At 38.7% G+C, this 288,358-nt stretch overlaps 2 protein-coding genes across 5 annotated transcripts in view; both read right to left on the reverse strand.

The window, feature by feature from the left end:
• Nucleotides 1–46,754: 46,754 nt before the first annotated feature.
• NRK (Nik related kinase) lies at nucleotides 46,755–189,738 on the reverse strand. 4 transcript variants are annotated; one of them, XM_070066760.1, is made up of 29 exons: nucleotides 189,185–189,738; nucleotides 182,082–182,147; nucleotides 123,629–123,685; nucleotides 122,256–122,327; nucleotides 113,803–113,928; nucleotides 110,108–110,218; nucleotides 108,545–108,635; nucleotides 105,625–105,755; nucleotides 103,360–103,414; nucleotides 96,594–96,672; nucleotides 95,395–95,570; nucleotides 93,865–93,928; nucleotides 92,275–93,445; nucleotides 88,586–88,693; nucleotides 85,677–85,744; nucleotides 83,472–83,566; nucleotides 80,934–81,031; nucleotides 79,227–79,591; nucleotides 77,950–78,070; nucleotides 71,128–71,314; nucleotides 69,704–69,859; nucleotides 67,234–67,377; nucleotides 64,248–64,406; nucleotides 60,288–60,392; nucleotides 58,543–58,685; nucleotides 58,097–58,246; nucleotides 55,062–55,221; nucleotides 51,424–51,563; nucleotides 46,755–49,858 (listed from the first exon to the last, which is right to left on the reverse strand). In XM_070066760.1, the coding sequence occupies exons 1-29, from the start codon at nucleotides 189,239–189,241 to the stop codon at nucleotides 49,763–49,765; spliced, it is 4,551 nt and encodes a 1,516-aa protein (XP_069922861.1). In that variant the 5' UTR covers nucleotides 189,242–189,738; the 3' UTR covers nucleotides 46,755–49,762. The 4 variants fall into 4 exon arrangements, with proteins under 4 accessions (XP_069922861.1, XP_069922860.1, XP_008271056.1 ...); XM_070066759.1 differs by lacking the exon at nucleotides 58,543–58,685 and having other exon boundaries at nucleotides 60,292–60,392; nucleotides 79,227–79,465; XM_008272834.4 differs by lacking the exon at nucleotides 58,543–58,685 and having other exon boundaries at nucleotides 55,062–55,197; nucleotides 60,292–60,392.
• Nucleotides 189,739–238,494: 48,756 nt separating this feature from the next.
• Nucleotides 238,495–288,358, reverse strand: part of IL1RAPL2 (interleukin 1 receptor accessory protein like 2) — a 1,316,228-nt gene continuing 1,266,364 nt past the window's right edge. The window contains exons 8-11 of the mRNA XM_008272830.4: nucleotides 270,500–270,645; nucleotides 261,092–261,235; nucleotides 254,957–255,127; nucleotides 238,495–241,249 (exon numbers count right to left, since the gene is read on the reverse strand). Of these exons, the coding sequence (XP_008271052.1) occupies nucleotides 240,552–241,249; nucleotides 254,957–255,127; nucleotides 261,092–261,235; nucleotides 270,500–270,645 (1,159 nt within the window). The 3' untranslated portion in view covers nucleotides 238,495–240,551. The remainder of the gene's footprint in view (nucleotides 241,250–254,956; nucleotides 255,128–261,091; nucleotides 261,236–270,499; nucleotides 270,646–288,358) is intronic.

The raw sequence follows: 288,358 nt of genomic DNA on the forward strand, positions 1-288,358 counted from the left end.
CTCCTGGCTTCAGATCAGCGCAGCGCGCCAGTGGTGGCAGCCATTTGGGGGGTGAACCAATGGAAGGAAGACCTTTCTCTCTGTCTCTGTCTCTGTCTCTCTCTTTCTGTCTCTCACTAACTCTGCCTGTCAAAAAAAAAAAAAAAACAAAGAAAAGAAAATGAATCGTGATGTGAATGGAATGGGAGAGGGAGCGGGAGATGGGATGGTTGCGGGTGGGCGGGAGGTTATGGGGAGGGGGCACTGTAATCCAAAAGCTGTACTCTGGAAATTTATATTTATTAAATAAAAGCTTAAAACAAGAAAAAGAAGAAATTGTAGTATTAAAGAGATACCTGTACCACCATGTTTAATGCAGCATTGGTCACAATAGCCAAGATGTGGAATCAACCAGGGTATCTATCAGCAGATTAATGGATAATGAAAATGTGGTGGATAGATAGATAGATAGAGATACTACTCAGCCATGAAAAAGAATTCCGTCATTTGTAGCAAATGTATGGAATAGAGGACATCATGTTAAGTGAAATAAGCCAGACATAGACAAATACCACATGTTCTCCCTCATATGTGGGGACTAAACAAACACAATCTGAATACATAATGTTGACTACTAGAGGCTGTGAAGGATGGGAGGAATAGAGGGGGTTTGGATAAAATAAATAGGGGAAGCTGGGTGTGGCTCATCAATTGTGACAAATATACTAATATGAGATGTTAACAACAGGGTAAACTGAGTGTGGTTTACAAGTTGTGGCAAATACATCTTGCTAATGTAAAATTTTAACTGTAGGAGAAGCTGAGTGAGTAACATGTGGCGATTCTTTGTACTACTTCCCAATTTCTGTTTTATAAATTTAAAACTATTCATAAATAAAAACTTAAAAAAGAAACCAGTAGATATTGTCTTTGTGGCTCTCAGACATAGTAATCAAAAGACATTGCCTCTAAAATGCCTATTTTCAATATTCTTAAATAGCTAAGAAAACATAAGAAAAGAAATCATGAAAGAAATATGTCATGAATTAATGAATATCAATGGATAGATGGAAATTATAAAAAATAATTACCTCGAAATTCTGTAATTGAAAAACACAGTAACTAAAACGAAAAATTCACTAGAGGAATTCAATTTGAGATTTGATCACACAGGAAAGAAAATTATCAAAGTTTAACATTGGTAAATTGAGAAAAAGAGAAAATATTGAATAATGAAGAAAGCCTAGGAGTCTTATAGTGCATAATTAAGTATACCAACATAGATAGATAGATAGATAGATAGATAAATATAGATAGACATAAATAGATATATTATGTCAATCCATTAGCAATGAACAACCTGAAAGAAAATTAAGAAAACCTTCAATTTATAATAACATCATAAATATTAAAATTCTTAGGAATAAATTTAACCAAGAAAATGCAAGACTTCTACACTAAAAACAAAATATTGGTGGAAGAAATTAAATAAGACCTAAATAAATGGAAATCTATACTGTGTTTTTTTTTTTTAAGATTTACCTATTTATTTGAAATGCAGAGTTACAGAGAGAGAGAGAGAGAGAGAGAGAGATCGTCCATCTGCTGGTTCACTCCCCAGTTGGCTGCAACAGCCAGGTATGGGGCCATGCTGAAGCCAGGAGCCTGAAACACTACCTGGGCCTAACACGTGGAGATGTGGAGGATGAACTTGTAGTTCAACAGCAGCCTGATGCATTTTGGGCTGAATGCAGTAACTGGATAGAAAGAATATTGGACTTATGTTCATTGGAGAGGTAGTGAGTATATTCCAGGTGTGAAGCAATGTGCTCACAGATATTTGAAGGCCAGAACAGCAAACAGAGATAACTAACAGTTCTCCAAAAATTGATACCCTGTCCCCCCTTGGACAAAGTTGTTCTTAATAAACAGTTGTCAATCCAGGGACTATTTTTCCCTGACTGCCTTAGAGCTGGACAGGTATTTGTGACTTGTTCTTATCAATGCAATATGAGTGGAGGTGATCTGCTTTTACCGAGTCAAGGAATTTAAGAGGTAGATATGCCCTTTCTGTCATTTATTTCCTCATTTTTCCCCATCTGGAAGCAGGGTATCACAGAGCCCAAAGGTATAGAAGAGTCATAAGTCATGGAGGAACTTGAACCTCTGAATTACCTTGTAGAAGAACCTACCCACCTATCATAAACAATTGCTTTAATTTCTCAGATATTGGGAAATAAATCTTTAACTTATTAAAGCCAAGAAAACAATGAACTTATTTTATAAAACAGCATGATCCTTATCTGGAAGTGTGCCAATATTGTCCCTCTTGTCCGGTTGAGGATATAGACTCAGGAGATAGAAAAACTCCCAAGGCTATTTAGTGGTGAAATCACAGTTTACACTCAGGATACCTCACTCTGGAAATCTGGCGTAGACAAGGACCTTATCTGTCTCCCAGGAAATGGTAATAACAGAGACAGTGACAGCAGCATTGGCCTTTCTGAAGTTACTTCATGTTGCAATAGAAAGTCACCCCCAAGGCAAATAGAAGGCAATAAACAGAAGCAGTCAGAAAGGAGCCAGCATGATGGAGCAGCAGGTTAAGCCACCTCCTGTGACATCAGCATCCCATATCAGAATGCTGGTTCAAGTCCCAGTTGCTCCACTTGCCTTATTAATGAGCCTGGGAAAGCAACAGAAGATGGCGCAACTACTTGGACCCCTGCACCCACGTGGGACACCCTGATAGGGTTTCCTGGCTTTGGAGTGGCTCTGCCCTGATCTTTAAGGCCATTTGGGGAATGGACCAGTGGCTGGAAGACTTTCTCTCTCTCTCTCTCTCTCTCTCTGTGTGTGTGTGTGTGTGTGTATCTATGTACGTAAGAGACAGACTCTCCCCTTCAAATAAATGAATAAATAAATTTTTTGAAAAACAATCAGAAAACTTCACTAGTTTTTAAGAAGGGGCCCCTAGATTCCAAGAAGCCAGTTGGAACTAAATATGTGAAGGGCACCATCTCCATCAGAAGAGCCACACATTTCAAATCCTCTTGATGCCACGTTCATCACTAATTCATTCAACCAACATCAGTGGAGGGTCTACCATGTGATAGAGTCTGTTCCAACAAAACAAAACAAAAATCCTAATGGAGCTTCCACTCTGTATGTGAGGAGACAGACAGTGAATATAGCATGTGTTATATAATGATAACCACCGCAGAAAACAAAAAAGCAGGCAAGAAAGAAAGTACAAAGAGTTCAAATAGAATGATCACTTTCTGCAGGCTGGAGAAACAAGGGTTACTCTCTGTTTAACATACACACTTCCCAGAACCTGAGATGAAACGCCCCCACAAGGTCTAAGTTGATTTTTGCTACCCCTGTCACTTATTTGTCTTATGTTCCTATAAATTATTAACTTTGCAAGGTGATATTTTGCAAGGGTTTGTTTCGGCCTGCATCCTCCTCTGCTACCCAGTTTTGGCAACTGTCTTATCTGCTTTCCATTTGCTGCTATCTAAATAACCAGCCTGTTCTTTGCTGATTGTGGCCTTGTTACACAAATAACTTCCTCTGATTTTGTTCCATTTATTTATTGCCTCCATCTCAGTCCCATCCTATTTTTTTTCATGGACCCAGATGAACATCACCAAGTGTGTTTTGGAGTTGGAAGTATGGAGTTCAAACCTTGGTCCTACTACTTGCTGGCTATGGGAACTTTGGCAAATTATTTATTGTCCAAGTAGCAGGAAATGGGTACAATGCTAGAGATAGATTATAGTCATTACATTATATTACATTATAGTCATTATATTATAGTTGGCCCCAGAATGTATATCAATGCATCTTTTCTTGGGCAGAACATTCAGGGGCTCAGTCAGTCAAGAACTAAAGTTTGGGTACACCACTGAGCAATAAACTTCAACTCCTGGGGTGCTGGTGAAAAGAAATGAGGATATTAAAGTGGAGAGTGGAGGAAGGAAGTAATAAATACTAACTTAAGGCCAGTTACTGAACTTAGGAAATTGGTCTTTGCAAATATGTCTCTTCTTCAGGATCATGGATGTATACTACATGTTTTAATTACTATATATTCTCTATCTTCCTAATCCATGCATAAACTGTGATCATGGTTGTTAAATTCACTACATAGATTGAAGACTATTAAAACATAATCACAATTGATCTGGAGATTGTTACTGAGGGATTCCAGAACTGAAGCTCAATGAAGTGATTGATAAAATGTTAGGAAGTGAAAGAATTTGTTTTGGGTTGAACATGAAGCAGTTGTATTTATTCAGGCAGGGCTGTTTTGGAAGAAAGTCAATGGGAAGAGGGTGTGTGGTACTGGGCAGTGAAAAGCACAGATTCTAGAAGACATGCATTACTTTTTGGAAGCCTATCATCAACTTTATCCTTCCATACAGTTGTCCAGGTTTTCCTTAAAATAACTACCCTTGCCCTTTATATTGTCTACTTTAATCAATGACACTACTTTTCTTTAAGAAGTAGACACAATCCCAAATTAGGATAGTATAATGCTATGTGGCTAGATTTTAATCTTAATAATAGGGGTAGAAATTGTGAAAGCATCTGAAGTCCAGGCAATTAACATGCCTGGACACTGATTAGTGTCCTAATCAGAGCACTCACTCTATGACACTGCTTTTGTGAATTCCTTCTTAAAAAGCTTTATTAATTTATTTGAAAGTCAGAGTTACAGAGAGAGAGAGAGAGAGAGAGAGAGAGAGAGAGAGAGAGATGGAGCTCCTCCATCTGCTGGTTCACTTCCCAGATGGCCACAAAGGCCAGGACTGGGCCAGACCAAAGCCAGGAGGGAGGGATTTCATCAGGGTCTGCCATGTAGGTAGCAGGGGACCAAGTGCTTGGCCCATCTTCTGTTGCTTTTTCCCAGGCCATTAGCAGGGAGCTGGGTGGGAAATGGAGATGAGACACAAACTGACATCCATATGGGATGCCAGCATTGCAGGTGGCAGCTTTACCCACTACCATACAATGCCACCCTCATGTTTTAACACATTCTTAGCCTAGATTTCCAGACTCTTGTTGGTTTTCTGAACTTTTAATATGATTATAATAACTTCATTCTTGCATACATTTGTCTGAATCGTTTTCTACTTTTCCTAGCTCGTAAATAATATTCAGTAGAAATATGACATAGCAGTGATGTATGTGGGTACTGGCTTCATAACAAATGCATGAATTCTACCTATACCACTTATCCTCACTCTATTCCCAGTTCCCTATTTGGGAAAGGAAGTGATAAAATGACACCTACATCACAGTTACTGTGCGTTAACTGCCAGTAAATGTTGGCTTTTAGTGTTACGTAACAGTGACTGCATGTTTTTAAAGTAAGTATCCCTATCCTTTCCTTCTTCACTACCATGTTGCAAGGAGCAACCTCTGTTGCATGGGGGGCACCCAAACATTGGATTGCATTACACTGATCAGAAGAGTGGCTACAGCAGCACGAGGGCAAGACACTAAACAGATAAGCTCAGCTTACCTAGGAAAGAGCAAGGAGCTACCACTAGGAAAAAGGAGAATACTAAAATTGCTTTTCAATGATTTTTGGCTATTTTGGAGTCTTGGGAAAATGATATTATAGTGTAACTGACTCAACACAACAGACTGTACTTTATATTAATGAGAATATTAGGTATGGGTGTGAGGTGGAGAAAAGCTCTTCCCCTCATCTGGTACTGGGTGCTTCGGCTGAAGCCTTCTCTGTCTTGCCCTCTCTTTGGACAGTTTCTTTTCCAGGTGATGCTGAACAGTACTTCCTCTTCCTGCCCTTACCTATCTATTGTTTTCTGTAATTAAGACTTTATCATCAATACATATGTAGTTATATTTTAAATGTTTTGATCTGAATAATTCCTATGATTTGTAAAATTTTCATTGGCCTGCCTGGGAGATCTAAAGATTTTGTCAGCATCGTTTAGCTAGTGTTTACTTTGTAAACATCAAGGACCTTTAAACTTTCCTCGTCAACTGCTTTCCCTTTTGCATCTAGCAGCTCCAAGTTTTACTCCAAACAAGGTCCAAATGCATCCTTCACTGGTGCTAGAGCAGCACTACCTGAGAAAAATCTTTTTTGTGTGTGCTGTTCTTTTTTTTATTTTTTATTTAGTAAATATAAATTTTCAAAGTACAGTTAATGGATTACAATGGCTCCCCCCCCATAATTTCCCTCCCACTCACACCCCTCCCATCTCCCACTCCCTCTCCCATTCCATTCACATCAAGATTCATTTTCAATTATCTTTATATACAGAAGATCAATTCAGTATATATTAAGTAAAGAGTTCATCAGTTTGCACCCACACAGAAACACAAAGTGTAAAATACTGTTTCAGTACTAGTTATAGCATTACTTCACATTGGACAATACACTAAGGACAGATCACACATGAGAAGTAAGTACACAGTGACTCCTGTTGTTGACTTAATTTGACACTCTTGTTTATGGCGTCAGTAATCTCCCTAGGCTCTAGTCATGAGTTGCCAAGGCTATGGAAGCCATTTGAGTTCGCCGACTTCGATCTTATACTGACAGGGTCATAAAAATTTTATTTATTTATTTGACAGATAGAGTTAGACAGTGAGAGAGAGAGAGAGACAGAGAGAAAGGTCTTCCTTCTGTTGGTTCACCCCCCAAATGGCTGCTATGGCCGGAGCTACACTGATCTGAAGCCAGGAGCCAGGTGCTTCCTTCTGGTCTCCCATGTGGGTACAGGGCCCAAGCACTTGGGCCATCCTCCACTGCTTTCCAGGGCCACAGCAGAGAGCTGGACTGGAAGAGGAGCAACTGGGATAGGGACTTTAGGGGCCAGCCCTAAGGCGCAGTGGGTTAAAGCTCTAGCCTGAAGTGCCGGCATCCCATATGGGCGCTGGTTCTAGTCCCGGCTGCCCCTCTTCCAATCCAGCTCTCTGCTGTGATCTGGGAAAGCAGTAGAAGATGTTCCAGGTCTTTGGGCCCCTGTACTCATGTGGGAGACCTGGAAGAAGCTTCTGGCTCCTGGTTTTGGATAAGCTTAGCTCCGGCCATTGCGGCCATCTGGGGAGTGAACCAGCAGATGGAAGATCTCTCTCTCTCTCTGTCTCTACCTTTCTCTGTAACTGTCTTTCAAATAAATAAAATGAATCTTAAAAAAAAAGAATCAGGACTTTAACTACTAGGGGGATGTCTTTTCCAATTGCTTACTCTAATATATATTCCAAGAATCTGATAAACCTATGGGAGCCTGAATTTATTCAGTCATGCATCTTTTATTCAAAAGTACTGTATTTGCTCAGAGGTTTTAAAATAAACTATGTTTTGAATGTACACACATGCATACAAAACTGTTAACAGTAGTAGGTTCTAGGTGGCAAATGGTAGAGGTGGATGGAGAGGAATGGGTTTTGGGCACAACTTGTATTTAAACTTTAGTCTGTATATTTCATGTTTCTTTAACCAGGAGCATGTGACACTCTCACAATTATACGTTCCAAAAGCTATAGATCCCTCTTTCCAAAGGCATTTTCATTGACTTTTCATTAAAATTGTCTATTTTCTGGGAATTTTTTAGGTCAACTTCCATAGTCAATCATCCAAACCAGTTTCTGCATATTTCCTTGATATTTGTACCCTTCTTTCATTCTGTCAGAGTTAATTGGGGAAGCTATAACCTTGACTAAATCTTTTTTCCATGCCTGTACCTGACAGGTCGATCATGACTGGACAGAAAACAAATCAAAGCCCACACAATTAAATTAGCCTTTAATGCTGCCAGAATACTTTAGTTGCTCCTAACCCAACTACATCTCCCGTTTTACACCATTTTGCTTGTTATCAAACCTCCAATATTGTCTCTACCATCTTCTCTCTCAGATGATACTTTACCTCCAACTTTGCAGAGAAAATGGAAGAGACTAAAGAATTTCCACAGGTTCTTATCACTACTGCTATGCACTTAGCAGTATGTACACACACACACACACACACACACACGTATACTCTAGCTTCTTGCTTGTTTACAAAGATTAACTTTCTGCAGTTTTCTCTAAGACTAACTTCAGGATACAACCACAAGTCCTTCAGCTCACTTTTGCCTGGAACTCCAGCAATTCTTCTTTCACTTGCCTGTGAAATTATTTACCTTTTCACTCTAGTGGATCATACACACACACACACACACACACACACACGTGCAATTTTAAAATCTGCCTTTCAAAAGATTTATTTGAAAGGCGTAGTGACAGAGAGGGAGAGAATGAGAGGAGGGAGAGAGAGAGAGAGCGAGCTCTTCCATCTGCTGGTTCACTCCCCAAATGGCTGCAATGGCCAGGGCTGGGTCAAGCCAAAGCCAAGATCCTGGAACTCCATCTGGGTCTCCCACATGGTTGGACCATCTTCTGTTGCTTTTGCCAGGTGCATTAGCAGGGAGCTGGATGGAAAGTGGAGCAGCTAGACTTTAGCCAGTAATTGATGTGAGACGCTGGTGTCACGAGTGGTGGCTTAATCCATTGTGCCAAAAACCTTTCTTCTATTGTAAAATTAAAAATTCCTTGCTTTTACTTTTTTTTGAACTCACATTAGATCACTTTATTTGCCCAGAAAACTTAAAAATTTACCAACATTTGAATGCATCACTTTCCCTCATTACTTGATTACATACTCTATCCCCCAACACTACCATCTCTCTCCCTCTCCCCTTCTCTTTTTCTCTCTCTCTCTGTTCTTCCTATCAGGTGCACACATGTACATGTTTTATTATAATTTATATAACATGTTATATAATTATATTAAAATTATAAAGTTCAATGAGTTTTTAAAAATGTGGACAGCTTCAAAATCCATCCTCAAATTAAGATAACAAGTATTTGCATGGAGATTCAGGAATCTCACAATTGGGTATTTATCCAAAGAAAATGAAAATAGTATGTGGAAGAGACATCTGCACTCTCATGTTTACTGCAGTACTACTTACAATAGCCAAGAGATGGAATTGATCTAAGTGGATAAATGAACAAAGAAAATGTGGTACATACATGCAATGGGATACTATTAAGCCATAAAAAGGATTAGAATCTGTCATTTGTGGCAACATGAGTTAATCCAGAAGACAAAATATTAAAGAGAAACAGCACATGATTTCACTTATATATGGAAGTTAAAGAGCTGTTCTCATATAACTTATGAAAACAATAGTGGACACTGGAGGTTGGGAAGGCCATGGGGGAAGGGGCTGCGGAGAAGTTGGACAATGAGTACAATATTCTAGTTGTAGAAGAGAAAAAGGTTCCGATTTTCTATTGAACTTGATCCCTATGAAGTCTTTATGTCTTTCTCTATGTCTCCTAATATTTTTGGACTTGAAACTTTTTAAAAAATTAGAAGTTTTGCTGTGCAGGTAAAGGAATGTAATGTGAATTCACAGGAAAGAGAGAGCAAGGAATTTTTAATCTTATGATAGAAGAAAATTTGGGGCTGGCATTGTGAGGCAGTCAGTGAAGCCACCACTTGCAACACCAGCATCTCATAACAGAGTACTGGTTCGAGATGGAGAGATAGATGGAGAGAGATTTTTTTCCATTTGTTGGTTCACTCCCTACATGCTTACAACAGCAAGAGCTCAGACACTCTGAAGCCAGGAGTGCAGAACTCAACCCAGCTCCCCAACATGAGTAGCAGGCATACAAGTATTTGAGCCATCATCTACTGCCTCCCAGGGTGCATATTAGCAGGAAGCTAGATTGGAAGCAGAGTGAGTAGCTGGGAGTCAAATCAGGCACTTTGATATGAGATGAGGATGTCCTACCTGGTAACTGAACTGCGATGCCAGGTGCCCACTCTCTGAAGTCTTTTTCTGTCTGATATTTGTGCAGTTACTCCATCCTTCCTGTAATTATTTGTGTGGCATATCATTCCACATTTCTATATTTTAACATACTTTAAGTACGTTTCTTGAAGACAATGTGTAGTTGTATCTTGTTTTATTATTCACTTTTATAATATTTGCCTTTTATTAGGAGTATTTGCTTCATTAATATTAATGTAATTATCAATGGAGTTCTCTTGGTCTTACCATTTTGTTCATTTTGTTTTGTTTTGTTTTTGTTTTTTTCCCCCATTTTTGTCGCTGTATTTCTTTTCTCCTGCCTTCTTTTGAACTAATTGAGATTTTTCTTGGTGTGTAATTTTATCTTAGCTGGTTTTTAGCATTTTGCCTTGTATCCTTCTACTTACTTGTTTTATTTTTGTAATGGTTGATTGAGTGATTTTGATTTAACATGTTTAGCATTTCATTTAGCATTTCTTTTAATACAAGTCTATAGGTGACATATGAGGAGGTTTCAAATGTTCATGGAAAATATAATTAAAAGATATACTTATTTTGCTACAAAATTTTTGAAATTCCTGCATAGATTTTTATTTTTAAAACTAAATATATTAATTTAGTTGTATGTAAGGCAGACTGACAGTGAGAAATGGAGAGACAAAAGAAAAGAGATCTTCCATCCATTGGTTCACTCCCCAAATGGCCCCAACAGCTGGGTCTAGGCTAGCCAAAGCCAGGAGCCTGAAACTCCATTCAGGTCTCCCACTGAGGCGGCAGGAGCTCAGGCACTTGGGCCAATTTCTGCTGCTTTCCCAGATGCATGAGCAGGAACTAGATCAGAAGTGGAGCAGCTGGGACTGCAGCCAGCATTCAGATATGGGAAGCCAGAATCACAGATGTTGGCTTAACCTGCTGAGCACAACAGTAGTCTCTGCATAGGTTTTTTATAATGTCCATCTTTTAAAAAAAGTATTCATGTATTCTTGTTTGTAATGGAGAGAGATAGAGTGAGAGAGAGGAAGAGATGTCCAATCATCTGCTTTACTCTTCAAATATCTGCAATAGCCAGGGCCAGGGAAGGTCAAAGCCAGGAGCTGGGAACTCAATCTAGATCTCCTAAACAGATGTCAGAGACCCAAGTACTTGAGCTGTAAACTGCTACTTTCATGCTTTGCATTGGCAGGAAGCTGCTACTGGAAGTGGAGCCAAGATTCAAATCTAGGCACTCTGATAATGGCATGTGGGCATCCCAAGCACTGTCTGAACCACTGTGTCAGACAACTGCCACATAATGTGAAATCTTTTGAAGAACTTAGATATGAAGGGACAGAGTAAGCACCAAGATCAAACCAGATATGATACAATTTTTTTGAATTATCAGAGAATTTAACTATGATTAGTATGTTAAGGGCATTAATGGAAATGGGAGATAACACTAAAGTGCAGAAGGATAATATTAAAAAATGGAAAATGTAATGAAGAATCACAAGGGAAGGCAGAAAGAAAAATCCAACAAAGAAATCAACTGAAAGAAAAATCACGAGCATGAAGATAATGTTAATATAAATTTCCCAAATTGAAATATATTCTTTCTCCATGAGAAAGAATGGGGAAAAAAGAACCTACAAGAACTGTGGAATAATTTCGAAAGTGTAATATATGCATAAACATCAAAAGGAGAAAACATAACAAACAGGAGAAATATTTGAACTAATAATGGGGAAGAATTTTCGAAAATTAAGAACAGATACCAAACTATAGATTCAGGAATTTCAGAGAACAACAAGTAAGACAAATAGCATAAATCTACAATTAGCCATATTGTGCTCAAACTGTAGAAAAACAAACAACGGGAAATTCATGAAAGAAGCTAGAGACAAAAAAGGTGTTACGTGTAAGGGATCAAATGAAAGAATTACAGTGGAATTCTCATTAACCAACACTAAAGAGAAGAGAGCTAAATATTTAAAGTGCTGAAAGAAAAAAAAAAACTAAGAAACTCCACCAACTTAAATTCTTTACCCAGTGAAATTACCCATCAGATGTGAAACAGAAATAAAGCTTTGTTCAAACAAAAACTGAGGGAAGTCATTGCTAGCAGATTTACTTTGCCAGTAATGTTAAATATTTTCTTCAGCAAAATGAAATTCTATAGGTCAGAAACTTGAGTCTTTATTTTTAAAATATTAATGATGTTGGTTCCAGTTTCTGTAATGATAAAATAAAATGCTCTCAAGCAGTTTTTGTTTTATTTTTTTGTTTTATTTTTCTTTCTCTTTTTTTCTTCCTCATACAAAGTGTTGAACTCTTTACCTAGAATAGAGTTAATCTTCTGTGTATAAAGTTAAATGAAAATAGATCTTAGTAAAAAAAAAAAACGAGACTGGGAACAGGAGAGCAAAGAAGTAGAGGGATAGGAGTGTGGGTAGGTGGGTGGGTATGGTGGGAAGAATTACTATGTTCCTAAAGTTGTACTTATGAAATGCATGCAAATAAATAAATTAAAAATAAAGTGAAATAGAATCCTCTCTTTTTCTTAATTGATATAAAAAGCAATAGTTAAATCCTTTAAAGTAAGAATATTAAACATATTTTGAGAAACTATACAAACTATAGAATATGGAGACATGAAACGAATGACAGAGATGGCATAGTAGATGAGACTAAAGACTAAGAATGCTCCGTTACAAGATATTAGCACTTGTGCTGCACATTATTTGAAGGCAAATTCAGATTAGTTTAAAAATTCATATTGCAAACATTAGGGCAAATGCTACATAATCTTTTAAATAAGTAAAATTGATAAGCTGCCAGAAGAGACAAAATGGGTACTTACTAGAAATTCAATTAAAACTAGAGAAGGCTGAAAAGTATAGGAAAAGCTAAATAAAGAGCCAAGTACAATGAATAGAAAACAGTAACAGACATGGTAGATATTAATCTACCTGTATCAATAGTCACATCAATAGCCACTGTAATTGTAAATAGTCTAAACACACCAATTAAAATACAGAGATTAAAATAAAACAAAATACATAGATGGTCAGACTGGATTAAAAAAACAGGACCTGACTGCATGTTATGTCTAAGGAAGTCATTTTAATATGAGTATACAGACTCAGCTAGGTTAAAAGTTAAGAGATTAAGAAAGACATAGCATAACAAAAAGAAAATAGACTAGCTATAATTTCAGACAAAGTAGCAGTTCTGGAACAAGGAAATTATTAGGGATAAAGATGGTCACTGCATATGATAAAGGGATCAATTATCCAAGGAGATATAACAATCCATAATGTATATTCAGCTATCAACAAGGCATCAAAAACGTGCTGCTAAACTGATAGAACTAAAAACAGAAATAGATCAACCCACTGTTATATTTGGAAACCTCATAAAACTCTGTCTACAATTTATACATCAAGCATGCAGAAAAACAGTAAGGATACAGTAGATCTGAACAACACAATCAATCACGTTCACTAAAATGACATTAATGGAAAGCATCCAACAGCCTCAAAATACACATTCTTCTCACATTCACATGAGATATTCACCAACATCAATCATGTTCTAGACAAAGAATAGAACTTATACAACGAATATATGCAGAAAACAATGGAATTAAATCAGTAGTCAATAACAGAAAGATAGATGGAGAAATCCCAAATTGCTTTGAGATTAAATAACACACTTCTGAGTAAAAACATGGGTCAAAGAAAGCTCAAGAGAAGTTTAAAAATATTTTGATCTAAATTAAAAGGAAAATATAATATAATCTTCACATTAAATGCAGATATTATTAAAGAATGATCTAATGTCATTAATCTAAGCTTCCAACTTCAAAACCTGAAAAAGAAGAGCAACTTACGCATAAAAGAAGCAGAAGGAAATAAAGTTTTAGAAAAAATAAAAATAGGTTTCTGATGATTCTTTTTATTTCTGTGGTGTCTGTTGTTACATTTCCTTTTTCATTTCTGATTTTATTGATTTGGGTCTTTTCTTTTTTTAGTTAGTTGGGCCAATGGGGTGTCAATTTTGTTTATTTTTTCAAAAAAACAGCTCCTCGTTTGACTGATTTTTTGTGATTTTTTTATTCAATCCTGTTGATTTCGTCTCTGATTTTAATTATTTCTCTTCTCCTACCAGATTTGCGTCTGGTTTGCTGCAGTTTTTCTAGATCCTTGAGATGCATTGAAAGCTCATTTATTTGGTGCCTTTCCAAATTCTTGATGTAGGCACCTATTGCTATAAACTTTCCTCTTAACACTGCTTTTGCTGTATCCCATAAGTTCTGATAGAATAAAAAAGGGAGAGAATGATCCAACATGGGAAGCGGGATACACAGCAAACTCATAGAATGGCAGATGTCCTAAACAGCACTGTGGCCTCAGAATCAGCCCTTAAGGCATTCACATCTGGCTAAAAAGCCCAAGAGAGTATTTCAGGCATGGAAATCCATGACACTCTGGCAAAAAAAAAAAAAAATTACCTAAATGAAAGATCTCTGTGATTGAGATCCCAGCAGAAAGAACGGACCATCAAAGGAGGAGGTACCTCTCTCTGAAGGGAGGAGAGAACTTCCACTTTGACTTTGCCCTTGTCTAAAAGATCAGAGTTGGCGAACTCAAGAGGCTTCCATTGCCTTGGCAACTCATGGCAAGAGCCTCAGGTGATTACTGACGTCATAAATAAGAGTGTCAATTTGTTAAGTCAACAACAGGAGTCACTCCTCATGTAGGATCTCTGTCCTTATGTGTTGTACTATGTGAATTAACGGTATAACTAGTAGTCAAACAGTACTTTATACTTTGTTTTTCTGTGTGGGTGCAAACTGTTGAAATCTTTACTTAGTATATACTAATGTGATCTTCTGTATATAAAGATAATTGAAAATGAATCTTGATGAAGAATGAGATGGGAGAGGGAGTGGGAGATGGGATGGTTGTGGGTGGGAGGGTGGTTATGGGGGGGAGGGGAAGCCACTATAATCCGAAAGTTGTACTTGGGGAATTTATTTAATTTATTTAATAAAATTTATTTAATAAAAGTTAAAAAAAACCTCAGCAAAATAGGAACAGAATATCTTCCTTAAACTTCATATGGAAGATCTACTAAAACTTACAGCTAGCATCATATATTAATGGTAAGAAATTAGACCATTTTCCCCTAATAACAGGAACAATGCAAGTGTGTTTTGTGCCATCACTCCTATATCACACTGCAGCCCTAGTGAGTGATATTAAAGAAAAGAAAGACAGTAGAGATATACAGATTGGGAAGAAGAAAATGAAATATTCCTTGTTCACAAATGTTATTGTTGTTTATCTAGAAAATTCCACAGAATTGACAAAAATTCCTGGAGCAAAAATAAGCTTAGCAAAGTCACAAATTTCAAAGTTAATATATGAATATTACTTTTCTACATATCTGCAATTGCTTTCCTATATACCTCAATCTTTTCACACCTTTCAATGGCCCAAGCCACCATCATCTCTCAACTAGTTCATTGTTATAGCTTTTTTGACTGGGTTAACTCTTCCTCTCCTATAATCTATTCTCAAAAAACCAGAAAACCAGAGTAGCCTTTTAATGGCTACATTATTTTTTTCCAGCATAAGACCCTCTATGATATCCATCTCACTTATATAAAAAACCAAAGTCCTTCAAGTGGTCTACAGAACCTTAGTTGTCAGATTTTTTTCTACCACTCATTGCCTCATTCACTTAAAGCTCCTGTGACCTCCTTGCTCCTTGGATGGACCAGGTGTGTCCCCACATCAGAGCCTTTGTGCTTGCAATTTCTTCTCTATGTGATGCTCTTTGCTCAAATAGACACAGATTTCTTCCTCACACTTTTCAAATCTTTTCTGAAATATCACTTCAGTGATATTTACCATGACCATCCTATTTAAAATTGCAACCATCTATTCCACTCTTCCTCTCCTGTAGCATGCTTAATCTTTTTCTGTAAAACTCCATATTCCAAAATATTTGTAAAGATGTATTTATGTGAAATGCAGTTACAGAGCAAGAGAGAGGGAGAAAGAGATAGACAGAAAGAGATCTTCCATTTCTTGGTTCATTCCCCAAGTGGCTGGGCTAAGCTGAATCCAGGCACTTAGAACTTCATCTGGGCCTCCCACAGTGGGGAGACAAGTGCTTAAGCACTTAAACAATCCTCCCGTGCTTTCCTGGGCTCACTAGCAGGGAGCTGGATTGGAAGGAGGGCAGCCAGGACTCAAGCCTGTGCTCCAATATGGAAAGCTAACTTCATAAGTGGTGTCTTAACCCACTGTGTCACAATGTCAGCCTGAGTGATAATATTCGAAAATGTGACATAACTTATTCATCTTATTAATTCAATGTCTCTCCCTGCTATGAAGTAAGCTCCATGAGGACAAAGGGATTTTCTCTTTTGCTCACTGCTATGTTATCATTGTCTATTGATGAGTCTTCCAAATACACGTATTAGATACTGCAAAACATACCTACATCTGATTCACACCCCACCTGCACTGCATTCAAGGCTGTTCTTACTTAGACATAAGATATCCCCTAAATTCATCCATTTTCATCATCACTGATTCACTGCCACTGCATACTCAGTGATTGTCATTGCCGATTGACACTCCCTACCCACAGACGCTATATAAAGTTGTGACCGTATAGGGAACACTTGTCCCATGCCCACCTTCATGGATCTCCTATCTGCAAATGTCCCCTGGTCACTTAGGGAACCTCCAAATTACAGACCACAACTCATAGTTTTCTTTCACAGTGTGCCTCTGAAAAAGAAATCTCTGCTCCTCTTATGTAACTTTCTTCATTTTAGTCATCTCTTAAGCTCAAACTTCTTGAAACTAGTAGAAAATTCATTTTGTGACATTTGTGCACTGGTTTACAAAGGCCAAGTGTATATATTAGACATTCTTTTGATGTAACACAGAGACCAGTTTTACAGCCATAGTTGTTCTATCTCCTAAAACAGAGAAGTGCTTTGTGGGAGTGGCATCAGGGTGTTTTCGAGCATCTTAGATGGAGTGTGCTTTCATATTTTCAATGTCAAGGGCTTTATCAATACATAGCACTTTCTAATCTTCCTCTGTTGCCTGGTTGTATTAACATTGCTAGATAATATATGCTGCCACGGTTTTGTCACGTCTTCCTCATACAACTTGGCAGATGCACATCTATGCATAGCATGTACATCTTTTGTGTACAGACAGCTTCTTTTCTAACAGATTAATTGCATCTAATAAAGGCCTTCTGTCTATAATAGTCCTGATGAGTTCTATCTAACATAGATTCAGTTTCCTTCACCTGTCTGTCAGATATGTCCAGAGAGATGCTTGTGTGACAAAGCGAAAGCAGATTTTATTTCATAGAGTCAGGATGCTTTTATTTTAGGAAGATTGCATTCTGGCAGCACCAAAGAAAGATGAATCCCTGAGTATCAATTTAGCTATATCTAGGGAGATATTGTTGGGGAAAGGTCACCACAGACTTGTATATTGGGTGACACTGTCTGGGAAAGCAGTGTTCTGGTATAATCAATAGGATCTGAGGCCTAACAGAATTCTTAGACGTTAGTTTTCCATGTGAAAATATTTTGTTCTTTTGATAGTTAGGATTGGGATCTTCTGTGAGTGACTTAAAATTCACAGCTGAATTTGTTAAATAATTTAGAAATGCATTTGCCAATCACGTAAAAATCTGGGGCTTTGCAATTTCAGGATGAAATGGTATCTCTGTTCAATGAAATCTGGTCCTTCTCCACCATGCTAATTAAATATGACCCTCATCCTCAGATCTGAAGCATCAATTGCTCTCCCAGCAGCAGACCAGAGGAAAGAGTGAAGAAAAAAACTCAATGCTAACTCCAACATTTTTTAAGGACTGGTCCTAGAAAGTGTCATATGACCCTTTAGCTTTAAACTCATTGACCAGAACTTGATCATAGACCACAAATAGGGATATTCAAAAATCTATTACATATTCCAGACAGCAATGTTTCTAGCTAAACTACTGTTAGTTGGCTGATAGAGTCTAAGGGCACATGCTATGGCATGAATATCTGTGTCCCCTCCAAAAATTCATTTTGAAATGCACTCCCTAATGCAAAAGTGTTAAGAGGTGATGACTTAGGAGTTAATAAGGCCATAAGGGTTCTGCTCTAATGGCTCGGATTAGTATCTTGTAAAAGTGCTGGAGAGATGGGGCCAGCACCGTGGCTCACTTGGTTAATCCTCCGCCTGCGGCACCAGCATCCCATATGGGCACCAGGTTCTAGTCCCGATTGCTCCTCTTCCAGGCCAGCTCTCTGCTGTGTCCCGGGAGTGCAGTAGAGGATGGCCCAAGTGCTTGGGCCCTGCACCGACATGGAGACCAGGAGGAGGCACCTGACTCCTGGCTTCGCATCAGCGTAGCGCCAGTCATGGTGGCCATTTGGGGGGTGAACCAACGGAAGGAAGACCTTTCTCTCTGTCTCTCTCTCTCTCTCTGTCTATAACTCTGTCAAATAAAAAAAAAGTGCTAGAGAGAATTAGCCAGGCCCTTGTGTCCTTCCATCTCTTCTGCCATGGGAGGATACAGTGTTTGTCCCCTTTGCAGGACACAGCAACAAGGTGCCACCTTGGAAGCAGAGAGCAACACTCACCAGACAATGAATTACTGGTGCCTTGATTTTGGATGTTCCAGCCTCCAGAAGCATGAGAAATAAACTTGTACTATTTATTAATTATCCAGTCTGTATTATTTTGTTATAGCAGCCCAGATTAAGACAGCCATCATCAGACTTAAGAAGAATGGAGCAGTCTCTGTCACAACCCTTCTTATTCAAGCTACTTCCTAGGTTTACACACATGTGTGCATTATATAGCATCTGTTTCTCTCTGTCTCTTTCACACACACAAATACACACACACACACACACAGTGTGTGTGTTCGTAGCATGTATAAAAAAGACAATATAAAAAATTAGTGGTTAAAACAGACTATTCATCTCAATTTAGCTATGAACATAAAACCTTTCTGAAAAACAAGGTTGCCTTTAAAAATAGGAAAAATTGGATTTGAGTCAGCATACCTCAGATTTAAACTCGAAGTCTTCCTGTTACAGCTCTGAGACCTTGAGTAAGTTATCCTAAGTTATTTCATCACACCAAGTTTCAGTTTCCCATCTGTCAAGCAGAAACAGTAACACCAAATAGTTTGGTTACTGTAATTTTATTTTCAGTAACATGTGTAAACTGTTTAAGCACAATATTTGACATACAATAAGTTCAATAAATAGAATAATCTATTATTATTTTATTATTTCAATATATACATGATTATTGACATAAAAACTCACCGATATATCCATATATAAGATGCTTGAAGAGCAGATTCAAAATTCTCACAGCATTGTGTACGATTCTTCCAAGAATTTTTGTAAGGGCCCTAAAGTTTGGACAGCCTAGTTTTAACTCAAGTGGTCCTAAATAATTTATTCATTTTTTTTCTTTTTTCCTTTCTCTTTCTTTTTGTCTTTTCTTTTTCCTTTCTTCTCTCTCTCTCTCTCCCCCTCCCTTTCTCTCACCCCTTCCACTTTTTTATACTTCATCTCTTTATCTTGTGGTATCAAGATTCAAGTATTCCACTCCTAAACATTCCAGGACCCTACCAACTAGATGCCAGTTTTAGAACCACCATAAATCCAGTTGTGATAACAAAAATTGCTTCCAGACATTGCCAAATGAGCCTGGGATAGGGGGATGGGAGCAGAATTGACCACTATTACAATCACTACTATAGGCAATAAGATATTGAAAATTTAAATAGAATTGTCAATTATAAATGTGAACTATTTACCAAAAATGTATTAAGTATGATGTAAACTTCAGCCATTTTTCCTTTTCAGTCCCCCAGTATATAAAATTTTGTAAGTACACAAAATTTACAGAAGCATTAAGGAATAGGAAATGAAATGATGGAAGATGGAATTTTAAACAAAAACACAACATTCCACAGTACTGCAATTTTTGTAAAATTTGTAGTTCTGCAGCTGTTCAATGAAGTGGAATAATGAAACCGTATTTCACCCATATATCCCACTTCTAGATCTTCTAAATAATCGCACTCAGCCCATTGATATCTCAGACTCTGAGTACTCATTTGAATAGAGAATACAATGTTGGGAGTAAAACAAGCCTGCCTCATCGAACTTATTTTCATTAAATAACGGAACTTGTGCTACACATTTCTCATACCTGAACCTATAGCTCCACTTAGTGGCTAATATGGTTCATAGGAAAACCAAGTTTAAGAGCAGTTTTCAGGAATCTGATCAGTCCTAAGCCTGAGAGGAACAAACGTGCTATTTCTGTCTTCCGATTTGGGGACAACATTTACTTAAAATAACTGAATGTGGTAAAATCATAATCCAAACAGTTATGCTTTCATCAAAGCACAGGTGTATTAGTCAACTTTTCATTACTTCAACTAAAACACCTGGGAGCAGCTTCTTGCGAAGGAGAAGGTTTATTCTGACTTACGGTTTGGAGGTTTGCAGTTCAAAATGCGGCAGCTCCACGAATCCGACACTAAAAGGAGACTGGCAATGGCAGAGTGCAGCAGGGAGGGATGGTCACATGGTGAGCCAGGAAGCAGAGGGAGAAGCTAGGGTGAACTCTGCTTAAATAACCAGCCCTCTCATGAGAACTACCTTCCAAGAACAAGCCCCTAATAACCTAAAGACCTCCCACCAGCACCGCCTCCTAGCAGCGGTAATTAGATCAGATCTCCATCAACTGTTAGCACTAATCCGTTAACTGTTAACCTAAGACTTTGAGGTTTTAATGTCTGCATGAGGTTAAGGATCCAAGTCCTGTTCAATTCATAACAGAGAAAAATCATGTTCCCATGCATGGAAGGCCTACATAAGCTCAAATATCGAGGTTAAAGAACTCCTTTTCTCTTTCATCCTGCCCTATTCTACTGCAACAGCAGTAATTATACCAACGTGGAGGAGTCGAAGAAACAGCTGATAATAGGCTAATGAAGCCCGGCTAAGGAGGATGTTGATGACATCCAAACATGCCATGCAGAGTTCACAAAAAATTCTGTTTTAGAAAATACACGTTTATTGGTATTTTATTGTTAAAGTAATATGTGCACATTACAATAATTCAGAAAATTATAAAAAATATTTTCATTGTCCTACCTCTATGTAAATAATTGCTTTAAACATTCTGATATATTTCTTTTTCTATGCAAAAGCTCTATACAGTAAACCATTTTTCTCTCTGAGACCAATGAATAAAATTAGCTAGAAGATTAACGAATGGTATAAAAATCAAAGTACTGATTAACTCCAAGCAGGGGGAGATATTAACTGGGAAGAAGCAAAAGAGAAAATACCAGAAGCTTTGGAAATGTTATATATCTTTATTTTATTTGAAAATTTTTTTATTTTTAAAAATCATTAATATGATTATTATTAATATTATTGTTAATTTTTTTTAATTTTTTGACAGGCAGAGTGGACAGTGAGAGAGAGAGACAGAGAGAAAGGTCTTCCTTTGCCATTGGTTCACCCTCCAATGGCCGCCGCGGCCGGCGTGCTGCGGCCAGCGCACCGCCCTGATCCGATGGCAGGAGCCAGGAGCCAGGTGCTTTTCCTGGTCTCCCATGGGGTGCAGGGCCCAAGCACCTGGGCCATCCTCCACTGCACTCCCTGGCCACAGCAGAGAGCTGGCCTGTAAGAGGGGCAACCGGGACAGAATCCGGTGCCCCAACCGGGACTAGAACCCGGTGTGCAGGCGCCACTAGGCGGAGGATTAGCCTAGTGAGCCGCGGCGCCGGCCTAATATTATTGTTAATTATTAATATGAACTGTACCTATGTGTTTCACAGGTACCGTTCTAAGAAGATAACCATACGTCCTTCCTTCCCTGTCTCCCTTCTTCAACCCTCATCCTTCCTTCCTTTCTTTTTAAAAAATTTTTGCAAAGCCATAATTTTAATCCACTCTACAATCACAGGCTTAATTCACCACTAACCATAATTTTCAACAAGTAAAAAGTAGAAAGACCACAGTTCAATAAGAGTATAAACAAGGGCGAAAAACAGCAATCATATCACAAGATGTCTGTTTCATTCCTATACATTCTTCTGTAGTCTATATTAACTGCCATACATCAGAGAAAACATATGACATTTGTCTTTTGGGGACTGGTTTATTTCAATGAGCATAACAGTTTCCAGTTAATGATTGCAGATATAGATGTATGTGTGTATATATGTATATAACTGATTTTTACACTTTATACTGACAATTTGTGTGTTACATCTCAATAAAAATAAATCTCTGGCCTCAGAATCAGCCCTTAAGGCATGCGGATCCGGCTGAAAAGCCCATGAGACTATTTCAGGCATGGAAAGCCAAGACACTCTGGGGTGGGGGGAAACTAAATGAAAGATCTCCGCGAGTGACATCCCAGTGGAAAGAACGGGTCATCAAAGAAGGAGGTACCTTTCTCTGAAGGGAGGAGAGAACTTCCACTTTGACCATGGCCTTGTCTAAATATGATCAGAGTCGGTGAACTCAAGGGGCTTCCATAGCCTTGGCAGCTCATGACAAGAGCCTAGGGTGATTACTGATGCCATAAACAAGAGTGTCAATTTGTTAAGTCAACAACAGGAGTCACTGTGCACTTAGTCCTCATGTAGGATCTTTGTCCTTAGTGTGCTGTACATTGAGATTTAATGCTATAACTAGTACTCAGACAGTATTTTTCACTTTATGTTTCTGTGTGGGAGCAAACTGTTGAAATCTTTACTTAATGTATGCTAAACTGATCTTCTGTATATAAAGAGAATTGAAAATGAATCTTGATGTGAATGGAAGGGGAGAGGGAGTGGGGAAGGGGAGGGTTGCGGTTGGGAGGGACGTTATGGGGGGGAAGCCATTGTAATCCATAAGCTGTACTTTGGAAATTTATATTCATTAAATAAAAGTTAAAAAATGCAAAAAAAAATAAACCTCAAAAAAATTAAAGATAAATTTCAGTTCCAGATGAGAAACACAGCATCCGTTATTTGTTGGACTTTTTTAATTGAAAAATAATATATGTACATTACCATTCTAAGAGCATGAAGGGATAGAAAATGAAAAATAGACGTTTTACATATTTAGACACCATTTTTCTCTCCTCAGAGGCAATATCCGTTAATGTAAACTTATTATATAATACAGTAGATTATATCATTATAGATACTATAAGTAATATGTAATTTTTGTACCTTGAATTACTCTTTTAATGTATCAGAAGAATTTTTCCATATCAAAACCTATAGATGTGGCCTAATTTGGTTAATGGTATTATATTTTCTATATGAATTTATCATATTTTAAGCCAATTATCTACTACCCAGTTTCACGTTTTTTTTTATAATAAATATCCTTGTGCATATCCTTATCCACATGGACAAGTGTACCAATAGCATACATTTCTTGCAATAAAATTGTTGGATCAAAAAGAGTGTGTGTGCTAGAAGCTGTTATCAAAATACCTTCCAATAAAATTACAATCGCACCTGCCAGTGCATTACAAGTGTTATAGCAAGCTCTTCAACCTTTGCCAATCTGATGTATTTTGATTTGATTTGATATAGTTTGCCAAGAATTATATCATTTTTCTTATTGCTATTTCTTTCATTATGAGAGGACTGAAGATATTTTCTCTCTCTCTAAAAAAAAAAAAAGATTTATTTATTTGAAAGGCAGAGTTACAGAGAGGCAGAGAGAGAGAGAGAGAGAGGTTTTCCATTCACTGGTTCACTCCCCAGATGACTGTAATAGCTGGAGCTGTGCTGATCTGAAGCCAGGAGACAAGAGCTTCTTTGGGGTCTCCCACGTGGATGCAGGGGCCCAAGGACTTGAACCACCTTCTACTGCTTTCCCAGGATATAGCAGAGAGCCAGATTGGAAGTGGAACAGTGGGGACTTGAACCAGTGATAATATGGGATGCCGGTACTGCAGGCAGCGGCTTTACCCCCTATGGCACAGCACCAGCCCTAAGATATTTTCATACATTTGTAAGTTATTTGTTTTTTTTAAAGAGTTTTATTTATTTATTTGACAGGTAGAGTTACAGACAGTGAGAGAGAGAGAGAGAGAGAGAGAGACAGAGAGAAAGGTCTTCCCTTCATTGGTTCACTCCCCAAATGGCCACAATGGCCGGAGCTACGCTGATCCTAAGCCAGGAGCCAGGTGCTTCCTCTTGGTCTCCCATGCGGATGTAGGGGCCCAAGCACTTGGGCCATCCTGCACTGCCATCCCGGGCCACAGCAGAGAGCTGGACTGGAAAAGGAGCAACCAGAACTAGAACCCGGTGCCCATATGGGATGCCGGCGCCGCAGGCAGAGGATTAACCTAGTGAGCCACGATGCCCGCCCCCTGTAGGTTATTTGTATTTATTTTGATGATCAGCTTGTTCAAGTCCTTAGCTCATTTGTTATTTGGTTTGTCTTAGATTGGGTTCTATTGGTTGCAAAGCCAGATACAAGGAAATGGATTCAGATAGTTTATTTGGGAGACAATCTGAGAAAACAAGAGTTGGTGGAGTGAGAGAGAGAGGAAGACAGTGCAATAAAATGATACTTTATATAGGTTACTGCTCCAGGCAATGGGGACTGAATTCTACCAGGACTTTCCAAGAAATGTACATAATGCCTCCAAGCAGTGTGCACTGGAAGTATCCAAGGGTAAAGGCATTTCATTATTAGTTTCTGTTCCCCACTGGTTGAGCATTACAGGGAGTGTTAAGTCCTCCATAAATTCAGGCTGTGCACATACCCTGTGGTTTGGGAAGAGGCCTTGGGGCAGAGGCAGAATGATAAGTGAGTCTGCACTTGTGCTGTCAAATGTGTCTTCCCTGCCAGGTCAGAAACTTCAATCCTGCGTCGGAAGATATCAGGGCAGCCTAGGGAAACCAGCCCGAGGGCCCTACCATCATCATTATCTCAGCCTGGGAAGCCTCCGTCTCCACAGGTCACAGGCACCACACTCTCCTTGCTTTTCCAGACATATGGGGGTGTCTAGGCGGTAGCAGGAAGAAGGGCTCGACCATAACAACCATTCAGCCTGAAAATCTCTGTGCCCCTGTGGTCCTGGGACTCCTCTTCCCCATGCAGAGACACTAGGAGAGGAGGACGCACAACAGGTACCCAGTCTAAGAAGTTGTCTCCATTTTCCACAGTCAGGGAAGAGAATATTGCAACAATCTTCGCACCAGGGAAGCCCCTTATCCTCAAGGCCTAAGCCTGCCCTGCCTCACCCGGAGACACCAGGCCTGCAAATCGTTTTCTGCTCTACCAGCAGGTACAAGTAGGGGCTGCAGCAGATAAATGAAATAGGCCAAAATAGCACCGCAAAGCCTCTGGAAATTAAACTGTCACCGTAATCACAGGACTTGGGTGCTAACCCTAGATGGAGTGACTGCCTGTTCCGACAAACGGTGCAGAAGAGTAGTCTCCTAGCACATACAACAGAATCTCTAGGAAACAACACAAAGTGTGCAGTATGAAAAGCGGCCTAGAATCCCGGCAGCAACACTGAAGAGGGTCAATTCTCAAGGGCTGGACCCAACATGGCTGGATAGAGAAGCCCTACTCTCGTCTCTGCCACAAAGAAGAACCACACCGACTGGGAGGACTGCATTTCCTAAAGACCGACCGAGGGAACACTCAGTCGTCGTAAGGGAAGTCTAAACAGCACAGGGACTCAGAAGGCCATCGCAGGGCGAAGGGCGAGGAATAAACTGCAGCACAGCTCCACAGCTCCTACCCCGGCTCCCCAGCCTGGGGGCACTCTGTCTTACCCAGGAAAGCTGAGCAGAAAGCTCCACGACCTCCACTGTCCCCACAGACCAGCAGCCCTGACACTAAGAGAATTCTACCATCCTCACTGGTTTTAAATCCACACCAGAGAATATGTGCCAAGAATCAGAAATAACGATTAGGATTTCTTTAACTAAATTTTCAGAGACTAGGCTCACAACGAAAATATTTAGGATGAACTTCTTACTAAAATGTGAGTTGTACTTTCCGGTAAATAGTTCATTAGAGAATAGAAGTGGTAGGCGTAGGTAGGAGATGCATTAAGTGAAGGGGTGTCGGGGCTGGTGAATGGGCTCACTTGGTTAATCCTCCGCTTGTGGTGCTGGCATCCCATATGGGCGCCGGTTCTAGTCCCGGTTGGGGTGCCGGTTCTAGTCCTGGTTGCTCCTCTTCCAGTCCAGCTCTCTGCTGTAGCCCGGGAGGGCAGCAGAGGATGGCCCAAGTGCTTGGGCTCCTGCACCCCATGGGAGACCGGGAGGAAGCACCTGGCTCCTGGCTTTGGATAGGCGTAGTGCAGGCCGAAGCAGCCATTTGGGGAGTGAACCAACGGAAGGAAGACCTTTCTCTCTGTCTCTCTCTCTCACTGTCTAACTCTGTCTGTAAAAAAAAATCCACACTAGAAAGTTGACAAGGGTCCAAGCAGCTGCTTTGCTTCAAAAAATGAACTCCGGTTGCCTCCTACCCAAAGTCCCAGATCCTAGCTGTTGCGGTACAGCCACTGATTAGCATCATTATTTGTCAAAGGGCAACGGGCAGCCCCTTTGCCACTGGAAGCCTGCAGAGCCAGAGCCAGGGAGCTTCACAGGGCAGAGAAAAGCGTGCTCTGCATCCTGCAGCTGTGGAATAGCAGGACACAGCCCTTGGCGCCATTCTTGCCCACTCTGAGCAATCTAGTTCCTGTCTGCTTCTTGGGGGTCAATGCCAGCAGCAGCCAACGCACAGTCCAGAAGAACAGCCTTGAGGAAATCCCCATCTGCATCTCTTAGCAAAGAGTGCTAGGTGACTAGGACACAAACCCTAGGGACACTCTTGCATTCCTGTGGGAACTGGGGCATTACCTTCTGCATCCTACAGCTCTGGGAGTGTGGCTGCTGGTGCTATGATTCCTGGAGTAACCCGCACTCGCCGGTGGGTCCTGGAGGACCCTAGCTGTATTCCTGTGCTTCAGGCTGGTGGCTGCTAGTGCAGAATCCCCAGCATAAGCAGCACTCGGCTTGTGAGACCAAGGTTAGAAGTCCACGGGATCCTGCAGCTTTGGGACTGGGACTGTTAGAAAGAGCTATATTCCAGTCACCTGAGTTCACACCAGGGGGCCTGGGTAAGGACCCCACTGCATTCTGTGTCTCTCTATTTTACAAGACCCAGGGACACTTGTGCTCACCCATGAGGCATAAGAAAGTCCTATTTACAACCCACTGATCAAGGTCACACCAGCTAGTATACAGTCCCAAGTATCTCCTGATGTATGAATAGATAGCTATATATGAATAAAGAGCTATTTTTAAAAAAAAAATGGGGTGAACTTGAAAACATAAGTAGAAGTTACACTTCTGAACAATAGTAATAAAATAGATGAGAAAAACAATGAACCAAATCTAATTACCTATGGAAAAGCAACAAAGAGATAACATTTGTGTGATTTCTAGAAAAAGGAGGGGGAGAGGGAGGGGAATTAAAGATGGAATTTAGAGCTAAAAGGAAAATAGAACCTAAAGATTTGGAAATTTCTCAGCCTGGCCATGTAATAAAAAACACGTTTAGGAGAAAAAAACCAAGGGTGTTGATAAGGAGATTGATATGGGTAGAAAGAAACCAACTGCTACTCATCAGTACAGTGGGAGAATGACTACAAAGACATTTCAGAGATGTTAAGCACTGCCATGATCATCAGAGGCCCAGAGCAGCAGGGCTTTGAGAGCCAAACCGTTTCAAGGGAGGAGACTGTAGGACCTCAGAGGTTGCTGCCCAGGGCTGTCTGGAGTCTTCACTCCTCACGTTAGGACACAGCAGAAATCCTGGAAAATTCACAAATATGTGGAAATTAAACAGCATGTGTCTCAACAATCAATGGGCCAAAGAAGAAAACTATAAGGAAATCAAAACCTTAAGTCAAATGAAAATGGAAGCAAAACATACTAAAATATATAGGATTCAGCTAAGGCAGTTCAAAGAAGGAAGTTTATACCAATAAAATCATATATGAAAAAAAGCCTAGCTGCCTGTAGTGCCGGCATCCCATATGGGCACTGATTCGAGTCCTGGCTGTTCCACTTCTGATCCAGTTCTCTGCTATGGCCTGGAAAAGCAGTGGAAGATAGCCCAAGTCCTTGGGCCCCTGCCCTGGCATGGGAGACCTGGAAGAAGCTCCTGGCTTCGGATCAGCACATCTCTTGCCTTGCAGCCATTTGGGGAGTGAACCAGCGGATGGAAGGCCTCTCTCTCTCTCTGCCTCTCTGTAACTCTGCCTTTCAAATAAATAAATAAATCTTTTTTTAAAAAAAGAAAAAAATTAAAATAAACAACCCGTTGCTTCTCAAGGAAATAGGAAAAGAAGAACAAGCTAATCACAAAGTCGGTAGGTGGTAGGAAATAATAAGTGTAATAGAAAAAAATGAAAAAGAGACTAGAAAAACAGTAAAAAATATAAATGAAACTAATGTTTTTTATGAAAATATTTGACAAATCCTTAGCTAGACTAAGATAAAAAAGAGAGAAAAAATAAATAAATTCAATCAGAAATGAAAGAGACATGATAAATGAGACTAAGAAATACAAAAGATCACAAGAGACTACTAGGAACAATTATATGACAACAAGTTGGATAATCAAGAAAAAAAATGGATAAATTTATTTACGCATACAACCTATCAATCATGAAATAAAAATCTGAACTGTCAAATAATGAGTACAAATAATGATAAAAATTCTCAATAGATTAGATATAGAAAGGATGTACATACTTCTGGGTATGTATACAAGTGTTTTAAAGTTAGTATGTCAAGGAGATATTTGCACTCTTATCTTCATTGCAGGATCATTGACAATGCCTAAGTTATGGAATCAACCTAACTGTCCACCAGTGGTTAAAGAAAATGGTGTGTGTGTGTGTGTTATAGAATCCTCTTCGACTTTTAAAGAAAAGAAAATTGTCGCTGGTAACAACATGATTCAATCCGGAAGTCATCATGGTAAGTGAAATAAGCCAGAAATGGAAGCATAGAGCAAGAATTCACTTGTATTTAGAATGTAAAACAATTGAATACATAAAGCAGAAAGTACAATGGTAGTCATCAGAGGCTGAGGGGTGGGAGGAAAGAAGAGATGTTGGTCAAAGGTTCAAAGTAGCAGTTAAGCAGGAGGAATACCACTTTGGAGACCTATTGTACAGTTTGATGGTTCTAATTAATGATAATATATTATGTATTTTAAAGTTGCTAAGAATCTAAATTTATAATGTTCTCACAACAAAAAATAATAGATATTTGAAGTGACTGATATGCTTATTTATTCAAGTTAACAATTCTGCCTTGTATATATAAAATATACTTCATAAACATATATAATTATAATATGCCAATTTACAATACAGTGCAAAAACTTAAAGAAAAAGACTTAATGAATATTTACAACACAGTATGATAAACCAAGAGATAAACCAAGAGACCAATGGCATGGAATTGAGAGTACAGAAAAAAATCCATACATTTATGGTGAATTTGTTTTCAACATGGGTAAAAAGAAAATTTGAGGAAACAGAAAAAAAGAATTTTCAATAAATGTTTCTGGTACAATTTGATATCCATGTTGGAAAAAAATGAAATTTCAGTATTATACCATACACAAAAATTAAAATGGATTAAAGACTGGGACCAGTGCTGTGACGCAGCAGGTTAACCCCCTGACCTGAAGCGCTGGCATCCCATTTGGGTGCCGGTTTGAGACCTAGCTGCTCCGCTTCCTATCCAGCTCTCTGCTATGGCCTGGGAAAGCAGTAGAGGATGGCCCAAGTGCTTGGGCCCCTGCACCCACGTGGGAGACCAAGAAAAAGCTCCTGGTTCCCGGCTTCAGATCGGCCACAGCTCCAGCTTTTTTGGCCAATCAGGGAGTGAACCATCGGATGGAGGCCCTCTCTCTCTCTCTCTGCCTCTCCTCTCTCTGTGTAACTCTCACTTTCAAATAAATAAATAAATCTTTAAAAAAAAATAAGATGGATCAAATACCTAGATATAGAGATAAAACAATAAAATCCTTAGAAAAACATAAGATAAAGTTTTATGACACTGGATTTGGCATTGATTTTTTGGATATGCCAGCAAAAGCACAGCAATTAAAGACAAAATAAAATAGATAATTGGATTTTATCAAAATTAAAACTTTTGTGGTACAAAGAATACTATTAATAAAATGAAAAAATGGCAGAAGATATTTGCAAATCACATAGCTGTTACATGGCTTGGGTTCAAAATATATATAGGGGCGGAGCCAAGATGGCGGAATAGTGAGGGCGCGCACCGATAGTCCGGGAAAATTTAGTTTAATAAAAGGGGAGTTACGGTAGCCGCAGAAAATAGAACCAAACAAAAATTGCAGGGGAAACCCTTCTGAATGGAGCAGGCGTGAATCGGACGACCTACTGGGAGAACAAGGTCGCCCACCACACGGAAGCAAAGTCGCGGGACCCAGCCGCAGAAGCCCCAGGGTCTGCGCGACAGTGCTCCAAGGAGAGTGCACGCCACACAGAAAACAGCGGGGAGACTTGAGACGCTCAGGGCTCCGAGTCCACACATCGGCGCTGGAAGGGGAGGTGAGCTCAATAACCCGAGACATTGGTGGGGAAACGGGGGTCAGAATCTAGAGGGGGGCCGGAAAGTGCAGCAAACTCACTACCAGAAAGAAGGAAAAAAAAAAAGCTTCGGGGTTTCTCTTCCCCCTAACCTTGCAAAGGTTACAAGCCTGCAAGACTTGAAGAATTCCCAAGAGACAAAGAGCAGGCCTCCTCTTTGGATTTACATATCAGTGGGGGAGAGTTAAGGAACTGAGTCACTACAATTCAGTAGCCTAGGCAACCCAGTGGGAGTCCAGAGGAGCCAAAGACTGGAAGCTAAATACCATCAATTCTGCACAGCCCTGCCCTGCAGTGTTACTTACCCCCTGAATAAATAAAATAAATAAATAAATAAAAAGAGAGAGATTTACCACGCATAACCTGAGGGTGTCACCTTTGCACACCCTTAACCTGGAAGAACCAGGCAGAGCTCTCAGGCCCCACCCATCTCAAGCCTCCAAGGCTCCTCCAACAGCAGGCAGTCCACTTAACACGGACACAGTATAAAAAAAAAAAAAAAGAAAGAAAAAAAAAAGCGCACAGTGACGCAAGAAGAATTAACTATGCCGAGTAACAAACACAGAAATAGAGGGAGCAAGATCAACGAGGACACTATGATGCCTCCAAATAAGCAAAACACCCCAAGCCAAGAGTATGAAGATGATGAGATAGAAGAAATGCAAGATACGGATTTCAAAAAATTTATGATAAGAACATTTAGAAGTTTTCAAAAGCAAATCCTTGAACTACAGAAATCCTTAATGGACAAGATTGAAAATCTTTCTCGTGAAAATGAAATTTTAAGGAAGAGTCAAAATGAAACTCAGAAACTAGTAGAACAGGAAAGTGTAATAGTCAAGAGAAATCAAAATGAAATGAAGAGCTCAATAGATCAAATGACAAACACATTAGAAAGCCTTAAAAACAGAATGGGTGAAGCAGAAGAGAGAATATCGGACTTAGAAGATAGAGCACAGGAAAACATACAGTCAAACCAAAGAAAAGAAGAGGAAATTAGAAACCTGAAAAATATTGTTGGGAATCTACAGGATACTATTAAAAAAACCAACATTCGAGTTCTAGGAGTTCCTGAAGGCATGGAGAGAGAGAAAGGATTGGAAGGCCTTTTTAGTGAGATACTAGCAGAGAACTTTCCAGGTTTGGAGAAGGACAGAGATATCCTAGTACAGGAAGCTCATAGAACCCCCAATAAACATGACCAAAAGAGATCCTCACCACGACACGTGGTAATTAAACTCTCCACAGTGAAACATAAAGAAAAGATCCTAAAATGTGCAAGAGAGAAACGTCAGATTACTCTCAGAGGATCTCCAATCAGACTCACAGCTGACTTCTCATCAGAAACCCTACAAGCTAGGAGGGAATGGCGAGACATAGCACAGGTGCTAAGAGAGAAAAATTGCCAGCCCAGAATATTATATCCTGCCAAGCTCTCATTTGTGAATGAAGGTGAAATAAAGACCTTTCATAGCAAACAGAAATTGAAAGACTTTGTGGCCACTCGTCCGGCCCTGCAAAAGATACTTAAAGATGTGCTACACTCAGAAACACAGAAACACGGCCATCAATATGAAAGAAGGGAAAGGAAGAACACCTACCAGTAAAAGAGCATGGGAAGCTCAAAGCATATACTAGAAAATATTTCCGGGAAAATGGCAGGGCAAAGTCACTACGTATCAATTGTCACATTGAACATTAATGGTCTGAATTCTTCAGTTAAAAGACACCGTCTGGCTGACTGGCTCACAGAACACAACCCAACTATTTGTTGCCTACAAGAAACACATCTCTCTAACAAAGAGGCATGCAGACTGAAAGTGAAAGGTTGGAAAAAGATATTCCATGCCAACAGAAACCAAAAAAAAGCAGGTGTAGCCATATTAATATCAGACAAAATAAACTTTAATACAAAAAATGTTAAGAGAGACAAAGAGGGACACTATATAATGATTAAGGGTTCAATTCAACAGGAAGATGTAACTATTATAAATGTATATGCACCTAATTACAGGGCACCAGTCTATTTAAAAGATATGTTAAGGGACTTAAAGGGAGATTTAGATTCCAATACAATAGTACTGGGGGACTTCAATACTCCACTCTCAGAAATAGACAGATCATCCGGACAGAAGATCAACAAGGAAACAGCAGATTTAATTGACACTATTGCCCAAATGGATCTAACAGATATCTACAGAACTTTCAACCCTACATCTACAGACTTCACATTCTTCTCAGCAGCGCATGGAACCTTCTCTAGGATTGATCACATACTAGGACATAAAGCAAATCTCAGCAAATTTAAAAGAATTAGAATCATACCATGCAGCTTCTCAGACCACAGCGGGATGAAGCTGGAAATTAGCAACTCAGGAAACCCCAGAAAGTATGCAAACACATGGAGACTGAACAACATGCTCCTGAATGAACACTGGGTCATTCAAGAAATCAAAAGAGAAATCAAAAACTTTCTGGAAGTAAATGAAGACAACAACACAACATATCAAAACTTATGGGATACAGCAAAAGCAGTATTGAGAGGCAAATTTATAGCAATAGGTGCCTATATCAAGAAATTGGAAAGGTACCAAATAAATGAGCTTTCAGCGCACCTCAAGGACCTAGAAAAACTGCAGCAAACCAAACCCAAATCTAGTAGGAGAAGAGAAATAATTAAAACCAGAGAAGAAATTAACAGGATTGAATCCAAAAAAACATTACAAAAAATCAGCCAAGCGAGAAGCTGGTTTTTTGAAAAAATAAACAAAATTGACACCCCATTGGCCCAACTAACTAAAAAAAGAAGAGAAAAGACCCAAATCAATAAAATCAGAGATGAAAAAGGAAACGTAACAACAGACACCACAGAAATAAAAAGAATCATCAGAAATTACTACAAGGACCTGTATGCCAGCAAACAGGAAAACCTATCAGAAATGGATAGATTCCTGGACACATGCAATCTACCAAAATTGAACCATGAAGACATCGAAAACCTAAATAGACCCATAACTGAAACAGAAATTGAAACAGTAATAAAGGCCCTCCCAACAAAGAAAAGCCCAGGACCAGATGGATTCACTGCTGAATTCTACCAGACATTTAAAGAAGAACTAATCCCATTTCTTCTCAAACTATTCAGAACAATCGAAGAAGAGGGAATCCTCCCAAATTCTTTCTATGAAGCCAGCATCACCTTAATCCCTAAGCCAGAGAAAGATGCAGCACTGAAAGAAAATTACAGACCAATATCCCTGATGAACATAGATGCAAAAATCCTCAATAAAATTCTGGCCAACAGAATACAACAACACATCAGGAAAATCATCCACCCAGACCAAGTGGGATTCATCCCTGGTATGCAGGGATGGTTCAACATTCGCAAATCAATCAATGTGATTCACCACATTAACAGACTGCAGAAGAAAAACCATATGATTATCTCAATTGATGCAGAGAAAGCATTTGATAAAATTCAACACCCTTTCATGATGAAAACTCTAAGCAAATTGGGTATAGAAGGAACATTCCTCAATATAATCAAAGCAATTTATAAAAAACCCACAGCCAGCATCCTATTGAATGGGGAAAAGTTGGAAGCATTTCCACTGAAATCTGGCACCAGGCAGGGATGCCCACTCTCACCACTGCTATTTAACATAGTTCTGGAAGTTTTAGCCAGAGCCATCAGACAAGAAAAAGAAATCAAAGGAATACAAATCAAGAAGGAAGAAGTCAAACTATCCCTCTTTGCAGACGATATGATTCTGTACTTAGAGGATCCAAAGAACTCTACTAAGAGACTATTGGAACTCATAGAGGAGTTTGGCAAAGTGGCAGGATATAAAATCAATGCACAAAAATCAACAGCCTTTGTATACACAAGTAATGCCATGACTGAGAAAGAACTGCTAAGATCAATCCCATTCACAATAGCTACAAAAACAATCAAATACCTTGGAATAAACTTAACCAAGGACGTTAAAGATCTCTACGATGAAAATTACAAAACCTTAAAGAAAGAAATAGAAGAGGATACCAAAAAATGGAAAAATCTTCCATGCTCATGGATTGGAAGAATCAACATCATCAAAATGTCCATTCTCCCAAAAGCAATTTATAGATTCAATGCAATCCCAATCAAGATACCAAAGACATTCTTCGCAGATCTAGAAAAAATGATGCTGAAATTCATATGGAGGCACAAGAGACCTCGAATAGCTAAAGCAATCTTGTACAACAAAAACAAAGCCGGAGGCATCACAATACCAGACTTCAGGACATACTACAGGGCAGTTGTAATCAAAACAGCATGGTACTGGTACAGAAACAGATGGATAGACCAATGGAACAGAATTGAAACACCAGAAATCAACCCAAACATCTACAGCCAACTTATATTTGATCAAGGATCTAAAACTAATTCCTGGAGCAAGGACAGTCTATTCAATAAATGGTGCTGGGAAAACTGGATTTCCACGTGCAGAAGCATGAAGCAAGACCCCTACCTTACACCTTACACAAAAATCCAGTCAACGTGGATTAAAGACCTAAATCTACGTCCTGACACCATTAAGTTATTAGAGAACATTGGAGAAACCCTTCAAGATATTGGCACAGGCAAAGAATTTCTGGAAAAGACCCGGGAGGCACAGACAGTCAAAGCCAAAATCAACTATTGGGATTGCATCAAATTGAGAAGTTTCTGTACTGCAAAAGAAACAGTCAGGAGAGTGAAGAGACAACCGACAGAATGGGAAAAAATATTTGCAAACTATGCAACAGATAAAGGGTTAATAACCAGAATCTACAAAGAGATCAAGAAACTCCACAAAAACAAAACCAACAACCCACTTAAGAGATGGGCCAAGGACTTCAATAGACATTTTTCAAAAGAGGAAATCCAAATGGCCAACAGGCACATGAAAAAATGTTCAAGGTCACTAGCAATCAGGGAAATGCAAATCAAAAGCACAATGAGGTTTCACCTCACCCCGGTTAGAATGGCTCACATACAGAAATCTACCAACAACAGATGCTGGCGAGGATGTGGGGAAAAAGGGACACTAACCCACTGTTGGTGGGAATGCAAACTGGTTAAGCCACTATGGAAATCAGTCTGGAGATTCCTCAGAAACCTGAATATAACCCTACCGTTCGACCCAGCCATCCCACTCCTTGGAATTTACCCAAAGGAGTTTAAATTGATAAAGAAAAAAGCGGTCTGCACCCTAATGTTTATTGCAGCACAATTCACAATAGCCAAGACCTGGAACCAACCTAAATGCCCATCAATGGTAGACTGGATAAAGAAATTATGGGATATGTATTCTTTAGAATACTATACCGCAGTAAGAAACAACGAAATCCAGTCATTTGCAACAAAATGGAGGAATCTGGAACACATCATGCTGAGTGAAGTAAGCCAGTCCCAAAGGGACAAATACCATATGTTCTCCCTGATCGGTGACAACTGACTGAACACCAAAAAGGAAACCTCCTGAAGTGAAATGGACACTATGAGAAATGGTGACTTGATCAGCATAGCCCTGACTGCTAATGGACAACTTAATACATTATCCCTCATAGTATTTTTTTTTTGTCTGTTCTACTTAATATGACTGGTTTAATTCTGTAATTATCACACAGTTATTCTTAAGTGTTGAAAATTAACTGAAATGTGATCCCTGTTAAACATAAAAGTGGGAATAAGAGAGGGAAGAGATGTATAATTTGGGGCATGCTCGGGCTGACTTGCCCCAATTGGTAGAGTTGGAAACATACTAGGGGATTCCAATTCAATCCCATCAAGGTGGCATGTGCCAATGCCATCTCACTATTCCAAGTGATCAATTTCAGTTCACAATTGATCATAATGAAAGGACTAAGAGTCAAAGGGAGCACATAAACAAGTCTAGTATCTGCTAACACTAACCGATAGAATAAATAAAGGGGAGAGTGATCCAACATGGGAAGTGAGATACTCAGCAGACTCATAGAATGGCAGATGTCCTAAATAGCACTCTGGCCTCAGAATCAGCCCTTAAGGCACTCGGATCTGGCTGAAAAGCCCATGAGAGTATTTCAGGCATGGAAAGCCAAGACACTCTGGCAAAAAGATCTCTGTGAGTGAGATCCCAGTGGAAAGAACAGGTCTTCAAAGAGGGAGGTGCCTTTCTCTGAAGGGAGGAGAGAACCTCCACTTTGACTATGACCTTGTCTAAACAAGATAAGAGTCGGAGAACTCAAGGGGCTTCCATAGCCTTTGAAACTCATGACTGGTGCATAGGGAGATTACTGATGCCATAAACAGGAGTGTCAATTTGTAAAGTCAACAACAGGAGTCACTGTGCACTTACTCCTCATGTAGGATCTCTGTCCTTAATGTGCTGTACACTGAGGCTTAATGCTATAACGAGTACTCAAACAGTATATTTCACTTTGTGTTTCTATGGGGGTGCAAACTGTTGAAATCTTTACTTAATGTACACTAAACTGATCTTCTGTTAAAAAAAAAAAAAAAGAAAAGAAACTATCAATTCCCAACTTGACTCTCACTGGGATTAAACATGACAATAGGTCTGATCTGATTTCATCATCATTTAAAAAAAATCATCTATTATTTTTCACTTTATGTTTCTGTGTGGGAACAAACTGTTGAAATCCTTACTTAAGGTATACTAAGCTGATCTTCTGTATACTAAGATAATCGAAAATGAATCTTGATGTGAATGGAAGGGGAGAGGGAGTGGGAAAGGGGAGGGTGGTGAGTGGGAGGGACGGTATGGGGGGGAAAGCCATTGTAACCCATGAGACGTACTTTGGAAATTTATATTCATTAAATAAAAGATAAAAAAAAACAAAAACAAAAACAAAATATATATAAAGACCGGTTACAACTTTATCCACAAGAAATAATAAATAATCCATTTTAAAATGGCAAAGGTTATGAATTTATATGTCCCCCACAAAAAATATATCTATATATGAGATCGTATCTTATATATATAAGCACACACAACTAATCATTAATCATTATGAAAATACAAATCAAAAGTACAATGAGATATTATTTCACATCCACTAGAAAGACATAATGAAAATGGACAATAACAAGAATTTTCTACAATGTGGAGAAATTGAAACTCATACATTATTTGTGGGAATGTCAAACGTTGCAATTGCTTTGGAAAACAATTTGGTAAATGCTAAAATGTTCAGCACATAGTTATAATGCCAGCAATTACATTTCTAGATATATACCCTAAAGCAATTAAAATATATATGAGGGTACCTTAAATAGTTCTTGGGAAAACAAAACTAAAAGATAAGTTAATTTTGGTGCAAACTAACAAAAAAATCCATGCCATGTATAATTTTTTTCATAATTTGTATTTTCCATAGTCTTAAAGACTCCTGTATATATGGATTCCAAATTTTTATTGCATTAATGTAAACTCATCTTTTACTCAATTTCCCAAGAGCTTTTAAAGTGCCCATATATACATACAAAGATCTGTATACAGATGTACATAACAGTACTATTCATAATAGCCAAAAGTAGAAGCCACCCAAATGTTCATTTGTTGTATAAATAGACAAAATGTGAGTCTGGCGTTGTAGTGCAGTGGGTAAAGCAAGCACCTGAAATGCATGGGTGACAGTTCGAGTCCTGGCTCCTCCACTTCTGATGCAGCTCCCTGCTAATGTGCCTGGAAAAGCAGTGGAAGATGGCCTGAATCCTCGGGGCCCCACCACACACATGGGAGACATGAATGAAGCTACTGGATCCTGGCTTTGGCCTGGCTCAGCTCCAGCCATTGCAACCATTTGGGGAGTGAACCTGAAGATGGAAGATTCTCTCTCTCTCTCTCTCTCTCTCTCTCAACGCTGAATTTAAAATGTGATCCATGCACACCATAGAATGTTAATCAGCAATAAAAAAGAAATGGAATACTAATACACAGTACAACATGGATAAACTTCAAAAAAGTAATTAACTAAGTGAAAACAGCCAATAACGAAAGATTATACATTGTGTAACTCCACTTAAATGCACTGTCTAGAATAAGCAAATTTATAGTAACAGATAGCGTAATAGTAGCCTAAGATTCTAGATGGGTGGGAAGATGATGCTGAGTGACCACTAATGAGTACAAGGTTTCTTTGTGGGTGATAAAAAAAAAAGTTTTAAAATTTGTTTATGGTGGGCTGGCACTGTGGTGCAGCGGGTTAAAGCTCTGGCTTGCAGCGGTTTGAGTTGCTGCTGCTCCACTTTTGATCCAGCTCTCTGCTATGGCCTGGGAAAGCAGTAGAAGATGGATCAAGTCCTTGGGCCCCTGCACCCACGTGGGAGACCCAGAAGAGGCCCTTGGCTCCTAGCTTCGGATCAGCTCAGCTCTGGCTGTTGCAGTCATTTGGGGAGTGAACCAGCGGATGGAAGACCTCTCTCTCTCTGACTCTACCTCTCTCTGTAACTCTGTCTTTCCAAGAAATAAAATAAATCTTAAAAAAAATTGTTTATTATGATGATTGCATAATTTGAAGTAGAATAAAAGGCATCAAATTATATATCTTAAAAGGTATGAACTTTATGATATGCACATTATACATTAATAAAACTATTTAAAATATTCTAATATATCTTATGAGCTATAGGCTATATATGCTCAGAAGAGTGGTACAAGCAAGAGACAATTATTTGATTGCTATCCGCATATAAATGGCATTAAAATACATGAAAATAGATGTTATCACCTAAAGGAGAAATTGTAAGTGGAAAAGGGATAAATGATAGTAGAACTGATCCCTGAGGCACACAAAAATTTAGATACCAGAGAGATGAAGGGGAACCAAGAGAGGAGACAGAAAGGAATGAGACTGGCTAGCAGAGCTCTGTATTTTTTCTATAGACACAATCAACTGCAATAGTGGTGCAAGATATAAATCAGGGGAAGCTGGTGCTCCAGGGGCCAAGAGAAGGAATTATTTCACGGTTGGAGCAATCGTTTTTGCCACACTTTGCTGATAAATAAAAGCAGAGTAGGAAGCCGTGGCCTTGTGTTTAACAACATGGAGGTCGCTGATGAAGTTGACAAGAGCTCTTTAGCTTTTTCCATGCAATGGTGCGGATGATAATTTGATTCGAATTAGGAAGTTATTAGGTGAGAAGGAGTATGGGGGGAAGATTCTGGAAGATTAAGGACAGAGGGAACGCTTGGGGACAGTGAGTGAACTAGGGAAATGCTCTGTAAGTTCATGGATGGGCACTGACAGTCCATTTATGGCCGTCAGTCATGAATTTAAAATGAGATCAATTAGCACCACTGTGCTAATTGATATTCTGTATATTCTGTATATTCTGTGTATATTCTGTAACTACACTGGCTGTGTTGGTGTGGGTGTGGAAGAGATGAAGAGTGTGACACAAGGAGATTTGTGGTTTGCCAGGTTAAAGAGAGGCAAGAGAGTGAAGGCCATATGCAAGGAGTTCAATGTGTTGACAGGTGATGTAATCTTACCTGAGTAGGTTGGAGAGAGAAGACTTCTGTAGGCGAAGGGGACGCACAGGGGAAAAGTGTTAGGGCAATACATGATGGATGCATTTGGGGTCAGAATGTTTATTTGTTTTTATTGTTAATTTTTAAAAAAGATGTATTTATCTGAAAGTCAGAGTTACACAGAGAGAGAAGGAGAGGCAGAGAGAGAGAGAGAGAGAGTGAGCGAGCGAGCTAGCGAGCTGGTTCATTCCCCAATTGGGCGCAACAGCCAGAGCTTTGCCGATCCGAAGCCAGGAGCCAGGAGCTTCTTCTGGGTCTTCCACGGGTGCAGGGGCCCAAGGACTTGGACCATCTTCTACTGCTTTCCCAGGCCACAGCAGAGGGCTGGATCAGAAGTGGAGCAGCCAGGACTCGAACTGGTGCCCATATGGTATGCCAGCACTGCAGGCATCGGCTTTTACCCACTATGCCACAGCGCCAGCCCCAATCTGAGTAGATATTAACATTATTAACAATTATATCAGGAATACTGTTGGAGGGAATGGCAGATAGCCAGTGCCAAAATTAAGGAATGCAAAGTTCTGTGTCCCCTCCAAAATCCATGTTGAATATTAATCCTCAATGCAACAATATTAAGAGGTGAGGCCCTTACAAGTTGACTAGGACATGAGGCCTCCACCCTTATGGATGGAATTAGTGCTTAATAAAAGGGCTTGAGGGAGAGAATTCACCACCTCTATCCTTTCTGCCATGTGAGGACACAGCGTTTGTCCCTTCTGGATGACACAGCAACTGGGTGCCATCTTAGAAGCAGAGAGTAGGGGGAGACATGGTACAGCAGGTCAAGCTGCTGCCTGTGACACTGGCATCCCATATCAGAGTGCCAGTTTGAGTCCTGGCTGCCCCGCTTCCAATCCAGCTCCCTGCTAATGTACCTGGGAAAGCCACGTGGGAGACACATATGGGATTCTTGATTCCCAGCTTTGGCCTGGCCTAACACTGGTTGTTGCCGCCACTTGGGGCATGAACCAGTGAATGGAAATCCATCTCTCTCTGTCTCTCCCTCCCTCTCTCTCTAACTCTGCCTTTCAAACAAATAAAAAGAAATCTTAAAAGAAACAGAAGAAGAGAATAGCCCTCATAAGACAATGAATCTGCTGGCACCTGGATTTTGCACTTTCCAGCCTCTAGAAGTGTGAGAAATAAATTTCTGTTTCTTACAAATTATCCAGTCTCGGGTATTTTGTTGTACTAGCACAAGTGGACTAAGACAAGGCAGAATGGTACAGGGATCTATACAGGAATACAACAAGGGGGGGGTAGATAAATAGTCAGATAGCAATAGATTCAAAGATGGGGGCTATTGGGGAGAAAGGGTGGACAATGATCTAGAAGAAACAGTTGTTTAGAAACTGCAATAGGATGCAGAGGAAGGGATAGGAGTACAAGAGAAGAGATTGTAGGGCGGGTGATGAGATGCAATTAGGAGTTTCTGGCCTTGGTTTATAGCAATACTACTTTCCCACGTAAAAGAATTAACTTCTTTCCTTACATGCAGTTGTAATTTTTTTTTCAGACGTAGGTGGTAGGATACTTTTGATCTTAATTTGTTCCCACTGAATTTTTCCTCTCCCAGTTCATGATAGGTTCTCTCTCTCTCTCTCTCTCTCTCTCTCTCTCTCTCTTTTTCTAATGTGAGTCGAGAGGATATACTCATGCAGTCGGACTTAAAGGAAGAATCTCTGAAAACCTTCCTGGGTTTTTTTTCAAAGCCTAAGCTCTTTGTGGCCAGCATTGTGGCACAGCGGGTTTAGCTGCCACCTGCAATGCCAGCATCCCATATGGGCACAGATTCAAGTCCCAGTTGCTCCACTTCCAATTCTGCTCCCTGCTAATGTGCCTAGGAAAGCAGCAGAAGATGGTCCAAGTGTTTGGGCCCCTGCCCCTGCCACTCAAATGGGAGACCCAGGGAGAGACAGATGGATAGAAAGACAGCCCCAGCCACTTCTCAGTTCAATCCTCAGTTGCCTACAGTATTTGAAGCCAGGCTGAGGTCAGAGCCAGGACCTGAGAACTAAATTCTGATCTCCTAGGGGGGTGGCAGGAACCCAACTATTGAATCATCATCACGGTCTTCTACAGTCAACTCCAGGTGGAGTTCCAGGCTCCAAGCTTTGGCACAGTGGAACCTTGGCTGCTGCAGACACTTAGAAAGGCAACCAGCAGATGGAAGATCTATCTGTCTCTGTCTCTCGGTGTCTCTCTCTGTAACTATGATTTTCAAGTAAATAAAGATTGAATCCTTTTTTTTTGACAGGCAGAGTTAGACAGTGAGAGAGAGAGAGACAGAGAGAAAGGTCTTTTCTTCCATTGTTTCACCCCCCAAATGGCTGCTACTGTGCTGATCTGAAGCCAGGAGCCAGGTGCTTCTCCTGGTCTCCCATGAGGGTGCAGGGCCCAAGCACTTGGGCCATCCTCCATTGCCTTCCCGGGCCACAGCAGAGAGCTGGACTGGAAGAGGAGCAACCGGGACAGAATCCAGCAACCCAACCGGGACTAGAACCTGGGGTGCTGGCACAGCAGACGGAGGATTAGCCTATTGAGCCGCGGCGCCTGTCAAAATTGAATCCTTTGACATAATCATATCAGGACACCTCCACAATGGAAGAGGAAACGCCCTTTAATATTGGGTGGGGTGGAGACGGAAGTTCAAAATCTTGGAGTAGAGAGGGAGACCCACCAGGACTGGAAAACTACAGAAGGAAGTATGGTTTATTTTCCTTTTCTTTGTAAAGATTTATTTATTTCAAAAGCAGAGTTACAGAGAGAGAGAGAGAGGGCAAGACAGAGATCTTGCATCTGGTTCACTCCCCAAATGGCTGCAACAGCCATGTTGTGCTGATCCGAAGCCAGGAGCCAGGAGCTTCTTCTGGAGCTCTCAAGTGGGTGCAGGGGCCCAAACACTTGGGGCATCTTCCACTGCTTTCCCAGGCCATAGCAGAGAGCTGGATCTGAAGTGTTGCAGCCGGGACATAAGCCTGTACCCCATGAGATGCCAGCACAACAGGCAGTGGCTTAACCCTCCAAGCCACTGTGGTGCTGGCCTGGAATTATGGCTTTTTTTAAAGATTTATTTATTTGAAAGTCAGGATTACACAGAGAGAGGAGAGGTAGAGAGAGAGGTCGGTCTTCCATCTGATGGTTCACTCCCAATTGGCCGAAATGGCCAGAGCTGTGCCGATCCGAAGCCAGGAGCCAGGAGCTTCTTCCAGGTCTCCCATGTGGGTGCAGGGGCCCAAGGACTGGGCCATCCTCTACTGCTTTCCCTGGCCATAGCAGAGAGCTGGGTGGGAAGTGGAGCAGCCAGGTCTTGAACCGGCGCCCATATGGGATGCTGGCGCTTCAGGCCAGGGCATTAACCCGCTGCACCACAGCACTGGCCCCAATGGAATTATGGTTTCCAAAGCAGCAGGAAACCATGCCCACCTGGTGCTAACAAAGGAAATGAGAACCTGGTGAATATGACATTAGCTCACTGGGCTCCCTGACTTGACAAAGAGTGCCATGGCCACACATGCCCTAGAAGATTTGGAGCCACTACAAGACCTAAGTGAGCAATGTGGATAAGTGAGTAATCTAGACCACTGGGGCATCCCTGAATTTTCTGAGCTGAAAGAGATGCCTGGGATATTCGTAAAACCTTAATGGATGACTGTAGAAAACCCAAGTGATGATTACTATTAAATTTACCCCTTGGACTGGGGAGATGGGAATTGGAGTCCAAATAGCCATTTCTATTTGCATGCACAATCAAGTTTGTAGAGAAAACTCTTAAATACATTTTGAAATGTCAAATGAAGCCTGTATTTTTCCAGCTTATGATATCATTTTTAATATTACTTGTGGAGAGAAGCTTTTCATTTGTGAGTGGTTCATTTTGCTATGAATTTCATTATATTAATTTCTGATTGTCTCAACTTGTAAGACTCAACCTTGGGGTCTTGCATGCATGGTTTTTAGACTTTTGGATAGATGGTCCCATTGACATACAGGTCAGTGGCTACTCCCCTATCTGAAGTCAGAGGGACTGACTCTTTCATATGCTAAAAAATTTCCTTTAGGGAGTGCTGGGGATCAGTTTATAGGAACATAGTTAAAATTTTTGAGGGAAAATTATATTGACAAGCTGAAATCCCTAAACATGCCTCAGGATGCTACAATACAAGGAGTTAGTCTTGTGAAAAAGGATCACATTCAAATCCAATGTTTGTAAAAAGTAACGAGCTGAATGGCTTATTTTTGTGCTGTTTTCATTTTACTAAACACTATTACTATTCACAATCTTTTTCTAATTACTAAATGCTCATAGTGGCTCCTTATGTGTTGATTTTAAAGGTAAATAAAAATTTTAAAGATGTGAGTTTTATATTGATCTATCCTTTGCTTCATTTAAGGTTTGTGAGATAAAACCTTTTGAAATTACACAAAATACATCACTACTCTTTTGTCACCAGAACACAGATGATTTCATGAAACAACAAATGGACTGGTGAATTTTAAGTGGTTAAAAATAAAATAGCAATAAGGGAAATGCAGACCAAAAAATATAGGCCCACTTCTCCCCTTCAGTTTGTTTTTATTGAAGATTTTCCGTATGTTAGGCACAAAATGAGGCACTCTGACATACAGGATGGTGTAAATACAAAAAAGAGACCATCTCAAATCTGATTTTGTATTCATTCACAAAATATTTTGTGGATTAACTTCTGAAAATATAGAATACATTTTACTTCCTCTGGAACTACTAATTTTCAATCAGTTGATATGATTATGAGCATAAAACATGATATGTGGGGCTGTACATTTGGCCTAGTAGTTAGGACACCTGAATCACACATCAGAGAGACTGAATCTGAATCTGCTCAGGCTTGATTTGTTTTCCTCTAGTGTCAGCTGTAGAAGACAGTGGTGATGACTCAATTGTTGGGTTCCTGCCACCCACCTAGGGGACCAGAATTTAGTTCTCAGGTCCTGGCTCTGACCTCAGCCTGGCTCCAAATACTGTAGGCAACTGAGAAGTGAACTGAGAAATGGCTGGGGCTTTATTTTTCTCCATCTCTCTCTCTTTCAAAGAATAAGACACACACACACACACACACATTTTAGAACACCCATGACATGTGATAATGTTTTTGGAAGGATGACTGTAACTCATTAGCTGCCTCCATTCAATGTCTGAAATTAGAGTTCCCACACTCAATGGTTTTATTATCCTTAGGAACCTGATTATCCTTAAATGAGCAGTGGCACTACACATTTTTTAAAATTTATTTGACAGGTAGAGTTTACAGACAGTGAAAGAGAGAGAGAAAGACAGAGAGAAAGGTCTTCCTTCCGTTGGTTTACTCTCCAAATGGCCGCAATGGCCGGAGCTATGCTGATCTAAAGCCAGGAGCGAGGAGTTTCTTCCTGGTCTCCCACATGGGTTCAGGGGCCCAAGGACTTGGGCCAACCTCCACTGCTATCCCAGGTCACAGCAGAGAGCTGGACTGGAAGAGGAGCAACTAGGATTAGAACCTGGTGCTCATATGGGATGCCAGCGCTGCAGGTGAAGGATTAACCTAGTGTGCCACGGCGCTGGCCCTGGCACTACACATTTTTAAAAGGGAGCTACCAGATTAGAAATAAGCATTGGGAAAAATGTTATCAATACATTTGCAGCATTGTAATCTGTAAACGACCTTCTCCCTTTGTCTGTGATAAAGTCAGCAGTAGCTAATGACTAATGACTTTGTGACCTACCCTGTCCCCACATTTTGGTAAAGGGTCCCTTCTTTCTCAGACTTGGGACCTCACCCTGTCCACACTAATTCTGATTTGTGAGCTTCTTTTATTCCTTTGCTCATAATATTATCCTTTAAAGTGATTACATTCAGTGGGCCCTCTAATACAAAGATGAACAAATCAATTTAATTGTAATGAGGTATTTTTAATTGAGCCTCTAAAAGTCTGGCCAAGTTTAATATGTACAGGTAGCTCAGCTCCCAAATGCCTGGTTATGTCTGACAAATTGAAACCACGATCAGCAGGACTTAATGGGAAAGCCTAGTGAATACGGCTCTGGAATGTAGCTAGATGACAAGGGTGTGCATGGGATCGCGATTCTAATGCTTAACTGCCAACATCTGCTGAGGGAAGTGCTGCTCTCCTGATCCAAGAGGACTTAGTTTCCTCAACAGGCGATCACGATTACCCCATCTTCTGTTTAATACCATTACCCTACACCAAATCCTTTCTTGAAGGTTAAGAAGTGTAAGTATTTACTCCTCTCAGCAGATAGCATTCCTCCTCTTTCCTTTTCACTAGGCTTGAAGATACATGGGTGGGATAGAAGGAAAGGCATCATCAAAACTTGTTTGGTTTTACATGTATCAAGTGAGTCTGTACCTTGGTGTAAACTCTCATACATGTAGAGGAAATTTAATCAGTTTCCAATTTCACCATTACCCAGAAAGATCTTTATCAGATGAATATATCCCGCCTTGGCTGGAATTCCTAATTTAACAACAGCAGGAAGAAGTTCTAGCATTTTCTATTCAGTGCATTACTATATAATTTAAAGAAATGAGTACTTGAATGAGTCCTAATTCTAAGACATTAGACAAGTATATTTCAATAATGACATCAACAAACGATTTTAAAAATTTTTATTGTTATAGATTGAATAATTCATTGCAGAGTTTCTGATGAAACAATTAGCAGTCTCAAAGATTGTTTCATTTTTTAAGAGTACAGATTGAATACAAACTGATTTAAACAGGCACATTTCTTGAAACAAATTGAGAAGTACTAAAAAGATCCCATTGAATATCTGTGGCATTATTCCTAGTTTTATGAATACTGTCTTTTCTAAATGAATCTTGGCAGAAAACACTCAGAGATTCATTCATCTAGAAACTTGCAACAGTGAACATATTAAAATGTCTACATTTAAATGTTTGTGCACATGCTTGCATGTATGTGTGTGGGGGGGTGCATGTGTGATTCTCAGTTGTCTGTCTTACCCTCTTAATGGTTTCCCTTTCTTTCTGTTCGCTCTGAGGAGCTTACCTTCTCAACTGACTTGATCACTCAGAAATTTTATCATTAGCTTTTTAATGCATCATTTTATAGTTTTCAAACATATCCAAGAATGCCTATTTTGGACACGGGTTTTGGTGGGGGAAAAAAATACCTGAATTACACTAACATAAAACCCTACTCTAGTCCCAGTACTGCTCACGACCTGCCAGAACTTTTCGTGCTTCAAATCCCAGGGCTCAGAAAACTGGCTTGTCAGGAATCCTCCTCCACACTTCTGAGAAGGGCTAGGGCTTCCAAGCATCCCTGCGACAAGGTGAAGAGTAGATATAATTTCTTCTATTACAAAGCGCACTGCTATGACATTTCATTGTCTCTTTGGTTCCTTGTTTTAGTTGGCAAAGGTTTGAGATGGATTTACATCCAAGTTGGAAATACCCATTTCCTAGGAACCACTTTAAGCAAGTGCAGCCCTTTCTATTTGGCTCCCCAACACTATAATCTTCTGTCCTGACATGTCCTCAGTTTCCTCTCTTCATTTAACATCTCATCCCTTAGAGCTCAGCTGCACATTTCCCATCTCTCTTGTGTGGTTACTTTTGGACATCTCCGTAGACTGAGTTCACTGTTGCCTATGATGGCTGGAATAACTGCCACAGGGCACAATGGGAGTTGATTGCCTAAAATAGTTTGTCTTACTGCCTTAAAAATATGACTTGAAGATAAAACTTATTTTGAAGCTTAACTTTGAGTAAATATTATGAAGAAAAAAATGAATTCTTAAAAGACTTGATTCTACACACTACTTAAAATGAGAAAATGTTCTGAAAGTCAAACATAGCAAGCTCCATTTGCTCAGCGATGGGTTACTTGCACAAAGTTCCCCATGGCCTTTTGGTGTACAAATTTATAATAATGAAGACTACTTCTAAGGAAATAATTGACATAAAGTTTGTTTTCTTTTTAAAACTACTGTATTTAAAAAGTTACTTGAGTTGTAAACACGCAAGGATAAGCCAGTTTTAGGATCACATTATTGTGTCACAGTAACAGAAATGTGAATCACATTTATTTCTTCAATTCATGGATTCAGGTTCTCCTAAATTCTCAATATTGAGCTACTAAACTCTTGATAGAAGTTGTTAGGAAAATCCAAATCTTCATTTCTGGCACTAAGGTGCCAAGAAACAATGTGTGATCAAGAAATCACACACAGTCAGCTGCTTTTGTATTTTGGTTAACCAGGTAGTTTGAAAATTATTATCCCAATAGCACTGTCTTCAGATTTTAGAAGCAGAACTAGAGGAATTGTTAATGAGGTATACTTGGTGGTAGTTCTGTTTGCTTGTCTACTGCCCCAGAACTAACCATGGTATTGAGGATGGATATGCAGAAGTTATGCTTTTTACCAGGTAGCAGTTCTCATAGGTGATCAAATTTCACCTATCTATGGCGTCTTCTTCAAATTTGGGTGACGGACTAGCATGATTGCAACTACTCTAATTGTGCAGACTGAGACACATGATGCGGTTTTTTTCAAAATCTTTATCTATAACATCATGTCTCTACATAGGGACTAATCACTGAAATCGTTTGAAATTCTGATTTACTGAGATAGACATACGAAAACACAAGTATTAGCAATCAGTGTTTTCTTGTTATGTTTCATGGCTTTACTTTCGTTTACTAACTGCAGGGAAGTGTCTATATAGTTTAATTTGTGATTGAGTGAATATTTGATTCTATCTATCTGCTGGTCACACTGTTGATCAGATAATAATTTTTGACAAATCAAGCAATCTTGGGGATAGAATTTGACGCCTATATTTTAAAAATATTAAAAAAAAAACTCATTCTACAGTACATGCATATAGGAGTTCAGTCCTGTATTCAGGCTTGCAAGTGTATTATTTGGTGGTTTGTAAAAACAGCTATTGCACATCTTTGGGGGTTCTGAGGAAAATCAAGCCTCTGAGGCTTCCTTCCTTTCTTCTTCTCAGGAGAAAACCACCTTAACATGGGGTGAAAAGAACACAATTGTGGGCCTCACTGTAAGATAATGGGTAGGCCTTTTCCCCTTTATCCCTGTTGCTTTTTCTGGGAATGCAGGTTGTTTAACCTTAGTCTCAGTTATACCATAGTCCTTATGATTTTACTATTATCATTTAGTCTTTGTTTCTTTATATGATTTTGGAAAAAAAAATCACAAATAATTTGTGCATATAAAATTTTTTTCTGGAAAATATTATCCAGGGCCAATTTTTTGAAAGCTTCTTGTAATCTAATTCATAACAGGTTTCCTTATTCCATGTTGTAAAATCTGCATATGGATACTGTCCAAAGTGTCCTAAAAGTAATGATTGAATTCACAGTAACAAAAGTTACAAAGTTTGTGCAAAAGATATTGTACACCACTGGAGTACATAGAGCTTGCTATAGTTAATTTTATATATAAAGCTGCATTTTTTGTTAAAAACTATTCTGTGCTACATTAAAAGTAAGTTTTTGATTAATTTTTCTCTAACAATAAAACTGAATGCTTATTTAATCTCATAAATCTGAAGATGCAAGTAGCATATATATGCTGTTTGTAAATGGTGTAATAAATCACTGGAACCTTTTAAACATCATAATTGCTTTGAAGTTCTTCAAGTTTTCCAAGGGTCATAAAGTAAACCCGGCTGTGGCGATTCCGCAGGGTAGAGGTAAAGAACAGCTTTAAAAAGAAAGAAAGAAAGAAAGAAATACACCATGAGTAAATTTTCAATATATTCTTACCAGATATTTGCTAACTCAAACTGGAAAGTACTATATATCTAATTTATCTGTATCTGCTAATTAAAATATTAGAGCATTTTTTGGAATAGGTTTTCCTCAAATTAAAGAATAAGATATTAAATCAATTTGGAGTCTAAATTATATCTTTAAAAGTAAGCTTTGCCCATATTCTATATAACTGCAATTTATATGGTTCAAATGAGATTAGCTTTTTTTTCTAGGTGGCTTTCACTGCTAAAGTTCTGGTTAGCAGGATGCCTTCACCATAAAGAAATATTAAATATTTGAAGAGACAAATGTATTAGTCAATAAATATGTACAATTTTTGTATATCTTTTACAATTTTTAAATGAAAATAAAATTTAAAAAACTCTACTTGGGAATCAATCTGAAAAAAAACCTATTTTTACTAAAGCCAGCTTTTCTTTTAATATAAAGAAACAAATTATTTAGATGTTGTTTACCACTGCTGTGGAGGTTTGCACAGACAATGAAATTTTTTACTTGGTGTTTTTTTTCTTTTTCATTGAAGTGGACTGACATCCACAGATTGATATAATGAATTAAAAACAATGACATAGGGGCCGGCACCGTGGCCCACTTGGTTAATCCTCCGCCTGCAGTGCCGGCATCCCATATAGGCACTGGGTTCTAGTCCCAGTTGCTCCTCTTCCAGTCCAGCTCTCTGCTGTGACCTGGGAGGGCAGTGGTGGATGGCCCAAGTGCTTGGAACCCTGCACCCGCATGGGAGACCAGGAGGAAGCATCTGGCTCCTGGCTTCAGATTGGCGCAATGCCAGCCGTAGTGGCCATTTGGGGAGTGAATCAATGGAAGGAAGACCTTTCTCTCTGTCTCTCTCACTGTCTATAATTCTACCTGTCAAATAAATTAAAAAAAAAAAAACAATGACATAGAGAGTGACATTTTGTATACATATGCAATTGCTTTTCTATCTTAATCATTTGAGTTAGTTGACAAAACTGATGAAATTGCCAAACCTCAATTTTAATTTTCTTTCCTGCAAAATGGTCATAATCCCCAATTGTGATGACAAAATATAAAGTACCTAGCATAAGGCCTATTATGTAACAAGGTGCTCAGTAAACATAAATACCCCTTTCTTCTGTTATTGGATTATGCTGAAATCTATAAAAGACAGACTTGCTCAAGCATTTTGTTTCAGGTGATTATTTTCACACGAAAAGGAACATGGATCAAAGATGATGATGATAAAGGATTTTGTATCAAATAAAAAAATCAGCTGAGCACTGCTTAAGACACAACTAGAGTTGTTACTTTATTTTTGAAACTTTTTAAGAAAATCAAATATCCTCAGTTACCAAATCAATGTTTCTACTGCAAAACATAAAATTGGTTTTGTCAAGGTATGCCCATTTGAAAAATACAGTGCGTATATTTATGGCCAGCCAGTAATGTCCTAAACTTCCTTTGTTAATTTTCAATGGTCTATTTTTCGCTCTGACTGGAGGCTATAAGCCATACCTTGTCACCCCGGGTACACAGAAATCTCAGCTTCTTAATCGACCTACGCTTCAGCTCACTTTCCAGAACCTTTGCTTGCAAAGAGCGCGCTTCAATGGCCTTTTGACCCCATCCTGTGGTTCGCTGTGTACACTCGAAAGCTACAACACAAATGAAGAGAGAAACACAAAATCTAGTCAGCAATGATAAAAAATTATAACCACAGCCAAGGTTGATTACTAGGAAGCTCATTAATTACAGTTTGGGTTAACACCCCCCCCCAGCCTTTTATAGTCAGTCATCACTTTTTTTGTTTTTGGCGGTGGGGTGGGGGGTTTTTTGTTACCTAGGATGGATGTTCAAATTAGTTCAAAGGCACCATTGTGACCAACACTAAAAATGCCAAGTGTTAATTATTCCTAGTTGACAGAAATTCTCATCTACCCACAACCATTCTTTACTTTACAGCCTAGGTGAGGCTCAGTGCTCCTAACAAAGGTTCCTTTGAAGGGTGTGCATTTGTGCTCAAGTGACATACATGGAAATCTGACTGTTAAAAATTAAGTGTCAAAAAATGACTTGGTCAAATAATGACTTTAGCAGCTCTAATGCAATTCAATAAATTACCATGTTGTAAGCAGAGCTAAAGCTAATTTGATACTATTAAGAGTTTGCCCTACTCAGGAAAATTTCATTAACATTTTAACTTTTTTTGAACCTGTTTTATAACACTCTGTGACAATATAGATTATAGCAAAAATTGCCTTAAAGCAGAAAACCTAATTATGTAAATAGCCATATAGTCAACTTGTGCTGTAAGGTATTTTCTGGCACATGGAGCAAAATTATCATTAAACGTTTAATTTACAAGTTGCTATTTTTTATTTATTTTCTGGGGAAGAAAATGTCCATCAACAAATAAAGTCATGACATTTAAAATAATATCAAAATTTTGACTCATGCTAAAATAATTTAGAAGACGGTTCAATAAGGAACCTTAACTCCAATATTTATATGATTAAAATCAGAAATCATTGGCTAATTTGACTCCTCATTTTCTTCTATTAGACAGGGAATAGACTCTGCATTGATATAATTACAATGGAAAATCTTAAAAGATTTCTTTATCTTTCTCAAAAGTTCTAAGATGCCTGCGTTTAAACCAAAATTCACCTGACCTCTATGCATATACATTAAATATATCTAAAGACAAGGCTGAAATAGTAAACTTCTATAAAAGTAACTTTTCCTAGGCTGAGCGTTAGATATCTTGAATCTCTCAACCAAAACTTACTAGGCATTTTTTATCTCCTGCTTCCTCTTATATTATAATTCAAAATACTACTGTGTATGAAACTTACATCAAAATTGTAATTAAATTACAATCATACTTTGACTCACAAAAAATGGCAGTCCTGGAAAAATGTTGTAAGTCCAATTTCAAACTAGAATTACAATCACCCCAGTTATAGGGGAAATAAACACAATCTGTGGCCTGAGTGATGGGAACAAGTAATAGATTTAGTTCATCTGGATATGAATTTATTTCACTTGTGTGACTATTTTATTAAAAATGGTATTTCTATCACCCACACAGAGCAAAACTTTCTAAACTTAATGCAAAGGATATATGGTGAGTCCAAGTACCCAGTTCATATGACATCATGTAATTTCTTAGTCATAAAATGCATAAATCTGCAATTCATATAGCTATTGAGCTAGCTTGCTGTCTTAAATGGGACTCAATGATTTGGAAGTGGGAACAGTTGGTAATATTTGCTGCAATTATTAAGCCTCTACATATTTGGGAAATGCAGAGCAATGAACTTTTTATTGAAAACATTTCTTATTGCTCAGAGAAATATAAAATTTAGATTATGGATGTCTGGATACGGGTTGGCTTTTAAATAACAGTGTAGTTGGTTTTATTTAAATTTGTTACTTAGAGAAAGAGAGAGAGAGAGCGAGAGAGAGAGCGAGCACTTCCACCTGCTGGTCACATCACAAATGCCTGCAATGGCCAGGGCTGGGATAAACAGAAGCCAGGAGCCAGCAACTCAATCCAGGACTCCCAAGCAGGGACCTAAGTACTTGAACTATCCACCTGATATGCATTAGCAGCAAGCCTGAATCAGGAGTGGATCTGAGACTGTAACTCAGGAAGTCCAACATGGAATGTGAGCATCCTCATGGGTGTTTTAACTAAGTTAAATGCCCATACCAGCAGTTGGTTTTAGATAGAAAAATAGAGTAATTTATTTCCTTGATATCAGTGTTATACTGCATTCTTTAATATATTTTGAAAATATTTTTAATGCATAAGTTAAAATATCATGTTCTTCTAGTGCTATAATTTATTCTACAACAACTTGCAGTAGCTTTTGTTTTAGGTCACGAGTTGTCCTTCCTAAGGATAAGAGTTGTAGCTGGATGACTTTTCAAGATCTCTGACTCTTATAATTGTTTGGTGGCATAAATATAGGGGTTTTATTAGTTTTGCATTTGAACTGATTTTCCTTACATGTATTTCTGATTAACCTATCAATCACAAAAGTACCACTGTAAAGGTTAGGACCTAATGCATTCTTTTTACTTTCTTTTGCCCCAGATATGCCAATGATACTCCTGTCATTTAAAATGGGCTTAAGATTTTCAGAAGCTGTGGAAGAATTTGAAAGGTATTCAGGACAGTTCTTAACACTGACTAGGTACGGAAAAAATGAAAGGGTGCTGCAGATGTAAAATGTCATGGAAAAAAAATGTCCCTTAAAATGCGGTTCTTTCAAACTCATCCTTCAAGCCCCTTGAGAGGTTCTCATTTAGCCATTTTACACAGATTTCAGAGACTTCTGGATTCTCTCATGACAGACTACTCCCCTCCCTCTCTTGCTCACACCCTCACACATACCACTGCCTTTCTCCTTTATTTCTTGCACTCGATTGCTCCTCCTTTCAGGAATAGTCACCCTCTACTTAATTATTCTACTCTTTCTGATAGCTTTAATTTTCATGTTTATGGATTCCTGTCTAGAATCACCCTTGTCACTAAGCCTCAAAACCTACACATGCATCGCAAATTATTCAGTTTTCCCAGCTCAGCAGTCTTGAATTGGTGAGGAAGGAAAAAAAAAAGTCCTGATCTGCTGAAGATGAAAAGGCAGTCAGGCACATCTCTCTTTTTGCCAAATGATGTGGTTCTTCACAAGAGTCTCACTCACTGAGTCCAACACTACTGACTATTCAAAGAAGACACAGTTTACTCGTCTTTGATTTGGCAGTCTCCTAGGATAAAGGTAGACTGTCAAAAGCAATGTCATGGGAAGAAGCACTTTCCATATCTGTGTAAAGTCTACTAGCAAAGGGAGTTAAAACAAAATGACCGGTTATTGTTGCAATGTGCCCCATGTAAACTGTATTATCATTTCAAATGGACAACTCAGATAATCAAAGTCAGTCTTTTGGAGGTAGTCCTGTGATTTTATTAATTATATGGCAAACACTATATCCGCATACTAAGAGAATACATATGCAGGAGCCCAAATTATCCCTATGTGCCTTGAGAAAACGTCATTGATTCCGGAAATCTTTCCTTCAGACACATCTTTTGCCCTTGAAAAGTGCCTGTGGGAATGTGAAAGAGCAAGACTTTTTACACATACCTACAGAGGATGGGATGTCTTTCCACACTTCCAGGATCTTCTTGAAGAGCTGCTCGTTGGCTTCCACGGACAGGGCTTCAGCGTTGAAGGTGAGCATCACGCCAATCCCCAAGCAGTCAGGTAAAATGATGATATTCTGTGGTATAATGATTTCCAGGGGCTGGAATTACGTTTCAGAAAGATTTATAGGTCCAACATTTTATCACTACTATTTTAATAGAAGCAGCCTGGCTCCGCAATAAAGAGCAAAAGAGTTTCAAAGTGCAGGGAAGACAAGAAACCTCTAGTTCCAAATTAAACAGAGTGCTATCCAACACTTGGAAAGAGCTGCTCGCCTTATGCCATAAATTCACTTCTTAATATCCCCCTGTATATTGAGGAGAAAGCCTTGTTTGTGAAAAGTAGACATACATTTCCAAGACAGATAAATCTCTTGGAATTTCTCCTAATATTATGTATAATTATTGAAGAAACATTCCTTGTTACTAAGTTCAGTTTCAGATTCATGTAGGCACATTAGGAAATACTTTAGTATTGAATGTGTGACCAAAGGAGCAAATACACAATCTTTGGTCACTGGCCAATTCCTTCAGATAGAAAATTAATAGAAATCATAGAAATAGAAAATTAATCTAAAAACAAGTTTATCTTAAAATGCTTACAAAAGGCAGCTTTCCAAAATTCTTCACGGACTGAAATATAAGTCATGCGCCTTTTACAAAAAAAATGATTTCTTATTCAATTTTTATAATCTTAAAATACATCTAAACACATATTCAGAGACCTGTTAGTTGACATCACAGGAAATACTAAGAAACACCTAGGCATCTCTGAATTTTGTGGTTCACAAAACAATGTGACCAGATTTTCTCAAACTACAGATATTGTCACATTAACAGTATTTCCTTGTAAAGCAAACAATTGTGTTCTCGTCTAGCATTTTCCCAAATTAACAAGTTACAGGAAAAACAGGTCAGAAACTATACTTGCCGAACCCAGCGCACTCAGGCCAAGTGCTTGAGGCCATGTCTCAGCAACAACAATCCTTAAAACTAAAATGGGGATCCAGAGGCGAAAAGCAATTTTAATGCGTTCCCTGGGCACTTGCATGAGCAGCTGAATCAGAAAGGAGATGAAGGAAGAGAGGAAAAGAACTTGCGAGAAAGAAAGCTGTCTCAATAAAATCTGTTTACAATAAAACTGGACTGCTGGAAATCCAGAGAGCCTCAGAGGTAATTCTCTTTCTTCTCAGGCAATTCCTGAAGTAACTAGATATTCTTTCGCACACATGGCTCCCTTGCATCATGACAGCTTTTGTAATCTAGCACTCTTGGAAAAGGTATTATTTTTAGAACATTCTGTTTCAGAAGACACCCTCAACTCCCCTACATTAGAGTCCTTTTTCTTTTAATGGGTCAAGACACTAGGGCATTTAGCTAAAAATAATTTTGAAGATATGTACAGTATTCTTATTAGGTCAGAAAATGATTTCCCAAATCTCATCCCTGATTCTAGCTTTCACAGTGACTATCAGATTGCTTCAAAAGGAAGAACTTTTTTTGCTTATTAGTCAGGTGAAACACAGGGTTCAAGCTTCTTGAATGGCCTTTCAAACAAGTGTAAACTTGGACCCATGCTGCCATGTTCAACATTGCACTAGGTTCTAAATAAGAGCAGGATATATGAAATAACAAAAGAAAAATAACAAGCAGGAAGCTATGAAAGATACTCTGATTGAGGAGTGCTACAATATTTACATCAAAATTAACCTCATATCCAAGTGGTTTTGGCTGGGATTTAAATATTTTTTACATTATACACAGGGTGGTAAATATGTATATTATACACAGGATGAGATAGACATACACACATATATGTGTATGTATGTATGTGTGTATATATATATATATATTGCCTATATATATGCCTCTATATATAGGCAATATATATATATAGGCAATAACTAGGTGATTGTTAATATGACCAAAATGCTTTGTTAGAGGTATATAAGGTTATTTTTAATGCTACTCAAAATATCACCTGACTATAGTGAATAAAATGCACTTAAGGTTTTCTTCTGGATTTTCTGTATAGTGCTGAATTGCTAAAATTTTAGTCTTCTATACACTATGAATAAACAAATGGATGAAGCAGAGAATTGTGTGGTCAGGTCTTTCAAATTAATTTCCAGTCGGATAGACATCATTGCAACCATCAAATCTGAGACAGAACGTAATTATATTTAGCTGGTGTGTGTGTCTGCATGTTTGTGTGTGTAAGGAGTACTGTCATGTTTGAGCTAATTATATAAGTTATATGTATACTATTTTACAATTATCCATATTTTAAATGTTGTGCCATATTATCCCTATTTACAATAATTTAAGATTAAAAGTTGAGGCACATGTGCTTTCAAAATTCTGAAACCTTTGAGCTGAAATTCCAACTATAATTGATAGGAGAGCATTTATGACCATTTACTTTATAACACAAAGTTATACCACAAAGAAGGGAGGTTATATGTAATATGTATTATGTAGATAATGCTGCAATATTGGCGTATTTTTTTAAAAAATCTGTTAATGTCTTAGAGGTGGAGAAGGTCTAACTAAATTAAGGATTTGCAAACTGAAATGCCTCCTAGGGCCAGTCATTGTAAATACATAAAGATGAATAGAGAATGCAGAACATATATCCCATCTAATAGGGAGCAAGGATGAATCATTTCAGTTGATGATGTCCAGACAATAACGTGTGCTTGATATCACATCTTCTGGTTTATGAATAGAAGTCTAGGTTGTAAATGTAAATGAAAAATAAAAGACATTGGGCCAGGAAAACAAAATCCATCTGCAGGATAGACTCAGCTGTCTGGACCAAGAAACCACTTTCTGGCAGTCTATACTTACCTTTAGGTCTCAGTTCCAGTACAGATATTGTTAATCATATTTCCAAACCCTTCAGGGTTTTGACAGTTGGAAAAACTCAAATAGTGGTATACCATAATTTCAAAGGATCTGAAGATATTATCTTACATTATTTGGCAGGGTCACATCAGACATAACCTCAGATTCTGCATCGATGATGTGATAGCCATTTGCTGAGCTGAAGAAAACCTTTAGTCTTTTTTCAGAGCCAACAGCCAAGTCAACTGTCACTGGCTTGTGACCAAGTGTTGGAAATACCTGCAAATATAAAACCAAATGTGGCCAAAAGGCCAAAAATGACATTCTGACTAAGGCAAAATTTCCCCTACTTTTTTTTGCCAGGTTCGCAGTTTTGTAATACCCAGCTGAATCTTTTAAATGGCAATATTGTATTTAGAGATCTATGTATTACAACTTTTCTTGCATCTGTTACTACAAAAAATACATAACTACATTTATGTTCTAAATATTGAGTGTTCTTTTCAAAGGTTCAGTTCCTAATGATTCTAAGAGCCTTGTCTGGTCCTGCACTCTGTGGTTTTTAAATTTCTTGCCTTGAGCTTCAGCAAATGAAGGAGCTCATCTGGTCTCTTAAACCGGTTCGCTGGATCAGCTGCCTGTATTTTTGCCAGTATTCGTATATAGGCTTCATAGGACATGTAGTCTCCTTCGGAGTCTGCTGATTGATCAATGCATACTTGGTAGGGAATGAAAAAGGCCAGACATGTTAACCTACCATAGACTGGGTATACTCTAGGCTCCTATGGTTTCTAGTCCAAGGAAACAAAGGTCAAACAGGCTTAACTGCCAAGATCAGGTTAGGGTACAGGACTGAGCATCACAGGATTCACAATATTGTAGTCAGGAGGTGGAATTCAAGAAGTAGAGTGAGGACCTAGGCCAGAAACTGTGTGTATCAGGCTAGACAAACTGTTGGTACTTAGCTCTTTGCTTTCCAGCTCCATACCAGGTAGCTCTGACCAATCAGCAGACACCCAAGAACAAACCCATATCCAAATAATGACAGCTGACCCAAGGCCCAGTTTAAGGAGATCAGATCAGGGATGTAATCTGTGACATGTAGACCCATACAGTCTATATATTAGTCTGTGCTATTTATAAAAGAAATTCATTATTTTGCAAATGGATGTTGAGGGATAGTCCCAAGAATTAGCCCTTCTTTATTGTATAAACATGATGTTTTGACCTAAAAAATATACTATGTAAACAAATCCTGACCTAAGACACAAAAGCATTTCATAAACAATATGTAGGATGTGTATCTGTCAGTGCTTTGCAAAAACCTATTCTTGGACCTACTAGTCCAGTATCACCTGGAACATGTGCTAAAAATACAGATTCCCAGGCCCCACTCCAGATCCACTAATTCAACCTGGGGTGAGGTCTGAGATCTAACTTTTAACAAATACTCCAGCTGATCCTGTTATACATCCCAGGTTAGGAGCTATTGAACTCAATAAAATGCTGCCAGTTTATTAATCATCCCTCATTACTATGGAATAAACACAAACCATTCTATTTATGTGTAGTTATGGGGCATTATAAGTTACTCTAGATGCAAAAATTTCCCTATTTATGGGATATGAGTAAAAACAATCAACAATAGCTTAACTGTTTGGGACATTCAATAGTTACCTTCCATGGTTGATCCACAGATGTTCAGTTAAAGCATAATACATGTGGGAAAAGTATGGGAAGCTTAGTCACCATACTTCACAATAATTCGAGGGAAAAACTTGTTTAAAGTCCCAACTTGGAGGGAATGCAGACCCATCCCTTTCCTCCCCACCCCCCCACCAGGTATGGTAGCCATGGCAACTGGGGGTAAAGATTTCCTCTTCCCTCTTTCCTCTTCCAATGAGGTTCACCCTCTATCATTGACATGCCTCTCCTTACATTCCGTTTTATTTCCACCCACCCACTAGGAGAGAACAGGGATGTTCTCAGCTTAAAGTCATTGGGGTGACACCAGAACCTGTATTTGGGGCTCTAGAAGAGAAGATCTTCATGTTGACTACAGGAATTGGGAGTGGGAAGCTGGTGGGAAATTCCTGTAAACAGAGGAAGGAGTCAGGGATTTCCCTGATATTCTCCCTTGCTGTGGTGCCTGCAAATTGTCTAAAAAAGGGTTACATGATAATTATTGACACGGCATATTCAAATTTCATTAACTATCAAAGAATGATATGTAATTCTGCACCTGTGATCCATAATACTGTTACGTTTACAATTTCTTCTCAAAAGAAAAACTGTATGATCCAAAGGGGAAAGTGATCACTCACTTTAATAGCAGTGCTTTCATCAAAGGACTTTGGTGCCCACGCATAAAGGTGAATTGATGATTTCAAAGCAATTGCAATATAGGTTGTTTCTTCATGTTGGACTACAATGATAAAATACAAAGAAGTAACAATGCCACAAACACTCAAGTATTTGTATTTGTCATTGAAAATGCTGTAACCACGATGTAAGAATATAGAACACACATATTTTACTTGGTTACAATTTGATGTCCCAAAAAAGTGATAGAATTACTTTTATGGACTGTATGCATGTGCCTTCAAGAGCCCTTCAAATCATACACTGAAAATTGAAAAAAACTGATTATAGAAATGAGAGAAGACATAAACATTTGGAAAAACGTCCCATGTTCATGGATAGGCAGACAATATTGGTAATAAAGCAATATTATCTAAAGCTATCTCTATAGATTCAATGTAATACCTAATAAAATCTCAAAGGCTTCTTATTGTGGAAATGGACAAGCTAAACCTAAATTTCACATGGAATTGTGAGAAGCTCTAAATAAATGAATCTTTGAAAAGAAAAATCAAAGTTTGAGAATTAATGCTTCCTGATTTCAAATCTGACTATAAGTTATATTAATAAAAACATCATGGTACTTGATATAAGGATAGACATACAGATCAATGGAGCAGAATTGTGAGTCAAGAAATAAATTCACACATCTATGATCTATTGTGCCAAGATCATCCAATAGCGAAAGAACAATGTCTTCAAGAAATGTGTTGGGACAATTGGGTATTCACAGACAACAGTCTAAACTTGGACTCCTACCTCACAGCACATTATGAAAACTAATTCAAAATGGATTTAAAAATACCTAAATGCAAGATTTAAAACTGTAAAACTCTTAGAAGTAAACATAGGGATAAATCTTTGATGATCTTGAATATGGCAACACATTTCTATATTTGATACCAAAGGTAAAAGGAACAAAAAAATAGATAAATTATACTTCATCAATATTAAACTTTTATATAACAAAGGATACTATCAGGAAAGTGAAAATACAACCTATGCAATGGGAGAAAATATTTGCAAATCATATATTTGATAAAGGTTTAGTATGTAGAATATTTAAACAATGCTTACAACTCAACAACAAAAGGATAGACCAGCCAATTAAAAATAGGCAAAGGTTTTCAAGAGTTATTTCTCTAAGGACAATGTACAAGTGGCCAGTAAACACATAAAAAGGCACTCAACAATATTAATCATAAGGAAAATGCAAATTAAAACTACAATGAGATACCACTTTACATCCACCAGGATGGCTAGAAAGAAAAGACATCTACAAGTGTTCAAAAGATTGTTGAGAAAATGGAACCTTCACACATTACTAATGGCAATGTGAAATGGTACAGCCACTTTGTAAAACAGTCCAGGGGCACCACTAGAGGAAAAACAAATCATATATACACTCACATAGACAGATGTACAAAAATGTCCAGAGCAGAGCCGAAAAGTGGAGAGAGTACAAATGTCCATCAACCAATGTATGAATGGAGGAAAGGTAGTATGGTCAAACAACATGATGATATTCAGTAGAAAAAGGAAGAAAATGATATGAATGATACAACATGGATGAACCCTAAAACATTATGCCAAGTCAAAGAAGTCTGACATAAAAGGCTATGTAACCTAGGTTTTCATGTATATTAACTATTCAGGAAAAGCAATCCTATACAGAAAGAAGTAAATACTTGTAAGAGGAAGCAAACAGGAGAGGAATGGAATGGGGAGTGAGTACTAATGGACATGAGTTCCTTTGGGGGGTCATGATGAAAATTAGGTCATGCTGATGGTGACATAGCTATACAAACTTTCTAAAAAACATGAAATCATGCACTTTAAAAGGGCATATTTTATGATATATAAATTATTTTAATAAGACTGTTTTTAATGATAAAAGAGTACAAAAAGTACATGCTTATTCTTAGCTAGTCTTTCTGGCTCTTAAAGAATATGTTGTTTTTTGGGGCCGGCGCTCTGGCGTAGTGGGGTAAAGCCGCCGCCTCCAGTACTAGCATCCCATATGGGTGCCAGTTTGAGTCCCACCTGCTCCACTTCTGATCTAGCTCTCTGCTATGGCCTGGGAAAGCAGTGGAAGATGGCCCAAGTCCTTGGGCCCCTGCACCTGTGTAGGAGACCCGGAAAAAGCTCCTGGTTCTTGGCTTCAGATCAGTGCAGCTCCAGCCGCTGTGGCCAATTGGGGAGTGAACCAGCAGATGGAAGACCTCTCTCTCTCTCTCTCTCTCTCTGCCTCTCCTTCTCTCTGTGTGTAACTTTGACTCTCAAATAAATAAATAAATCTTAAAAAAGAATACGTTGTTTTATCTGATAAATTATACACTTCACTAAAACAATTCTTTCTAGGGTGGGATACTGCTCTTTTTCCCTTTTTCCTTTCTAGGTGGTGTTAGTCTCTCTCTCTCTTTCTGCCCCTCCCCCTCTACCTCCCCCTTTGTCTCCCTCACATTCCCTTCCTACATCTTGATGTCTCTCAATCGGAGTGTAACTTGCTCTTATTCATTCATTTTCTTTTGTATTGTTCCAAAGTAGGTCAAAGGAGCATGATTAATAAGCTCCAACAAGCAAAGGGATTCTCTTTTAAGCAAATACTTCATATAAATTTAATATAGGGCAGAAATTAGTGCCAATCCATTGTTTTATGGGACTTTGAAGGCTACAAAAATAGCAAGCAAATATGATCCATTGCTATCCTTCTGTGAAGGTAGTGCTGTTTCATCTGTCAATGGGACGAATGCTTTTTGGCTATTCTGAGAGGTAGGGCAGACTGGAATGAAATCAGCCAGGAAAGCCAGACTTAATTAGTCCTTTCCCTCACCAAGAGGACAGATGTGCAAGATGACAACCTTTGTAACTATGTCTTCTTGAATGAAAAATTCCCAAGTTAGTAGGAGGCAGTTCTGCTATATAACTCATAGATTAACATCTAGGGATAGCTTTCATCTGTGAAGCTACCAAATGTACATAATCTGATTGGAAGGAAGTAGCAATATATAAAACTAAAAGAAAGTAGGGCATTTATTTAGTGCTATGTTATCTGAGTATGCTCGTCCTCCTTTCGTGGTGTTTACGTACATATACATACATGTGAAATTCCATCCTGGTCAGTCAGTATAGAAACGTCCTGCTGCACTTAATAGAATGTGATTCCAGTTATCTCCCCTTCCCACTCCATGCCTGTAGTGGCACTTAGTGAAAAGGGAAAGACTATAAGCAGGCCAAGAGCAGAGGCGATTTGCTTTGGAAATCGAACACAATGGGAAGACATCACTACATAGTCATTGAGAGCTGAGAGCAGGACTATGAGATCCTGGAGTAGTGACTTCATTCCACACTAATGGTTGTGAAGAGACAGACAATATGAAAGCACTCTAACCAGACAGAAAGTAGTTAGAAATTATCCTCATGAATACCTATAGTGGGCACCAAAGTTAGAAGATCGTAGAAGAATTTTCTTTTTGGTTCATCATACAGCTTCTTTGTCAGTATTGAGAAGTATTCTATTTTTTTTTTTTTTTTTGCTATACCAAAGAAAGAGAATACCATGTGAGTCTCTGCAGGCTGTTGAAGATATATCAAGAATATTTATATTTGAAGCTATAAAGATGTGGGAAATAAATATTGTTTTTTTTTTGGAATGCTTAGGGTGACTGGGAAGGGAAGAAAGGTGAGGAATTACTCAAACTTAACTTCATTAGCTTTATCAGCCAGTCAATATTTTCTCAGGAACTGTCAAGAGTGTAGCATGGAAGACCTGGAAGATGTCTCAATGAAATTCTTTGATTTCTGTATTTGAAGTTGCAAATCCTTTCCTCTCTCCATTTTGTCTTTCGCAATCATGTACTTCACCAAATGACAGGAAGCAAAACGTATATAACTATGGTAAACACGAAATGGGACTTACGGACACTGAAGTGTTCACAGCCTGTCAACTTATCAATGGCTTTGCAGGCTTCCTCCGTCTTCAGCATTTCCTCCTGTCTTCTTTTACTTTCTGGATCATTATTCAAAATCTTGTTTCTCAACCAGGTCAAATGATACACTCGAAGTCTGTTCTTACGACCTGATAAACAGATACAATATTTCAATTCAATATTTTTTTTTCATTTCTTAGAAGAACAAAAAGGTAAAGTGAGGAGCTGGCATTGTGGCATAGTGGGTGAAGTCATCACTTGTGATGTTACCATATCAGAGTGCAGGTTTGTGGCCCAGGTGCTCTGTTTCTGATCCCCCTTACTGCTAATATGCATGGAAAGGCAGTAGGGATGATCAAAGTGGTTGGGCCCCTGCCACCCACGTGGGAGATCCAGGCTTTGGCCTGGACCAGACCTGGCTACCACAGCCATTTGGGGAATGAACCAGAGAATGGAAGATGTGTCATTCTCTTTCTCATTCTCTCTTCTCTCTCTCTTCCCCTGTGTCTCCCTCTCTAGTGCTGTGCCTTTCAAATAAATAAATAATTTTTTGCAAAATAAAGGTATTTTGTCTTTTTAAGGAAATGTTTTCATTAAACCAAAAACGATTTTTAAAAAATTATATCACATCAAATTCTCCTCTTCAGAGTTTGGAAAAGTGATAGACAATTCTTTCTTTTTTTAAAGATTTATTTATTTATTTGAAAGACAGGATTAAAGAGACAGGTAGAAACAGAGAGAGAGAGAGGTCTTCTATCTGCTGGTTCACTCCCGAAATGGCTGCAATGGCTGGAGCTGTGCCGATCCAAAGCCAGGAGCCAGGAGCTTCCTCCAGATCTCCCATGTGGGTGCAGGGGCCCAAGGACTTGGGCCATCTTCTACTGCTTTCCCAGGCCATAGCAGAGAGCTGAATTGGAAGTGGAGCAACCGGGACTAGAACCTGCACCCACATGGGATGCTGGCACTTCAGGCCAGGGCTTTAACCCGCTGCGCCACAGCACTGGCCCCAGACAATTCTTTCTTAGGATCTCACTTCAAAGACATAGTTAAGGTTGTCTACCAGCTCCCTGTGTGCCTATCTGAAATGTATCTAAGACACTTCTTTGGAACAGGTTGAGAATGCACAGGAATCGGAAATATCATCTATTCATTTGTCCCTTGGCTTTTTCCTAAGTCCTAAGCCCTCTGGGGATCACAGCTGTAGAAGCTGTCGCTGGTAATACGTCTGAGCATTCACTGTTTGGGTATTTAGGGCCACTGGGATAGGTCTCTTTGTATTCTGTCATTCCAGCAAGCCTACAAAATGACTAAATAGTTTCATTATATTTCCTCGGTCTAATTTATCTTTAATGCTAATTTTCTAATTGTAAATCCTAGCAAAACCTTACAATTCATTCGGAAAACAACGGCCATTAAAATCACAAATTTATCTTCCTACATTAGCCATTCCCTGTTAGCCATTTATAGAATTTATTATTATAAGATTTCTAAGCCCAATAATAGTGTTTTTCTTTATTTATGTAAATAATCTTTAATGTAGTTTTACATAATATTTTTAAAGCAATATTAGGCTTCATGTGACTATGTTTACATCCTTTTTATTCCTAAGTGGTAAAACAAATTTTCACTTTAAACTATTGAGTATTTTACTGTGCTGCTGTCCTTAAAACTATTTGGTGCAAATATTATCCACTTTTTTCAAAGCAAGATTTTTTTATCTATTTGAAAGGCATAGTTACAGAGACAGGAGAGAAGCAGAGACACTCAGGCCTGGGCCAGGCCGAAGACAGGAGCCCGGAACTTCATCTGGGTCTCCCACGTGGATGGCAGGTGCTCAAGCACATATGCCATGTTTCACTGCTTTCCCAGGTGCATTAGCAAGGAGCTAGACCGGAAGTGAAGCAGCCAGGACTCGAACCACTGCTCATATGGGATGCCAGCATCGCAAGGACCACTAGGCCACAGCACTGGCCCCCATTTATTCACATCTGAGAGAAGTTCAAGTATTGAAGAAGGGCACGCTTGGGTTAGAGAAAGCTGCATAAAAGGAAATGTGTTACCCTGATGTGTAGGCTGTAACCCACACAGATGTTTTCACAAACTAAATATTGCTCCTGTGTACCTCAAACAACTATAAATGAATCACCATGAAACACTATTTTTAAAAAAGTAAGTCTGAGCATACCTATGTAGGGTTTTCCCCTCTAACCAAAATTTACAGTACAGTAAGTCATATTTAGGCATATATATAATCATTAATATACAACATGGCAATTTGCACAGCACACTGATTATGCTATCATATATAAACATATAACTTGATGTAAATTACTGTGATTCACATCATTGTATTCCATTTTTACTTTCTCCCTCCCTTTTTTGCATATTGTCAGTTTAAAGCTAGTGCCTTCCAGAGAGCAAATCCTGCTGAACAATCACAATCATTGTTTACAGCCATTTATGTGCTCTCTCCTATTCAGTGATTCTGGCTCCGGATAAGCAAAACTAAGGATTCCAGCTTCCTATGGGGAAAGTGCAGCGCTCTTTAGTGCATCCATTCCTGTGACTAAACCTATGTGTATGCTCTTAGGATAATTCTGTGCCAGGGTCAAGTCTCTTCTTAGTCTTGCTCCTAACACATCACAAGAAAAGTTTATGTTGGATATTGGTGTGGTTGTGTGTGTGCACAGGAGGAGAATCAGCGCTGTAAGTGGTAGGACGCTACTCAGAAGAGAACCAACGAATATGCAAACAGTGTGCTTCGTCTTACCGCTAATCTAGATCAAGAGCACCACAGAAAAAGGAAGTTAGCTTACATAGTAAAAGAAAATCAGAGTAGGAATATCTGTTGTCCCAATTAAGTGCTAAATTTAAAGTGTTCTCTTATGAACACTTTCACCTGAGAAAGTCTTTAACCCAGTTTGCAGCCTAATTAATCTGCATAATTACTCAGCTAATTTTAGTTCTTAAACAAACCAGAGATGGTAATCAGCAAATTGAGTGGCTCCACGACTTGAATCTGGCGGAAAGGTCTTCGCTTTATAAGTTTTGTAATGTCTGCCTTTCCACTTCTGTCCATCAGATACAAATTAGACCTGGTTCCCAGCAGCAAATTGACTCCTGTTCATATATAAAAGAGAAAAATGCGATATTAGCTCAGATTATGTTTGTAATGGCATTTATATTACTACTTTGCTATGCCAGTAAGCTGAGCTATGTAAAGGTGACTTTTATCATTTTAAGCTAATGTTAGCCTCACACTGTGTAACTACATACTGTCTATCAACAGAACAAATTTCATTGAAAAACATGAAAATATAGATGATAACCCACTTTCTGGCAGTATTCCACTGACTGGTGTTTGGTAGACTATATCATAAACAGAATTTTAAATCTATCTTAACACTCATTAGTAGTACCCCAAACTTGATCAAAATCAATCAACCATTTTCTTTAAAAAATTTTTTTAAGGTGAATAAATTTCATGTATTTCATATATTCAGATTTAGAAGCACAGCGATGCTTCCTACCCTACCCTCCCTCTTGCCCACACTCCCACTCTTTCTCCTCCTATCTTACTCTTTTAATTTTTACAATGATCTACTTTCAGTTTAATTTATACTCATAAGGTTAACCTTAATACTAATAATTCAACAAATAGTAAGAAGAAAAAAACACTATTCAAATGACCCTTTTCCAAATTATCATTAAATAGCCTTAGTCTAGTATATAAAAAGGGTCAGTTTCTCATTCCTAACCATAAAGGTTTTCACGCTTTTAAAATAATTAAAAATTGAGGGATTCTATGTTCATACATATATGAAAAATTTACATTGCTACATGCCTCTGAAATTATTTCCTACCTTCACAAATCTAAATTCCTACACTCCTTTTATCTGTGGGTTGGCTCTATTTATTCAAATATAAACACTGTTTAAAGATCCAACAAGAGGATTAAACGCGAAGATAGAACTAAAGTTACAATATACTTCAGATTATTGTGGGAGTTTGTCCCTGTAAATGAGACACAGGCGACAATCAGCCAGATAGGAGAATCTGTGCACTCTGTGGGGATGAGGAGAAGAGATAAATGTGTGTGCCGTCATTTTCCCACTCTGTCCTTTAGCAGTTCTCTAATTTCCAGCCCATGCCGATCTAGAAACTTCACCTTCCTCTCACGGGAGAATCAAGAACAAAGGGGAAATCACAGCCGATTTTTGCTATAATCTTTTGATTTTTAAAATACAACATCGCAAGTTATAAAAGTGCAATAGTAGTTGTTACTGACATTTCTAGGTAGTTGCCAGACAAATGTTAAAGCCATCTTTTGTCTGAGATGTTAAATTAGCACAACTTTTAAAGATGGTACTCTTTCCCTAAGTTGTTCGATCCATATTACAATTTTTTTTTTTTTTGACAGGCAGAGTGGACAGTGAGAGAGAGAGACAGAGAGAAAGGTCTTCCTTTTGCCATTGGTTCACCCTCCAATGGCCGGCGCGGCTGGTGCGCTGCGGCCGGCACACCACGCTGATCCGAAGCCAGGAGCCAGGTACTTCTCCTGGTCTCCCATGGGGTGCAGGGCCCAAAGACTTGGGCCATCCTCCACTGCATTCCCTGGCCACAGCAGAGAGCTGGCCTGGAAGAGGGGCAACCGGGACAGAATCCGGCGCCCCGACCGGGATTAGAACTTGGTGTGCAGGCGCCGCTAGGTGGAGGATTAGCCTGTTGAGCCGCAGCGCCGGCCCAATCCATATTACAATAATGTTTGCTAGCCTGTTCTATTTCCAATTTAAAACTCTCTCTCCTATTCATTCATACATGAAGCAAAATCTATGGAAGTGCAAAAGTTGGAGGTTGGCATTTACTTTGGATTTCTCCCCTTCTTATATTCATTTATTCTATTGCATTTATGATTCAGACTGGCTTGAGGTGAAATATTGTCTCAGCACTACCGACGTGGTTATACTTCTTCTGTAACAAAGGATTGAGAGAGTCTATTAATGTTGAGACATTATAGAAAGAACTTTTTCTACAAATCCTTGACACTATTTAAAAATCAAGGTCTTGCAGAAATCTTTCTTTTAATACCTTATCAGGTATCATATATTGAACTCAACCCAAAAAAGAAATAACAAGTTCAAATTTTCAAATAATTACAACCTAGTCCAATTTTATATTTGAGTCAAATTAATTCATGTTAAAGCAAAAGAATAGAATAAAAAAAATGGGACCCAACAATTCAAACTTGAAGCTGCACAGAGTGAAAAAGTTAGCAAAACCAATTCTAAGCAAATTAACCACTATAAATACATTTTTTATTTGATTGCTAATGGTTTGGTAATAGCAAACACATTTTTATGTCTATGATGTGTCCCATGTTTGGTACTTAGGTTAAAATACATTCTTGGAAAAAAAAAAAACCTCAGTTTTAAGACACCAAACTTACCCCACAAAGAACCACAGCAGATCTCAGAAGTGAATTCCTTTTCATACACGTGGATTAGTGGTTTTTTACTTGCAGACGAGACATAGAGTGGGTTAACATTGACATCAGAGGGTCGCTTAGGTAATTCTTCAGGTACTTCCACAAAACCAGCATATACTGTGAAGAAGTGAGAGGGAGATATTGAGAGAAATGACTAAATACTATATAGGCGCTTTACTGCTTCTAAACATGAAAAACAGCCTAGAAGAGCTCCCTTTCCTTTGTTGTGTTCTATGCTTCACTAGAGGTATCGTTCCAGTAATTTAAGCCATCAGATAATACAAAGCATATAGTCAACACGACACATTTAACACAAATGCATAAAATACATTTGGGGCAGCATCCCATATCAGAATGCCTACATTTGAGACCTGGCTCTGCTCCTGATTCCAACCTCTATTAATGTGCACCCTGAGAGGCAGCAGATGATGGCTCAAGTATTTGGGTCCCTGCCACACATATGGAGGAACTGGAATGAATTCCAGGCTCCTGGCTTCACTTCAGCCTGGCTCATACCTGAGTGTTGCAAACATTTGGATATTCAAGCAGCAGATGGCTCTGGCTCACTCGCTCTCTCTCTCTCTCCCCGCCTCTGTGTGTGTGTGTGTGTGTGTGTGTGCGTGCTTCAGTCTCTCTTAAATTAACGACAAACCAAATAAATATTGTTTATTCCCTTGCCTATTTCCTGCTGAATATATTCTTTTCACTTTTGATTTGTTGAAGTTTTTATTTAGTAAGCATTAAGCCTTTGACTATAATGTAAATTAAAAGGTTATCTCAAAAATTAAAAAAAAAGAAAAAATACATTGCCAAATGAGAACATTTTTTGATACTATGATTAGAGTTGAAAAAAAAAAACGGTGAGGAATTCAATTTTTCACATGTAGCTTCAATTTAGGTACAACAAAAGTTCAGTGGGACAAACATTTTTTAAAAATTACTATTTTATTTATTTGAGAGAGAGAAGGAGAGAAAGAGAGAAACTATCAGAGATATCAGAGAATATCCACTGGCTCACTCCCCAAATGCAAACAGCCAGAGCTGAGAGCCAGAAACTCAATCTAGGTCTCCCATGTGGGTGAAATGGACACAACTACTTGAGTCACCATCTGGTGCCTCCCAGGCTGCGCGTTAACAGAAAGCTAGAATCAGGAACAGAGCTGGGACTCGAACTCAGGCACTCCAATATGTGATGCAAGTGTCCCAGTGACTTAATCATTAGGCTAAACATCCACTCCAGAAGGAGATTTTTCAAAAGCATATATCAAGCTGAATTTATGTGAACTGAATACGAGAATGAATTTATTCCTTCTACAGCATGAACCAGTGGCTAATTAGTATTTATATGTCGACAGATAGCATTTAGCAAATATTAACACACTTACAAATGGCACTGGCAAAGTCAGTATCAACAGAGCCCTCAGAACCTCTGGAAGCAGATGAGTGGCTGGCAGAAAATCCCGATAGTGTTGATGATTCTGATATGTCTTTATTGTCATCTCCATCATCAAGCTCTGAGGGTGCAGCACCTGAGGCCATGGCATAGGAGGCCTCATCTCCAGCACCTAATTCCTAAAAGGAAATCCCAAACCGATTTTATTAGGAGGCTAACAGAGGATAAATAACCACAGGATTTGAAAAGAGAACACATTATTGTAACGTTCCTATTCTTATAAAGTTGGTGTTTACTAAAAACAAAACAAAAAACCAACTATGTTATCAGAGGAGAAAAGAACTAACCTACTACTAAGCCAACTGATGTTAGGAAAAATGCAAAGAGCTTTAATTCCTCAAGTGTACAATTTGGGACCTAACATTTGTGACATATTTACCATGTACCAGATACCATACTAGGTATCTTGTTTACACATCTTCCTGAATCCTTGCCACAACCGAAAAAGTAAGTATAATTATCTCCAATTTCCTTATATGAAACCAAAGTATAGAGCAGTTAACTAATATATTCAAGGTCACGGAGCTAGTAGGTAAGAGAACTACAGTTTGGATGCAAAATTTATTTCTGAAGCATATATGCAGCTGCACTATGCCAAATGGCCACATGGAAAAGTAAAAAGCCCAGTGTGAGAGGATCCGTCCCACTGCTTCAAGGTACATTTATGGAACTGGGAGCATAAAAAACCTGCAGGGATCATTTTCAAATAACAAAGCCTATGATGGCAAATCAACCAACACAAATTCAACACTCTGAACAGGCTTCACTAAGAATCTAGCCTGCTTCCATTAACTTATACAGAAGATGCTGAAGGATAAAAAAACAATGAAATCCGGTCATTTGCAACAAGATGAAGAATCTGGAAAACATCCTGCTGAGTGAAATAAGCCAGTCCCAAAGGGACAAATATCATAAGTTCTCCCTGACCAATGACAAATAACTGAGCACCAAAAAGGAAACCTGTTGAAGTGAAATGGACACTATGAGAAACAGTGATTGATCAGCCCTTGTCCTGACAGTCGAGGAACAACTTAATACTTTATCCCTTTTAGTATTTTTTTTTTGTTCTACTTAATACTATTGGTTGAACTCTTTAATTAACACACAATTATTCTTAGGTATTTAAATTTAACTGAAAAGTGATCCCTGTTAAATATAAGAGTGGGAATAAGAGACGGAGGAGATGTACAATTTGGGACATGCTCAATCGGACTTGCCCCACGCAATAGAGTTAGAAACATGCCAGGGGATTACAATTCAATCCCATCAAGGTGGCATGTACCATTGCCATCTCACTAGTCAAAGTGATCAGTTTCAGTTCACAATTGATCATAATGATAGGATTAAGAGTCAAAGGGATCACATAAACAAGACTAGTGTCTGCTAATAATAACTGATAGAATTAAAAAGGAGAGAACAATCCAACATGGAAAGCGGGATACACAGCAGACTCATAGAATGGCAGATGTCCTAAACAGTACTTTGGCCTCAGAATCGGCCCTTCAGGCATTCACATCTGGCTAAAAAGTCCATGAGAGTATTTTAGTCATGGAAAGCCAAGACACTGTGGCAAAACAAACAAACACCTAAATGAAAGATCTCTGTGAGTGAGATCCCAGTGGAAAGAACAGGCCATCAAAGAAGGAGGTACCTTTCTCTGAAGGGAGGAGAGAACTTCCACTTTGATTATGACCTTGTCTAAATAAGTTCGGAGTTGGCGAACTCAAAAGGCTTCCATAGCCTTGGCAACTAATGACAAGAGCCTCGGGTGATTACTGACACCATAAACAAGAGTGTCAATTGTTAAGTCAACAACAGGAGTCACTGTACACTTACACCCCATGTAGGATCTCTGTCCTTCATGTGTTGTACAATGTGAATTAATGCTATAACTAGTACTCAAACAGTACTTTACGCTTTGTGCTTCTGTGTGGGTGCAAACGGTTGAAATCTTTACTTAGTATATACTAAATTGATCTTCTGTATATAAAGATGATCAAAAATGAATCTTGATGAAGAATGGGATGGGAGAGGGAGTGGGAGATGGGATGGTTGCGGGTGGGAGGGAGCTTATGGGGGGAAAAAGCCACTATAATCCAAAAACTGTACTTTGGAAATTTATATTTATTAAATAAAAGTTTAAAAAAAAAGATGCTGAAGGATAAAGCCACAACGTGTGACCATATATTTGGCATGCCATATCATGTGAGAAAATATACCAGTGGTTTTTGGTAAATCTACCTATTGATGGGATCATCTGTGTATTGAAACAGCAATTTTTAGCACTGAAAGAATTGTGCCACCCTCTCAGATACTGTTTTGTGTGACTTTTCCAACCACAAAAGCATGGTATGGCATCATGTTCTCTTGAAATTCAAATAAAAGGAAAATCCATTCACTCTGCAAATTTTCTAAACTTTCGTTAATATAACTTGAGATATCTAGGGGTTCTATGAAACCTATTCTGGTACATTCTACTGCAATTCTATTGTTCCTTTGTGGGGAGCAATCCGGACTAGACTGAGTTACTGGAATTAAGACTTATTCTATGCATCTGCTCTCCCACAATATGGCGCTGGGAGAGAAGTAAACAGCTTCCGCACAGCTGCCTCCAGTTCAACCAATAAACTGTAGGACTTGCTACTGATTGGAGGAGAGCAGCGTATTCGGCGTGTGGGCAGCCGAGTTGGGATTGGCGGAGGAGGACTATAAAGGAGGAGAGAGACGGCATGCACGAGGAACATCTATGGGGAACATCTAAGGGAACCCGTGCAGCCCCCGAGAGAGCCGGCCGGCGGTGTGCCGCTCCCCTGCGGAAGTGGGGAATGCGGCCAGGGGGAACTGCCCTTCCACGGAGGTGGAAGGGATAGTAGCCAACCCGGGGGGAACCAGCAGCAAACCCGGGAAGGGCCGAGCAGACTGAAAGAACAGCGCAGGGTCCTGTGTTGCTCCTCCACGAAGAGGGGGAGCGACATTCCTTTAATTAAGATAGATACATAGATGACAGATATATATGAGGTGTCTTCAAAAATCTCATGGTAAATACATTTTATGAAAAACTTACACATGGATTTCAGCATTTTTGTGTGAAAATAACTTTGATTTCATGAACTTAATTTTTTCCCATGAACTATTTTAATTACCCTTATAGATAGATAGATAGATGAATAGATACAGGAACAGAAAGATAGATGCTCCCCCATTGATGCTTCTTTCCCACTGGAAACCATTTAAGAGTGTTTATTCTCATTTGAAAAATTTTATTTCTTTACTTTTCTTCATAATGAATGTGTGTCTATCAGTGGTCAGTCCCTAGGCTGGATTCTGACTTTGGGTAAGCTGTTAGAAAAATAATCACACTTGGTAGAAAAATAATCAAAGTATAATAATAATCTTTTAGACATAGTTTTTCCTCTTAAAGTGTTCAAAATCAAGAATAACAGAAAAGCAAGTAAACAAATAACTAAATTACAATGTCATAAGTACTAAAATGGGAACTGTGGGCAAAATGCTTACAAGCACAGACAAAATGGTATAATATTATGCCTTGGGAAGCCAATGATGATATTTGAGTTGCATCATATTTGAGTTGATCATATTGAGTTGGATCACCAAGCAGAGAAGAGGTGAGGAGGTTCCCTTCCAGACAGAGGGAACAGCTTGCACAAGGAACATTACCTCATGAGGGACCATAGAACTATCAAAGCCAGTTTGTGTGACAGGACAGTAGACTGAGACTATATTGGCATGATCTTTCTTCTCTCTCAAACCCCACCTGTATTTTCAGCTATTCAGCTACTTCCCATTTGTCAAGAATTAGTTCAAATATCTTCTGGTTTATGCTCCAGCAAATATTCTCTGTGGCACTTCCTACTGAAGCATCTCTGGAGCTACTCGAATATTTTAAACCTATTTATAAAGGCAGTTAACATTTTGTGAATGAAAACATCTTCGTCTAACACAGCATATTACTTCAATTAAAACCATCTGTGTTAATAATTCCTCAGAAAGTTAAACACAGACGTACTGTATGATACAGCAATTCCCCTCCTGGGGATGATATATCCAAAAGGACTGAAAAGAAGGGGCTCAACTGGATACTTGTACATCAATGCTCACAGCAGCAATATGTACACTAGACAAAAGTGGAAACCACCCAAATGTTCATTGAAAAATGAGTGGATAAACAAAATATGGTATAAGAATTCAATGAAATACTGTTCAGCATTAAAAAGGAATGAAATTCTGATACAAACTACCACAATGATGAACCTTGAAAATATGATGCTAACTGAAATTAGCTTGACACAGAAGAACAAAAATTGCATGATTCCACCTCCTTAATGTAAGAGATCCCCTAGGTTATCACAACCAAAATGTAGAATTTTATGAAAAACTTATGTATGGATTTCAAAATATTTTGCACAAAAATAAATTTATTTTTGTTTTTTCAAGATATATTTATTTATTTGAAAGGCAGAGTTACAGAGAGAGAGAGAGAGAGAGAGAGAGAGAGATTGTCCAACTGCTGATTCACTCCTCAAATAGCCCCCAAAAGCAAGGCTGGGCCAGGCCAAAGCCAGGAACTTGGACCATCCAGGTCTCTCATGTGGGTCCAAAATAATTGGACCACCTTCCACTACTTTCCTAGGTGCTTTGGCATGGAGCTGGACTGGAAGTGGATCAGCTAGGACTTGAACAGGCACTCATAAGGGATGTGGTATCGCAATTGGCAGCTTAAGCCACTGTGCAACAATGCCAGTTCTCAAATCAATTGATTTTATTCGTATTTTCCGTGAACTACTCTAAGTGTCCTTACAGATAGATAGGTTATACACACATACACACACACAGAAAATGAGAGATGGAGAGACAGAAAGATACAGATATATAGATACTTTCCCACTGATGTTGCTTTGCCACTAGAAAGCATTTAAACGAGTTCCTTCTCCTCCTTTGTTAGCTAGAGATATAGAGAAGAGGTAACCAAGAGCTGGAAAAACTCGAACTTAACTGTTCATTTATTTAACTGTTAGGGATGACACAAGTTCTGGAAATCGATAGCAGTGATGGTTGTACAACTGTGACTGAACTAAAATGCTACTGATTAGTACACTTAAAAATGACAGATTAGGCCGGCGCCGCGGCTCACTAGGCTAATCCTCCGCCTAGCGGCGCCGGCACACCGGGTTCTAGTCCCGGTCGGGGCGCCGGATTCTGTCCCGGTTGCCCCTCTTCCAGGCCAGCCCTCTGCTGTGGCCAGGGAGTGCAGTGGAGGATGGCCCAGGTGCTTGGGCCCTGCACCCCATGGGAGACCAGGAAAAGCACCTGGCTCCTGGCTCCTGCCATCGGATCGGTGCGGTGCGCGCCGGCCGCGGCGGCCATTGGAGGGTGAACCAACGGCAAAGGAAGACCTTTCTCTCTGTCTCTCTCTCTCACTGTCCACTCTGCCTGTCAAAAAAAAAAAAAAAAAAAAAAAAATGACAGATTATCTCACCTGAATTAAAATGGCTATAATCAAAAAGACAAAAAATAATAAATGCTGGCAAGGATGAGAAAGGGAAACTCTTATACACTGCTGGTTAGAATGTAAATTAGCACAGCCACTATGGAAAGCTACATGGAGTTTCAAAACCAAATTAATAAATAAAACTAAGTCTAGCATGGGATCTAACAATCCCTGTGCCAGGTATATATCCAAAGTAAATGAAATCAGGATATCAAAGAGAAGCCTGAACTCTAATGTTTATTGCAGCACTAGTAACAACAGTCAAGGTATGGAATCAAAGGAGGTGTCCATCAATGGAACAATGGGAAAAGCAAACGTGGTATCAACAACACTGGAATACTAGTGAGCCATAGAAAAGAATGAAGTCCTGTCATTTGCAACCGGGATGAGCCTTGAAGACATTACTGTAAGTGAGATAAACAAAGCAGAGAGAGAGCAATACCACGTTTTCACCATGTGGAAGCTAAAAAAGCTAATTTCCTAGAATAAAGAGTAGAATAGTGGTCACTAGAGGCTATGAAGGAGGAGGAGAAACAGAAGGAGGTTAGGGAGACAATGGGTAGAACAGAGTTAGACAGGAATAAGAAGCTCTAGTGATCAAAAACACAATAAGATGACTATAGTTTGCAACTACTTATCATATAATTTATAAATTATCAGAAGAGAATTTTTAGGGCCCCAATACAAAGACATTATAAGCTTTTAAACAGATAGAAATACTGATTACCCTGATTTGATTTTACACATTGTATAGATGTACTGAATTATTATATTTTACCACAAAAATATGCACAATTTTCATATACTAATTAATTTAAAAAACTGGTTATATTCTGAGACATTACCCCGTCATAAGATTTAAGTGACAAAGGCAAACAAATAAGAAGATTTTGTTCATCGAAGTCAAGAGGAACCATCCAAATAAGAACTATTACAAATCTACCCATACATCTATAGTTAAAAATGTTTAAGGGTTGGGCATAGGATATTAAAATCCATTTGGAATATCTGGAAATCCTATGCATCCCATGGAAAAACACATCCACAATGAAAGGACTTCTCTTTTTCAAATGATGCATAATCTCTTGATGATGTTCAGATTCCTGGAATGCGAATCTCATCAGTCTTAGATCATAATGTCTCTGAGCAATTTTGTTCTCCACTGAGTTCAAGGGCTCCACTCTTCATTAATTCAACTGCCTCCCTTCCCTCCAGTCCTTTCTGGTCTCCAATGCCTGCACTGACCTCACAGAATGCGCTTGCTCCATGTCTTCTACTGGATCTATAGATTCCACGGCCACTGCCAGCACCTTCTTTTCCATCATAACCATCTTGCTCGCTGCTTCCATTTCTGCCATAGCTTGCCCTGATAATAAGCTCCGATTAATTAAAGAAAGCCACCCAATAAAATGCATATGAAAGTTAACAAATGAAACAATTAGTATGTATCTTACACATGTCTACCATGCCCAGTTTGGTTTTACTCTACAGGAACACTATTGGTACAATATAGACAAGAAAAATGGCCCAATGTCCTGTCAGTGTTAAATGTGAAATTACCAATATTGTCACCATCAATTTCCTGACTGCATTGGGATGGCACAGGGAAGAAATACTGGATTCTTTGGGAGGTAAATGCGTTAGATTAGTACTGAGAACATGCATTTTCTCTTAAACAACAGACTCTTAGTGCATTAGCAACTTCACAGCCACATGAATGATCAATCCCATATTTTTGGCTCAAGCACAACATTTAAATTATTCTTCTTGCAATATATATATATAGTTTATGTTAATTTTAACATCTGCTGAAGTTTTCTAACATGTGTATCAAATGCTTTGCTACAGATCCCACTGGTCTACTACTCCTACTAGGAAGTTCAGTAATAAAGACTTCATATATTATAGAGCTAAATAGTCATTTCATTATTTGCTAAAAACACCAAGCTTAATGAAATGTCTCAATTATCTATTTGCATAAGAGAAACACTAGACAACCATATCTGTGGTGATTCTAAAAGCAAATTTCTTTGACAATGGACTTCTTTGTCGAGTTTTTTTTAGTTAGAAAAAAATCAAAATAGCTCTTGGAAATTTCTCCATAAATCAACCAGATAAAATTCATTTTATATATGTTACTTATATTGATAACTGTTTGAGAAATGCTTCCTCTGCTCACATATAGCAGGACTTTACCTTAAGATTATTAAGTAGTACACTTTGTCACGTTATTTCTCACTCTAGTTGTGAATTTGCAGTTTAATGATTCAGTGGCATTCAATTAAATGCTGAGACAATTACAGTTATAATGAAACTGTTAAATACTAATAAAATAGCACACAAACTGAAAATGTAAGTGTTCTGCATTAGAAAAATTTAAAATTATTGAAAATCGAATAATGTACACATAAACAAGTATAATTCATTCACTTTCTTCATAATAAATTTTAAAAATGAGTTAAATATTCAAATAATTCTGAAGTAATAAAACATAGATTCTAACTAAAAACAGAAAAACCAACCTTGGCCAAATAGGAGCATCATTGCGATTATTCGCTACATCACCAAACTCATCAGTGTTGTCCTGACCACCATGGCCCTTGCAGACAAAATTAGCCTGATCAAACTGGTTATCCAATCCATCACGGCCATTGGCATGGTCATAAGTATCTTCATAAGCATCATTAGAGTCACCATCATCACCTTCTGTACCAGCACCAGCATCATAGAGTTCAACATAATCACCATCCTCTTCAGGTGGCTGAACGACAGGTGCAGGAATTAACCAATCATTCCGGAAGATTTCAGAGAGTGCATTATAGCCCACCCATTCATTTGTCAAGTATACGGGGGGTGATATTTTTCCTACTTTAAATCCATCTGGAACCTGTGTGCACAAGAAACATTAATGTAACCTCTAGTAAGCCTTTCGTTTTTCTTCTACATTGGAAAGATCCCAAGCTCACAACACTTTAAAATATATTTTCAATAGAAAAAAAAAAGGTTCACTCACTAGATAGAGTCAATATTTTAGTGATGATGAGTGCCAAAACCCAAACATCATACTGTGATTGTTAGTGGCTTTTCTAGATCACACAGGGAAAAATTTACTCACTTTATTTCTTTATAACCATACTTGTAGTAGGAGGAGTAAACACTTGCTTTTGATGCTAGAGAATAGAACAGGTGATTTGATGCTCTATGGATATAGTCACTTTTGCTTTTGTATTATCCCTTACATTTGGGATCGACACATTATTCTTGAAATTGATATGTTAATTTCTCAGCTCTGGTTTTACATGTCATAGATTGTCTTAAAGTACCTTAAAACACTTTTAAACAACAAATTAATATAAACCTACTTTTTAAGTGCGGTATGTGTGATATAGCAAGTTTTGGGCAACCTGGAATATATGTATGCAGGGTAGGATAGGGAAAATTACAAAAATAAAATTGGAATGGTCAGACACTGACAAAAAAGTTGGAAGACACTTTAAGGTTATACAATCTGAGGACATTTTAGTTTTCAGTAATGTTTTATTTTTATGTATTGCCTTTTCACCTAAGAAATGCTATTAAACAAAAGTATCTAAATGCTACTGTTCTCTTAAGATTACCTTCAACAAATAGCTCTTTAGCATTTCTCTCTCAAGCATGTTTTTTTTTTTATTTGACGGGTAAAGACAGTGAGAGAGAGAGAGAGAGAAAGAGAGAGAGAGAGAGAGAGAGAGTCTTCCTTCCGTTGGTTCACTCCCCAAATGGCCACCACGGCCGGTGCTACGCCAATCCGAAGCCAGGAGCCAGGTGCTTTCTCCTGGTCTCCCATGCGGGTGCAGGGGCCGAGCACTTGGGCCATCCTCCACTGCACTCCCGTGCCACAGCAGAGAGCTGGCCTGGAAGAAGAGCAACCAGGACTAGAATTGGCACCCATATGGGATGCTGGCGCTGCAGGCGGAGGATTGACCAAGTGAGCCACGGTGCCGGCCCCTCTCAAGTATGTTCTAACTAGCACAGAATGGTGGAAAATAAAATTATCAATTAAGGGCTTTCTTATTTCAAATTTAATTTCTAGACTTCATATACTGCAAGCTAGCACAACAATGGGAATCTACAAGAGACTAACAAAAGAGAAAGTGAATCTCTTTAACCTTTCCTCACTCAACTGAACATGTATAAATGAAAACAAATTGAAAATTAAAAAAAAAAAAGATGTTAAGACGCAAACCTACATGGACATCAATCAGCAACTTTTGATCAATAGTAGAATAAGGCGGCGAGGACTGGGATCTCCTCCCAGTCACAGGACTCTCTTCCTCAGAAGAAGATTCTGTGGAATATCAGAAACACATTCATAACAGCAGCGATTGCAGACATTGCCTTTACTTCTTTAGTAGGTACAACAGTTTAATTCATTGTTTTCCTTGCAGTCTCTGTAATTTCCTTTAGGAAGTATCACCTGGTAAATTTCCATGGAGCCAGGATTCCAATTTCTGTTTTGTTCCCTCTGGAGACAAAGATAGCTTTTCTGCTTGCACAATTAAGTGTACACTTGCTAAATACTTCTATTTGTGCAAGAAGATAAACATTATGCTGGCTGCCAGGTAGATCCATTTTTAAAAAAAACGAATGTACAAAGGATAGGACTATCTGGGAGTATCACTGGCTTCACGTACTAATTAGAAGAGAAAGCCCAATAGACGATATTAGAAGATGATAGGTTAACAAAACTCTTAACAGGGGAGTTGACTCTGCAATCCGCACCACCAATTTCTGCCCAATGATATATCCTCAAGTAATTTCAACACAGTTGAACAGTGAATTACTAAAAATAGACAAAACATAATTGCCCTTTTTTATTAAAATAAAGCTGGGGATCTTTCTATACCACTGTTATACAATAGAATTTTCCGCAGTGATGAACACATTCTATATCTGCACTGTCCCTACAGTCGTCACTAATCACTCATGACTATTAAACATTTGGAATATAGTCAATGTGCCTGAGAAATTGATTTTTAACTGCATTTTATTTTCTTCCCTTGTTCTCATTTTAATAGCCACACGTTGCTACTGGTGATCATACTGGACAGCTCAGCTCCACAGTCCAGGTACTTTCATTTCCAATGCACATTCATCTGATCTGCAATTCTAGCTTTTGATACTGAGTTGTGGTATGGTAAATTGCAACTGTGGTGAGAATACAGCAAGAATATTTAACAGATTCAAAAATCAGTAGGTCTAGATTAGTGTGCTTGGAAAAAGCTATTGAAGGAACACTGAGTTCCCTTTTGATTGTTTCTATGTGCTTGGACTGTAATGATAAATACTACTACTCCTCATTTATTTTCAGCCTTGGTTTATATAACCAGAGAGCAGACACAACAACTCCAAAAATGAGGTATTTGTAAAACATTGCTGTCATCTGAGAGCATTACACTGAACATATCTTACACTTTGAGTCCCAATCTCCTGGTGCTGTTATACTTTTGTCACTTATTATTTTTCTGCAGAAAACCATTTACTTTCAAGGCTTTTGGTGTGCTAGCATATCAAATAAGAAGTCTGGGTTAGTACTCTGAGATTTTGAGGCAAATCTGTAGCAAGGTGCTCTGATTTGCTCCATAATGAAGCATGTAATGTCATGAGAACCTCAAATGGTCTACATAGCACCCATAATCAAATCATTGACTTTTAGAGCTGAAAAGTTCACTATTTTCTGCACAGATATTATTCCCTTCTCCCTCTAGTTAACATCCATGACTGCCTTGGGACCTTATATGAAATTTCCTTCAAGTTCTAGTAAGTTATCCCACTGTTAGAAAAATTAGCCTTCACTGAACTAGAAAGATAAGTTTCTGGAAAAACAAACATTCTTCAGGTTATTCTTCACTCACTCTTATTTGTCACAATATAGTATTTCTGCTCAGGAGTCACTTTACTACTACTACTACTACTACTACTACTACTACTGCTACTTAGGAAGAATAAGACTTTTAAGATCTTTCAATATTCAATTTTTTGAAAAGTTCATATGTATTCTTTTTATATAACTGGCATCGTAGTAAAATCTGTATTCTACATTATTATAGATGGCTCAGGAACTCAATCAGGCATTATTCCTTTACATAACTCACCAAATTTGTTTAAAACAGCTTAATTCCAGGTTTTGTGATCTAAGGCACAGTTTTGGTTTTGTTTATTCTAATGTTTTACAAATCTGTAACTCATTTAAATCTCTCAAATACACATTTAAAAAAAATAGTTGTTTGCAATTCGTATCACAATTTGTAAAGTTAGTCTATGTGATTTGATTGATTTGTTTTTTTATGTGTTCTGAGTGAAGTCATCAGTTTGTAACTACTGGATATATCATATTTTGAGATCACGAAATAATATATAAAACACAATTACTCCATCCAATATTCTAAAGGTTGCTTATAAATGTGACTATTGGAGAGGCCTTGTTCAAGCTGTTTTCCCATTTTTTTCTCACCTAGTTCAGAAATCAAATAAAGTTGACTGCCTTGCCTCTCTAGACACATTCCTAACTACCACCCAAAGAAAAGCAGAATCCAGAAAAATCGTTTTCCATTTGTCAAAGGTCAACCCCAAGCACATAACTGCCAAATCCAGGGACCTTCTGCTTCTAATCCTGTGTGGCTTCCCTAACACTGCTGATTTTTTTCCTTCTTTCTTGACTTCTGAAATACAAGCTGATAAACATTAGCTTTGTATTTTGACTGTGGAAACTTTATGCTCTGAATCACCTGATGCTGCTGGGCAATTTTCAGGATTTTGTGAACTTCTTTCTCTGTTCTCAATGGGCTTCTCAGCTTCTTCCAGAAGAGACAGCTGAAGAACACTAATGAAAAGACAGAAAAGCATGTGCGATGCCCTCACATTCACAAGGGGAGTGTACAACGCAACATAAAGACCAACAAACAGTTTTGCTTAAAATATAGCTAGATATCAATCTGAAAGGAAGTTAAGCTTAAATGATATTTTCCAATTTCCATTTTCCCCAACTTACTATTTTATCTAGAACATAGAAACAACAGCCAATATATAGGAATAAGAAACCTGTTTCCATGTAATATATGTTTTCTTCACATACTGTATTTCTAAAAAAATCCTATAAAATTTCTCTAAGCTAATATTCAGATAATATTATTACCTGTATAGTACAGCAATAACCAGAATATTACAGTGCATGCGAGTATTTTAACATGATCAAATGTGCCATTGTTAAGCCACATTCTACTATGATTAACCTGATTTTAGATGCATGGGGTTAATATTTTATGTCCTCTTCCAGAGGTACATAGATAGATGAATGGACATGAAGGGTACAATAGTTTTACTATTCAAATTTAAAGACTATCTAGAAAATTGATCTGGATCATGCTACTACATTTTATAGTTGCTGTGGAATTTTTATATGGGAAGGAATTTGGCTATTGACTTAGACCTGGAGCAGACAAAAGTATTTTCTATGGCCCAACATTTCAGGAAAGACTCGAGCTTCATTTAAATTAATTTTTTAAAGTTTATTCATATTTAAAACCAACCTATTTGCTATTCGTGAACTCTGAATCCCTTCTATAAAGTAATTAATCATTCCTAGTTTAACACTAGGATTAATTTTTATATAGTAGATTTTATTAAAGTTATCTTCCAAGATATCAAAGACAACTACTTAAAACTATTTTCTTCCCTTTGAGGTCAGAAGGACCATGACAACTCATTCATTGAGTGCTGAGAAAAAGAAAGTTCACAGTCTTCTTCTCCACTTTTTTCAAGGCTTCTGTAAACCAGTAAAATCTGAAGACATAAATATATGGAGCTGTAAAAAATTACTGAGGTAGGAATATACATACTGCATAATATCAACTGGATGCCACTGGACCACATGGTCTAATATCTTGAACATAGTGAGTACTCAAAAATATTTATTGATGGCTGGCTGAATGGATTAATCTGAGTCCTCTATACTGTGAGCTGGAGTTGGAGAGGAGATGATTTTTGAAGGATATCTATTTTAAAAGTTGGACTCCAGAAAACACGTTGCACACTTCATCTAAAATATGGAATATGAATTTTGAAGATAACTGAAGATGATCAATACAGTAATGATCAAAAACTCTAGTGTTGGTATTGATATTACATGTTATATTTTATTGCTATAATATTGAGCCTGAAAGTTGATTTTGACCATAGGTAATTTTTAGGCTTGCTCATCTGCTACATTAACTTCTGAGTTCAGGGATAATATGTATTTGTGCTTTATTATGCAGCACATACAGGAAAAGCCACTTGAAAGTGCATGTCTTTTTATCTACTATAATTAATGATGTAACTCTGTCAAAGAAGTCATTGTCATTATTTCTCTTAAAAAGACAGACTTATTTGCTTCTTTTAAAAAGGCAGATTTATTTATTTACTGGATAGGCAGAACACAGAGATTTTCCATCTGCTGGTTCATTCCCCAAATGGCCACAATGGCCAGTCCCAAGCCAGGTGCCTGTAACTCCATCTGGGTCTCCCATGTGGGTGCAGGGGCCCAAGCACTTGAGCCATCATCCACTGCCTTCCCAGGTGCATTAGCAGGGAGCTGGCTTGGAAGCAGAGCAGCCAGGACTTGAGCTCGTGCTCATATGGGATGCCGGTGTTCCAGGCAGTGGCTTAACTTGCTGCACTACAATGCTGGCCCTCATTTCTTTCTTTTCTTATTTTAATTGTGACTCTCACCAGCTAATTCTCAAACTACATGACATAGTGAGTGGATTATGTCCAAATGTGAAACATTTGGTTAATGGATCTTTGCAGTTAAGGTTTTAAATGTGGGTCAATGATGCAAATGCTGATATTCTAGTTCTGACATTATAGAGAACTAATATCAAGGAAACAAAGTTGAGTTTTCCATGTGATAATTAATCATGAGTAATTTGAATATAGAAATCAGAGATACACACCTTGAAGAGAACTTGACACGGTGTGCACGATCCTGGTTGCAAGGCACAGACACAGAAGCCTCTTGGACCTTAAAGACACAATGCAATATTTTAGTGGAATTTGCAATCATGAATACTTCTGAGTTATTAACTTATGGGAAAATACTTTTCTTCATATATATTTTCCTAATAAGCCAATTTATAAAATATGACTTTCATAAATATGTGTGTACCTCAAAAATTCCTGGAAATGTGATAAGCTTATTCTAGTGCAAAAGGTTTTTTAAATCCATGCAGTTTTTTCATAATACACACTTTCTGTGAACTTTTTCAAAGACTCACTCTACATCCTATGTTCATAATTATTTTCTGTATAATGCTAGATCTGCCTATCCATAATTTCTGATATATTTTTTAAATTTTTGTATAGGAGTGGATTCTGGAGAGAATATAGTCAAAGCTACTCATTTTATTGTTGAAGAATCTGTCACCTAGAGTGGGACAATGACTTTTCTAAGAATTTTATACCAAGTCCAAGGAGCATTTAAAATCAGAATGCAGGTCTTGAAACTCCTAATTTAGTGTTCTCTCTATGTTATGACATCGCTTTTTATATCAAGTCCTAATGTCTCACTTGCAATTTAAAAATTTAAGTTCGAAGTTCTCCCTATTTTAAACTAACCCTAGATTTTCCATATTATAGATATCATTGAATCTCTCAGGAGTCAAAGCTGTCCATCTTTAAGTATGTTTTTTTTCATGTTACAGTTCATCTATACTGTCTTAATCAATATTCTAAATGACTCCACGTAAATTAATTTGGATGTTACTATTATACACTCATATAATACACCAAAACTCTCAAGAAAAAGGAACTATAATGAACCAGCTTCCATCATGGGGCAAAGTTACTTTCTGCCAACACTGGTAGACAGAGCCATGAAGTATTGTCTTGCCAAACTGATATCACAAAGTTTGTACTTATAACTGACTTTAGCTGCTTAAAAAAAGAATCATTCTGACATGCAAGAAAGCAGTCACATTAGATTCTTTAAGAGGGAAATTTCAATGTGTTACACTCTTAAAAAATATCTGTATTTTCATGCTGATAAGATCACTTTGAAGTTTCTAAAAAACTACCTAGCCTCGGCACACTATTTTTTTTTTCAATGAGATAACTGATCCAGACTGTCTTTACGTCCTATCAGATAGGTAGGTGAGAAATTTAAAATGTTAGTATTTTATATTTTACAAATGAGTGTTTCCAAACATAACCAGGTGTTTGCCAGTATTCAGGATAAGCATCTATATGACTTTTTCTGCTTTTAGTTCAGATAACTGACCTCATACTGACCCAATCTAGGTCTCTTGGTTTATGAAGCTGATCTCAGGAAAGTTTCTGATACTAGTAAACCATTCCCTGCTTATGGTAATAATTATTACCTGAGAGAATTAGCAAAGTCAATTACTAAGGCAGAGAGAAAGACATAATTCTTCTTCTCATTAAATAATATAACCCACCTTATGTCCCTTCTGCTAATGGTCACTATGGATAAAGCAATACACTTTATTATGCCCTTTGGAGGACTGTTAGCATCCAGGGGACTACATTTTAAAGGGAGAATTGTCTATAAAAGTCTTAATAGTAGGCCCCTGTGAAGCATCCAGTGTTGAGCAAGTGATTCTTGACCCACCATCAATAAGGCAGGAATTTGACTTCTTCACATACTTATCTAATCTCCCTTGGCGACCAAGAGAATTTTTAGCCAGTTGACTATTAGAAATGTGACCGTTTGTTGCTACCTTGTCTGCACAAAAACTTAACCTATCTTTCTGACCTCACCAATGTATGTGATAAGTAAGTCAACTTGGACACTACAACTGACTTAACTATTCCTGTAAATAAGAAAATCAACTACAGATGAAATGACCCACACCTATATCACAAACTGAATCCCAGAACAGAGACATACAAGGAAAAAAGACACGTGAAATTGTGTCACAAACTAAACTACTTGCATTTCTCCTGGACAGTACTTAAGAAATTATTGACAAACTCTGGTTATTCATACTATGGATGTCTGTTAGACATTTTATTTTTAATGAGTAAAGTAAGCCTGTCAACTCAAGGAAAGAAACTGGTGCTATTTGTTAGCAATAATAAAATTAAAGTTTTTTAGATAAAAGTAGAATTTTAAAGTCCCTATCTGCTACCAAGCACTTTACAGCTTATAAACACTGAACATTTCTGAAGAAATTGATGGTGATATTAACAATGCTGTTTTTGATACTGAATAATGAAATGTGTAATCACTTGAGAATACCTATGTGCACAGAGAATCATATTTTCCAGTTTACCAATGCATGAACTTAAAAATCATAGGACATTGTAATGAATTTTAATATTACCAGCATTACCACATTTCATTAATGTGATTTTAGATTCTTTGTCTCCAATTTTATTTATTATCAAAGAATATCCACAATTATCTGAAAAATCTATACAAATTCCCCTTTATTAACACCTATATGTAAGAAACCAGCTTTGACTCATATACCGCCAACAAAATAACATATGACAACAGATCAAATGTAGAAGTAGGACAAGAATCTGGCTGTTTCCATTCAGCAAGATAGATTAAACTGATCTGCAAAAAATCTAAAACACTGTCATTCTAAACTTTTTGGAAAATATAGTTGGTCTTCATTAAAAACATACAATTTTACTACTTTTTAAATTCATCAAAGTTTTAAATTTTTATCTTGATTCTAATAAGCTAAATATTGGATGACACAAGCCATAAAATAAATAAAAGCTTTCTGGAGTCCTCAATGTTGAAGAGTATAAGAAAATCCTGAGACCCAAAAGCTTAAGAAACAGGGTTCTAGATACTTATTAATGTCAAAGAAAGCCATATTGAGAAATTTACCTCATTTCCTTTAGGATCTGCATCATCTGGCTGTAATGGTTCTATTTGAACTTCAGCCTGAATTGAATGAAATACTTCATCATTGTCTGATGATTCATCTTCTTTGTCCTTTGAAACAAACAAAAAAAGAAAATAGACATTTTATTTGCTAAAAATCAAATTATAGGAAGAACTCCAACACCCTAAAATATAACTTAAAAGAATAATTTCCAAATATTAAAAATTGTTTAAACCACTAGTTTCTAATAGTTAGTTCTGGAACACTGTCAGAATCTGAGGAATTCTACAAACTGTTCACTGAAAACTTCATATAGACACACATATTTGTATATCCCTTAAGGGATACAGCTGACATGCCAATGCTCATTTACAGAATCCAAATTAAGAATCTCTGATCTATAGATTGGACACTTGGCCTACTGGTTAAGACACAAATTATGAGGTTGGCACTGTGGCACAGGTTAAGTCACTGTCTATGATGCCAGCATCACATATGGGCACTGTTTCTAGTCCTGGTTGTTCCACTTCCAATCCTGCTCCCAAGGAATGTGCCTGGTAAAGCAGCAGGAGATGCCCCAAGTATCTGAGCCCCTGTCACCCACATGGGAGACCTAGAAGAATTTCCTGGCTCCTGGCTTCAGCCTGGTCCAGTCCTGGCTGTTGTGGCCATTTGGGGAATGAACCAGTGGATGGACGATCTCTCTTTCTCTCTCCCTCTGTAACTCGGCATTTCAAATAAATAAATAAATATTTAATAAAATGACATAGATTATGATGTTCATGTCCCACATCCAAATGCCTGGGTTCAATTTCTGGCTCTGGCTCCTGATTCTAGCTTCCTGCTAACATGCACCCTGGGAAGCAGCAAGCGATTACTCAAGTAATTGAGTTCTTGCTACCCACATGGGAGATCTAGATTGAATTTCCAGCTCTCAACTTCTGCCCAGCCACCTCCTGGCCATTGTGGGGCTCTGGGGAGTAATTCAACAGTTCAACAATTCGTTTGCTCTCTCTCCACTCTTATCTTTTCTGTCTCTCAAATAAATAAAATTAAAAAAAAAAAGAATCTCTAGTCTAAAGCTTGATTAACTCATAAAATAACTCCCACATTTAGTAAGTTATTATATCTCCAAACTTAGGTCCTCTTGAGCAGTGGAAGATCAATAATAGAGTGGTACGATATTTCTTCCTAACTAAGCTTCAGGAGTTCAGGAAACTGTTGCCCCCTTTAAGCCAATCAATATTCTTCAACTCAAAGAGGATAATACAAATGCGTGTATCTTTTTCTGCTGGTGAGTTGAAGCACTCATATATGTCTCTATACTCTAGTAAAATTTCAGATATTTCAAAAGACCTATGACCTTGATTACAGAATCACTAATTTGCTTTCCTTTATGTTTTCTTTAAGGATCACACTTAAAGATCCTAAATACCTATACAAAAGCCTAGGATCATTTGCAATTAGTATTTTTAAATTTATTTTTAATTATATATTTTGTTTATTTGAAAGAAAGAGGGACACACAGAGAGAAACAGAGAGAGTTCCCATCAGCTTGCTCACTCCCCAGTCAGGAGTACACCAGGCTGAAGTGAGGAGTTAGGAACTAAATCTGGGTCTCCCATGTGGGTGGCAGAGACCCAACAACTTGAGCCATCACCTGTTTCTCCCTAGGGTGTACATTATCAGTAAGCTGTGATGCAAAGCAATTGTAGCCAGGATTAGAAATCAGGCACTCTGATACAGGATGTTGCACCAAACACATGTGCTCCATTCACTATTATTTGTTGATATATATTATTTTAGAATGACTACTCACATATATGTTTAAAACAATGAATGGCAATGAGTAAGTTTCATGCTGTTAGCATTATGAGTATTTTGGGAAAAATAAAAGCCTTTTTCACAAACAAAAAACCTATTAGATCTAATTGGTTACCAGGGCTCACTGAGAATAGTTATTAGCATTTTAAATGTCCTAAATTCTGCCAACTATCACCATTCCAAACTTATACTTCCCCTCTCCATATGTTTTCTTTCTCTTTGTATCACCCTCTTTTGGGAGGAAACTAGACATCCATCCCCTTTTGGGCTTTTCTCCCCTTCTCTTTTTACCTCTTCTTATATTAAAACATGTCAGGGAATTAGTATTTGTTCAATTGGCTCACTGTGCACAAAACCAAATAATTCTTTATCTTGATATTCAGACAAGGTTCATTTGCAACTACTTCATCAATAATTGCTAAGTGAATGGACATGAATAAGTGTTTAATTTAGGATCATCCTAAGGATTCTTTTTACATAAATGGATGCTGGACAGCATTAGAAAATAACAGCTCTCCTAATCTTGTCCAACCTTATTAATTTGCTGATCAAACCCACAAACTCTTCATTATCAGATTAGTGTTGCCAGATTAAATTTGACAACTCCAATCAATTATACCCACTAATACGGGAGGATTTTGACAGAGTAAAGTGTTATTGAGTGTTCCTAAATAAGATAGAGGTTAACATATTTTACTTCACCTTTCAAAAGTATGCAGAGACCATATTATACCTAGTTTCATGTTCTGTGCAAGTGTGTCATTGCCTATGTAAAATTAGGTCAATTTGCTAAGACAAGTCCAGAACATGGTAATTATATACAAAAAATTTTGTAAACATTTTTCCTTCTCTTTTTAACCTTGACTTAAATCTGATTTTCAAAAATGAGTTCAATTCACTCAAATAGTATAATTCAGTAGTCTATGAAAAGAAGGAGCAAATAAACTAGTTTAGAGGTTAGAGGAAGTTTTTGTGCTTCTTTTTAATGAGTTTTTGAAAATTTAAATTATAAAAGCAACTTTTAAAGATTCAAAATAATCCCATGTCTGCATGATGTCCTTTTATTAGAAATAATAGGGACCGGCGCTGTGGCACAGCGGGTTAAGGCCCTGGCCTGAGGCGCTGGCATCCCATATGGGTGCTGGTTTGAGACCTGGCTGCTCTGCTCCACTTCTGATCCAGCTCTCTGCTATGACCTGGGAAAAAAGTAGAAGATGGCCCAAGTCCTTGGGCCCCTGCACCCATATGGGAGACCCAGAGAAAGGTACTGGCTCCTGGCTTCGGATCAATGCAGCTCCAGCTGTTGCAGCCATCTGGGGAGTGAACCATCGGACGGAAGACCTCTCTCTCTCTCTCTCTCTGTGCCGCTCCTTCTCTCTCTGTGTAACTCTTTCAAATAAATAAATAAATCTTAAAAAAAGAAATAATAGGTAGAAAAATAATAATAAAGCTACTACACTAACTATAGAGATAATATTGACTACTTGCATCATGTAAAAAAAATTTTTCTTAGTCACAAGTTTCTGGAATTTTTTTTTTTACTAAATCTCTGGCCACAAGAAATATTTCTTTCGTTTGGTTTTTTTTTTCTTTCTTTCTTGTTTTATGTATTTATTTATACAAACAGAACAGATTTCATGTATTTCATATATACAATTCTAAGAACATAAGAATACTTCCCATCCTCCACTAAATAAGGAACTCAACAAGTAGAAAGCAGAAAGACCACTGTTCTGCAGGAGTATGGGCAAGGGCTGTGAACGATAATCACATCTCAAGATGTCAATTTCACTCATACACAGAGGCAACATGGACATGAACTAGCACATTTTCTCTGCAGTTTGGACTCAATATCGATTATTCTTACATTTTCAACTTGTCTCAGTTCTTCCTCATGCTGATTGAAGATCTCTTCCCATCGGCGCTGACGCCTTCGCCTGCGGGTTTCCCCATCTGAGAGTTCCAGCTCCTCAGCTTTCCTTGATGACTTCGCCCTGAACCTCTTTGGTGACAGTCGTTTGGCTAGGGCCTGTCTTAGACTGGAAACTTTAGATTTTTTCTTCCGTGCCTGTTCTGGTTGAGAGTAAAATATGTTTGCCGACAGGTTTTCCATCAGGGTTTGCAGTGGACCAAGTGGCTTGGAGTTGTATGAGTGTGGTGCTCGAAGCAAGTCTCTGGATAACCCCTCTATCAGTGCCTGGATGGAGCCAACTGCCTGCGGGGGCTCTAGTGCCCAGGCCTGTGCCTGAGGTACCCCCTCTGTTTGCTTCTGCACTGGAATGAGCACCTGAGTGTCCAGATGCAGGGGCAGCAGCACATGGTGGTTTTGTGAAAGCAGGGGCAGAAACACCTGGGCATGCACGCGTATTGTCTCAGGTTCCTCTGCGTCAGGCTCTGCCTGTGTGGGCTCCACAGCCTGTTCTTGTACCTCTGCCTCTTCTGGTGCCTCATTCTGCTCCAGCTGCTCTTCAGGTACCTGGTTCTGTATCTGCTGTTGTTCAGGGGCCTGGCCCTGCCGTTGCTGTGGTTCAGGCACCTGTTCTTGCCCCTGAAATTCCTCTGGCACCTGGTCCAGATCTTGTGGCTGTTCTGATATTTGGGCCTGGCCTTGAATCTGCTGCTCTCTTTTGGGTACTCTGGCCTGTATTAATAGAGGCCTGGGTACCTTACCCTGAGCCTGTAGTGGCATGAGCACCCGAGCTGCCCGCCGTAGTCGGGGAGGCGCCCTGATATGCATCTGTAGAGGCCTAGGTGCCTTCACCTTACCCTGAGCCTGTAGTGGCATGAACACCTGAGCTGCCCCTTGTAGTCGTTGAGGTGCCTGCGCTTGCCTCTGTAGAGGCCTAGGTGCGTTCTCCTGAGCCTGTAGTGGCATGTGCATCTTGGCTGCCCCCTGGAGTTGCTGAAGTGCCTGGACCTGTGAGTCTTCTTGATCAGGTAACCATCTCGGCTGAGAGGGTTCTCCATGCAGGACTCTAAGTGGCCTGCATCGGCTGCTGGTTGGCAATCTCAGAAGCTCATGAGTGCAGGAGGGTCCCCTGAAACAAACAAGTGATGATCATACAATTAGAATGTCCAGTGCAATGGAGCCATTCTGGGAAATTCTCTTTTTTTAAATGGATAGTCTCTGTAACAATGATATTTTCAATAATTTTGTATTCATCCCTGTAGTGCTTGAAATATCCCTTTTTATTTTTAATAAAAAACTTTTTATTATTAATGTGTTCTCTTATTAATGGAGTCTGATAATCTACCTGGATCATTCTGTTGCCAGGCATTAAGTAGTAGTAATAAAAATTTGTTCTCAACTTTTCCATTCAATATTTCTTGAAAAAAGATCTGTTATTTGGTATATCCAAAAGTATTAAATATTTCTGAGTCAAAGGCAACAGTATGGAATCAACTGCCCCAAGTGAATTGCTATTATCCAGTTATATACACCATTTATCTAACATACCTGAATCTTTTTATAGTGTAATGTTCCTTAATAGCTTCTTCTCTTTCAAAGATCAGAGGTATCCCTACATATGAAAAAGAAAAAAAAAACACAAAAACTATAGTACACATAAAGTCAGCAGAGATGCATGCAATCAATCTTAGTGACTTTGGCCCTTATTAATGTTCAAGATGTAGATTTAATTCCCTAGGGGGAAAAATACCTCTCCAAACACATAATTGATTATTGCTGTGGACAAAAGTCTAGCTGCTAGGCCCACTTTTGCATTGCCTGCAGATTAAATTTTCTGGGCAAAGAAAGAAACTTTACCAAACTGCTTGTAATTCTAAATTAGAATAGATAATAAGACAAGAGAAACTCTGAACAGCTAATGTGCCTGACTTACAGCTAAGGGATCTAAATATGAGGACTGCATGGCTTGGGACTGATCTTTAGTCTTTTTAATGAGAAGGTAAAAATCTCAGTTCTGGGTTTCACACTTAACACATTTAAAACATCCAGCTTCTTTCCTTTCACCTTTGCCATTATTATTGACATATAAAAGCTTTAAAAACAGAAAGTTTTCTTTCAAATTTCTTATAGTAGAATGTCTAGGGCAACTATATTGACATCGTCAGTGTAAGCGCCATGTAGATGAGAGTTTTCCTGCAGATACCATTCTGGAAAACTCGTGCCTCTGGGAGTTAGCAAATTAGTAGATGTGTGGTTTTCCTTCATCCATTTGAGAACTGGCTGGGTTCTGTGATGTACATCTGGTAACTTCATCCCCAGATGTAATCAAATCATCCTACTATTCCTCACCTCTAAACAGGACACATCCAGTTACCCAGATGGCAGCTGATGGAAGGATGTTTGTGATCTTGTTCAGCTCCCTCTCCTTCACTCCATTTTTACCCTCAACCTTGCTGTGATCCCCCAAACTAAATGTGGAATATGCCACAGAGCCTACATAGTTAACACTTGCCTGGATTTGATGAAAATCCATCCCATTATATTGGATATAAATAGAAACTTGCATTCATTTGTTTATATTAGTCCCTTTAATTAAATCTTATAGTTGAAGTTAGTATAGTACATAAAATGAGCTTTATATCATGCAGAAACATTACTTTAACATTAACAGTCCATAAGTGGTTAATTACAAACCCACTTATCTTAGTGGAGTCAGTTAAAAAATAAGCCGAAAAACAACCATAAAATATAGGGTTTTTTTCCGTTTATTTATATTGTTTAATTAGTAGCTAGCTTAAAATCACCAAATCACAAAATTCTATTTGAGGCTTTCCAGGACTTTGTAGATATAAGCACTTGCCATACAAAACTGGCAACAGTGAATAACCTTGTATCTACACATACTGAGGCAAGAAGGAATTAAATGAGCAAAAACACATGGCATATTATCAGAAAAACTAAATACAGAAGGCCTCAGTATTTTTACCTTCCACATAATTCATAAACAAATACTCTTTTTCTGAATACAGTGAGTAAATCATCTATCATTCTAGTAAAATACGACTTGACAGAGTCTACCTTTTTTCTGTCTTTTTTTGATGATTGCTGTAAGATGCTTCGTCAATGACTCAACAACATGTCGCTCATTTTTGATATTGTGAACAAATGGGTGATGAAGCATGTTTGCAGAAGTAGGACGGAATAGGAAGTTTTTTATCATGCATTTTCCCATGAAATTGTGGAACTTGCGGGACCTAAAAGAAAGGAGTTGAAGGAATGAAGACATTCGCTGGCCTGCAACCTCTTCCCGTCCCCAACCACATGGCACTGTGAAGGTCTTATTTCTGGGGAGAGTTGCCTCTATTTCTAATTGTCATTTCAATGAGCAAATATCCTACGGCTTGACAATACACATTACAGAGCAAAAAGAAACCACAGTCAATATAATTTTCTACCCAAATAATAGTAGAAACTTCAATGAGTTCAGCTGTACAGCTCTATGTACCTGGTAAAAATGCAAGTGATGATATATATGGCAATGAAATGCTTGATGTGAGATATAATACACACACACACATACACACAGCCAATGAGGCAAGATTTGTCAGTCCATAATGCTCATAACTGTCAAGCCTGAATGTTTCCCTTGATTATACACAGTGTTAGCTTCAGACGCCTGGCTGTACCAGGACTAAGTAATCTTTTAAAATCGTCCCACGAATACAGTTGTGAGCAAAAAGGCTGAAATGTGTGCAATGGGTTAAACTGAATCACAAGGGAAAATGTCAGTAATCAAATCATGGTTACCAGTTTAAAGTACTAGATCAGAAATCTTCAGAGAGAAGGATCCCCACATTTACTTGACCCATAGCACCATGGGAAAACAAGTTCTCTGCCCTATCTCTGTGCATGTCTATGTGAATGGACCACCCAACAGAACTATATATTACAACCACTAACTGACTATCGAGGCACAGTAAGACACTGCACAAATGATGGGCAATTCACAATGTTACTGGGGAAAAAACTGAATCTGCCTTTTAGTGGCAGGACAGTAATATTGTCCTAATTGACTATGAATGATCTTACTTACTTGTAGCTAGCTAACTAGTTCTTAATGAAAATTGGTCAGTTAGATTTCCCTGTTAAAATGCTGGATTTTAGGAAACACTGTCCAATAAAGATGGTGAAGCAAAACTGATAAAATGAATTAAAACCTCTTTGCTACACAAAATGTCAAGTCAGTGTATTTAGGAGATCAAGACATTCATCTTTACCATCCACTGGATTTGACTGTAGGTGCAGATTCCCGCAAAATGACAAAAAGAGCTTCCAAGGGCTGAAGGTTACACAGAGCTGTGAAGGGAAATAGAGAATTTTAGAAAGAATGAGAAGGGTATCTGCAGAGCACTCTCCATGATCCAGAGGGGATTCTCAGTGTTCTTTTACATATCCTATTTTACACACATTAGGGGAGGATAGGTACAAAATAATGTACTTAAAGGAAAGGCTCATTTTATACACAAACATTGTCTTATATGATTCTAAAGTTTCATCAACACTGTGTGTAACAAATCAATAATAAATTAGACTACATTGTTTTTGAAATTGTGGTTGATGATTTTATCTGGAAAAGTTAACAAAAACTGGAGACAAACACTGATTGGTGTTTCTGTACAAGTATAGACAAGAATATGTAATTATAGAATTCAGTCAATCAAATTAGTAGCTAAACACAATAATACATAAAGAAGCTTGGTTGAGTAGTCTAGAAAGCTGAGAAGAATATATTTTGGGAGCTGAGAGTCCTAGAAAAAGAGGCAGTTTGAGTATAACAAACTGTGAAGAACATGCCTTCTAGAATAATATCATTTGGATACAAATACTGGCTTTGCCTTTGTGATCTTTAGCAACTTACTTAACCTTTATGTGTCCCAGTTTCTACTTCTGAAAAACAGGAAATACAGCAAGAACACCTTCCAAAACTTGCTGTGAGAATCAGTAAACTACAAGTCAAAGTGTCTGACATGTAGTAGGTGCTTAAAATATTTACTGTTCAAATCTGTGACAAATTACTGGGCATTCACTATGTTTTTCATAAACACAAGCATTCAAAGAAGTTATTCTAATATTGCTATTTGAACTGTCTCACTGGTTTGAGAACTCTAGGTTTTTCTCTAAGTTTTTTTCCTTAATTTTTATAATTAATATAAAAGGAACAAATTTCATATATTTCATATATACAAGTTTTAAGAGCATACTGATACTTCCCATCCTATTTTCCCTCCCTCCCTCACTCTCACCTTCCCTCCAACTCCTTTCTTATTTTTCTTTTAATTGTTACAATGACATACTTTCAATTTACTTTATAATCATAAGCTTAAGCATTCACTAAATAAAGAATTCAACAAGTATTAAGTAGAGAAACCACTATTCCTCAGGAGTATAGACAGGGATATAAACAATGATCAAATCTCAAAATGTCAATTTTGCTCATATGCATTAGTTTTTTTTGTACTCTGCATATTAGTTACTAAAATATGTATCTTAACATCCATACCTATATGTTTAATGCATAAAAGCCAAGGCATGGAATCAATGTAGGTGTCCACTGTGGATGACTTGATAAAGAAAAAGTGCTTTATATATATAGTGAAACAGTATTCACCCATAAAAAAGAATGAGATCCTGAGGCTGGTGCTGTGGCACAGCATGTTATGCCACTACCTGCAATGCCAGCATCCCATATCAGAACATCAGGTTGAGTACTGCCTGCTCTGCTTTCGATGTACTTGGGAAAGCAGTGGAAAATGGTCCTGGGCTAGTAGGTAAAGCCACAGCCTGCAAGCACTGGCATTCCATATGGGTGCCAGTTCAAATCTTGGCTGCTCCAAATCCAATACAGCTCCCTGCAAATGTGCCTGGTAAGCAGAAGATGGCCCAAGTGCTTTGGCCCCTGAACCCATATGGGAGACCCAGAAGAAATCCTGGCTTCTGGCTTTAGCCTGGCGCAAGCCCTGGACATTGTGGCCATTTGGGGAGTGAACTAGCAGATGGAAGACTTCTCTCTCTCTCCCTTTGCCTCTCTCTGTAACTCTGACTTTCAAATAAAGTAAATGAATCTTTACAAAAAAAGAAAGAAAGAAAATGGTCCAAGTACTTGGGCCACTGTACCCATGTGGGAGACCTGGATGGAGTTTCAGGCTCCTGACTTCATAGTGGTACAACCCTGGCCATTGTGACCATTTGGGGGAATGAACTGCATATGGAAGATCACTCTCTCTTCTCTCTATGGTCTCTCCCTTTCTCTGTCATTCAGCCTTTCAAATAGAAAAATCTCAAAAAAGAAGAAGATAGTTACATGCATTGTACTGGAGGGCTACATCACAGAAAGACAAATGCCACATATCTCACTTATTCTAGGGTACATCAATATGTTTGTGGACAAATGGAATTACAAGATAGGTTTATTTTGGTGCAAAACCCTTTGAAACCCAGGAATACATGGGGTCTTCAATAAGTTCATGAAAATGCATATTATGAAAAAATGATGTATACATTTCAAAGATTTTTTGCACCAAAGTAAACTCATTTTTAATTCCATTTTTCCATGAACTTTTGTAATACTCTGGTAAGTATAATCTAAAGTTGATCTTAAAGAAGTAGGGAACAGAACAGTGGTTACCAGAGCCTTGGAAGGGTATGAGGGAGAGAGGGTGGCTAATGGACACAGGAGTGCAGTTGGCTCTTCTATAGCACAGTAGGATAACCATGGTTGAGAGCAATTAATGGAATATTTCAAAAGAACAAGCAAGAATTTGAATGCTCCAAATACAAAGAAATTATACACATCTGAGGTGATAAATAGGCTAGTTACCCTGTTCTGAATGATTATTACATATTGATTACATATATTGAAATGCCATACTGTACCCCACAAACATGTACAATTACTATGTGTCAATAACAGTATATTAAAATAATTAACAATTATGTGCCTCATGTCACTTATTTCCTGTTATGTTTTGATGAAAGAAAATTGGCAGTGCCAAAAATCTCCAATCGAGATCCACAGCATGAACTTTGTTAAACACTACAAGTGTGACTTTTATGGGAACACAGTTTGATATTAATGACTCTTCATAGAGACATCCTTTCCCCACAATACATCATCAGGAGACCTACAATTCCAAACTGCCCTACAAACAAAAAGATAAAAGAATCTCCAGGATGATTTTATTGGGGTGATAAAAAGGCAACTGTTCAAAGGTCAAGCTTTGTTCTCAATTACACACAATATGAATTAATACAAGGTGAGGGCTTATAACTGAGGGCAGAATTAGCTATAAGCTCAAACAATAAGGATCACATTGGATTTTTTTTATTCCTTTACTATGCCTAGTAATTTACCAATTTGTGTCCTTTAAACATATTGTGAGATTGTACAATATGAAACAGTGTATATAAAGAGAATCGAAAATGAATCTTGATGTGAATGGAAGGGGAGAGGGAGTGGGAAAGGGGAGGGTTGTGGGTGGGAGGGACGGTATGGGGGGGAAAGCCATTGTAACCCATGAGTCGTACTTTGGAAATTTATATTCATTAAATAAAAGATAAAATAAAAAAAATAAAAAAAAAACACTTGTCATTCACTTTATTGACAACTTTAGAGGTCAATTAGGTAAGTTTCATTAAGGAATAAGAACATTCCATAAAGGAATGGAACACAGGGTGGATACAAGATCTATGTCAACAGCAGCTGTGGATGGTTTCATAACTAGTCCAATTTTAGGAATGTTGGTAAGTGTCCTCTCCAGCCCATATCTCATAACACTGTCTAAATGTTAACTATTACAGGCCCAATATATCAAAATAGAAAACCTTTAAAATACATATCCCTTAAGAGGCTGGGCACATATTAAGCTAGGCTTAGGCAGAACCTGATGAACTAATGTGGTTTATTCCCAATACATGTTGAGATCTGAAGGAATCTTCTGAATACTGAAGAAATAGGCCTCTTGATGGGACAAAGGTGAATTTGAATCATAAAGCACCAAGATAAAGATTGGCATGGTGTGTGAGAGAGGGATGCTGCAAGGAATGGAAGCGGAACTATTAAGTGAGGATCACTGACAATATTAAAAATAATTTATCCAATATCAGGGAGTATGTCAAAATGGGGAAAGATAGAGTACAGACTAAGTTGGCTTGTGCAGACTGCAAGGAAGGGGAAGTCAGAGAAAATTGTTGACCTTATCCTGCTTCTCTTCCAAGCAAAGTTTCACTTAGGTATTAAGAATAGAGAAGTTAGGGACAGCACTATGGCATAGTAAGCTAAGTCTCTGCCTGTGGTGTCAGAATCCCATACAAGCGCTTGTTCTAATCCTGGCTGCTCCTCTTCCATTCCAGCTCTCTGCTATGGCCTGTGAAAGCAGTAGAAGATGGCCCAAGCACTTGGGCCCCTGTACCCACGTGGGAGACCCGGAAGGAGCTCCTGGCTCCTGGCTTTGGATAAGCTTAGCTCTGGCCATTGTGGCCATTTGGGGAGTGAACCAGCAGATGGAAGACCTTTCTCTGTCTCTCCCTCTCACTGTCTGTAACTCTACCTCTCAAATAAATAAACCTTAAAAAAAAAAAAAAACAGAGATGTTAGGAATCTCATTTATTCAACAGTAACCAGCCTATGAGATTCTGTTGTTTTATTGACTACTAGTATTCTGGTCTTGGTTTAAAGATCTTTTGGTTTGAATTCCACATTGAAATTGTGAAAGAAAGGGGCTGGTGCTGTGGTATAGCAAGCGAAGCCACTGCCTGCAGTGCTGGCATCCCACATGGGCACCCGTTCTAGTCCCGGCTGCTCCACTTTCGATCCAGCTCTCTGCCGTGGCCTGGGAAAGCAGTGGAAGGTGGCCCAAGTCCTTGGGCCCCTGCACCCACATGGGAGACCTGGAAGAAGATCCTGGATCCTGGCTTCAGATCAGTGCAGCTCCAGCCATTGAGGCCATCTGGGGAGTGAAACAGCAAATGGAAGATCTCTCTCTCTGCCTCTGCCTCTCTATAACTCTGCTTTTCAAATAAATAAATAAATCTTAAAAATAAAAAATTCCATGAGAGATTTACCAAAGAAAGATCAAAGGAAGAGAATTTTACTATCTGAATTTCGGAGGTCACTATCGGATAACTGCCACTTTGGGAAACCATCCCCTCTGAGATGAGAATTATCATAACTTGGAGAATTTCTGCAGTTTATTTCATGCCACTCATTTCCATGTAAAGTTCATACTCCAGGAAATAATGGAAGCTGCTGAAAGAGAAATGTTTTAGTAGGGTAGCTATCTACATTTCTCAAGCCCAAACTTGTGCCATTCCAATTAGTTCTCCAGACAGGGGGGCCCTATTTTCTCTCCTTGTGAGTTCAGAAAATCCTGGTGCTCACTTTTCTTTTCCAAGCAGCTTGCTTTTTACAAACCCTGTGCAAGACTCCCCTGCACTACTCTGCGAGTTTGTTCATCATCCTATTTTTTCTTGTAATACACACAGTAAAGCAACAAAAAAAGGTGAACCAAGAAGCACAAACCTAAAAAAGCACAGAAAGGTGATTTTTTTTTGGTGAGGCACACTCAAAAACAATGGGAAAAAAGATAGTACTTGATTCAGTAATGCATCCTAACTAAATTTGTACATCAATACTAATATGAGCTACCATATTGTGAATTCAAGGAGAAAAGGAGTGTGGGAAGAAAGAGAAAGGGGGGGAGAGAGAGAGAAAGAGGAAGAAAGAGTAAAATTCAGAAAGAAGGAAGAGGAGGAGGTGGGGAGAAGCTTCTGCATAGTCTAACATAATTTAAATGTTTCCCAAACACATATAGTCAGGAGACTATATTCTGTATCATTTCCACTTTATATATGTGGCATATGTAAAGCTTTACATTTGAATCTTTTTAATCATTCAATTTATATTCACTCAACTTGGGTACCTGTAGTTTAGGAGCACTAGAAAAGAGCCAGCACCAATCAGATCTCCACAACCACCTTAGCTTTATCAAACTTTGCTTTGATACCCACAGAACATGAGAAATTCTCAACAATTAAGTCACCACTATTTGTACTCCTTAAAATTCCTCCCTTTAGCTTTGAAATCCAGTGCTAAGATAGTTCAAGCTTATAAAGCTTGGTGGGTGAACATTGTGAAGGTGGAGCATACAGGAACAAGGGAACATATGCAATCTGTTTGGGAGGGAACAAAGCAATCTCGCTCCCACCCCCCAAAACACATACTCCAAGTTATTTCTTTCACTTATGCAATACTACTGTGAATGTATTATCATAGATACATTGGATTTAGATGTTGAGGACAATAAATATGCCATGCTGTGGAGTCCGACATTAGGCAGTTATCAGTTATGCCCAAGTTCATATTCCATTCTCACTTCCCTATCAATGTCTTGAGAGAATAGGATGCTGACAGGCCATTTAAATCATAATGAGTGGGAGACACCAGAGGAAATTGTGAAGGGCACTGGGGTGACTGAAAGGAGCAAAGATATCAAAGGGGAACTGGATTGACTCCTGAGGAAACCCAACTTAGCTCCCAACATTGCTGTGTCCGGCTCTACTTCAGTGAACTACTGGAGTATTTTCTCAACGATCACAGCCTGAAGCAGCAGCAATGTGTGACTGTAAATGTTCTGGAACATATATATTCCACTAGTCAATTGAGACTATAATGTCTTTGGACTTCAGTTGCTCAGGACTGTCAGGACCAAACACTACTGAGACTAAATTGAAACAACAGTCAGCCTAAAATAAGAGAGTATAAAAAGAAAAGCATAGGCTGTTTTATATACCCCAATCTGTCCACACTAACAAATTCATTTGGTCATCACTGAAAAGGCCATCACTCATAGCTTGACACATAGTGGGACGCCTGTGTGACCAGAAGAAACTGACTGGTACAAGTAGTGATCTCAAATTCTTCCAGAAAAACATATTTGTATAGCGTACATCCTTAAACTTTAGAAAATATTACGTATTTTTACTCACGAGGAGCCCCTTCAGCCATTTCAATTGCAGTGATTCCCACAGACCACACATCACTCTGCAAAGGAAAGGAGGACAAAAAAAAAAGTCACTCAAAAATTGGAAACCGGTGGTATTTAGAACCTCAAAACAATCTTTGGCTGGGGATGAGGGTGCCAATGTCAGTGGCAATTTTTGGATATTCTTTTTAAAAAGATTTTTTATTTATTTTATTTTGAAAATCAGAGTTGCAGAGTCAGAGTTGCAGTGACAGAGGCAGAGAGAGGGAGAGCGATCTTTCAACCACTGATTCACTCCCCAAATGGCCGCCATGAACCAGGCTGAAGCTAGGAGCCTAGATTCCATCTGAGCCTCCCACATGGTTGCAGGGTGCCAAGCACTGGAGCCATCCTCTGCTGCTTTCCCAGGTACATTAGCAGGGAATTGGATTGGAAATGGAGTGGTTGGGACACGAACCAGCACCCATATGGGATGTGTCACAAACTGCAGACCAACTCACTGCACCACAATACTGGCCCCTTCTGAGTGTCCTATAATGAAGTTATAGGGAGACATCTGAGCTTTTAACCAGCCAATATTTCTTACTCTACAGCAGGTTGAGGTGGAGTCCAGTTTAGACAAAGTTCATCTTGAATACACTGAGAGTGTTGCTTAAGTGAAATGCCAAAATTGCCGTAAGAAAGTCCAACTACATAGACACACAAGCTATGTGATCTCGGGCAAAAGATTTAACTTGGTGTATTTTAATGTCATTCTATAAAATGGTGATAATAATAGTATCCACCTCAATGGACTCCTCTGTGTATATACATGTATATGTGTATCATATATGCACATATTTACATGTAAATACATAACATCAGAGGATAGCGCTGTGATGTAGTGAGTAAAGCTGCCACCTGCAGTGTCAGCATCCCTTAAAGGCGCCGGTTCGAAACCTGGCTCCACTTCCGATCCAGCTCTCTGCTATGGCCTGGGAAAGCAGTGGAAGAAGTCCTTGGGACTCTGGACCTGCATGGGAGACCCAAAGAAGCTCCCAGCTCCTGGCTTCAGAATGGTGCAGTTTCAGCTGTTGTGGCCAATTGGAGAGTGAACCAGCAGATGGAAGACTCCCCCCACCCCGCCTCTCCTTCTCTGTGTAACTCTGACTTTCAAATAAATAAATAAATCTTTAAAAAATACATAACATCAATTAAGTATACTCTGTGGAAGGGGCACAGGACTAGAGACACACTGTATGACTGAATGACTTCTAAACAAATTGATTGCATTTTAGAAAGTAGGGTTATAGTTCTGTTAGCTTCAGTTGTTGTGAAATTTTCTTTCAGCCTCACAGGACAAAAAAATTTAAAAAATGGAATACAAGTGAAAGCCCATGGAAGACTGCTATATGCTTTATATGGTTGTAAAGTATTGTTTTTACAATAAGCCACTTGAAGAACTCACACTTGCATAGTCTCCATAGTTTCTGATATATCTGATATAGCACTGAACATATAACAGGCGCCCAGTGAATGATTATTTTGCAGATCAAGCAGAGGGCATTTAAGGAAGAGATGAGACTTAAATTAATCAACTTCAAGTATTAAGTCTTAAGTTCCACACTGGGAGACCACAATGAATTGTTTGGATGACTTATGATGTGGAGACTGAGTGAGGTTTTTCCAGTCTATAGTAAATGGAGAGTTTTCTTCCCACATCAGCTTTTTGAAATGTGTACATAGATGTATATTGTCCAAATTGCTGTTTCAGTGGAAATTTTAATAAATAGCACGAATTGTTACTTAATTTGTCTATCCCACTGGTTTTCTGTGGTTTGGAGGTGAACCATGCCAAGGATTGTCTACATTTCCCCAAGTAATCAAATTATTATTATTTTTCTCTTTGGAGCTAAGTTACTGCAGGGATTAATAATTGGCTTTACATTTGTTCATTTTTAAATTTACAAAGCCCTCTGACCCTGAAAGCTAAATTTCAATATAAAGCCACGTAACATAATAGTTTAACCATGGAGTTACCAGGAACAAGAACTAGATATTCTACCTCAAATCCCAGTAACTCCCAATGGTCTACTTTGTCTACATTCTTAGAATGTATTATTTTTATGCACACAATCTAACCACATATAAGAATACAGGATAGTATTTCATATTTGAGTTTAATGTGGAAGGTGGATCCATGCATTTTATTATTTTTATTACTCAAAATCAATGATAATCAAAATCCCTTCCAAAATGTTGTCCCCACTCTATGAATTCTCACACTCACTCGGTAATCATAGGAGCGTCTCGGGTCCTCGTCACAGTTAATCACCTCAGGTGCCATCCAGTATGGTGTCCCAATGAAGCTATTTCTCCTTCCATTAGTTCTGCTTACCTGGGCACTCACTCCAAAATCCACTGCAAAATTCAGCATATGTCAAAATAATTCATCAGCAACAGAAAGCTCAATAAGTTATTGCTTTAACTTGGAAAGCCAATACAAAAGCCACAATGGATAACAGATTTTCATTCCAGCCCAGCAAACTTTACACTGAAGTCTACTCCAGGAATACTGGGAAATAAGCTTTTGCTGCTATTTATGTTGGAATGAGACTCTGCAGTGCTATTATAAATCTACAGTAGGTTTGGCTGAATGTTTACCATGAATATTAAAAATAAAGTTCTATTGGTACGCCCTGAACCTCTCAAGCGATAACATATGTAGTGTCTGGGCCTGCCACCAAGCAGGAAGAAGAACAGCATTATAAGCGACATCTAAGAAATCTAAAACCTATCAGCAGTTGATTAGGAAGCTCACTCATGACATAAGAAAGTCCTACTGCATTGACTAAGAAAAATATGTTTCCTGCTAGAATTTAGTTTAACTTCTTGCACAGATCCTCTGAATGAGATGTAAATGTTTACTGCAGAATCTATACCTTAACTTAGACTATAAAAGTTCAGTCTTCATCTGTGGGATACATTATAACAAAATATTTAATATGGTATCCTCAGAAACAGTAGGGAAAAAAGAGGCTAAAGTAGACTAGGATTATTGATTCCAGAAGCATAAGACAAGGATGAAAAATGAAGGAGATTTTCTAATTTAGAATGGTTTCCAGGAATCTAGAGGATGGCAAACCAAATTGACTGAAAAGCAGCTTGAAGAATTTAGGAGAAGAAAAGGAAAAAGAAAAAGTAATAGTTAAAGGCATCTTCAATAAAAGATATAATACAAACAACTGCAAAATTGTCTATAATATTGTAAAGAACACCACAGTGTGTTGCAGGCTCATAATATAGATTTTTTTTATTAGAAATAGTTTACATCAGAGCTCAGCATTCTCACTATCCCTGAGGGCCAAATTTAAGTGCCAAGAAATATCTATAAATGCTCTCATCTGATATATGGCATATATCCAGGGAAGAAAATGAAAGAAAAGAATGGAAGACAGAGTAGCAAATAAACAAAAAGGAAAAAAAAAATTAAGAAAACAGAATGCTCAAAGTGAGATAAAAGATAGAGATGAAGCCTCAAAAGTGGTAGAATTTAACCTTTTCTTTTATTACTTTAGGGACTGGAATATGAAGATAGGTCATCAACTTAAAATGCAATGTAATCATTATCCTGTCTCTTTCCTTTCTGTCACTTTTTTTTTTTTTGGCACTTTGCAGTTTGCCTCTACAGCCGTCTCCTTATAATATGTTGCTTAAGATATGAGGATCTCTCAAAAAGTCTGTGGAAAACTGATTAAAAGATAGGTTTGTTTTGCTGTAAAAACTTGGAAATCCATGCATAGTTTTTTCATAATAACTATTTTCCATGTATTTATGAAGGCCTCTTATATGCACACATTTCATTTTTTGCACCAAAATAAGCTAACCTTTTAATTTTCTTTTCGACTAAATTTTGAAGTACTCTTGTATGCATAAGAAATCTAAAACTAATTTTGTAAGGATTATAGATAAAACTGCTTGATTAAATTTGATTCCAGCACTAAAAGTTCTCTCTTCTAGAGTAAAGTACATTAGTTTTACAACATGGGCTTTGTGTACATTTCTCTTTGGTGTGTTGCAAATGGCCAGGAAGGTCAACTTGACCCAAGTATATGGCAATGTCACTCTGTTAACAGAGTTTAGTCCTATGGAAGATCATCTATCCTGCACATTTAAAATGTGGAATCTACATGTCCCTCGTGTATTTTAATACAGTCTCTTAAAATTGTGCTTCTACCTTTGTATCATTTAGACACTAAAGGGTAATATACTTTCTTGAAACTTTGACTTATTTCCAAAGCAACTATTACCTCATGCCTCTTTTACAAATGTTTCATGAAAAATGTTGTCAACGAATGAACAAAATCTCTATTCTCATTCTATATGCTTAGCTAGAAGATAGGAACTATCTCAGTCAGATTAAAAAGACATGTTAGGAAGAGCTGATATAGTTAAAAATAATATAGATGATTTATGTCCTATATCGATGACGTTATCTGTCATTGCATAGTACTGACATTATTTATATGGCATTATTTAAAAACTAACCATTGATGTGTGTATTTTAATGTTAAATTATGTGATACATTCAACCATGTGTGCCTGTAAAACAATATGCGGCTATTTTGAAATAAGTTAGGCCACTGTGAATACTGGATTAGAAAGCTGGGGACTTTCTGGTCTTTTGGTTTTTAATTCTGAATTTGATTTAGACAATTGAGGCATCATTTCCAATCAACACCATTTGTTCAAATGTTTGATGGAAAATTCCATAGGAATGATTTGTACCTAAGTAATTTAAAAGTTCTTTGAGATTTTGGGGGAAATAAGGCTCTGCAACTTGAAAAAATTTTCTTTGCTCTTTACTCCTGTCCATGACAAAGAAACTTCTGCATGAAAAATACTCAGTTTAATTACTGAGATAAATTTAAGAGCTATCTGTAATAGGGGATAAAACAATGCTCATAAAGTAAACCACCCATTAAAAGTTAAAAGTTATTTTATCTCTACGCTTTCAAAGAATCAATTCAGTGCATTCTCTTTTTTTTGTCCTCCCTCTCCGCCCAAACAACTTTTTAAATTTTGGCTGGTTTTGTAAACCGGGAAGCCCTAGCTCAACTACGTGGAGGATTTTCGCAGGGACGTGATAGCACAATTATCTCATGTAGATGTTTTGTACCTCACCTCAAACATCGTGGGAAAACACTTACCGAGTTTTACTTCAGCTGTATGAGTCAGGAGTACATTCTGACCCTTGATGTCCCGGTGGATTACTCGGTGTGCATGAAGGTGAGCTAGACCCTGTATATACAAAACAAAAAAGCCACATCAGTATAGGTGTTTTTCTTTTTTCTGGTACTCTTCTTAGTATTTTTGGAAAAGCCTTTGGTAAAAGAAATGGTCCAGATTTTCTTTTTCAGACAAAATACTTTCTTTAGGCTGGAATTACTACAACCATTTCCCAGAAATACTACTTTTGGCTATAAGGAAAGGAAAATAAATCAGGACACCCATGAAAGAAAAGGAACACCAAAAAGTAATGTTTGTATACATTGGGCCACTTTACCTTCCTTTCTTGCTTCCATATTTCCAACTAACCATAAGAGTAAAATCCTGGACATCTTAAATATCATAGCTCAGCCACCGTTTTGCTCTATTCCTCATCCAACCATTTGTTTAGTCCAAAATATTTTCTAGTCAGCCTTGTAGGCTGAGAATTTGGAGGAATATGGAAACTCATTTTAAAGCTTTTGCAATTTGTGTTGGCTTCCCTTGCTGGCTTCAGCCTATTCACCACTAAAACTAACCCGTGACCTGGCTACACCATGACATGGTATGCAGTATTAGGCTGCAATGAGATTGCTCCAGACACTAACTGGGGATTAATCATAGAAGTAGCAATTTACAAGGCTAACATTTAGTGAGTTCTTGTTCTTTCCCAGATACTGTGCTATATGGTTTATGTGAAGTAAATTATTAAATCCTCAAAGCAAATCTTTGAGGAAGGTATAAATACCATCCTGTATCAGATGAGGAAAGTGAGACTTGGAGAAATTAAGTAACTGATTCAAAGTTACACTGCTAATAACACAGTGAACCAGAATTTAAATTCAGTCCAAAGCATGGACTCTTAACCAATTGTACCATGACTATAAGTGAATACAACTACATGGGAAGAAGGGCATCTGTCCCAGTACGAGTGCTGCTGCTCAGTTCTTTTAGTATCTTTCTTGCATGATCCTAAGCACTTAAAGCATAAAGAAAATTCTCAGTTTTATAAATCAAGAAGGCAGTCGCTCTCTCCTGATTGGGTGTTAGAAATAAGGAAAAATAGAGCAGTGTTCACAGAACATATTGGTATGCAAGGATACATAAGGTTTGGGCCTTTCTGGGGAATATTTACTTCTCCTGATTCACCTTAAGTCATGATGATAGTACCAAGCTTTTTAAAACAGAACTTTAAATATAATAACATAACCAATAATCCAAGTGGTCATTTCCACGATCCATTTAACACAGTGGTCCAAATCTGACAGTCATTAAAGACCATGATTTGGGGTGACCTGGACACTCATCTTGCCATCTACCTTAAAATTTAAAGACATCCCCTGACCATCTACTTCCTCCAAAGCTTTTTGGCCATTTTAGGTTTCTTCACACAGATAGTACATTTGGAGCTCATGAATCATCAGATATGAGCAGGTCTAAAGTACATTGTATATATTATTTCCTGGCTCTCAAGACCAGGGGAGAATGACTCTATGAAGACTCACCTGAAGGATTTCTCGGCAGATATAAGCAATCCAGTCTTCTTTTAAACTCTGATTTCTGGTCATCCTCACTACGTCAGTGACTGAGCCTGCTGCACATAACTCCATCACCATCTGCAGGGAATTCAACAAAGTATCAAGAGTTAGAGAGTCATTCTCTGAAAATATATGAAGAGTTTTAGTCCAAGTGGCTCATATTTATAAGTATTCTTCGGAGACTAAGGCATTGCAAAGACTGGCTCAGTTGTCTGGTAGAAGACTCCAGAGCCTAGAGGAATTAGAAAAAGTTGGATAAAACTCAAAGATTTGTACAGGAAGGGAAGCTAGCTACCATACCAGGGATATTAAACCAGGAGGTGGGATTTGAGCTAAGCCCTAAGATAGGTAGTATTTGGACATACTTGGAAGGAAGAACATTCGGTTTATGAAAAACCCAGTGAACACATGCCCTTATAAAGAAGTTTGGCCAGGGGACAAAGCTGAACGATGACTGGCATGGAAAGGAAAGGACAGTTGAGGGAGCAGTCTGGAGGTAGAGAAACGGGATACAGAGAGTCTCAGAATCATTTGCATTTCAATCTTAAGACTAAGGGTTGATTTTTGTTGCTCTGTTTCTATTTTCACATCCTAGATTATTTTTCCCAAGATACTGTCAAACAACAATTCCAAGGAGGAATCTGTCAATTGCATTTCTGTAGAATAATTTCTTCCAAATGTGATTACTGCTAAGGAAAGCTTATTTGAAACCCAACATCTTTGACAGCATTTCATTCAGATTTTATTGTATTACAAACATGATTTCTCAGAAAATTTACTTTTTCCACCAATGAATTGAGTGCCAAACTAGTAAATTTCTCTCCAGATAATATTAGCTAACTAGAGGACAGAACAATGTGAAAGAGAATATAACCATTATAATCAACAGAGCAAGCTTTTCTTTAAGTGCAGGTTTATGTATTACTGTCAATGTCAAAACTGCTTTATCAAAAGGGCAAAACATAGCATTATAAAACTGTAGACAAGTTAGTTGTTCCCATGAATCAGTGGAAGCAAAAGGATAAATTCAAAATAATGATATTCAAAAAAGTCTACCTTAATTTCTTTTTAGAATATTAAGTTCTACTTTTCAGAACACTACTCCTCTACTTTACTGTGGTTCACCACTGAGGTCATTACACATCTTACATTCAAGGACATTCTCATGAAAAAGAAGGTATGAGACAGCAAACAAAACCAACAATACAGAAATAAATCACAGCAGTTGGATTTTCCTGTGTAGAACTAAGAGTTTACTACAGTAAATGAGCACAACATGTACACTGTTGTAATGGAAGAAAGGGAGCTCATTTTGAACAATGAAAAATCTTAATTAAAACAACTCAACTTGAATGGACCTTGGAAGATCCTAACAATATTACGAGACTCTAAAGAGCCCACGTATAAAAGGAATGTGAGGCATTCGCAATCATTTTCCTAGTTGTATAAGCACAGGTCCTACAACATACACTTTATAAATAGTAGTTATTGAGCTATTCAGTCACTTCCTATTTGATTCTCTGATTTACATAAGAATGGGAGAGGGAGCGGGAGAGGGGAGGGTTGCGGGTGGGAGGGAAGTTATGGGGGGGGGGAGGGGGAAGCCATTGTAATCCATAAGCTGTACTTTGGAAATTTATATTCATTAAATAAAAGTTAAAAAAAATGAGAAAAAAAAAAGAATCTCTGGATCATCCTGTGGAAAAAAAAAACCACTTATTTCCATAAATGATGTCTGTGCTAAATGCCTCAATGCTTTCAGCTTTTACTTCCTCAAGGAAGAGCTTCTCATTTTCCAACTTAATGTCAGTTCCTTTGTTATTCACCCACGTACAAACATGTTATTTATCTCTGACAAATCACACATTCATTTCTGATTATTTGCTTGATGTTGGTGTTTGCAAATAGACAGTAAACTCCAATGGGCTAAGGGCAGGTCTAGTTAGCTTACCTTTGCAGCCCTAGAATCTATCTAGTAGAGTACCTAGCAAATAGATGGTTTTCCAATGAATATATTTTGAATAACAATGTACTGAATGTTAGTTATATATATCCAATAAGGAGGCTGCAATACTTCTCATAGTTTGTGATATTATCAAGAGGAAAACACTTGTTATGTAAAAATATATGAAAAAAAAGCATTAATGTTATGCAGCAATATTTAATAGAACCTCAACTGGAATTGTCAGAGAATAGAGGATTCATGTTTGCTAGACATTTAAGGGAATATGGGGTTAAGTTGAAGACCTCTAAATTTGGTGACTCTCAATGTGTGGTACTCAGATCAGCAACATCAGTATTATCTGTGAACTTATTAGATAATGGAAATTCTTGGTCGGCGCCGTGGCTCACTAGGCTAATCCTCCGCCTGCGATACTGGCACGCCGGGTTCTAGTCCTGGTTGGGGCGCCGGATTCTGTCCCGGTTGCTCCTATTCCAGTCCAGCTCTCTGCTGTGGCCAGGGAGTGCAGTGGAAGATGGCCCAAGTGCTTGGGCCCTGCACCTGCATGGGAGACCAGGAGGAAGCGCCTGGCTCCTGGAGGCCATTTTGGGGGTGAACCAATGGAAGGAAACCTTTCTCTCTGTCTCTCTCTCTCTCACTGTCTAACTCTGCCTGTCAAAGGAAGGAAGGAAGGAAGGAAGGAAGGAAGGAAGGAAGGAAGGAAGGAAGGAAGGAAGGAAGGAAGAAAAGAAATGGAAATTCTTGGACTCACATGCCAGACCTACTATATCTGAGACTTCTGTGAGTGGTCTCAGCAATGTATGTTTTATCAGGCTCTCCAGATTCTGATGCATGCTGAAGTTTGAGAACCACTGTTTCAATTCACCCTCTTGTTGAATACCTTTCTGCTAAAGTCCATTATATAAAATGTAACAGAACCTTTCAGCAACAATTAAAGATCCTTGAAGTTTTCAGTATTATTTTAAAATACTATCATTGACTTGGATTGGAAATGAAAATATAGAAAGTACAGAGGTTACGCATACACTGACCCAGTATATGTTCAAATAGTCTGTTTTTAATAAAGTTCTTAACCAAAGCTCATTTTCTTGCAATTTAGCTATTTATCTTACAGTTGAGAGAAGCAAAAATTCTGGTAACTCTGGTTTATGTAGCATAGTGTCCAGCTAGCCTCTACAATTTATATTTCACTGATCATAGATTTGTGATCCTCCAGGCATAACAAATCATGACTAAAATGTCAAATACCCATTTAGAAAGCATCTTGTAGGAGTTATGTTTATACTTCAGTACATATACTTTCCAACCACTTAAAATGCATCCATATGCTCATGTCAAGTATGAATAGAACTGATATTTATCCAATTATTATTTGATACTCCATCAGGTAGTCTCCACACCATTGAAGATAGTGATTACACAAACTTAAAAGCAGTAAAGCTGTATTTGAAAAGATTTAGTTACATATAATCAATGTTCATATGAGTCCTCCCTCATACCACCAGGCACGCAAATTACTTTCCATATTTTATCACTCTTATCTCCAGGAATCAGAGTGCACTTTGCCATACTACCTTGGGTGGTTGAATACTTAAGTCTTCCTGTAAGTAAACCAAAGTGACATCTCGACTCACACAAAGGTACATCCTTGGCTAAGACTTACTCTTACGGAATAAGATCAGAGTAATTGAAAACATACCCAAAGTTGGTGTCTCTGGCCAGGGGGACTCAGCTTGAAAAACGCACCATAGAAGGACACAATGTTTTTGTGAAAAGAGTACTTTCTCAGAAGGTTGAGTTCAGTACGAAGATCCTCTTCCTCATCCTAGGAAAGAAGAACAGAGAGCAAAGCTCTTAAGCGATGCAATTTAATGACTATGGATAAACTATAGTATATCAACAAAGGAGAATTCTGTAGCAACCCGTTGTATCGTATAGCAATTCACAGTAAAAAAAAAAATCAACTAGAAGTGTCAATGAATTCAGATCCAAGGTTAACTGGGAATTTGGGAGGGGGAAAAAGGTACACTGAGGATCTTTTAATTCAGTGGTTCTAGAATTGTGGTCCCTTGACCAGCAGCATTGGCCAACATATACACTTTTTACTGAATGAAGTTGTTAAATTTTTGACAGGCAGAGTGGACAGTGAGAGAGAGAGACAGAGAGGAAGGTCTTCCTTTTGCCGTTGGTTCACCCTCCAATGGCCACTGCAGCCGGCGCACCGTGCTGATCTGATGGTAGGAGCCAGGTACTTATCCTGGTCTCCCATGGGGTGCAGGGCCCAAGTACTTGGGCCATCCTCCACTGCACTCCCTGGCCACAGCAGAGAGCTGGCCTGGAAGAGGGGCAACCGGGACAGAATCCGGCGCCCCGACCGGGACTAGAACCCGGTGTGCCGGCGCCGCTAGGTGGAGGATTAGCCTAGTGAGCCACGGCACCGGCTGTGCCATCATTATTGCAATTAATTTTGGACACTGTTATTATTCCAAAATGAAATCCCATACTCATATATACAATTCTATCATAAACACACCCTAGTTCTAGGCAACCACTAATTTATCAACTTATCTATTTTGAATATTTTATATAAATGAAATCACATAGTATATGATTCACCTGCATTCTAACAGGTAGCAGTATTTGGCTATTATGAATAATATTTCTATGAGCATTCATGTCAAGTTTTCCTGTTGACACGTTTTTATTTATCTTGAGGATATAAGCAGGAGTGCAACTGTTAGAATTTGTAACTCCATGTTCAACATTTTGACAAAATGGTAAAATGTTTTCTACAGTGACTACATGATCTTCCATTCCCAGCAGCAATGTATAAGAATTCCAATGTCTCCATTCCCTCAGCAATACTTCTTTTGTGTTTTATTATTTTAACTGTTCTAGTGAGTATTAAGTAGTATATTACTGTGGTTTTGATTAGTGAATCTGTTAACTAATGTTGAACATCTTTTCACGTGTTATTGCTCATTATATGTTCTTTGAAAAATGTATAATAAAAAATCTCTTGTCCCATTTGAAACAGTTGTCTTTTATTATCGAGCTATAATAGTTCTTCATATATTCTAGACAATTTGCAAATATTTTGTCCCAGATTGTGAGTTGTCTTTCACTTTCTTGGTAGCGTCCTTTGAGGCACAAAAATGTTTAATTTTGATGAAATTCAATTTGTAAATTTCTTCTATTTTTTTGCTTATACTTTTGGTTTCATATCTAAGGATTCATTGCCAAATCAAAGATCATGAAGATCTACTCTTATGTCTTTTTAACTAATTGTTTTAATTTGAAAGGCAGAGAGATAGTGTGCCCCCATCTACTCCTTTCCTCCTCAAATGCCTGCTACAGCTAGGCCTGGACCAGGCAAAAGCCAAGAGTGAAGAACTCAATCCAGGTGTCCCCCATGGGTCATAGGCTATCACCTATTGCTTCCCAGGTCCATTAGCAGGGAGCTGGAATTGGAAGCAAATACAGGATTCAAACTTAGGCACTTTGATATGGGACGCAGGCATCTCAAGTGGCATCTTAACTACTGTGCCGAATCTACATCCTGATCCTTATGTTTTTTTCTAAGTTTTCTTTTATCCTTCTTAGCTAGTATATTTAGGACTTTGATTTTTTTGTATTAATTTTTTGTATAAAGAAAGGGTCTAAATTTATTCTTTTGCATGTGGATAACCAGTACCACAAGTCTTGATTAGTTTGTGATTTATTATATTTTAGAGGCATTGGATTGTTCTGCACTGGAATTTTTAAAGACAATGTTTAAGATAATTTATTTCGTATCAGCACAGTGATACATGTGTTTAATGTGTGTGTGTGTTCGGTGAAAAAAATAAATGGTCTAGCCTCACTGAACATTTTCCCCCAACAATGTTAACAGTTTAGTCTACATTTGTCAATGCTAATTCATCAGCTAGAGAAATGACAGAGATAAATGGTTGAAGGTATGATCAACATATATATATGACATTTAATTTTTTAGCAATCTCACATTCTGCTCATCATTTTGCAATTTGCATGATTTAATCAGTATGTAAAATACATATTTCTATATGACTAAATAACTGCATATGTTTTTATGGCTGAATAAGATTTTATAGAACAGAGATATGGGTCTGGCACTCCAAGAACAGGTCAGGCCTAAATGTATTATTTTTGAGAATTATCTATATAGTGATATTGAAGCTATGTGATTGGATGAGGTTACTGAGGTAGAATACATAACTTCAAGAGATAGCTCTAGCAGAAGAGAGTGTGACATTAGTCAGAAAAGAGCCCCTACCCTGGGCATTAGAGAACTTAGATTTTAAGCATTGATAGCTCAGATTAGGAAATTCACTAATTTCCCCAAATTTCAACTCATGTTAAAAAATGATGGAGAAGGATGGCAGCCATTACCTATGTCTATGGAACATTAATGGGACTAAATGGGATAATATAGAGAGAGTGTGTTCTTTGAAATACCTGGAAGAAGAAGGCTACAAACTCAAAGTTTTATGACAGAGTATCTTTATGACTTTACTTCTTGTTCGAGTTAGGGTGCTATCAGAATTAAAAACCTCTCTCTAGTTTTTACTCTAATCTACAAATATCTGCCCCCTTTATCCCCAGTACATTTGTTATAGTGGAATGAAATGAGAGGCAATTATCTCTAGGTTTCAGCTCTATCTGTACCATGACAATAAAATAGTTTTTAAAATAAAAAGTTATTTATTTATTTGAGAGGCAGAAAGAGGCAAACAGAAAGACATCTCCCCTCATCTGGTTCATTCCCCAAATGCCTGTAATGGTCAGGGCTGCACTGGGGCCAAAGCTGAGGAATGAGAATTTAATCCTAGTATCACAAGTGGGTGATGGGAACCCAATTACTTGACCTACCACTGCTGCCTCCTAGGATCTGTTATTGGCAGGAAGCTGGAATTGGGAGCCAGAGCTGGGTACTGAACTCAGATAACTCCAATGTGGAATGCGGGCATCCTAACTACCATCTTAACAATTAGACCAAACACCTGCCCTAACCAAGTGATTTTGATAATCTTTCAGTAACTTATTCCTCAGCCAACTTAAAGAAAAGCTCTTTTCTTCTTAACTATTTGAAAATAATCATTTTTTGATATACAGGTGCAATGAATTTGAGACAATATCATAAAACATAAGCTTACAAAACGGTAACTTAATTTGTTGGAACTTTTCAATGAATGTATCATTGATTAATGCATTTAAGTGTGGCAGTCCTAACTTAAAATAACATACATGGAACACAGAGGGGTTAAGCTAGATGCAACTTGGGACAACTATATCTCATAGTGGAGTGCCAGCTCAAGTCGTAGCTACTTTTTTTTTTTTTTTTGACAGGCAGAGTGGACAGTGAGAGAGAGAGACAGAGAGGAAGGTCTTCCTTTTTGCCGTTGGCACACCCTCCAATGGCTGCCGCGGCCGACGCGCTGCGGCCAGCGCACCGCGCTGATCCAAAGGCAGGAGCCAGGTGCTTCTCCTGGTCTCCCATGGGGTGCAGGGCCCAAGCACTTGGGCCATTCTCCACTGCACTCCCTGGCTACAGCAGAGAGCTGGCCTGGAAGAGGGGCAACTGGGACAGAATCCGGCGCTCTGACCGGGACTAGAACCCGGTGTGCCGGCGCTGCAAGGCGGAGGATTAGCCTAGTGAGCTACGGCGCCGGCCCTAGCTACTCTGTTTCTGATCCAGCTCCCTGCTAAAGTGCCTGGGAAGTAGATGATGACTCAAGTACCTGCATCCTGGCCACCCAAGTCAGAGACCTGGATGGAGTTCCTGGCTCCTGGCTTCAGCCTGGCCCAACCCTGACTATTCTAGCCATATGTGGAGTGAACCAGTGGATTGATGGAAGCTCTCTCTCTCTCTCCCTCTGGCAATGTCACTCTGCTTTTCAAATAAGTAATTAAAAAAAACCTCTCATACAGGAAATAAAATTGACATATATGAATGACATCAGCAATGATGAATATAAGACGGTACCTAATGGAGTCAAAGGTGATGTGAGATGACTCAGGAAGAGATTCTGTGCTCAAAAAATGGATTTACCACTGTGCTTTGAATTACTATTAACTCTAAATTTTATTTGATTGTAAATAAAAAGAAGCTCTCTTATTTCATCTATTAAAGTCCAATTTATATATGCATTTTAGGAATACTTTATTATTCAAAGTGAATATACTTGTAGAATTTGAATTGAAAATACAAACATTCCCTGTTCATAAATCCAGTGAAAAAGGATACCTTTGACAACTTTTGGGCTTTGAATTAGGACAGGGCCGATGCTGTGACATATTGGGTAAAGCCACCACCTGAAGTGCCAGCATCCCATAGGGACTGCTCCACTTCTGATCCAGCTCTCTGCTATGGCCTGGGGAAGCACTGGAAGATGGCCTAAGTCCTTGGGCCCCTGTACCCGCGTGGCAGACCCAGAAGAAGCTCCTGGCTATGCATTGGCGTAGCTCTGGCTGTTCCGGCTATCTAGGGAGTGAACCAGCAGATGGAAGACTTTCTCTCTGTCTCTGTCTTTGTCTCTGTCTGTCTGTCTCTGTGTGTGTGTGTGTGTGTGTGTAACTCTTTCAAATAAATAAATAAATCTTAAAAAAAAAGAAAGAAAAGGGCCCATTCACATGAAAAGCAATTAAGGAGTTAAATCCAATTATTTTCAGTTCTCAGCATTTTTCCTCAATGACCCTGCTTTAATGATCTGAAGAAATAAGTCTCTTTGCTGAAATGAGTATCTACTCAGTTATCGCCTTGCTTCTTAGCTTATTCTCTAAGACTTGGCAGGAAAAATGGGCAATTACTTTTTATGTTTAGCTATTTTGTGGCTGGGCTTTCAAAATACTTATGAAATAAATATAAAGTGATACATGAGGTTCTGTAGTGTCTCCAAGTTGATTTTATTTTTGCTTGTAAATTAACTTTTCTACCCCCCAAATATCCAGATTTATAACATGTATTGTAGAAAAAAAAGTTTGAAAGTTCAGAGTGATGGTTGGCAGCTGGAAAACATTCTTTGGCATTTTCTTAGGATTTTCCAGGGGATTTACCCATAAACAGTCAAGTACTAGAAAGTAAACCTAAATACCTATTTCTTATAGGTTTGGAGCTTGATTTGTCCAGTTGGAAACTTCGATGGCAGTTTCTATTTATTGTTTAATAAAGGCATGAACAAACAAAACAATTAACTTGTAGCATGAGAATCACATGAAAGTTCAGGTTCCAGACTTATCTCAGCTTCCCAAGGAAACTCAGTCAATAAATTCCCTTCAAGTTCCTGTTACCTTTTTCTAGAAAGGTAAAAGTTGATCTTGTGGATTTTAATCATGCCATGGAAGACCCTTCAACTTTCTACTTCCCTTGTGAGGTAGCCTTCCTTTGAAATAACAATATCTGGCACTTTACAGAAATAAACGACAGGGACTAGCTGGATGCTCACAGTTTCTGTTAAGAACCAACGTTCTTCCGAGAGGAATATGAACTCATAAACAGAATCATAACTAGGAATGAGCTGATGGCGTAATATCAAGAATACAAATTACAAGTTAAAGAGAAGAAGGGGCAAAGTTGCATCCTTCAACCTGCTGGGTAGTTTTATTTGAGGAGCTTCCTTTTCTTTCCAGGTTACAAAATCCATGTCTCCAAGAAAGAATAAGAAAATGTCCAGGCTCTAGTTAGCTATGTGCTTGTATTTGTAGTATTACTTTGCCTATGAAGAACCTGATGCCTAGAGAGCTAAGAGGATCACTTTCCCAAGAACGTTTTGGCTATTTAATGGTAGACTTGGGATTTGAACTTATGTTTGTGGACTTCTAAATCATTGCTACTTCTATAAATCCCTGACATTTAAGAGTTGTGCAGCAAGTCATATACTTTTTATACAAAACATTCAAGATGATTTGGAGATGCTAACTAGCTGACTAGCTAGCAGTTATTTTTCTTATTGAAATATATAATCACAGAATTCAAAGTCCCCAGCTATAAAAATCTTCTAGGAGTTGGTTTCCTATATAAATGAAACTCCCCCAAAACAAACAGATAATCAAATACGTATGAAAAGCACAAGTGTGTTTGCCACTCTGAATTAACAGGAAGTTGAGCCTGTGAAAAACACACAAGAACATTATATCCATTAGGCCAAGAGAGTAATTTAAAACTTCTACACGTCTCCCAGTAATATGATGCTATAGCATTTCCTGGCTCAGAGCCAGCTGATCCCAGACTGGACTGAATATTCTGCTTTTTGTCAAGAAGAGGCAGCTCAAGGATGCCAAAACTTCCTTTGTAATTTCACCCAATTCTAGAACCAAAATTCTTTTCACTGTGGAATAGCTCCAAAGAGGGCTTACAGAAAATCTTTCAACGAATTTTATTAACACAAATATTTGGTGAAACCAGAAGTGAACAAGTAATTCTCTTTTTCATACCTTACCTTTTGTGGCTTCTTTAAAAAAAAAACAGATTTAATTGTGTTTGACGAGGGGTGGAGGAGAGAATGAGAGAGAATATGAATCTTCCATCTGCTGGTACATTCCCCAAATGACCACAATGAGTAGAACTGAGCCAAGCCCAAAATGGGAGCCTGGAACTCAATCTAGGTATCCCATTTGGGTAACAGGCACTCTAGTCTAGCACTTGGGTCATGTTCCACGGCCTTCCCAGGCACATTAGCAGGGAGCTGGATTGGAAGCACAGTAGCAGACGTGAACTGATGCTCTGATATGAGATGCCAGCATCAAAAGACAATGGCTTAAGAAGCTGTGCCACAATGCTGGCCCCTTTTGTGTCTTCTTGATCCATCAAAGCATGATGTTGCCTGTTATAGCTGTTTCTTTTGGATATACTTTGTCTCACAAGATACCTTATAAACAAAACAGGAGCCTTGTACTCAATAGATGGATCATGAAGCTCCTGGACAATATTTTTTCTAGAATAACTAAAACTATTTTGAATGTGATTGTGTTAAGGGAAAATTATTCTTAATGAGAGGGAAAAGGGAATCTCATATAGTTGACTGCAGGGGGGGAATGTAGGAAAACATATCAATGAATTATATTGATAAGAGCAGGAATTCTGCTTTTAGGACCACACAATGCTCTAACAGATCACATCACCAACATGTTCTGAGAAGGAGAATAATCTTTACCTGAGCATATCCTAGAGTCAGTAAATAATTGGGATCAGAAAGACTACTTTTACAGGACTCAAAGCACCACAAATAGAAAGCACCTTCATACTTCTTCAGGTGTTCAGGCATAGTTTCCAGGTGTCTGAAGACTTTTAGGCTGAGTAGTTTGTTTTCTGCCTGCTATTGCTCATACAATTTTTAGAAAGGGGCAGTCCTCATTTGGCTTACATACAATGTTTGTTAGAATCATAATGAGTGGGGCCAGTGCTGTGGCGCAGCAGGTTAACGCCCTGGCTTGAAGCACCGGCATCCCATATGGGGTGCCGGTTTGAGACCTGGCTGCTCCACTTCTGATCCAGCTCTCTGCTATGGCCTGGGAAAGCACTGGAAAATGGCCCAAGTTCTTTGGCCCCTGCACCTGTGTGAAACACCCGGAGGAAGCTCCTGGCTCCTGGCTTTGGATCGGTGCAGCTCTGGCCGTTGCAGCCAATTGGGGAGTGAACCATCGGATGGAAGACCTCTCTCTCTCTCTCTCTCTCTCTCTCTGTGTGTGTAACTCTGACTTTCAAATAAATAAAATAAATCTTTAAAAAAAAGAATCATAACGAGCAAAATGTCATTCCATCCAGAACACCATGTATAAAGATGTGAGAAAGAATTCACCAAGGCCAACTTAAGGCAAAATTTGCTCTTGAGCCCTCCCCATCGCTCCTCTTTTGTGCTACCCAGCTACAGCATTCTATGGCCTGGAGACAGACTCAATCTCTGGCCTGCAAGCAGCACCTTCCTGTTTATGGGACCATTTCTTCCGAGTCCCGCTGTGACATGTGCTTATATTCAACTACGGTGTCTGAATCTACGTGAACATGTTATCACTTTCAAGCAAGAACATTTTAGTGGCAGCCTTCTAGAGTCAATGATACCATGCAAATGGAAAAATTGAAAGTTGAAAATTATAGGGAAGATTACGGGAGAGCTAATGAGAACTTTTTGTACTCACGCTGTATCTCCACCCAACAGACTTTTGATATTTATTCACTCTCACTCGTTTTCCTATTTCAGGTAGAGGGGTCTGCAAAACCAAGGAGAAAATGTTATTAGACTCTGAAAATGATTTATGCTTAAGAATTTTGTGCTCCTTTGGCACTAAATGGAAGAGTAAGATAAGGTTATTTGTTCTCTCAATGTTCACTAAAAATTTTAATTGAAAAAAATCAATTTCTTATTATATATGGAAACTTAGCATCAAATCCATGGTAACAGAATTACCTGACATATTAATGGGAAGTTGACAATTTGATGTTAGTAAAGTGCTATTTACCCCTTTCAAAACCAGGTAGTATCACTAGCCATCTATGCATTGAACATGATTTTTAAATATTTCAAAAGTCAGAGTATCTGAAATGTAGATTGCATGTGATTCAAGACCTCTCAAGTTAAAACAAGCAAATAAGTATCTTAGAGGTCTTCACTCAAAAGTACACAGTTCATTATTTGGAAGCCATGGTTTATAAGGCAAAATAAATCCACAAAACCTCAAAATCCTTTGAAACTCACATTAGTTTGCAATATTTGACATTTACTAGGAAAACAAAGGCATACAACTCTTTAAATAGTTTCAGCAATTCATTTCCTGTGGAAAGTGGAAAAGACAGTGTATTGCATTGACAACAGTTCAGTGAATCTGTATAGCAGTTTTTCAAATATAAACTTTCCTTTAGGGTATAATGAAGTGAAAAAACATCGACCTTTGCTATGTTCATGCTAATATTATCTTGAGAAAGTAAGGTATTCATGCTAAAGAAAGAGGACAGAAATCAGTGCTTAGCAAATTCTGTGACAATATGTAATGAATCTTGACACAACTTTATGAATGTTAGCAGGAATAGTGCCAATTAAACTGTCTCTCTTGCACATCTGTCAGAAAATTCATGAAAAGTGTACATCTCTGACAAGTTCTTTTCTTCTACCTGTCATTGAGAATCTAACGGCCTCAATTTTCAGAAGGAATCCTTAGAGAGACGAGTATGAAGAAACACAGCAGGATTAACACAATATTAGAGAAAAATCCCGTCTTTGCTATCCCAAACGACACTTAATCAACTAGAAATAGACAGGAGTACAGATATGTCCCCCATAGTTCTAAAACACTAAAATACGTGGAACTTTTGGTATGAGTGAAGTATTTTATGTGGAAATATAGCAAATCACTAAGTATAATAAACTAATAGACAAATAACAGTCGATGAAAAATGGAAATTTATATAATTATTTAAAATAATGATTTAAGCAACAAATACAATATCTTGAGCTGTTTAAATTCAATAATGCAGTCCATTAAGGGAAAAGAATACAGCCAGGATATAACACTACCTTACGAGCGTTCATCACTTTAACAGCTGTAAACACACCAGTCTTTTCATGAAGTCCCTGAAACACAGGATGGTGATAAACGTCAGACTCGTGCTAGATAATCCCACTAGCGAGAAGCAGGGTAAAAACTATTAAATTACGTCAAACACATAGCATATTAGAAAACACAAATGATACACAGATGAAACAAAAAGGTTTTATATAGAAAGCAGAAATATGAAATTAATATTTTAAAAAAGAAACCTTAACTATTTCACTCAAAAAATCAAGAAAGTTGATGGAGTAATTCTGAATTTTATGTTTGTATGAATTAGTGGACCTAATTGGCCATTTAAAGTTATTGCTTACTTAGTGTTTTTAGGTTTGTATGGCAGCAAAGTACCCAGGCAAACAGTGACATTTTACAAATAAAAATAGCAAAAGTGATGTCCTACTACACATTTTTTTTTCTAAATTTAACATCATGCAGACATATCTTTCCATTAGAGTTTTCTACACAGCAATAAGTTTTGCCATAATGATCACAGGGAAGAGTGAATCATGATCAATTCAACAGCCCCTAAACTGTTTAATACGTCCCTGAATCCTGTGAAACAAAGACTTTATGAAAGGAATACATTCTCAAAGATTCTTTTCCATTGAAAGCATGATGCAAATATAAGTTACATATTTATAATTTTAAAGTATGAACACATAGGTTTGTAATCAGTACTCTTACTTTGTGGCTGTTACCTTTTAAATATATTTCAAGCCATGTTCATAGCAAAAATTCCTTTTGATATTACTTCGAGTAACTAAATTTAAAAATGCCTTATCTCTAGCAGAAGATTTTGATTATAGTACTGTACTGAATTGAACAATGCCTCTACCCAACGCAGATTCAACTGGAACCTCTGAATGTGACCTTATTTGGAAACAGGATTTTTGCAGATATAATCATATTAAGGTAAGGTCATAGCAAGTTAGGGTGGTCCATGACTGGTGTCTTTATAAGAAATGAGGGAGAGGGACTGGACATACACACACAGAGAAGACAGCCATGTAGAAGACAAGAAGAAATTAAGAGTGGTGCAGCTATAAGCCAAGGAATGCCAAGGACTGCTGGCTACACCAGATGCTAGGAAGACACAAGGAAGGATCTCCCCACCCCACCCCCAACTCCTGCCCTGGAACCTTCAAAGGAAAAATGGCCTGGCACACACCTCAATTTTAGAATTCTAGACTCCAAAATTATGAGAAGAAATTTCTTTTTTTTTAAGATTATTTATTTATTTGACAGGTAGAGTTACAGACAATGAGAGACAGAGAGAAAGGTCTTCCTTCCGTTGGTTCATGCCCCAAATGGCTGCAACGGCTGGAGCTATGCTGATCAGAAGCCAGGAGCCAGGTGCTTCCTCCCAGCCTTGCACTTGGGCCATCCTCCACTGCCTTCCCAAGCCACAGCAGAGAGCTGGACTGGAAGAGGAGCAACTGGGACTAGAACCGGCACCTATATGGGATGCTGGCACCGCAGGCAGAGGATTAACCTAGTGAGCCACGGCGCCGGCCCCAGAAACAAATTTCTTTTATGTTAAGCTATCTGGTTTGTAGCACTTTGTCATTGTAGTCCTAAGAAACTAGTACACAAGGATAGCAGACTGGAAACTAAGCAAGGGACTGGGCCTGATTAGAGATAGTGTTCTAAAATTAGTGATCAAGTTGCAATGAGATGTCTAGAATCTGAAGAGCAGTTTAAGGTGGAACATTCCAACTACCAAAGACTAGAATTTTTAAAGGAAAGGAAGAAGTTACAGGTTATTGATTGGAAAAAAAAAATCCACCATCAAGACCTATTTGTTTAACCTAAAATCTTGAGGGGAAATGCCAAAGGCAAATCAGAGTTACAAAAGAGATGGACATGAAGCAGAGTTTGTTATTAATCCACAAAGCAACAGCATCAGGATTCTCTTCTCTTCTCTTCTCTTCTCTTCTCTTCTCTTCTCTTCTCTTCTCTTCTCAAAAACAACCAATTCCTTTTAAGACTTATGTACTTGAAAGGCAGAGCAGCAGAGAGAGAGAGGGAGGGAGGGAGGGAGAAACACAGAGATCGCCCACCCACTGGTCCACTCCCCAAAAATAGTCAGAATTGGCTAGGGTCACAACAGGCTGAAGCTAGAAGCCAGGGGGGCCATCCAGGTCTCCCATATGGGTATAGAGGCCCAAGGACTTGAGCCATCTTCCATTGCTTTCCCAAATGCATTAGCAGGGAGCTGGATTGGAAGCAGAGCAGCTGGAATTTGAACTACCACTGTGGTATGGGATGCTGGTGTCATTGGCTGCTCTACAACAACGTCCCCTCCTTTGCAACATGTTTAGCTTGATTTTTGATCTTAAATTTTTCAAAGGAGCATGAGATTCTGTTATGTTCTGTCACTTGTCTTAATTTGGGCAACCTTTGTTGACAGAGCGAGGTAACATTTTTCTGGAGAGTTAAAAATAGTTTTAAACTGAGTCTATAAAAATGACTCAATATGTTGTAGACCCTCCAAATTTATTTGTCACTCTGTGGGAGATTATATATTCACGTTTTTATTCAATCCTATGTCTTAGAAGGTATTTTCCCAATTACTCATGCAAAAATTTTCTAGTTAAATTTTTTTCCACATCTGTATGCACAAATACAGAATTTTGGAAAATGGGTGTCACATACCACTTAAATAGTTACAATGTTTCCTTCCTTGATTTCAAGAAGTTATTGACAGGACAAATTACTAATCTGTACAATACAAAGTATTTGGTATGTTAGCAAAGATGTCGGCTGTACATTATTTGATTTGATTAAAAATGAAATAAAAAATTTAAACATCTGAAATCTACTTCCATCATACTTACATCACACATTAATGAGATATCTGAATGTCACTAAAAAGTGCCTTCCTTGGCCATAGAACACAAAAAAATCTTAGTTCTACCCTCAATATCTGTGATTGGTTCTCACTTGAAAATTGTACAAATTATTTTGTCAGATAATATATTCTAAGGTGGGGTTTGAAAACATGCTCACTGTGCATACAGGTGGAAAAACCTGGGTCTTGGAACCATGGAGTGATTAATGATTAATATGCCACACCATTATATAAGCTTTCGCAGAAATCTGGTATATAGATGAAAAAAATGGAAAATTTCTACTAAGATACAATGTCAGAGTTCTCTCCCTGCACCTTCACTTTTTTAAACTTTTGTTTTCAAATACTTTTATTCCTAGAAAGCAGTTTCTAAGGCAGTTCAGATAGTTCCTATATGAATATATCTTTTTTAAAACTTTTATTTAATAAATATAAATTTCCAAAGTACAGCTTTTGGATTACAGTGGCTTCCCCCCCATAACTTTACTTAATATATGAATATATCTTTCACGCAGCTCAGCTTCTAATGTTAACACCAAATTAACATGGCTACAGTCCACTGGTCAAAACTGGAAAAAAAAAGTATCAGTATAGTACTCTTAAGTAAATTATATACTTCATTCTGATTTCCCTAGTTTTTTTTCACTCATGTCCACTTTTCTAGAACCCAAACCTAGATTCCATGTTCCACTTAAGCTGTCCTGTCTCCTTAGATTCCTCTAATCTGTGATGGATCATCTCTTATTTTTCATGACTGTGACACTTTCAACAGTACTAGCCAACTTATTTTGTGGAATATCCTTAAATTTGGTTTAGGCTGATATTTTATCATGATCATTCTGAGGTTATGGGATTCAGGACATAATACATCAGAGGTGAAGTGCCCTTTTCATCACACTATATAAAAGGTACATGATATCATCCTGAATGATCAATGATCTTAACCTTGATCAACTGGTTAAAGTGATGTCCGTAAGAAAGTGACTATTTTTCTCTTTCCGAAGCTATTCATTATAGGTGATTGACATAGATTTGGAAGACTGATGACACTATTCTTGAACATCTATCTAGACAATCTAGACATCATCTTGAGGTAAGCTAATTGTTCAGTGGTGCCATCTTGTGGTTAATTGATTATATGGAAATTGTGATTTTAAGATTTATTTATTTGAAAGTCAGAGTTACACAGAGAGAGGAGAGGCAGAGAGAGAGAGAGGTCTTCCATCTGCTGGTTCACTTCCTAATTAGCTGCAATGGCCAGAGCTGCGCCAATCCAAAGCCAGGAGCCAGGAGCTTCCTCCGGGTCTTCCAATGCGAATGCAGGGGCCCAAGGATTTGGGCCATCCTCCACTGCTTTCCTAAGCTATAGCAGAGAGCTGGATCAGAAGTAGAGCAGTCTGGACTTGAACCGCCATCCATATGGGATGCCTGCACTGCAGGTGGCAGCTTTACCCGCTAAGCCACAGTGCCGGCCCCAGAAATTGTAATCTTAGCTGAAAGCCATGTTATCATAAACAGATTGTCTCCCTAAACTGAAATACAGACTTAAAGCCAGTATTTAGGATGTGCCTTTTATAGTGACATTGTGTGTTTTATGACAAATTACATTAAAACACTGGTTGTAACCACACATAGAGAATGCTAAGAAAGTAATACGGTTTTAGATTCTAGATAGCATCAAATAATCTCATTAAAGGATAGAATCAAAAGGGAGAGAATGATCCTGCAGGGGAAGCAGGACACACAGCAGACTCACAGAATGGCAAACGCCCAAAACAACACTCCTGCCTCAGAATCAACCCTTGGGACATTCGGATCTGACTAAAAGGTCCATGAGAGTCTCACAGGCATGGAAAGCTATGACACGGTGCCAAAAAACAATCTAAATGAAAGATCCTGGTGAACAAGACCCCAGCAGAAGGATCAGGCCATCAAGGAGAGAGGTGCCTTTCTCTGAAGGGAGGAAGGAACCTCCACTGTGATATAGCCTTGACTAAACAAATTCAGAGTTGGTGAACTCAAGGGACTTCCACAGCCTAGACAGCTCATAGCAAGAGTCTTGGGTGATTGCTGACGTCATAAATAAGAGTGCCAATTGTTAAATCAACAACGGGAGTCACTGGGTTCATGCTCCCCACGTAGGATCTCTGTCCTTAATGTGTTTAACTATGAAACTCAAAAACAACATTACTAGTCAAACAATACCCTATACCTGGTTCGGTTGTGTGAGTGCAGCCTATTGAAATCCCTGCTTAGTATATACTAAGTTGATCTTCAGTATATGAAGGTAATTGAAAATGAAACGTGATGAAGGGCAGGATGGGAGAGGGAGTGGGAGAGGGGAAAGCCACGGGAGGGAGGGAGGTTGGGGGGGGGAAGCCACAACAATACAAAAGCTGCATTTTATATTCTACTTAAAACTATTGGTTGAACTCTGTAATTAATATACAATTACTCTTAGGTGCTTAATTAATGCTATAACTAGTACTCAAATAGTATTTTACACTTTGTGTTTCTGTGTGGGAGCAAAATGTGGAAATCTTTACTTAATAGATGCTAAATTGATCTTCTGTATATAAAGATAATTGAAAATTAATCTTGATGTGAAGGGAAGGGGAGAGGAAGTGGGAGAGGGGAGCGTTGTGGGTGGGGGGGAAGTTACGGAGGGGAGGAAGCTATTGTAATTCATAAGCTGTACTTTGGAAATTTATGCTCATTAAATAAAAAAAAATCATTAATTGCCATGGTCCTTAGTGAGTATTACACAGGAAAATTACAAGGGACACTTTAAATTATAAATGTGGACCTTTTTCTTTTTTTCCTACTGGCAATATCTATAATATTATACAGCAGCCACTAGATGCACTGATGCAGCAATGCTCCCTTAAATAGACTTTGCAGGGCTGGTGTTATGGCATAGTGGGTTAAGCCACTGCCTGTGATGACAGCAGCCCATATGGGCACAGGTTTGCATCCTAGCTGCTCCACTTCCAATCCAGCTCCCTGCTAATGGCCTGGAAAAGGCAGTGGAAGAGGGCACAAGTGCTTGGGCCCCTGCCATTCACGTGAGAGACCAAGATGGAACTCCAGATGACCTGGCCCAGCTCTGGCATTTGCAGCCATCTGGGAGTGAACCAGATGACAGAAGCTTTCTCTCTCTCTCTCTCTGTAAATCTGTATTTCAAATACAAAAATCTTAAAAAAATGGAGTTTGAATGTTTAGAATGCCTTTTTTTAACTGACAAAATGGTATATATTTATGATGTATAACAAGATGGTTTGATATACATATACACACTCTGCTTCTACGAGTCCATAGTTTTTAGATTCTACACGTAAATGAGATCAAGCAGTATTTGTAGGTCTGTGTATGGTTTATTTCACTTAACCTAATGCCCTCCATGTTCATTCAGATTGTCACAAATGACACAATATCCTTCTTCTAAAATAATTAACAAGCATCACAGAGTAAGGAGAAGAAAATTCTTCTAGTTCTCACTCTTCTTCAGTGGAAAAATAATTGCTGCTTAAATTGCTTGTTTAAGTTTAGGGATTCTCTCATAGTTGAGGAACAGAGCTGTGATATAACAATGCTTTGTAGTCATTTCCAGCTCTTGGATCAAGTTTATTGACATTTGGAATCAAGATTCTACCATATTTATGGGGCTGGTGTTGTGGTACTGTGGGTTAAGTTGCAGCCTATAAAACCTTTTTCCCATATCAGAACACAGTTGGTCTCAGCTGCACCATTTCTGATCCAACTGCCGGCTGAAGCACCTGGCCTGGGAAATTACTGGGAAAGCAGTAGAAGATGGCCCAAGTACTTGGGCTTCTGAATCCAGAAGTGTGAAGTTCCTGGCTCCTGGCTTCAGCCTAGCCCAGTGCTAGATGTTGCAACCATTTGGGGAGTGGACCAACGGATCGAAGATCTCTTTCCCTCTGTCTCTCTCCCTCTCTCTGTCATTCTATCTTTCAAATAAGTAAAATATATCCTTAAGAATAGAAAAAAAAAGAATCTATCATCTTTGGGGCTGGCCTTGTTACACAGCAGGTTAAGCTGCCACCTGTGATGCCAGTAGCTTATACCTAGTGCCAGTTAAAGTCCTGGCTGCTCCACTTCTGATCTAGCTTCCTGCTAATGCACCTGGGAAAGTAGCAGAAGATGGCCTTGAGTACGTGAGCTCGTGCACCCATGTGGATGGAGTTTCTGGCTTTGGCCTGGTCCAGCCTCAGACGTTGTTTGGGGAGTGAACCAGGGAGATGAAAGACCTCTCTCTCTCTTTCTTTCTCTCTCTCCCTCTCTCTCTCTCTCCCCCTCCCTCCCTCCTTCCCTCTTTTTCCACACCCCATCACTCTGCCTTTTAAATACATAAAAATTTTTTTAAAAAGAATCCACCATCTTCACCACAAGCAACATATGCAAGTTTAATTATTAAGAGATGAATTTTATATGTTGTGATTTGAAGACCAGCAGGTCAAGTAATTTTAAAGTTTCTCACATATCTCACAATCCACCACAAGGTATAAAAAATCATTCATTAAGTCAGGTCCTTCATTCTATTAAGGTAATGAAGTTCCTTGATTATTCAAATATTAGTTGAAAGACACATTAATTAGCAGTCATTATTAACGTTTTCACAAGACTTGGATGATCACATGTGGGACTGCAGCAATGGCAGGGAAGGGGAAGCACCTTGAAAGGAGGAGGTGCAATAAGGACAGCGCTGGAATCTGAGGAGTTGCAGGAGAGACTGCTTCTCATCCATAAAGAAGGCAGTAGGGCACTGCAGTGGGGAGGAGGAAACCAGCTAGCAAGCATGGGTCCTCCCACAGTAGCGTTAGAAAGGGAGATGGAGGATGATGGACAGGGGGAAAGAGAAACTATTGCAAGTCACAGTTTTAAGGCTCATCGACGAGTTTTAAGATGTATACACCTGAAACAATCAGAGAATGGAACAAAATGTAGAGAGAAGTTAGGAACATAAATTCTTGAATCCCAAATACCACCTGTTCTGAGGGTTCAAGAAAATGAATATATGTTATCATGTGAAATAATTAAATAAGGTCCTAAGAAACTTCTCTGACAGAAAGAGTGTTCTCACAATTAACTCTAATTTCTAGGGTTGTAGTCCAAAATATAGCAATGAGGATGAATGTGTATTCTTTCCGCAGGACCATTTGACATCACTTAGGCGAGAGCACAAATCGTTCAATGTACTGATTTCAATTTGCAACCATTGTGTTTTTAATTAATTAATTAATTAAGATAATCAAATATGCAGTAATGCAGTATTATTTTGTCTGTTTCCCCTACAAAAAACAGAGTTTATTACTGTGTTGTTCTTCACTGCTGCAAGAATACTCTCATTATGAATGTGTCCTTTGAACAGAAAATTTTGCATGTTCATGAATTGCAATATTGATCACATGTAAAACATTGTTAAAAAGTATCTTTCTGCTTTAAACAAAAAGTAATGCAGAAAAAATTTGATATACATGACAAAAAACTAAAGGACTGTGATTACTGATGCCATAAACAAGAGTGTCAATTGTTAAGTCAACAGCAGGAGTCACTGTGCACTTACTCCCCATGTAGAATCTCTGTCCTTAATGTGTTGTACAATGTGAATTAATGCTATAACTAGTACTCAAACAGTACTTTACACTTTGTGTTTCTGTGTGGGTGCAAACTGTTGAAATCTTTACTTAGTATATACTAAATTGATCTTCTGTATATAAAGATAATTGAAAATGAATCTTGATGTGAATAGAATGGGAGAGGGAATGGGAGATGGGATGGTTGCGGGTGGGAGGGAAGTTATAGGGGGGAAAATGCCACTGTGATTCATAAGCTGTACTTTGGAAATTTGTATTTGTTAAATAAAAGTTAAAAAAAATAAAGGACTGTCATAAAAGAGCTTCTCATTTACAAAAGGACTTGCACTAGTATTCCTTCAACACCAAATTCCCTGAATTTGTTTTTGGAAAGTCACATTTCAGATTACTACCAATCTTAGAAAATACCTCAAAAGTAATAAAGCAAGGTTACCTTTCACACTGGGGAGTGAGAATCAAATATAGATTACCCGATGATTCCAGAGAAACATTATGGATTGTCAGTGCCCTGGCCATCTGAAACCTTAGCCTTGTGACTTCTAATTAACCAGCAGTCCACCACTGTCCAAAGCCCATACTTCCTTCTGGCACACAACACCTCAAGATTTCCCTATTTGTTTTGTATGCCTGCCCTCTGCCTTTAAGCTTTGTTTCAGAGACAAATGTTTCTTTCAGATGGATTCTGTTAGCAAGTTTAGGAGATAGACCTGGATGGGTGAAATGAATGATTTCTCTAGGGAGAAGGATAATGGTAGAGCAAGGAAAAATGATGGCTTTACTCTTCTGAAATCAGAACCACATCTACAATGTTGAACAAGGTACACAGGCAAGTCTATTAAACATAGCAAATGATGATAGCAAAAATGATGATAGCAAAGCCTAGTTATGAAGCATATAACTATACTAACGATTTAGGCTCTCCACCAATAAAATCAGGTGAAATAGAAATGCTCCTGAAACTGAGAATATATTTCTTCCCTCTTGGCATCTCCAGTGCCTAGCATATTAGCTGGTACATAACATGCTTTTAATGGGGGCTGGTGCTATGGTGTACTAGGTTAAACCTCCACCTGCTGCACCAGCATCCCATATGGGTGCGGGTTCATGTCCCAGCTGCTCCACTTCTGATCCAGCTCTCTGCTATGGCCTGGGAAAGCAGTGGAAGATGACCCATGTGTGGAAGACCTGTAAGAAGCTCCTGGCTCCTGGCTTTGGATCAGCCCAGCTCCAGTCGCTGGAGTGAACCAGTGGATGGAATCTATCTCTCTCTTTCTCTCTCTCTCTCTTTCTTTCTCTCTCTCAGTATCTCTCTCCAACTCTGGCTCTCAAATAAATAAATAAATCCCCCCCCTTTTTTTAAAAAAAAAAAAAGATGCTTTCAATGAATACTGGTTGAATGAACGATGAATGAAGTAACTGGAAGGCTTCATGGCAGAGGTAGAATGTCAGCTGGGCCACGAAGATGGCAAAACACTTGAACACATTCAGGACTGAAGAGTGAGTCCCATGGATGGAAAATCATGAACAAAGACTATGAGGTAATTCTGAATAGGAAGGTTTAGCCACTGAAAAAAGAAAAAGCCTGAGGAAATGGGGGAGTGACCATAGAGAGAAGAGAGAAAAAAAGGAGAGGATGCATAGTGCACCTGTTTTGGTCATGCCAGAAATTCCACTTTCATTTTTTTTCAAAATGCAATCTTGTTGAAAAGAAGACAGAAGTCATCATTGAGAAATGAACCATTTGTAGTTCAGTGCTGTATGACTTGCTTTTGTTAGTTAATAGTCTGATGCAAAGCTCAGGGTTGTTAAAGAACTGAAAAACCAGCACTGAATTGCAGTAATGATCAATTTCTTGGGGATTACACATTTTAAACCATAACAAATGATTTAAAATAGCAGTTGTGACAGCTGTGTTGGGAAAATCCATCATTCTGTGGCAGTTAATTACCACATTTTTTCCCGGAAAGAATACAGGACAGTCCTTGATGGCCTTGTAATTTTCATTAGGCTAAATTTTTTTAAACCACGCAGTTGAAGAAATTGTTGTGAAAAGACTGCCGACCCTTCAGCAGTTCCTACATAGTCCTTCCAGTTATTTGCTTTGCCTTCTGTTGGCAAATCTAAACCACATAATCCCCAGGGCATTCTTTCTTTCTTTTCAATTGGTTTTGTGGTGGCGGAAGGCCACGAGGCACTCACTTACACTCATGTTCATTCTGTAACCTTGTTTTTCATTCACACAGTTTTGTCCTTCTAGTCATTTGTTTGGGTGCCAGCTTCTTCCCAGCAAGCAAACCAAGTGATCCTTTAAGGCCACCATGAGAGCAGCCATAAACAGCATCTGGGAGTACTTGGTGCTCAGCTGCAAAAGCATGAGATAACAGGGCTAACAGGATAGTCGTCGTCAGCATTGTGTCTATGCAGAAAACCAAAGCCATGGGTTTTTTCAAAGGTTAGCATGTCCACAGTCTTGCCTCTACACGGGGCCTTTCCAGAACCAATAGTTAACATAGGAAGTAATGGTGACTGAGTTCATATTTGGAAGTCTTTTCTTTTTGCTTCCCTTTCTTAGTCTTCATCACCACTGACAAGTTCAACAAGCTCAAAGGGACATAAGAATTCAGGGGAGTCAGTGCTTGGTGGTTTGGCTGAGATTGGAAAGGATATGGAGCACAGATCTGTAGTAGTGTTTGGGAGACAGAATTGGGGACATCTAAGGCAACATGCTGATTACCCTCCACCTCAAACCAAATCCATCAGGAAGATGTATTTATTCTAATGACTGCCAAAGGAGGCCCTGTAACATGCTTTGAGAGGTCCTCAAATGATCTCACAGGGTTCAACATTAAATTTATTTTAAGATGCTTTAAGGAACTCATAGCTGTACAAATGTCTAAGAGTTATCATCTGGTAACTGGCAAGATTATTAAGATCCACGCCATTTTTAACTTCTAGAAAGCCTAGTATATTGGTAGGTCACAGACTCTTATCACAATATTAGACAGAGGGGGGCAGTCATTTACCTTCCAAAGGACACTAAAGAGTCTCTGATTCAACATTTTCATGAACACCCCCTCATCAAATATGTTTTGGTGCAGTCAGTCAGTATATCAAAGTTGGAATTCTTCTTGAATGTGATTTTTCTCCTTAAGGAGAAAACTCAGAATAGGCAAGATCCCATTTCTGCCTTTATCAGATGGAACCTGGGATTGAATAAATGTTATTTTAACTCTGACAGTTTAAGACTGAAGGCTTCTATAATCAAGCTGCTACAACTTTCAGGGCCAACATTGTCCTAAAGGGTAAGGGGAACAGCAACTCCTCTTCCTTCAGGAATAATAACTAAGAGGTTATCATTAGACTTAAAAATATAACTTATGGCACAGTTGTCACTTGAAAGCCACTATGAAGAAGTATCATGTATTCACAAGTATCATGGGGTGAATTTGCATTTGAGTTGCTTCAGCAACACGAATTAAACATTATTAGTTGATATTTATATTTCTGAGGACTCATAAATTCCCTTTACCTAATTAATTAATTTGATTATCTATCTCCCTTGACAACAGTGGTACTTCTCTAAGGGCTAATTTCTTCTCTGTATATCTGTAGTGCCTAGCGCAGTGCTCTGCACATGACAGGCACACAACAAATTTGTGTGTGTTGAACTGAATAAAGTCAGCTATAAATAGGGGAACAAATGCATGAAGAAGTATGTACATACATGGGAAGGGGGGTGGACTATAAAGACAATTGTTGGGCAAAACAATGTGAGAGAAGAGTTAAAGGCAGCCCCAAGCCCAACGTGACCCACGACACAGTCGAGCTTCCTACAAGTCTGTGAAGTGCTACACTGCCCCAGAGTACCCTGGGACCTCAAAGATCACTATTGGTCCATAAGTGGATTTTGTTTCCTTCACTCTGTAATCATCTTTGCGGTTCCACTGTGAGGCCACTCAAAGTTCTTCACAGCTCTCTTCAGGCAGAGAGCCTCAGGAGAGATGATATAAGCTAGTCAGAGTCAAGGGCAAGAGGCACAAAAGTAATACAAGTGTCATGGTTCTTGCCAAATTGGCACATGTTTTCTTAGTCAGTTGATACTACCAAATTTTCCTACATGCTTCCCCTAACCCATGGCCACTACTCTAACACCTTCTTCATTAAATACCTGCAGGTCAGACCCTTTATGGTTATGAAATACGGGCACCTAAGACAGTAGTGAGGGCTCCACGTTCTGCAGCTCTTTTTCTTTTTCCTTAGCAAACTCGCAGCTACCCAAACCTTGGCTGGGTGTAGTCAAAGTATTCCTACGAAACAAATTTTGTAGCTAAAAAGCTATAGAACCACTGGCAAAATTCAGCAGAATAATGTTTTTCCTCTTCCAGAAATCTGGGACAGTCATGGTCATGCTTATTATAACTGTGAAAGGAGTCGGAAGAGGGCCTTCGCGGTTTCAGTGGCTTTGTAGCTTAGAAACAGCCCTGTAATTTGAAGCAGTTATGTGTGCTTATACAGCAGCTTCAACTGAGTTTTATTACCCTTGTTATTACTCCTGCTAGGAAATGTAGGTCAAAATATGTAGTAACATCATTTGCAAATGGAGCTGCTCTCTATTGCGCTATAGCACTCAAACAGCAAATTGCACAAAATGGACAATAAAGTTCAATGTTCTTGGCTGCAGGATACCTACAACATTTGCTGGAAATAAATGACTACCTACTGGTAGTCAACTAAAGAAATACCTCAATATACTGCTATGTGGCAAGTCAGGTCTACAAGGAACAAAAGCACAAAACCATTGCAAACTGGTAACATCATAAAACCTTCAGTGCTGGTCATTAATTCAAATTTCAACTCACAGGCTGTAACTGCACATGCTGAGGTAACAGTATAGAAACTCCACGAGACGAGGGCCCACAGTCTCTCAAACCCTTTGACAACACTTCTAAGCAGCTGTACTTATCAAAGCACAGTGAAATCATGATGAAATGAGAGATGATTATTTAGTTCTCCATGTTTGAAGCTGCCCTACAATGACATTTTTTTTTGTTTGAAGGACAATACAAAATAACAGGGAATTCGGCTTCCAGAAGCCACTTCTGTACCCAGAATTTTTTTCTCTCTCAGTTCTTATTTTCTCCTGCTGTCACTGATGGCATACTTTTTTTTCTTAAAGATATGCCTGAGCTTAACCATGAGGCAATGGGTGAGGGCATGGGCAAGGGCAAAGAAACAAACCCTTTATAAGCAAACAGGTTTCAGCACACAACAGATAATGCTTCACAGCAATGTCACAATGTTTTAAACACAGATTGCTTTCTTTATGCATTGCATGAATCAGTTAACACTCATGCAAAATGCATTCCATCTGCTCAGACAGATGTAAGCTGCAGTGTTTCCAATTCTATCAAACAGCACAACTAGTTGAAAGAAAGTCACTGAGACAGATGAGTGATGGGTGAAGAGAGCGGTTTAACCAAAACAGTAGGTTTGTCTTAAAATCTATCCAATAAAAATGGGATTCTGAACTCTCCCAGGTCTGTGCACAGAGGTATAAACGGCCCTTAGTAGGAAACTAAGACGGAAAGGATATTGAAAAAAAGTCTTGCTAAAGTGAATTGTCACTAAAACCCACAGCAGTGATTAGTTGTTCTCAAAGGCACTTTAGATGCAACTATTATTGATGGGGACAGGTGCTAAGATTAAAGGAGATATCAAGGAACAGGGAAAATGGAGAAGGAGGGAGTAGCAGGAAAAATGAGGGAAGCAAGAAACAGAAAAAGATTGAGAAAGGAGATGATGAGGAGAAAATGTTGGCTCCCTATTGCAGTTGGGCCAGGAAACACCAACAGTGGCCCTCAGGGTCTACTCAATTCCCTGAAGTGTAGATGTAAAGGAGGTAAAGAATTTTTCTATCAACATCAATATGGCAATTAACCACTAACACTCGGGGCCTGCCAGCCTCAAAAGTTTGAGAGTCCTCATTCTAGCTTCCAAAGCTACTACTCCATATAGCCTTAAATTGACCTTTTATGCTCCAAGCCCCAGATGTTCCCTCTCTTAACACTCCACGTTGCTGCACATCATGCTCTGATTGTTTCAAAGTCAAAGTTCTAGCTGATCTTCTCTTACTGATGGACAGCAAAAGTCTTGTCTAGGGAACTCTCTTCTCACCAAGGTACTATTTGTACATTTTATCTGGCTCTTTCTGTTTTTTTTTTTTTATTTTTTGAATCTTTTTAACTCAGAAAAATTGCCAAGATGGTAAGAATTTCAGCACATTTTGGTTATAATAGTGCTGGATTTGCCTGTGACAAGCTGTTTACCTTCAGCCTACAGGAATGAAATATGAAGAGTGTGAAATCAACTGAAAGGCTCAAAGTTAAACCCCTCAGTATATCCCTCACAGTTGTGTGGCAGATGAGGGTGGGTGAGGGGAAGGAATGACAGAATATAGCCACACAGAGAAAGGCAAACTAAAAACCGCAGTGTGATAAAAGGGGCATGATGTTGGTGCCACAGGAAAACAAAATCCACGTACAGAAAGATCTTAGTTAAGGCTACCCAAGACAGAAGAGTCACTGAAGCAAAAAATGCCAACTATAGCAAGGCAGTATGGAAGACTAAGAATCCTCTGGATAAAAAGTCTGTTTATTTAAAATATCTGTTTCAGTAAAACATGTGTGTGTGTGTGTGTGTGTGTGCTGTATGTGCACATGTGGGACACATGTGCATAGGGTGGGGGGAAGCAGTATGAGTATGCAGCAATGACGATTCCCTGATTTGGAAGAAAAGGGAGGAACGAGGTATAAAGGATCATGGGAGCATGTAAATTCCAGCTTTGCCTTCTTTGCAGTTTTGATTTTTGTCTGTCCTCCTCCAAATAGTTTTGGCATTTTTCTTGGTGTATCCTCCACCACAAATCCCCTAATTTTTGTTGATCCCTGATGCGTAAGGGCATAGAGTTAGTAGCAGAGCCAAGTTTCTCTTCCCATCCTGGTATTCTTTTCACTCTTCACTCTTTCATTCCACCTCCATATTTAATAAGTATTTAGGGGTCTGTGTTGTGGTGCAATGGGTTAAGCCACCACCTGCAATGCTGGCATCCCATATGGGCGACAGTTGGAATCCCAGATGCTTCACTTCCAATCCCACTCCCTGCTAAAGTGCCTGGGAAAGCAGCAGCAGATGGCCCAAGTCCTTGGGCCCCTGCACCCATGCGGGAGACCTGGATGAAGCTCCTGGCTCCTGGCTTCGGCCTGCCCCAGCCCTGCAATTGGAGCCATCTGGGGAGTGAACCAGCAGATGGACAATCTCACTCTCTCTCTCCCTCTCTGTAACTTTGCCTTTTTCTAATAAACAAAATAAACCTTAAAAAAGAAGTATGTATAAAACACCATCTAAGAGAAATATAATTAGTTACAGTTCCTACTTTTAAGAAATTTTAATATGGTAACAGGGAAACGAGCTACTACTATAATGCTTGGCAATGTAAAAATTTCATAATGAGGGTATAAGTAAAAAGTTACAAAATCCTTAAAAGTATGAACATTACATTTAGGATTTTCTTACTGAAAACATGTCACAAATGCATGTTAGTGTTCTCCGAAGTTAGTGAGATTCTATTTTCAAATCCTCAGTGAATATTTTAATTCATATATAACAGCTACATTTTGTTTGATCATAGAGTCTGTATACTTTAACATTGATTCCAAAGCCATGTATTACTGCTATAATCACAAACTTCAGGATGGATCTGTTATTAAATCCTATGGAGAAAGCTTTTTATATTTGGAGGATATATGGAATGCAACTAGTATAACAATCTGATTGAATTTGCAAAGTTTTAATTTTTGGCCAAAATGGAAGAAAGCACTTTGCCTATAAAAAATGTGTATTCAATGCAAGCTCTAATGCATATTACCTTAACCATTTGCACTTTTCTCTAACCAGGCTGGGACTTACTAAACAATCAAAACATGTTTGGTGAGATTTATTTTCAGGTTGGGCTTGCATAAATCAGGGATTAGGGCCTAAATCATACTCTAGAATTAGGCATAAATTGAGGTGATTTAGCTATAACTTTAGCAAGTTGACAGATTCTTTTAAAAACCACATAGTTCCATCTGGCTTAGGGAACAGAGTATGGAGTCCAAAGAAGACACTTTAGCCCATATCTGATTTAGGCAAGAGGCTATCTGTGGAATGTAGTTTTGAGACTTTGTCTTTTTGTTTGTTTTCTTTTCCTTCTCTTTTTTATTTTTTTTAACTTTTATTTAATAAATATAAATTTCCAAGGTACAGCTTTTGGAATACAGTGGCTTTTTTCCCCTTGTAACTTCCCTCCCACCCGCAACCATCCCATCTCCCATTCCCTCTCCCATCCCATCCACATCAAGATTCATTTTCAATTATCTTTATATACAGAAGATCAATTTAGTATATACTAAGTAAAGATTTCAGCAGTTTGCACCCACACAGAAACACAAAGTGTAAAGTACTGTTTGAGTACTAGTTATAGCATTAATTCACGTTGTACAACACATTAAGGACAGAGATCCTACATGGGGAGTAAGTGCACAGTGACTCCTGTTGTTGACTTAACAATTGACACTCTTCTTTATGGCGTCAGTAATCACCCTAGGCTCTTGCCATGAGTTGCCAAGGCTATGGAAGCCTTTTGAGTTCGTCAACTCCAATCTTAGACAAGGTATAAAGTATTAAGTTTTTCATTGACAGGACAAGGGCTGATCAAGTCACTGTTTCTCATAGTGTCCATTTCACTTCAACAGGTTTTCTTTTTGGTGCTCAGTTAGTTGTTACTGATCAAGGAGAACATATGATATTTGTCCCTTTGGAACTGGCTTATTTCACTCAGCATGATGTTTTCCAGATTCCTCCATTTTGTTGCAAATGACTGGATTTCATTGTTTTTTACTGCTGTGTAGTATTCTATAGAGTACATATTAAACAATTATAAACAATTATATTCTGCTTTACCACGGCCATACCACCCTGAATGCACCCAGTCTCATCTGATCTCGGAGACTTTGTCTTTTTGAAAATATTAAACAATTATATTCTGCTTCATCTATTTAGCAGTATTGTCAGGAAAGCTAACTCATTATCTAAATTGGAGTAACCTAAGCATATTGATCCAGGTTGCCATCTATAGAACCTTAGAAAAACTACTTTGATGATTGAATAAGAAAGATTTTCAATTAACTCATTAAGACTCTACCGAATTACAGTTTATTCACTATGATCTACTGGAACCAATCATACAAAAATAATTGAATGCCTGTTTGTAAAGCATTGCACTGCCAAGGACTTGAAAAATTTTATATAAATAAATAATTTACAATTTTTCCTATTACATCAATTTACTTAATACTTGTTTTTCAAAGTTTATGAAACTATTATGTTACAAGTTGATGGTTACTATTTAATATGCATGGGAAGTCTAAAATACTATTTGCTTCTTTAATTGAAAGTATTTTGAGATCATATAAATATCTGAGAGAATATATTTTTAATTTATTTTAAAATACTAATTTGCCTCTAAATTATTGAACTATACATGTGTTTAATTTCCAAACACATAAGGCTTTTTGGATCCATTTTGTTTTTGTTTTCTAACTTGTATTGAATTTTCATCAGAGGATATGTTTGTTAGGACATGGATTCAGTGGTATTTAAGTTTTTCTTTACAGCTAAGCATATAATCAATTTTTCAAAAATAATCCATTATGTGCTTGGAAAGAACGTTTATTCTTGAGCTGGCAAAAAATAGAATTATACATATTTCAAAGAGACTAAGCTTTCTTATTAATTTTTCTTAGTTTTTATTAATTTTTGAAATTTGAATTACAGAATTCTTAGGTGACAAAGCCTTCAACTGTGATTATGGATGTATGAATATCTCCTTGTAAATCTACAAATTTAGTTTCACTTATTTTAGGGTATATTTTAGTTACATATGTATAACACTTCTGATAAATATATATGCATACATATATACATATTGCAAGAGGCTTTCTTTTTTTAAAGAATTATTTATTTGAAAGTCAGAGAGAGAGAGGAAGAGACAAAGTGAAAGATCTTCCATCTGCTGGTTCAATTCCCAGGTGGCTGCAATAGCCGGGCTGGGCCAGGCCAAAACCAGGAGCCAGGAGCTTCTTCTGGGTCTCCCACATGGGTTCAGGGGCCCAAGCACTGGGGCCATCCTATGCTGCTTTTCCCAGGCCATTAGCACAGAGCTGAATCAAAAGTGGAACAGCCAGTACTCAAACCAATGCCCATATTTTAATGTTTTATCAATGGATTTTTAATTTCAACTATGCAATAAATCTTTTATCACTAATAAAGATAAATTCAATTCAAGGAAAAATACTCATTTAAGGCTTCATAACAGAGATTTAAACATACAGTGAAAAAATCTGCTGCCTCTTATTATTTACCTTTTGCATTGTTTTATTTTACGCATCTGACATTTTTTGAGAGCTCTGCCACCTAGAGCACTCCAGAGGCTAAGCAGTGTTCCTTGGGCCAAACTTTGAAAACAAAACAACTGACTGAACTGGTTTCCCTCTGAATTGACTGACAAATGGCTGTGCTGGCAGATCTAAATGAGGAAAAAGATTATCTTGCCATATCAATGCCTACAAGGCTGTAAGACCAATATCTTTTCCTTAAATAAGTCCCTGGCAAATAAAGAACTAGAGCTAGAGGTCTATAAAGAAACGTCAAAGACAGCTGATTTATTTTCTTTCTTACTCTAACTTTATTTATTAATCCACAAAACTCAATTCCTTTCAGGCCCAAATTACAATATTTACATAATTAGCAGCTCGGCAGCCTTCACTACTTGTGTGGGTTAAAATGTTTGTTGTGCCCCTAACAGCTGCTGAAACATATTGCAGGGTTTCCCCTTCAGCAAGACAACTACAAAGAAAGATTCTGCTCTGTCTCTAAGTCCACACCTGGGATTTCCTACAACCAAGGTACTCTGATTCCAGGGTCTTTGCTGGTATTATGTTTTGAGTCACTGTCAGTGTGGTAACTTAAATGTCACTCTTATTTATCATGCACTCTACCTTCATTCCATTGTGAGCTATGAGAAGTCATAAAATGTCCATGCTCTTTGTGGGACAGTACCTGAAAGAGTGTGACCTCAGGGATCTCTTTAAGGAGGATTCTGTCCCTGGCAAAATTAGCCTTTCCTCCGGGGCATTTACTGCTATTCTCCACTAACCTCTTCTCCCACTAGCCCCAATGCCTCCTCCCGCCCCCAGGTGTGGGCTTAGACAGTGAAATTGCTTTAGATTTGTCTTCCTGAAGTGGAGCCCCTGCAATACGCTTCAGCAGCTGGCAAGGAGTGCAACAAGAGTTCAAGTGCACAAGAGACTCACAGTTTAGAATAAACATCAAAGGCAGTCTTGAAGGTGAAAAATATATCCCAAAAGAAGCCTGAAGGGGAAGATAGAGAGCTGTATTGAAGGGCAAAGCAGACCCTTCTGCCTTCTGCCCAAACTGGGGAGGGAGATGCAGGCGTGGGAAGGAAAGGGGAGAATAAAAGAGGAAAGAAGAAAGGAGCAGAGAGAGGAGTCATCCCTTTCGTGTGGTAAAGTAGTGTGGGGATGTGGGCTTAATTAATTTACGACATTTAATTAAAACAGAGTTTTGTTAATATCAGAGGAATGGACAAAGTACAAAACCAGAAAACTCATCTGACAAGTCTTTTATGCCTAAAATTTTTGAAGTTTACCTAGCATCTATCAAAATTCAGACACCCTAAATGACCTAGTTCTATTCTCTCAAATTAACTCTGGCCTGACCAAGTCTTTCATTACAGAAAGTCAAATGGAAACTAGTTTTTCTACTCTGACAAGTTTAACTACTAAATTATGTCAATCAGATTATTTATGTCTTGTAGGTATTGAGAATCATGTGTGTGTGTTTCACTTAATATACACAAGCATATATTCATTTAACTTGGACAGCTTGATTCACCTTTGACACCAGTTAAAACAAATGGCAATTTTCTCTAAAGATCTGATTTCTTCCTCTACCTTGTTGCATTTGATGATTTTAGAGTTTTCCCCCTATTTATTTCTTTTCACTTGAAATGATTGAGCTACTTCCAGCTCAGATAATAGGAGGATACTTTGCTAATGGAGTAAGACAATTCGCAGGATTGGCAAATTATGACTGGGCAGAAGTCTACAGAAGTCTAAAAAAACTCCTGTATGTTTATGAAGTAACTAATTGTGTTATAAAGCATTCTTGGTTAAGTATTTGTTTTGTTGTGTGTCATTTTTTAAATATCAAGCAGCCCTGAGAACTGTGGAATCCTTCCTATACAGATTCATAATTAAATGCCCCTGCCCTTCAGGTGTATAAATTAAGCTTAGCATATCTTTGCAGCAGGAATCCTACATAAAATCATAGCAATAGGAAGAAAAAAACCCTTTAAAACCAATTTTTAAGTCTCCATCTAAATTACAAGCTTATATTGGCATTCATGCCATCATGTGACCTTATATAATGGAAAGCTTGGTAGATTGTCTTCTTGCAAAAAGTAACTCAAATTAGGCACTCTCGTGGGTTAATGATAAAATTAATGTCAACAAAAAAGCTTTTTAAAAAATATTTCCTTATCTATTATTTGAAAGTTGGTGAGAGAGAGAGAGAGAGAGAGAGAAAGAGAATGAACCTTTCATCTGCTAGTTTACTCCCCAAATAGTCACAATGGCCAAGGCCGGGCTAGGTCAAACCAGGAGCCAGAAGATTTATCTGGATCTCTCATGTGGGTGCAGGGGTACAAGCACTTGGACCATCTTCCACTGCTTTCCCCAGGCCATAGCAGGGAGCATGCTGGGCCCATACTGGCATCGCAGGCCATGGCTTTACCCATGCAGCAACAATAGCTCCAGCAAAAGCTTTAAGGAAATGCTTTGGCTTAAGCCTTGCTTATATAGTTTTTATAAATCAGCACATAATGTAGTGAAAAAATGACAGTCTGATAAATGCCAGGGTAAGACATGGAAGTCTCCGAGATAGAAGTACGAGACTGTCAGGCTCTCTCAATCTGAAAAAGTATAAACAGTGCAGCCGCTCCTGAAGGGACTCTACTTAGGCCAATTCAGGCATTATTACTTTTGAAAAAGAAAACTCTCTTACAGAAAATAACAGAAATGATTGAAGTGATAGAAACTGAATCTTGGTAGGAAAGTTTGGTGGCATTAAGGGTTGTTATGCTGAGAGAAGTTCAATGCTATCTTCAAAAGCTGTCTTGGAATATATAGAAGATAATGGTTGATGTTTTGACCACAGGAAACTATTTTTTACAAAGGAAACTGGCTTTAACTAAAGCAGGAAAGATTTAAACTAAACATCAGCAAGAATTTATTGTAAATTAGGATAACACATGGGACTAGGAGACTTCTTTTCAGAGACTAAAATTGTGACGTGTGTGTGTGTGTGTAAGTATTTAACTTAAAATTCTGAAGTTTGGCCAGTCTAAAGAGCAGGTGTTAGAACAAAACTCTATTCCCTGATAGTAACAGCATTCAATAATACCACTGCCGTCTTAACTTTTGCAACTTCAGCATCCTTCAAATCATCCCTAGTGTCTTCATACTGATTTTCTTTCTCAGTTTTCAGGAAATGCAATCAATGTGGTACAAAAGATTGGGCTGAAGTTTCATAAAAATCATATACCATCCTGTCCCACAGCTTAACTATTATTTCTTGTCCACCACTTGTTCAATATTGGTTTTTGTTTTTCCCACTCCTGTCCCAGAGGATAAATGGAATATAACTTCTCTTGCTGCTTTCTAACTTTTTAATGATGAAAAATCTTAATTCTCAAAACAGCCACTCACCATGCAGAAGCTGTAAGGCCACTTACTCAGTCCAGTGCAGGCCCTCTGTGTCGCACATGCATTGCCCAAAGGTAACAAATGGAATCAACTTGCTGAGAAGCATCAAGCGTGCAATAAGCACAAGCCTCTCCACCTCAGTTTGAACATCATAAATGTTGACTTAGGAAAGTTAAAGCCACAAACACGCCTCTCTCAATGCCAATTTATTCTTTGTATTGTTTGTTTGTACATCCAATGACCCATATCCTAATACCAAAATATTCTGTCACCCATTACTATCCTTTGGAACAATATCTGGTTAGTCTCATCCAATAGACAATCATGAGGAAAGTACTTTAGAGAGTTGAAAATGTATTTCTTCTTCACTTTGGAGATGGGTGACAACTTTTCTATTTTTCTTGTTTCTTAAAATGTCTTTTGATTAGGTTTAATTATTGTGGGATAATTACCTGGCTGACTTTTCTTTTCCTGTTTGAAATATTAGTGGCTAACCAGTAAAAAAATTATTCTTGGATTTTATAAAAGGCAGCCAATGATGACATTTATACATTACATTATTCCAAAGAAGTTCTTGAGTGATCCATTTCACAGTTAATGTCAAACTATTCTGGAGAATAATGTTTTATCATAACAAAGACCCAAATGTATTTCTTTTCAATGTTGGAGATCATTCATTCTTGCTTCCTTGATGACAAAATTACTTCAACAACTGTTTTATAGTTTGTAAGCATAACTTATATCTTGTCACTGTCTCGTTTTGTGTGAAGCTCAAATTTTTTTTTTTAAAAACAGTGAAGTGTGGAGGTGGGGAGAGGGAGAGGGAGAGGGAGAGGGAGGGAGGGAGGGAGGGAGGGAGGGAGAATCCTCCATCCGCTGATTCACTCCCCAAATGGCCACAACAGCCAGGGCTGGGTCAGGCTGAAGCCAGGAGCTTCCTCTAGGTCTCCACGTGGCTACAGGGGCCCAAGGTCTTGGGCCATCATCCATGGCTTTCACAGGAACATTAGTAGGGAACTGAATCAGAAGTGGAGCAGCCAGGACTTGAACCTGGTGCCCATATGGGATGCCAGCACTGCAGGCAGAGGCTTAATCCTCTGCACCATAGCACCAACCCCTGAAAATCAAATTTCTAAAGCAAATTCTTGGTAAGCATAATTAGTAATGATAAGTTTTGATAATCAAATAAAAATAAGTTAAATAAACTCTTGCACTTAAAGAAGAAAGCATAGATAAACTGAACTCCAGCAAAATTTAAGTGAAGACAACCCATATAATGGGAGATATTTTTAATTCATATTTCTGATCATGAACTTGTATTGACAATAGATTTCAATGAATATTTATCTAAGGAAAATACACAAATGGTCAATAAGCACATGAGTAAATGCTCAACATCACTAGTTATTAGGGAAGTTTAAATGAAATCGCAATGAGCTAGTACTCCATACCCACTCAGATGACTATAATAACTCTAAAAACTGGAAGAGTGTTAGTGAAGTTGAAGAGAAATTGGAACTTCCATGTACTGTTGCTGAAAATGTAAAATGCTACATTTAGGGTGGAAAACTGACCTGCAGTTCCTCAAAAAGTCACACATAAAGTTACTATATGATCCATCATTCCATTTAGGGGCATGTACCCAATAGAACTAAAACCATATGTTCCTACAAAAACTTAAACATGAATGGTCTTACCAGAATTATTTAAAACAGCCCAAAATGTTGAACAACAAAAGTGTTCATCAAAATTGATGAATGAATAAAACAAATGTGGTATGTTAATAACAGTGGAATATTATTCAGCCATGAAAATGAATAACATCCTGACATAATACTCTAATGTGGATGAACCTTAAAAATCAGTACACTAAGTAGTCATTCACAAAAACTCATATAACTCATATTTTGTATGTTTATATACAATTATGTGAATTGTACGAATATGCAAGTTTATATACTAATAGTATAATAGTCATGCTGGTGTCTGTAAGTGGAAGGCTAGAAAATAACTGCTAGTGGGGACAGGATGTCTTTTGTGGGTAATGAAATGTTCTGAAATCAAAAAGTGGTTATGGTTGCACAGTTTGTGAATGTAATAAAAACTAATGAATTATACATTTTGAAAGTTACTATTACATGAGTTAAATTTCAATGGTTATCTTCTTAGAATTGTACTCATGAAATACATGAAATCTGTTCTCTTTATATTAATAAAAATTTAAAAAAATTCAATGAAAGTGTTCTTTAAAAATGAAAATTAGTTAAATAATAAACATGTAATTAAGTATTATTTCCTCTAGTCTTAACAGAATATTTAGCAAAAGATACATTTTATTAATAATAATAATTAATATATAAAAGGGACACACTATATGGTCAACCTCCTTGGACACTGAAGCAAGCTCTGGTGTGATAACAAAAGCAATTTTGCATGGCCAGCACTGTGCTGCAGTAGGTTAAAGCCCCAGTCTGCAGCGCTGACATCCCATATGGGCGCCAGTTCTAGTCCTGGCTGCTGCCCTGACTGCTGCTCTTCCCATCCAGCTCTCTGCTATGGCCTGGGAAAGCAGTGGAAGATGGCCCAAGTCCTTGGGCACTGTATCTGCATAGGAGACCCAGAGGAAGCTTCTGGCTCCTGACTTCGGATCAGCTCAGCTCTGGCCACTGTGGCCATTTGGGGAGTGAAGCAGCAAATGGAAGACCTCTCTCTGTAATTCTTTCAAATAAATATAAATAAATCTTTAAAAAAGCAATTTGGTGTGAGCATCTCATATTGCAGATATGATGCTGGTTGGAATGTCTACATGTCCCAGCTCCACTTCTGATTTCAGTTTCCTGCTAATGTGCATCCTGGGAGGCAGCAGATGATGGCTACAGTAGTTGGTTCCCTGCCACCAAAGTGGGAGAACCAGATTGAGTTCCTGTCTCCTGGGTTCAGGCTGGTCCAACCTTTCTCTTGCTCTTACTTGCTCTGCCTCTATGTGTGGTGTGGTGGGTTAAGCCACCATTTGCTATGCCAGTACCCCATATCAGAGTGCTGGTCTGCATTCCAGCTGCTCTGCTTCCAATCCAGCTCCATGCTAATGTGCCTGGGAAAGCAATGGATGATGATCCAAGTTCTTTGGTCCCTGACACCCATGTGGGAGACCCAAATGGAGTTCAACGCCTGGCTCAGCCTCAACCATTGTGAGAATGAATCAGAAGATGAAAGATTCATATTTCTCTCTCTCTCTCTCTCTCTCTCTCTCTCTCTCACTCTCTCACTCTCTCTCTCCCCTCCTCCCCCCATCAATCTGCCTTTCAAATAAATAAATCTTTAAAAGCAAATAGAACATTTTTTAAAAAGTAAACATTTTAGTATTTCGATCCCAGCTGTTTACCCTTATTATCCAATTATGCAAACTGTTGGTCAAGATATTTGACCTGGCTAAGTCTCAGTTTCATCATCTGTAAAACGAAATGAAGATATCTTCCTCACAGGACTGTTTTGGAGATTAAGACAAATAATTTCCATGAAGGCAGCAGCATGTGTCTAATACATAGCCAGTCCTAATGACTGCAAGAGCAAACAACTACTTCACTCAGTGCATGGTGCTGAGCATGAGCTTCCAAAACAAATTAAGTCAAGGGCTTCACTATCTCGCAGTTCAGGGTCAATTAGGTTATTACAAAATTAGCATCAATCAGTTTTCTTATTCTTTCAACGTTTTCTAAACGGCAAGGGACACCCATTTATGCATTTTTTACCCTTCAAATGATTTTTGCAATCCTCCCACATCTCATCAGCACACAAATAATTGGGGAAACATCACATAAGGCAGTGCAGAGAGTTCTATTCATGTGTGGCTGTTAAGTGACCACCATAATCAGAGATTAGCTGCGATATATTTTTCAGAAGCATTGTACAATAGAAGCCAGACTTCCATGCAATCTGCTGAGGAACATACTCCAGTGGGTTTCTGAGATACATGCAATTTACCATCTTCTGATGTTCTTTAGGTCCAAGCCTCAGAGTATTTTTACCACACCTGTTCAATCATGAGTCATTGAAACAATGCTGATACTGGTTATACTCAATGACTTGGCAATTCACTGACATAAGAGTGTTCTAATTTATGACTGGAGAACCTTATCTGACAGGTTACACTTATAGGTGTTCTTTGTGGGTCAACCAGAGAACATCGTTTACCTTGGCTCTTATTATTTCTTTTTTTACAAAATCATCATTTTACCAAGTCTACTATTTAATGTAGGCTTGTTTGTGCTGAGAGATGGAAATAAACTCCTCCCAAATCTAATAAGGCTATAGTATATATCACATATCACTCTTTCAAACTCCATATTGATGCAATGAATGATATAGGTTTTTCTCCTTTCTCTAACTAAAAGACATCTATTTGAGCAAGCTAATTACAGGAAAGAAACACAGGAAAATATTCAGAAAATAATCTCTCTCATTTTAGAGGTAATCATTACTTTTTAAGAAGAGTATAATCCTCTTCCTCTTAATTTTCATTAATTCACTTTCCTTTTTCCCCTACTAGCTCCAAAAAAGGCCATTTCCCCAGAAATTAAAAAACATAAAAGAAATCCTTAAAACTGGTAATAGCCTTTTTTTTTTACAGTGGCCAAAATGTCTTGGGTCAACTAGATTCTGATTTTGGCAACCTGATATATCACTGCAACCCAGGTGGCTCCATCTTGACCCAGACACTGCTATAGGCAAACAGATGTTTCTCAAATTTCACATGACATTATCCATTCCACCTGTTTCTGTGACAGATGATTTACTTTCTGACATTTAAACAAATATCACTACCCACCCCTCATGCTCTCCACCCAAAACAGGCCTCCTCAACAGAGAACTGCCTGATCTTAATGAGATTCTAATACAACTGCTTATTTTACAGTGGCAGAAATAAATCCTAGAAACAGGAAATAACCTTACTGGTGTCACTTGAAGGAGGGGGTGTAGCCAGAGGTGGATCTGAGCCTGAAATTATGCCTTTGGGGTCTCAGTCTCAGTGCTTTTCCATAACTGCACATCTTTAAAGATTTATTTATTTATTTTGAAAGTTAGAGTTAGAGAAAGGGAAAGACATAGAGACAGAAGAGAGAGAGAAAAATTTTTCATCCACTGGTTCACTCCCCAAATGGCTGTGATGGCCAGGGCTAAGCCAGGCCAAACCCAAAAGCCTGGAATTCCATCTAGATCTCCCACTTAAGGAGCAGGGGCCCAAGTACTCGGACCATCTTCTGCTGTTTTTCCCAGGCAATTAGCAGGGAGCTGGATAGCAAGTAGAGTAGCTGGGACAGGAATCAGCGCCCATATGGAATGTTGGTATTACTTGCTATGCAACAATGGTGGCCCCTGCACCCGCACACGTTCAACTCTATAGAATTTCAGTTATCTATCCATTCATCCACCTACATGTCTTTGAAGTACCTCCCTTTTTAATGTCAAAAGAAATTTGCAGAGGACATACTCTTTTGGTTGAGATTTTGATATACAGTTCACATCAGTAAAACCCATTTTAGTGTACAATTCTTTGAGTTTTGATAAACACATGAAGTCATATCACCACCATCAAAATGAAGACATAGTCTCATTATCCCAGAAAATCCCTTGAGTGATACATTATTCTTAATATATTGACAGTGTTGGCAATGAGCTTATCAGTTAATGGAAGGAAATTTCTGTTTGATTAATTGTTTAGCTTAACCAGGAGGCAAGCAAAAAACACTTTTTGCCCTACTTTTGCTGAAAAGCTTTCTAAAATGCCAGGTGTTGTTTGCTGCTTCATTTAGTAGAGGAAAAATATTGCCAACTTACTTGGTCAGCTAGGGTTCCTCAGCTCACAGGTCTGGCAAACCAAAGAGGAACAGTAGCAAACAAATAACTACACACAAAGAGAGGTATGGTGGGAGGGAGGTATGAGGTGAAGGGGGAAGAAGGGAGAGAGAGGGAGAAGGAGGGAGAGGGAGGGAGAGAGAGGAAGGGAGGGACAGAACAAACAAAAATCGGAGGGGAGATAGCAAAGGAATTTTTGCTTATTCATACATTTTAGAGTCACTTTTGACTATTGATTATACACACAGAAGATCTGTGAAATCCTTCTGCATGTGTGACCAACTGCCCACAAACATCTGGAAATGTATTTTTATACTTTTTTTCTTTTCCTAGTTGTTTTTTAACTATTTATGTAACAAAATCCCCAGTCAATTAAGAGTTCTTTAGATTGGGTTTAACCAATCAAGATCTGACTACAAAAAGGAAAAAAAAAGACTCTATTTTTCTTCTCAGAATTATAGATTTTCTACATTTGATATAAATGCCATCATAGTTTCTAAATATAATCATGCACTGTATACCAGCTTTTTGGTCAGTGACAAACTGCATAAACAATGGTAGTTCCATAGTATTAAAACAGCCTAGGTATGTAGAAGGCTATATCAACTAGGCTGGTATAAGTACACACTGTGATGTTCACACAAAAACAAATCCTCTTAATGACAAATTTTTCAGAATGTATCCCCTTTGCTAAGTGAGGCAGGACTGTATTTATTTAATCTTGGTCAAATGTTGGGACATTCAGATCTTTTTCTTCAACTAAACTGATTTTATCTTAGATTCTTGGTTTAATTATCTTTATTCTTCTCCTAATTGGTTCCTGATCTCTCACCCTGATCTTAGCAATGCTCATTAACATTATAAATTGTCTCAAATCCTCTGACAAGAGGTGGGATTTAATTAATAAATTATTTACATCTGGTTGCTTAGTAACTGGCTAAAAAGAGTAATATGTAGAATATGGATCCTTACCATCCTTTGGTTTCTTACATCATAGCACATACTTCAAGAGAAATGCCACTCTAATAAAAAAAAAAGTATAAAGAAGTACTATTCTCTTAAAAATAGAATAGAGGAATAAAAATGGTGGCTTAAAAGAATGAAATTAATCAAAATTTACTCAATATGTTGGTTACTATTTCACAATTCCTCCAGGACAAAGAGCCTTTTGGCTTTTGACTCAAACAACTTATAACAATGATAAAAATAAAATTTTCTTATGGCTTATTATGTAACAGGTTCTGTTCTAAACAGTGTTACACATATAAACTCATTTAATCCTCACAACTACCCTATAATGTAGTAGTATTATAACAATCTTAACTGACTCCTAACAATCCCATCAGTGAACAAATCTATTTGATTTAGCATCTACTTTAAACAGCTTTGGAGTAGGTGCTGTGGCTCAGCAGGTTTTCTGTCTCTTAGGACACCCACATCCCTATTCAGAATGCCTGGATTCAAGTCCTGGCCACTCCTGTTTCCAATCCACTCCCAGCTAATGCACCTGGGAAGGCAGCTGATGATGGCTCAGGTACTTGAGTCCCTACCACCCACATGGAGATGGAGTTCCAGGTACCTGGTGAAGGCAGAGATTTAGGGAGTGTGCCAACAGATAAAGATATCTCTCTCACTTGCTCTTTCTTTCTCTCCCCCTCCCTGTTATTCTGCCTTTAAATAAATTAAATAAATATTTTGTCACATTTTAGGTATATAAAGGTACAAATTTCATGGATTTCATATATACAGTTCTTTTAAGATTTATTTTATTACTTTTGTATTGAGAGATCGAGTTAGAGAGAGAGGGAGAGACAGAGAGAAAGGCCTTTCATCCGCTGTTTCACTCCCTAAGTGGCTGAAATGGCCAGAGCTGGGCCAATCCAAAGCCAAGGGCCAGGAGCTTCTTCAGGGTCTCCTACATGGGTGCAGGGGCCCAACCACTTGGGGCATCTTCTACTGCTTTCCCAGGCCATAGCAGTGAACTGGATCAAAAGAGGAGCAGCCAGGACTATAACTGCCACCCATATGGGATGCTGGTGCCATTAGGGGATGGCTTAGCCCATTATGGCACTGTGCCAGTCCCTGTATATATAGTTTTAAGAGCATAATAATACTTCCCACCCTACCATCCCTTCCTCCCTCAATCCCATCATCCTTCACTCCTTCTTATTTTTCTTTCAATTTTTACAATGACACACTTTTAGTTTACTTTATAATAACAGGATATATTTTTACAATAAAAAACTGCCTCATGTATGAGGGTATTTAAAAAGGTTCATGGAAAATGGAATTTAAAAATGCTTGACTTGGTGTTAAAAATTTGAAATCCATGCATAATAGAAGTTCTCAAAATGTGCATGTAAAATGTATTTTATTAAAAAACTATGCATGATTTTCAAAAGTTTTTTTGCACAAAAATAAACTTATCTTTTAATTCCATGTTTCCATGAACTTTGTGAAGCACCCTAATATGGATAATTAAGTTTGGATACTGCTATAATTAAGAAATTCTCTTCATAAATGTTACATAAATGTGGTCCCTAATTCTGTCCCTAAATAGTCAGTTGTCCTGTGGTGATGGTACTTGTACCCTTAAGCTGGTATATTAGGTTCTCTTTTACCAAATTTGGAATGGCCTATACAAATAATAAATATTGACAGTTTTCTGCTGCTGCTTCATTCATGAAGATTCTTAAATAACTAGCATGTACACTGGCAATATCATTGTGAAGCTATACCAAAGACTGTCAAATATCCAGAAGTCTAGTACATGAGCACTAACCTTATGACATAATGAACTAACATGAGATTTTTCCTGGTATTCTAGGAGCACTGTTACTTTATTACTGAATGTTTACACACCATTGAAGATCAAGTGACAAAAGTGAATAAACAAAGATACAGATTTTGGGATTCCTTTAAGGACAAGGATTTTAGTGAGAGTCCTTTGTCATGTACCTAGGTACCTAGTCAGCAAAGCTTTCTCATAAATTCCTAGGCTTTCAAATTTGTTGTAAGCAAATATTGATATATCTTATTAACATATTTATATATACTTGCAAAATGCTCCAGGAGATTTTTTTAAATTTAACTTGTTTAGTTATTTATTTGAAGTTTATTAAAGTACTTGAGATGGGGAGACAGACAGAGACAGATCTCCCATCTGCTGGTTCATCTCACAACTGCCTGAAACAGACAGAGCTGGATTAGCCTGAAGCCAGGAGCCTGGAACTCAATCCAGGTCTGTCACCCTGTGGCAGAAACCCAATTACTTGAGCCATCATTGCTGCCTCCCAGAGTACACATTACCAGGAAGCTGGAATCAGTTAGAGCTGAGTGTCAAACCCAGGAACTTTGATATGGGATGCAAGCATCTTAACCACAAAGCTAAACAGCAGCCCCTTCCCCAAATATTTTTTTTTACAGACAGAGTGGACAGTGAGAGAGAGAGACAGACAGAAAGGTCTTCCTTTTTGCCGTTGGTTCACCCTCCAATGGCCGCTGCGGCCGGTGCGCTGCGGCCGGCGCACCGCTCTGATCCGAAGCCAGGAGACAGGTACTTATCCTGGTCTCCCATGGGGTGCAGGGCCCAAGGACTTGGGCCATCCTCCACTGCACTCCGGGCCACAGCAGAGAGCTGGCCTTAAAGAGGGGCAACCGGGACAGAATCTGGTGCCCCGAATGGGACTAGAACCCGGTGTGCCGGCACTGCTAGGCGGAAGATTAGCCTATTGAGCCACGGCGCTGGCCTCCCCAAATATTTTTTAATCAAAGAAGAAATTATTACAGGAGATAGAGCAGTAAAATCAGTTACAATGTTAGTTCTCCAAATTTTTCCTTTCCACTGTACTTGATAAATATAAACCTTAAAATAAAAGGGGTAGGTAAAAATTATTATTCTTATTTTCCCTGCTTTAACTTTTTATCTTTTCCTTTCTTATTAATTTTAAATTTACTTAAAATTGTGATAGTTCTACAATGAGGTCCCATATACCCCCACCCTATTTCCCCTATTACCATCTAATATTAGTATATTTGTCACGATAAATGAACCACAAACAGCTCCCCCATTGATTGATTCAAACTGCTTATATCCCTCCTTCCCAGCCTCTAGTAATCAACATTTTGTGTTCATATTGAATTTTTATTTTAATTTTAGCTCCCACCTATGAGAGAATATGTGGTGTTTGTCTTTCTGTGTCCAGCTTATTTCATTCAACTTGATATCCTCCAGTTGCATCCATTTCATTGTATATGATAGAATTTCATTGTTTTTATAGCAGAGTAATATTCCATTATACATATGTGTTTGTGTGTATATGTATATGTGTGTATATGTGTATTCTATCATTTAATGTACACACTTTGGTTAATTCCATATTTTGGTTACTGTGGACAGTACTGCTATAAAAATGGTGGAGCAGTTATGTCTTTGATACAATGTGTTCATGTCTTTTGGGTATATACCCAGTAGTGGGATTGCTGGATCAAACACCAGTTCCATGTCTAGTTTTTTAAGAAATATCCATAGTGTCTTCCTCAGCAGCTGCACTAATTTACATTCCCACTAACACTGTATAATAGTTCCCCTTCATGGGGTCAACACTGTGGCATAGTGAATAAAGTCACTGCCTGTGATGCCAGCATCCCATATGGATACTGGTTCATGTCCCAGCTGCTCCACTTACCATCCAGCTCTCTGCTGGTGACCTGGAAAGGGCAGCAGAAGATGGCCCAAGTACCTGGGTCCCTGCTTCCCACTCAGACAGGGGCACTCAGACAGAGCTCCTACTTTCCGCCTGGGCCAGCCCTGGCTGTTGTGACCATCTGGGGTGTGAACCAGTGAATGGAAAATACCCCCCCAACTCTCTCTCTCTGACTCTAACTCTTTCAGAATAAATGGACCTATCTTAAACAAACAAAATAAAAGTTTGCTTTCTCTACATCCTTACCAGCATTTGTTATTCTTTTTTTTATAATAGCCATTCTTGACAGGGGTAAGGTGACCTCTAATTGTGGTTTTGATTTACATTTCCATAAGGGCTAGTGATACTGAGTATTTTTTGCATATAGTTGTTGGTCATCAGTATTTCTTCTTTTGAGAACTGTCTATTCAGGTCTTTTGTCCATTTCTTAACTGGATTGGTTTCAAGTTGCTGGTATATTCTGGATATTAATCCAAAATTATTATTTTTATGGATAAAATGTCTCATAAGAAGACAATAACTATTGTTGATTGTCTAATAATCAATCATAATGTTGAGATTATTAGATTTATTGTTCCCTTAGTGTTAGATATGTTAGAATGCTGTTTAATAGTGAGGAACAAATTGATACCTTAATATTTTATATTCCATAAAGAATATGACATCTACAGTGGTTTAATGGATCTTGTGTTATCTTTCTGGCAGAGTCGGAGCAATATTTACAATTACTATTTTTTCCAAAAACAGCAAAGCACATATATATATATGTATATATATGTGTGTGTGTGTGTTTGTGTGTGTGTGTGTGTATAGTTCTCTACTGCCAATAATTGTCTTTCCTTCTTTTGTTTCATAAGTTAGATCAAGATCACCACCCAGGAGGCAGTCACCTGAGGAGATGATACATTTTGTATGCCACAAATAGACTTGTCTCCCAGTAAGAGGAGGTGAAAGGGCCTGAGGAAAAAGCTTCCAGAAACTCCCTCATGCCTAATCTTCTCAGTCAGAATTCATATGTCTCTCCTTCCGTCATTTGCACAAGTCCCCACTGTCATTTATAGCTCTCTTATAGTACTTAGTACAATATGCATTGTATTGCAATTATTTCTTCATGCTCCCCTACATCAATTATGAATTTTCTCTTCTTCACACTTCTAGTTTTTATTTCTTCCTTCACAATTCTAAATTTCCCTGGTACTATATGGTATTGTTTCCTCCAGTAAATCAAAGTCTCTTTTGGGGCCAATGCTGTGGAGCAGGGAGTTAAAGCTGCAGCCTGCGGCACCAGCATCCCATATGGATACTGGTCTGTGTCTCAATTGCTCTACTTCCTATCCAGCTCCCTGCTAATGTGCCTGGGAAAGCAGCAGTAGGTGTCCCAAGTGCTTGGGTACCTGTGACCACATGGCAGACCCCAAAGAAGCTCCTGGCTCCTAGCTTTGGATCGGCCCATCTCTGGTCTTTGCAGCCATTTGGGAATTAGCCAGCAGATAGAGGACGTCTCTCTCTCTGTCCCCCGCCCTCCCTGTAACTTTGCCTCTCACATTTTTTAAAAATCTTTTTATACTTATTAAATCATCCCTCAGTTTAGTGCCATATTTATTACCCACACTCACAATAGGAAGTCAAACAGGATACTTTCTCCAGGTCACTGTCACAACTCAAGGTTTATGCCTCTTAATTAAGATTAGATTCTGAAATTCAGCTTGGGTTCTTTGTCTTTAAAGATGGTAACTAGCATTTACTAAGCACTTCTTAAGCACAGGCATTGTATCCTAGAGGAAAGTATTAGCATTCTTAATTTTGCAGCTGTAGGCTCACAAAAGTGGAGTAATTTGCATAAGATCACACAGGAAGTAGCAAAGGTTAAAACCCAGGTCTGAGTGACTCCAATACTTTCTATAATATACTGTGCATTCTCTGAAGTAATCCAGGTTTCATTTATTTAAAATAAAAATAAAAAGAGCTAACATAGGGCTGGGTAATGTGGTGCAACAGGTTAAGCCATTCCTTTGGAAGCCTCCATGACATACTCCAGTGCCAGAGGAGAGCCTGCTCCTCCTTTTCTGATCCAGCCCCCTGCTAATGTGCCTCAGAAAGCAGCAGAGGATGGCCCAAGCACTTGGGCCTCTGTCACTCACCTGGGAGACCCAGATGGAGTTCCAGGCTCAGGCTTCAGCCTGCCCAGCTCTGACTGTTGTGGGCATTTGGGGAGTGAACCAGCAGATCTCTCTCTCTCTCTTTCAAATAAATAAATATTTCTTTAGAATAGTATAAATGAGAATTCCTTTTTAAGTGCTGAAACCTAACCTTAGATAGGATAGAGGGACATTTATCACCTGACATGTCAACTCAAAATATTATATACCAGACCATAGTGAACCTAGGTTCAGTGAACCTGGGTGCAGGTTAAAAGAATCACAGGAGACATGCACTAAGACTATATGAGTCTTGGTGCTTTGTGTGACTCAAATGATTATGCTTCATCTGCAGTCCATTAACCAAATGTTAAATTATATACATGTGGCTTGCACATGTTACTATTCCCTCAGTTTCTTACTAGAAATATGTCAACTTTTAGGCTGTGTCTCCAGGCAATGTGTCTCGAATGAAATAACCAGTCAATAATAAGTTAATCAAGAATTTAGACAAACAATTGGTTTGAAAGAGTTTCTCTGTTTATCATTACATTGATTGCCAACTTGGCTGGAATATACCAATCTATTTTGCAGCAAAATAACAAAAGATCTCAAATTATCTGCAAAGGATCTCAACTCAGCCAGTCTACCAGGAGAGATCTTCCTGCTCTCTGCTCTCTACCCCCATTGTCAACTTCTGCCCTGAGAAATCTTTCCCCCATTGGTTTCCAAATCCGAAAGTTCTGTAGAATCATTTAGTGAATTCTAAGCCACCATCATTGAGAAACTTACTGCAGAATACTGTTACAGCTCTCCAAACCACTGCACTAATCAGCCATCACTAACTTTCCAACAAAGACCTTTGTGAAGACAGGCCCCAATGATACTCGATTGTGTGTTAAGATGTAAGGAACAAATTGCTTAAGTCTCAGTTCACTAACAGGATACACATGCAAAACAAGGAAAGGCAACTAATTCTATAATCAAAACCAGGGCTACACATATTTCTAAACTTCTAGGGATTTGTGGTGTGGGAGCAGGGGGGATCAGAATATTTGCTTTTATCAATGCCCAAAGACATACTTTCAGAGTTTTTAGTTTATTTTTATAGGGAAGAGGAGTCTTAAATGTTTCTCAAATCTACGTATTTTAAGAACTTAATCTGGAGGGTAATTTATATAAATTTATACACCTGACATAAATTTTTGCCTACTTCACCCTTTTCCTGAGATGTATCCATTGGGAGAGAGATGTTCCGTTCATTTCCCCTTTCTGAAATATTCAAGAAATGTTTTTTTTTTAATCTCCTAGCCATATATGTTGGGAGATGGCAGCTTGGAGGGTGGGGGTTGGGGTGGAAGGAGAGAAATCATTGTTGCCAACCCATCTTGAAATTCCGATAAAAGTGTGATTTGCTTCTGTTAGTACCTGATGCTTTAATGACAGCAGTATGTGGAATGGAAGGACAAATGAGCACCTTTATGGATAGGATAAAAATGAGGAATGTATGAAAGCAGTAGCTCTCAAAACTTAGTACATTCAGCAGAATTACCCAATCTGTTAAGATGGAGATTGCCTGCTCCCCCACCTGGCTCTCCTACTCCAGAGTCTTAGTTTCTGATTCAGTATTTCTGGGGTAGCCCTTAGGAATTTTCATTTCTAACAAGTTTCTTGCTGATCCTGATGCTGCTGGTCCATGGGCCAAACATTAAGAACCACTTCTACCAAGGGAATTAACTTGTGAAAGTAGAATCTGTGAATCAACCACTCCAAAAGACCATAAAAGAAAGTAAAGAGTCATTCCAAGGGCGACTGGGACATGGCACTGAACTTTACTGGAGGAAACTTGTAAACCAGGGAAGGAAAAAACTAACTACAGTAATTTCATTACTTGGCTGATACATGGGAAGTTCACAAGGGCGTAACAGGGCATGTGAAAATGTTTTAAAAGTCACTGCATCCTTCCACCCTTTGTCACAAGACTGTTAAGATCTTGGGGGTTTGGGGACGTTTAAACAGATTTCCAGCAAATCCATAGTGACTAGACTTTATTGCCACTATGTTATCTGCCAATACTTTAGCCCTGGCTTCTGGGCTTCCTTTAAGAAAGTAGTCCATACTCTTGCCACTTTAACTGGCTTCTTTAATTGAAAGCATTGGTGCTGCTTTAGGGACTAGATGCTAACTTTAGAGGGAGAGAGTAAGAGAGAGAGTTTATGCATTTGGCTTGGTTTAAATCCTTCTGTTTAGATTTGATATGTTCTTTAATCCTTCTTATACATGGCCAAACATAAAAAAATTAAAGTCCAAGGCTCAAGTTATCCAACCAAAGAACAAATGGATGATCCAAGAGCAGATAAATCAAAACCACATTTTTAAGGGAACATAGTTCCTTCTATAAGCGGCTCTGAGGACATTTGGACAGATGTCCTTTATTGGTATCTGGAAAGAGAAATAAAAGGCGTAATTGAATTTGTGGTTACTGATTCTCAAGTCCCAAAACTTTTACAGCCATAAGCAGAATTTCACCATTTCGCTATTTGTCAATTCACTTCAAACGGTCAAGTCTATGTGACCGTTTCCCCATCTCCTCTATCTTGCCTATAGCCTAGGTCCCACTTCAGCATTTTTAGTATATTGAAGGGTTCTTGCAATATCTGACACAAAACTAAGTTCCCCTATCCACAAGGAGGTTTAGAAGGTCCCACAACTCTGGCTGAGGTTTAGGTGACCAAACAGAAAATAGCATTTGCAAGGAGATTGAAAAGTGGTTTCTCTATTGACCTAAAGTGGTTTAACTGTTTGTTTTTTCCTCTGAATTGACAAACTCAAACAGTAGCTTGAAATATACCACACGTGTAGTTTCTCTTTCACCAAATGGGCCAGATCAATCAGCTGTTTAATACTGTATAACCTGACTGATAGAATTAAGTCCCTCCAGCCTTTCTCCTTCTGTTGCTTTGCATTTAAATTAGTCGGGGTCAGTAGAGGGTCATTCTAAACAAGAGAGACTTGAGCCTGTAAGAAAAAGAGAAGCAGGCTCCCTCCATCAAGGGCAACTGGATAACCTCTGGCAAAAGTGTACTTTGCCTTTATTCCTCACCCCTTCCACATTAACGCTTCCCTTAATGCTCTCTCCTCCTAGAGTGGTGTTACATCTGGCTTTGCTTTCCTGGGGAACAACGCCCCTTGTTACAAAACTCTCCCTCTTAACTGTCTCACAGCCTTCAAAAATAATTTATCTGTTTTGTGCCTTATTTCCCTAAGGATTAAGGTGAGAACTAATCTCATCTGTGCTAAGGTGTTAATAAGTGGCCTAATGCCTTACTTAATTTATAATACACATGTGAACAGGTGATTTCTGGTAAGAAGACCAAAAGAATGATTTTATAATTATGGGAATTTTGAAGAATGTGGTAGGCTGCTCTGTGAGAAAAAAAAATATATATGGAGAACAGATTTCATGTAGCTCATAGATACAATTCTTAAGAATATGGTACTTCCTTTCCTCCCTCCATCCTCCTTTCTTTCTTTTTTAAACTTTTGCTATAACATAGTTAATTTACTTTAAAATTGCAGGCTTAATCCTCCACTAAATAAAGAGTGCAGAAAATATTTTTGGTCTGGGATATCCTTCCTGCAAATTACACCATATTGAGACAAATCTTTGCCTTCTCAACACATATGCTTAATTTTTCCAACTTTTGAAAAAAGTAATAAACCTCCCCTGAGACTTCTAGTTTACAACTAGAATCACAAGTTCCAATAAGCAGTTGTTGCCAGTCAGAACATCTTAGAGTAGGTCTTGGGCATCTGCATGTTGAAATGACTCCTCCAGAGGATTTTTTTTTTGATGTGCATCTCTGTTTAAGAACCTCTGAAATACAGAAATAATGGCTTTTGGCTCCATTAGAAGGCAGCATGCCCAGACCTGCTACAGCCTCTACTCAATGTTGCTAAAACAGTTTCTCAATTCATGTCAATAGTGGGTTACCCTGGAAAGAATGCAACATTGAAATCCATAATCTACTATGTATTATTTCATTCATTCTCCCTTCCTCACTGCTTCCTTCTCTCCTGGATATATATTATCAGCAGTCATGTGACCTGCTACAGGGACATATGATATCAATGCAAAAGGACATTTTAAGCCTGCCATGTTCCTCATCATCCAATATGCCTGTGACAAATTACTTAACTTACAGAATAATACAAAGCATATGGTGATGAACACAGAGCAAAGTGTTTCTGGAAAGTCAACTAACAAATTTTTTTAATAAATCTCCAGATTCTGCACTAAAAAATTTGAAGAGAATCACAGCAGGCAAGGTTGTTAACCACATTGAGAACTGTTGCTATCTAAAGAAAAGAATAAGGAAGGGATAGATAAAATAAAAATTTTAAAAAATCAGGGAAAGAAATGTGAGGTGATGCTGGTGTGAGGTGAAGACAGATGATTCATTTTTCAGAAACTGGAGTAACTTCATGCTGATTTATGACATAGTTTTCTCCTTACATTTTGATGAACATCAATAAGCCTCTTTAATGTAAACTGAGAAATATTTTTTACTCACAACTGTCAGTCATAAGATTCTGGAGGCACACTTGAATCATAATCTCTGATTTCAAAAATATTAGCATTTCATTTATAGCTATTACTATCAACTTAGATTATCACCAATTTAATCATTCATATTCTAATATAAGAGGGGAAATGAGATATTTCACGATAAGAAGGTAAATAATGAGATATTTCACTTTTAACTCCCTAACAAGACACAGGATACTTAACGAGTGACTACTTAGAAATTAGAGTATTTGTTAGGGCTGGCATTGTAGTGTAGTGGGTAAAGCCACTACTTGCGATGCTGGCATCCCATATGTGCGCCGATTTGTGTCCCAGCTGCTCCACTTCCAATCCAGCTCCCTGCTAATGGCCTGGGAAAAGCAGCAGCAGAAGGCCCACCCTGTTACCCACGTGGGAGACTTGGATGAAGCTCCTGGCTCCTGGTTTCAACCTGGCCCAGTGCTGGCCATGTGGCCATCTGGGGAATGAACCAGTGGGTGGAAGATTCTTTCTAACACTTTCAAAATAAATAAATTTTTTAAAAATAAATTAGAGCATCTGTTAATATATGGGAAGCCTTGAATTAGTAGGAGTAAATTAGCAAGGGATAAGGATATTGTATTTCTCTAGTAAAGAGAGGCTTTCTATCGTTAGTTATTTGACCTTAACCAAGTCATTTCCCCTCTCAGGGCTAAAGTTTTGCCATCTGTAAATAAAGGATAGACCTAGAATTTCAGGGAATCCTTGCAGTTCTGTCCTGCAGAAGAGTTTGACTTTTCCTCAATGGCCTCAACTTTCTGGGTAGTGAATATTAAAATAAACTTTTCATTAAAGAAAGGCAATCCTCTACCAATTGCCCCACTCTCGTTGGTAGTAACATTTCTATACTGCTTTCTGTACTGATAAAAGGAATTTGCATGTTCTTTCATGTAATAATAACATAATAGATTTTATTGTCTCCATTATGTTTGTGAAATTGAAGCTTAGAGATGTTAAGAAACTGACCCACTGATCATCACTCACTCCACGGAACTGCTAGCTGAATTCAGATCTGTGTGATACCACAGGTCATGCTCTCACTGTGGCATGGCAGGGAACTGGAATGTCTTGATCATGTAAGTATAGACACTGCATACTCCAAGCCTGTGTCAAGATAAGTCCGATAAACTGACTACTTAGAATACATTCCATGTGCCTAAACTGATACCTTACTGGCCAGGGTTCTCATCAAAGGGATTAGCCTTTTGAATAGTATGTGTCTACTGTCTAATTTTTTTGAGATAAGAGCTTCCTCTTTTGAAATTTTATAGCACCGTATCGAAAGCATGTCTAATTTATTTCTGTTCTCGTTGGTTCAAAAACCTATATGGTGCACCAGGCACTTTGCTGAAAGTTTTCACATAAAATTTACTCTCAAAAAGCAGCTCTCAGTGAGAGAATTTAATTGTGTACTTCTTAAATATTTACTCTTCACAATAGACACTTCATAAATGGCAACTTTATCACATAGCTTCTAATGTTCCCCATAAAACATACCATGTAATTTGGCAGTGTCAATTGACTGAAAAGATAATTCTCTGATTCTCCAGTCTTCAACAGAGAGGCTTTTTTAAACTTACCAGAGAAAAGCAATCTTGCTAGTGGAAGTGGAAAAGTTACATACTGAGTCGCATCATAAACACTCATTAAGGGCTTGTTGGAATCACTTTCCAAATCCTCAGACAATATCATATAGAAAGCTGTTCCTTTTTAATTTAACAATTATCCTGTAGTTCTATGTAGCATAGTTAAAATGAAGCCTTGCAGGCCAGAGAGATCTGGTTTCAAACCTGGCTCAGGCACTTTGGGATAGTTATTTAACCCTGCTATCCTCACTTTCTCATACAAAAACCATCTCAAGGGATTGTTATGAGAATAGAATGAGTGAATGCCAATGAAGTATATAGAACAGTGTTTGGTATATGGTTAAGCACTTATTTTAAAGTACCTTTTATGGTTATTGGCTAGAATTCATGACTAATTTATTTTGTGTCCATACATTATAGTGCATAGCCTCCTCACTTTTTAACTAGGAAGTGCTTCTCCTGAAGCACTAAAAAAAAAAAAAAAAAAAGTTGATAATGGTAGAAGATCCAGCAAGATCCCGTGAGAGCACTGGGAGATGTTGACACTGTTTCTGGCTCTATTTCTCTCTCCACTGGGACAGTAACCAAATCCAGAGAAGGCATAAATAGCAATGGCACATCAACTAGAGACCTCAAGTACATTACTGCCCCTTTTGAAACCTTTTTTAGAGTCTACAGAAGCATTACCCCTTCGCAGATCGTCATTCATCCTTGATGGAGCATTATTTACAAAATGGAGAAAGTAGTATATGCTCTGGGCCATGCTGACAGAATTAGGAGCAAGGTGATGTGACAGTTGGATTTAAGTGTTTAAGCTTGGCAATCAGCCTCAGTTCCACACTACACCACTGACCAGCCAGGCCCTACACATCATCCTTCCTTATGGGAAACACCCCAATATCACAGCTGAAATGAGTGATTTAACTCACAGCTCACAGCAATGGACCACACGTGAGGCAGTGATAAATGACAAAATGGGCTTGCTGTGACCAATGTGTAGAATGAAGCCAGTGATAGCCTGGCCTGTCAAACAGCAGAACATAAGGTCTTTCACCAAACACCAGAACCAAGCCCTATCACTGATGGATATGGATTGCAACTACACTAGGTGTTTGGGTCCACAGAAGGTACAATTAAACTGCAGAATCAAGTCATTAGTTCAGAGTCCTTCTGCTTTTGTGGTAAGAAAACAAAACCCCACAGTGACCTGGATTCTCTTCACCAGCCTAGGGGACTGAGCAGGCAAATGCTCCCCTTGGCATGTCAAAGAGAAAATTCTCCTTCTTTCCATGACCCAGGCCCTCGCTGAGGAGAGAATTACTCACCTGGACTCAGCGGCCCCTACAGCTGCCAGCAAAGCAGCTCTGCTATGGAGCTCTGCAAGCAGCACAAAACAACATTTGCCAGAAGAAGCAGGGAGGAGCAACAGCTGTTCCAGGACCAGAAGACCACCCCCACCCCACCCTTTGGCAGCTTCTTAGATAGGCTGGTCTGGCATTCTCTGCCACCAAACAGCAGGTGGGAGAACACAGTCTCTCCCTTATTTCTTAACACAGGGTTAAGGGGGTGGCAAATCTGTGACCTGGGTAAAGTTGCTTCTTCAGACTGTTGGCAGTTCCAGTACAAAACACACCCAGTTAAACTGAATTTCCGGTAAATACATGATTTTTCTTTAAGTGTATACTTCTGTGACATACTTACATAAAAACTTATTCTTTATCAAAATTCAAATTTAACTGGGCATCTTGTATTTTTATTTGCCAAACATGGTAATCCTAGTTCTAATGTTTCTCCTAATGCTCTCCTCTTATTTTTTCATATTGTATTCCGCCCCCCATCTGATCATTGAAGCCTTGGAATAGATCAAATAAAGAAAATGAGAGAATGTAGAATTTATCAACAAAATTCAATTCAATACAATGCTACTATAGGGGATGTTAAAGAAGCAATGGATATTATGTAGTCCCTGCCACCACAGCCTTTTTAGAATGAAGTTTGATTTGAATCAAGTGAGAAGTTAATTGGATGCACATTTCATTCTGCATGTTTTAATGAAACTAGAGGGCAAGTTTGATCGTTAAAAACTCAAGTGGCTTTTGCTTTCATATAAACCTAAAGATACATCCTCAGGCACTAAATATGTTTCTATAATTCATATGAACAGAATAGTAGTTTTTCACCAACTGCATAATGACATATAATGGCAAGATACCTCACACCACCAATAGGACTCAAAATATATGAGCACATACCAAGGATTTAAGAGCAGGTTTCTATATAAACCAGCTGCTGTAGAGAGGCACAGCCTTTGCCTATTTTGAAAAGTACAAATTCTGTTTTGTAGAGAGAAAGGAAAGCTGTACAAATCAGCCTCAGTGGAATCAAGGGAATAGTTACTCTGCTGATTATTTAAACAAATTATCTTGAATAAATTAACCAGCCATATTCTAATGGATTTCTATAAACCCTCTCTCAACCCATCTCACCTATCATTCACACCACTGCCAGATCCAAAATGGCGAAGGAAATGGGGGGCAGGTTTATCTGGAAAGTTCTGGCCTTGTATCACAGCATCCCATTAGAAGGCCTCAGGGAGAGAGGTTGGCATTAAGTTATGCTTCTCTAATGTCCCTCCCTTGAGTCCAGGCATCCAGATCAGCCTGAGAAGTCCCTAAAAGCATTTTGGATGCAATGTAGAACATCCATTTTCCATTTTAGTAAGGCTATGTGTGCCAAATGCCAACAAACATTTTGGTAATTTCCATCAAATCAATTAATTGTGCCTGTATATTTGGGGCTTGGGAGATGAGGGCTGCTGGTGGTAATCAGTCAAACCGATTTTCATATAGCATTGGCTGGGTAAACACAGACTCTGCTCTGTACAAATATCGCTACCATGTTCACATTTCTCTTCAACTATTTTGCACCTTTCTATTCACTTCTGTTACTTCTTCCCAGAGTAGAGCTGAAGGGAGGATACCACCACATTTTATTAAGTCAAATATGTTGTCCAAGTATGAAAGGGCATAAATCAAGCACGTACATATGGTGACCAACTGTCCCAGATGGACGGAAGCTTTCCCAGGACATGGTACTAGGAAAGTACCCTGCAAACCAAGATGAGTTGGTTAATGTGTGTGTGTGTGTGTGTGTATACATATATATGCATATATATATATATAAACACACATACATGCACACACAGAGTGAAGTATTTGAAAAATCCATAGTACTAAAGCTTTTCAAATTTAACTTGTGGGTCATTTAATTTTTTAAAAATTCACTAAAATGTAAGGTAGTTAAAAAACCCATTACAGTGACTGGCAAGCATGGGTAGAAGCCTAAGAGAAGCAAGGACATTTGTAGGTTCTTATTTATATGTGTTTTTCTTTCTAACGGCTGCCAGTCTTCCAAGTCAGGAAATATTTGCACATGTTCTAGACATCTTCCTGAAGGTATGAGGCTCTCCTGAAACCATCCTTATATTTGACCATGCCAACAACACTACAGCAAACTACAGTACCCTGAGAAAAAATATACTCTTTCAAGCTCCCTAAATGACTCATTCAGCAGAAAGTAATAAAAAAGTAAGGCTAATATTTCCATCCTTTGGAAATATTTATCTCTACACAGTGCCACTTCTTTAATAGTCAGAATAGAAAGTTACTTAGGTGGTATAATTTTGAAAGGCCAACCTGTCTCAAGCATTGGATTAACAGGGTGTCATTAGTCAATCCTTTCCATCAAGACACATCTGCAGAGAGCTGCTGCTAAAATATGTCATATGGGAGGGGATCAGTTTTGCACATATCTTTTTTATTTCCACAGGAAACTGTGCCAAGCAGCCAAATGTATAAGGTATTATGCTAGTCCCAAAGAGGTTACAGAGGTGATTACGATGGATTTTTTTTTTCTTTTGGACATCATGAATTTTTCTCACAAAATCAATTTGTAGAATGACGACATTGATAATAAAAGAATATGAGTGTGGGTAACAGAAAACACACTAAAAAGTCTACATGGAAATTTTTGCTTGTCATTTATATCTGATGCCCTTGTGCCTAATACATGTAATGCTCTTGACTAGGTAATACAGTTGAATACAAACCTCCAGGACCCTGCCCCTGAAGGTATGTGTGAACTAATTTGAAAGACAAATGAATTCTTATTCTTGGGCATCTGAGCCAAGACATGTATATGCTTTCCTACTGTCACCTTTCATTTAGTGACAAGGTGGGAGGAACTCAGCTGCCTGCAAATCTCTTGCAGAGGTTAATCATCAGGAAAGCTTCAAGCTGCAACTTCTGTTGAAACCTGCATCACCGTCGGATAGGAACAATACAGGGATAATTTTACTTCAACAGCATACCTAACATTTGTCTCCTCATCTTCTCCATCCGCCTGCTCAACTCTCTCTCTAATCTTCCAAGCTATAGCCACTTAGCCCCTACAAGCAATTTATTCCAGCTCAGACTCTAGGAGTTCTGTTCTTAGGCAGTGAACAAACAGGACCCCCCTTTTTTTTTCTTTTTTAAACAACTTCAGGCACATGTTTTTAAAAGATTTATTTATTTGAAAGTTAGAGTTACACAGAGAGAGAAGGAAAGGCAGAGAGTGTTCTTCCATTCACTGGTTCACTCCCTAGATGGCCATAACGGCCAGAGCTGCGCCTATATGAAGCCAGGAGCCAGGAACTTCCTCTGGGTTTTCCCATGTGGGTGCAGGGGTCCAAGGACTTGGGCCATCTTCTACTGCTTTCCCAGGCCATAACAGAGATCTGGATGGAAAGTGGAGCAGCTGGGACTCGACTTGGCGCTCACAGAGGATGCCAGCACTGCAGGCAGTGGCTTTACCCTCTACGCCACAGTGCTGGCCCCGAGGGCCCTTTAAACTGTGTATCTTTTTAATGTTTGCCCACGTTCCTAGAAATACATTAATTAAAAAATACATGGGGGAGTGGGGAGGTGGCACTATGGCATAGTGGGTAAAGCCGCCACCTTGCAGTGCTGGCATCCCATATGGGCACTGCTTAGAGTCCTGGCTGTTCCACTTCCGATCTAGCTCTCTGTTATGGCCTGGGAAAGCAGTGGAAGATGGCCCAAGTCCTTGGGCCCCTGAACCCGCGTGAGAGACCTGGAAGAAGCTCCTGGCTCTTGACTTCGGATTGGCACAGCTCTGGCCATTGCAGCCATCTGGGGAGTGAACCAGTGGATGGAAGACCTCTTTCTCTCTCTCTCTGCTTCTCTGTAACTCCTTCAAATAAACAAATAAATTTTTAAAAATATGCAGGGGCCAGTGTGGCACAACAGGTTTAACTGCCACACGATGCCAGAACCCCATACAAGAGTGCGGGTTCAAGTTCTGGCTGCCCCACTTCCAATCCAGCTCCCTACTAATGCACCTGGGAAAGCAGTGGAAGATGGCACAAGTGGTCTGTCCCCTGCACCCACATGGGAGGCCTGGAAGTAGTTAATGCCTCCTGACTTCTACCTGGCACAGCCCTGACCATTGCTGCCACTTGGGAAGTAAACCAGCAAGAGATTAAAGAGCTATCTCTATCTCTCTCTGTCTCTCTCCATCTATCTCTTTCTGTCACCCTACCTTTCAAATAAAATAAATATTTTTAAAAATTTTTTGGTTTATTAAATTTTAAATCCCCATCAACCAGAAGCCAATCATCTGTAATGGAGGTAACAACTATCAAAGTTCCTTTAGCATCTTCCTTTCCTCTTGGGACTCCTTGTAGAAGCAGTAACTGAGGGAAAATGCCTCTGATCCTAGATATGGGTCCTGGCCCACTAGAAGAGAGTGATGGAGTGACAGCAAGCACTTCTCCACCATTCCAAGGTTTCCAGAGGGGTGAATCAGAAATTACTCATGAGCTTGAGCTTTTAATATCCTGTAAAGCCTACTTGCTTGTCCCCATCCATTTCTGAAATTCTATTAAGTTCCAGAAAAAGACTAGACTTAGTGTCCATCATGAAGGAAACAAAAGCACTGGAGGCGCATATCATTAATGATCTTCATCACTGATCTCACCTCACCAGTTTCCTGTAAACTTAGGAACTTTGGCACTTGGGCCGATATTTTTTTCAAGTGGCTGATCTACTTGAATGATTTCTAACTCTGTGTTGTACATATTGAACAAAATACAATATAGCAGGGTAAAGAGCACAGACCTCTGGATCAAGTTTTCATTTGCAACTTACTAGTTTTGTGAATTTGTTCAGTAACTCAAGCTCTTGAACCATCACTTTAGTAATTTGTGACCTAGGAGGATTGTGATAGCAAAGGTGCATGTTCATGAGATATAAATGATAAAATTAAAATTAAGCACTAGGCAGAATATAAGCCATCAGTCAATGATACCCATTTTTAGGACACTGAAGTCACTATACCTGAAGTGGCTAATATTTGAATTTCCCTCTTTTCTCACCCAATTTCTGCACCAAATAATTGGATTTCATTTGTTTCTCAGAGTCAACAAACGCTGTCCTTCTCTAAGGACCCTTAGACTTGTCCTTTTTGATCATGGTGCTGTTTTTGTTGTGTTTTGTTTCTTTCTCTTCAGAGTTAATGATTTATACAAAATGTTACTGGCAGTGCTTAGAATATAATCAATCTTCTTTCCCCTCAGGGAACTCTCAACAGTCCAACCTTCTTTTCCTAGTCATAAAGGGACTCTGCCTTAAAAGAACAAACCAAAAAGACGCTTTCTTAATTTTGCAACATGAATTACATGTAAACCATTGCCACAGCACAGCATTATTTCTCCAAGTGAAATGACACACTATTCATTTTTTGTCCCTGCCCCATCTTTCTCCATGCACTAGTAAGGGGAGGGATTTATTATAACCTGAGTATAGCTAAACAGCAAACAATGAGACTACAACATAAGGAACTATTTACATATTTTGATATTCTTTGAGATTTTAATTTGATTTTGTGGACAGGCTTATTTGTAAGAGCCTGCCTTCAGAGTGGCCTCAGCAACATAAAATTCTAAGAGCAACATAAATTTCCTTTGACATCACCAGACAGCTACAGTGGCTATTCATTTCTGAGTGCAGTTGTGGCATTACCCACAAAACTACCTTAAACAAAGATACATAAATATCATATAATGTTGGAAATCCCTAAAACCAAGTTATGACTCATTCTTATTTCAAAAGTAAGTACTGCTTAAATGCCATTTCCCAAAGTGTCTATTTAATGAAAAGTAGTGGGGACCTAGCTAACTAGTTTTTAGTGGTCAACTACTAGAGGATAAAGGAAAGCAGTAATTCTTGATACTTCAACCACTTTCACTGAATTTACTCAGAGAATCTGGCCATAATTACAGCTGAGGACTTCTAAAAGTGTGTGGGAAATGCATTAAAGGATAATGCATATCTTTAAAATTTTTGAAATGCTCGTTCGAGTATGTGTATGTGTACATACATATAGAAGCAAATCAGAACTTACTTTTCAGGAGATTAGACACTGAGTACCGTAATGTTTTTAATGCTGCCTCACCCACCTTCACCACTCTTTTAAAATGATCTATAAAAGGTTGTCCATATAAATTTTCCTAGAACTGATGTATTAGAAAACAGCTTTAAGTACAGAAGCTAAGTATCAATTAGGCAATTCTGTATGTCTATTTTAAGTAACTGTACTGCTCTCTACATAGAGAGATTTACACATACATTTCACTATTTTTATAACTGGGATGCTTTTATCTGATTGACCAAAGCCACCATGCTATGAAGAGTTTATTAGTCTTGGCTTTGGTTTTTGTATTCAAATATTTAAATTTGATTTTTCAGTCCCTGGAACAATTTTATAACAGTCAGCTGGCTTAAGTATCTACACAGAAGGTGAGCATGGTGGCACAGCAGATTAAGCCATGGCTTTGGGAAACCTCTATCCAACACTGGAATGCTAGTTCAGGTCCTGGCTGCAATGGTTCTGATCCAGCTCCCTGCTAATACATCTGGGAAGGCAGTAGATGATGACCCAAGTACTTGAGTCCCTGCAACCCACATTGGGGACCCAGATGGAGCTCTAGGCTTCTGGCTTTTGCCTGGTCCAGCCCTGGCTGCTGCACGCATTTGGGGAGTGAACCAGTAGATGAAAATCTCTTTGTCCTTCTCCCTCTCTCCCCACTCTGCCTTTCATAAATAAGTAAATCTCTTTTTAAAAGTATCTATAGAAATAATAATTTTTGTGTTATCCAAAACCTACCATAGAATTTCAACTGTTTCCCCATATATATCTGTGAATATATTAAGCAGAACATAGTTGTGAAAAAATTAATTATGTCTTTTTGGGAGTAGAAATCCTACATATGACTTTTACCTTCTCCCTTCACTCCTTTCATACTACCAACTGCATCATCCTCCCCCAGGATTTATTGGGAGACAGAAGTAAATTTTGGTATAACACAGAAAGAAAAAGACAAGCTGACAATTCAGACACATGGGTTACATTCCACAGTTGGAGAGATGTCATGGCCAAGATAGAAATATTCCACTTTCTCCAAGGCCTGTAAGCCTCAGCACTTTCCACTAATTTGATCCCCTGAGTCTCAATTTATTTACCCTATGCTGGTTCTTTTCACTCTCATTCCAAATATTCGACCTGTGTTCTCTTACTGAGGAAAACTTGTTCCTGGAGTCTTCCTCATTAGAAGCTTCATTAGACTTTCTACATCCAGGAAAAAAAAACCTACACACCTACACCCACGTTTCCTCCTTTCTTTCACCTAATCTCACTCAGCTATACTGATCCTTCCTTTTATCCTGCACTCCCTCCTTAAATGAAGATGTCACAATCATAGGGGAAAATACCTCCTTCTTTATCTCTATTAAACGCAATCCATAAAAATGACTAACCCCCCCCCCCCAATATTTTCTGATCATTCTAACTACAGCTTAGTACTTAACACAGTGTTTGGGACATAATGCTGCTTGGGACATTAAATAAAGATTTTTTTATACTATTTTACTAGAGGAAACTTTAAACATTCAAAGCAATGTTTTTATTTAATGGATAAATGTAATGTTTCCTAAGACCAATCACTATCACTGAGGCACATGATCACAATGGGGCAGTGTCACAAAAGGAGATGGAACCTAGAGAAGGTTCTGGATCTGTGGTACTGCACAACAAAGGCAGAACACGGCCTAGTACAGTTATCGTCTCAATTCAGCTTCAGCTCCTACTTCAGAGACTTGCAACGTAAAATGAAATACACAGTGTTATGTGCTTTATGGGCACTCAAGCAATATTTGTTGGCTGACTTAATTGAGCTATATTTGCAAAATGGCAAGGATGTGAGGAAACTTTCCTACCTAAAAAGAAAGCATTCACAGTGCTAGACATTTGGTAGGCAAATAAACAGTATAATTTCAGCCTAAAAGGAAAAATACTCAAACCCCCATCCAATAGGACTGGTGACTAGGCAACCCAAATGTCAGCAGCATGTTTCTGAAACTTAATTTCAAATATCATAAATTGTATGTCATCAGCTTTGAGGACAACATTTCTTTCCTTCCTTTCCATTCCCATTCCCAGCCTCAAACTCAAATTCCGAAAATGTAACTAATAAACCTGAATCTCACCTGTCTAGTGAGGTTTGCAAGTAAAATCAATGTGTCAAAAAGTGATTTTTAAAATCAAATTTAAGAGTGATGCATTGAGCAGTGTTTTGAAAAGAAATTTCCATATTAAACGGTGCACTTCAAAAGTGCAAACAATTCAGGAATTTGCTCGTGACTGTAATACCACACCTTCCTATACCTGAATTAATCTGCTGACTACTGAGGAGGCAGATGACTCCTCAAGTCTCTCTCAAGGACACATGTTTACTTACGCCTGAGGTGTGTTTTTAAGCTTCAGAAAATAAGAAATTAGGGGTTGCCCCTGCCTTCCACCAGAATTTAATTGCATTCCAACTAGGTATCAGGCATATGTGGTAATTAGTTTCTAGACCCAACTGTAGAGGTTTACACTATTGCAGGTGATTTGTTCCTTTGTGTGAAATGATTGCCTCGAATAGTTTCCCATTTCTTTCTTCTGTGCTCGTTATCTGCAAGTGGCAATGTGACAGCAGGTGTTAGATGTTATGATCTCCTGAAGGTCAAAGAAAACTTGTTCATTCTGAAAATCCAGTTCTTTATTTAACTCGGTAGTATCATGCTTACTGAAATGGTATTAAATAAAAATAACAAATAATGAAGCATCCACGCCTTCTCAATATGCTTACTACTCAGTTTTACCTTGGCCACTGGGTATCTCAGTAGTTACTGAGCTAGTATCAACTCTTTCTGTCCAACGGTAAAGCGGTGGGAAGAAAACATACTGAAAGTCATTTTATTTGTGAAAACTGGAACTACTCCAACTTATAGCCAATAAGCAAGTGCTACTGTATAAGGTGGTGAAAGGACTCTGGGATTATTATGATGCTGCTGATGACCCTAAGAATGTAAGAGTACGAATAGCTTCCATTTTACTGACATCCAGACACTGTGCTAGGTGCATCACGGCACAGCCAGATGAAACCCTGGGGATTATTTAGTCTAATACATTTATTTTTTATTTGAAGAAATGGGCACAGAAAAATCAGGCAACATGTTTAGTGCCAGTTAATGGGAGAGCTAAGGTACCAATGCCCATGGTGCCATCCTAAAGGGACATGGTCTCTTTCTTAATATTTCATGAAAAAATTGTTGTCTCTTTTTATATATTACTCTTTGGGAAAGTTTTTAATAGTATCATCAAAAACTGAGTTCCAATCTATTTTCTTTTTGCTAAATGGCCTCACATGGCCAAGTACTCAATATTCCTCCAATCCAAATGGTGACCCACAAGCTATGAGACTGGCAACTAAAGGTGAAGAGGAAAAGAGGAAACTATGCTTTTTTAACCCTACTCAGTAAAAAAGTGAAAGAATGGTGTACTTCTTATAAAAGAGAGTGAGAGAAATAAAACCCACAGTTTGAAATCAGGTTTGCACTGGCAGGAGGTGGGAAAGGGTGGAACTATAGGAATCTAATTAGAAGAAAAAGAAGGAAGGGAAAAGGGTTACAATGTGGAGCGTGTGATTCGGCCTTCATCTCAATGTGCACAGACCGCAGTAGACAGTTGGAAACTTGCCAGGGAAAGAGGCCTTGGAAACAAGCTGGAAGACATTGGAGAGACTTTAACCAAAACAAACACCAGCAGGGGATGTGGTTGGCAGCACTGAAAAAGCAAAGGACTCTCTGAGTCACTCTGACATTAAGCTTGAATGGTATCGTGCCTCCATTTTGTTGTATAGGCTACTTAATACAGCATTTTTGTGTGCCCAATATAAAAGCATTATACACACATATATAACATATATATGTAAAATATAACCACATACATATTTTCTTTACTGAAATAATATAACATTATAGGTATTAGAAAATATAGAAGAAAATAGATTAGAAAAAAAAACACTAACATCTCATTATTGTAGCCAAGTAATTATTTTCAAGCTATGTTTTATCATAGTTGTAATCAGGATGCCTGTATGATAAGTGATACTTAACATTTTAGGTAGGCATGGTTCTCTGCTGCTAGATAACTTCATAAGTACTGTTTTACAGAACAATGATATATTGAGTGGGTATAAGGTTAATTTTCATCATACTTTCTTACTATTTATAGTGTGGCTGAGTTTTTATTTTTAAAAATGGCACAATCATAGCAAAAACTGTCTTTTAACAGGTACCTATAATATGCCAAGCATTTTATATATGTATATGTATATGTATATGTATATGTATACATAGTTTCTAAATTTTATTAAATCTCACAAGTGAGGTCTTACTAACTCCATCTTAGAAATAAGAAATTGATACTCAGAGGTTAAGTAAGTTGCTCAAGGTCATAACTAATGGCCAAGTATGCACTGTATCAGGTCTGTCTGATTCAAAGCAGGCCCTCTTTTTACCACAATATAATACTGTTCTCCTGTAATAGATATCTGTATGCTTGTTCAATACCTGGGGCATTTATCTTAGATTTCCAGAAGTGGAATTATTGATATAATGAACATTTGAATAGAATATTTATATATTCCTGATCATTTTCCATGAAGATGGTATCAGTGCACACTATCACCATCCCATACCTTTTTAGAGAAAGAAATAAATTTGATGTAAAAAAAAAGGTCAAGCCAATGAGTAACAGAGGGAAATCTTTGGGGTGTAAAGCATATACCTTCTTTAACACAGATATTTGTACTGTAAAGATCTGATGGTAAAGAGTTTCTCTATCTCTGGATCTGAACAATGCACATAAAATTATTAGGAATTATGAATGCAAATAGGGGACCTGGCATATAGTAGATACTTCATGAAGAATCAGTTCAAAGGAATTGACATGGGCTTCTCACTTCTGATAAAGATATGAAAGCCACTTCCAACCTAACAAGAAGAGAAAGCTGAATAATCTACAAAAATAAAAAAAAAAACTTCTCTCCAGTATACAGATGAAGACCTACTGCAGCTGGAGAAAGGTTAAAATACAGATGGAAAAGAAGTCTTCTACTTCCAGGGGAAGGGCAAGAACTAGCTGTGGGCCTTAAGAAAGTGCCACTCTCATAACCAGGAGACACAGGATGTAAGACAAAGGCTGAATCAGGAAGAGAGAACTCTTCCATGCCCACACAGCAAGCTAATAAGCACTCAGTAGGAAGCAATAGCAGTAAGCCTTCAGGGGAGGACAAAAACATGGAGAGAGAACATCTCGGAGGCAGAGATACATAGGGTTGAAGCTAAGGGTAGAGAGGGAATATGGAGAAAGTAAAACCTCCCGAAAACCAGCCCCATGTAAGCACAGGGTAAGAGAGGAATCTGAAGCTGGCAAGGAACTGAGAATAACCATATCAATAACCTACACATAGCTTGTCTCCTTATTAGACTGACTCAATCTTCCACATTTATAACGTTGCTGATCAAGTGTGCCCATTTCAAGGCATAAATGATTTACTTTACTCTACTGTTCTGTATACACTGGCATTCCAAAAATATTTTGAGACACATTTCAAAAGCAAGAAGGAAAAGCCCACTCTCAAGAGACAAAGCAATCAACATAACTAGCTGTGGAGATGACTTAGATGTTGAGACTATCAGACAATTCAACATAAGTGTGATGAATATGTGAAAGGCTTTAGTGAAAATATGAAAAATATGCATGAACAAATGAGGGATTTCAGCAAAGATATGAACCATAAAAATGTCAAATGGAAATACAAGCAATGAAAAACAGGAACTGAGTTGAAGAATGCCTTTGACAATCTTATCAGTAGACTTGAAACAGCTGAGAAATGAATCATTGAAAGTAAAGATGTGGAAAAAGTTTTCCATACTGAAACACAAAAAGGCGTGTGCACGTGCACACACACACACGGGGTGGGGGGGATGTTGTAGCACAAAAGTAAGTCCCTACTTAGGATGCCAATATCCCATATTGAAATGCCTAGGGTCAAGTCCCACTTCTGCTTCCAATCCAGTTTCCTGCTAATGTACATCTTGGGAGATAGAAGGTGATGGCTCAAGTAATTGAGTCCATGGGGCTGGCGTTGTGGTGCAGGCAGTTAAGCCATTAGTTTGCCAAGTTGACCTGCCATATCAGAGTGCTGGTTTGAGTCCCAGCCACTCAGGTTTCAATCCAGTTCACCACTAATATGCCTGGAAAAACAAGAGAAAATGGCCAAAGTACTTGGGCTCAAATCACTTGGGCTCTACCTACATGTCTGATCCAGGTGGAGTTCCAGGCTTCTGGCTTCGGTGGATCAGCCCCAACCATTGAGGGCATTTGGGGACTGTGAACTAGAGGATGGACGACCTCTCTCTCTCTCCCTCCCTGCCTCTGTGTATGTGTATGTCTCTGTCTTTCAAATAAACTTTAAAATACACAAATACTATACGTTTCATATTTAAACTGTTGAAAATATGCAAAGAGAAAAAAATTAAAGACAATCACAAAGAATGTAAAAAATGCAAAAGCAAGAACTACGGGATACTTTCAGAAACCACGGAAGTCAAAAGACAATAGCAGGACACTTTAAATTGTTGAAAGGAAAAAATAAACTTTCAGCTCAGAATTTTAGACACAGTATACTTACCTTTCAATAATGAAAGAGAAATAAAATTTTTCACACAAAGGCAGAGGCTTCAGAAGCAGAAAGGTTAGAGAAAGTTCTTTAGGTTTAAGTTCATCATACCAGACAGAAACTTGAATCTACACAGAGAAATAGTTTCTGGCAATGGCTAACATGAAAGGTAAATATGAAGGACTTTTTTCTTATTTTTAATTGTTCTAAAATATAACTGACCATGGAAATAAAAAAAAAAAAAACGGTAATAGTAAGTATAGGGGTAACTGAGTAGATTGCATGCATGCAGTGTAGTAGTCTTATATGTTTATATCACATATAAAAGCAATATGTATGACAACCATAACTATAGTACTCCAGCTGGGACACCATACTGTGAAGTGAAAGAATATTCTTTGAAGGTAAATTGTGATTAACTTAAGATGTATTGAGGGGCTGGAGCTGTGGCACAGTGGGTTAAAGCCCTGGCCTGAAGCGCCGGCATCCCATATGGGCACTGGTTCTAATCCCTGCTGTTCCTCTTCCAATCCAGCTCTCTGCTATGGCTCCTGGCTTCGGATCGCCACAGCTCCAGCCGTTGCAGCCAAGTGGGGAGTGAACCATCGGATGGAAGACCTCTCTCTGTCTCTACCTCTCTCTGTAACTCTGTCTTTCAAATAAATAAAATAAATCTTTAAAAAAAAGATGTATTGACTATCTTTATTGTGGTGGTAGTTACATGACTATATGCATTTGTCCAAACTCAGAAAAGTATACATTTAGGACTTAACTTAATTTTACTGAATATAGTATATATAAAATATATATGTGTGTGTGCATATATATATATATATATAAACTCTGAGTTTTAAGAAAAGGAAATCTCATGCACAACTTACCTTTTTCCTATGTAAATTCTTTTTTCTTCTTATGGCATCCCCCTCCCGATGAACAATGGCAAGAAACCTTCTCTCTAATCTTACCTTATGTGACTCTGAGGTTTTTATTTACAACATGTGGTAGAGAAGGCACTATACCTTTGAATCAGAAGAAGTATACAAACACACACACACACACAAACCCCTCAGGAATTCAAATGTGTACAGAGCCATGAAGATTGTAAATGTGCCATAAAGAAGACGAATATCTTCTATGTGTAAGGTATATGTATCTGCATACAACATGGTAAAACTGACCTAGATCGCATAAATGTTAACTAATCATTTGGTACATGATACAATTGAGACAGTACAAACAATATACTTGCTTGTGAATGGTCTATAGCTTACTGATTCTGTTAATAGGTAAGGTCAAAATAGTTTGAGAAAAAAAAATAAACTTTTAGGCCGGCGCCGCGGCTCAATAGGCTAATCCTCCACCTTGCGGCGCCGGCACACCGGGTTCTAGTCCCGGTCGGGGCACCGGATTCTGTCCCGGTTGCCCCTCTTCCAGGCCAGCTCTCTGCTATGGCCAGGGAGTGCAGTGGAGGATGGCCCAGGTGCTTGGGCCCTGCACCCCATGGGAGACCAGGAAAAGCACCTGGATCCTGGCTCCTGCCATCGGATCAGCGCGGTGCGCCCGGCTGCAGCGGCGGCCATTGGAGGGTGAACCAACGGCAAAAGGAAGACCTTTCTCTCTCTGTCTCTCTCTCTCACTGTCCACTCTGCCTGTCAAAAAAAAAAAAAAAAATAAACTTTTGTTGTTGTTCCCTATACTCACATGTTCTCATTGATTTTAGGATATGTTCACGTGGTATTTCTACTACTCAAGTTCTATGCTATAAGATGCTTTTGTATCAAGTTTAAAAAGCATCCCCCACTCCACTTGTGAATTAGAAAAGAAGCCCCTTCCAGGCACCGGTAGCCCCAGAGACAGAAGGCTTAGCAAGCAGATGGAGCCCTTATTTGAATTTAAAAGGAGTCCCTTCCTCAAAGCTTACACCAGGACACTTTTAAAGGACCTATGTGTAGAGGATCTGTGATGAGTCTGCAATAGGGACCAGCCTAAGGAAAGTAACTGGGTTTTTGGGGACAGGCCTGGGAAAGAGGAACGCTGTGTATTTACAGAACCTTATATAGTGTATAAGACTGAATAAAAATGTCAACTCCCTATATTAGAGAGTGCAGAAAGGGTACCTGATCAAGGTGATAGGGCTAATCAAGCACCCCAACTCCAAGCCAGCCCTTCACACTGCCCCTGTTTCTACCTAGAATTCACTAATGTCATTCTCTACACCACAATTTTGCTTAGTTACTGCATATTTAACTTCTTAGTATCAATTCAACTGTCACTTCCCAGGGAGTGGGAGATTCACTCTGATTATTCAATCTAAATTAAGCCTCCAGTTCTATGTTTTGTATCACTTATGTTTTCTTTCAGATTATACATTACAATTGTGACTATAAGTTATTTGTGTGCTTACTTAGGTAATATAGGGGGTTCCCACAGCTCCCCTCCCACAAACACACTTATACATTTCTAGGCCACAAGCCCCAGAAGAGCAAGAACCTGGTCTGTTTTGTTCATCATTTTATTCTCAAAGATCACAGTGTCTAGTACATAAGATACTTGGTGCCTAATAAGTAATCAATCATTCAATAGCTACAGACTTTTCTTGTTGGAGTCATCAGCAAACTTTATCACCTGCTTGTACATACTCATGTACACAGTGTAAGACAGAATGCTATGAAAACTTTCCTTTTTATAGCATTCAGTTTAAAGGTGAATGCAAGTAGTAAGAATGACATGGGTATATAATATAAAACAAGTGATCTTTTTATTTGGCTGTGTCTTTTTTGAATTAATGGCCTTTTCTATTGGCAATTTATTAGTTTTCTGTTAATAATCTTTAGATATGTGTTGATTGGTTCACTATAGATTCATTATTCCATTATTTATGCAATAATAAACAATAATTTTACATGTTGTTTAAATACCTTAATTTGATCACTCTCTCAAAGTGAAACACTGTGCTCTGGCATTATTTTAGCTGCAATGTGAATGTGTGACCTAAAATTATTGTTGTTGTTTTAAAAAATGAGGAATGAATAAATAATATAACTCCACTTACCAAATAGATCCTGCCGTAAGTACCAAGGCCAATGGTTTTATCTAGCGAGAATATTCCAGTTGGATCCTGCAAAAAAGTAGAAAAAGACCGTCCATCTTCCTGGGGAAATTCTAATCTGCCTTGTTGTCTTATAGAGGAAGAACCTAAATGTCATTTACCAAAAGACCTGACATGTCAGGATCTCCCTGGTCTGAGTATAGTCACTTATTAAAAAGAAACAATGGTATGGCCATTAAGCAGTTGTGCAATTAATTACCATAAAACTGTAAAATGCATTCAATGAAGGAAAACAAAGCATGATCAGGATGAAATTAAAAAATAATTAGAATACAGATAACATCATTTATTCATCAAATAAATAATCAAAGTATTCTTTTAATATTCACTTTTTGAATGCTAACCAGAAAGGCAGAAGTTCAACATATAGCAAGGACGACTGAATACAAAGTCTAGATGACTTACTTATATTTACTATAGCAACTCTGAAGAAAAAAACGCCATCTCTAAATATGAATAACAAAGCAAGATCACAGCATCAAAAAAGTTTCATTTTTAAAAAGTTAGTCTTTACATCAAATGAGTACCTTTTCATGGTGCAAACTGATGTGTTCTGTCACGTAAGCCTAAACATGGCATCACAGGAAACAAAATACATGTTTAAAGATAGTCTATCTTCATTCTCAAGCAGCTATCATTCCCTTAAATACGGGTAACCTTTTCTTGTTCACCACAAACATGGTTTCTTGAATTTTATCACTGCTTGAACCTTTAATCTGACAGTATATTTTTCTATTTTAGAAAAGGGAAACTTTTATGAGGTATGAATAGATGCCAATTCATACACAAAATGGTAAAAGCATTGGCAAATTCTTGGAAATTTATATGCCTTAGAGAAAGCACATTTATATACATAAATGTTGTTTAATCCTGTTTGAAAATACTTTTATCATTTTGATAAATGCAAGCTAATCAGAAAATAAAACTATTAAGTGTATGCCACATAGATGAATTAAAGTATAGATTCCTTAAAATCGGTGTGATATTTGTGTAATCCAGCAAAACTATCACAGGAAAAGGACATAGCTCCAGGATTGTGTTGGCCACCAAGTAATCAATTGAACAATAGTAAAACAATTTTAGCTTTAGCCATAACTCTGCCATTAATTAACCATATAACTCTGGGGAAGTTATTTACTCTCTCTGTGATTCAGTTTTCACATATATAAAATGAAGGCGTTGTCTTAGGTGATTTCCCAGCTCTCTAATTCTATAGGAAAATTTTAATTGCATCATTCTGAAACACAGATTTTTTTTCCCTTGGATTAATATAACCTTTGCTAAACAATGCAGCAGCCAAGCAGTCTACTTTTCCAAGTGATCATTCAAGTTAATGTCAAAATAGACCAGATTATCAATAAAAGCAAATAATTTAGAGAATATATCCCCAATGAAAATGTAAAAGCTATTTAAGATAAGTTTTAGGATTTACAAACTAAAACTTGGTTGTAGAAGTACTCTTGATATTAAGCATATCACTTTTGTTATGATTAAAAGATATATGCAGAAAAGTTGGCCCATCAAGGAGTTACTAAGGACCAACTTGACGACTTTATCAGGTTAGCATATTTCTTTGAAGGATATCGCTGAAGGATTTATTTGAGATATTAATTCTGGAGAAACAGGCTCTTGCCATCTATCAAGAAAACCAAACATGTTAGTTAATTTCTAATAGTAAGTTATTTTTTGTTATAGCTAAGGCCTGCATTTTAGCTAAAAAAAACCCATATGATAGAGGATTACTTTATTATATATATGATTTATTTTTAAGCTTTAAGCACAACAGTCATAATATCTTACTCAGATTTGAATTCAAGTATCTAATTAATCAAAAGAGACACAAAGGAAAGGTACTGAGATAATAAAATTACTTCATGGGAGTTAGTAGATTCATGTTGTCAGGGAACTTTTTCCAGTTCATAAATGGATAAACAATCTTAATTATTCTCATGCACACATATAATAAAATATTTTTTAAATTTTCTTTGTTCGAACAGGCAGTTCAACTTGGTATTCATGTATTATAATATTGCATTGATTTCATCAGTTTTATGTAGTATTTTTTGTTTCTCACATCCATGCTGGTATCTCTTAAGACTAAACAGCTGTCAAAGTGGGAAAAAGAGGGAAGTAAAAATACTCATTACCAGGCTAGCCGTACCCAGTTTCTCATATTTTCCACATATAATGACAGCCAGTTTATTGTGTGATCTTAAGGAAGGAAGCATTGAAAAGGAATAACCTCCCTTTGGTTCCTATGAAATGAAAGGTCCACATCACCAAGGTTCCCATAATTACTTGATCCTCTTCTCTGCACTGCCACCATGAGATGCAAAATGCACAAGAGGAAAGACGCCTGTATGCATGACTGCCAGATCAACCTGTAGATTATTTGGGGGTCTTGTATGCTTTGATGTCCCATTTGGATGAATAAAATGGTCACCGAAGGAGAAACTCTCATTGGTAAACATTTTCTCAAAAGAATAAGAATCTAAGTCTTAAAATATTTTTGAGCCATAAACTGTTCAGACACTTTATATTTTTATCCTTCTACATATCTAAATTATCTACTGTAGTGCAAAAGTCTGAAACCCCAACTTTGGAATTGTTTCTATCTTCTGAATTCTAGAAGGTGGGGAAAGAATGAACCCCTTAATGGCTAATTTTAATAAGGGACAGGGTGGAGAGGTAATAGGAAGTAAAAGAACCACTAGAAGGCAGTGTTTACTGGTCAAGGGAGAGACTTTCAAAGCAGAGGCTGATCTGATAGAACCAAATATGGCCGAGATTTAGGAGAAAGATGGTGAAAACGAGTAGCAAGAAATTTTAAATTTAGTACAGTAAAGGAGAAGGAAAGACTGTATTCCAGTAATCAAACAGCAAAAAGAAAAGATTACATAGTACCTAGAACGAAAAAGCAGAGCCTTTTCTTCTTTTATTTTTAATATTACAAACAGTGATATATGAAAAGAGTTTATGGATAATGAACCTGAAAATGGTGGATGTGACAAGGTATGTGCCAGAGTGAATTTCAGAGGTAGTTAGAAAAATGAGTTTCACAATTCAAGTGGAGAGTTTAGAAAAGAAAAATTTCTTCCTTCAGGCCAGTGCTTTTCCAACTGTGGACTGCATAGACTCCTCCCTACATGAGACTCTTTTCTGGGAATTCATGTTAACAATACAGATTCCTTGTGCCTGCTACAGAATTATAAAATCTGAATTTCTTGGGATGGGTCCCAAGATCCCCCAGAGAATTCTTGATTCTTGGGCACTAACATGAAAACCACAGCCCTAGAAATTGGAAAAAATTATTGAGAAAATGGATTGAAGTACAATGTTGTGCTAAGGTGATCCTTTACATGGATATGGATATATCCATATCCAGTGGAGGATATGCTGTGTATTTCAATCCTTGTGGATTGGGAGGTAAAACTGCTTCCAAACAGGGGGCTAAGGTACTTGATCAAGTGGGAAGTTTCTTATGACCAAATGTGGAGAGCAGGCTCCATCTGGGTGGTGGAAGGCTAGGAGAGCTGGCTGTTATATTTAAATATAAACCTAATGTAACTCAAATATAGTTTCTGGATCATGTGCTATTTCAGATCACCTCTGCCACTACTGTCCTCATAGGCTGTCTAATCCTGACCCCAATATAGATTAGGACTACACATGGCAGTGTCAAATACCAAGGCCACAGCCCTTAGGAATGTCATTACCATACTGGGCACAGAGGCAAAGGGGACAATCATAGTGAAAGACATGCCAGATTCAGATATGAAGAAATAGTTTCCATCCCAAGGATTGAGTGACACAGACATACTAGGAAAAAATATAGATACATATGTGTGTGTGTACATATACATATATTCAATAGACATACTCAGAAAATATTTATGCATATACACAATGTATACATAACTATATATAAATATACATACATTTATTAATACTCATTTAGAAAATATACACTCCCAGGTGTTGCTAATGGGCAAATATATATATATAATATAATCATATATTGCAATTTTATTTATGAAGACATACGGCTTTGCAAAAGGATGGACAAACCACAAATCTCTGTGATTTCCCTTTGTTTTATTACTAGCACAAAATATTTATTCAACAAAAAATTGGGAAAAAATACAACAACCCATTAACAAACATAATGGAATTAACCTATTTTTTGCTGGTAGTAATCTTGGCTGTCTTTATTTTATCTCTAACTTAAGTGCATTATGCAGTTGTATAATTCTATAAATGTTAAAAATTTTAACTGTAAAAGTTATATAATTTTCTAATTATTTCTTCTTTCCTAACTCTCACTCCCACTGATTATTTTAGGCTTAAAAATAATATCTATTTAATAACAAAAATATCAAAAACTGTCTGCTCTTTCTTTTAAATTCCAATTTGCACAGCAAGCTTGTCCTCTCTCCAGGATTTTTGTCTTGTGGCCAGCTCTACAAAACACATGATGCATCCATCCTAAACTAGATTCATATTTAATTACTTTTCTATAGTCTGCAAACTTCTTTTTGTTCAATTTGAAACTCCAAAGTTTAATGCCTAACTGTTGCCAAATTGGTTTGCTTGGTGTTGACAGATACCAGTGTACTGACCTTCATGTAAGTCCTATGGAGGATAATTACTGCAAGGAATACCACCACATAAAAGTTTGCTTGCTTTATCACCTCTATTTGCATCAAAATACAAACTTGAGACAGTGGACTCAGATATCACTTCACCTCTCCATTTACTTTTACTTCTTTAAAGACTCAGACAATAAGTCAAATGTAAAGAAATCACCGGTCACTAAAATACATCTCAGAGACCAAAGCCACAATGACTTTCACACCTCTAAAAATTTGATGTAAAGGAAATCCTAAAGAATCCGCAGCTCTTCTGTCAGATCTCTTAGCATTTGGACACCTAGGTGTTCAGAGAGAGGAAAATTATGCAGTATTTGCTCAGATAGCGAACATCTCCACAATGAGGCAAAGTAGCTTCTGTGTAAAAACCTAGAAATTATTAGACGCTGAGAACTTGACAAGACTCTCATGAAATCTGTAAAACAGGGTCAGGCATCCTGATCTTCTGTGTTCTCCCTACATCTCTCACATTCCAAATCAGTATCACTTTTTTCTCCACCTTGACCCACCTTAAGAAAACCATTATTCCACTGAACCGCAATGTGAAGGCTGCAGCCTTTCCGTTGATCTCTTTGGCTCTCACCAAATTCTTATGCCCAGGGGCCATGACCAGGTCAGTTAGTCTGGGCCATTTCCCCCCACTTTTTGTGGCAATAAAAACTTTCCTTCTTTTTCTCCCTGGGTTTGGAATTCCCTGCCCTATCATTTCTATGAGGTCTTTTCCATTTCTCTCTTTAGTCATTTTTAGAAAGGAGTTTATTTCAGCTTGCCCATGTGTGGTTTCACATATCTACCCTAGTTTTTTCCTCTTCCCCCACCATACACAGAGAATGCTGGAAGAGGGTAACAGTTCATCCATTGATTTTACTCTTATATTTGGGAGCAAACCTAGTCTGAATATGAAAGTTCTGTTCAGAAAGGAAACCACCAATTGAGGCCTTGTATTCCAGAAATCTCATGTAGCCACACTGAAAGGAAAGAATTCTGGGTGCATACAGTCCGGAAAAGGAGTTTTTTTTAAATTTCTGTGACTCTATTTTCTAAAGTTGCATCAATAATGGCAATGCTAATATATGTGATGCAACCTGTTTGTATTGAAGTTTGTGCATGCACAAGTGTGTGTGTGTGTGTGTGTGTGTGTGTGTGTTAATGGTCAACAATTATCTGCTAAATGTTACCTATGTGGATCAGCAACTCCTCCCTACACACAATATTCTAGGGGAAATTATATAGGTGAAGTTTTAGGAATGCCCTGGTTTTGAGGGGGACAGGCCTGTGTCACCAGTAAGAACACAATGTTTAAATGCCATGTGTGTGTGTGTGTGTGTGTGTGTGTATGTATATACACATAAAGCTAAGGCAATGCGACTTTAAATAACCTCAAGGTTAATATTTAGCTTTTCCCAAAGTAAGGAGGCCACTGTCCTGAACTATAGTTGCCTGGAGATCATTCCAGCACAGTGCCTGCTTATTTCCCTTTCAGAGAGTCCAGGGGCCCTTTGCATTCAAGAGGGGGTGCGAATGAAATGCCAATCTAAAAAGGGAACTTGAGAAACGGATTTGGGTGGGATCCAGTATCAGCCAGAAACCAGATGCCAATGAAATAAACGGTGCTGCTAAAATAATACATCTACTAATAACGATGGCGATAATAGCTCACCAATCAATTACAATTCTGTAGGAAAGCTGGGCATTCGGGAAAAAGAGAACTCACAAATGAAAATCACAGGGAAAAGTTAATCTGGATAGCTGGGCAGCACATTGCCTTTTTTTTTTTTTTTTAATTGGGGTGTGCAGAATTCACTTCTTTCCCAAGCAGACGTCGAGTTCCTATGCTCCCGCTCCCGCACTCTAAATCAGGAACACTGTTCTGGCGAGAATAAGAAGGTTTTTAGAAAGTGCTTTAGAAAGTGAGAGAAGTGACACTCCAACAAGTTAATTTTCTAGCCTGTCGTCACGTAAAAGTCACCCCGCGAGTAGACACCACCCTGGCAAAGGAAGCAAGCAGTGGGGCAGGGAATCCTGTTCTTGGGAGGCCAAGCGCCTTCGCGCTTTGGGGGCCTTTCCCGGAACCCCGCTGGGACAGGAACCCCGAGCGCCACTAGCCAAAGTGGACCACGTGTAGAAATCGTCCCGCAGCTGAGGAGCCGCAGCTGCCCACTGTCACCTCTTCTCTCCCGACACCACCCTGCGCCCTTGCTTTTCGGTGGAGTTTGGCCCAGCACCCATGGCCAGGGGGCGCCTTTCCAGCATGCCCTCAGCCTAGCTGCGCTCCCGCGCCCAGGGGCCCGTCGAAGTCCTGGTCTACCCTGGCTTGAGCGCGTTTGCTCCCTCCCCCGGGGCTCAGAACCTGCAGAAAAGAGAGCACTTACGGGGTCACGGGTGTTTTCTACTTACCGGCAAGTGGCCCAGATCCGTGACCTCCTTGTCCCTCCAGCCCCCAGGTCCCGCCATGACTTCGAGAGGAACGGGAGCGGGCGACTGAACTGGGCGCGCTCGGGGAGCCTGAGGTGGAGGTGGACGAGGAGTTGTGGAAGGGAAAGGGAAAGGGAGAGGGCGGGCAAAAGGAGTGGGGGAGAGGGGTTTGTGGAGCTGGATCGAGGAGGGGAAAGTGGAGGGAAAGGAGCGAGGGGTTCAGGGAAGCCTGAGTCTGAGAGGCGGGAAAGCAAGTTTGGCTAAGGCGAGAGGAGAGCAGGAGCGTCTGTCCCAGAGACGGAGAAGAAGCCCGAGGGGTGCTCGGCGGCGAGAGCGCAGCGTCTGCCCCGGCAGGGTGCGCCTCTTTCAGGGTGGGGAGGGGGGCGGTGCGAGGCGAGGGGCCGGCGGCCGCTGGAAGGGGATTGGTGCAGCGTCACGTCGCCAGGTGGGCAGCCGCACGCCGAGGACGCAGGCGAGGGGCCCGCGGGCCAAGGAGGTGCTGAAGGACTATAACGGTCTAGGAGCTGCCTCCTCGTGGCCTCCGCCCCCTCCTGGGTCCGCGGCTGCGCCCGCCGCCCCCGCCCCCGCCGGCCAGTGTTCCACAGGAAACTTTTTCCAGGCAGCTGCCAGCCCCGGAAAACCGGTCCCGCTCCGCGCCGCTCCCAGTCTGGGCCCCACAACTTTGCCACAGTCCAAACAGCCCGCTGCCTCGTCTTCCCGAGAAACACTTGAGACTTTTCTACTTGTCTGTTTTCTCTTTGTGCTACCCCTCCCCACACACACACACACACATCCCGATTTTCTTGTTGCATCGATTGTAAAGACGCATCATGTAAAGAGAAACCGAGCCATTTGCCGCCACTTTAGGGATCAGAGTTAGGCGAGTCTCTGTGTAAGGAAAGGAGGGCTCCCAGCGCGTCTCAGGGCCGCCACACAGCTCAGCCTTCGAAGCTACTAGTAGCTGAGGGTAGGGTATAGTGGACAGAGCCGCTGCGAAGTCCCTTCGAGGCGGGCCACATCTCTCTTGACTCAGGGCTAATTGATGCCAGACCCAGCCGCTAACTGGCAGCCGCACCTGTTCACAGGTGCTTAGCGCTGAAAGACACAGAATGTCTGCAGTTTCTGCTGCTCCATCCTAAGTTTACAGACGCCGCATTCGCAAAGCGCAAAGTTTCTTCGTCCGCCCCAGTCTGCAGCGTATCGACTGGCTTTCATTCATTCGCTCATTCAACCCCTCACCCAGAGCACAGGGGTTCCGACGTGCATTTCAAGTGAATCTGAGAAATGCTTAGCCTTGAAAATTAAGGCGCCCCTTGTAGCGTTTATGGGGAAAGAGAGTCGGTGCGTAAAACTTAACCGCACTCTAAGCTCTTGCATTGCAAACAGCACTTCAGAAAATGCCCCAAAGCGGTTCACTTTCCCTGGAGCTCAGCCTGCATTCTGCGCACCGGAACCCCAGGGGGGGGGTCCGAACTCAAAGTGGAAGGTTTGTTTCCTGTTCCTTTCTTTGTTAATTAAGACTTTTATACCTCATCTAGGATTTATCCGAATAATTCTTCCCACTGACCGTGAGCTCACCATTTCTGACCCGCTTTTGAAACTTTTGCAATTACTCTCTTTCGATAGATGGGTTTTGTTTATTTCGTGTCTGTTTCAACATTCGCGTTTGACCTCTTTACATTCCTTAACCTCTGAGGAGACTCCGTGAGCTCTGTAATGGCCACAGCCTGTCTGAGGAGCCGGGTCTCGCTAAACAGAATTCTCTGTTAACGGGTGCGAAGCAAACCAGCTACCATCTCCTCCACGACACAAACCTGGGTGTTCTGCATCGAATTCTCTTGTTGATTCAGATGTGATATACTCCATCACAGAAATTACATTTTCCAAGAATTCAAATCTTGATAATTCCACCACACATAATCTAACCTCTTGAGAAAGAACACAGTTTAAAAATTCCTAGATTATCAGTAAAATTCTTTTGGATCTTCCTAAATTCAGCCTGAAAAACGACATTTCATAACTAGAGAAGGACAGATGACTTAGTTAATTGAAAGTTACACTTTAATGTAGACATCTAGATTTCTGTTTTTAGAAATCAAGTCACAGAGTTAAGAAATAAAGCATATACAGGGGGCTCTGAAGAGAATCTTGACTAATGGGAGTAAGTGTTCATAAGGTAATACTGTTTTTTAATAATGCGGTTTGCAGAATGGAGGATGTGGGGAAGTGTCCCATGGCCCCCTATGGCAGACTGTTTTAGCCTGTCTAAGGGGGCAAGTCCAGACTGGGCAAAAGAATCCAGGCTAGATCATTGGACTCTCTAGTTGCAAGGCTCTGTGGGAGGCTAGCGGCTTCATGACTCCATAGGGATTAGTCACATGCTGGGTGGGAGCCCCTGAAGTGGGGGGAGGGCAAACTAGGTGTTTGACCAGAACTTGACAGAAATTCTATATATTTTTTACAGCTATTATTATTTTCAAGCAAAAAGGAGGCATGGAAGAGCATGGAAACTTTGCCTTGTAAGCTGGCATTATGGGGATTTTTGTGGCTGGCTTGGGGAAGTTCAGGCCGGCTAATCGACCAAAAGGCAAATAGGTGGCCCCCAAGTAGGAGGATCAGCCCCCAGCACAACCTTGAAATAGCGCACATTTTTCCAACTTCAGAACATCTTCTCCTCTTACCCCTCTCTCCATATCAATGAGGTGGGTTTTTTTCCCCCTTCTCTCTTTGTTTCGGGGCCTCAAATTCTGTAAAAATAACCATAGCCCTTGCAGGATCTGGGAACTTGTTAAGCTGTGTTTTACCCAGAAATGGTCTCTCTGCCAACATAACAGGTCCCATATTTATTCCATCACCTTCTCCTTCAATAAACTCTGTTACCTTAAGCCCTTTGTAATTTTTTTTGGCATTTCTTAATAGGTAAATGTTATTGAGTGCTTAGTGTATGTATCTTCTGGACTAAGGGCTTTTCATATATTATCTCATTTAATTTTGTCAAATCGCTTTCCAGGTTTTTAATTATTATCCCCATTGCATTGATAAGGAAGTTGAGGCACAGAGAGATAAAGAAACTTGTCTAAAGCCTCACAGCCAGTAATTGGAGGAGCCTGGCTTCCAACTCAGGCAGTCTGACTCCAGAGCCCACCCGTCAATGACCATTGAAGGGCCGATGAGTATTTTGAGACTGTGTGAAGAGGAGCCAAATTCAAAAAAGCCTCAGGGTAAGAGAGATCAGATGACATTAGCTAGGCCCCAGAGCTATCCAGTTCCCCATTCCCCCTTTCAGCCCTCAAGCCCTCCTAACAGAAATAACGTGGGCTTTATAAAAAGAAGTAGAACCCAGTCATAGCCTTAAAAGTAGCCACTGATCACCAACTGGCTCACCTGATAAGGAAAAATTATGGATGTCAAGCTTAAGAAACTGCCAGAAAAAGAAAAAAAAAAATAACCGTATTCAATGCTTTAGAAGCTAAAATGCACTTTCACTCCTTCCAGAGATTTTTTTTTTGGGGGGGGGAGGAGGGATCTGGGAACAAACCTTATTCATTGAGGACCTGAAGGAGACTGTTTTTTGTGAGCAATCTTGCTTAACAGACCTGAGCTGCTAAATGGCAAGGTTACAGCAACTTAGCTCAGTCTGTAGCAGTACTGAAGACGTGGTGCCAAGGGCATGGGTTTGATTCCCCAGACAGTCAGTGTGTATCTCTCTACTCTGTGGCTCTTTATAGATCCTCCACTATTGCCTGCGCGTGTTAACTGGAAAAACAATTTCAAAGTAAGTACTTCCATCTTTGTATACAAAGAACTACAGATTCATTTTTATGCAAATTACTAATCACCATAACCTGTAGAAATTACACAGCAAGAGTATGTGCGTGTGTGTATTAAAAATATAGATTCAAAGGATTCTTGACTTTTTTTCTTTTTATTCTTCACACATTTAATATTGGCAATATATGACTTAACAGATATTGCTTTAAAAAACTGAACCTCATAAAATGCATTATTAAAATTTTCAAGTGGGGCCAGTGCTGTGGTGTAGCAGGTTAACACCCTGGCTTGCAGTGCTGGCATCCCATATGGGCGCCAGTTCAAGTTCTGGCTGCTCCACTTCCGATCCAGCTCTCTGCTATGGCCTGGGAAAGCAGTAGAAGATGGCCCAAGTCCTTGCGCCCCTGCACCTGCGTGGGAGACCCAGAAGAAGCTCCTGGCTCCTGGCTTTGGATTGGTGTAGCTCCGGCTGTTGTGGCCATTTGGGGAGTGAACCAGCAATAGAAGACCTCTCTCTCTCTGCCTCTCCTTCTCTCTCTGTGTAACTCTGACTTTCAAATAAATAAATAAACCTTTAAAAAAAGAACAAAAAAAATTTCAAGTAAAATAATACCTTCTTATCTGTGGGGGATACATTCCAAGATCCCTACTGGAAGTGGATACCTGATATGTAGTCCTAAACTCTACATATACTCTGCTTTTTCCTATATATACACAACATGATTAAGTTAAACTTACAAATTAGACATAGTAAGAGACTAACAACATAACTAATGAAAATAAACAATTATAATAATATACTACAATGAAAGTTATTTAAAACTTATGAATTGTTTCTGGAATTTTCCATTTAATATTTTCAGACCATAGTTGATCTTGGTAAAGGAAACTACAAAAAGCAGAACAGATAAGGCAGATGGAGCACTATGGTACACCAAAAATGTCCATCACTTTTTCCTCTACTTTGATGCTTCATGTATGAAAATGAGTCAATTTCTTGCAAATTTCTGTTCACACAAGTTTGCTATCTCCACTACTGGGTTCTAGGTAATATTATATAGCAATCTTTTTCAAAGACTCCCATCTCTGTGATTCCAAACACTTCATGTCCAATATCTTCTAATATGCTTGTGAGTGGATGAGGCACCTGTCTGAAAAAAATCTATTTTTTTAAATTTTATTTATTTATTTAAGTGGAGAGTCACAGACAGAGGGAGAGACAGAGAAAAAGGTCCCGCATCTGCTGGTCTACTCCCCAATTGACCACAACGGCCGGAGCTGTGCCGATCTAAGGCCAGGAGCCAGGAGCTTCCTCCAGGTCTCCCACAGCAGTGCAGGAGCCCAAGCACGTGGGCCATCCTCCACTGTCCTTCCAGGGTACCAGCACAGAGCTGGACTGGAAGAGGAGCAGACAGGATGTGAACCAGCAGCCACACAGGATGTAGGCACCGCAGGCAGAGGCTCAGCCCACTACACCACAGTGCCAGCCCCCTGAAAAAACCTTAACACGTCCTATTAGAGGAAAGAATATTCTTTGGGCTAAAGGACCTTCTGGAGTTTTTCTTTCTTGCAACAGTAGTATGGACATGTAGCAAAATTCCCAACACTCTTGCCACCACTCCTTTTGATTTTCCCTATATGCCACTCCTGTGGGGACAAAGCAACAAGCCACTTAATATTTCTCAGGCTAAAGGTCATGAAATGTGCCTTCTAACCATAGTTTGCAAAGCTTCTGTTGCTTGTCATGGAATGCTCTTAAGCTAGGCATGATTTGAGCTATGCTTGTTTCTAAAATGAGGCCCTGGAAACCTGATCCTAGCTGAAGACGGGTCTCATTGCTATTGAAAACTGGAATGCTACTCTGAAAGATAAAGACAATTGTTTTATAAAGAGAAATAAACAAAGAAGTTAAAACTCAAAAGTCAGATACATTTCTGAAGTTGATCATGAAGTCACCTTCTTCCCTCAACTTTTCCCTTTGGTGGCCATACCATCCTTATTCTCAAGTCCCAGGCTAGCGACTTCAGGCTATCTGTCCTCCTTCACCCAGCATAAATGCGCACAGAAACACATTAAATTGTGACAAGGAAGCCTGAGCTCAGAGTCCTCTCACAATTCTAAGGCCCTTGGAGTGGTCCAAATAATTCTGTTGATCATTTAATATTACTTTTTTTTACATGGACACATTAAATTATAAAAGCTTCAGATGCAACGAAACTTAGAGTTTAGTCTCAAACGCACAACACTGAGAGAACACAGTGAACTTGAAATATGAGTGTCTTTGTGTGTGTATAATCTCCAGAATATCACTAAAGCTTGACAAAATAAGAGTTGCAATGAGAAAATCACAACTAGAAGTATGTGTTTTTAAAAAAGAAAAAGACTAGAAAAGGAAAAGGGGAAGAGCACTGAATTTTAAACAATTATCCATCTATAAAGAAAGGACTACATCATATGAACAGGACTGAGGATAAAACAGAGAAGAAACAGGAAGAACATTGTCATGGGTATATGCTACAGAGTGATGACAGGAACTAAGTGGGCAATATTTTGCTAAACCCAGATCATAACACAGTGTGGTAGAAAGTAATAATGATAACATATTTTAATGTTTTATATTATTAGATTAGAAAAATTTATAAAATTAATATGTGACTGGAGTCAGCATTGTGGCTCAACAGGTGAAGTTGTTGCTTGCTATGCTGGTATTCCACATCAGAGTGCCAGTTGCAGTCCCAGCTACTCTCCTTCCAATCCAGCTCCCAGCTAATGCACCTGGGAAGGCAGCAGAAGATGGCCAGGGTGCTTGGGCCCCTCTAACCCACGTGGGAGACCAGGATGTTTTTCGTGGCTCCTGATTTTGGCCTGGCTGAAACTGGACTGTTGTGGCCATTTGAAGAATGAACCAGCAGATGGAGGCTCTCTGTCACTCTACCTTTCAAATAAATTAATAAATAATCTTTTAAAAAATTAATGTATGTCTATTTTAACAAGTCAAAAAAGTCAAAAGTGAATGCAGAAAAAGATAGTAGTTCCTACTGTCTCCATCCAATCATACATAATCAGCACCATTCCCTCCATGTCATGATAATTGGTACTAATAATTTGGTATATACGCTTCTATACCATTCTCCACACTTGCAAGCTTTCTGTAAAAACATGCACTCAGAATTCTTTCTCCTTATTCTTTTGTTCTCTCTACCATACTTACTACCTTGGAACGTAATATGTATCAGTGTTATCTTTCCAGGTGATATATATAGATATAACTCATCCTAACATTATTCGCTTAGATTTTTCTAAAAAAAAATAGAATCTGATAAGTTCTTAAATTTCCATGTTGACAAGTTCATTTATTACAATATAAAGGAAATAGTGATAAAAGCTGCCATTCTGGATTTAATTCTGAGCTAAAAAGGAAAAGTTGGTGATTTGGAATGCACAGGATATGAGTAATAATATTTTAATAAAGAAATAAGTGAATGTTGAGTTTAGTAAATCATACACAATAAACTTCAAGAAATAAGGTGATTTTTTTCAAAAAATTCGGAATATATTTATATATATGCATGTGGCAGTATTCTATCCATCCCATCTTCAATGGCTACCCTTTAAAGATTATGGCCAAGTGGAATGGAAATGCCAATCAATGAAAATCTGAATCTACAATATGTGTGTAGAAATAAACACACATACACATATTTAATGTATAGAAATAGTATTCCGCCGGCGCCGCGGCTCACTAGGCTAATCCTCCGCCTAGCGGCGCCGGCACCCCGGGGTTCTAGTCCCGGTAGGGGCTCCGGATTCTGTCCCGGTTGCCCCTCTTCCAGGCCAGCCCTCTGCTGTGGCCAGGGAGTGCAGTGGAGGATGGCCCAGGTGCTTGGGCCCTGCACCCCATGGGAGACCAGGAAAAGCACCTGGCTCCTGGCTCCTGCCATCGGATCAGCGCGGTGCGCCGGCCGCAGCGCGCCGGCCGCGGCAGCCATTGGAGGGTGAACCAACGGCAAAGGAAGACCTTTCTCTCTGTCTCTCTCTCTCTCACTGTCCACTCTGCCTGTCAAAAAAAAAAAAAAAAAAAAAAAAAAAAAAAAAAAAAAGAAATAGTATTCCTTTGGCTAGTGACACAAAAAATATCAACTTCCCTAAAAATACTAAAATGCTCAAAATTTAACCTGAATTTTTTGATTCTGTGTGTGTGCAATAGTAGCTCTGTACAAAATAGAATTATGAACAAGAGTCACAACTCCTTGAGGTAGACAGTCACACTCCTTGAGGTACATATGGTATAGTGATAATTGATCTCATAAATTAGACAAAGTACCTTTAATCCCTATATAATTTACATCTTGAGAATAATAATCTGAAAGTGTTAATCAAGCATCATGATGAGGACATGAGGCTCAAGATCTGAAAGAATATTCATTCAACAAAAAGTCGTCCTGACACAGTTTATAAAGGAGAAAAAAGTGATATAAAATACCAAGCTGTATTTTTTTTTTTTTTGGACAGGCAGAGTAGACAGTGAGAGAAAGAGACAGAGAGAAAGGTCTTCCTTTGCCATTGGTTCACCCTCCAATGGCCGCCGTGGCCGGCGCACTGCGGCCGGCGCACCACGCTGATCTGAAGCCAGGAGCCAGGTGCTTCTCCTGGTCTCCCATGGGGTGCAGGACCCAAGCACTTGGGCCATCCTCCACTGCACTCCCTGGCCACAGCAGAGAGCTGGCCTGGAAGAGGGGCAACTGGGACAGAATCCGGCGCCCCGACCGGGACTAGAACCTGGTGTGCCGGCGCCGCAAGGTGGAGAATTAGCCTAGTGAGCCGCGGCGCCGGTCCAAGCTGTATGTTTAGGGACAAATCTCTGGACTCATAAAAATGACATTTAAAATTAAAACAACAATAATAAATAAAAACCAAAATATTTGCAGATGTGATTGTGGTGACCTGTGCAACAAAGTGTAAGGGACACACATTCAAATAAAAAGAAAAATTCTGAATTTTCAAACAAACAAAAACATAGATTCCAGAAAGTATAGGATAATAAATTTCATGTTTATTCTATGAGAAATTGTCACAGAATATTATACAGATGGCTCTTAGGAGATACTTTACAAGAGCAAGCACAGGTTCATTAACAATGAGCCATGAAAAATAGCTCGTTTCCTATTTTGAATGAGGTGAAAGCAAACCTTCAGTGAAACCGCCAATGAACCAAGAATCCTGGTATTAACACTGTGTGGTCTTCTCCAACACTGAATCAGTATTCGTCTGGTGTGGCCAGTAGAACATGGCAGAATTGATCATGCTTGATTTATAAAGCTAGGTCATAAAAGGCACTGAAGCTTTCAGCTAGGTCTCTCAGATGGTTGGTGTAGGAGAAGCCATTTTTTCAAGCTTTCAGGACGCTGAAGTAGCCCTATGATCAGGCCTGTATGAAGAAGAAATGTAGCCGATGTCCAAGAGTAAGCAATTTGCCAGATACATGAGTGAGCCACTTGGGATGCAGATTTCCCACTTCCAATGAAGCCTTAAGACGATAGTAGTCCCAGCCAACATCTGATTGTGATTTGACAGATCTTAAGTCAAGCCATCCCAAACTTCTGCCTAACAGAAAACATGAGAGATGAAAAAAAATATTATTATTATTTTTTTCCAGTTTTTTTGCCATCTTTTTTTTTATTTAATGAATATAAATTTCCAAAGTACAGCTTATGGATTACAATGGCTTCCCCCCCATAACGTCCCTCCCACCCGCAACCCTCCCCTCTCCCACTCCCTCTCCCCTTCCATGCACATCAAGATTCATTTTCGATTCTCTTTATCTACAGAAGATCAGTTTAGCATACATTAAGTAAAGATTTCAATAGTTTGCTCCCACACAGAAACATAAAGTGAAAAATAATAGATGATTTTTTAAATGATGATGAAATCAGATCAGACCTATTGTCAATATACATGCCATCTTGATACCAATTCTATCTGTTCTTGTCAATGCTGTTCTTTATTCTATATAATTTATACTTTAGAATATGCAGATATTTCATTAGTTTTTCTTCATTATATTTTTTTAACTTTTATTTATGAATATAAATTTCCAAAGTATGGCTTATGGACTACAATGGCTTCCCCCCCATAACGTCCCTCCCACCCGCAACCCTCCCCTTTCCTACTCCCTCTCCCCTTCCATTCACATGAGGATTCATTTTCGATTCTCTTTATATACAGAAGATCAGTTTAGCATACATTAAGTAAAGATTTCAACAGTTTGCTCCCACACAAACATAAAGTGAAAAATAATAGATGATTTTTAAATGATGATGAAATCAGATCAGACCTATTGTCATGTTTAATCCCAGTGAGAGTCAAGTTGGGAATTGATAATTTCTTCTTTTTTTTTTTTACAGAAGATCAGTTTAGTATACATTAAGTAAAGATTTCAACAGTTTGCACCCCCATAGAAACACAAAGTGAAATATACTGTTTGAGTACTCGTTATAGCATTAAGTCTCAATGTACAGCACATTAAGGACAGAGATCCTACATGAGGAGCGAGTGCACAGTGACTCCTGTTGTTGACTTCACAAATTGACTTGCCCCAAATGGTAGAGTTAGAAACATACCAGGGGACACCAATTTAATCCCATCAAGGTGGCATGTACCAATGCCATCTCACTAGTCCAAGTGATCAATTTCAGTTCACAATTGATCATAATGAAAGGACTAAGAGTCAAAGGAAGCACATAAACAAGTCTAGTACCTGCTAATACTAACCGATAGAATAAATGAAGGGGAGAGTGATCCAACATGGGAAGCGAGATACTCAGCAGACTCATAGAATGGCGGATGCCCTAAACAGCACTCTGGCCTCAGAATCAGCCCTAAAGGCATTCCGATCTGGCTGAAAAGCCCATGAGAGTATTTCAGGCATGGAAAGCCAAGACACTCTGCCAAAAAAGAAAAAAAACCCTAAATGAAAGATCTCTGTGAGTGAGATCCCAGTGGAAAGAACAGGTCTTCAAAGAAGGAGGTACCTTTCTCTGAAGGGAGGAGAGAACCTCCACTTTGACTATGACCTTGTCTAAACAAGATAAGAGTCGGTGAACTCAAAAGGCTTCCATAGCCTTGGAAACTCATGACTGGTGCATAGGGAGATTATTGATGCCATAAACAGGAGTGTCAATTTGTGAAGTCAAAATATTATTATTTTAAACTGCTAAATTTTAAGATGATAGGTTACAAGGCAAAATAAATAGCTAATCAAACCAGTTGCTCTCCATGTAGACCAAGGTACTATTGTAGTCAATGTATTTTTATTTCAGCAAAAGATTGTATGATATCCTTTTAGAAAAGATAGAAAAAATATTGGCTGAATATAACAAAAATAGGCATATTCATGCATGACTTAGTTGAACAAAACAATTGACTAATGAATTGATGGCAAATAAAGAGAACTTGCAATATTGATATAAGAGTATGTGGTGCATAATCGAATGCTCACTGTAGAGTAGTTCTTTCCAAAAGAACTTTCTGTAGTGGTGATAATATCCCATATCTCTATTGTATATCCATGACAGCCCCTACAAAGGTGTGGCTGAGTACTTGAAATGAGACAACTTAGGAGCTGAATTCTTAATTTAAATAAAGGTAAATTTAAATTTATGTCAACACAAATGACTAAAGGCTATTGTATTGGCCAGTGCAGCTGTCTAAAATTTTAAAAATCAAATCTGTTAAATTTTAGAAAAAAAAAATAGAATCTTGGGAACAGACACTCCTAATGGAATATGGTACATATTTTCTGTCCTTGGTCCAGTGTCCAACTTATTTTTTAATGTTTTAGATGAAAACATGAAAGGCATGAATATAATTTTTGTTGATGAACCCAAACTGGGAATAATTATTAATTTATAGGTTGACAGTGTTTTTCCTGGGTTTGATACTCTAAGGTCAGAGCAAGAAGGGAGTAGAGCTAGGGAAGTAATTGGGCTGAGACACAAGGTAATCTTTAGGGTTAGTTCAAAGGAAAGGGTCCCAAGGCCAGAACAGGGTGGAGGAGACAAGCAATAAATTGGGCATAGGTTTGGGAGGCAGTGAAGCAGACAAGCTGAGAAGATAAAACTAGAGATGAGTCTGGAGCTGACAGGAAGCTAGAATGATGAATGAGCAGGGGGTTAGGAAAGGGAGGCAGGGGCAAACTGAAATGGAGCAAGGAATAAGCACAGATGAAGGCCAGTTCATGTTGGCTTTTTGGCTGCCTTGTTCCTCCTCTGGTTTTTGCTTTTTTTTTTTTTTTCATTCCCTCTGGGCATGGGCTGGAGCATTAAAGCAGCAGGTCCATTCTGGTGAGAATCAGACTGTGCAAGATCCTAGAATTATTGACCTAAACCAACCAGAAAGTATTGCACAGAGTTAAATGTGAAACTTGGTAGCTAAGCCTAAAAGCAATCAAATCACCAATTCCTTAAGTATAGGATGTGAGGAACCTAACTTAGAGATAATGTTAATACTCTTGTGCAGTGATAATGGAACAATAAAACAGACCGATCAAGGGCAATTGTCTTAATTGCGCCCTATACAAGGCAAAGATAACTGAGGAGGTGTAACTATTTCAGAGTATTATATTTCAAGCAAATTATTATGCAAACTAGGGAAAGTAGGATGGAGAATACTATAGAAATTCATGACATATTTAGGAAGGTTAAGGGATTGGTGGCATATAGGATTTTGAAGAGAAGGCTTAGGGAGGCTGAGCAGTTGCAGTCAGATATTTTCCATGGGAAGTCATATGGAAGAATGATCAATGGATAGAGGTTACAAAAAGGTGAAATTCAGAGCAATTAAAGGAAGAACATTCTAACAATTGTCACTGTAAAGAATTAGCTGCTTTCTGAAAAAGAGAGTTCTCTCTTACTGGAAATACTGCAAGCAGATGATCATCTGCCCCAGATTTGTATTTTAAAACTCGTGGATTAGAAAATAGACTGAACTAAAACAACTCTAAGTCTTTTCCAATTCTGAGAAACTGTGCATCTACTATTATTTTCCTCTGTGTATTTTGGTCTCTGGCTATTTAACCAAAGACATTGTTATTCTGTTTCTAACATAGGGGCATGTACACTGACCTCAAGTCACACCCATAAAACTACATTTTATATAAGGTCACAGAACAAATGCTACACTTGGTTAGAATGCAAAGGCATAACTAGCTATTTTTATATGTGGAGCCAGTGCCAAGCAATGCAAACATTGCCACCACTCCTTTCCTCACCCCTTAACTCCATCCCACCCTTAGGCATTACCGTGAAAAGTGCACTCTCATCACAGTCTGCAAATAACAACTTCTATCTCCTCTGGTTTTCTTTTTGTAGTGTTGAAACATTAAGGAGGCTCTTCAAGGTCAGATAGTATGTGTGAGGGGAATGTGCCTGAGTAATTGTGCTACTTACTCAACCATAAGTTTTGGGACATACCGAATCAATTATTTCTCTATAGTATTTCCTAAGGAAATCTGTGAGAGAGTGTGGTATTTATACTACATGATGTAATTCTCCTCCAAGAAGGATGCTGAAAGTAGAATGATGTTTTCTTAAGATAGTTTCCCTTACTGGATTTTTAAATTTAAAAAAAAATCACAGTATTTATATGTACACATTTTACTAAGTCAAATAATATAAGGATATATAGAGAAAAAAATTAATCATTTGCCTCTGCCCAATCCAACTTCACTGAGAAAAGCGATGTTAATAATTTGGGTTTTGATCTTCCCATATCTTTATCTTTGTTCATATAAATACATGCAACTATACACAAAAATAATGTATTTTCCTCTTTTTTTAGATTTTATTTTATTTTATTTGAAAGACAGAGTTACACAGAGAGGTAGAGACAGAGAGAGGTCTTCCATCTGCTGGTCCACTCCCCAGATGGCCACAATGGCCAGAGCTGCGCTGATCCAAAGCCAGGAGCCAGGAGCCTCCTCTGGGTCTCCCACACGGGCGCAGGGGCCCGAGGACCAGGGCCATCCTCAACTGCTATCCCAGGCCACAGCAGAGAGCTGGATAGGAAGAGGAGCAGCTGGGACTAGAACTGGCGCCCATATGGGATGCAGGCGCTACAGGCCCCGGGCGTTAACCCGCTGTGCCACAGCGCCAGCCCCCTCTATTTTTCAATATAAGAAGATAGAATCACACTAAACATATTACTCAGGAACTTGCCTTAATTTGCTTAATATGTGATAGACACCAAAGCATATAGATCTACCATATTGTCTATTTTTAAAGATTTTTATTTATTTATTTGAAAGTCAGAGTTACACAGAGAGATGAGAGGCAGAGAGAGAGAGAGAGAGAGAGAGAGAGAGACAGAGAGAGCTTCCATCTGATGATTCACTCCCCAATTGGCCAGAATTGCTGGAGCGGTGCCAATCCGAAGCCAAGAGCCAGAGCCAGAGAGAGAGAGAGAGAGAGAGAGAGAGAGAGCTTTCATCCGATGATTCACTCCCCAATTGGCCAGAAGGCCGGAGCGGCACCGATCCGAAGCCAGGAGCCAGGAGCCAGGAGCTTCTTCCAGGTCTTCCACACGCGTGCAGGGGCCCAAGGACTTGGGCCATCTTCTATTGCTCTCCCAGGCCATAGCAGAAAGCTGGAACGGAAGTGGAGCAGCCGGGTCTCGAACCGGTCCCCATATGGGATGCTGGTTCTTCAAGCCAGGGCGTTAACCCGCTGCACCACAGCGCCGCCCCCCACAATATTGTCTTAAGAGGTGTAATTAAAGGTCAGCAGAACTGATTGCATTAAAAAATCCAATTAACATGAAAAGATTTTTTTGCCACATTTATAAGCAACAGATGGTTAACATCTCTGACAATGGTACCTACAAATTGATAAGAAAAAATAAACTAATAAAAAATGGACAAAAGTTACAAGGGTATTTTGTAAAGTTTGTAGGAATACCGAATTAAATTTTTAAAAATCCATGCATAGGCCGGCGCTGCGGCCCACTAGGCTAAACTTCCGCCTTGCGGCGCCGGCACACTGGGTTCTAGTCCCGGTCAGGGCGCCGGATTCTGTCCCGGTTGCTCCTCTTCCAGTCCAGCTCTCTGTTGTGGCCCGGGAGTGCAGTGGAGGATGGCCCAAGTGCTTGGGCCCTGCACCTGCATGGGAGACCAGGAGAGGCACCTGGCTCCTGGCTTCAGATCAGTGCGGTGCGCCGGCTGCGGGAGCCCTTGGGGGGTGTACCAACTGAAAAAAGGAAGACCTTTCTCTCTGTCTCTCTCACTGTCCAGTCTGCCTGTCAAAAAAAAAAAAAAAATCCATGCATAGTTTTTTCATGATATGCATTTTCTGTGAATTTTTTAAAGTATTTTTATTTGTAAAAACTTGTTCAACTTCACTAGTAGCCAGGAAAATGCAAACAAAAAGTAAAAGCTAATTTCATTACAAATGACAAAAAGAATAAAATATCATTTAAAAAACAGAGAAACAGTCACACTATTAGATGTATATAAAGAAAAACATAACAGTCTTAATTTTGTACTTGCATTCTCGCTATATTTATTGTTTATGTTGAAATTCTCTGGCCAGCGCCGCGGCTCACTAGGCTAACCTCCGCCTTGCGGCGCCGGCACACCGGGTTCTAGTCCCGGTTGGGGCGCCGGATTCTGTCCCGGTTGCCCCTCTTTTCCAGGCCAGCTCTCTGCTGTGGCCAGGGAGTGCAGTGGAGGATGGCCCAAGTGCTTGGGCCCTGCATCCCATGGGAGACCAGGAGAAGCACCTGGCTCCTGGCTTCGGATCAGCGCGGTACGCCGGCCGCAGCGGCCATTGGAGGGTGAACCAACAGCCAAGGAAGACCTTTCTCTCTGTCTCTCTCTCACTGTCCACTCTGCCTGTCAAAAAAAAAAAAAAAAAAAAAAAGAAATTCTCTATACTCGATGAGAAATCTTTAAAAATTTTATGGAAAATGTAATTTATAAAAAAAAACTATGGTTTTCAAAAAATTATTTTGAAAATATATTTATCTTTTAATTCATTTTCCTGTGACCTTTTTAAATTAGCCCCGTGCAGAGATATACAAACTCAAAAAAAGATTTTTTTTTAAATGGAGATCGCCTATGAATATATCACGTAGCACTCTGCTTTGTTTATTTACCAATTTTCATGGAAATGCTTCTTGGCCAATGTGCAAACATCCAGATCATTGTTTAAAATAACTACATAATATTCCACAGTGTGGATCTATCACAAGGTATTTAATCTATTGGTGGGCTTTCAAGTAGCTTTAAAATTTTATTTCTTTATAAACATTTCTTTTGAAATATCCTCATAGTTATATTCCATATCTGGATGCTTTTGTTATCTAGAACAGACTTCTAAAAGTGAAATTTCAGGATCAAAGAACATGTGCATTTCCAAGTTTTTTTTTTTTTTTTTGGACAGGCAGAGTTAGACAGTGAGAGAAAGAGACAGAGAGAAAGGTCTTCCTTCTGTTGGTTCACCCCCCAAATGGCCGCTACAGCCGGTGCACTGCAAAGGAGCCAGGAGCCAGGTGCTTCCTCCTGGTCTCCCATGCGGGTGCAGGGCCCAAGCACTTGGGCCATCCTCCACTGCCTTCCCGGGCCACAGCAGAGAGCTGGACTGGAAGAGGAGCAACCGGGACAGAATCCGGCACCCCAACCGGGACTAGAACCCGGTGTGCCGGCGCCACAGGCGGAGGATTAGCCAAGTGAGCCGTGGCGCCAGCCCCATTCCTAAGTTTTAATAGCATTTGTCAGATTTCTTTTCAAAATGTTTTGTGACAACACATAACGACCAACAGTTTACAAGAATTCTCACTATCTCCACACGTTTGCTCCAATAATTGCTACTGGTCTTCCTTGCAACAATAAGAGGTATGTGCTTAAATCATTTTGCATGATCTTGAATGTTCTGATCTTTTTCTTTCATGTGTATGGGTTTGTGGGGATAGATGATAATGATAGAGAGGAGTATTTAAATATAGCAAAGTACTATTATACCAAGGTCTATATGCATTTCATTTTTTTTCAAACTCTGCAGAATTCTGGGTTTTAGCTTGTTCTTTGATACATTACTTGACTTTAGCCTTCTGGTACACTGATGAGAATATTTTCAATTACCATAGCAAATGTGTCAACTAAAATGAAAGATCACCATTCTTGCACATCACTCAGCCAAACTAGCATGTTAACCATCATTTGGGGATGAATTAAGTTGTCATTATAGTCATACGCTTTCACTGAAATCATTGTGGAGATTTGCAACCTACTATAAAGATGATCCTGATGCTAAATTTGGGCTGAGAGAAAGTATGTCAAAAAATGAATGTTTTTTTTTTCCCAGATTTCAGCCTACAGCCTCTTGGTCAGATATATCTTAGTGAAATCATCAGAATTTTTAGCTGAGACTCTGTCATTGTGCATACAGCCCAGCCCAGCATTATGCCTCAGTCCCAGAGGCGATGATTTGTAATGGCTTTGCTTTATTGCATGTTCATAACATGACAGTCACTGTGCTAATGTTCTACACTCAGTATTTCATATGAATTCTGTGAGGTTACTCATAACATCTCCACTTTTCTCATAAAAAAAAAACTGAGAGGCACAGAGATTAAGAAATTTTTTTCAAGGTAGAGTTAGAACTTGAACCTCATTTTAGGAAATTTGAAGGCTTTCATGATTAATGATAGGGGATCAGCAAAATTGTTTTCTATAAATGATCACATAGTAAATATTTTTGGCATTTTAGGCTATACATTCTCTTTTGCAACTTTTTCACTCTGCCATTGTAGCATAAAGAAAACCAGAGATGGTGTATAAACAACTGAGTATAGATGTGTCCTGTGAAATTTTATTTGCAGACACTGAAACTTGAATGCAACATAATTTTCGCGTGTCATTAAATATTGTTCTTCATTTGATGTTTTTCAATCATTAAAAAATGTAAAAAAAACATTCTTAGCCTGTGGGTAATACAGGTAATGCTTTTGGGCCCATGGTTTGCCAACTCCTAATCTCTAGCATCACAAAGGTCACAGAGCTTATCAATTATATAATTGAAGAACTTCATCAACCACCCTACTTTCCCTTAATAACTCAGTATAGGACAGTCATTCAGGTACACAATTAAGCCTTTTATGGAGCCGTTTGTCTATTCAGTACCATATATGTACTGATTTTATCTGGCACAAAGTAATCCTTTTCTAAGTATCCATTCAGCTACTCTAGCTTTCACAGAACAAGCCTGCATTTACTGGATTCTTTTATTTATTTATTTTTTTAATCTTTTATTTAATGAATATAAATTTCCAAAGTACGACTCATGTGTTACAATGGCTTCCCCCCCATACCGTCCCTCCCACCCACAACCCTCCCCTTTCCCACTCCCTCTCCCCTTCCATTCACATCAAGATTCATTTGTTTTTTTAACCTGGCTCTTCTTTATTGCACATGCCATGCCAAAGATTTGTCCACTTCGCCAACATTTTTTTCTGTAATATATTCATCTTCCAACACCTTAGGGGCATCTTCTGCACAACTGATGACTCACTAAAATAACAAATATGCAACTTTTTAAATATCAGAGTGTTTGAAAGATTATACTGTTGTCAATGATTTCAACAATAGACAGCCTTTTAAGATGCTATTAGACGTTGCTTTATGTTCTAAGAGATATTCTTTTCTTCTCTCTGATCCCTTTAAACAGTATACTTTTATCCTATATTTTTCAATATAGACACAATACAATCCATGACAGCAAAAGTGTTGTTCACCAGTACCTAGCACAGTGTCTCACACATAATAGGGACTAACTTGTTAAAATATTGAATCCAGCCCCCAGGTTAACCAATAAATGCACACAGCCATCAGAAATCATGGGCCCTAGGGCTGTCATGCAGTGGGTTAAGCCACCTGCGACACTGTCATCCCATGTCAAAGCACGTGTTTAAGTCCGACTTCTCTGCTTCCCATCCAGCTCCCTTCTAACGCACATGGGAAGGCAGCAGAAGATGACCAAAATGCTTGGGTTCCTGCCACCCATTTGGGAGATGTGGATGAAGTTCCTGGCTCCTGGTTTCAGCTTGGGCCAGCCCTGGTTGTTTTGATCCTCTGGATCAATATCTCTCTCTTCTCTTTCAAATCATTCATTCAATTAATCAATCGATCTTTGAAAAAAGAAATTGTGGACTCTGATGATTTTGCTGAGTCACAACATGGTCCCTTTGAAAGGATTTACAGATCCCCCAAATGCTATAATATCATTGATTTTCTGAAACTTACAGTGGAACAAAAAAGATGAGTTCGAGGCTTTTCCTTTATTAAAGGAGTCTCTTGTAGGCCAGAAAACTACGGAGAATGACCCTACCTCATCTTCCACCCAATGGCTGATGGGGTGGAGGATCCCTCAGGTAGGTATATACCGTGAGGATTAGGAGTTGAGCCAGAGTTATCCTACATAAGGGAAAGAGCAAAGCTATTTCTCAGAATCTCTGAGCTCAGCTTCATGCTTTGTATGCTCTATTATCTGAATAAATGTGGGAGGAGGGTGATTAATAAAATAAAAAGGATGTAGTTTCCATGTGAGCCTTTTGGTTTTTGGTGTGTTCCAGAACTGTCAACTTTGTACTAACTGTAGCCCACTCTGTGGTGTACATATCCCTTTCAAGATGGACAGAGGTGTGTGTGTGTGAATAGTTCAATATCAACCTCTCACCACTGCCTTACAATGAGTTCAAAGCCTAAGACTTACTAGTAGTAGTGGGTCTGATGTATGCTTTATCTTGGAAAAGACTTCCAAAGGGATATTAAACTAAGTGGGGAGTAAAATAATTTGTCAGTGTGCAAAATAAGCTATCTGCAATATCTCTAGGCATTTATGGACCAAGACAAGTAGGAAAAGGGCATGGGAGATATTCAACTCTCTTGGAAAGAAGTAGAATTCATTAATTTAAGGAGAATTTATGGAGTGACTATTATATGGCAAATAAACAATCATTGTATTTTGACAAATATTAAGAAAATATTAAAAATTAGATGAGAAAGAATATTAATACAGAGACTGCCCTTATATAAGGTTGCCAGATGAAGTCTCAGTGAAAAGGTGACATTCATTTGAGAATTCAACCTGTTAATTATACTTTATGTTTTGGTGCTGATGTTGTAACACAGTGGGTCACTTCCTGGGATGCCAGGGTCCCATATGAACATCCTTAGTTGCACCACTTACAGTCCAGCTCCTTCCTAATGAGTCTGGGAAGGTAGAAGACGATGGCCCTAGTACATAGATCTCTGCCACTCATGTGGGAAACTCAGAAGGAATTTCAGGCTCCTGGCTTTGGTTTGACCCAGCCCTGGCTGTATGGCCATATGAGGAGTGAAATAGTGGATGGGAAGATTTATTTCTCTTTTGCTCTCGCTCTCTCACTCTCTGTCTCTCTTTCTCTCTCTGTAACGCTGCCTAACTTGTATAACTTAAATAAAATTCTTAATCTTCCATAGCCTCGGCAGCTCATGACAAGGGCCTTGGGTGATTACTGACGTCATAAATAAGAGTGTCAATTGTTAAATCGACAATGGGAGTCACTGTCCAGTTACTCCCCATGTAGGATGTCTGTCTTTAATGTGTTGTACTATGCGAATTAACAGTAAAACTAGTATTCAAACAGTAAAAAAAAATAAAATAAAATTCTTAAAACAATTTAAAACAGAAATAAACAATTAATCTTTAAAAATTATAGTTGATAATTCATTTTGCCTTTTTAAAGGCAAAAACCATTTTATTAGGGTGTGGATAAGCTTTTTAAAATGTGAATTCTTGTCTCAATAAAGGAATAATCTCCTCTAGACATTAAAGGACAGTTAGGTGCAGGGAAGAAGGGACTGCATGTTTATTGAGCATTTGTCCCGAATTAGAACTTTTGCACATTTTATTTCATTCATTTCATTCATACAATAGCCCCCATTCTATGTTATTAGATCCATTTTGTGGATGAATACACAGAGATTTCAAATGATTAAACAATTGGCTTGAAGTAACATAGGAGGCTGGACTTCATATTTTTTTTTAAGGCAGAGTGGACAGTGAGAGAGAAAGACAGAGAGAAAAGTCTTCCTTTGCCTTTGGTTCACTCCCAAATGGCCGCTGCGACCTGCGCACTGCGCTGATCCGATGTCAGGAGCCAGGTGCTTCTCTTGGTCTCCCATGGGGTGCAGGGCCCAAGCACTTGGGCCATCCTCCACTGCACTCCCGGGCCACATCAGAGAGCTGGCCTGGAAGAGGAGAAACCGGGACAGAATCCAGCGCCCTGACCGGGACTAGAACCCGGTGTGCCAGCGCTGCAGGCGGAGGATTAGCCTATTGAACCATGGCGCCGGCCTGGACTTCATAATTAAAGTTTTACTTTTGAAATCCATATTCTTGTCATTGTACCATGAGGCTAATCAGCAATGTAATTTAAATCATTGAGAATACTAGTCACTGCCATTAATAAGGAGGTAAAACATTGATGGTTTTAGGGATGTTATTTCACATAATCTTTATTTGGTTACTAGAGGAACAGCTAGCCCACTCTATATGTGAAGAAATTAAGGCCTAGGGGAGCTTAAACAAGTTAGTCAAGTCACTTGATTTGTTAGTTATGAATACCTACAATTACCACATGATGATTTTCAGGAAGGTCTGTTTTGTTATCTTTCTTCTTACACTGGATCTGTGCGCTCACACTGTGGTTTCACCCTGAAGGCAGGTTGCAGGAAACAGCAGTCATTCAACTGAGCCATCACATTTTTCAGTCCAGGTCCAGCTCCTGTGGAATCAAAGTGAGGGAGTGAAGCAAGGTAAACCCTCAGATGCAAAACTAAACATTAATAAGATAATGGATACCACTTGCATTTCCCTTTTGTCAAAGAAAATGACATTGTCCCCAAGAAATCAGAATTCACATAAGATTCTCAGCAAGAATGAATTAGACCTACTGTGAGGTGTAAAATTCTCATCTCTGAGCTTCCTTACCATTTATTTTTAAAAATATTTATTTATTTATTTAAAAGTCATAATTACAGTGGGGAGGGGAGGAGAGCTCTTCCATCGTCTGATTCACTCCCCAAATGGCCGCAACAGCCAGCGCTGGGCCAGGCTGAAGCCAGGAGCCGGAAGTTTCATCTGGGTCTCTCACATGGGTACAGGGGCCTGAGGACTTGGGTCATCTTCTGCTGCTTTCACAGGCACATTAGCAGGGAGCTGGATCATCAGTGGAGTAACCAAAACTCGAACCAGGGCTCATATGGGATGCTGGTGTCACAGGAAACATCTTTACTCGCTATGCCACAGTGCTGGCCCCCTTCTTTCCATTTAAATATTGATTTTAAAATATTCTTTCTCCCTCTAGATGTGCATATAAATACTTTGATCATGAGGACAGAAGTGATGCAGTTGCATCCACCTGATTCTCATAAATCTGATTCATCTAAGCAGGGGGAACATGAAACTCGAGTAGAGGGCCTGGACCCTGGGCAACTTGGAAGGTGAAGTCTTGTCTTGTGTTCTTCATCACACTCTATCTTCCCCTCTCTTCACCTGGGGGGAGGTGCTCCCCTATCACACACAGTTTCCTCAGTAACCTGAGGTCGTCTCTGCATTTGCACTTCCTCAAGTCTGCTCTGATGAATGGAGCTGCCAGACTCATGAAAAATGACTGATAAAGTGAAAAAGATGAGATATTTGCTCCCCGTAGGGTAGGCAGGATTTTAATAAACAGTAATAAATATATATATTATGCACTTACTCTATTTGTGGCACTATGCGGAATAAAATATGTCATCTCATTTGATCTATGTGATAATCCACTAAAGTGATATTAGTAGTAATAGTATCATCCTCGGTTTTTAAATTTGGAAATTTGACTCAGAGATAGATAGTAATTTCCTCAAGGCCACCAAGTTAATAATGATACAGATATGACTAGAACAGAAGTCTGATTGACTCTTGAGTCTATGTTCTTAATCAGTTACTACAGTACCTTAAGACAAAAGGATAAAGCAACAACTGTTAGATTTAGGTATAAGCAAGCTGAATGAGGGGTTTATTTGTAGGTGCTGGATAAGTGGGAAGGAGACAAGTGGTATCTTCATGATATCTCCATAATCACACCATGCTGCCTATTCCAGTAACTAATCATAAAGAACGGCTCTTCTAAGCCTAATGTCTCAGTTTATATTATTGCCAAATGAGTGGAAATATGATCCTTTTAAAAATAATATTCATGGGGCTGGTGCCGTGGCTCACTTGGTTAATCCTCCGCCTGCATTGCCAGCATCCCTTATGGGCACCAGATTCTAGTCCTGGTTGCTCCTCTTCCAGGCCAGCTCTCTGCTGTGGCCTGGGAGGGCAGTGGAGGTTGGCCCAAGTGCTTGGGCCCCTGCACCTGCATGGGAGACCAGGAAAAAACACCTGGCTTCTGGCTTCGGATTGGCACAGCGCCGGCTGTAGCGGCCATTTGGGGAGTGAACCAACGGAAGGAAGACCTTTCCCTCTCTTTCACTGTCTATAACTCTACCTGTCAAATACATTTTAAAAATTAATATTCATAAATGATCCTGGCTACTTCCATTGCTATATAGTAACTTTTCAAAGAAAAGGGAAAAATAGTACCCCATCCAAGGAATTACCAATTTATGTCCCAAGAAGCTTTAATTTGTACACCACTGGATACTAACCTTCATTTGTTAGCATCCTTTGAAAGTGATTAAACATTATTTATTGGTGCAATGGAATCCAAGAGTGTACTTAAGTCCATTTTTTATTGGTTTGCGAATTGCACTCAACTTTGAACATTGTGCCATAATCACTTTCTAGAAGAATGAAAGACTCTTAATTCCCAAGACATTAAATTCTGAGTTGTGCAGTACAGGCATGAATTTTGGGACCTTAAATTGTATTGGTCTGGTATCAATAAGAGTGAAGAACAGTGATATTTTTCTCCATGGATTTACCAACAAAGAATGTTGCTAATATAATTGGCATTTAATATTCTTACTTTAGGAGATGGCAAATTTAATGACTATTTTCTCTCAAACTCCTGAGTTTATTTCAATGGGTTCCTTTAAGAAAATTAACATGAGTTTTTACTTTCTCCAATTCCCCAGTATTCTTCACTGGGTAAGGCAATTTAGAAGAGGAGAACCTTAGTACATTAATCATATTGTACCTTGTCTCCTTAATCCCCTTAGCCATTTGAGCTCCAAGCCTCACTCATACCATTCATTAGCCGTTCAGAATGGGATTCCTTGGTTTTTTATTAAAATATTACTCTTTAATTTGTAAAAAGTAATCTTTCTAGCAATGTTTCTAGGTTTCTCAGGATGGAGATGCATACCTTTCCCTCATCAGATTAGCTTCCATGCTCAAAACCAGTCCTACAACATGACATTATTTCCCAAGTAACAGAGGTCATTCATTGGAGGTTTTCTGTTTACCTTTGCAGAAACACACTCACATGGTAAATTTTCCTTTGGAGAACTTCTTAACAATATTTGTACAGGCCTGTCTGGCTACCAAATATCTGTCCCTCACTTTATTTTTATTTTTTACTTATAAGGATGAGGTTTTGTTTCCTTGGGTATATGACTTTCACTTGGAATTCAATTTCAGCTATGTAAATGAAGAACAAAGTTAATAATAAGAGCTTTTCCATTTCGAGCTAATATTCTTCCAATATTATTTAAATATTTTAAATGTATGAGTTAAGATTTAATATTTGAGTAATGGGATCTAAATATTTTTAAGTGTTTTCAAATCCAAGAACTTTGCCATGAGAAGAAACCTCCCAACCTCATTAATACAAATAGTGTGCTTTGTTGATTTCTGAAGGACAAAAGTACTTTCAGGCCCATTAAATGTAGATTCACTTTGAAATATAACTGTTTATGTATTTGGAATATATCAACATATTATCTAAATATCTGCAGACGTTCTGATAGGAAAAAAGTCAATTTTGTTTTTATTTTCAATTTGAATTGAGAGCACATAACTTTTATTGCATTTTTATTTGATTGTATTTTCTGCTGGTGTTACATTCTATACGAACTATTTGGTTAATGACCATTAGCTGCATGATGGCAGCAATTTACTGAAGAAATGAAGGGTCTTGCTAACTTCCATTGTGTTTGCATATCTATAAATGGCTGGTTAATTGGCCTTGGAAGGTGAAATGAGAGGCCTAACTCCATCATAAGAGTTACCCAAGTAAAGATGAGAAGCTTTGTGTAAATGGATATTTGTGTAAGTGGATATGTGCTTGCTCTACTCTGCTTAACGCCCTAGTCCTCTCCTCATCCTTGACTCAATATCTCAACCTTATTATGAAGAATGATATCATGATTGTTTCTGTATTTTTTAAACTAGAAATATATACCATAATTTTTTAACTATCTAGGTCTGATGATAGGGAGATCACTACTTTAAAGGGTTTGGGTGAGTGCAGGTTGAGAAGCAGGAAGAACATCGCTGCTGGGTTTTGTGCCATAAAGGCGGGTCTTTGACCTTGAAGCTGCTCACTCATAGTTCCCTACTCCTAGACACTCCTTTTGCTCATCTTTCTCTGTATGTACCAAAAAATGTGTTGTTAGGGACAGAAGGTAGAACATCTATTATTGGGAGATTCACTCTGTCTCCCTCTCTGCTCCCTCTTTTCTCATTTTTCTTCTCTCTGTAACTCTGATTAGTACTGAACCTGTAAGTTCTGGACTAGTCTAGTTCTTGAAACCCAGTTATACTATCAGATTTGTTTTGCTGCATATTTTATCAATTTTTAAATGCCCCCATTTCTCAGCAATTTGTACATTCCATAGCAGGAACACCACTGTATGCGGGCTCTCATGGTGTGAATGGAAAGGCGCTGAAATCCCTCTCTCCAGTAGTTCTTGAGCCAGCCTGGTCCAGTGCCAGAAATTTCCCACATTATTCTTTCATCCTCACGGCTTACGTCTTTGTTGAACTCTTTGCTAAAATGTGTGTATACCTGCGAGATAATAAATCAGCCTGAGCCTTTAATTCCCTAGTTTAAGTGAATTTATCAGATTGTGTCTAGTAGAAAGCTGACTACTAAAGGAATGAAGCACCAGGTGAGGAAGTTCTAAGAGGAATATTTCACGAAATAAAATATCTTGAGTATTTCTCGGGGATGGGGAATAAACTGAGACCCCATGTTGGATAAACTGAGCAATTTTGTCAATTGATCCCAATTTAAAGTACATCCAAGCTGCCTAACCCTGCCCCTGTGGCAGCATATCATCTCGGTGCTTTCCACATTTTTGTTGCTCTTCTTTTTTTTTTTTATTTTTTGACAGGCAGAGTGGACAGTGATAGAGAGAGACAGAGAGAAAGGTCTTCCTTTTGCCGTTGGTTCACCCTCCAATGGCCGCCGCAGCCGGCGCACCGCGCTGATCCGATGGCAGGAGCCAGGTGCTTATTTGGAATTGTTTTTCCTGTCCATATTCTCACTTTGCAAACCATGCAAAAGTCTTTTTTTTCTGTTTGTTTGTTTGTTTGTTTGTTTTCTCTCTCTCATTTTAAAAGCCTCATTTGGATCCTCTCTAGAAGGCTGTTTAAATCTATTCATTTACTTCTACCCTTAAATGAATTTTAACTTCGCTAAGGAGATGAGTTTGGAACTTCCTTACTGGTAGGTTGAGGCATTCAGATAAAAAATGAGAAAATTTTTTCACTAAGTTTTAAAAAGTTACCTTTTGGCAATATTTAAAAGCATTCACAGACTAACCATGAATTTTCTTAATTTTCTCTTTCCCTCTAAAATGGGGGAAATTCTATCTGTCTGCTATCCTTTTAACTCACTGAAGTGAAAAGCCAGAGGAGACTTTAACTATTTCTGCTTAAAGGTTAACATCCACCCCCCCCCCCCCATCAATAGAACTTAGAATAATCAGACTTACATTGGAGTTTCTAATTTCTCACCTTTCAGGTCATGGTAGTCTCCTTTCCCAAGCTTCTTGGGTGGCATTTTTATTGATGGTTAAGAAATGAGGGTAAATGTTCAAAAAGAGAAAGAAACATGTTGAAATGCAAAGTGCTAACTGGGAGAACTTTTCAAGGAATGGAAGGCAATGTAAGAGAAAGAAGCATGGATTTGGACATTCCTGAAATATCTTCTAAAGGATTTTATATTTAGATTGAGATTATTGTTGGGAATGATAACACCTGCCTAGTGCATTGTTGTGGGAATTAAAAGAGAGAATGTATGTAAAAAGCATTTTGCCATAAAGAAGCAGAATGTTATTCTGAAAGTCAATCTGCCAGTTTCTTCTCTCTCTCTCTCTCTCTCTCTCTCTCTGTGTGTGTGTGTGTCTCCCTCTCAAACGAAGCCAGAAAATCTTTGTCGTTCTTTTTTCCTTGGCTGTGAGTGAGTATTAGTTATGGAATCAGGCTGACTTGGATTTGATTCTGAATTCTGTTACTTTCTAGTTTTGTATTATCATTGGAGCAGTCATGTAATTCCTATGGGCCTTGATTTCTTCTACAAAAAAAGAATAGGGTCTGGGGCTGTGGCATAGCCAGTGGAGCTGCTGCCTGCTGTGCTGGCATCCCATAGCAGTGCCAGTTCAAATGCCAACTGCTCCAATTCCAATCCTGCCTTCCTGCTGGTGAGCCTGGGAAAACAGTAGCGGCGGATGGGCCAGGTCTGTGGGCCCTTACATGCATTCTGGGGACCAGGAGGAGATTCCTGGCTCCTGGCTTTGGATCTGCCCACCTCCGGCCAATTTGCGGCCATTTGGGGAGTGAACCAGCATACAGAGGATCTCTCTCTCCGCCTCTGCCTCATTGTAACTCTGCCTTTCAAACAAATAAATATTTTAAAAAACAAAACAAAAAGAATAATAATACATACCTAACAGAATTACCGAGAGCATTAAATAATAATAATATGTTATGTAAAATGCTCATACACAATGCGTGGGACACAGTAGATACCTAATACATTATATAGTGGTCCCATTACAGATAACCATTAAAATTACAAAGAAAACTTTGAATAGAATCTCTAGCTTTTCTTAATTGAATCATACCTTTTCAAAAGAGCATAATCTCTTCACGACTTTCTTCCGTATTTTTTATTTTGGTTATGATAGTGATGATTACACTGGGTCTGGAATGATCAAACCCTGCAGCCTTGTTCGGTCCTCCTTGTGGGTCACTTGTGGAACTGCATAGTTGTTGAACGAAGCTGACCTTCACAGAGAGAGGCTCATGCTCTTTGGTTAAGGTTATGGGAACAGCTGTGTACCCCTGTGAAAAGCCTCCAAATAAATGCATTGGCACTTCTGATAACCTTTGCTGAGTATGTTGACATTTCTGTTGGCTTTGAATAGCCCTTGATATTTTAATATGTTTAGGCAGAGTTGATAGGCTATTTCCCAGCAAAGCAAGACTTAGCTACAATAGGGCCTGGTGGTTTCCATATGTGAGCTTTAATATAAAAAATAACTTCCAAGGTTAACTTTTAGAATGCTTGACAGAAACATACATTTACTGATATCAACCACATCTGTCCTTATAATTCAGGAGTGAGGTTTTCGTGCCTCAGTGATATCTTTGAGGCTCTAACTAAGCATCATCTTCCAAGTATCCCATATGCTCTAGATTTCTTTTGTCTTTTAGGACACTCGTGGAAGTTCTGCAAGAATTAAGGGGCTGTCGACGTTCTACTACAAACAGTTTTATTACTGATGTGTGGCAAAGGGTAAAGAACATATCATAGAACTTATGGCCAAGACTAAACCCTCTTACATTATAGTCTAGTTATAAACATTCTTCTGTCATGCTTATAAACATTAGAAACTCACATGTCCACCCAGATTTTCAACATAAATTTGAAGACTTCCACAAAACAACTAAGTGGACTTGGTAACCTTCACAAGCGGGATTGAATAAACTATATAGGCAGATTCAGTTTTAATAGACTTTTGAACTTTCCCCCATTTAAATATCCCCCAAAATTCACAGAGACCTTTACTTTCTAAAAAGAATCTTGTCAAATTTAAATGGAACTGAGCAATCATTTAGGCCCCAGACCACGCTCATTGGATACAACAATGGACCTATATCAGATTGAACTGGACTTGATCTATGGGTAAAAGTAACATTAGTGACTTCCCACCCCCATTTCCCCTTACTTCTGTTTCCAGACATGATCTGCTTCCTGTGTTAATAGGTGGGTCATGCAGAGGAATAAAAGACTTGGAGGAAGATAAGGAAGGGAACTATGGATAAAAACAGGAGGCAGAGAATAGAAAAAACATCAAGATAGAACTCTGCAATGTGCCAGAGTGAGATTTGGGTACCTAAGAGACTACAGTGACCTGGGCGTCTATGTGAAAAGGGATTAGTTCAATCAGGAAATAATTCTGAGAGTTCGGTAGCACTTAGAAAACTAGAATTCCACTTTCTTTATGCAAACCAATTTTAAGTCCTAGTTTTGGTCTTTGATGATGAAACTGTCTCCAACATTACAACAGGATTTATCTATTGAAATAATTTGCTTTACTTCTCCCAGGTGTCGACTGAGTCTTTGGAGCGGCCATTTAGATGACGCAAGTCATAGTTATTTCATTATTGGACATTTATTTCCTTCTTTGTTGAATTTGTCTATTCAAGTTACCAATATGTAGATTAAAATATCTTTTTAAAAAAGATTTATTTATTTATTTGAAAGTTAGAGTTGCACAGAGATAGAAGGAGGGGCAGAGAGAGAGAGAGAGAGAGAGAGAGTCTTCCATTCTCTGGTTCATTCCCCAACTGGCCACACCGGCTGGAGCTGCGCCGACCTGAAGCCAGGAGCCAGGAGCTTTTTCCGGGTCTCCCACATGGGTGCAGGGGCCCAAGCACTTGGGCCATCTTCTACTGCTTTCACAGGCCATAGCAGAGAGCTGCAATGGAAGTGGAGCAACTGGGACTCGAACCGGTGCCTATATGGGATGCCAGCACTGCAGGTGGTGGCATAACCCACTAGGCCACAGCGCCGACCCCAATTAAAATATCTTGATGAATGTAAAGAGAATAAACTTAACCACTTCTGAAAAAAGAATCAGGATGAATACTTATCACCATACCTATGGGAATTAATAAAATGAACCTTGAACACTACTCTCAAGCAATTTCCAATGCATCTTGTCTTCTGTCAGTCATTTAGCAACTTGTAGGATCTCCTTGATTTCTGTTATTTTTTGCTAGATTATGTCATAATAAAATGCCAAAATCACAATAATTAAAATTGGCTGGCATTTGAGCAAGATCCCACATTCGACTGCATGGAAGTTTATGGTACTCTCCCACATTAGATCAGAAGTTTAGAGTGATGGACAGTTTTCCAGTAGAGTTGTTCTAGCAATTATCTCCTTTCTTTTTTTAAAGATGTATTTATTTGAAAGGCAGAGTTAACATAGAGGGAGACACACAAACACACACATGCATGCACACACACACATACACACACAGATCTTCCATCTGCTTATTCACTCTCTGAATGGTCACCTTTGCTAGGGCTGGGCCATGTTGAAGCCAGGAGCCTGGACGCTGGCCTTTCACATGGATGACAGGGACACAAGCACCTGATACATCAGCTGCTGCCTTCCCAGGAGCATTAGCAGGGAGTTGCAATGGAAATGAAGCAGCCAGGACTCCATCTGGTACTCTTAATGGGATGCAGGCTTTGCAGGGGGGTGGCTTAACTGCCTGTGCCACAACGCTGGCTCTTCCAAAGTAATTGGTTTCATAACATTGGAAAAGTTACTTAACAGATTGATCCTCATCTCTGTGGCAGGGTAACATTATTTACCTTACAAAGAAATTATAAGAAATGATGAGACAAAATGTATAAAATGTGTGTGGTAGAAATCATGAATTTTCCCCAATGTTCTGTGCTACCCTTATTCCTTAAGAGTAAAACAATTTTATCTTTTTTTTGTTTAAGATTTATTTATTTATTTGAGAGTCAGAGTTATAGACAGAGATAGGGAAAGACAGAGAGGTCAGTCTTACATTCACTGGTTCACCTCACTCCCCAAATGGCCACAATGGTCGAAGCTTGGCTAATCCGAAGCCAGTAGTTGGCAGCTTCTTATGGGTCTCCCATGTGGGTGCAGGGGCCCAAGCACTTGGACCATCCTCTACTGCTTTCCCAGGTCATTAGCAGGGAATTGGAGAGGAAGTGCAGCAGCTGGGACTCGATCCAATGCCCATAGGGAATGTTGGAGCCACAGGTGGAGGCTTAACCTACTATGCCACGACAGTGGCCCCGGTTAATTTTATCTTGACATATTACTACTTGGAATAAAGCATTCATTTCCTATGCTCTTTGTATCTTAATGTAACCATGTGGGTAAGTTCTGATCAATTGGATCAGGTTGAAGAGGCAAGAAATTATGTACGACGTGCAGCCAATTATCAGCAAGAACTGTATCTGCTATCCACCCTGTGAGTAAGCCTGCAAGCAGGTTCATCACCCCTCTTGCTTTCACATGAGACCACAGCCTTGGCTGACCCTTGTCTACAGCCTTGAGAGAATATGAGGCAAAGAAAGCAGCTGAGCCATGCCTGAATTCCTAACTCACAGAACTCTGTGTTGTATACAGCTGCAGAATTTCAGGGTAATTTATTAGTTAGCAATGGGTAGTTAGTACAGCAGAAATAATGGATTTGAACATGTGACTTTCAAAGAATGTTCCTAGCTATGCCCTCTTCTCCTCCTTTTTCTAGATAGCTGGATTAGGGATATGATGACTGGAACTCTAGAAGTCACTATGAACCACAGAATAAAGCAACAAGTGAAAAGGAACCTATATTCCTGAGATTATAGGAATACTACTCTGGAGTATCTATCACACCTACCTGTACAACACAGAAATCAGTATCAACATTTTTGTTTAAGTACAATTTTTTTGTCACTTGAATGCAAATTTAGTCCTAATAGTGGTGTCTGATACTATCCTTAACATCTGATATTTAGGAAATATTAGTTTTATTTCTATCCTAACATCAGGGAAGAATTAATACAAATAATTTGTGGCATAATTCTTGTCTCTCAAGAGTGTGAAATCTAATTTCAAAATGTTTTAATTGATTCAGCTGAATTTTTCCAACTAAACTGCATCCCCAGAAGACTTTTACTCTCAGCATTTATGTTGGCCAGGCTCTATAAAGAATGCTGAATCCTTTTGTAATGAGAATATTTATCCTGTGATATTATTCACTGCTAATTCCATCCATTATTCAGAAAATTGGATTTTTATACATTTTTCTTCTTTAAGAATTTTTACCTTTACAATGAATTCTGGTTATGTTGTTAGCAAGTTGTATAAACTTGCCCAAGTCCCTCAAAGACATTGCAACCTCAGTCTCCCCATTGGTAACAGACCAATAACCAAGATGGAAGTTGAATCAGTAATATAGATTCTCCCAACAAAGAAAATCCCAGGACTGGATGGCTTCACTGCTGAATTCTACCTGACTTTTAAAGAAGAACTAACTCCAATTCTTCTCAAGCTATTCAAAACAATTGAAAGGGAGGGAATCCTCCCAAATTCCTTCTATGAGGCCAGCATCACCTTAATTCCTAAGACAAAAAAATAATACAGCAAAAAAGAACTATGGACAAATATTCTTCTTGAACACAGGTGCAAAAATACTCAACAAAATATTAGCTAATTAAATCTAACAACACATCAGAAAGGTCATTCACTGGGACCAAGTGGGATTTATCCCTGGTATGCAGGGATGGTTCAACATTTGCAAATTAATAAATGTGATACATCACATTAACAAAGTGAAGAACAAAAACCATATGATTATTTCAATAGAATCAGAGAAAGCATTTGATAAAATATAACATGGTTTCATGATAAAAATCTTAAGCAAATTGGGTATAGATTTGTATATCTAGGCTTGTGGAAAGTCTTAGATACCTAGATGTTTATTCACTATCTGACCACTGGAATCATTTGCAGCTATATGATATATATATTTAAAGACAAAATGGTATTCAAATTCGTCCCTCCTGGAGATTTTATGCTTCTTTTTCCTGTGGGTGTCGTCAGTGGGATAATTAATTTTGGGAAATGTTTGCTGGCTTTGTTTTCTGGAAGTCATGGCCAGTCATATAATCTGGTCCCAGGTTCATATGAATTTCTCTGTGCTGCTCATCCAGCTGCTTTGTCTTGCCAGAAACTGCTCAATACTAGAATTTTCATGCAAATCTCTTTGCTCTCCACTCCGCCCAAGAAGCTTAGTTCCCTCAGGGGTGTGATCAGAATTGAAATCACTGGAAAATTATTGTAGCTCTAATTGATGATAAAGAAATCATGAACTGGCCCAGGGTTTAGCAGTCTCAGATAGTCTGTAAAAATGAGATTTTGACAAAGCAAATAGCATCTATAGGCTTTAATGCTAATGACAACACGAATTCTTATAGAGGGAAAGATGTTCTAACTTGTCTTTGTGAGATTTTAGTGTGGTCTTATTTATTTCTCTTTTGTGTTTGGAACTGACAGCATGATTTCACCATTTAATCTCCTGTTTGAACATCTGGGTTAAAGAAAATTTTATGTCTATCTATATCTATCTACCTATCTATCATCTCATCCATCTGTATCTATACAATTATATATTTACATATATCATGAATAAAATACTAATATCATACTGTAAAAATCCATTAATTTGGGGGTGGTGTTGTGGCTTATCCAGTACAGCTGCCACCTGTGACACTGGCATCCCATATGAGCACCAGTTTGTGTCCCAGCTGCTCCACTTCCAATCTAGCTCCTTGCCAATGGCCTGGGGAAACAGTGAAGGATGGTCCAAGTCCTTGGACCCTTGTCACCTATGTGGGATACCTGGAAGAAGCTCCTGGCTCCTGGTTTCAATCTGGTTCAAGCCTGGCCATTGTGGCCATCTGGGGAGTGAAGCGGTGGATGGAAGATGTCTCTCTCTCTGTGTGTCTCTCCCTCTCTCTAACTCTGACTTTCAAATACATAAATAAATCCTTTAAAATCTATTAATTTAATTCTGGATATATAGAATAAAGTTAACAGATTTTAAGCATGTTAGTGATTTATTGACAATCATGGTTTCAAGCAATGATGCCAATTGTCCATAGAGAACAACCAAGGTCTCTCAATTGAAATGATAGCCCAAGAAAACTGGTCTTGAAGTTTATTTTTTCTTGTTCTTCTCTTGTAATACAGGGAATTCTATTTTATCCATATACTGAAAGGTGGCTATAATTTTAAAAATTGGAAATAACAAGTGTTGGCGAAGAGGTGAAATCCTCATGCATTGCTGATAGGAATATATGATGGTACAGTTGCTTGGAAAACAGTTTGGCAGTTCTTCAAAAATGTTAATCATAGAATAACCATATGGCCTAAAACGTTGACTCTTAGGAATAAACCCTAAATAAGTGAAAACATGTGTTCAAACAAGAGCATAAATACACTATTCACAATAGGCAAAAATGGGGAAACAATCCAATGACCATCAACTAAAGAGTGAATAAATAAAATGAGGTCTATATCTACAATGGAATACTACTCAGTCATAAAAATAAAGTGACGTGCTGATACATGCTACAGTATTGATGAACCTTGAAAATGTGATGTTAACTGAAATAAGCCAGACATGAAAAGTTACATATTGTATAATTTGACTTATATGAACTATCCAGAATAAGTAAATCCAGAAAATACCTTAGAAATACCTTAGGGGCTTCCCAGGGCTAGGGGAAGAAGTGAATGCTTAAAGCGTGTGGGATTTTCTTTCAGTGTGATGAAAATGTTTTGGAACTAAACATTATGCCATGTTATGCTCACATAATGTAGTAAAAGTTGCAAATGCCACCAAGTTGTACACTTTTTATATGGTTACTTTTATGTTATGTGAATTTCATCTTCAAAAAATTAAAAACTAAAAATTCTGTCTTGATGACTTAGCAGGGAAGCCTGCTGATTGCTTTAAAAGGCAATAGGCTGGGGCTGGCATTGTGGCACAGTGCATTAAGCCACTGCTTGCAACACTGGCATCCCATATTGGAGTGCTGGTTAGAGTCCTGGATACTCCAAGGCAGCTCTGTGATAAGGCACTTGGGAAAGCATCAGAAGATAGGAGACCAGGATGGAGTCCATGATCCCTGGTTGTTGAGGGCATTTGGAGATTGAACCAGTGAAGGGAAGATCTCTTTCTCTATCTCTCCCTCTTTCTTTGTCACTCTGCCTTTCAAATAAATAAATCAATTTTTTTTTTCACAAAGACAGTAGTAGACTGTCACCATTCATGCTGCTTTCAAGGAATTGTGTGTTTAAGCAGTGAAGTATGCATTTTTGCATCTCTGAGATGAATGCAGTTTAGAAAGCAGAAGATATGGGAAAAGACCTCCTTGAGATAAAAGTATATATTTTTAAAAGGCAGTCTTACCTATTTGACATCCTAAATATCCAGTTAAAATGTTCCTTAAAGGTCATTTAGTTCAACTTAATCCCTCAGTATTTCTTTCTTGGGTATCATAGATCATGGTCATTGCAAATTAATGGGTCTATACTAACTTCTTTCTATTTAACTTGTCACATGTTATGCTCCACTAACAATATCCAGTTTGCAGTTTCTCAGATATGCATGTTATTTCATTTCTTGATGTCTTTGCATTTTCTATCCTTTTTGCTTGAAGTGCATTTCTTACTTTTACCCGCCTAAGAAACTTCTACCCCTCCTTCGTGACCTAAGTCAACATGTCATCTCCTCAAGCTGACTTAGATTCTTCTTTGTTCTACGTGATATCTTGTAATTCCTCTTTTAGTGCACTTACAACCCTTAATTATAATTGCATGCTTGTACTTCTATTTTCCACATGAGACTCTGCGTTCCCTAAGAATATTCATTTTGTTCTCGGCTATATTCCTAGTGCCTAGAAAAGTTCAGCGCCAATACGAGGAACTCAGAAAAGTTTGTGGAGACACTTAATTATACAAATTACAGTATAATATTGGTTTTCTTGGAGGCAGGAGAATAACGAAAAGACCCTTGGAAACCTGGGGATATCTGGGGGTGATTTGGGCTGCTATCAAATTCTTTTTGAGAACTTTTGCCACAAGGAATCCTGCCTCAAAGCCTCAATCGCTTATATCCTCCCAAAATATAATGTCTCTGCTGTTTTGTTCCCAGCTTCTCCATTTGAGAAAGGCTCCTGATTATTTGTGCTGGCAAAAAGTATTTCCTGTAGATGCTCTTAATATAAAATACAGCATTCTGAGATCATGGGATCTACACTGAACAATTTTTTTTCCTGCTTGTATCTGCTGCCATGGCTCAATTGTTCTGAAGACTTGGACACGGTTTTTGTGACCTGATTTTCTCCAAAAAGGACAACTCCCTCATCCCCAGAGCCCTTGAAAGTCTCAAGAAGCTTTAGCGAGGCTGATGAGTCCGCCAACTTCAGCACTCTGCCAGTTTCCATCCTGTACATGTTTTTAACCCTCAGGGTAGAGTGAATGCCTGGAGATATTCTTTCATAACATTTATTTGGCAAGAAAAATAGAAAAAAAATGATAGCAGCCAAGGGTCACAGTTTCTACATTCTGCAAGAATATCTTTTTAAGCATGCTGTGCTTTAGTTTTGTAGAGTAAAAACTTATAACTGTAGCAACTCCTCACATTATCTGTTTTTGTTTTGTTTTGTTCCTGGGATGGTAGATATCACAGCTATAATTCTAGATTGCTCACTTTTGTTTTTTTGTATTTTTGTTTGATTTGAAACTGTTGAGTTATATCCTCTTCCTGTCCTTTTCCTGTGCATCCCTCTAACTGTGTTCAGTTTTCATTTTCTAAAACTGACACTCTTAATTTGGGGACATCTGACCCTTAATGGCGTCCATAGATGGGCTTCTGGAGATACACAGAACTTCTCAGCCTGTGAGCTGAATGAAATTATGTACATTCCAGTATGAGTGCATTTTTTCTCTGAAGATTAGGATCCACAAATTTCACCAGATTCTCGAAGTGCTTTAAAAGCATATTCAGAACCATTATCATATATAAATCTGAACATATGTTCTTTAAGGAAACTCTTCAGAAAATAAAATAAGGGTCTCTAACCCAGAAAGGAGCTTCCTCTCAAGAGGAGCTTTGTTTTTCTTTAGGGAGTTCTCATGAAATAAGACTAAAGCTTTCTAGATTGTAAAAGCTGGTTGTGGAGATTAAATCGTCACACTTTGAGATTGAGTCTCCTTATTCAGGCTCCTGGAGCTTACAGACCACTAGCTGAGCCATTGGAAGTCACATAAAACTCACCAGTTGTAGCCCCTAAGGAGAAACAGCAAAGGAACTGTTGTTGGACTTATAAATCTTTTTTCAAATATTTGAGGTCCAGTTGTTATTTGTATGTTGCAGGAGAAAATGTTCCAGCATATTAATATCTGTGAATTTATATGTGTAAACCTGTGTACATTTCTTTATCAATCTGCATTTATTCAGTGCTCTAAGATGATTTACACCCGCCCAGTCCCTGAAAACCCTGAGGACAGAGTGTTACACATACTCCCAATTATTTATGCATAAAAATATGAGGTTTGGCCATTGGACTCACTGACATAGCTAAACATTTTTGGCCTCCTCACAAGGTAAAGAGTGGAGATGTGGCGGTTTGTGGACTTACATTCCATAGTCTGCATTGGTCTGTGGGGGAAGTGAAGAGTGGGGAGAAAAAGAGCTCCTTCAACCTCTCAGGCTACTTTCTCAGAAACAGGGTTTCATCCATTGAGGTACAGCATCAGAACTGGGGCATTTTCAGATTTTATCGATTTGGAGCCCTAATTCCTGCCCTTAAATCAGTCCCTTCCCCAACACTCTGCCTTATACATGCTTTCTTTGGTTTAACAGGGAGAGGTTATATACGAAGTGTTTATATTTCACACTGGTATTCTTGAATCTACGTTTGCCATTCATCTAGACTTGCCAGACTTCCTGCTTCCCTGATTTTATTCTTTAGCATTACTGGAAGCAGAGGCCATGACTTAGACTTTGGAGCCCCTGTATGTGCAACATGATGCTTGGTATATAGTAGATACTCAAGATCTACAGATCATTTCTATTTTCGTGGTACTAGTGATTTATGGCATTTAGTGACAAAATAATAGCTCTCACTCCTAGAGATGGGGTGGTTGGATTTCTACTCAAAGGTATAAAGCCAAAGAGTAGAGCTCATTGGGTAGATGTGGCTTTAAAGAGTCAAACTTGATCATTCTGTTCTTAGTGGTGGTTAACTGAAACTTGGAACTATTTAGACTGGACAAGACTGGAAGCATGGCAGATGACCTTTCTAATGAGCACATTAAAACATAGGAAAAATAATCCGGTTCTCAAAACTGTTATACACGGTGAGACAGTTAGTTTAGCAGTGTGCAAGAAAGTTTTAAAGAAGGGAAAGTCAGATGAACTTTTCTTATAACAATTCCTTCTTTTCTAGGAGTTTTTCAACTATACATTAAATGCAAACTCTGTGTGGACAGGTTTTGTCTTTGTTTTGCTCACCTCAGTATCCCAGTAACAAGAACAGTGCCTGGCAGAGAGGGTGCTCAATAAAACTTTGCAAATAGACTCAATCAATTAAGGGTTTACTGGTCAGATTATGCATCTGCTTAACAAAGTAGTAAGTTCTCTGAATATAGAAAGACCATTTTTGAAAATAGAGTAATCTTTATTATCCATAAATTTATGATCTACCCAAAAAGCTGAAATGAATGATAGAAAACATGCAAAAATACCCAGATCAAGAAGAGAAAAAGATATGTTCTCTTTCTGCACCTGCTGTTACTTAGCTGGGTTGCTTGGACAAACTACTCTACCTGGGGGCATTGTCATTACTTCATTTGGAGAAATGTGCATTAGCATAACTGTAAGATCAAACAGTTTGCTGTTTAAAAATGCAGAGGCACAAGAGATATAATGGGCTGCAAGAGTCAAAGAAACTGTCCTATAGTAGATGAATCAGAACTTGACCTTTAAAAGTGAATACTGTTTTACTGTGCAGAGGGAAAAGTTTGAGAGAATTTTAAGAAGTACAGTACATGCATTGGTATGGGATAAAGAATGAGTTTGACATGCTTAGGATAACTTGAACAGTAAAAAAATATGTTTCAGAGAAATAAGATCACCAAGAGGGAGGAGTTCAGATGGTAAGAAGTGTAAAAAGTTTGAAAAGAGATTTGGACCCAATGCAATCATTTATAAAGTGGATGTGTTTGTGTGTGTGTATACATATAGTGCTTAGAACAGTGCTTGGCACACTAGGAATTTGATGTCTCAAATATTAAATATGTGTGGGGGAGGGAGGGTTATTGGGTGGAAGAGACCAGCGGAAAGACAGGAGAAGACAGAAGAGGGGAGGGGAGGAGAGGAGTAGAGAGGAGAAGAAAACGGGAGGAAAAAAGGAGCAGTGGGAAGAGGGAGCAACAAAGAATAGTTGGGACAAAGATGAGTCTGACAGTAGTTGTCAGGACAGATTAGAAGACAAATTGGATAAATGGGTATTTCAGCAATCCGAGCATAAATTATTAGGGCTACAATCGTCTATCCAAGTTGGAAATATTCGTGGATATCGAGTATTTCAACTTCACAATTGCACTAGAAATCCTGTTTGTGTTCTTCCAGTCTCTAACGGTATGCAGTGACAAAATTTACTGTGTTAGGGTAGTTTATGTTCACAGAGATTTCTGATCCTGTGCCTAAATTTGCTTCCTCCTGAGTTCTACTTATTATCATGGTTCTCCTTTAGGGTTACATTGAATATGTTTCATTTTGCTTCTGCATCACTTTCTGAGTAAAATCTTCTCTTTTTCAGGAAAAATTATTTCCGTTTTTTTTTCAATCACCAGAAACTTCACATTCTGGATCATCTTCTTCTGAAATCTCTCTAGACTGGTAAAGTTCTTATTACAATGTGGGTACCCAGAAATGAACAAAGCTGACCAGATGTGGTCTGACTAGTGCCGAGTTCTTCCCTTGAACTGGGCATTGCACTTGTATTGCCTTATTCTTACATTGCATTTGCTTTCTAAGCAGCTACATCACACTATTGACTCATTTCAACTTGTGATTGCCCAAAAGCCACAACTATGCCATGACTTATTGACCTGGTGAACTTCCTCTTCATTATTTTGGCCTTTCAAACCTGTTGAGATCTTTGTGAGTGGAAAACTCAGTGAGTTTGGCAGGTTGAAAAACTACTTTTTGCTTAAAAATGTCTAGGATTGTTATTATTAGGCTGTTGCTATTAGTGGAGCAGTGAGTGCAGAGGTACAGTCACAACTCACCAATTTGGACTTGCTGGAGGATCTATTTATTGAATTACTGAAAAGTGTGAATCACATTGTAATTTGAAAAAGAATGCTATTTGACAAAATAGTAATTGGAATAAAAACTGTGATGATGCTTTCAGGGAAAGGACATGTTTAGCCAGCTTTAATGAATACACATGGCTGGTAATTAGTAGCACCCTTCTTTTCATATATTTCATGGCTGAAATCCTTTAAAGCAGTCACTGAATTGCCCAGTACTGTGCATTGATTGAGTTAGCAAACCCCCCCCCCCATACAGTGGAAAAGAAAATACAAGTAACAGCTAACACTTTTGTTGCACCTACCCTGCCTTTCTTCTGAGCACCTTACTTACACTCATTTAATCTTCCCAACAACCCTATAAAGCAAACACTATTGTTATTGTCATCTTCTTTATCCTTATTTTACTACCAAGAGAGTTGATGCACTGAGAGTTTAAGTAATTTGCCTAAAGTGAAATATCCAGTCAATGCCAATCTGTAATTTGAATCCAGGCAGTCTGGCTCAAGAGTTGGTGTTAATAGTGCTTCTCATATCCAAGCATTCATCCCAATCAGAATAGTAGAATTCAGATTATGTCTTGGCAATATCAAGAACATGTGCTCAACTTTCTTTGACTGGAAGATCAAGTTTGAGGGCAAGTTAAGCTCCCACAACACCGTCTAATATATCTTCTGTCCTGCAAGTGGTAGAGATAGTTATAGGAGATGAAGCTGCACAATTGATTCTGCTCCCTTTGTGTTTGCAGTGTATTTGGTTAAACATTAAGGATGTCACAGATGATTCTATGTGACATAAGGATGTTTGAAGGGATTTGAAGTTTCATAAATTTGCAAGACAATTGTTGCCCTCCACCTGAAAAAGCAGCTGGATAGATGAGAACTTTAAGAATCCTGTCTAGGACTTGTTGAAAGCATAATTAGGATAGTGGAAAAAATATGGTCATTCAGGAACCCTGTCACTAATTCTGTTACTTAAGGTGATTGACATAACATTGACATAACATTTACGAGTCTTAGCTTCCCCATCTTTAAAATAAAAGGACTAGATGATTTCTCAGAACCCTTTCAATGCTAATATTCCATGTTTTAGGAGGTTAAAAGAAATCGAAGGAGGAAAAGTAGATAAAAAGTTTAAAGAGCTTCCATAGGGGCTGGTGCTGTGGTGTAGTGGGTAAAGCAGCCACCTGCAATGCCGGCATCCCATATGGGTACTGGTTCGAGTCCTGGCTGCTCCACTTCTGATCCAGCTCTTTGCTATAGCCTGGAAAAGCAGTAGAAGATGGCCTTGGGCCAGAAGTCCTTGGGCCCCTGCACCTGCGTGGGAGACCCGGAAAAGGTCCTGGCTCCTGGCTTCGGATCGGCTCAGCTTCGGCCGTTGCAGCCACTTGGGAAGTGAACCAGCAGATGGAAGACTCTCTCTCTCTCTCTCTCTCTCTCTCTCTCTCTCTGTCTTCTCTCTGCCTCTGCCTCTTGGTAACTCTGCCTTTCAAATAAATAAATCGTTTTTAGAAGAGAACTTACATAAATGAAGAATAAAATGAAGTCTTGGCTTCACCGTTTTTTTTTTTTTGTTTGTTTGTTTTGTTTTTTGTTTTTGTTTTTTTTTTTGACAGGCAGAGTGGACAGTGAGAGAGAGAGAGAGAGAGAGAGAAAGGTCTTCCTTTGCCATTGGTTCACCCTCCAATGGCCGCCGCGGCCGGCGCGCTGCGGCCGGCGCACCGCGCTGATCCGATGGCAGGAGCCAGGAGCCAGGTGCTTTTCCTGGTCTCCCATGGGGTGCAGGGCCCAAGCACCTGGGCCATCCTCCACTGCACTCCCTGGCCACAGCGGAGAGCTGGCCTGGAAGAGGGGCAACCGGGACAGAATCCGGCGCCCCGACCGGGACTAGAACCCGGTGTGCCGGCGCCGCTAGGCGGAGGATTAGCCTAGTGAGCCGCGGCGCCGGCCTAGCTTCACCGTTTTTAATCATGCTTGGATTGTGGCTGGAATTGAAAAGCAAGAGGGAGTTCAATGACCCTCATCTTACAATATGTGGCTCCGAATGGGTTTGTTCACATAAGAAAAAGAAAGGAAAAAACAGAAATGAGAGGAATGGAAAGGAAATGAAAAGAAAGGAAAGGAAAAGATAAAAGGAAAGAAGGAATGGAGAAAGGAAAGGAAAATAGAAATCTTTCAAAACAATAAAGCTAATTTCATGTGAATTGGCATCAGTGCAAAATAAATTCGATGAGTAGCTTACAGCATATCTCCCATAATAATCTGGCTTGTCTTGAAACACTGAGCTTTTTAAATAAATTTTACTGCCTGGTCTATGGCTTTGTGGTTCCATCGTGCTCGAAGAAAAATGCTGACAACTTGTTTTCTGTTTCCACTGGCAGCATTACTGTTTTCAAATTGAAATGATAAATGATTGGGTATGGTGGAGTGGTAGGGCTCTGAATTCTATAGTGATATTCTATATTTTTCCTTAATGCACACAATTTTATTTCCAGGTACAGTTCCAATGTGTTAGAAGAGAAGACCTCATGTAATCACAATCACTGTGCAATTATATAGATTTTAGTACTAGGACTCAAAAACTATATCCTAATTTAAGCTCCTCTGCAATATATGGGAGTGCTTATGACAAAACCAGGGAACTCTGAGAAAATTCCTGTTTGGTCTACTTATGGGATCCCAGGTGTGCAGAATATTTTCCTAATTTATTTTCATCCATGCCTTTTGAAGCACTTGAGAACAGTTGATTTGTATTTTCTCCATGTACACATTGCCAAAGACAGTGCTAGAGCCCTGGAAAGACTCACTTTGATCTGAAGGTAGTTTTGCTTGCCATGTGCTTGTGCAATTGAGCACTAGCTGATGATCAAAAACAATTCCCCAAACCTGAGCTTGGACTTCGACGCCTTATTTGAATCTTTAGTGGAGGCACTGGTGGGGGTGGGAGGGAGGGGGTTGGAGTGGGAAGGTTGGAGACTTAAACCTTTATATCTTCATTCGTCAAATTAGCTGATCCAGTTCCCAAATAATGTTATTTTCAATGATTTTTAAGCACTGTGGAAGATGAGGCAATTACAAAAGGCTTCTATTTGTGTTGTTATTTTATATATTAAAATGATTCATAGGTGAAGCTTACTTATCTTGGGATTCCTGTGGCATGTCTACTTTGTGTTCTCCTAACTCCCACTGTTATTGTCAGCATAGTCCCAGAATTCCCCATGTGCCCAGTGCCTTCATGAATTCTCATATCCCTCCTAGTTTCTATTTTGATCTTCTTCCGCCTTTGTCAGAACTTACCTGTCTACTGCCCCATAATTGTAACATTTGTTACTTGATCGAGTAGCTTGGTCTCTGCCCTCAGTTTTCCAGAGAAAAATGAGGGGATTGAAATAGATGGCCTTCAAGTTCCCATTCAGTTCTAAAACTGTATGAGCCAATACACGTGTCACTGTGTCATTTAATAAATGTTTCCCTTCTTCATAGAAAAGATTGACAGAATCCAAAAGGCTAGATTGTGGTGACATTCTGGGAACATCATGATTTAACCTAGTGAAAATTATTTTAGGACACTGATGATAGGCATTTTGGGGACTTCCTTATGAATTTTTATTTCCTTCAAATCACACTCCAGAAATGGCTACCTATTTTGTTAATGCCTTGAGTCAATTTTCTCGGTCAGTTTCCAGGTAGCAAATATTTGCCTTGTATGTATTCTTCTGGATTTAACTATTTAGTGGAGGCCAGATACTCTTAGGAAATAAATATTTTTGAGGATTCTCTAGCAAATTTTCCTTTACTGTTGGTATTGTCCTAGCCATACTTTTCCAAACAGTTCATTATGATCAACTCTTTCAAGATATTTTCTCACTTGAAAAGCAGTCACCTCTCACAAGTGCTACCCATGGGTCAGACGGCTTCTGCAAGTAAAAAAGTCTCCTTGTAAAGCATATCTCATCTAATATTATCAGAAGAGCTTTTGGTCAGCTTTTGGGCTTTTAAACTTCTATAATAAGAGACCAGTTTGATTTTTACCCAGGTTAAGGAAAAACACAAACTATGGTGGATTTTTGTTTTGTTTTGGCCTCTCTCTCTTTTAAAACAAAGAACAAAATGACAAATCCAAATTTGAGACATCTGGATGTTTCCCATCATGAGGCTTAAACATCTGCATTTTTTCGCTTCTCATCCAGATGTTTTGGTCTTATGTAAACCAAGCTAAAGTGAAGCAGAATATCAAGCAATCATCTGGGGACTTTGATTAACATGGACAGCAAATCTGAATAATCCATGTTCCGAGAGTCCTGTTTTTTGTCTAGCGCAGAACACATTACTAATGAGGTCAAAGTTACTGTAGGTTTGTTCCTTGTATGGGCCAGTTAGCTCTGATCTGTTCCATGACCACAGAATGCACCTCTAGCCTCAGCCAGCTGTCTGGAAAATGAGCATACTTGGTCCTACAGGCAGTCACGCAAGAAACTGAATAGCCAATCTACCACTTGGAAAGTAAAATAAAAATGTATTTCTCATGAATGGTGGCTCTGCTGTCCCAGTTTTGTTTAAAATAATAACTCTCTCCATGCCAAACACTGTTTCTAAGCACTCACTTACATTGTCACAATGTTCACCACTACCCTATGTGTAGCATTATTACTATTAGCCTCCTTTTACCAATACGGAAATGAAGGCAAGAAGGGTTAAGTAGGTTACCTCCAGTAAAAATGGAATGGCATTCTTATTTTTTGCTAGGCATTTTCCCACATCTCCTCTGTTGAGAAGGTCAGGTACTCTCAATATATTAGCTACCTAGAAAATATATTAAAGGAAGACAGAAACCCAAATCTTGCTGCATGCTGAATTCAGTGGTGGAACTGCCACTGGGGCACACTCTGTGCCCAGTAAAGTAGTTTAATCGAATACCTATTCTTCCACCCAATATGATAATTACAGGCATAAAAGTATCCTTTGCAAAAAATGAAGGTAATGTTTCTGTTGGTAATGAGTCAGCACATAAAGTACGTATTTAGGAAAAGGGGTTAGGTGGTTAGGAGCAATGAGCTATGTTGGGTGGCCTCATAGAACTAAATTGTCTGAAAATCCTGAGGATAAGTGATTTGTGTGACTGGCAGAAGGCTTAAAAACCTTTGATTTCCAACTACAAATTACTTAGAATTCTAAAATCCTAGCCTTATATGAGATATAATGCGATCATCCAGTATATTGCTTTTTTTTTCAATAAAATTGCAAACACAAAGTTGTTTGCTGAAAGATGCAAATGATAGAAATATTCCTCTTACAGTTTTGAAGGACTCCATAGAAGTTGAAACTTCCGAAATCCTCTTGTTCATTTAATCAAAAAATGTGATGTGAGCACCTACTGTGTGGCCAGCTCACTTGGTGGTGAATTGAGGCCATTGTTCCTCAGAAACCCTTCATTTAGTTTGACATGATCTGCTTCGGAAAGTAAGGGCTCTCATCTTGTATGTTTCCTGCCTAAATTTGTTTCATCTTCTGGTGTTAGGAAAATCAATCGTTTAGCATCTTAGTAATGGAGACCTTGCTTCTTAAGCTCCATTTCCTTTTCCTTCTGGACAAATAGCTAGACTGCAAAAGCCAGTCCTCCAGCTGACCCCTCCTTGGAATGTGAGTGGTTTTTACAGGTATCCAGTGCCAATCTGCACGCTGTCTTTCTTTACCCATCCACTGGCTAAACAGAGAGGACTCCCTGGACCTAGAGAAGAGTACAGCAGCAAAATGGAAAGTGTCTGCCTGTCAGTGACAGTGGAGCAGAGCTTGTCCCTTTAAACCTGTCCAACACTCATTAGACTGCCATGTGAGGAAGCAATACAATCCTGTTAGGATGCAGAGATTTGGGAGATTGTTGTTAACAATGGTTACTTGCCCTAATGAATACGATCTCCCTTATAAAATTTCCTTCATAATATTAAAGATGGCAATCAGCTAATAACCCCATCTTCAATTTTGGTGAAAATTGGGTTCCAGCCTCATCCAGTTACCAATTCCTTTCCTTGTTCTTTACAAGACGATTCTCTGCACCAGTTCTTATAATGCCAACACATTTCCACATATCCTTCGCTGTTTTTTCTAACTCTTGTCCAGTTACTCTATTTTAGAACTGGGGACAAATAGCTCTAATTTCTGCCTCCTGCAGTTTGTTTCCCTTTGATTCAACAAATACAATTACAATTACAAAATTACAACAGTTACAAAAGCCTTTGCTTTATGATCACTGGTCTTTATTTCAAAATGAGGTGAGAAACTTAAATAGACAATAGTACCTAAAGGATCAACCTGCATCAATGCACCATCTTTATCAAAGTCTAATGGTATCAAATATGAAAAAATTCCAGAAAAGGAAGTTTTTATTTTTTTTGTGAATTTGGGATTGAAATCAGTAGGGTGAATAGAAATTCGTGTTTCTAAATCAGATTTTCAGAAGTCCGTTGTCTTTCCTGGCTCTTTCTTTCCTCCTAACACTTCATGGGTTGTTCCAGTAGCAAATCCACCTTTTTTGTGTTGTCTCTAGTTTTGTCCTGACAGTGTCAGGGTGCTCAGTTAAGAAGACAGGTTAAACACGGAAAAATAATTCATTTGATACAACTGAGTTTTTGATCCTGGGAGTCTTTATTAACTCTGCTGTTTTCCCTTCATTTTTTGCATCACCACATTCTACTTATTTCTCTTCTTTGGGCCTTCCCTTTCTTAAGAGAATATGGGTCACACGACCCTAGCTCCATCTCCTTTCACTTCATACCTGGACTATGGCAACATCCTCCTGGGTGGTCCTCATGTGTCTGCTCTCTTTCTCTACTTCTTCTTGTTATCTGTTAGCAGAAAAATGCTCCAGCACCTCTTCCAGCCTTACTTCATGTTGTGTCCTCACATGGATTTCTGCTCTTGTCAGCTAAATGTGCTTGCTGCCAGCTAAACAGGAAATGCTTATTCTTTGCTCAGGTTAATCACATACGCTGTTCTCTGCACTTAGCAAATTCCCATTCTTCACCATTGTTCCATCTATTTCAAATGTGTCTCTTGATCAAGTTGGCACTGAATTGTCCCATCTCATCTACACTGCGTGTATGCATTACTCTCCCTGCACTGGAATATGTTTTCACAAACACTCCTTTCTTTGTGTATATGATGAGCAAACTATTTGAGAATGGGTTCTTCAATTCTGAAAAACATTTGTATGTGTGAACTTCAAAAAGTTTGTGCACAATGGAATTAAAAGATAAGTTTACTTTGGTGCAGTTTTTAAAAATTGTCCATGCATAGTTTTTTCATGATATGCATTTTCCTCAAACTGAAGAATTAAGAATAGTTATTTTTTGAAATTTTTTCACCAAAATTAACTTATCTTTTAATTCCATTTTTCCATGAACTTCCTGGTGTACCCTTGGATTATACTTTATGTGGTGACCAGTACAGATTAGGCACTCAATAAACACTCATGATTGACTTTAATGTCATCTGGAGAAAATGTAGTTGAGCGAACAGCAGTGAGCATTTGGGAAGATAACTAGAGATGGATGTGAGTGATTTTACAAGTTCTGATCTCACAGTAATGAAATGGAGCTCCAAATAATCATATGAAGTTGACTGTGGCTGATTTTAGCTCCAAAAAAAATGCAAGTTTGATATGAGTTTGAAGTGAATGATTATTGTTTATCAAAATGTCCTATACATTCATCAGCGAGACTTAATGCTCAGCACTGTGACCTTCTATCAGACATCTTAGAACAAAAATGCATGAGTAATGGAGAAATTGGAGCCAGAAAATTTTCAACATTAAATTCTCTCCCATAAAAGAGCAACAACAATTGCAAGTGTTCAGCCTGAACTGATCACTATGGGACTATTTTCTATCTTAACTTGAATCTGGTTTTATCAGTTCACTGCCTCACCTTTGGGGATGACCAGAAGGAGTATAAAGATTTCCATGTGCAATATTCAAGATATTTCCTTGGCCATTAATTTTCTAGAAAACATTTGGTTCCAAAAACAATTTACTTAAAAATAAAATGCCAAAAAGCAGGAAATGCTTTAAACCAGTGGTTCCATACTCTTGTAAAAGCTGCAAATATCAAGTAGATTAAAGAGTCTTGTTCCCTTAATTGCCAGATTTTTCTTCTTTATCACACTTTCCATTTTCCAACCTGTTGTATTAGTAATCTCTGGGCTAGTACTCGTTTCCATATCCTCTTGAACTATGCTTTAAACTTCTCTTTCATAATCAAACTCTTGAATCCCTCTCTGCACCCTGTTTCCTGATGGTAAGTTCCACAAGGATAATCATTAATCCTCAAACAGAATATCAACCCCTTTCACATGATGCTATCTTTGGTTCAGTCCTCACCATAAGCCTGTAAGTGTCTCTCTGTCCATATTTTTTAACAAGTGTTTGAAAGCAGAACAGATTTGATTCTAATTCAGTTAACATTTTGATGTGGCAAGGAAAGACATCTTTTCATAAACCACTCAGCTACCTTTAAGAATCACCATAGTTAGGTTGGATCCCATAGATTATCATATCCTCTAAATTTCACATTGTACCAAATTAAGCCCATGTATAGATCATCCATCTCCCTGAGCCCTGTTTGTTCTTAATATATTTTTATCACCTATGCATCTATCGCCTCTGTGCATTTCTCATTTCTGCCATCATTTCTGATGTTTTCAGCATGTTTCACCTTAAAAATAACTTTAATTTTGAAGTGTGTATTTTATATATAACATAACAACAAATGTGTTGCAAACATATGAGAAATAGTTTATACTAGTGTTTCTCTACATTTCCAAATTCAATGTCAGCAAAAAAATTGATGAGAAAAAAAAGTTTTTCCCGCTATGAAAGCAACTGGGAGAATATATCATGTTCTAGACTAAATACTTATACCCTTATGGGCTATATCTTTCAAAAATCTTAGATGAAAATTAAATTTTGAATCGCCATCTAGAAATACATTTTTATAGATAGTGTACACATTGGTTCCTGAAAATGGTAGAAAAGGTTTCTTGTCAAGTTCCCTAGCACAAGTGTGAATGCTCTGTTTTTGAGTACCTACTAGTAGTGAAAGGACACATTGTGGCCAGCCAACTCAAATTGCTACCCACGTTTAATCATTGTAAATAAAGGAAGCAGAGAGACCCATGTTATATTTTCAGAACTGGCATGCTCAGTACAGAACTATTAGTTTAAAAATACCACTGAACATTCTATTTGGATTAATCTAGATTTCTGCGAAAAATAAAATAATAAAAAATACAATTGGTCATTTAAACATATACTACTCACTTCATGCAGATTATTAATTTAGTAATTATACATAGCATTAAAGAACAATCAGAGTAAATACAACTTTCTAACACTTGGAAAACAGCTCAAAATTGAGAAATTTTCATTTTGAAATACCTATAGGTTTTACAGAAGTAAAATCACCTTTCTCAGTGGAAAAAAATACATCCATGAAACACCTATATGTGTTGAACAGAACTTTTCAAAGGAGTAATTAATTGTCCTACCATGAATTGAGCACACATCGCTAAGTTTTCACATACTGTTTGTGCATAATGCATTTTTTGAACAGCAGAAATGCAACAGAGAAACAAGTTCTTTGAATAAAAGTCATGGATCACAGGGAATCAATAATGGAAGAGGTCAAAAGGAATTATCAAAGCATATTACCTAATGTTCTCTTATACACTTGGATTTCACAGTTACAAGGGATGGGCAAATTCTTAATTTTTACACTCTTTGTACACTTGTCCTTGTTAGTATTTGTCCAAGAACATGATTTAAGAATCATTTGCAAAATGCCAGAATCAACCTTGATTAACAATTGACTCCAACAGGCATCTAGGTGGTGAGCACATTGAATCTGATTAATCGGAAAAAAACATATAGCAGGAATTCACAATAAATACTAGACTAGGGGCACATTCCTTACAGCAAATACACAATATCTTAGATTAGTCACAGGGATTTTCAATGGCACAGTCACATTCACTACTGGGGAGTGGAGAAGCTGGGTCTATCAAATGTATTCTTTGAAGCACTGGGACTAGAGATACTTCTGCAGGAGCCTTGCACACATGGTCAAGCAGATACTGTGTAGATACAGAGTAGTCTGTTTCATAACTACATTGCAAATGAGAAACTGCAATAGCTTCTCTACCACTAGTAAACTTGAATCATTTAGCACTTTGTCTGTGATTATTGTTGTATTCTTTTCAATTGCTGACACTCAGTCAAGATGTATTCAAACTCCAATGATGCTGGAAAAAGGTAAGGAAGATGCCCACATGTTTGTATAAAGCTTATAGCAGGCCAAGAGATCGTTTGGATAAAAAAAATCCAAATGTGAATTTGTTAGAAAACAATATAATGTACACTTTAAAATGTATATTCAAGGTTGTGAAACATTTGAAACAAGTGAGAAAGCCACAGGGTTCAAAATCATCCTAAAAGAACTCACAACCTGTCTATTCATTTGCTTAAGAAATGCACATTGTTTACCTACCTACTAGTTTGCCTACAGAAGATATGCTTGCCTCATAACTCTAAAAGCTGTTTTTGTGAACTGTTGATTTAGTCTACATAAGTGGTCCATTATGTTGAAGAAGTTCTAAACGTTTCAATCATTTTTGTCTCAGCTGATCTTCCTCGACAAACAATCTTCCAACTGGAGTGCCTCAACATTTCTTTCTTGATAGTTTCTGATTTTTCAGTTACTCTATAGAAGTTCACTTTTACCCTTAAACTTAGTTCAGAACTTTCAAATTCAAATTAAGTCTTTAACTTTTCCTTATTTCAAATACCATGTAAATACTGAAATATTCATATATATGGGAAAGATAGCTCACCTACTGAGCTTGCAGTCTGTGTGGTATCGTAAAACAACAGAATTTAAAAACTATTCTTTTCAGGAAGAAATCAAAACTGTACATTGGAACAAGGTGCCAAACTACAAAAGAAGTCCTTCTTTCCTTCCCCCCACTAATCTAAAAATGTAAACAAAAATATCTAAGTACAAAAGTGACTTGTGTGCCTTTTTCTTCAAATACGTTGTCAGCACCTCAATGTTATTAGGTATACTTTATGCTTGGTATAGCAGACATTCCGCTCATCTATGCTGTTGGGAGGAACTCAAATTTTCCACTACCAAATATCGCTGGTGAAGCTAAGCTCTTTGGAGGATAAAGGTAGCAGGGAACTGTTCCTGGGACATTCCTGTGTATCTTTCAAGGCATTATTAAGGGGCAGCTGTCCGTTGAGTAGCGTCAGAGGCAGATTACAGTAAGTGTGGTGGTTGCCCAAGGAAGGTAGTGGCAAGGTGGTAGTTGGCATCTCGTGTTTATAACCTCTGCAACAGTGTCTCATTTGCATTGAATCTGAATGGTGGAAGTCAGGGAGATCAGCTTGAGATGACACCAGAGTGGCTGAGGTATTGGTCATGGCAATAGAGGGTATGGGCTGGAGTTCTCCAAAGAGTCCTTGTTCTGCAGACTCCAGAACGTGGCACCGAGAGAGCATTTCTTTCCTCTTGATGGGCATTTCATATACTAAGTGCTTCCAAAACTTAGAATTTAATTTGCTGCTTTTTGGTCCCTTCCATTTGATCAGAGACAGAAGTTTGATGCTGCGCTTTAGTGATTCTACTTCCTGGGAATTCACCTTCCCTTTTAATTCTGTACACTCAATCAATATCACTTTGATTTCTCCACTGACTAGCATGTTATGCAGTCTGCTTTCCAGTTCGAAAATACTCCATCCCCGTCTGAGTATATAGTCAGGAGTTAGCACGATAATAAGTCTTCTGCTTTGCTCAATGCATCTTGTGAGATCTTCAATGTATGCTACAAATCACAAAGAGAGAAAGGGTAAAACAAAGACATTGCCAGTCCTTAAGCATCAGCTTTGCACTCTAGTATAGCAAAGATGCAGTCTTTCACTAAAGTCCGTCACATTTTCTTTTCTTGTATTGTACATTCAGAAAGCCCGTCTCCTTAAAAAATAAAAAAAATAGAAAAACAACTGCTTATAAACTTTATTTTCTTTGCCCTCATCATTACTTACAGTGTTCTGTTGGCTAGCATAAACCTTGACTGCTTCAGAGTTTAGGTGTATTTCAGTAATTTTTTTTATTTATTTAATCATTTAATTCAAGGCAAGCTTCCAGGCTGGTACTCTGAGTGAACAAGCCATCAACAGGTCGATGAAAAGAAAAACAGAGCCTTTTAATAAATACAGGATTCTGTATTTGGGGATTTGCTTTGCTTTCCCTCCCTAGATTTCTTCCTTTTTTATTAATAGTATTTATTTTATTTGACAAAGAATAACTGTAAATATGGCTCCTAATGTTCAATTATTAAACATGTATGTGTGTGTCTTGGGGGGTGGGGACAGCTATGTATACTTACTGATTGAGAGACAATTGTGATACAGACACGGTGGAAAATCTCTTTTAGAAAACCATAGTCAGCTTGTTTCTCAGAATCCTTTTTGTCATATGCAAACTTAGGTTCTGTCTCTGGACCTTGAAACCCAGAGACAGGCAAGTGTGTGTGCCCATGACTTTCATTTGAACCAGCTGCTTTTTGTTCCACAGAATAGTGAAGGGGTAGAGTTGGAGGTGGGAAATGGTAAGGAATGAATGAGGAAGGAGGAGGAGTCTATTTTGTGCAGCAATGCTGGAATTTAGGTTAACGTATATGGCTTTGTGTGTGTGTATGTGGTACAACAACACTGAACTAGTTCTAAATGTGTTTATCCCGGAGAATAATCCCTCTGCCATCATGCTTCCCAAAGTCGTATCTGCCAAAAAGGGAAACGCATACAAGTGTTGACAAATGGAGACTTGGACACAGGTGCTGCACCAGAGAGCTCTCTTTCCTAAGCCGAGCACAAGGCCTTGTCTAAAGCACAGTGCCCTCTAGCAAAAGCAGTACCTATAGAAGCATGGCAACATTTGTTGCTGCAAATCTGGCCCAGGGTTACAGACTGCTTTCAAGACGTCACATCCATCACATAGTGTGGGGCCACCAAGCAGCCCAGTACACGCCATTTGCAAAGAGAAACGGATTTTACAGATGCATATTTCACAGATGATCTCTCTTTTCCAGGGTTTTATTTCTACTAGTTGGCAGCAAGAAAAGTTTCACAAGTGAAAATCAGCAAACTTTCTATACACCCTAGAGATAACACAAACTTGAAAAAAGAGATATACATAGCGTGCTATTTGACAATTTTTTGTTACTGCTGTTTTTAATTTTGAATTAATACATTGCAGCACTTTCTCATGCAGTAGTTACAGTGACTGTATGTGAGAAGATCAGGCAGTTTCTAAGTCAGAAGACAACCTCTTAAGAATTTTGAGGGTTTTACTTTGAGATTACGTATTCAGAGGGCACAATCCGCATTGAGATCTGAAAAAACAAAATGAAACACACAACACAAGTAGCAATGGGGGACGTGATCACTCTGGTATTATCAGAGAACTGGTGAAACAGAATGGAAGGAAAGGTAGAAAGTTTCAATAGAGTGGAAAAATATTATCCCAATGTATCAACAGCTCTGACTCTTCATTTTCTTCCTTTCTTTCTGCTCCCAAAAAGAAAGTTATGTGGGAAGCTTCATCATTAGAAGTTGGATCTGTAAGATACAGTAAAATAAACTATCATGCATCTTTCCCATTGTTCTTTTCACCTTTCCTCCAAAACAAAACAAAATCAAACCCAAACCCAGAACCATGGTATTGTGCAGGAATCCATGAAAATACAGTTTTATCAGGTGAATTGTGTTAGCTGTTCATTTTTACACAGGGACTCTTTGCAAAATAATGTACCAAGGGGTAACTTTGACTAGTATTCCTCTCGTATTAATTGCAAATGGTTATTTAAAATTTTTAATTGTCCTGTACAAACCTTGTCAGCAACACAGAGTCACATAAAGTATACCTCTAGGAACAACAGTATCTCTATATTGGGGATGTGGTCTAAGTATATTTTTAAGCATACTCTTAAAAACAAAAGCTACATCTACACATCTGTATATATGTAAATAAAAAAAATTACAAGCTAGAAATCTTTGGTAGGTCAAGAAGCCATATACATATGTACTCATGAAATTGATTGGGATATTAGGGGCTTCAGTTGACTACTCCTTTCTGGGATGGGGAAGGAAATAGAGTGACACTTTTTTTTTTTTGCCTGATTAGTATGATTTTCCCCCTTTCCCCATCTACTATATTTTGCCTTTTGACAGCGAAGCAGAATGTATCATTTAGGGTTCCTGGGGCTTCTTAGAGACTCATTAGGCCAAATTTACATTTGCCCCTAGAAGGGCTGCCTGTCGGGACAGATCCCACTATGCTCAGCTGCACAGGGCGTGGGTGTTGAAGGGAACCTTGGAGAGAGGGAGTGGTCCCTGTCTCCTGCGTACTACACTGGCTGTGCTTATCCTGGCAAAGTCTACTGGAGAGTTGAGGCAACCATCCAGACAATTCCGGCTGAAAACCTGCTGTGGAAGAAAGAAAAAAGTTCTGAATTATCCTGGTTTGCCCTATATATACATTAATCATATGCACTGGGGTCTGTCAGTACATCAAAATTTTCCCTGGGTAGACACAGCCCAAGTGTCCCAAAGAAAACACAAGCCATTTGCTTGGGCCCTGGATCTCGTGTTCCATTTCACTTGGTGAAGAACCAAGTGGAAGTTTTCAGATGTGAAGCCCACATTTCACTTCTTGGGATGCTGATCAGTGGCTGGGCAGCAACGTCAATGTTTGAAAGCAGCTGGGGAGGTGCCACTGAGAGCTGCCTGGCTCCGAGGAAAAGAAGGAGACACTGTGCCCTAGCTCCCATATTCTGGCTCACCCTCTGTTTTTCTCTATGTTTTTCTCTCATTTGCTGCCCCCTCCCCCCTCTCTACCTCTTTGTTTCTCACTTTTTCTTTTTGCCTTTCCTCTTCATCCTTTCCTGTCTTCTTTTTTTTTTTTAATCTCCCTCTCTTCCTTCTTCCCTCCCTACTTAAATCTTTCCTTCTTCCTCTTTTGCTTTGGGGGGCGGGGAAACACAAGACCTAGCCATCATGGAAAATAGAAGTAAATGAGGGGGAGAGGAAACAGACATAGTTCATTTTTTTATAAACTTCTAATGTTACTGGCTTCTATGAAGCAAAGGCCCTAAATAATTTCCCCCTCACTCAGGGATTACATGTGTGCATCCAGTGACCGAGATTTGGAGCCTGATGAATTAAGCCCATGTCCTGCTTTTGTATGGCTCATGAGCTAACAACAATTTTTTTTACATGTTTAAAGAGTAATTAAAAAAAGAAGAAAAATACGTGCAACAGAGACCATATGTGACCCACAAAGCCCAACTTTTTACTTTCCGAACCTTTAAAGAGACCAAGCAGGGTGGTTAGGTTTGAAACTGTTCCAAATAAACTAAGCAGAAACAGGTATCAAGTTAAGACACTGCTAGTCCATAGTGTAGTCTCTGACAGGCACTGGGGTTTGCCCTGGTAGGGCTGTGGTTTTGTGGGAGACATTTTAGAAACCTTCAGAAAACGTTTTAAAAAGCTTGTTACCACGAAGAGATAATAAAGAAATGTTTTTCCAAAAAAAAAAAAAAATCCCTAAATCCACAGCACATACAAATCCTCACTAAATCTTGCCTTGACTTGTTCAGGCAAATTTGGAAACTGAGTAGCAGGAATCCCTTAAAATACTCTTATTCTACCAAAAAATATGAAATGGCCCTTAAAAAAGGTTGCTAAGTCATTTCTTTGCAAATTCTGGTTTTAAGCAACTTTAGATAACAGAAAAGATCAAAAAAAGCTGTCTGATAGTTTCCTGTTTCCCTAATCAGGTCTGTGAAACTGCAGCAGATTATTAGACCCTTCACAAAGCCAATTACATCTAACCTATTTGTGATCTTTGCAATTAGGAAAAGAAAAGGAAAATCCTTGGGCACATAATTTTGATAGGAATGCTTAATTTTGGATAGATTCATTTTTTCCTACTATAAGTGTAAATGCAAAGAAACACTTTCTTTATTTTCTATGCTACCAATTCAGGAAAATCTTCCAGAAGAAACTGCATTGTCACCAGCCTCTCCTTGTGATATATACCTCTTATAGAAATGAAGAAAGATCATGTCAGCAGCATCAGCATTCCTAGGAAACAAGGCAACTGAACACTTAAACTTTATTTAAAACAAAGCAAATTCAATTTTAAAATCTCTTTCAGAGACAGCTGTATAAAACAAAATTCTAGTATATTCAGAGGAGAAATAGGATTGGATATAGAAAAGTGACTTGAAAACAAATTATATCACTTGTTAACAAAGCAAGAAAGTAAAAATGAAGGAGGAAGAGACAAAACAGAAGCAGGAAGAATGGCAGCTGCAAGAAATTTCTTCTAATGGGTGTCGTATACTTTCCCCAAAGAACTCAGTACTCTGCTAATCCTCACGTTCTGAGTATGCTATAGATATAGGCAGAAGGACAAGGGAGAAAAAACTCCATAACCACCAATTCCTATGTGGTCTTGCTATCGCCTAGTAACCTTTTGATTTCTCAAACTAATCAATTAGTTCCTTGGAAATAATTTTGGTGCTGACACTTCCACTTACGGCAAGGCTGTTTTCAGGGGCATATAACATATTTTTTAAAGAGGCAAAAGACAAAAACCAAGCCAAAAGACAAAGGTATAATCTATTACTTAGCCCAATTCAAATAATAGTGATTTGGAATGCTTAAACTCACAGCTATATACGGCAACTATTAGTTAAAAAGATGCCTCATTAAGGCGAGATCGGATGCATCAGAACCGATAACACTCCTCTAATGACATCAACTGTAAGGTTTCTAAATCCAATAGGTTAATATATTAAGACTTAAAGTCAAGCCTATATAGGTTTCCCATATGTCAAAGAAATGACATTAGTTACCACTTGGGAATATTGGGGAAAAATCATTAGATTTTTGGTATAATTAGAGGCGTACAGTGACATACTTAATAATGTAGCCACAATGAGAATATTAATACTATTGGAGTTTTAAATGCTGATACCAAATACTAACCTATCAGAAGAGTTAGATTGGTTAACTATCTTGGCTAATATAGCTACCACTTTTGGGTCTGGATTCTGCATCTGGGAGATGTAAGATTCTGTTTCTGTTGGCTGCCAAGGAGATTGAAGCTACACAATTTTTAAAAATGAGATGAGCGTGGGGGTGGAGCTTTCTGTGTGTGATATTATTTGCCCTACAAAAACCTTTTCTGCCCCCCTCCCCTTCAAAGTCCTTGGTTTGATAATTCACACATAGATAGTTGGGCTACATTTTTAGGTAAGAGTTTGTTTTCTGTTGACTAGCATGAGGGCCCTAATTAATTCTGATAAGTGGGGCAATCAATGGTTAACACAGATTTACTGAGACCTGGTGAGTGCAGGGAGCTTTACTTGCAGTTCTCACTTGGGCTGTATTTCTGGTATCGAGTCCTTTACTTTTTCTGTTGTATTTCATTTATGGATGGGTAGGGAAGCATGATAGTGGGAAGTATCCACTCTGGAATGCTGTCCACAGATCTAGCTTTTTATTTTTCTTGTCTCTTAACCTCTTCATCAAGAGTGCAGGTAGGTAAGAAAAGGTACCCTAATCCACTGTTGGTGAGAATATAAACTAGAGCAACCATTATGGAAGCCAGTATGGAGATTCCTCAGAAATCTGAAAATAGATCTACCATACGACCCAGCCATCCCACTCCTGGGAATTTACCCAAACAGAATGAAATCAGCATATGAAAATTATTTGTACCCCCAGGTTTATTGCAGCTCAATTCACAATAGCTAAGATAAGAAATCAACCCAGATGTTCATCAACTGATGACTGCATAAAGGCAATGTGGAATATATACACTATGGAATACTACTCAGCCAGAATAAAAAAAAAAAAAGAAATCCTGACCTTTGCAACAAGACGGATACAACTGGAAACCATTAGGCTTAGTGAAGTAAGCCAGTCCCAAAAAGACAAATATCATATGCTTTCTCTGACATGTGGTAATTGATATAGAATACAAAAAAATGTATAGGACAGAAATATATATCTTGTGATTTGATTGTTGTTTTTGGCCCTTGTTTATACTTCTGTGGAACTGTGGTTTTTCTACTTTTTACTTGTTGAATATTATGGTCTTGTTGAATATTATGGTTAGTGGTGCATCAAGCCTGTGATTATGGAGTATATTGAAATCATGCTTTTGCAAAAATTGAAGGAAAAAAAAGACAAGAAAAAAGGTGGGTGACCGAGGGAGGGAGCGAAGTGTGGTTATCTTCTTAGAAATATAGCTATGGAATACATGAAATCTGTTCTCTTTATATTAATATTTTTTTAAAAAAATTAAAGAAGACACATTAAGAGTATTAAAGGAAAGTAAAGAAGAGAGTAGCAAGGAAAGAGAGTCCACAAAATAGCCTCCTCTCCTCTTTTATCCCTTTACCTCCATCCTAGAAACTTGTAATGAATTCTCCCTAGTGCAACCTTTCTGAATAAGGAGCAAAGCCACTTGCTACTTATATAGTCTTTTCTGTATCTCCTTCAGCGAGTAAGGCAATCTTATCCAGGTCTCCTACTAGGTTTTCATAAGGTACCTATGTTTTACATCACCAAACAGTGGATGTCCTGGGGAAAATTTTACACAATGGATCTTAACTTCTACCTCAAACTTTAAGAAGAAACCTCAGACCATTTCTGGGCATATTAGAGTACAATTCCCTCCTTTTTCACTCTAAAATGAATGGGATAGTGAATACATCTAATTTTATTTCATGTGAGTACATTTCACACAAAGTGTTAAATTTTCATGCTTGTCCATGTCACCCCTGCCTCACACTTTTTAGGTCACAGACGTCAGATTGCCTGGAAAAGGATTTTATTACTCCCCAAGGACAACTTACTTGAATGGTATCCAATCTGTTTGGCTATTAGAGGAACTATTGGCAATGAATACTTACAGATCCATGTACAAAAATGTTTTTTGCATGCCTCACTTCAGAAGTGACTAGGGATCATCTGACACCAGATGTATTCTCCAGTCATTTGTCATTTCATTGTCAGCACAATCACATGGCTAGCACTAAGCATTAAAGAACTGAAGATTAGACTAGTGAGGAAAGTCTGGCAAATGCAAGAATCTAATCAGACATTATATTTTTCCCTTAAATTACTGAAGAAGCACTAGGATTCTTGAGCTAGAGAAACTCACGGAAAATGGAATATGAAAACAAATGGAAAGAAAACTTTATACCTGAGACTAAATCCAGAAATATAATTTCAATAGATGATACTACTTTTAGCTCATTAGTATATTTCTCTGGGTACATTCATGTGTGAGTAACTCACATAGATATCATCATAATCTTCCCATGAATAGAAGGAGAAATTGTAGTAAAAGCCCTTGAAGGACTCTTTTTTTTTTTTTTCAGTCCTCACATCCACTTTGACATCTACAGCTTTTTACAAAGCTTCAACCAGGACTGGCTCAATTTATAACTGTTAATAGATAATGCATATGAACTTTTAAGCGCCTTACTTGCTTTCTTTTAAGGCCTATAGGATTAGATTGTTTCTACTTTTATTCTTAGAATACAACTGTCTCCATCTGACCAGTGGGCTTTAGCCTGACTCAGTAATCTTACATATTTTTATATTTTTTAAATCTCTGCAGAAACAATGAGATAAGATGAGCCCAAGAGCCTAAATGGTACTCATCCAAAAATGTCCCCAATCTCAGGATCTCAATTGCACAGCTGGGTTCTGTTGGTCACATGTCAGCTTTAGAGCACATCTGTTCATTCCTCAAGGATCCACTAGGCCCCATGAACACAATGTGCTCTGTGTAGAGTACTTTACACCGCAAAACCCAGCAGCTGCAGGGGTGAGAAAATCTCTACTTCTCAAGTTTGTGTCTCTAGGCAGTTTGAGTAGGGTGTTTTCTATCTGGCTTTCTTTTGGTTGCCTGTCACTTCTGACATTCAGATGCCTGTTGGCAACAAAATTGCTTTTACTGTTCTCAGGGACAGATGTTTCTAGTCTGGGAAGAGACAGACCAAACTTTTACTGGAAAGTAGGAATTCTTGCCACATTTAGGCACCCAACCTGAGAAAACATAAGGAAGATTCTGGCCACAGGCTCAAGAATGGAAAAGTCGTTACTGCCAGGAAAATAATGTCCAGATCTAAAGACTTAATTTCAGCATTTAGGAAAAACATTTGCATTGAATCGCCCCATTTTTGCTGCTTTATGAAGGTACAGGACAACATTTGCTTGATAAAGCATGAATAGAAAGGTACAGACACCTCTAGTTCACTTTGGAAACTGTCATCTTTGTATCCAGGCTTTCTGAAAATTCTTTGTCATGTGAGAGGGATAGAAGGAGAGAATGAGAGTGAAAGCAAAAAAAGAAGGTAAGGAGGGAGTGAGAGAGAGAGGGAAGGGAGAAAGAGAGAGAGAGAGATTGAAATTTTCATGTACTTATGAAACTGTGTGCATTGGAAAGCTGTGTGTGTGTGTGTGTGTGTTGATTGGGGTGAGGTGGAAAACCATGAGAGTGGCATAAAAGAAACTGAAGATACATTGAAAGTGAAATCATTAAACATGAATGAGTTTCTGTCATAGACTTCATTAATTTGATTCATAATTATTGTTGTACATCAAAAATTATCTTATGAAGTATGCTTTTATAATCCTCAAAGTCCACATTGCTAGTTTTGGAGGAAGGAGTAGTTTTAGGTCAATGTGTTTTGAAAAAGATGTGAGGGACAAACACAGCTTATAATATGGTAACTAGATTTTTTCCCCCACAGGAATGTGTCTATATTTATATAGCATAACCTGTTAAATCTGTACGAATGGCTGAAAATACAGACCACAGAAGCTTCTTTAATAACACACATACACCAAGTCCAAACTGTTCTACTCTGTCATTCATGTGTAAATCAAGTATATTATTCATATACTTCATGGACTTCCTGAATGCGTGCTAAAAATGCCAAGGAAAAACTCGTTAATCGTGACATGGTGACTGCTCAGCTAGCTCTGAAATGTTGATGGAAAAGAAAAATTGTCAAAGGGCCTTTTTAAGAACCTCTGCAGGTTACACTCACAAATCGGAATTCAACGAACATGAATTTCCTCGTTCAGGAAGGAAGGATTAAAATCAAACACCCTCCAGTGGTTGCATCTAAAAACTGCATAGTTGTCCCAAATGGCTTACTTGTAAAAGAAGTCTTCCTGTGCACCGTTGAGTACCCAAGAGCCAAGTCCCTGCTCAGTCTGATGGTTGTACAATCTCAAAAACATTAAAACAATCTTTTATCAACTAGAAAAGTTCTATGCACCCTGATGACATCATCTTGGGTGTTTTTTCATTGAATTATTTTAAATGCCAGTGTAAATTGGGTGATTCCTTTCTATAATCTCTTATGAAGTATGTTCTAGTCCTTAACAAAATTCTTGGAGTTTTAAGTTAGGAAATTTTATGGATTGTGCAAGCTTAATACCCCACCATCAAAGATGACTTTCAGACTATAATACACCAAAGCAAGGAATAAATTTCAATCAATTTAGCTCAAGAACCAGTTGGCTCAGTGATATATAAAAGGTTCCACCACATATTTGGCTAAATTGATGCAGTGAGTTGGTCTGTCAAGTAATCAAAATGGAACTGAGGGGCGGATGTTTGGCTCAGCAATTAAGAAATCAATTGGGACTCCCACATCCCAAATCATTGTCTCCTGGTTTGAGTCCTGGCTCTGCTTCTGATTCCAGCTTCCTGTCAATGTGTACCCTGGGAGGCAGTGGGTGATGGTTCAGGTACTTGGTTCCCTGCCACCCACATGAGAGACCTAGCTGAAGTTCCAACAGACATCTGGGGAACGAACCAGTAGATGGAACATATCTTTCTTTGTATCTTTCTGTTTGAAAGAAATGATTAAAAAGAAATAAAAGCTAAGTTGAAAGAGGGTACAAGTTTGGAACACATCTTTCTCACATTTTCTGGGTCTCACTGTCACATAATAGGCAAGTGTCATTTACTGAATTCTGGGTAAATTATATCACCTGTGTTGTATGTTGTCCCAGTTCTCTTTCTAATGTTAAGGTACTAGCCGGCGCCGCGGCTCACTAGGCTACTCCTCCGCCTGCGGTGCCGGCACACCGGGTTCTAGTCCCGGTCGGGGTGCCGGTTCTGTCTTGGTTGCTCCTCTTCCAGTTCAGCTCTCTGCTGTGGCCCGGGAAGGCAGTGGAGGATGGCCCAAGTGCTTGGGCTCTGCACCTGCATGGGAGACCAGGAGGAAGCTCCTGGCTCCTGGCTTTGGATCAGCACAGCACGCTGGCCGTACCGGCTATTTTGGGGGGTGAACCAATGGAAGGAAGACCTTTCTGTCTCTCTCACTGTCTATAGCTCTACCTGTCAAAATAAAATAAAGCCGGCGCCGCGGCTCACTAGGCTAATCCTCCGCCTAGCGGCGCCGGCACACCGGGTTCTAGTCCCGGTTGGGGCGCCGGATTCTGTCCCGGTTGCCCCTCTTCCAGGCCAGCTCTCCGCTGTGGCCAGGGAGTGCAGTGGAGGATGGCCCAAGTGCTTGGGCCCTGCACCCCATGGGAGACCAGGAAAAGCACCTGGCTCCTGGCTCCTGCCATCGGATCAGCGCGGTGCACCGGCCGCAGCGTGCCGGCCGCGGCGGCCATTGGAGGGTGAACCAACGGCAAAGGAAGACCTTTCTCTCTGTCTCTCTCTCTCACTGTCCACTCTGCCTGTCAAAAAAAAAAAATAAAAAAAAAAATAAAATAAAATAAAATAATGTTAAAGTATTGTTTTCTAGCTCAGAAGATAGTTATTTTTGAAATCTTAAGCACAAAAACTGACAGGCTTTTAGTCACTTGTTAGAGTTGATAAAGATTGACTATTATGGTGTTAACAATTATGGAATGCAAAACAGCAGAAAGGCTGGTACCATACTGAGTCTTATTGAAGATGACTTAACATACAATATAAATTCCACTTTAGTCATGATATTACCTTACTACAATTTAAGATAGTATCACTCTAAAATAGAATTTTCAGAATTTCCAAATTTAACAAAGCATTCTTGGCAAAACATAAAAAATACACAGCAATCTAATGAATTAGTCCAAAAATTAGAAAAGTATTTTTAATTTTTGATTTATCTTTTGCAGGTATTCTAATATCTGAGAAAATGAAAGCAATATACTTATTAGCCTATACTAGGGGCCAAGATTATTCTTATTAATTACATATATATTTTATATAGTTGAGTAGAGAGTTAACTTTTTAGCATTCACATTTTCCCTGTTAAGGGAAAGTGCCTTTCAGATACTGTCATGTAAAAATTTAAACCTTTATTTATATTCTCATTATTTTTCCTTGTCTTAAAGCAATACTATTGAAACAAAATCAACAAACATCTGTGAAATATTTAAGGAGCTCAAGTCCACTGCTAGATGACAATAGGAGCATGAAGATAAATGAATTACAATTCCTAGCCTCATGGAGCTTACAATCTTGCTGACTTGACATGACATAAATAGATGGAAAGCTACATCAAATTATAAAATAATATAAAATATCACAGGAGCACAAAATTTACAGTAAAACCAATAATACACCATGGATTCTAGCTCTGAAGACGTTTTATGGACTTTTGCAGGGGTAAAATATGAAGCAGGATAAATGGGAGTTGCAAAGGCACAGAAGACTGCCATGAATAAAAGTGCTGCAGGGTCACATGATGTATGTCAAATGCAGAGTTTTCTAGAGTGAAAGGTATGAATAAAGGATATGGTAGGAGCATAGTTTAGGAGATAATTATGGGCTGGGCAGCAGATTGTAGAAGTGTTTAGCTAAAGGTTTTATCTTGTAGGAATAGTGAACAATTAGAGTTGTTGAACAGTTGTGTGGCATGATCAAGGAGGGTTACATGCTATTAGTAGGGCTAATGAATAGGAAGAGAGATCATCAATGTTGCAGGAGTGAGCTAGTGAAGTCCCATACTAAGATAGTAGATGTGAGAATGGAAAAGATGCAAAGGACACTGGATTTGGAAAAAGACACAGAAGAATTTTAAAAAAAGGCTGATATTAGGATGTTCCTCAGGGAATCGATCAATGTAGAATGAATGATTTTTCAAGTTATGAAAATGGGGGGGGGGTTTACAAAGAAAAGAGTTGAGGACGCTGGGAAGCTTAGAGAATTCTGACATTCGTGGAACAGGAAAAGTAATGGACTATTTTCTTTGCTCCTTTCCATACACCTGTATGCATACTAACACATACACACAAGCGTATATAGACATACACATATCCTAAGAGATGAACAACTCAAAGCCAGATGTTTCTATTTGTCTCCTGTCAGCTTAGTGACTCCGATCGACTGCTGACAATCTGAAGAAATGCTATTTAGACATGACCTAGTGCAGTAAGAACCAGAGATCAGCAGCTCTAGGCACTGCTGCCAGCTGTACCATTCACCAGCTGTCTGATATTAGACTTCTTTGAGCCTTTGTTTCCTCATCTGTAAGATAAGGATATTAGTATGCTCTCCTCTCAACACAAGATTGTTGTGTATAATCAATGAAATAATACATGTGAAATTAGTTTTAGTGCTGCCAAGTACTGAAAATATAAGCTTTTTAGTTTGTTTCTATTATATGTATTTACATCACCATGCTTGGATTTTTATTCATCCGTTCAATCTTTATCTCTTAAGACTACTAACAAAGAAACATGTTCAAATGAGTTCTAGCACATTTACTTGCTCTTGATGACATTTAAAGCTCTTTGAGGGCAGGCACCATATCTCAGGCTTCTCTGTATGTTCTTTACACTTTACCTTGTTCCCACCCTGACAATTCAGAGAAAAAAAGCACATATTTTGACTTCAAACTTAATTTATTATGAATATCAAGTGTAGCTTAACTTAAAAGTAGCACTTAAGCTGACAGTATTCAGCAGTTCTTGAAAATAATTTAAACACACAGTGTGAGTGCTATATCCACTGGTCTCATGTAACTTTTTAAGTGGACAGTTTCCCTAAGTTTGGGGGCCAGTAACACAGCATACTGAGTAACAAGGTTGAAAGAGATAAATTGAGTTATTAGTGACAACCATCATAGGTATATGTAGAAGCACAGTGATGGAAGACCATATCTGGAGCTGAAACACATTGGAAAGGCTTTAACTGATTTTTACAAGCCTTTTTTAAAGGATCATAAAGTTCTCAGAACACTAAGGCAATATAAAAAGAACATCATTAATGCGAAATGTAAAACCACACCTAAAACATAAGATAGAATGCTTTTTCAAAAAATTCAGATGCTAGAAAATCAGAACATTGCAGGCATTGGGGGAAATTTTGCATTTAATAAAATCTCCTGTGAGAAACATCTGTCAAAATAGTTGTTTCTAATGTTTGAATCTTCCTTAAAACTTCCTTAAAGAAACTAAACATTTTAGATACAATACTTGAAAGTACTTACTTCCACTTGGAATCAGGTCCCTTTCTGGAATGAAGAGTTTATATCCATAGTGTTTTTCCAGGACGTCTGGCAGTATTTCAAGAGCAAACTGCTCTTCTTCAGGATTGTCACAGTCTGAAGTATCTTGATCCACTTTTGTGTAAGAGAGATAGGCATCATATTCCTTGTTGTCTTAAATATAAAAACAACAAAGGTGTTGTAAACATTGCCAGATTCCTTTTATGTACTAAAAGTCTATACCCACTAACAGGCTGTAATAATCACTATAATTGGTGAATGTCTTTAGTAATAGAAAAAATAAGTGACTTGATATGTTATAAGGAATCTAATTCAACGTAACACAGTTAAATAGTAGGAACTAAAATTTGTATGTAATTCGGCCATCTATAAGATGCCACAGAATAAATGACAGAATTATTATTTGTGACTTTTGGTGACCATACACATTTGTGATATTCAGTGATGTGTGAATGATTAGCTCAGTGTATTTGAATGCAGGACTAAATAGACCAAAGTCATGGATTTGAACCCTTTATGTGCCAGTTGGCTTGGCTCTGTTACTTGGTCACAGACTATATCTTGTTTGCACAAATATGTGCAAGATATCCAAGAAGGGCGGGACGCTATAGTGTGGAAGATTGAAATAATCCAGCCTTACTCCTAGAGACACTACTCAGAGCACATGCCATACTTCCAGTTGGTTAGTGTTGTCATCTTCATATACAAAAAGCAGTTCATTACCAAATATTAGAGGCAGCAGCTGGGTTTTATACAGTGCACTGGCTGTTATTCTTGTTCAGTCCATGGCCAACTAATTTGACACAAGTTCCGAAAGAAGCTTTTGTTTCGAAATATACATTCTTCCATTATTGCCAAATTAGGTTTTCCCTTCACACATTTAATCAGGGAGTTAACTGTGCTTTGTGGGTGTACTTTTTTCTTCCTGTGCTGTATTGGCTCAGAGCCAGTCTCTCCAAAGAGAAAATGTGCATTTATACATGCATTTTTTTCTGCAAAATGTTAATGAATGCAGCTACTCAAAGTATTCATCTCCATAGGTTTTAGAAGGGTCGCGCTGGAAAAGCTATACTACTATTTTTCAAAATTTCTTTAACTCTAGAAAAACTATTTTTAAATTTAATGTAGTGAGCATGATTCATGTGGAACTATTAGAACTTATTTAAACACAGTTACTTGCAGATAACAATTTTTAAAGACTGGCAAACATTTCAGAATGTTTTTAAAACACTTCAATATTCTCCAATAAAACAGACCTGATTGGACTATAGATAAAAGCCAACCCAAAGGTAATTTATAGAATGAGGCAGCCACTCACTTATCTAAACCACTAATGATTTAGTCCTAGCTGCTTGCTGGAGGAGGAGCAAACTGTAAGCCTACAATGAGATCTATATCCTGAGACTTGTTGACTTTTGGCATGTCTTAGGTAGGCTATGTTGTTCTAGTTCCAATTAGAGTCTAACCTTCACTACCCACACGTGAAATGAACTCTGCTTATGTATGTAAAATGGTACCTGAAGTCAGGAGAAAAGAGTTAATACTCTTCAGCATATCCTTTGGCTGCAAAAGCTTCTATAAACTTTGGTTATGACACCTGCTTGCTTAGAAGCAGATGCACATGAAGGACTGTGCTGGATAGTGGAGGAGATAATTTGGCTCACAAATTGGGCCCATTCCACTGTTGTGCATAAAACTCCACTTGGAAGTGAGAATGTTCATAAGCCATGCTAATGTAAGAACCTCCTGGTAATCCTAGCACCTCTGCCCCTATTCCAATCAAGTACAGGATGCACCTGCAGGCCCTTGACTTTCTCTAGCTATAATTACTCACCTGGGACTCAGAGCTGCCGATGGTAGACAGCTGGAAGAATAAAATAGGCCAAAGGACAAGCAGATCTATTCCTATGAGCAGAATATATTTCATTGTTCTTGGTGGATAGTGTTGCTGTCTCAGATTCGGAGTTAGACTAGACCTTTGCTTGCTCTGACTTAGGAAATTTTCCTATTTCACAAACTTCCCTAAATTTAACTATGTAATTACCCATCCAACAATAACTCTTTGAGTATCTACTTGAGCTGGACATCCCTGAAATGGCTCCCTTGATTCTTCACTCATCTGACCAGACCTTGTAGAATACTCTCCCATTGCCTGTACTGACTATATCTATTGGCCCTTCAACCGCATCTAAACTCACATATTGTTGGTCCTATCCTTACCTGCTCCACTTATATTCTGATGGCACTGTTTAATTTTACAAAGACTTCCTTATAAAAGTATTTCTAGATTTGCATATTGAAACCAAGTTACAACAAAGAATGCACATGCCTTTGATATAGATTAATATTTAAAACATATAGATAACAAATTCTACCTAAAATTCCAGAAGCACATTATTCATTTGAAAATGGTTGTTTCTGGTTTCAGTCATGTCCCTTTAAGATGAACTAAAGGTGAAAAGCTTATCATGATGGGTATCCAGAGCAGGAAGAGCGCTCTCAAAGCCACCATGTCAGATGTCCCAGAAGCTCTGGGATGCCAACTTGTAAGCCAACAGTGACGCAGATGCCACAGTTTAAAAAATGTACTTCAGCCTCATGGAGACAGCCAAGAAAATCTCATGAATAGCCCAGCTGTTGCTATAAAGAAAGCAAGATGAGCACAGCAAAAGCAATAATATAATGCAAATAAGGTTAACAGCAAGGCCGAAAAATTGTTCTAAAACCTAAAGGCCGTTCTGTGACACCACTTTTCTGTGAAAGCCTACTGAATCATCTGTGTGAAATCGTCCTGCCTAAGCTCACCTGAGGAACCCGAGAGCACGGCACGATGCAGTCAGAGCATTCTAAGGACGAGGACTAGCACAGTGATCACCATAGGTATACTGTTCTCAGTCAAGGAAGAATTTAGGAGGACGAGAGCCACGCTTTGGAAGAACTGTTCTCTTGTCATTTGAAATCTCATTTTAATCCTGTTCGCCATCATGAAGCCATACCTATTTACAACCCAGTTCTTCTGCAGCTATGCTAAACACAGTGCTAACATTGAGCTTCTAAATGGAGCAATCACTGATTGGTGAGGTGAAATGAAACAGATCACATAAAAAATGGCTAAGAAGTCAAAAAGTTTATTGAATAGATTATATTTATTAAAATATAAAACATTTTATAACAGCTTTCAGAAATGCTACTATAGATACAAAGATAAAGCATGAAGAAAGAGAATATGGGTAAAATTAATTTGTGTTTATAACATGCCAAAATATTTAAATGAAGAAATAAAAATTTGGTGGTTATTAGGCTGACATTTGGCAACATACAACTAGACATTTCTAAAACGGTGTTAAAATTCATTAATTCACCCTCACCCCACCCCATGCCTACTGATGTTTTAGTATTCCATTCAGCTAGTACAGAAGTTGTGTAAGGCCCAAGGTTTTATGTAGGAATATAAAATATTTTAACTCTTCTTCCTAATGAAAATCCTCAAAGTACCCTGATTCCATATTGCATTTTTCTCCCAAACAATGAGTTTGGAATCAATATACACAATTCTCTAATCAACATGTATTACTGACAATTTTGACCACATGGGCCACATTGGAGACAAAGATACACAATAGAATTTTTGAGTGCTGGAAGATCCCATGATATTAACATGTACTTAATCTTACAAATGTATACTACAACTGATCAGTTAGTCTAGGTTATTAGGTATAGTTGATGAAAGTAATTAATTATTGCAGAATAGCTTAACAGATTTTATAATATCTTGTAGATATCAGCAAATTGCTTATAATCATGCCTCAAAATAAATGAGTCACAGCAGCCTCTCGTTCATGTTCTTTTATGTATAAACAATGTATTTTTTAAACCTTCCGATTTGGATAATTTAGCTATTTGTTGGCATTAAGGAAACAGTTTGCCTCAACAGCATAGTCAATCAAGTTATTTTATGTGTACATGTAAAAGGTCAAATTTTTCAACATTAACTGTGGTATATAGGAACAGAGGTTATTGACCACATTTTCATATATATATGTATATACAAATATATATGTAATTATAGTGTATAATTATGTTTGAAAAAGTGAAAAAAGTCTTACTCCCTCATTTTGAAGATATGTCTGAATAAGTGTCTGTAGTACTTTTTTTTAATGATTTATTTGTTTATTTGACAGGCACAGTTACAGAGAGAGAGAGAGAGACAGAGAGAGGTCTTTCATCTGCTACTTCACTCCCCAAATGGCCACAATGGCCAGAGCTGGACTGATCTGAAGCCAGGAGCCAGGAGCCAGGAGCTTTTTCAGGGTCTCCCACACAGGTGCAAGGGCCCAAGCACTTGAGACATCTACCACTTTCCTAGGCCATAGCAGAGAGCTGGATTGGAAGAGGAGCATCTGGGACACGAACCAGAACCAATATAGAATTTGGGCACCACAGGCAGAGGCTTAGCCCAGTTCACTACAGTGCTGGCCCCTGTAGTACTTTTGAATAGGCTGCTATAACTGTTGGGTAAGCATACAATTTTGAGAATGAATACACTTATGTACCCATCAAAGAACATTTCTCTAATTTACTGCAAACATAAAAGTCAATTAAAATTCACTCATATCACCATTTATTTAATAGTAACAATATGGCCAGAAATAAGATCCCTCAAAAATTTTGATGCTATATCTATCACTATAAAACAAAATTGGGGCTAGTGTTGGGGCATAGAAGCTTAAGGTGTTGCCTGCAATGCTGACATCCCACAGGACCACCAGTTCGAGTCCCAGCTGCTCTACTTCCAATCCGGCTCCCTGTTAACACGTCTGGGAAAGCAATAGAAGATTGGTCCAAGTACTTGGTACTTTGGGCACCTGAACCCACATGGGAGACCCAGATAAAGCTCCTAGCTACAGCCTGGCCCAGCCCTGGCCATTGCAGCCATTTGGGGAGTGAACCAGCTGATGGTAGATATTGCTTACTCTTCTCTCTCTTCTCTCTCTCTCTCTCTCTCTGTCTTTCAAATACATAAATAAATATATTTTTTAAAAAGATGGCTTACCAATGGAATTCTGCACACATTTCCAAGGCTTATAGTAGTTTGGGAGTGAGGACTTAAATTATAAGGAACAACATGTTAGGATTTCTTGTTGGTATTGTCTGGAAACATGGCAATTTGTTCTCTTGAAAAACTTTAATCACTTTTGTATGGTCAAAGAAACAAGGCTCAATAAAATGCTTTAAAATACATCATTCATAAGCTTTCTAAAGATCCAAAACAGTATAGAACAAAATTATAAGACACACTCAAAATTGTTATCCTTTGAGAAACATTTGAGAATTGTGCTACAAGCATCCAAATATATTTTGGCTCATCTACTTTGAGCTGTAAAGGGGATCTCTCCACAGCTTTTCATCAGTTTCTTGCATGATTGTTTTCTCGATGGCAAAAATGCCTAAAAATAATTCATAGGTAAATTTGAATTCTCTGGAGGAAAATAGAATTTGTTTTTAACTGTTTCTTACTTATTGAAGAAGAGAACTTTGACCACAGTAGTTTTATTCTCAGGACAACTAATATCTCCTTGTTAAACTTTTTAGTTGAAAATAATTTCAACTATACCAGAGGACTTACTATACTAATATGAGATGTTAATAGCAGAAATTCGGTGAGGGGTATACAGGAACTCGTACTACTGTCTCACAAGTTTTGTTTTGTAAATTTAAATTAATAATAAAAAAGGAAAAATTAAAAAGAAAAAAATCTGAGAAAATACATAGCATAAAAAACTGCAAAAACATCAAAATTTTTTCAACAAAATAAACTTATCTTAATTCCATTCTTCTCAAACTTTTTGAAGTACCCTCAAATGGGAACATTATAAAAATAAAAGTATTTCCCAAACATACAAATGTCCTTTACCCAGATTCACCTATTGTTAATATTTTCTCTTCTTTTCTCTCTTGGTAGATAGATATTTGTCCTAAAGCATTTGAGGGTAAGTTGCAGCCATCATAGTCCTTTACCCCTAAATAGCTAAATATTTTTTAAGAATTGGGATGTTCTCTGTCTTAATCACAGATGTATGCCTTTTCATTGAATTTGAACGATAGGAGACAGCTTACCATCAGTAGTTTCATCACCTCCAAAACGCTGTCGGTAGAAGAGCATCAGCTCAATGCTGTAGCATTTGTAGATGACCACCAACAGTATAATGAGGAGGAAGATTGCTCCTAGGCCCCCTGCAAGCTCAATTTTGTAGATTAAATCTAGAGCAAACAGAACAAGCAGGAAGATGTAATTAAATCAGCTACCCTCGAGATCTGCTCCTATTTCTAGTATATAACATGCATCACCCATTTTTGCTTTTCTTTCCAGAATATTCTTGCTTATAATGATTTGCTCTGATAAACTTGTGTGAATCAAATTTTTGTAAAATTAACTCTCTTCTAAAGATTGAAATAATTTACTATTGAAGGTAGTAAGTCTGTCTGAAACAGAATAGTCATTTCCAATTTGTTTTGAACACATCTAGATTTCACATATATACTCTTGCTTTAAGGTTATTTCAGGAAATGATGAAAGCTGCTTTATTCTGGGTCCAGGACCAATATTTTCCTGTTTCTGTTCAATTATCTTATTGGCTTAGCAAGATTACCATCTAGTACTTCTCAGGCCACAGGCCCTATCTTCTACAAGAGAACAACGTCATAAAATTACTTTCAGAATCAAATAAAATCTAATGAGCTTGCAAGATTTAACTGTTTCATTTAACCCCAATAGAACATAATCCAATACAAGGTAAGCAGGGGAAATTAGTTTATCCCTTACTCTACTTATTTGAATAAATGACTATAATATCTATGTGATATAATATGCCCAGTGAAGCTGAAAGAGAATGAGAAATTCAGGCTAATCACTTGGCTTCCTAGTCCAACACTAGGTTACCTGAGAGCAGCCTTAGGCTGCTGCAGTGAGACATATGAACTCTGAGGGTTGAACAATTAAATCATCATAAAATGGCTTAGGGGAAAATGACTTACCTGTAGCATAATAACAAATATGAAGAGTGTGTCATCAAAAGGGGATGGTATTATAGAATTTAGAGACAGAGAGTCAGAGGACAATTTGGAATGTGAATTCTGCAATGTCCAGAGAAGACATACTGAATCGGAGAGACACCAACCAGATATTTTCTGCTGTAGATTAGGGACATTCATTGGGCTCATAATAATAAGATGAAATTACCTACAAGATTAGCTAACCTCTCTTAATCTAATTCCATAATTACCAAGTGACTCTTTTATTACTGAGTCAGCTTACCATGTAACTAGAAACTGGGAAAGGGGATGTCATTCTAGTTTGTACATCTGTTGCTTGTGGGTTGGGTTGGCATCAGTCTTCCTGGATGGATCAATTATGGGGCACTGTCAAAATCAAATTACTGGTCTGACAGGCTGTCACTCTGGAAAACCAGATAATCAAACTTTCTCTGGGAATGTCTCTTATCTCCATATAAAATTACTGCTTAAGTGAAATTAGTCAAGCTCAAGATAACAATTAAGATCCATTTAGCGTGTTACAGTTTATTAAAAAACATATAACATATATGAATAATTACAAGTAATATAAAGCATTATAGATAAAACTTTCAACTAGTCTGTTATCTATTCCCTAAATAAGGGGTGGGGAACATCTGGCTTGCAGGCAGTGTAAGGCCTGAAAAATCATCTGGTCTGGTCTTGCCAAGGCAACCACAGGCAGGACTCAAAATTCAATAAATCTATAGCAGGCTAGTTTTTAAGTTGATCATTTTGTATGCCCTATGAATGATGGCATAACTATCTGCATGGCCCTTTGCAGAATAAAGGTTCCCTGGAGTCTGCATTGTGGCGCAGTGGGCTAAGCTGCCGCCTACAACACCAACATCCCATATGGGCATGGGTTTGTGTCCCAAGTGCTCCATTTCTGATCCAGCTCCCTCTTGATGGCCTGGGAAAAGCAGGCCATCACTTGAGCCACCTTCCACCCATGTGAGAGATTCAGATGAAGCTCCTGGCTCCTGGATTTGGCCTGGCTTAGTTCCGGTCATTGCAGCCATCTGGGGAGTGAACCAGCAGATGGAAGATTTCTCTTTGTCTCTCTCTGACTTTGAGATAAATAAATAAATCTTTAAATAAATCTTTACAAAAATAAATCTTCCCCACCCCTGCTCTAAATATTTCTTTAGGGCAAGAATTATTGGTCCAAATCTATACTTGAAGAATTTGTTTAAAATCCTTGAATTCTTTATTTAGTGGAGGATTAAGCTTGTGATTATAAATTAAATTGATAGTGTGTCATAAAAATAAAAGAAAAAGAAGAAAGGAAGGAGGATGGAGGGTGGGAAGTACCATTATATTCTTAAAAACTGTGTATCTGAAATACATGAAATTTGTTCTCTTTACATAAATAGCCAAATACATTTTTAAAAAGTTGTAAGAAATATAGCAGTATGCCAATATACTAACAATGGTAGACTAAGCATTGAAAATTGAAATGATTTTGTTACTTGCTATGAATTTTGTCTTTTGTAATTCTATATTTTTAAGATGACTTATAAAAAGAAAAAATTAATTATGAAAAAAAACTTACCTAAAACATCTAAAGAAAAGAAAGTCTGTCAGAGCATCTATGATAGAGCAGCTGTATGAGTGGCTGTTATTTGTGTTTTGACTGCTTAAAGAGAAGTTTGAATAGCTTTGGTATCTTTGTTAAATGTGAGAATATGAAGCTAAAATATATTTGTAAAATTCAAACACTGTCTTTAATTCAAGAGAGCTATTTTTAAACAATGTGGAAAATGTTCATTACATTAAATGACTAGCTTTGCCTGGAAATACAACTCCAACCAGGATGGGCTCTGAGAAATGTTTTTTCTAATTAGAAATGAAATAAAATAATTTGAACCTCAGGAGTTCAGTCGTGTAGTCAAGGTCATATACCTATGAAGTGGCAAAAACTGGGACTTGAGTCTAGGTCTCCTGACTTTAATTTCATGGCTTTTTAAAATTACACCATAGCTTTATAAGCTCCAGCCTGGAAGATAACAACAGAAAGCCTCCTACCTGTTCATCCACAGACCTCTTTGTAGTGGGCCCTGACAACGTGTGGCTTATGATAATTTTGGTTCCTTTTGCAGTTTCAGTTCTAAGGGAAGAAGATAAACTACAACTGACTAAGTAGAAGGAAAGAACTGGATATATCTCAGACACTTCATTGGAGGGTATTGCAGAAGCCTGGAGCTATAGCGAGGGAGAAAGGAGTGTTCCCTGTAGTCCAAAGTATGAAGAAAAGTATCAATTTTTGTGGGGAGGGAGGAAATTTAGTCTTGGAAAAAACGTGGGCCGAGAGAGGAGATGATGGTGGGCAGATATAGCACAGCCAATCAGAAGAGTCATGGAGTAGAAATGTTAGAAACATAAATAAATGTCACTCTTTTTGAGCAAGGAGAGAGGGGGAAAGCCCAACTATGTGAATTAGCCCTATTATAAGGGGCCATAAAATGAGTAGGGATAGAAAATTGGAATCTGTCTTGGTCCTGCCTGCAAGAGGAGTTAATTTTTAAAATTAAGCTACAAAATTTCAGGTTAAAAAATATCCCACCACATATAAACTCTGCCTCTTGCCCTCTGTATAGAAAGTGGATCTGCCAGGAACTACTACCTACCTCTGTGTGAGGAATAGAGCAGGCTTGTTTATGAGACCTCTGTGAGCCTGCAAATGACAATATTCGCTTGTTTTCCCACCATGTTAGATCAATTATACATGATTAATAGCCAGCGTTAAACTGACAAAGCAATAACATTTTCTTTGTTACTCTGAAAACCAACTTCACTTTCATTTTAGGGCATTGACTGACATGAATTGAATTTTTTTCATGTTATAAGATGTTCATTTTTTGCTGTAAACTTTTGTACTCTTTTTTTCTCTCACTTCATCTCTCTCTTTCTCTCTCTCTTTCTCTCTCTCTCCCTCTATCTTTGGTCAGAACATCTTTCAACTATTTTCAAAGTAACTGAATGGGAATTTTTCAGAAATTTCTGTGTTATTTACAGAGTAAAATTGCTAATAGGTAGATGGAAAACTTCAGCAGTGGGAACACTTTGTGATCTCAAGTAGCAGGCACCTTTTTCAGCATTAAATTTATGGAAGAAAATTGTGGTGTGAAAAGTACCTTTGTGGTCTTGGGGTCCATTTCATAAAATGTCTTTGAAAGATATTACATAATTATGGTTGTTTAAGTTTAAAACTTTAGATGTAGGCTTTGAGACTCAACCAGTATTCTTTAATTCAGCCCAGGCAGTCACATCAAAAGGGAAACATCTATCCTATAATCAGAGGGCAGAATTGCCATCACTCCAATAACATCTATATTTCTTTTGTCTTCTGTTTTCAATTGCCATTTTCCAGCTCAGCAGGATCTATATTTCTAGGTACATTTCCTGACTGAGGAGCCAAAAGTCATTGTATTTGGTCGGTGTCTTGTATACACTTCAAAAGGCTAGCTGTAGCCAGAACAGCAAATATTTATGGAGTTGTAACATTCTCTAGGTACCCCAAGTACAAGTATGGCTCTTTCATAACATTATTTTGAGAAACCCAACTATTTCTTCTCTGTGAACATAGGGACCAGATATTACAGATTTGGGAGAAACAGCTACTGAAGCCAAGGGATTGGATATGGGGAAGGCTGAGAATGTTTGAGCTTGCTCCTCTGGCTCCTAAGTTGGGAAGCAGGTTAGGCAAGCCACCTGAAAGCTTGTGCAATTGTCTGAATGTTTGTGTCTTCCCAAAACTCATATGTTGAAACCTAACCTCCAAGAGGATAGTATTAAAGTGTGGGGCATTTGGTTGATTAGGTCACGAGGTGGAACCCTCATGAATGGGATTAGTGACCTTATAAAGCAGGCCTGAAGGAGCCTGTTTGCCTGTCTTTTACGTGAGATCACATAGAAGGCAACACACATGAAGAATGTGCGTTCACTAGATACCAAAGGTTCTGGCACTCTGATCGTAGATATAAAGCTTCCAGAAGAGAGTACCATAAGTTCCTATTGTTTATTACTCCATCTAAGATATTTTGCTATAGCAGCCAAATGAACTAAAACAGGAATTGGTACTGAGAACTGGGGTGCTGCTATAACAAATACCTAAAAATGTGGAAGCAGCCTTGGAATTGGGTAATGGGTAGAGGCGAGAAGAGTTTTGAGGTGCACTAACATGAAAGGGGCCTTAGAGAGATTCTGGTGATAGTTCAGAAGGAGAGGTGGGCTACTGAGAGGGCTTCAATGTTCTTACAGGTTACCTACATGGCTGTGAATAGAATGTCCGATATGTAGACAGTAAAGGCCATTCTGATGAGGAAGCAGGCAGAGATGAAGAACGGGTCCTCATCATATGGAAATCTGCCAGTGCATTGATCTTGGACATTCAGCCTCCAGAACTGTGAGAAAAAGTTTCTGTCATTTACATGTTACCCAGTCTAAGGTATTTTGTTATAACAGCCTGCACAGATCAAGAAAACTTCCTGTACACATGTATATTTGTGTGTCAAGGTGGAGTGTATCACTGGGGATGAAGAGAGAGATCCAGCGGTGTACCTGTTTTGTGAAAAAGAGAATATGTGCCAAGAATCAGAAATAACTATTAGGATTTCTTTAACTTAATTTTCAGAGACTAGGCTCACAATGAAAATATTTAGGATGAACTTCTTACTGAAATGTGAGTTGTACTTTCCGGTAAATAGTTCATTAGAGAATAGAAGTGGTAGGCGTAGGTAGAAGATGCATTAAGTGAAGGGGTGTCGGGGCTGGCGCAGTGGCTCACTTGGTTAATCCTCCCCCTGCGGTGCTGGCATCCCATGTGGGCGTTGGGTTCCAGTCCCGGTTGCTCCACTTCCAGTCCAGCTCTCTGCTGTGGCCTGGGAGGGCAGTGGAGGATGGCCCAAGTGCTTGGGCCCGTGCACCCACATGGGAGACCGGGAGGAAGTACTAGGCTCCTGGCTTTGGATCAGCCATTTTGGGGGTGAACCAACGGAAGGAAGATCTTTCTCTCTGTCTCTCTCTCTCACTAACTCTACCTGTCAAATAAAAAAATAAAGTGAAGGGGTGTCTTCTTTTGTAAAGCCTGACTTTGTTAATTGGATATGTTAGATTTACTTTTCATTTACAAAAAGCCTTTTCTCTTTACGAAAGATGGATCATCCATTTCTCCTCCATACTGATCAGTTAGGGTATTTTAAATACACCCTGTTTAAATGGCTGCTCCTTTAAAGCAAGGGATGTTTCCTCTATGTTTTGTTTAATATCTAGTCCTCATTTAAAAACAATTTCAATATCTCTCTGGCCTCTGAGAGGTTGCAGTGTCCAAACCCCAATTTAAAGTGAAAATCTTGGAAAAGACAAAATGAATTTATGTAACCTATGGCAAATATTAGTCAAGACAAGATCAGAGAAAGCCTTCTCTTTAGCAACCATATTCTATTGTGTTTGTCCTATTTGAGGAGACTTTTCACCCAACAAATATTTTGAGCCCTTATGTTTTATACACTAGGGATTTGGTAGTACCTAAGGCAGAAAAGACTCTGTTCTCATGGAGTTTACATTCTAGTTGGGGAAAAAAAGACAAGAAGCAAACTATTAAGTAACATAATCTTAAATAATAATGAAGTCAATTAAAAACAAATAGAGCCAAGTTAGAGGGAAAATGAAATGAAAGGCAATTCTGATCAATATAAGGTAACTAGGGAAAGCCTACAGAGTAAGTAATGTTTAAGCAGAGACCTATCTGAGGGAGGGAGAATGTTAGGGATAGCTGGGGTGAGAGTAGTCCAGGCAGAGGAAATAGCACGCGTGAAAGATCTGAAGTAGGGCTATGCTTAGTGAGCAGGGGAACTAGAAAGGGGAGTATTGCCTTTGATGATTGATACAGATTGTGGTAGAATGTGCGATCAGAACTAAGAACAGATTGCACGCCTTATAGGCCAGGGCAAATATTTGGGATTCCATTCTAAGTCTAACAGGGAAGGTTTTGTGACTGGAGGCTTCTCATCAGGACAATAAGGTGATGTGACTTACATGTTAATAGGATCCTTCTTGCTGTTGTGGTGAAAAGATTGTGGAGGGACCAAGGTGAAAGCATGGAGAACAGTTGAGGTGATTGCACCGATCCAGGTCATTGTTGTTGGGGGTTCAGACTATAAAAAGGTCAGTGAAGGCTGGGAAAGTGGTCAGAGTATGGATGAGCTATGGAAGTAGAACCAAATGATGTGATCATAGACTGGATATAGGAAATGAGTAAAGAAAAGAAAAAGTGAAGGACTCCAAGGATTTTGGCCTGAGCAATGGAAGGAAGGTGACGGAGATGAAAAGGGGACTAAGAGATCAAGTTTGTAATAGCAGAAACTAGGAATCCCCTTCAGGGAAAGCTAAGATTAATATGCCTACTAGATGTTGAATAGGCAATTAATGTAGGCAAGTCTGGAGTTCAGGTGAAAATCCTAAGCTGGAGATACAAACTTGAGACTTGTCAGCATATAAATGGTAAGCAAAAAATGGGAGATGAATACTCAATGAAATTACCTAGAGTGTGAAGTGGGGACCAGAATCCTGGGGAATTCCAATATTTAAATATCAGGACAAATGAGAATTAATATTGTCAGTTTTTCATGATTTAAACAGGTTTCCTCATAGAAGCTGTGGGAGGTAGTAGAGTATTTCTTGGTTTGTGAATCAGAGTTTTAGAAATTTTAAGAGCTGCTGGCTGTTGCTTTGTTGATTAAAGAAGAATAGACTTATTTTCAAACTCAAGGACATTTTGGTCTCCACTGGCTAAATGACAGGATCCCCCCCCCCTTAACTTTCCTCATAGCAGGATTTTAGTCATGACAGTCCATCACTTGTGTGATTTTTGTCTTATACTTGTCTTTCTTTTTGTTCCTACCTCCCCAAAGACTAAGCTCTGAGAGAACGTGGAGATTTTTATTTTACTCAGCACTTACTCTATTCCCCAGTTTCTAGCACCATGCTTTCACCATATGAGTTCTCCTAAATAAAAGAAAATCTTAATCATTCATTTGACTAGAATGAGCTCTAAGTTCCCTTTAGTAGCCAGGCACTGCTCAAATTGCTCGGGATACAGAGGTATAGTGGAAGGTTCTGGCTTGGAGGATCTCTGAGCCTCAAATAAGACTGAGCAAAGGGATCCTTGCCATAAGGTATTTGGACATGATCAATATCAATATTTTGTGGAGATGGACTAATTGTACACCTTGTACACAGGATGTTGGTATATTAACAAACACTGTTTATGCATGATGTACTTCATATCTATTATACCATTATCATTTGAATCTCAAGGTCAAGCTGAAGAAACTGAAGTCAGGAAGTCTCATCAGAGAAGCTAGTCCTACTGAACCAGGAGGTTAAACTGGGTCCCCTGACTTCACTTCCATATTAGCCTCTTTTATACTTAAATACTCCTGTATTTTATGACAGAATGGAGTCCAATGGAGTAAGATATGGTGCTAGAGTGATAAAAGAATTATTCTCAGAAAAACGACACTTTCTTGCTTCTTCAAGAACTGCTGCTTATGGCCAAGAATTGGGGTTGGCTGGAAAATAAAAATTCCATCCTACACAGGAAATATAACTAGTGACCTTACTGACTGAATCTGTACTATTGCTTTATAGGTTAGGCAGCAAGAGCACTGATTGAGAGCATTTGCTGTGCCACATTAACAAAACCGTTGCTAGATGCACACATACAGGAAGTATTTAGTCTTTTGCAGTAATCAAGAGGTGTGAGAAGAGCCAATTCAGAAGTTCTTCTAGCTGCTGAGATTGTTGTTCCCTCATCTGCTTCTATCCCCTTTATCTGCAAATTTAGAGTTTTTTTTCATTGTCTATTATACATAATTTTCTCCCAATCTGGAAACAACTATAGAGAAGGCTCTCCATAAATATCAAATCATTTTGAAATATATGGACCCACATAAGATCTCCTAGGATCAGGTCATATAATAAAATATAGTTCACAATCTTTATGATAATAATTGCAAGAATATAATAACATGGTAGTATTAAATATTTTTATTTACTTTTTAGCCAGGAAATAAGAAAGCAACTTTATTTCTGATCCAATAATAAAATCCCTAGCAATCCACTTTGCAAATACAAGAAGGCAAAAAATGGAGAAAATATTGAATGTCAGTGTATATCAAGTTTCATGTAACCCTTTTAGCCAAGGTACAGCTTATCTCAATGGATTTAATGAAAAACAGTACTTCATTTTGCTTATCTACTTCCTAATGGTATTGAAGGTCATAGGCATGTTATGCTAATTTGCAGAGCAAGAGAGATACTAATCCTTAAGAAGACAAAGTAGTTAATCCAAGTTTATACCAAATGATAAAATAAAGACAGGAAACAAATCGAACTTCAATTATTATCATTGGGTAAATACAACATAGTTGTCTTTGTAAAAAGAAATACCCTTTTTCCGCAGTAGAACGCTGGCGTGTTTCCGTCCATTTCGGTTTTCCACGTGGCAGGTATAATTCGCCAGGTCAGCCTCCACCACTGAGTCAAAGATGAGTGCCAGCTCAACTTCTTTTTCTCCAAGATGCTCTTTGAGGAGCCTGAAATAAAGACCGTATTCTTGACTTAATTAGTCTGATTTGGGCAGAAAACAGCCATGCAAAGCCTCCAGATGGCTCTGCGGCTCAGACAGGTTTCTGGTGGGTACAGAGAGTCCAGCTGGGTGTATGTGCAGATGGAATCTTCAACAAGAAAACACAAAAAGTGGTTTTTGGCCTGAAGGTTAGATGAGAAAGAAAATAAGTGAGGAATTCGCATATCAAAAAGAAGTATTAACATGGCACTAGGCTTTGATGACTGAAGCTAACATGAGTTGCTTAGCACAAAGGAGGAAACATTGGGTTCCATGTTCTAAATGGAATTTGTGAAAAATTGATCAGATTTTTACACCATTGTACGAAGGGAAAAAACCCATAGTAGCATGGGTTTTGTGACAGAAGTTAGAGTTTTTGCAGTAGTGAGGTGAGAAACGGGCCTTGAAAATGATTACCTACAAATGCATGAGTAATATATGTTAATTAAAATAAAAAAATTAAAATTACAAAAACAGGGGCCAGTGTGTGGTACAGCAGATTAAGCCTCTACCTGCAAAGCCAGCATCTCATATGGGTGCCGGTTCAAGTCCTGGCTGCTCCACTTCTAATCCAGCTCCCTACTAATCCTCTCAGGAAGGCAGAGGAGGATGGCTCAAGTGCCTGAGCCCCTGCAACCCATGTGGGAGACCCAGATGGAATTTCTGGCTCCTAGTTTCAGCCTGACTTAGAACAGGTTGTTGCAACCATTTGGGGAGTGAACTAGCAGATGGAAAATCTCTCTCTCTCTTTTTGTCTCTCTCTGTCTTTTCCTGTCTTTCTGTAACTGTTCCTTTCATATAAATAAATAAATCTTCAAATAAATTCAAAAACAGTTGCCTTATAAGAAGTACACTGAAGGTGGCTGATGGTCTCAAGCCCCAAACATCAGTTTTCAGCTTTTCTGCTTTCTGTTGTTCAAGTCCAAGTCATGTAGTCTTGGTCCCTAATCCCCTATAATGTGAACCCTCCAAAACTCTGATTTCTCTAGACACTGCTCCCTATTTCTCCCTCTGCTTTCCCCCTTCACAGGAGAAATCCTACCCTATGTGACATTGTCCCCTAGTCTTGCTTTTTGCTTTCTCAACTGAAGTTGTACAGCCCTTCAATAGCCAGGAACAGGTGTTCTTCACAGAGGAGCTGGGTTGCCAGGATCCTTTCCTGAGGAGTCGCCTCCTGTTTCTTTGGAGACTTACAATCTCACCAATGACCAGTGTTCTGGGGGAGCTGAAAGTGAGTACCCTGCTAACTTTTCTTTTTTGTCTTCTGCCTTTGCTCAAAGAAGGCACACTTCATGTGTCAAAACAGTAGCAACCCAGCAGTTAAATTCTGGGGTAGGTACTTCAATGCATACATTTGTAAGCATGAAATATTTTAGATGGAAAATCAGGGAACTGGAATTAATTCTCTTTTCGTTTTGGACACATGGGTATAAGTCCAGATAATGGCCCTCTACTTTACTGGCATTGAGTGTAAAGTTGGAAAAAGCAACTGTGTCCAGAGAAAGCTGGCTTCTAATTACAGGCCTCCCATGTACAAGCTCATGCTGGGTCCTAACAAAGTCATTAACTCAATGGTGCCTTCATTTCATTCATCTTTAAATCAGGGAAAATAACTGTCATGCTTACCTCAACTTTGTTGTGAGAATCACATGGATTAAAGTGATTTGAAAAGTAAATAGAACCATGAACATGCAAAGGAAATGTTATTTAACATAAACATTTCATTATCTGAAGGTAGATTGTTTAGATTTTGGTGCCTCCAAAAATATTTGTATTTACATTTATTGACATTTAAAATCGGCTTGGCTTAATCCCTCTGACTCCCCTTGGAGAGAAGAAAGGACTTAAAGTTGGGTTGGTGGAAGAGAATTTCCAGAATCCAAGAGTCTCTTCTGCTGGAATATGAAGCCCAAGTTATATCCCACATAGACATACTTTTAAAATTAACCTGGTTGCTGTTCCCTTCCTGTCGCTCCCCGTCTTCGTGGAGGAACGACACTAAACCCTGCCTGGGCTTCATATCCGAGTCACGGCACCATTATGTCGCTCCCCGTCTTTGTGGAGGAACGACACAGGACCCTGCGCTGTTCTTTTGTCTGCTCGGCCCTCCCCGGGTTTGCTGCTGGTTCTTCCCGGGTTGGCTACCGACCCTTCCACCTCCGTGGAAGGGCGGATCCCCCTGCCACATTCCCCACTTCCGCGGGGGAGCGGCACACCGCCGGCCGGCTCTCTCGGGGGCTGCTCAGGTGTTCCTTCAGATAGATGTTCCCCTTAGATGTTCCTGGTGCATGTTGTCTCTCTCCTCCTTTATAGTCCTCTTCCACCAATCACAACTCTGCTACCCACAAGCCGAGTACGCTGCTCTCCTCCAATCAGGAGTAAGTCCTACAGTTTATTGGTTGAACTGGAGGCAGCTGTGTAGAAGCTGTTTCTCCCTTCTCAGCGCCATATTGTGGGAGAGCAGATGCATAGAATAAGTCCTAATTCCAGTAACTTAGTCTAGTCCGAGTTGCTCCCCACACTTCCAACAATATACATACCTGAGGGTTGAAAACACTGGTACTTGTGGCACAAATAAGTCTTCTGCCCTGTACATTTATGTACCATCACTGCACTAGACTGGTTTCAGAATTTTTATAACTAAATTTTTGAGACCACATCTTACTTTAGTCTACTGATCATTTTTCTTACTGATTAAAGCTATAATTCACTCTCTTCTTCATTTACTCATTTACTCCCAACATGTTCCTAAGCAAGAAAAAAATCGGGATTTTACTATCTTTGTGGTTTGCATTGACTTTTGCTTTTTCCACTTTCTCTCTGCTACTGGTAAATCCCACCACATTCAATTTTTAGCTTTGTGTAACCTGCTGTGGAAGAAACCCCTGTCGTTCCAGGAGCTGCTTGGGCACCACAAATTCAGTTTGATTTAAAGCTTCGCATGGAGGGCAGCCAAAGCCTCTGCCAGGCACGGGGTGGAAAGCTGATCCTGTTCCTTCTGACCAACACTTTCCCTCTTCATTTCTACTGCAGTTTCCAAAAACGGCTCTTCACGGGCTGCAGAAAGAATCTGGAGTGAGGATTTGAAAAATGATCCTTGGTTCATCTAATAATATATATGAGGTGTCTTAATTATCAGCTCTTAAAAATCTAGAGATGACTTGCTTTTTCAGAATTAAAGAACAGGTTCGTGTTTATGTCTAGAAATCATCCTGCAGGGCACTCATAATGTCCTAGAGAATATTTATCTAAAATATTTTTTTGCTGATCCCTAATAATTGCTATGTTCTGCTTTAGATATATATTTTAAAAATATATTTCTGCTTATTTCTTTATTTATTATTTGTTATTTGAGAGGCAGAAAGAGCTCCCATCTGCTGGTCCACTCTCCAACTGCCTGCAACAGCTGGGGCCAACCAGGAAATCAATCCAGGTCTCTCTCACGGGTTTTAGGGATCTAAGCACTTGAGCCATTATCTGCTGCCTTCTAGGGTACCCATTAGGAGGAAACTGGACTAGGGAGCAGAGCTGGGATTTGAAATCAAGCACTCCAAAACAGGATGTGGGCTTCTTAACTGCTAGGACAAATGCTCACCCTGGTCTAGATATTTGGTGTAAGAGAAATACAAACATTAAAAGGCCTGGCCCCTACTCCCATTAAGTTTTAAAACTTAAATGAGGAGATTAAACCTACACAGTTGAGAAACTATATGAAGCTTGTGGTAAAACAGAGTGGTACAGTCATGCTTACAATAGATTGCTTTTAGGAGGGAGAACTGCCATTGACTAACTTAGCTAGAAAAGGCTTGAGAGAACTGGCTGCACAAAATGAAGAAGGGAGAGCGTTTTCCAGAGGACATGATAGGAGCAGTTCTTTGCAGATGTTGTGAAAGATGCACTGAAGTGACTGGTTTCAGAATGGAGGATACAGGTGATGGAATGCTGGGATATACACATATTTCAGATGACCTCAGAACTATCTAATTCCAAGGTTTAGCTTTTTTTTTTTTTTGTGAGGATGCAAGGACCACAGGTATTTTGATTTTTTAACTTTTTAACAGCTGTATTGAAGTGTAACTGATATATAAAATACTGCACATATTTAATGTATATAGGGTTTTTTTTAAATTTATTTGACAGGTAGAGTTAGACAGTGAGAGAGAGACACAGAGACAAAGGTCTTTCTTCCATTGGTTCACCCCCAAAATGTCCGCCACGGCTGGCACTGCGCCGATCTGAAGCTAGGAGCCAGGTGCTTCTTCCTGGTCTCCCACGCGGGTGCAGGGACCCAAGCACCTGGGCCATCCTCCACTGCACTCCCAGTCCACAGCAGAGAGCTGGACTGGAAGAGGAGCAGCCAGGACTCAAACTGGCATCCATGTGGGATGCCGGTGCTGCAGGCGGAAGATTAACCAAGTGAGCCACAGCGCCAGCCCTATATATAGGTTTTAAGGATTTCTTTATTTGAAAAGCAGAATGAGAGAGAGAGAGAGAAAGGGAGAGAGAGAAGAATCTTCCATCCACTGGTTCACTCCCAAAATGGCCACAATGGCCAGGACTGGGCCAGGCTGAAGCCAGGAACCAGGAACTCCAACCTGGTCTCCCATGTGGGTGGCAGGGATATTCTGTTGCTGCTTTCCTAGGTGCATCAGCAGGGAGCTGGATCAGAAGTGGAGCAGCTGGGACTTCAATTGGTGCCCATATGGGATGCCAGTATTGCAGGTGGTTGGTTATTCTGTTGTGCTACAGCATAGGCCCCCAAATGTATCCAATTTGAAAAGTTTAGATATATGCATACATCCATGGTGATGGTGATGGTAACCAAAGCAGTCCAAGGATTAACATTTTTGGCAAGCTAAAATGAAAAACAATCAATTCAGGTGACAGAAATCAATATCTTCAAAAGTTTTATTCAATTTGGACCTATAATTAAAAAGTAATACCTGGGGCAGGCATATGGCACAGTGGTTAAAGTCACCACTTGGGATACCTGTATCCCATATGGGAGTGCCTGGTCTGAGTCTCGGCTTCTCCATTTCTGATTCACCTTCTTGTTTATGCTCATCCTGGGAGATAGCAAATTGATGACCAAAGTACTTGGATTCTTGCCACCCACATGGGAGACCCAGATGGAGGTCCAGACTCCTAGTTTTGTTTTGGCCCAGCATTGGCTGCTGTGGACGTTTGGGGAGTAAACCAGCAGACGGAAGATTTTTCTCCAATCTGTCTCTCTTTTTCTTTCTGCCTTTCAAATACAATGAAAACAAATAATTTTTTGAAATAATAATTTAAAAAGTAATACCAGAATGAGTTTGGAAATTGTCAGTCCATCCTCACAAGGAGGAAAAAGCTGAACAAATAGGAAATTATTAACTTGTATCCATCAGAGAACTGAAGTCACAGGGCAAATTCTGTTCCCTGTAAACTTGAGAGAGAGAAAATAGTAGGAATCCCAGTGTGCTGGGATTAGAATCCCAGAAGCAGGAACAGGAGCAGGAGCCAAGACCAGTAAGAACACTTAAATTGTAATTGACAAATTACTGGCGGCCCATTATGGACTAGTTTGAAGGTTAAAGATTCTACGGCACCAAATTATAGGGGTTACCCACACTTTTATGAGTTTTGCCTACAGCAGCACGACCAGGTTCTCAGTGTGAAGACTGAAGAAAGGTCCCATTATGTTTCTGGAATGGGGAAAGGAAAAAGTAACTATTTCAAAATGAACTCAGAGCACTCTGTTCTCCTGCTAAATAGCCTGGCCTCAAGGGAAACTATTTTATCAGAGCCTAAACACTTGGGTTTCATCACCGCCTAACCGACCTGGGAATAGACAAACAGCCAGCTCCAGACCCCTCAGCATTCCTGTCTCACCCTACTGGCTAGAGAAAGCTGAGCACTACTGATGAAGGTGACAGTCCAGGAGGACGGGCTGACTGAAAGCACTAAAAACTCATCACAGAGCTATAGAATGCCTACCACCACATCAGGCTCCTGTGTGATATGGAAAGCTTGTATTTATGTATTAACATTTTATTTCAGAGTAGTTTTAAATTTACAAAACAAAAAACTGTGAGGTAGTAATACAAAGAGTTCCCATATGCCTCTCCTCCCATTTCCTTTTGTAACATTTCACATTAGCATCTTTGTCTTAATTCATGAACCTCACCTGGTTTTCCCTATTTTGTTTTATCCAGACCCCCTTTATCCCTTTCACTCTACCAGCCTCTAGTAATCACATTCTGTAATTCTGTATTCATATTGAAGTTTTTTTTTTTTTTTAAATTAGCTCCCCTATATGAAAAACACCATGCAGTATTTGTCTTTCTGGGTCTGGCTTATTTCACTCAACATGATGTCCTCCAGTTCCATGCATTTTGCTGCAAATGACAGGATTTCATTCTTTTCTTTTCTACAACTGAGTAATATTCCTATGTGTGTGTGTGTGTGTGTGTGTGTGCGTATAGAGGTCATTTAAAAGATTGTTAAAGATGCATTGTAATTCATATATAATATATATCTTAGTTTCTTTATCCATACATATGATGATGGACACTTTAGTTGATTCTATAACTTGGTTATTGTGAACAGTGCTGCTATAAACATGGTGGAGCAGTTATCTCTTTTAGCTGAAAGAAATGCCAAGCTCAAACCCTATTTAGGAAGCATTTCAAGGAAAATTCTAAGAAAATGATGGAAACAAAAAGGACACTAGAGGAAATTTAGCCTCTGACATCACTACAACAAACATCAAACAGAACTTATCTCTTAATCTGACAAACATAAGATTTCATACTAAAGGGCTATTTACCATAGTTTTCCCCGACATATCATTTCTTACTTTCTACAAAAAATTACGACACATGTTAAAAACTAAGAACCAAATAATAAGCTCACATAGTTTGAAGAGACAAAGCAAGCATCAGAACTAGGCTCACAGATGGCAGAAATTCAGAAATTATCAGACTGAGAATATAGAATAATTATCATTAATATGATAAGGGCTCTAATTAAAAAATGGACAGCATGCATCAACAGATGAAACACTAAGAAAGAATGAAAAATATATGCTACAGGGGCTGGCTTTGTGGCACACAGGTTAAAACTGCTGCCTATCATGCCGACATCCCACATTGGAGCACTGGCTTGAGTCCCAGGTACGCCACTTCTGATCAAGCTCACTGCTAATGCATCTGGAAAAGCACTGGAATATGGCCAAAGTACTTTGATCCCTGTCATTCACCTGGGAGAACCAGATGCAGCCCCAAGCTACTGGCTTCAACCTGGTTTGGAATTGGCTGTTGCAGCCATTTTGGGAGTGAACCAGCAGATGGAAGATTTCTCTCTCTTTCTCTCTCTCTCTGTCCCTCCCTTTTACCATCACTCTGCCTTTTGAAGCAATAAATAAATAAACAAATAAATATTTTTAAAAGGAAATTAAATGCTACAGATACAAACACTATATGGAAATAAAGAATGCCTTAAATGGACTTATTGGGAGACTGGATACAGCCAAAGAAAGACTCAGGAGCTTGAAATGCAAAGGGGAAAAGAACGAAAAATGTATAACTAAATATCAAAGAACTGAGGGACGGTTACAAAAGGAGTAACATACATGGATTGGAAGTACAAGAAATAAACATGCTTGAGAATTTTCAAAAACAATGATAGACCCCCAAACCATAGATATGGGAAACTCAAAGAACATGAAGAATAAATACCACCCCCCCAAATTGCCCTATGGCACATCATATTCAAACTGCAGAAAATCAAAGAAAGTACTGAAAGAAGACAGGGGGAAAACACACCCATAGAGAAAGAAGAATAAGAAATGCATCAAATTAATCTTTAGAAATAATGCAGGAAAAGAACAGAGGGAAGTGAACTATTTAAAATGTTAGAAGATATCAGCCACCAATCTAGAATGCTGTATCCAGCTAAATTATCCTTCAAAAGTGAAGGAAAAATAGAATCTATAATAAACAAACAAAAACTCAGAGAATTTGTTCCTAGCAGACTTATTTTACTAAACATGTTAAAAGATCTTCAGAGAACATGAAAATGATATGTGTCAGGAAGTTGGATCTTTATAAAGAAAGGAAGAGTGTTATGTTAGAGCAGAAACAAATGAGAATAAAATAAAATCTAGCATTTCTCTTACACTTTTTTTAAAAGATTTATTTGAAAGTCAGGTACACAGAGAGAGAAGGAGAGGCAGAGAGAGAGAGAGAGAGAGAGAGGTCGGTCTTCCATCTGCTGGTTCACTCCCCAGTTGGCTGCAATGGCCAGAGCTGCGCCGATCCAAAGCCAGGAGCCAGGAGCTTCTTCTGGGTCTCCCATGTGGGTGCAGGGGCCCAAGGACTTGGGCCAACTTCTACTGCTTTCCCAGGCCACAACAGAGAGCTGGATCAGAAGTGGAGCAGCCGGGAGACTCAAACTGGCGCCCATATGGGATGCTGGCACTGCAGGTGATGTCTTTATCTGCCACTCCATGGTGCCAGCCCCTCTCTTAGACTTAATTGATCTCACAGACAACTGCTTGTTCAAAATAATTGCAACAATGTGTTTGGTGATTATAGCTTATAGACAAATGAAATTAATAATAGCAACATTACAAGGAACAGAATGGAGGAATTGGGAATGCCTTGTTATCAGTTATCAGCACTACCTGTGAAGTGGTATAGTGTTACTTGAAAGTGGATTTGGGTGAGTTATAAGTGTATATTGCAAACTATAGTGTTAACCCTAAGGCTTTAAGTATAATTGCTATACTAAAAGAGAAAGGAAATAGAATAATAAATGATATTCATTAAAATCAGAGAAGGCAGAATAAGAATGGAATACAAAAAGGAAAGAGCAAGAGCAAGGAATAGGAAACTGATTCAAATATGGTAAATATTTAACTATGTTATAATCGCTTTACATGAGAAAGGTCTATTTAGGCCTTTTAAAATAAAGATTCTCAAAGTGGTTTTAAATAAGCAAGGCTTGGAGACTGGCAATGTTGCAGTGGATAAGCTACTGCTTGTGGCACCAGTATCCCATATGTGAGCACTTGTTCAAGTCCTGGTTGCTCTACTTGCAATCTACTTCCTGCTAATATGCCTGGGAAAACAGTGGAAGATGGCCTAAGTACTTGTGCCCGTATCACCATGTGGGAGACCCATATGGAGTTCCAGGCTCTTGGATATGGACTGGCTTAGAATTTGCTGTTGCAGTCATTTGGGGAGTGAGTCAGCAGATGGAAGATCTCTTTCCCTTTCTTTCTCTGTCATTTTACTTTTCAAGTAAATAAATAAATAAGTCTCTTGTTAAAAAAAATAAAAACCAGGCTTAACAGTAAAGATTGAGATAGATTAAAGGTAAAATGATGGAGAAAGATGTACCATATAGATAAATAAATAAAATAATAACAGTTGAAAAAAACTGCATGTTAATTTCCAAAAGGCAGTCTATAGAACAAATATCTATATCTATATCTATCTATCAATCAAGGATAAAGAGAAGCATTTTCAGATAAAAGGCTCATTTATTTTTCAAATGTTATTTATTTATTTGTTTATTTAAAAGGCAGATAGTGAGAAGTGAAATAAAGACATCTTCCATCTGTTGATCAACTCCTTAAATGCCTACAAAAGGCAGGGTTGGGCCAAGCTGAAGCCAGGAAACTAGATCTCCATCTAGGCCTCCTATGTGTATGGCAGGTATCAAAGTAGCTGGGATATCATCTTCTGCCTGCCAGGATGTACATTAGCAGGATGCTGGATCAAAAGTGGAGAAGCCAGGACTCAAACCATGCACTGTGATATGGGATGTGGGAATTCCAAGCAGTGGCTTGAGCTCTGCACCACAATGCCTACACCACAAGGGTCATTTATAAAACAAGATATAACAACCCTAATATGTGTGAATCTAACAGAACATTAAGATATGTGACCCTGTGGCCAGTGCTGTGGTATAGTGGGTAAAGCTGCTGCCTGCAGTGCTGGCATCCCATATGGGTGCCAGTTCGAGTCCCAGCTGCTCCACTTCTGATCCAGCTCTCTGCTATGGCCTGGGAAAGCAGTGGAAGATGGCCCAAGTCCTTAGGCCCCTGCACCCATATGGGAGACCCAGAAGAAGCTCCTGGCTCCTGGCTTCGGATCAGCCCAGCTCCGGCCATTGTGGCCATTTGTGGAGTGAACCAGAAGATGGAAGACCTCTCTCTCTCTCTGCCTCTGCCTCTCTGTAATTCTGCCTTTCAAATAAATAAATATATCTTTTTTAAAAAAAGATATGTGACCCAAAGCATGCTATAAGTACAAGGAGACATATCCAGCCAGTATTATAGTTGGGGATGTCAACACTCCTCTATTTGTAATGCACACATCCAGAAGGCAGAATAACAGTGAGCATACTGCTGATTTTATCAGCATCGCCAATCAATAGCATTTAATTGACATTTATAGAATCCTTCATTGGGGGCTGGCACTGTGGCATAGTAGGTAATGCTGCTGCTTGCCTTGCTAGCATCCCTTATGGGCTCCACTCCACTTCCTATCCAGCTCACTACTAATGCACCTGGGAAAGCAGCGGAACATGGCCCAATTCCTTGGGCCCCTGCACCCACATGAGAGTCCTGAAAGAAGCTCCTGGCTCCTGTTTTTGGGTCAGCTCAGCTCTGGCTGTCACAGCCATTTGGAGAGTGAACCAGCAGGTGGAAGATCTCTTTCTCTCTCTCTTAACTTTACCTTTCAAATAAATCTTTTTTTTAAAAAAAATACTGCATTAAACAACAGCAGAATACATGTTCTTCTCAAGCTTATATAGAACACTCACCAAAACAGATCAGTTTGTGCCATACAGTGTACTTTAACACATTTTAAAGCATAGATATTATACACAATTTAATCCCACATCTCAATCAAATTTAACTAGAAATCAGTAGCACGAAGATAGCTATCACTATTTGGAGAGGAAACAACACACTTCTAAGTAACATATAAGTCAAAGAAGTCTCAAGAGAGGGGCCGGCGCTGTGGTGCAGTGGGTTAACACCCTGGTCTGAAGTGCTGGCATCCCATATGGGTGCCGGATTGAGTCCCAGCTGCTCCACTTCCAATCCAGCTCTCTGCTATGGCCTGGGAAAGCAGTAGAAGATGGCCCAAGTCCTTGGGCCCCTGCACCCACGTGGGAGACCAGGAGGAAGCTCCTGGCTCCTGGATTTGGATCAGCACAACTCTGGCCATTGTGGCCAATTGGGGAGTGAACCAGCGGATGGAAGACCTCTCTCTTTTTCTCTCTGCCTCTCCTGTTTCTGTGTAACTCTGACTTTCATATAAATAAATTAATCTTTAAAAAAAGTCTCAAGAGAAATTTAGACACATTGGAAAATAAAATGAAAATGAAAATGAAAATTTGTGGCATACAGCAAAGCAGTGCTTACAGGGAAATTGATAGCAGCACATGCATATATTTGAAAAGAATATTTAAAGTCAGAAAGTTATGCTTCTACTTTAGGAAACCAGAAAAGGGAAACAAATGTAATCCAAAGTAAAAAAAGAAAAGACATTATAAAAATCAGACCAGAAATAAATGAAATAAACAACAGGGAAGCAACAGAAAATATCAACAAAATCCAAAGCTAGTTCTCTGCAAACAAACAATAAGATTAATGAGCCTCTAGGCAGAGTCAAGGAATAAAGAGAAAAGACACAAATCACTAAATTATGAAATAAAGGAATGAAAGAGAGGTCTCAACCACTGACACCATGGAGAGTTTATCAATATTTATAAAATAAGTTCCTGAATATTTCACTGGGGTTGTGTTAAGCCTGTATACCAAAGACATATCCATGATAAAACCTTTCTGCAAATCAGAAACAGAGGGAAACTTACATCTGTAAGAGACCTGGAGCTAACATCATCCCTCATGGTGACAAATTGAATGTTTTCATTCTAAGCTCAGGAGGGAGACCTGGATTGAGTTCTAGGCCCCTGGCTTCAGCCTGGTCCAGCCCCAGCTGCCTCCCTCCCATTCAAATAAATAAAATAATTATAAATCTGATTTCATTTAAATTAAAAACATATGTTCCTGTGACAGAGTTAAGAATGAAAAGACAAGCTACAGAGTGAGTGGAAATATATGCAAAACACACTCTGTTAAAGGACTTGGATATAAACATCTACAAAGATTTCTTAAAACTCAGCAGTAAGAAAACTAACAATGAAATTAAAAACTGGACAAAAGAGCCAAACAGACACCTCATGAAAAAAGATATCCAGATAGCAGGGATCGGTGCTGTGGTGCAGCAGGTTAAAGTCCTGGCCTGAAGCGCCGGCATCCCATATGGGCGCCAGTTCGAGTCCTGGCTGTTCCTCTTCCAATCCAGCTCTCTGCTATGGCCTGGGAAAGCAGTAGAAGATGGCCCAAGTCCTTGGGCCCCTGCACCCATGTGGCAGACCCAGAAGCAGCTCCTGGCTTCTGGCTTTGGATTGGCACAGCTCTGGCCGTTGTGGCCATCTGGGGAGTGAACCAGCGGATGGAAGACCTTTTTCTGTCTACCTCTCTCTGTAACTCTGTCGTTCAAAGAAAATAAAAATAAATCTTTAAAAAAGGACATATCCAGATAGCAAATAAGCATCTGAGTAGATGCTCAATATCATGTCATTAGAGAATTTTAAATGAAGAAAATTACATATACTGTGGATCCATCGGAATGGCTAAAATCCAGTATACTGATAACACTAAATGTTGGCAAGGATATAGAGCAACAGGAGTTCTCATTCATTGCTGGTGGGAATACAAAATTCTATTGCCACTTTGAAAGATATTTTTTCAGTTTTTTACAGAGCTAAATATTGTCTTAACATATGATCTATTAAACAGTTAGACTTTTTAGTTACACAAAAACCTGTACCTAAGTATTTATAATTATCTATCTATCTATCTATCTATCATCTATTTATTTATTTGAAAGGCAGAGTATCAGAGAGACAGAAAGAGCTCTCCCATTCATTGGTTCATTCCTCAAATGCCTGCAAAAACCAGGGCTGGAGCAAGTCAATACCAGGATTCAAGAACTCCATCCAGGTTTCCCATAGGGATGGCAGGGATACAACTATTTGAACCATCTCTTGATGCCTCCCAGGTTGCTTATTAGCAAGAAGCTGGAATCAGAAGAAGAATTAGGACTCAAACCCAGGTACTCTAATACAGGAAGCAGGCATCCCAAGCAGCAATTTAACAACTAGTCCAAATAACCACACACAGGCACAAGTGTTGATAGCAGCTTTATTCATAACAACCAAAATTTGGAAGCAGCCAAGATATAATTAAATAGGTAAATGGATAAATAACTCTGCTACATCCAGACAGTGGAATATTATTAAGTGATAAAATGACATGAGTTCTTAAGATAAAAAATTATACATGGAAGAACATTAGGTGCCAGTCTGGAAGTACTACATACTGTATGATTCCAACAATTTGACACTTAGGAAAGGGCAACATTATAGAGACAGCAAAATCACTGGTTATCAGAGAGTTGGGGTAGGGTGGGGAGTAATAACCATCAGAGCATAGAGGATTTTCAGGACAGCAAAAGCATTCTGTTCAATACTGTTATGACAGACAAATGATATTATACATCTGTCAAAAACCCACAGAACTGTATAATACAAAGAGCAAAAACTAACATAAAATATGAACATTAGCTGATTGTAATATACCAGTAGTATTTCATCAGTTGTAACAAAGGTAACACATTAATGCAAGATGGTAATAATAGCAAAAACTGAGAGGAGAGGCAAAAAAAAGTGTACAGAAATTCTCTGTACTTTTTGTTCCTAAATGTTTTTATTTATATATTATATATAGAGAGAGGGAATCCCCACCCACTAATTTACTTCTTAAATGTCTGAAACAGCTGAATTATGTCAAGGCTGGGAGCTGGGAACTCTGTCCTGGTCTCCCATGTGGGTAGCAGGAACACAAGACTTGAGCCATCATCTGCTGCCTCTCAGGATAAACATTAACAGGAAGTTGGAATCAGGAGCCAGAGCTGGGATTTGAACCTAGGTACTCTGGTGTGGGATGTGGATGTCCCAAGGGGTGTCTTAAATACTAGGCAAAAGGCCTGTCCCTCAGTATTTTTATTGTGGCAAAAACATACAGCATAAATTTACCTCCTTATCTGCTCAACTTTGCAGCGAATCTAAAACTAAATTAAATAATGTCTATTACATAATAAATAATTCTCCTTCATCTTTTCAGAAAGTATTACACTAGAAGTATTTCTTTGTGTGTGCTTAATTTTTGAATTTGCTGAGACTTGCTTTACAGCCTAGAATATGGTCCACTGTAGAGAAAATTCCATGCACTGATGAAAAGAAAATGTATTCTGCAAATGTGGGGCAACTATGTCTTATTCTAGAAAAGGCAAGAATACAGGAGTTTCCAGGGTATTTAGGGGGATGGAATAGTTGGGATACAGAGGATTTCTAGGGCAGTGAAATGTTTTATGCTTGTCAAAACCTATAGACTTATGTTCTTAGAATTGTATCTACAGGCCGGCACCACGGCTCAATAGGCTAATCCTCCACCTTGCGGCGCCGGCACACCAGGTTCTAGTCCCGGTTGCCCCTCTTCCAGGCCAGCTCTCTGCTGTGGCCCTGGAGTGCAGTGGAGGATGGCCCAAGTGCTTGGGCCCTGCACCCCATGGGAGACCAGGAGAAGCACCTGGCTCCTGCCATCAGATCAGCGCGGTGCGCCGGCAGCCACAGCGGCCATTGGAGGGTGAACCAACGGTAAAGGAAGACCTTTCTCTCTGTCTCTCTCTCTCTCTCACTGTCCACTCTGCCTGTCAAAAAAAAAAAAAAAAAGAATTGTATCTACAAATCACATTGAATCTGTTAAAAAACTAATTAAAAATTAAAAAAGAATTGTACCCATGAAATACATGAAATCTGTTCTTTTTGTATTAATTAAAATTTTAAATAAATATAAAACAAAAAAATACCCATAGACTGCACACCACTAGGAGTGAAATTTACTGTGAACTATGGAGTTTAGCTGATAAGAACTGTCAATATAGGTTCATTGATTGTACCATGTATAGCACTGTAGTGCTACATTTTGACTGTGTGTGACCTTGGGACAAGGGGTATTATGGGAACTTTGAACTTTACACTCAGCTTTCCTATGAACCTCAATCTGCTCTGAAAATGTGTGTCTGTGGTATGTAACAGTGGAAAGACACTATATTATTGCAATTTAGTTAATTCAATACCATTAAACAGATCTTTTAAAAGATCTATGTGTCTAGCATTATGGTAAGCTAGAATAGCTAAGATATATTAATAAAACCAATATTCTCTCAAACTGTTTTATATTACCTCTCATTATTGACTTTCTCTAATAAAATTTAACCTTGTCAGTGAATCAAAAAATAGAAAAGTAAATATAGTCAGCTTTCTGTATCCATGTATTCTGCATCCAAAAATTCAGCCAAGGGTGGATCAAAAATGTTTAGAAAAAGAAAAATTGTGTCTATACTGAACATGTACATACTGTGTATGGATACCATTAATCCCTACGAAATATAATATAACGTTTTATATAGTGTTTACATAGCACTAGGATTTGTAAGTAATCTAGACATGATTTAAAGTATATGGGACAATATGCTTAAATTATATGCAAATATATGTGATATTACATGGGGGACATGAACATCCATAGATTTTGGTATCTGCAGGAGGTTCTGCAACCAATCTCCCATAGACACCAAGAAACAATTGTATTTCATTAGCAAGAAAATTCCAAACTACTTTCCAATTTTTTCTAGTAGTAATAGTGCTTTTGATTTTTAATAATGATACTCAACTGCCACCAGAGAGCCCACAGTACATGCTCTGAAGTGTGTGTCCATATCTCCAACACCACTACTACCACCACTGCTCTCATTATCATGATCATCATTATCATCAAACAGTACAAATGTTCCTCAATTTATCATGGTGTTAAAGCCTGATAACCTACTGTCCATTGAAAATATGGTAAATTGTAAATGCATTTAATATACCTCACCTAACATCACCACTTAGCCATATTGTTGAATATCAATTGTTTTTCCTGACAATCACTGGGTTGACCAGAAACTGCAGCTCACTGCAGCTACCCAACATCATCAGAGAGTATCATTGCACCTATAACTAGCGTGGTAAAAAAATCCAAACTCAAAATTTGAAGTACTGGTAACTGAAGGCGTATTGCTTTGGCACCACTGTAAACACAAAATATTGTTAAGTCAAACCTTTAAGACAGTGTTTATTAGTAAGCAACAATGTGCTATGCTACATACTGTACTAATCTTTGCACACAGATGCTCCCTTCCTCCCAAAGATCATAATCTAATAGAAGTAATGCTTCAGGGAATGATGACATAGTATTGAGATAAAGAACACAAATATAATGCAATCTTAGTGAAAAATTGGCTAATGGAATTGTTCAGAGATGGAGATTCTGGCAAATTGCATTTTCTGTTCACTTGAGATTTAAATTGAAAGTTCTATTGTTTTTTTAATTGAAACAAATTATGCTAAAATGTATAAGTCTAATTTCCATTCATTGTAAATGGTCCCTTGAACTAAATGGAGTCCTCCTCTGCTGTCTAAGTATCTTGCAGTCTCTCTGTGTCATTATTCTTAGTACGAATAATCTTTGCCCAGGAACCATGATTGAGAATATGAAGCATAAAATTATGTTTTTGAAATGTCTTTTTTTTTTTGACAGGCAGAGTGGACAGTGAGAGAGAGAGACAGAGAGAAAGGTCTTCCTTTACCGTTGGTTCACCCTCCAATAGCCACTGTGGCCGGCGCACCGCGCTGATCTGATGGCAGGAGCCAGGTGCTTCTCCTGGTCTCCCATGGGGTGCAGGGCCCAAGCACTTGGGCCATCCTCCACTGCACTCCCGGGCCACAGCAGAGAGCTGGCCTGGAAGAGGGGCAACCAGGACAGAATCCGGCGCCCAGACCAGGACTAGAACCCGGTGTGCCGGTGCCTCAAGGCGGAGGGTTAGCCTAGCGAGCCTCGGCGCCGGCTAAAATGTCTTTTAATCAACCAAAATCTATCTTTTGAAAACTGCGGTCTGACAAAATGAGACTTGTTAACTCAACATATGAGGGAAGGGGCTCTCCAAAGGAACTGTGGACCAATCTTTGATTGAACAAAGGAAGAAAGACATTTTTTTAATATTTCGTAATGCTTAAGCAGAGATAGGAGAAGGCGGGATTGACTAAGGTTGAGCTCTGCCTTGAAGCAAGGGTATCTCCAGAAATAGATCAAATACTTCAGTCCTCCCTTATCCATGGGTTTACTTTCTGCATTTTCACTTGGTTGTGGCCAACCAGAGTCCAAAAATATTAAATGGAAAATTTCAGATGTAAACAACCTAAATGATTTAAATAAATTTATGAGAATATGCTGTTGTAATTATTCCATTTTATTATTATTGCTAATATCTCACTGTGCCTAATTTATAAACCTTATCATAGGAATGTGTGTTTGGGAAAAAAAAAACATAGTATATCCAGGGTGCAGTAATAGCTGCACTTTTGGGCATCCACGGGGGTCTGGGAATGTATCCTCCACACTAAAACTGGATGGCTACAGTCAAGCAGGTCTGGGACATGACTAGTAGGAA

Source organism: Oryctolagus cuniculus, chromosome X (assembly GCF_964237555.1).
Source record: "Oryctolagus cuniculus chromosome X, mOryCun1.1, whole genome shotgun sequence".
In the NCBI taxonomy this organism is placed as follows: domain Eukaryota; kingdom Metazoa; phylum Chordata; class Mammalia; order Lagomorpha; family Leporidae; genus Oryctolagus; species Oryctolagus cuniculus.

Excerpts from the sequence above, each read along its gene's own strand:
- NRK (XM_070066760.1), bottom strand. The coding sequence starts at position 189,241 with ATGGCGGGACCTGGGGGCTGGAGGGACAAGGAGGTCACGGATCTGGGC. Across the intron at positions 113,929-122,255 it reads CTGTTGGGTGGAGATACAGC|GATGAGGAAGAGGATCTTCG; the intron begins GTGAGTACAAAA and ends CTTCTTTCCTAG. Across the intron at positions 105,756-108,544 it reads TACAGCTGAAGTAAAACTCG|TGGATTTTGGAGTGAGTGCC; the intron begins GTAAGTGTTTTC and ends TGAATTTTGCAG.